Source organism: Octopus sinensis, linkage group LG5 (assembly GCF_006345805.1).
Source record: "Octopus sinensis linkage group LG5, ASM634580v1, whole genome shotgun sequence".
NCBI classification, from domain to species: domain Eukaryota; kingdom Metazoa; phylum Mollusca; class Cephalopoda; order Octopoda; family Octopodidae; genus Octopus; species Octopus sinensis.
Genome location: NC_043001.1, coordinates 20,285,146 through 20,530,145, shown reverse-complemented (window position 1 = coordinate 20,530,145; position 245,000 = coordinate 20,285,146). Strand labels below are relative to the sequence as shown.

Here is a 245,000-nt window from a genome sequence, read left to right as displayed (position 1 = left end):
CACCTTTCACCTGGCATTGTGTGAATGACAGTGCTCTCTCTCCCTAGAGTGAAGCTTCCTATCTCAGACATGTGAGCATGCACTCAACAGCCAAATACCCCATCACTGGAACTGTGAACAGTTCTATACAAGGATTTTTGTATTGTTTTCAGAAACTAGAGGATGGCTGCTGACATTAAGCTTAAGGATTATATAATGTACAAGTATAAAGAAAGAATTAAAGAAAAAAGGACTCATTATATTGAATGTTATTGATAATATCGAGAGAAAATAGTGGGTGCTGCAGTTCCGCAGTGCCTATACATGAGCTACCACTGGTGCTCAGCCTCTTGCATGTTAACTTCATGAGCAGGCTGTTTTTTTTTTTATTGAAACAGCTGGATCTCTCATCATTGTAATTGACGGAGCACCAGAAAGCAAATATCCTTATGATGGCCAGTGGTTTGCTTTTCTCCATCACAGTTATCACACTTTGTAAGAGCCAATGAGCAATCTTCTCTGTCAGGTTGTTCAAATTGCAAGAAATAGTAGCAAAATCTCTCTAAAATCAAACCCTATTATCTTTAATGAAGAAGGATATATTTGACAGTATTCTTGTAAATGATGAATAGGTTGAGTTGTTACAGTGTGGGATAGCATGCCTTGCAGTAATTTTTCTGGTTCTTTCCATTCTGTGTACAATTCCTTCCTGGATCAGATCTGCCTTCCATACTTTCAGGGTCAATAAAAAATTATCAATAAAAAAGTACTGATAAAAAAGTACTAATCTAGGGCAGTAAACTGACAGGACTGTAAGAACACGAGACTGGATGCCTTGTGGTACTTGTTCTGGTTCTTTCAATTTGAATATCAAATTCCACCATGACCTACTTGGGTGGTAGAGTTAATTTGTTGCCTAGTTTAAGACTACTAGCTGGTACCCTGGGTACCATTAGTGGAGACTGCTCTGTAGTAAAGCAGTCGGACCAGGCTTCCAGTTACCTTTCTCTGTCCTCTCCCATCAGTCTCAGAGAATCTGTAAAGTGTAGTACCCTCCCGCCTGATAAAAAAAAAAACGGACCAATCTATGGTAGTTTTGCAAGAACATGAAACTGGATACCTTGTGGTATTTGCTCTGCTTCTTTCAATTCAAATATCAAATTCATTCCCTCCGAAGTAAACTTATTCATAGAATTAAGTCCGTCACGAGTCCTAAGGCTGATTAGGGCGGAGATTAACCCAGTTCTCATGACGTGTAAATGATTGAGATTACAACATCCCTCATTGGATGGGACACCAATCTGCAGACTTAACTGCCCAGAAATTGCTGGAACCCTTTTTTACACCAGAATGGACTGAAGCAACATAAAATGAACTGGTTTGCTTAGAAACATGGCGCACCGAGCAGTTTAGGAATTGATACCGTGATTTTAGGATCGTGAGGGCCTACACCCTGATTGTTGGGCCATGTACTTCCACTGCCTTGTGTAGAAAAGATAAAAAAATAGACTAGTGAAAGATGATCGGATCAGGCACGACTGGAATATCTTTGATCAATGGTTTGTTTGATTAAGGCTGAACTAGGGTTAAACAACAACGATGACGGTGGCGGCGGCGACTACTACTACTACTACTACTACTACTACTACTACTACTACTACTACTACTACTACTACGACTACTACTACGACTACGACTACGACGACGACTTTCATTCCATGTTTCTCTCTCACCCCTAGTAGTTTCTTGCGTGTCTTGAAGTTAATAAAATCCACCAAGTTCCCTGCTACAACTGCTACTACAGCCTAAGGCGTCAGACAAAGTGACACATTCAATATTGTCAACATAGTAAACCAACTCCCTATAAAGTGTGACATCTGAACCCAGCAAAGTTAAACAATGGAGTGAAATATTTAATTGCTTCTTTGTAGTTATAAGGAACGTCCAACCTCCCTTTATGCCTAGAGCCTTTTTCTGAGTGAACATGTGTGGAGTTTAACGCAAACTCGAACTCTTCCACATACAGTGGTGATAATTTCGAACATTGGCTGAAGGGGATCTTTTCCTTTTGAACGGCACATGTCAACACAATTTCTAGTTAACTAAACACTTTTAAACTTCGTATACTGGTAGAATGTGTTTTTAAAACATCATTTTTTCTTGGCTTTATTGAGAAAATTCTATATGTTGTAACATATTTCCACTTTAATTTCAAGCATTTCGGCAATTTTAACCAATCGCTGACCTCCATTTGGGGTGAAAACATTCCGTGCTGTATGAATATGTCCCTCGTTTAAGAAACAGATCGGGTTTATATAGATTTGCGAAGAAAAAAAGATACCCTTTCCCCACCCCTAACCCTGACTCATCCTAACTCTAACCCTAAATCTAAAATAGATTGAAATGCAATAGATCGATTCTAGGGTTATAATTATGGGTGACATTTTCATTTGACACCGCTAGAAAAAAATCAATTTGTGTGAAGTTATCGTTGTTGGTGTTGTAGTTTAACTACGAGTCAGTTCTTCTCAAACAGACCTATGGCCAGAGGCATTCCAGCCTTGATCGTCCCATCTTTTTCCCCAGTGAAAGAACGAAAGACCACATTAGCCAATGTATGCATTTTAAGAAAATAGGATGTTATTTGGGGGAGATTTGGTTGCTATTTCTTGCAACTCGAGAAACCGCTAAGAGGTTCCCCAGTTAGTTCATTTGAACTTGCGGAATATGAAGTCAGAATGTAAAGGGACATAATTAACTACAGTAAGATATTTTTCTGGATCTACATAGTTATGTCCCATTGTATAGCAAAACTTAGTTATATTTTACAAACTGCTTACACAATAATAATAATAATAATAGTAATAGTAATAGTAATAATAATAGTAATAGTAATAGTAATAGTAATAATAATAATAATAGTAATAGTAATAATAATAACAACAACAACAACAACAATAATGAAATTATTGTATAGTGCTCAGGTGCACCACAACTTGTAAGAAAGTGCATATAAAGTATATGCAGTAATGTACAAATGTCTGGAAAGCGAACAGTGTATGAGCCAGATACATGCTCGTGTGTGTATGGAGGGGAGAGAATCAGGTGTAGTGTTGGCGAATCTCAGGAAGCATGGAAGTTTTGAAGGATGCAGTGCTCCGACAACTAACAACTGATGCCGGCAGTTTGTTCCATACTTCAGCAACTCTTAGCATGAAAATTTGTTTCCTAAAGTCATGGGAGCTGTGCTGTTTTCTGACTTTGTAAATATGTCCACAGGTGTTAGACAGGTGGAGTTTGAAAAGGTGCTCAGAGTTATTGTTTGTAAGATGGTTAATAATTTTATGGGTGTCTGCCAAGTCAGCTGCCAAATGTCAGAGTTTCAATGTATCCATGCCCAGGGAGGTAAGGTGTTCAGAATATGGCAAATGCCTGATGGAGGGTATTCTCTTGGTTGCACGTCACTGAACGGTTTCCAGACGATTAGTATCCTGGGCAAAATAGGGGTTCCAGATGATTAGTATCCTGGGCAAAATAGGGGTTCCAGATGATTAGTATCCTGGGCAAAATAGGGGTTCCAGATGATTAGTATCCTGGGCAAAATAGGGGTTCCAGATGATTAGTATCCTGGGCAAAATAGGGGTCCAGATGATTAGTATCCTGGGCAAAATAGGGGTTCCAGATGATTAGTATCCTGGGCAAAATAGGGGTTCCAGATGATAGTATCCTGGGCAAAATAGGGTTCCAGATGATTAGTATCCTGGGCAAAATAGGGGTTCAGATGATTAGTATCCTGGGCAAAATAGGTGTTCCAGATGATTAGTATCCTGGCAAAATAGGGGTTCCAGATGATTAGTATCCTGGGCAAAATAGGGGTTCCAGATGATTAGTATCCTGGGCAAAATAGGGGTTCCAGATGATTAGTATCCTGGGCAAAATAGGGGTTCCAGATGATTAGTATCCTGGGCAAAATAGGGGTTCCAGATGATTAGTATCCTGGGCAAAATAGGGGTTCCAGATGATTAGTATCCTGGGCAAAATAGGGGTTCCAGATGATTAGTATCCTGGGCAAAATAGGGGTTCCAGATGATTAGTATCCTGGGCAAAATAGGTGTTCCAGATGATTAGTATCCTGGGCAAAATAGGTGTTCCAGATGATTAGTATCCTGGGCAAAATAGGGGTTCCAGATGATTAGTATCCTGGGCAAAATAGGGGTTCCAGATGATTAGTATCCTGGGCAAAATAGGGGTTCCAGATGATTAGTATCCTGGGCAAAATAGGTGTTCCAGATGATTAGTATCCTGGGCAAAATAGGTGTTCCAGATGATTAGTATCCTGGGCAAAATAGGGGTTCCAGATGATTAGTATCCTGGGCAAAATAGGGGTTCCAGATGATTAGTATCCTGGGCAAAATAGGGGTTCCAGATGATTAGTATCCTGGGCAAAATAGGGGTTCCAGATGATTAGTATCCTGGGCAAAATAGGGGTTCCAGATGATTAGTATCCTGGGCAAAATAGGGGTTTCAAACTGGTGATGCAAATACCAGGTGATGCCGAACCATAGCTGTATGAAGCCTCAGATAGATAGCCGGAGAGCGGCTCACAACCCTTTCAGCTGTTGACTGAAGATCCCAGTTTCAGTACCATCTGACAATATCACACCCTTCAACAATATTGAGCAGTATTATTGCTATCAAGGAATGTCCAGATACCTTTGTCCCTCACTGTAGCACACTTTTTTCATCTAATATCTATGCAATCAACACAGCGAAATAGGTGAGATCTAAGTCTGCTAAGGTCAAAATAAAAATGTCAGTCAAACGCTGAGATAAATGTAAGCAACTACTCCTAATATTTGTCACCTTATGACAATTTTAGAAATCAATATAAACTAAGGCAATAGTAGCAAGTGCTATGGAACAAAGGGAAATCTCCTGGTGAGCTGAGTTTGCAATAGGGGTTCAATTCCTGACTGGAGCCATTTTCCTTCATTTAAACCAGAGGTTATCAAACTTTTTGGGTCACTGCCCCCCTCATGGCCTTCAGCGCCCCCACCTCTATTTTTATGTATAAATAAATATTTTATATTTTACTAATTTATATATACTTTGAATCATTTGATCATCATCATCCTCATCATCATTTAACGTTCGTTTTCCATGCTAGCATGGGTTGGGCGGTTCAACTGGGATGAGGCTGTACTAGGCTCCAGTTTGATATCTGGCAGTGTTTCTAGAGCTGGATGCCCTTCCTATCGCCAACCATTCCGTGAGTATAGTGGGTGCTTTTTACGTGCCACTAGCACAGGGGCCAGAGGAGGCTGGTCATGTCCACAATCGGTTGGTGCATTTTACGTGCCACCGGCACAGAAGCCAGTCAAGGTGGTGCTGGCATTGGCCATGTTTAGATGGTGCTTTTTATGTGCCACCAGCACAGGTATCACAACTACAATTTCCATTTGATTTTTATTTTGATGTTGATGTACTTGACTCAATAAGTCTCCTCAAGCACAGCAAGTTGCCCTATGATCCAAGGTAAGCACAGCAGGCCGTCTTGTGAGCCATGAACTCACTTCATTTTTCGGGTCTTCGCAGTCACAGCATATCTCCAGAGGTCTCAGTCTTTTGTCATTGCCTCTGTGAGGCCCAATGTTCAAAGGTCATGCTTGACAACCTCATCCCATGTCTTCCTGTTCGCCATCCAACTCAATCTGAAACAAAGGTTTCTATATCTTCTGGAACCATTCCAAATGACTTCATAGTAGTCCTTATGCTGCCCTTAAACCTTTTTTTAGGTTTACATCGATAACGTTTCCCCACTGCAAGCTCACCATAAAACAGCTGTTTTGGCATGCGTTCATCTGCCATTCGAACAATATGGCTACACCATCTCAATTGGTTCCTCAAAATCATATCTTTAATGTGATGCCTGCAGATGCAAGGACATCTGTATTTGGAGTAAAAGAACATTTAATTTTTAAAATGCGATGAAGGCACTTTTGGTGGAATTGTTCTAATAATTTAAAATGCCTTTCATAACAAGTCCAAGTTTCACAGGAATACAACAGGGATGGTAAGACAAATGATTTGTAAAGAGCCAGCTTTGTATTCTTATTTATATGTTGCTGGCACCAAATGCATGACTTCAAGCCACCAAATGCTTTTGCTGCCCTTTGAATTCACAGCTGTGTTTCTCTATGAAGATTTCCATCATTTTGAACAGAGCTTCCAAGGTAGGCAAATGAATCAACAACCCTTAACAACTTTCCCTTAACAAAAATTTTAGCGGGGTTACAAACAGCACCACACACAGGTTGATGCATTACAACTGTTTTTTTCTCAAGTTGATGGTCAAGCCAAAATCATCACAAATTGAGTCAAATGCAGATACAAGAGATTGCAGATCTATTTCAGAATGACAGACAAGATTGCAATCGTCAGCATACAAAAGTTCCCTAATGAAGTTTGAATTTTAGTCTGGTCATATTAAAAACATTCCCTGTTGTTCAATATTTTATGTAATAACCCTCTTCAGAGTTTTGAAAAGTATGTGACATCACAACAACAAAGTATATTGCAAAGAGGGTGGGTGCATCAAGGTCTCCTAGCTTTACTCCATTTTCCACAGCAAAAGATTCAGAGAGCCTACCACCAAAATTAACTCTAGTTTTCATATCTTGATGCAAAGCCCTGACCATGTTTACAAATTTTTCTGGGCAACCTATTTTCCTTAGAATTAGCCACAGAGCATTTCAATTAACAGTATCGAATGCTTTACTCAAATCAGCAAAGCAATGGTATAGAGCAAGATTCTGTTCAATGCACTTTTCTTGTAATTGTCTGACAGTGAAAAATACAATCAACTGTACCCCTGGAGGAACGAAAACCACTCTGAGACTCAGACACTTTATTTGGAACTATAAAGGTATTTAAATGGTCTAACAAAATGCAGGCAAGTACCTTTCCAACCACAGACAAAAACGAAATCCTATGAAAATTACCACACAGATCCTTTGGTCCCAATTTACACAAGGAGGCTAAAATGGCATCAATCCAGTCTTGAGGCACTTTCTCAGTTCTCCAAAAGTGACAAATTGATATAGTTAAGAATTCAAACATTTTGTCACCCCCATATTTCAAGACTTCTGCACAGATTCCATCAGACCCTGGAGACTTATTGTTATTCAGCTTATTCACAACTAAATAAATGTCAATTAGAATTGGTTCAAATGTCATCTGTTCTATAACTAAAAGGTGTTTAATTTTTTTTTTATCGTCCTCATGTTAATGGATGATGGTCCATTCAAAAGTGTGGAAAAATGTTCTACCCAACACTTATGAATAGAAGCGGTGTCAGTCAGAAGAAAACGTCCATTTGCTGTTCTCACTGGAGCTATTGAAGAAGATTTTGGGCCATATACCTCCTTAACATAAGAGTACAAACCCTTGGCATTATTTCTATCAGCTGCTTCTTGTGCCCCTTTTGCTCTATAATTCCACCATTCCTGTTTAATTTTCTTCAGAGCAGTCTACACTTTCCTTTTCAGCTTTCTGTAAGCTTTGTTTGAGTTGGGGTTCAAGGACTGAGAAAGAAGTGTATTGCCTAAGCTTTGTTTTTCTAAAGGTAGATCATGAATTTCTGCTGATCTATCTGAGAACCAGGCACTGGATTTATGAGATTTAAATCCCACTGACGAACTTGCAGCCTGAAATACTTTTGTTTTGAAATCTTCCCATAGAATATTTGGGTCAAGATTGATACTTTCTATAGCATCATGGAATTTTTGCAAGTTGCTTGATAATTTAAAGTTTGCATCATTTAACTTTTGGGATACCTTAGGACCAGGCTGTCGATTTTTAGGCATTATCAAAAAATCTATTTTCCCACACACTAGAGGATGGTCAGTCCAAGTCTCTGCTCCTCTAATGGCCCAAATGCTAGAAACGTCTTTCATATCACGTTTTCTTATCAGAATATAATCAATGAGATGCCAGTACTTAGATCTTGGGTGCATCCAGGTGGTTTTATTTTTCTGCTTAAACAGAGTGTTGGTGACAACCAGATTATTCTCAGTACAAAATGTCAAAAGAGCTACTCCATTTTTATTGCATTTTCCAATTCCATGTCGACCTAAAACAGGCCATGAAACATAGTCTTTTCCAACTCTTGCATTGAAATCTCCCAATATGACCAGCTTGTCAGAAATTGGTACTTTCCTCAATAATTGTGCTAGATCATCATAAAACTGTCCTACAGTTTCATCAGAATGGGACATTGTTGGTGCATAAATACTGACAACGGTAAGAAACTTACCTATTGTCAGTTAAATACAGCATGACATGATCTGTTCAGATATACCACTTGGAAGCTCTGCAATGGGGGATACTAATGTATTCCTGAGAGCAAACCCAACACCAGATTCTCTATGCTAACCCTTAGGCAGGTCTCTCCAAAAGATTGTATATCCATAAGTAGGTTCATTTACTTGACCCTCACCAGAGAGACAAGTTTCAGAAAGCGCAACTATATCAAGGGAATATTTCTAAAGCTCACATGCAATAAGTGCATACACACACACAGAAAGAAAGAGAGAGAGAGAGAGGGGAGACAGAGAGATAAACTCACACTTCCCTGACACCTTCCCACACCTACTATATTTAGATATGAATAATGAATTTCTGTCTGTCTCTCTTTCTTCTCATTCTCCTCTCTGCTCTTTCTCTCTCTTTCTCTCTGCCACCTCAGTCAGTCAACATTGTCACCACTTCCTATATAATTTGATAGGAAAAGGGGGAAATCAACAAACAAAGGGACATTCAATTTGACCTTTGCATTATTGATAATTATCTTTAAAGATAATATTTTGAAATAAATAATTACATTTTTCACTGTTTCAATTGCACTGATTATCACTCATCATAAAGTTTCATATTTATGGGCAGTGTACATAAGAAAGCTTTGTTTTCCATGAATTAGTAAATAAGCTCATCATCACCATCATCATCATCAACACCACCACCACCACCACCACCATCAATATTAAGGTGGTGAACTTGCAGAATCATTAGCACGCTGGACAAAACATTTCGTCCATCTGCGCATTCTGAGTTCAAATGCTGCCAAGATTGACTTTGTCTTTCATCCTTTCGGGGTTGATGTAATCGACTAGTCCGCTCCCACAAAATTTCAGGCCTTGTGCCTTTAGTAGAAAGGATTACTACTACTACTACTACTACTACTACTACTACTACTACTACTACTACTACTACTACTACTACTATTATTATTAGGAGCCTGGTGCAGTCATCTGGTTTGCCAGCCCTCAGTCAAAATCGTCCAACCCATGCTAGCATGGAAAACGGACGTTAAACGATGATGATGATAATGATGATTATTATTACTCTTTTACCTCTCAGAACATTTGGTCTTGTTTGTTCTGGTAGATTCTGTGAGAGCAGACAACAGCCTGCTGTCAGAGCTCTCACAGGGTAACTTTCCACACATTATAAGCTTTGATACTTGTTTGTAAATTATCGTGGGAGACATTCAACATCCAAGTACCAATCTCAAAATCTTAGCTGTCCCCAGCAGAGCAGTTTTTGGGGCTTGCTCTGTTCTCATGTCAATTCTAATTTCTCTGACATATTTCTTGAACTTGGTTGTTAGTGTTCCAAGTGCCCTTGCAACTACTGGAATGACAGACACTCTCCTCATAGTCCACATTCTTGCAATTTCGTCTTTTAGTAGTCTGTACTTTTCAATCTTTTCTAGTTCTTTGTAGTTATGATTGCACCTCCAGGTATTGCAATATCTATGATCTTGGTTTCCTTTTCCCTTTATCTGCCACAATATTTGGTCCTCAAGCCTCGATTAGGGAGTCACATTAGATTGTAAAATCCCACAGTATCTTTTGTTCCTTGTCCTCAGTGACCCCTGGTTCATGTTCGTACCATTTCTTTGTTCTGTTCAGGCAGTACTTTACATATAGCCTCTAGTGGATGAACTCAGTCACATTATTATGCCTCCTTTTGTAGGGCTTTTGGGCCAGCTTGCTACACTCACTCACAATATGTGACATTGTTTCGTTTCTGCTACCACACATCCTACAAAGGGGCAATTCGCTACTCTTATCTACTTGAAACTTGGTGTAATTAGTTCTCAGAGCTGTATTTAGCCCCTTGTGGGTAGTGAAGAAATAGTTCTGAGTTCAAATTCCGCCGAGGTCGACCTTGCCTTTCATCCTTTCGGGGTCGGTAAATTGAGTACCAGTTGCGTACTGTGATCAATCTAATCGACTGTCCCCTTCCCACACGAAAAATTTCGGGTTTTGTGCCTAGAGTAGAAAAGATTATTATTATTATTTAAAATTTTGCCACAAAGCCAGCAACTTCAGGAGAAGGAGTAAGTCCATTACATGAACCCCAGTTTTCAACTGGTACTTATTTTATCGTCCCCTAGAAGATGAAAGGCAAAGTCAGCCTCGGAGGAATTTGAACACAGAACGGGGAGACAAACGAAATGCCGTTAAGCCTTTTGCCTGGCGCGCTAACGATTCCGCCAACTCGCCGCTAAACACTGACCACTGTTAAAAAATTTGTAATTGACATAATTATCTCCCTTCGTATAGTAGCTTCAAATGGCTAACCACGTCTATCTATAGCAGGACTACTTTATCTAGCATATTCATCCATTTTAAAACAGTAGGACGAACTTTGAAGGATAATTTTATTTATTTGCCACCTTCAGACTTTTGTAAGGCTTTGAAACTTCAGATATGTGCGATTCTGAAGGAATCACAGAACCCACAACTATCTTCTGTTATCCATATTAGCATTGTCAAATCTTTGAAATTAAGTGAAATCATTATTATTCTTTAGCCCAACGATAATCCAAGTGAAGTTTCGTCTGCCGTTATGTTCTGAGTTCAAATTCCGCCGAGGTCGACTTTGCCTTCCATCCTTTCGGGGTCAATAAATTAAGTACCAGTTATGCAGTTATGCATTGGGGTCGATATAATCAACTTAATCCGTTTGTCTGTCCTTGTTTGTCCCTTCTGTGTTTAGCCCCTTGTGGGTAGTAAAGAAATAAATCATATAAAAATATCCATCATCCTCTTAGCATATTTGCGAAACTTCTTGTAAAACTCATGACCAAGATGTTCCTCCCTCCAAATGACAACATGGATTCAGATCACAACACTCAAATAGCACTGACCAAAAATTTAGCTTGGAAAATACATCTTCATACCATTTCACTGTTTTTCACTAACATTAAACTATCACAGACAACAGACAATTTTTAGACTACATTCCGCTTTGTCATCTGTCTGTCTGTTTGTCTTTCTCTCTCTCTCATGTTCTCACCCTGCCAACTGAACCTATTTCTTTATTGCCCACAAGGGGCTAAACACAGAGAGGACAAACAAGGACAGACAAACGGAATAAGTCGATTATACTGACCCCAGTGCAGTTCAGCAAAAGAGACCGATAGAATAAGCACTAGGCTTACAAAGAATAAGTCTTGGGGGGGGGGGTCAATTATTAGGTTGACTAAAGGCGGTGCTCCAGCATGGCTACAGTCAAATGACTATAACAAATAAAAGAATAAAAGAGAAGAATGGCTAGATGTCCTTCCTGTTGTCAACCTCCACCTGTTTTTAAATAAGGTAGTGTTTCTCGTTGGCTGAACATGTTTTCACAGCAGACTGGGAAGAAATGATTCTGTTTGTATTATAGTGACATTTGCTTACAACTGTCATGTAAAGTCCTGACCAGGAGACATAAGCACACACACACACACATGCATGAATTACATGCATATATGTAACCATGCATGCATACACATTCATACATGACAGTCTTCATGAAATAAATCTACTCACAAGGACTTCGGCATTCCAGGGTTACAATACAGACATTTGTCCAAGCAAAGTGCCATGCCATGGGAATGGACCATGCGGTTGAAATGTGAACTTCTTAATACCACAGCCACCATCCATTCACACACACACACATATAAGTATCAAGGTGGCGAGGTGGCAGAAAGGTTAGCATGCCGGGCGAAATGCGTAGCCGTATTTCGTCTGCCGTTACGTTCTGAGTTCAAATTCCGCCGAGGTCGACTTTGCCTTTCATCCTTTCGGGGTCGATAAATTAAGTACCAGTTACGCACTGGGGTCGATGTAATCGATTTAATCCGTTTGTCTGTCCTTGTTTGTCCCCTCTGTGTTTAGCCCCTTGTGGATAGTAAAGAAATATATACTCTTTTACTTGTTTTGTTTCAGTCATTTGACTGTGGCCATGCTGGAGCACCGGCTTTAGTCGAGCAAATCGACCCCAGGACTTATTCTTTGTAAGCCCAGTACTTATTCTATCGGTCTCTTTTGCCGAACCGCTAAGTGACGGGGACGTAAACACACCAACATCGGTTGTCAAGCAATGCTAGAGGGACAAACACAGACACACAAACATATACATACACATACATACATATATATACATATATACGACAGGCTTCTTTCAGTTCCGTCTACCAAATCCACTCACAAGGCATTGGTCGGCCCGAGGCTATAGCAGAAGTCACTTGCCCAAGATGCCACGCAGTGGGACTGAACCCAGAACCATGTGGTTGGTAGGCAAGCTACTTACCACACAGCCACTCCTGCGCCTATATATAAATATCAAAACAAAGAGGGATTAATAATGGATTAATAACCTAGGTGAAATACTTCTTAAGCCCTCTGTGGATAAAAAGACACCAGGGTACCAAAACATTTCTGTGACTGGTATTGTACTTCAGGTAATTCCTCATCAAAATCGGTCACTTGCAGATGACCTATTTCTCTCATAAGTCTACATTATCTAAGATCCACCCTTTACTTTTTGTCGGCAATTGGTTTGTTGCAGCTCTGAAGAGGATATTTTAGGGTGGCAGCTCCCTATATTTTTAGTTGATCAATTGATAAGATTGAACCATGAACCCACCCAAACGCATAACTGAAACAACTGTAAGCTTCTAATAAATAAGTGTATACAGAAATGCGTAGCCGTATTTTGTCTGCCGTTACATTCTGAGTTCAAATTCTGCCAAGGTCGACTTTGCCTTTCATCCTTTCAAGGTCGATAAATAAAGTAATCCGTTTGTCTGTCCTTGTTTGTCCCCTCTATGTTTAGCCCCTTGTGGGCAATAAAGAAATATATCTATCTATCTATATATATTTTTTATTTCATCTAGTTTCAGCTCATGAGCTGTGGCCATGCTGGGGCACCGCCATTTGGTGTTGCTACATAATTTTACTTCATGAATACTTTTTAGCTATTGACATTTGGTGCATGAGAGAGTTTGATGCAGCTGCCCTCATCTGCACTTCCTGCTGTGAAGTTGGTTCATCTGGGACACCTGACAGGAAGAGGTCCAGCTTTATTTTGAAGACACCTACATCCACCCCATGCAGGTCTCTCAGGTCCTTCAGAGGGATATTGAAGAGCTGAGGACTTCTGAAGCCCAGGCTATTGCAGTATCTTGTCCTACATCTTGATGGCAAATTTGGAGTCCTTGGCACTATGCAGTGGTGCCCAGTTCTAGTATTTGTGTAACTCTCGATGCCAAGATATATATACACACACACACACACAAAATAAAATTTTTAACCCTCTTGATACCATTTTTCTTTTTGAATACACAGCTTATATTTCAACTTATTTCTAAAAGAACCAGGATTTTAGTAAAATAGTTTTCCTTATTCAGTTAGAAGATTTGAGCTCATAAATTAAGATGTTTTAATTTAGATCACTTCCAAACAGGATGTTTGTATCTTAGAACTAGGTATAATCTCATACAGGTTACACGAAGAGAGACCTGATCTTTCCATTGGCATCAGCATTAACTTTCTCACTCTTAATGCCTGTATGTTCTGAAAACTACATTTTCCCAAATAAAGTGCTCTTCATATTCAGAGCTCTGATGAGGCTATAAGGATGTTATGCTGGGACTCAGCTAAATAGTCCACCACATTTTATTGCAGAAACAGCTGTTAGCTAATGTTTGTTCCTGTTGCCATTCTATATTCATATATCATTGTGTTCTGGACCATATGTATAAAGTGTTCTTGGACCTGATGGAGCCAAGAACTTCATGGTGTTCCAATGTTTGCTTTGACATGGTTTGAATGGCTGGATGCTCTTTCTAATGCTGTACTGGTTGCTTTCTTTTGTGCCATTTGCACTATTGGAGTTATCATACATCTTGCAAAACTACAAACCCTGAGGTAGGTAGGGTTGGTTTTATACTATGGAATAAGGGGTTAGAATATGAAAGTGTGGTGAAAGATTAGGGGCTTGGTGAAGAGTTGCATGGTTACTCATATTTAGTAGGGGAAGGGAGAGAATGATCAGAAGGAACTGTTGAGATAGATAAGAGATGGGGTGTCTAAGTGGCCCCACAAAGCTTGAGGTAAGTATAAACTGGTGGATGAGAATATTGTACAATTGCAAGGGGGAATTAGAAGATGAGAGGATGGTTAGGCAGTCTGTGGCTGTAAAAGAAGTTGGATAGGGTTGAAGAGTAATGACTGATGAGTTATGTATAGTGGGGAGAGTAGGTGGAGAGAAGGGGAGGATAATAATGATACAGTTGACAAGGGAGGAGGAGAAGAGAGAGGGATGGTGAAGTGGAGTTTGACTTCAGGATCAAGGAGAGACATAGATGGAAATAGATGTAGGGCATGATGAGACATAATTTGATATATTGGGAGAAACAGGTGCATCAATGTAACATATGGGTAGAAAGCAGATAATACACCTGATCTTTCCATTGGCATCAACATTAACTTTCTCACTCTTAATGCCTGTATGTTCTGAAAACTACATTTTCCCAAATAAAGCGCTCTTCATATTCAAGGCTCTGATGAGGCTATAAGGATGTTATGCAGGGATTCAACTAAACAGTCCACCACATCTCATTGCAGAAACAGCTGTAAGCTAATGTTTGTTCCTTCCTATTGCTATTCTATACTCATATGTCATTGTGTTCTGGACCATATGTATAAAGGGTTCTAAACCAGATTAATGTTTCCCGATGCCTGAGTGAAATAATATATATACATATATATATATATATGTATATATATATATATATATATATTATATATATATATATATATATATATTGAGGTGGTTAGGTCCTTTCACAAATCACACCAGTCAACGTGATCCATTGTCATTTCCTCCCTGAGGCTCAGCATCTTGAAATCAGCCCTCAGTGTTTCAGCTCAAATTTTCCTGAGTTTTTCTCTGCCACAAATTCCATCCACTTTAAGTGATTGATTTGACACTTCTTTATACAACTTTCCTCATGTAAATATAACGTTTGTCTATTTTCCTATGGTGACTTTCATAATTATGTTAGTTTTTCAGACAAGTTTCCTTATCCTGGCTGTGTTATTGAAAGGGTTTCAATCAGTATTACCTCAAGTCAGCTTCATGAAACCTCCTTCAGTTAAGATAAACCTTGCACCTGAACCCATTATTTTACCAGTGGCTCCCAAAGTGGGTAGTACCGCCCCCACCCTCGGGGGCAGGCGAAAGATCCAGTGGGTGTTGAAGAATAATGGGGTGACCAAAATAGGGCAATGGATATATAAAAAACAAACAAAATAAAGGGTTAATTACTCTCTTTTATCCTCTTACTCTTTTACTTGTTTCAGTCATTTGACTGCGGCCATGCTGGAGCACTGCCTTTAGTCAAGCAAATCGAACCCAAGACTTATTCTTTGTAAGCCTAGTACTTATTCTATCGGTCTCTCTTGCCGAACCGGTAACTTACGGGGCCGTAAACACGCCAGCATCGGTTGTGAAGCGATGTTGGGGGGATAAATACATACACAAACACACACACATATACGATGGGCTTCTTTCAGTTTCCGTCTACCAGATCCACTCACAAGGCTTTGGTCAGCCCAAGGTGCCATGCAGTGGGACTGAACCCGAAACCATGTGGTTGGTAAACAAGCTACTTACCACACGGCCACTCCTGCGCTTATTAGGTGAAGTTTTAGTTGTGAATTATTGTTGTTTTGAATTTGGTGCAGAAAATGGTATATGTCTGGGATGGTGAGGTGGGGTGTACCAGGAATGTATTCGTATTCTTAAAACCAAGGGGGTAGCAGCCTGAAAAAGTTTAGAAACCACTGGGCTTGATGTTGAGTCGAAAGACGATCATCAAATGTATCATCAAATGTATCATCATAAGTATCATCAAATGTAGCAGAATTATTTTTTTTGCATAAAAGATAAATAATTTTATCAAACGACAAAAAAAAATGTTAAAACATCCCTCAATCTCTGTTAAATCTCTCCTGTAGTTCAGGAATATCGACCGGGGTATCAACAATACATCTAAAAATGTGAAACTGTTCGAAAAATAGACATCAAGGCTAAATCTTTATATATAAAAGTGAAGTTGTGTGTCTGTCTCCTACGATTTAGATTCCTAACTACTCCCACATTTTGCGGTGCAGTGTAACAAAAAGCGGGTACTTATAGACGTGATTCATATCGAGCCCTTCTGGGTATTAGCGCGCGTCTTCGATGAGTCTACGATTTAAAAAAAAATTACCATAATTTTTTCCCATTTTTAATGCATTTTTTGGCTATTATATAAGGGAAGTAACTCTCTAAAAATGCTTATATAGTTATTTCCCTTACAAATCCGAGCAACGCCGGGCGATACTGCTAGTATATTATATATAGAATTTCTTAATGTTTTATGCTCTTGGGTGTCTTACTCAATTTACAAAAAAAAATAAAAAATAAATAAATAAAAATTGGTACCTGGTTTGAGGTACACAGGTTTAAAAAAAATCAAAGCAAATTATTGTAAATAGCAGTTGTGGGAATTTAGTAAAGAAACAAGTTTTGGTGTTCTCATAGCGCATAAAAAACCGAAACCGTTATGTGGTCTCACTGACAATTTACACTAGAATGAATTAACCTAAAACTATCGAATCCACCTAAACTTAGTTTCGACTGTTCTACCACCCCGACTGGTTTTCCAGTCTTTAATCTTTTGTACAATGTTGACAATTTAACAATCAGGTCACGTTTGGCAGTAACAAGTACCCCATTTGTTCTGTTCATGCGCATTGACGCAAAGTTGACAATAACAAAAGTTTATATAATTTTAGACATCGCGTGAATTTGACTGGAGCTTTGACAGAGCTATTGATTTACTTCGTCTGATTACAACCAAGTTTGCTTTTATTAACCGAATACATGTTTTATGGATTAATGAATGCTGGTGAGTTATATTAAAACTTTTTCCTCGATGTTTAAACTACTTAAAGTTTAACAATACGTCTCCCATTATTAATAAATTAAATTATTGTTTCAGTTTTATTTTCATTTGAACTTTGAATTAAAATCATAAAGTAAAATCAAAGAAATTTTTGGTTTCACAAATAACACCTCGTTATTACTATTTTTTTTCTCTAGTTTTCAGTATCTTCATTATCGACATGTGCGTGAAATTAATTACTTTTTTTTAGTTCTTAGAAAACTTGTGATTTTTGCATCATTGATCGTTGTAATTTTTATGTATACTTAAATATATAATCGCAGTAACATCACTTTGTGACTCTTATTATGTAACTGAGAAAGAATGAAAACATAAAGAGAAAAGTACCTGCTTTCTGTTCTCTCTTTAGAAGTGAATGATTAAAAGATTTGTTAAATTCCACCTAAACTGCCGTTTGTTATGTAGACTATGTTTATACCCTGCTCTGTCAACTCATTGGTATGAAAGCTTTATGCGGGCATTTTTGTTTCTGGTATATTAACCAGACATTGAGAATGACAGACACACGAAGCTGTCTAAATGCCACATCGTGCAGGAAAAAAGGGGAAAAAATATAAAAAGCAACAAGTTTTCGAACCAACGAAGGAACCTCCACATAGTCGTTGGATCTGTTAAAAGAAATAGCTAAATACCACCCCCTTTTCATGTCTTTAATTACATCATACTGCTTCAACAACAAAAGGATATATTTCTGAAATAATTTTAAGACAGCTTATATTTGAAAAGATCGTGATTATTGATAGAATTTCTCTTAAACATAACCATCGAGGTTGACTTGGGGTTAAAATACAACAAACAAGTACTTGAGTTAATGAAGTTTCTACGTGGTCGCTATATCTGCTAGAAATAACGGTACCCTTCCTTACCCATCAATATAAACGGTAGACCACATAGTATGATGAAAGCAAAAAAAAAAAAACAAGAAAGAAAACGGCATGGTCATGGCTGGACCGTCTTTCATCACATGTCTGCTAGATCGGGACAGACTTGATGCTAAGCAATAGCTTACTAAACTTCTTTTGAAATCGAACTTTGATACTCTTTTCACCAACACTTGTGATAAACCTTAATGGTCGATGTTCACTTTAACCAACCTTATCTCCGTTCTGTCTCAAATTTCATTGTCTTCATTGTTTACCGTTTTACAAAATTAAGTTAAAAAAACTGGACAAAACAGAGAACACAATTGAAAAAATTAAGAAAAAAGGAAAACAAAACCCAAAACAATTCACCACTTTGGGTTGAAAAAGTTGGGGGCACTAGGAAACCTCTCTAATGGCTATTGAGGTACACCAGCAAGCTTGCAGCTTATTCCAGGAAATTTATTAATGTTGGTTAGCGCTACGTCACTTCTTTTCGAGCAAATAGATCAAATGTTTTTCAGCGGTTAACACTCATTATTACTTTCAAGAGCAGTGTATCTGAGATTCTTTTATTCAAATTATTCAATGTGCCCTTCTTTTTTAAGGATGTGACTTGACAGCTATTTCTAGCAGTTTCAATGACCATTTAGAGGCTACATCATTAACTCGACTGTAAATTTTTTTTTTTATATTAATGTATCATATTCCATGGTATTTTATGACATTAAATTAGAAATAGATTGTTCCCCTGAAATTTTATAAAATTGAAGAAATAAAGTTAGTTAAACAAATAATTAATGTTAAATTTGAGTATTTTGGCGCAGGCATGGCTGTGGGGTAAGAGATTTGCTTCCCAACCACGTTGTTCCGGGATCAGTACCACTACATGGCACTTGGGCAAGTGTCTTACTATAGCCCTGGGCTGAACAAAGCCTTGTGAGTGGATTTGGTAGACGGAAACTGAAAGAAGCCCATCGTGTATGTATATATATATATATATATATATATATATATATATATATATTACATACATATATGTAATATAATTTTTCTAAATCTTCAGATTTTTCAATATGCTAGGCCACTGATTTTAAATTGATATTAATCGAATTAATATTCAATTTTTCACCCTTATTATTTAAACACACACACACACACACAAGGTGCGATGGGTAAATTGTCACCATTTTATATTTTTAACTTTGTCCATACCCATTGTTTGTTTCTAATTTTGTTGACTACACAGTATAGTAGGGTCAGTTGGGCATCGTCTGTGAGAAAAGCAGCACCATGACACAATTCACTCAACCAGAAGTTTGGAAATGACATGTACTGCTTGGCTCCGGAAGCTCCAATACGAACATTTCAGAGTGTTTGGGTAACAATCTGAGGACAGTGCAGAGGATCTGGAAAGATTTGGATGAGTCTAATGGTGATTATGAAGGTACGGCAGCTCGGAAAACTCACTCTGATCGTTCTGATGAGAAAAGAACTCCTGAATTTGTTGGTGAGATCCAGGCCATGATTGGCAACGATCCCACTAAGTCAGTCAGGCCCATTCCCAGGGACATGGGAGTGTCTGAGTTTCTTATCAGGCAGGTAGTGCATGACGATATTCAGTATTCCTCATATAAGATGAGAAAGGGCCAATTTTTATACAAAAACAATCAAGGACAAGAGGAAAGGCCATGCTACAAAGCTTTTGAACAAACTCAACCATCCCCTCCAACTGAACATGTTTTGGTTTTTCTCAGACGAGAAAAATTTCTGCCAGGATCAGATGGCGAACGCACAGAACAGCTGTTGGCTTGTCATGTCCCCAAAACATGTACCAAAAGTGATAAAAATCAAACATCCAGTCAACACCATGGTGTTTGGAGTGATCACTAGTGATGGCAGCGTTATGCTTCTATTCATCTTCGCACTCAGCCTCACACTTAACACAGAAGCATATGTCAAGTGCCTGGAGGAGATAGTGCTGCCCTGGGTCAAGAGAGTGGCTGCGGGGAGACCCTATGTCTGGCAATAGGACTCTGCACCTTGCCACGCATGTAAGAGAACCCAGTCATGGCTGTCAGACAATTTCTGTGACCACATCACCTTCAACATCTGGCTGCCTAACTCCTCAGACTGCAACCCCCTTGATTATTATGTGTAGGGCACAGTTGAGCAAGGGAGCATTCACCAACTTAAACAAGGAGACTGTCCAGAAGAGTTACTGGAGATTCCAAAGTCATCTGGAGGCTGTGGTTGAAGCCAATGATGATTTTATTGAATAAATGTATTCTTTAGTATTTTAAGATATCTGAATGTAATTTTGATAAATATATCTGTTAAAATGAGATGTTATTTTCATTTTTGTGTAATTTAGATGACAATTTATTCACCGCACTCTGTATGTATATATTTGTATGTCTGTGTCTGTCCCTCCACCATCGCTTGACAACTGATTTTGGTGTGTTTACATCCCCTGTAACTTAGTGGTTTAGCAAAAAAGACTGATAAAATAAGTACTAGGCTTACAAAGAATAAGTCCTGGAGTCAATTTGTTCGACTAAAGGCAGTGCTCCAGCATGGCTGCAGTCAAATGGCTGAAACAAATAAAAGAATAAAAGAAATAGATATAGCTACTTACCACACAGGAGTGGCTGTGTGGTAAGCAGCTTGCTTACCAACCACATGGTTCCAGGTTCATTCCCACCGCGTGGCACCTTGGGCAAGTGTCTTCTACTATAGCTTCGGGCCGATCAAAGCCTGTGAGTGGATTTGGTAGAAAGAAACTGAAAGAAGCCCGTTGTATATATGTATATATATATGTATTGTGTGTGTATATGTTTATGTGTCTGTGTTTGTCCCCCCAACATCGCCTGACAACCGATGCTGGTGTGTTTACATCCCCGTATCTTAGTGGTTCGGCAAAAGAGACCGATAGAATAAGTACTAGGCTTACTATGAATAAGTCCTGGGGGCGATTTACTCGACTAAAGGCGGTGCTCCAGCATGGCTGCCGTCAAATGACTGAAACAAGTAAAAGAATAAAAGAGTAAAAGAGAATATATATATATAAAAATCCTTAAATCCTTAAAAATGTTCCAGCCTGAAGGCTGCAGCCATGCTGGGGCACCACCGTTGAGTGAGCTACACTAGTATGTGAAACCACCTCTGATACATGGCACTTGATCAACAAGGGAGTTCGATGCTATTGCCTGCATTTGTATTTCCTGCTGAGCGGTGGGTTCATCTGGGACCCCCGACAAGAAGAGATCCAGTTTAGTTTTAAAGAAACACACATCCACACCATGCAGGTCTCTCAGGCATTTAGGAAGGATATTGAAGTGCTGTGGTCCTCTGAAACCCAAGCTGTTGCAGTATCTGGTCCTGTATTATATATATATATATATATATATATATATATATTGTCAGTAAATCATAAATTAGAAAGAGAAGCACACTAAGTAAGTTATAGAGCAGTAGAGTGTTTAGTGGAAGATAGTTATGGCCGTTGGCATTAGGGTCTGACAAGACATATGAAGCTAAGCATTTTATGGACGTAAAACCCTGGATAACCCTATGAACTGGCCATAACTATCTCTATACAAATACTGCTTTTTTAAGGAGGTTTAAATAGAGATACATATTAGATTTCATAGAAAGGAGGTCAGATTTGATATTACATATATTAGCACCCACTTCCTATATTTTTTAGTCTAGATTCAAATAAACATGACTAGAAGGACGAATATATAAATCCCATAAAATGGTCAGAAAAAAACCTAAGTACTTTAAACCTTTCGTTACCAACCCGGCTGAAACCGCCTCTGGCTCTGTAGTATAAATGTCTTATTTTCATAAGTTTTGAATTAAAATCTTCCACTAAACCTTAGTCAGAATTTATGTTCCTTAAACCAGCTCAATGATAACTAAGTTATTTTACTAAATTCTTTGTTAATTTAAAATTAATTAAAAGAAACACAGAGCATCTCAAAATAAATAGGGTAATGAAAGGGTTAAACATCTTTTTTTTTTTTGTTCTTCTATTAACTACTGAGGAGTAAAAGTATGATTATTATGATTTTCTATTTATGAATATCTGATTCCATTTGTATGAAACAATTGTATAGCAATATGAAAATTAAAAACTATAATCCATTTTAACATCCAGTCTCCTTCATTACATAAATATGAATGAATTTACTCTTTTACTTGTTTCAGTCATTTGACTGTGGCCATGCTGGAGCACCGCCTTTAGTCGAGCAAATCGACCCCAGGACTTATTCTTTGTAAGCCTAGTACTTATTCTATTGGTCTGTTTTGCCGAACCGCTAAGTTACGGGGACGTAAACACACCAGCATCGGTTGTCAACCGATGTTGGGGGGACAAACACAGACACACAAACATATACACAAACACATACATATATATATATACATATATACATATATATGACGGGCTTCGTTCAGTTTCCATCTACCAAATCCACTCACAAGGTTTTGGTCTGCCCGAGGCTATAGTAGAAGACACTTGCCCAAGGTTCCATGCAGTGGGACTGAACCCAGAACCATGTGGTTGGTAAGCAAGCTACTTACCACACAGCCTTCCTGCGCCTTTTTCAATAAGTTAAGTCATATACTGATTATATATATGTGTGTTGTATGGGGGGGGACCATCATTTGACAACCAGTGTTGGTTTGTTTATGTTCCCGTAACGTAGTGGTTCAACAAAAAGTGTCCGATAGAATAAGTACCAGGCTTAAAAAAATAAAATGAATACTGAGGCTGCAGTCTAATGACTTAAACAAGTAAAAAAATAAAAGATATTGAACCAAATAAACAATAAATTTGCATGTTGTTATTTAACTCCTGCATCAGACTTTCTTTGTATATCTGGTATTACATTGAGCAATCTGCATTTCGTTTCCATGACATTAGGAGGTGTGATTCGAAAGAAATTTTGCTGCTATCTCAAGCATATAGAAACTACCTCGTGATACAAGATCATAACACCATTGTTGTTGACTAGTTAGAATATTTTGTTTCATGTTCTGGGTTTTTTTTCTCCTGGAGGAGTATTTTTACCTCTGCCTTAGCTAAGGTGGTGGTATTGTTTTCAGTTGTATTTGTTTGTTTGTTTGTCCGTGGACAAGATATCTCAAGAACTGCTGAATGGATTTGGATGAAACTTCCAGGGATGTTTGGCCTTGTGACTGGCATGAATTGATTAGATTTTGGAATCCATCCGGTACTGGACAAAGATTCTGGATTATTTTTCCTGTTTTTTTAACTTAATTTTTGCGAGCGGTCAGGTTCATTTTTAGTATTCTCATTTGTGAGAGTGGTCGAGTTTATTTCAGATATTCTCATTCTGAAAATCATCTCTGACTAATCATTGAGAGGACATTTGTGTTGCCTTGGTGGAGATTTGCGATATCTGAGTACTCTTGTTTATTTTATTTTTTAGTCAGTGTTTTAAGATTTCGGCAAGCAAACGATGTATGTTATAAGTGACTTACAACAGCTGTAGAATTTATAACATTTAAGATGTTAGAAATTGCTGATTCTGATTCTCAAAAAATGGTGCCACTTGAAGAAAGATGAGAAGTGGTTTTATTTTTTTTTCTTTTGGAATCACTTTCAGTAAAATTTGAAAGCATTGTGTATTCTTTAAATCTTTTCAAATATATTTTAGATAACCAACCCTAAACTTGAGAAAGAGAGCAATTTAAAAGTCGTCTCTTCATTTCCAAATTCTTTGCCCATGAAAACACTTCACTTTCTGGTTTGAAAAATGTCTACTTCTGATATTGTAAATATCTTCATTAAATAAGGTCTTAGAAATGAAGAAGCACCTAAAAATCATCTAATTTTAATGTTCAGATTAAATATTAAATAATAAATGCGCCCTTTTAAAGCCTAGCCAGGCTCATGGGCCCGATTTCCTGGTTTCTATGGCGTATGTGTTCCCCAGCTGGATGGGACGCCAGTCTATCGCAGCGTTACTCATTTTTGCCAGCTGAGTGGACTGGAGCAACGTGAAATGAAGTGTTTTGCTCAAGAACACAACGCGTCGCCCAGTCCAGGAATCAAAACCACAATCTTACAATCATGATGCTGACACCCTAACCACTAAGCCGCGTGCCTCCACAGATTAAATATTGCCATCAAGCTTTTGGCTGAAGGCTAGTAATTTCAGGGAAGGGTCAGGTTGAATATATCAATCCTAGTGCTCAACTGGTACTTAATTTATCAACCCCAAAAGGGATGAAAGGCAAAGTCAACCTTGGTAGAATTTGAACCCAGAATATAAAGATGGATGAAATGCTACTAAGCATTTTGTCCGGCAGGCTGACGATTCTTCCAGCTCGCCACCATATTGAGATTGGTTATTGATTTCAGTAAATATGTGCCTGCTTAATTTTTGCAGGAGAGAAGCAAAAATCGAAATTGATCTACATCAATGGAAATTGTAGCTGTGATACCAATGCCGGTCGCACGTAAGAGAACCATCCGAACGTGGATGTTGCCAGCGCTGCCATGACTGGCCTCCGTGCCGGTGGCACATAAAAAAGCACCATCCAATTGTGGCTGTTGCCAGCCTCGTCTGGCCCCCATGCCAGTGGCATGTAAGAAGCACCATCTGATCGTGGTCATTTGCCAGCCTCGTCTGGCACCTGTGCAGGTGGCATGTAAAGAGCACCCACTACACTCACGGAGTGGTTGGCATTAGGAAGGGCATCCAGCTGTAGAAACACTGCCAAATCAGATTGGGCCTGGCGCAGCCTTCTGGCTTCCTAGACCCTAGTTGAACCGTCCAACCCATGCTAGCATGGAAAACGGACGTTAAACAATGATGATGAGAAGCATAAGTGAAAAATAAAAATGCTTAGTTTTGTCAACACTGGTGGGGTTTGAACTCAAAACATTTAGTCCAGTACTCTCCTATTTCATTCAACTCTACATTTTAAATTGTTTGTTCCTTCTTGAGTCACGTCTGGCTCATAGGGCCAGTTTCCCGGTTTCCTTGGCATATAGGTTCCCCACCTTGACGGGACACCTGTCCGTCGCAGGTGAGCTGCAAGATGCAGGAGGAAAGTGTGAGAGAAAGTTGTGGCAAAAGAGTCAGCAGTAGTTAGCCATTACCTTCTGCCAGAGCCGCATGGACCTTAGGTGTTTTGCTCATAAACATTCACATCGCCTGGTCTGAGATTCGAACCCGCAATCCCTCAACCGCGAGTCCACTGCTCTAACCACTAGGCCATGTGCCTCCACACATTTTAAATTAATGATACATTTTTCTCCAAGCACAGGTATAGTTTTGTAGGGAAATATTAACCGATAGAATATAACTGATACTGTAGTGTATTCATTTAAGAAGTTAACCACTGAGTCGAACAGAGAAGAGTTAGAAACTTGAGCACAGAGGGGTGTAATTAAATACTATTTGTGTTTACAGGGGAACCAAACACCTGCTTGAAATATTAACCAAATCTCTATCAGATAAGCCCTATTGTCTTACTAAAGAGAGACATATTGGATTTATATAGTTTCTAATACACATACAATGTCAGAAAGGAGAAAAGGACTGAGTAAGCTTTTTCAAAAGTAGGGTTGATCAAAATCGACTTGAAGCTAAGCAACAACTAAATAATTGCCACAAAAATTCTTTAACTGAGTGAACTTTTAATAAATGTCAGCAAGAATTAGTACTGCTGCTTTATACAAACAGTTATCTACATGTATAAATTGAAGATTTTTAAATGGTATTTCAGAGAAATGACAGTGATCAGCTAACTTCTATAACACATGGTGGATATAAATGTAACTGAATGGTTAAGATGTTTGCTTTATAACCATGATGTTCTAGGTTTGATTCTTCTACATGGCATCTTGGACACCTATATCTGTTATAGCTTCAGATCAATCCAGATTAGGGATCTGCCTTCCTTGTTGGGAAAGAGGGTTATTTCTTTGGGACACTTACCATTCCTATGGTCGGTACCTACTGACATCAGTTTTGAAGGTAACAAAGTCATGAAATAATGTAAGACATTTAGCTGATGTGGGTTAAGTACGCTGAGGAAGGGGGTATAATGAAACAATGTGACTTTCTCACATAACTGCCAAAACACTGTAATTTCTTCTAAGTTTGTGCCAACAAATTGTAATATTTTGGCTTTTTTTCAATATTTCATTGTTGTAACAATTATTGTCCACCATAAGGTCCAGTCCTTGTTGCACTGTGATGGCTGATATGCCTCAACGATTCTAAGAGGAGTGCAAGCATATGGTAGAACTTCTCATGGTGAGCAGGTCAAAGGATCCAGACTAATATGGATCATCCCTTCCCAAAGGTAAAAATGGGTTTGCATAGGGTTGATAGCCCTATTTAGAAAGAAAAAAAGTTACAGGGCCATATCACGTTGAAAGCACTGATCACCGAAGTTAAGCAACGTTGAGCCTAGTTAGTACTTAGATGGGTGACTGCTTGGGAAACCTAGGTGCTGTAAGCATCACACTGAGTGGCTGTGTAGTGAGTAGCTTGCTTACGAACCACATAGTTCCGGGTTCAGTTGTGCACACACAACAGAGTTCAAGGTCAATCTGTGCCAAGCGGCTTCACTCGGCATGCTTCAGCTTCATTACTATGTCAACAGTCCGGATACTTATTGATCAGACCACATATGTACAGGTGCAAACATGGCTGTGTGGTAAAAAGCCTTCTTCCCAACCACGTTTCTGAGTTCAGTCCCACTGTGTGGAACTTTGGGCAAGTGTCTTCTCCCTTATCCTTGGGCTGGCCAAAGCTATGTGTCTGTGTTTGTCCCCCTACCACTGCTTGATAACCCATGTCGGTGTGTTTGTGTCCCTGTAACTTAGCACTTCAGCAAAAGAGACTGATAAGATAATTACCAGGTTTAAAAAGGTGTGAGAGGCCAGACCTGGCCAATTTGAACAAAAACAGAATGTTTTGGCTGGACACGGCTGGTTAATGTTGTATGACAATAATACCTGGTAGCAAACTCCAGCCATTGTTTGGTGATTTCATTCAACAATATGTATGACCATTCCACTGGTTTACTCACCATTTTTGTCTGATAATTCATCTTTGTGTGTGCCGGTCAAACACTGTCCAATGGTGTTGATAGGGTTTTGGTAAGCATGAAAAACTTTTCTCCTAGAATTACATTTCTAAAATCAGTGTGCATCTTCCACAATGCTGTTTCTACTATGCTGTAAAATATAGAAATTGTTTCTAATATAGACACAAGGCCATCAGTTTTGAGGGGAGGGTATTAATCAATATCATTGAACCCTGTACTGGTACTTTGTTTTATGGTACTTTGTTTTATGGCCCTTGAAAGGGCCAAGTTGGCCCAGACAGGGTTTGAACTTGGACCATAAAATGACATCACTAAGTATAAGGCATTTTATTTGATGTTTAAATGACCTTACTAATCTATTGCCGTTAAAAATTTTAATTAATAAAGGTTAATTGTAAGTAGATTGTGAACATTGCAGTAGGGAGTACTGTATTTAATGACATAAAAAATGCAGATTAGACGTACCCCAGTTTCAGCAGTACAAAGTTAGAAAAAAAAATGTTTTTAGTGTTCAAAACATGTAAAATAAGCTCAACTTAAGATATAGGACCCAGGGTGATTTTTTTTTTTTTTTTTTTTTTTTTTTTGAGACATTTTTTGGGAAAAAGTACATCTTGTAAGCCATCAAATATGATCAGTCTGATCTTGGCAGTAATACAACCTGATGGCCAGTGCCACTGGACTGGCTCTTGTGCAGGTGGCATGTAAAAAACACCATTTGAGTGTGGCCGTTGCCAGTACCGCCTGACTGGCCCTCATGCTGGTGGCACGTAAAAGCACCCACTATACTCTCGGAGTGGTTGGCGTTAGGAAGGGCATCCAGCTGTAGAAACTCTGCCAGATCAAGACTGGAGCCTGGTGCAGCCATCTAGTTGCCAGCCCTAAGTCAAAATCGTCCAACCCATGCTAGCATGGAAAGCGGACGTTAAATGAGGATGATGATGATGATGTTGAATATGCCTGGAGAAGGCCAGACATAATTTCAGTCATTCAACTTTAAAAAAAAGATTTGATATATTTTCTCCAGTCAAACAGACTGGGAACTTTTGTAAAATCTCTATAATTTTTTTCAAAATCATTATAATTTGATTTCGTTTCCAAATATTTATATTTAATCTTAGTATGTTTAGTCAAAGATACTTACCTTTATTAATTATGACTATTAAAACTTCCGTTTTTAAAATTCAGTTTGTTCTTTCAGTAGAATTGTTGACTTAAGTACAGATTGCAAGTGAAACTTAATTAGACATTTGTGGTGTTCACAATACACAAATGAGCTACCTTTGGTGAGTCATATAATTGCTTACCTGTCAGCTTAGAAGAAGTGACCAAGAGGTCCTGAAGCTGGTGCTGTTTGTCTGTCTTTTGACTAGCAGAAAATATTTGATTATTTTACATCTATAATGGAGGTTTTTAGTCTATCAGTATACTTTAAATAGTAAGTATTCTTTCAGAATTGTAATGTTGAGTTAAGATGCTGAAAAATTTTACTTCTTCATGAGTTAAGATTGTACTTTCCTTTCAAGCAAGACACGTGAAGGAAATGTACACAGTTCTATCTTTCTGCCTAATCCCACCCACAAAATAAAATAAAATAAAATAAAATAAACAGGCGCAGGAGTGGCTGTGTGGTAAGTAGCTTGCTTACCAACCACATGGTTCCGGGTTCAGTCCCACTGCGTGGCACCTTGGGCAAGTGTCTTCTACTATAACCTCGGGCCGACCAAAGCCTTATGGGTGGATTTGGTAGATGGAAATTGAAAGAAGCCTGTCGTATATATGTATATGTATATATGTTTGTGTATCTGTGTTTGTCCCCCCCAACATCGCTTGACAACCGATGCTGGTGTATTTACGTCGCCATAACTTAGCGGTTCGACAAAGAGACTGATAGAATAAGTACTAGCCTTACAAAGAATAAGTCCTGGGGTCGATTTGCTCGACTAAAGGCGGTGCTCCAGCATGGCCGCAGTCAAATGACTGAAACAAGTAAAAGAGTAAACAAATAAGTATTAATTCTTATCTTTTTTATTATTCCAAAATATTTATTCTTTGTTCATTTTGTATGTATTTGTTATTTGTTTACTTTATAAGTATTTTTTATTCCTGTAATAAAAGATTGAAAATTTGCCCTTCAACATTAGATATTGTATATTTTTATTTAACAACTGATATATATACTTTAAGCAAAAGTTCACCATCATCATCACTTCTGATTTACCAAACTAGCATGAAATAGATACATCTGTTATATAAGCAAGCATGTGACATGTCTTCATTCTATGTAATTTGGAATTTATCACACAAGACTTCCTAACATTATCAGTACACTCAACCTTTCTACGCAACACTCATTCTTCATTTGTGATACTGTCCCAGTTGCCTCACCTACACACATCAACTGACACCATCTATAAGCAACTAAATTCTCCCGTATAACACTCATATTCTACATTTCAAGCAGTTTATTCATTCAGCAGATCATTTTGAATTCTTCTTACTTTATGCAGTTGTTCCATCCCTGTACAATTGATCATCAGTTTGTGTCAGGTTGCTGTCGAGATGTCAGGTGTTCTAGACCCAGCAGTATAACTATTTCCTCTGCAAAATCAGGATCACCGTGGCCTATCTTAGAAATAAGTCCCACGAAGTGGAGTGGTTGTTACAGCAAGTGTCACTGGTCATTCTCCATGGCAACATCATTGCAGTCATTACTACAGGGTACAGCTGAGCACATCATTTGTTCCGGTGGGGGGTTTGTGGCCCACTGCCCCTCCCCACAACTCCTGTTGATTTACCCTTTTTTCTTTCTTTTCCTTTTTTATCTTTCTTTTTTTTTCTGTTTCTTTGTATTTAAATATTATAACTCAAAATGTGTCTGTGTTAGTCCCCCCAACATCGCTTGACAACCGATGCTGGTGTGTTTATGTCACCGTAACTTAGCGGTTCAGCAAAAAAGACCAATAGAATAAGTACTAAGCTTACAAAGAATAAGTTCTGGGGTAGAGTTTGTTCGACCATAGGCAGTGCTCCAGCATGGCTGCAGTCAAATGACTGAAACAAGTAAAAGAATAACATAATAAAAGAATATATATATCTGTGTGTGTTGTGTGTGTGTGTGTGTGGTGTGTGTGTGTGTGTGTGTGTGTGTGTGTATATATAATGTATGTAAATGTGTGTGTGTATGTATATGCCTGTGTGTCTTTGTATCTGTGTTTGTCCCACCACTACTGCTTGACAACCAGTGTTTGTGTGTTTATGTCCCTGTAACTTAGTGGTTCAGCAAATGAAACTAATAGAATTAGTACTGGGGTTGATTTGTTCAACTAAACATGTCAAGATTGTACACCAGCATAGTCTCAATCCAATGACTGAAACAGACAAGTTTGGTTACAGCAAGTATTTTGATGTTAAGCACAATTTCTCCAAGACTTTCAACTTCAAAATCTCTCCCTATATATAAACGGCAAAATGTCTGACTGTGTGTGTGTCCTTTATACAAATCCATAATTTTTCAGTTAGAGGGCTCGCACTTTCTATGGTCATTCGAAACCGTCCAAGGGTGGTCGTGCACATCTTTACATTTCCCCAATCACCTCAGAAAGCCATAAAAAAATCAATAGAAGGGACTTTTTTGTGAATTTTCTATCCAAAACCCAATCAAAATGCCCAAAACTTGATACGCCAATTGAATGCCAGCTAGCTGTAAGTGATTGGTCGGAGATTTGGACAGTACTCGCGTATATGCATGCACTAGCTGTATATGCATGCACTAGCTGTATATGCATGCACTAGCACTATGACCTGGCGTTGCCTGGTCATAGTGCTAATATATACTAATGTATGACAGCATTAAAGTAGATGCAGTCCCAAATGAATTATCATGACACAAAAACGAAGCAGTTCCTGTCTGCACTACAGGAAAAGCACCTATGCTGGTGCCACGTAAAATGCACTTGTGCTGACGTCACATAAAAAGCACCCAGTACACTCTGTAAAGTGGCTGGTGTTAGGAAGGGCATCCAGCCATAGAAACCTTGCCAAAACAAATGACTGAAGCCTGGTGCAGCCCTCCAGCTTGTGAACTCCTGTCAAACTTCCAAACCATGCCAGCATGGAAAATAGACGTCAAATGATGGTGATAGTGATGATGATGATGATAAAAAATGCTTTCATTTTTCTTTGGTTCTCTAATATCGACATTACTGAATACAGTCGTTTTGCAATCTTTCTTCATTAAATAGGTTTTTTTCAATGCCTTCATTGTTGAATAGCCTTTGAAAGGGTCACTTGCTCTATGATATGGTGGTAACTGAGGAAAGTAGGGGTAGATGAATAGGCGTCACCACCACCATCATCATCATCGTTTTAATGTCCATATTCCATGCTGATATTGGATGGGATGCTATGGGCAGGGCTGTAGAATCGAAACAAAAAACTTAGACTCTGATTCCGACTCCTGTACTATTAGCACCTCCGACTCCAATTCCGACTCCAACCCCTCTTAATGTAATTAAGTGATTGTGGTCTACATATCTCATAAAGCATATGCATACACTTGTACTTTGAGTAGGTCTATATGTTATAACCGGTTTATATTAAAGAATAAAAACATTATGAGTCGGAATCAAAGTTGGTATTGTTTTACTGACTCCGACTCTAGCTACCCATTAATTGTTTCTGACTCCAACTCTACAGCCCTGGCTATAGGTCCAGGGGACTGCATTGTACTTCAATCGCTGCTTTGGCATAGCTTCTATAACCGAATGCCCTTCCTAATGCAAATTGGAGGACCCAGCAGAACTGATCCCGGTACATGACTGGTACTTATTTTATGAATGGGGAAATAGTCAAAGACAATACTAGCAGGATATGAAATCAGAGAAACTACATCATAATCAAAATCTTACCATGATAAAATTATCATAACCTCATTGTTGATATAAATATTGAATAATTCAATATTGAATAAAAATTTCTATAAATTGAATAATAGACTAATTAAATACTGGTTCTATATGCTGTGCTATACAAAGTAATACATAGGCAGTGTAGTATGATGATTCATCAAAGTGTACACATATGCCAGCTAGCAGGGAAGTTAACATGCTGGCTGTCGTTTCTTCTATAAAAAAAGAAGCTTATAAAATTATCAAATAAGAATGGTAGATAAAATTATAAAGGGGAAATAGAGTTCATTTAAAATCAGGATTCTCTTCAAGAATTAAAGTTAATTGATATTATAATAATAATAATAATAATAATAATTGTGTACAGTGCTCAGGTGCACTACAACTCATCTAAAGTGTATATATAATCAGGTGTAGTTTCGACGGATTTTGGGAAGCATGAGGGCCTTAAAGGATGCAGTGTCATGGCAGTCAACAACTGATGCAAGCAGTTTATTCCACGCTTCAGCAACCCTGAGCGTGAAAAAATGTTTCCGAAAGTCATGGGAGCTGTGCTGTTTTCTGACTTTGTAGGCATGTCCACGTGTGTTAGACACATGGAGATCAAAAAGGTGTTCAGTGTTGTTGGTGAGGTGGTTGATAACCTGGTGGGTGTTTACCAAGTCCGTCGCTAGACGCCGGAGCTTCAGTGAATCCATGCCCAGGGAACAAGGCGCTCAGAATATGGTAGGTGTCTGATGGAGGGTATGCGTTTGGTTGCACGTCTCTGGACAGATTCCAGGAGGTCAATGTTCTGAGCAAGATAGGGATTCCAAACTGATGATGCGAATTCCAAGTGTGGTCGTACCATAGCTGTATACAGTTTTAAATAGATGGCTGGAGAGCGGCTAACAAAAGTCTTGCTGAGTGATGCCAAGACACCCTCGGCCTTCTTGACAATTTTAGAGACATGCTTTGTCCAACGCAAATCACTGCTGACAGTGATGCCTAGGTCACGCTCGCAAGAGGATTTCTTGATATCAGTGTTGTGGAGGGAGTATGTGGACGCAGGGTTTTTTCTCCCAAAATGCATGGTGGTACACTTGTCCACAGCCAGTTTCAGTTGCCAGTCTGTGATCCATTGCTGCATTGTGTCTAGGTCTGATTGCAGGAAAGAGTTGTAGACATCAGGATCAGTCCTCTTGATTTCAAGGTACAGCTTGATGTCGTCTGCATATTTCAATACTGTGGCATTCTTTAAATTGGCATCTATGTCATTAATGTATGCCACAAACAGGAGGGGACCAAGGACAGATCCCTGTGGTACACCCGAACAATAGATTTGGGGAAACTGGAAGAGAAAATGCCAAACACAAGCGACTGCAATGGCAAAAGCATTTCTAGCAGCAGGTCAACCAAGAAAGTTGATTGAACTACTAGAAATAGCAGCCAAATCTCCTTCAAATTAACCCTCCATGGTGTGTTGAAAAGAAAGGGAATGACACATTGGATAACATTGCCATAGATACCCCTTAAAAGATGCTAATATCCTGGATGGAATGTCTTGTATCATAATTCTACTCAATCAGGAACAAGATTGTAATGAAGGAGCCTCCATGCAGTCACTCAACTTGCTAGAAATAGCACCCAAACTCCCTGAACTCATCTTACCATCTTAAAAAGGATGGACACATTGACCAGTGTTGTCCTAGATATCCAAAAAGATGAAAATTCTTAATTGGAATGCTTTTGATGATAGGTCTGCTCAATCAGAGCTGGCTTTGTGCTAGAGTCATATAACTGTTTAAAATGCATGCATATGCACATACACAGAAAATGTGCAGAGAACAACTTCTGCTACATTCCAGGGAGAAAAACCAGAAGTAGTTGATAGCTTCTGTTACCTAGGTGACCAAGTTGGTAGCAGGGGTGGGTGCTCTGAAAGTATAGCTGCTAGAATAAGGATATCCTGGGCAAAGTTCAGAGAGCTCTTACCTCTGCTGGTCACAAAAGGCCTCTCGCTCAGAGTAAAAGGTAGACTGTATGATGCATGTGTACAAACAGCCATGCTACATGGCTGTGAAACATGGCCGTGACTGCTGAGGATATGCATAAGCTTACAAGGAATGAAGCCAGTATGCTCCGCTGGATGTATAATGTCAGTGTGTGTACTTGGCAGAGTGTAAGTACCTTGAGAGAAAAGTTGGACCTAAGAAGTATCAGCTGTGGTGTGCAAGAGAGATGATTGTGCTGGTATGGTCATGTGGTGAGAATGGATGAGGGTAGCTGTGTGAAAAAGTTTCACACCCTAGCGGTTGAGAGAACCTGTGGAAGAGGTAAACCCAGGAAGACCTGGGATGAGGTGGTGAAGCACAACTATCGAACATTAGGCCTCACCGAGGCAATGTCTAGTGACTGAGACCTTTGAAAATATGCTGTGCTTGAGGAGACCCGGCAAGCCAAGTGAGACCATAACCCGTGGCCTATGCCAGGGGTGTAACAAGCCCACTTATGCATACCTTTCCTTCATTGGACTCTAAACTCTGCTTGCGAAGACCTGTTGAAGCAAGTGAAATCGAAATCAAATTCAATGACTGGCATCTGTGCTAGTGGGACACTAAGAGTACCATCCAAGCATGATCGTTGCCAGAGCAGCTGACTGGCTTCCATGCCAGTGGCATGTAAAAAGCATCATTTGAGCATGAATGTTACCAACGTCGCCTTACTGGCACTTGTGCTGGTGGCACGTGAAAAACTATTCAAGCGAGGTTGTTGCCAGTGCCGCTGGACTGGCTCCTGTGCAGGTGGCACGAAAAAAACACTATTTGAGCTGGTGGCACATAAAAGCACCCACTACACTCTCGGAGTGGTTGGCATTAGGAAGGGCATCTAACTGTAGAAACTCTGCTGGATCAGTTTGGAGCCTGGTGCAGCCATCTGGTTTGCCAGACCTCAGTCAAATTGTCCAACCCATGCTAGCATGGAAAGCAGATATTAAACAATGATGATGATGATGATATATATATATATAAATGCTAAATTGAATTTTTTCCCTGTAAGTTAGGATTATCATTCCCTCAAATAATTATATATATATATATATATACAGAGAATGAGCGAAATAGAGAGATACATCCACACACACTCATGAAATATTTGTTTCAGAATTGCATCTGTAATGTAAGAGAATCAGTGAACAAGTCATAGTTGAACAATGAAAGCCTTTGATACTTAATATAAACCACTATTAGAAAAGAAAACTAAAGTCGCTGTAACTAGATATGAGTCTGTGTCTTTCATACACATAAACTTTACATGTAAACACACACTCACATTCATATAGTCTGTTAATAGTCACATTTGCTTTATTTTATCATAATAGTATTTTATACTATCTATTATGTATCAAAGTCTTTTCATTGTCTAACACCTGGTCACTGACACTATCATTTACTAAATTGGTACAAGTTTGTAAAAAAAGCAATATTTCCTTCTGGCAGAAACATTATAGCACACCAGGCGAAATGCATAGCCTTTTTCGTCTGCCGTTACGTTCTGAGTTCAAATTCCACCGAGGTCAACTTTGTCTTTCATCCTTTCGGGGTCGATAAATTAAGTACCAGTTACACACTGGGGTCGATATAATCGACTTAATCCGTTTGTCTGTCCTTGTTTGTCCTCTCTATGTTTAGCCCCTTGCGGGTAGTAAAGAAATAGGTATTTCGTCTGTCTTTACATTCTGAGTTCAAATTCCGCCGAGGTCAACTTTGCCTTTCATCCTTTCAGGGTCGATTAAATAAGTACCAGTTATGCACTGGGGTCGATATAATTGACTTAATCCATTTGTCTGTCCTTGTTTGTCCTCTCTGTGTTTAGCCCCTTGTGGGTAGTAAAGAAATAGATATATTTAATGTTGAATAAACTTGAATTCAATGTAAATACCTAGTTGAATCAAAATAAAGAAGATTGTCATTTTGAAGAAATCTGTTTCATTTTGACTACATACAATTATATAAAGGAAGTTAAAAATGTGGAATCCAAAGAAATCTGGCAACAATTAATTAATGATAGAACTAATTATGTGTTGGAAACCCTTGTCCTGTGGATGGCAGCTGTATTGAAATCAAATGAGCAAGGATTGTTGAGCAAATGGCCTGCTTCCTGAACTCCAGTCGTTTGTCTTTCCTGACCATGAGTAGTCAGATATTCCAATTTTAAAACTTTACACTGTAATAATTTGTCCAGAGATTTCATAGATAATTTCAAGTGCCCACAGTTGTCCACAAGCCATGTGACACCACTTTCTCATACTCACTCTCAGATGGCAGTCAAGTGCTGTAATATTAAATTAATGCTGTATTATTATTCTTCACTCCAAACAGTGTCTTAAATTTAATTGGGTCTTCTATAAATTCTCTTATAAGAGAAATGTCTTGTTAACATTTCAGCTCTGATATATAACTGGAACATACTTTATCAGTTGAGGGACAGATGTCAGAAAAATTAATTTGATCTGCATATTAACCCTTTTGGTTCTCAACCCACATGAGACTGATCGCTTCAAGTTCTTTTTGTTGATGTTTATCATCGTTTAGCGTCCGCTTTCCATGCTAGCATGGGTTGGACGGTTCAACTGGGGACTGGGAAGCCAGAAGGCTGCACCAGGCCCAGTCTGATCTGGCAATGTTTCTACGGCTGGATGCCCTTCCTAACACCAACCACTCCATGAGTGTAGTGGGTGCTTTTTATGTGCCACCGGCACAGGTGCCAGACGAGTCTGGCAAACGGCCACGATCGGATGGTGCTTTTTATGTGCCACCGGCACGGGGGCCAGGCGAGGCTGGAAAACTGTGATTCATTTTATGTAAGAATATTTGGTTAAGTAATATTCTAAACACCTGGTTCAATAATTGTTTGTTCCTTCTCGAGCCATGCCTGGCTCATAAGGGCCAGTTTCTCGGTTTCTTGGCATATAGGTTCCCCACCTGGATGGGCCACCAGTCTGTTGCAGGTGAGCTGCTAGATGCAGGCGGAAAGAGTGAGAGAAAGTTGTGGCAAAAGAGTCAGCAGAAGTTCGCCATAACCTTCTGCTGGAGCCGTGTGGAGCTTAGGTGTTTTCGCTCATAAACACACACATCGTCCGGTCTGAGATTCGAACCCGCGATCCCTCGACCGCGAGTCCGCTGCTCTAACCACTAGGCCATGTGCCTGCACCTGGTTCAATAATACCAAAGTTGGTTCATTTTAGCAAATTCTTTCCAAATTCTTGATTATTTTCAAAATTAATTATAAAACATAAGGTATATGGTTAAGAAAATTTGAGTTTTATCCCATTGTGTGGCGTGTGGCACCTTGGGTATATTTCATCTTCTTTAGCCCTTGGCTAACCAGACATAGCTGATCAAATGTTTAATAGCAATCCACAAAATCATCTCCAGCATTTAGATATGTTAGAATTCTATGAAAACATCACCAAAAGTTTATATCCTTCCAAAATACATTGCTTTTGTCACAATTTTCAAAGTCCAACTGTGATTCTTAACATAAGCCGAAGGCAACAAATTTTTTGGAAGTGTACAATTGTCCAATACTTGATACCAATACTTGATTGGTACTAATTTTATTGAGCTCCAGAAGTGGAAAATGCAAAGTTGGATTTTGAAACCAGAACTCAAAGTGTTGTAACTAAATATCACAAAACATTTTATACAAACACTTTAATGATTCAGCTAATTGTTGGCTTAGAGGCATTTTGTCCATCTTTATGTTCTGAGTTCAAATTCTGCTGAGGTTGACTTTGCTTTTCATCCTTTTGGGGTTGATAAAATAGGTGCCGCTTGTGTACTGTGATCAATGTAATCGTCTAACTTGTTGCCTGAACTTGTTCCAAAATTTGAAATCAATAATTCTGCTAATTTGCTAAATTCTTAGAAATCATTATGAGGGAAATTAAATATTTCCAACTGAAGCCAACTTATAGGCTCCAGTCTTCCAAGAATTTAATGCAACACTTTGGTTTCCACTTGTCTCTGGTATAATAACGGAAACCTAGTTTGTAAATTTATTTAACTCTAACACCACTTAACAAGTAAATTAACATGAAATAAAAGAGCAAAGTTAAAAGTTTAACAACAGCTTGGAATTAAATGTCTAGCAGCTAGTGTCAAATCTTTGTTGAATATCTTAAATCCCTGTCTGAGGACAGATTCATTAGGTTTTGTTAATTTTATTAATTGTTGCTCCATAGTAGGCTTTATTTCCTCAATTAACAAGACTGATAATAGGAGTAAAAGCATTAGTATTTAAATAGATTTAACATTTAACATTGCTTTTGGCCAATAACACAGCAACTAAACAGACTATTACTGAGAAGTCTTGATAAATTCTTTAATTATCTGATCAGAGAGAAAGTCTTATTAGGTGTTGTCAGTTGTAATGTGACTGGTATCTTTTATCTTTTACTTGTTTCAATTATTAGACTGTGGCCATGCTGGGGCATCGCCTTGGAAAATTTTAGTTGAACTAGGGGGCTCCGAAAGGGGTCTCAGGGAGTAGTGTCCCTGCCTTCCTGAGCTGATTTTCCACCACATTTCTTAAAAATCGTGGTAAAGGCCTTGGTCTCGGGACCACTCATGACTAGAAACTGAGGTTGGGGATAAGCAAGGGCATGCTCCCCGTAGAAAATCTAGCTCCGAGAAAGCCTCATGATAGCAAAGGAGAATGGGCACTAGCCAGCCCAAAGGTTGGGGTGGGCTGCACCTGCCTACCTCAAAAACGAAGGTGCAAACCCTCATCCTGGGTTGCGCAAGCATGACTTGCCATATGATGGCCAATGCCCTGAGGAGAAACTTGGGGTGAGGTTGGGAAATTGGAATGTGGGCAGTCTGTGTGGAAGGGGAACTGAAGTGTGTGAGGAATTGAGGAAGAGGAGGGTGGATGTGTGGTGCATGCAGGAGGTTAGGTGGAGAGGCCAGGGTGCAAGATTTGTGGGTGGGGGTCAAGGGAAGAAGGTATGGAGGTCAGGAAAAAGAGTGACAGAGTGATAACAGTAGTGTTAGCATTTGAGGAAGAAGTGGTGAGGGTGATTTGTGGGTATGGTCTGCAAAGTGGAAGAGGGATCGCTAAGAAAGAGCAGTTCTTTGATGAAATAGTGAATGAGTGGGACTTAGAAAAGGTAGATGAATTGGTTTGGGGCATGGGTGATTTTAATGGACATGTTGGGAAATGGATCCAGGGCTTTGAGGGTGTGCATAGGGGAAACAGAATTGAGGAGAGAAATGTGGAAGGAAGGATATTGTTAGAGTTTTGTGATGAGAAAGAGATGTGTGTAGTGAACATGTGGCTTAGGAAAACAGGAAAGGAAGGTGATTTTCAGTGCAGGAGGGAATGAGACAGAGATTGATTTCGTGTTGGTTGGTAGGAAAAACAGAAAGAATCTGAGAGATGTGAAGACAATAACAGAGGAGCTGCAGCACAGGTTGGTGGTTGGTAGTTGCTGACTTGGATAAGGGGAAAGCTAAAATGTGTGTGAGAAAGGGAACAATTGAGAGGAGAAGGGTATGGAATTATAAGAAACAACAGCCAGGTTTGAGGAGAGAGTTGAGGAGTTGGTAAGCATTGATGCACCGGATTTGTGAAAGTCTTTTAAAGAAGGGGTACTAAAGGGATGTGATGAAGTGTGTGGATGGGTGAAAGGTAGGAGAGATGAAGGAGATACATGGTGATGGAATGAAGAGGTGAGGGATGCAATAGTGAGGAAGAAGGAGATGCACAAAGCTTTATGTAATAATAGGACTGAGCAAATGAAAGCCAGGTATGATAACATGAAGAATCATGCAAAGAGGATGGTTGCGAGATCTATGTGGAAGGAGGCTGAGGAGAGGTTGAGAGGGCTGGATGAGAACCCAAATAGAGTGTTTGGGTTTATTAAATCAATGAAAAAAGATGGAAGAGATGTTGAGGGAGGAGGAGGCACAAGGGGAAGTGATGGAAGATTGATTTTTCGTGAGAAGTACAGGGGAAGCGTTTGGAAGGAGCATATGGCGGGAATTATTAATGAGGAGAATGAATGGGGATCAGAGAGTGAAAGTTGGTGTGGTGTCTTTCATAAAAAGAGTAATTTCTAACTTTGGCATAAAGCCAGAAATTTTGATGTGGAAGGCAGTTGAATTTATCAACCCAAATATTTGACTCGTATGTCACTTTATAAATGTTGGTGGGATGTAAGGCATAGCTAATCTTGACAAGATTTTTCCTTTCTATGAGGACTCTCTGAGATCAGTGACATAGACATGGTTTATGTTCTTGAAGATTTACAAGTTAATGACTGTAAGATATGTGTGCACAGAGAGAATTCTGGAAGGCCAAAGTTCTTAGTGGAAGAGACTTTAAAAAAAAAAAGAATGAAAATATTAGAAAGATATTTCTAATTATCACAATGTATTTTGACAAACACTCCACTAATTCAGCCAGTCACTGCTCTCATAAAATTAATACTCCTATAATCACTATAATAATCACTGAATTGAACTCATTCATGGCCTTATTTCTAATGAGTTATAAAACATATGTATTTTAATTAATTCTAAAAATAATCATGAATTTGAATGAATTTAGTAACATAATTTGCTTTGTCGTTATTAATCTCATGTTTCTGATCCATAAAAAAAGGTTCTTTCATAGAATTATATGAACACATTAAAACAGTCATTTTTGTATTCTTCATCATCATTTAATGGCCATTGTCCATGCTAGCATGGGTTGGACAGTGTGACCAGAGCTGGCAAGCTGAGGGAACTGCACTGGACTCCTGTCTGATTTGGCTTGGTTGCCATGGCTGGATGGCCTTCCTAATGCTAACCACTTTACAGAGTGTGCTGGATACTTTTATGTGGCACTGCACTGGTGCTTTGTGATGCCACATAATTTTGTATTATAGAACCAAAAATAGTTTCAGACAACTTAGTATCAAAAGAGTTACCAAAAAATTTTAAGTTTTCATAGGTTTTATCCTTCAGTGAGGGGGATTTTTTTTAGTTGTTCTGCTATCTTTGTTCATACGGGTACAAAAAGAAATCAATTTTCAAAATTGAATTTATATATTCTCGTTTAAGAGGATATGATAAAAGTTTTAAACTGCTCATCAATGTCCGGTTAATTTATTGTTTCATAGTTGATGGTTTCCTTCTCTTCTGCTGTAGAATAAGTAGCAGAAGAATGTTTAGTGGCTTACTATATGCATGGCAAAATGTCAGTGACAGGATATGAAAGCATGACTCATGAATTGAAAAAAAAAAAAAATCTAACATTTTGTTTATTTGGTCAGTTGAAATATTTTCCCTTGATTTCATATTGTTAACAAATTCTTGCATTATTGTAGAATGCTGTAGAACCTTCAAACAATAAGGTAGTCTTGATGCTGTTGCTTAGCTTACTGTAATTAAGAACCTTATCTCTCTCATATCTCACCTTCACTGACTGACAGAAAAACCAGGGTTACATAAAATGCTTAAACAAAAAGGAATATTCAAGACAAAAACTCCTTTGATCGTAGTCCTGCTTGGTCAAGACTCACCTTGGATTAAACAACTACTGCAAAATCTTCATATTCTATAGATATTTTAATAAATCACCAAAGATTAGTCGTACAATACAAGTCAGTTACTTTGTTGATGTTGATTAGATAATTCACAAGCAATGAGAGAACGGAAATGTCTTGAACAACGGAAGAGTTTATAAATGTGAGATAAGTGACGGAAATAAGTTGGAGATACTTGAAAAACGAAAAAAAAAAAAACAGAAGTGTATACTAAAATAATGGTACTTATTGACAGTGAAGAGTTGAGGATGGAAAGGAAATGTATAATACAACTAAATATTTAGTTCCAGCCATGGCAGTGTGGTTAATAAAGTTCACTTTGTGACTGATTCTTTGTTTGACTCAACTGTGTGGTACTTTTGGCAAGTACCTTCTGTCTATAGCCCTGTTTTCAGCTATGGACCAATACCTTGGGAGAGGAATTTGATAGAAGAAAACCTGTAGAAGCCCATCATGCATGCATGCATGCGCGCGCGCGCACACACACACACACACACACTTGTAGTTTTTTTTTAAGATTATAATCTTGGAAGGAAATAAGAAATTTGGAATTAGTGTCAGTATCAACTTGCCTAAGAGTGTCTCTGATTCTGTGATAAGACACCTTACATTTTAAAGCTTTCATATTTAAATGGAAACCTTCCACCAGGATTTTATTTAAGAGTCTTTTGTTACGCTGTGTTCCTAATATCAGAATTAACAAATTAGTGATTTTACATTAGTGATAAGAAACACTTATGAGAGCCGGTCAGCAAAAGGTCTTCAATGAAGATAGCACTCCTCTAGGCAAGTGTTTCAGCCCTTAGCTTCTTACACTTTCAGGGAGCAGGCCACATCCAGGTCATGACCTCTGAGTAACATTCTGCTGACACTTTTTAGTCACTTGGATATTGGAGATATAGGCATTTAAACCACTTTGAGATTTCATCTAGTTAGAACTCCTCTCCATTGACTCAGCTTTCATATTTATACTTAAACAACAACACTGGTTGTCATGGTAATAGTGAAATATCAATGCTACTAAGGTGACTCACTCAGAGTTACTTTCTTTAGCTTTAAAATACAAAAATATTGCCCTCAAATGGTGTGGTGTGTGCATGTGCGTATAAGAGGAAACAAACAGGATAAAAGTATACCCCCCCTCTCTGTCACATCTTCACCATCTTTCTCTTCTCTCTCCATCTGAGGAAGGTATATCTCTCTTCTAATGCAAGACACCTTTCTGTTCTTCAAAGCTACTTCCCCCAGTTGAGGGGTCTTGTCCTGCAAACCACTTGGTGATGTCACTGCTACTGGTGCTATGTAAAAAGCACCCTGTTCATTCTGTAAAGCAGTTGGCACTAGGAAGGGTAACAAACCATAGATTTGTTCACTAAACCTCTAGCTCCAGCCTCCATGATAAGAACCTTGACCCAGACGTTGGCTTCCCTCAGGTTGTTGGCCAGACTAGCATATTTTCTGGTCTTGAATGCATCTGCTTCTATTCTACATTCAAATGGTACAATAAGTTCAATCCAAATTAGTTGCTTTGATGGATTGGAACGGAGTACAATATCTAACCTCAAACCACTCTTCGTGATGATTTCTGGGTGTTTTATTGATCCTGGGAGGTCTGTTGAGCACTTCCAGTCATTCATATCATCAAGAAGACCCCATTCTCATGCCTGGGATTATTTAAATTTTTGATTATTTTCTAAATTAATTGAAACACAACTTCATAAATATCATTATGAAAGGGTTAAGATGTTGAGAAGTTTATTTAATGTTGAAATTATTACAATGTTCAAGAAGGCCTTAATCCCAGTAGAAATATATATTTGATGCTGAAGAAATTACTTATAGTGCCTTGTGTTAAATATGTGTAGCACAGTAACCAGGAACGTGCCATCAGTAATTATGCAGGGTAGGCAGTTGGTGACATTTATGTAATAAAACACACGAAAAGAATAAGTGAAACACAGGTGCACAACTGAGCTGTAGGCAGATTTACTTCTGCCATTTATAGTATGTAAAGAAAATGTTGTTATAGGAATGTACTCAGCATATGTACTACAGCAGTTCTATGCATAGCTTTAATACTGAGATTGAAAGGCAGGGGCAAATTATGCCTACCTAATCTATAAAAAAGTAAAATATTTAGTATTTTATGCATAATTTTATTGAATTAGGTGCATATTTTGCCATAAAAGGAAAATATTACTAGTGATCTATTTTATTCAGGTACTGCCTGAATAAAATATACTACTGAATATTTTATTCAGGTACTGCCTACCTTGCCTACCCAGGAAGCATACCCCTGACAGTAACCCATATAACTGACTGTGGTTGCTGTTTCATTTTATGAGCTAAGCTGGTGATTGCAACAATCCTCAGTTATGCTCTCCATAAACTTCCTCATACAACCAGTAGTTTTAAGTATTTCGTTTAAAACTGCATTAGATAAGAACACCATGTATGACAGGTTTTATTTATTCACTCGTAAGGTTATGAGATTATTCAATAAATATATATACATACACACATATACACGTATACATGTTATGTGTGCATGTGGGGAAATAAACAGGAGAAAAGTATGTCTCTTCTCTGTCACATCTTTACCATCTTTCTCTTCTCTCTTCTTCATCCGAGGAAGCCCTGTCTCTCTTCTAATGCAAGACACCTTTCTGTTCCTCAAAGCTACTTCCCCCAGTTGAGGGGTCTTGTCCTGCAAACCACTTGGTGACCTAGTTGCTACTGGTGCTATGTATAAAGCATGTAGTCCACTCTGTAAAGTGGTTGGCATTAGGAAGGGCATCCAGCCATAGAAACCATGCCAAAACAGACAGCAGAGCCTGGTGTAGTCTTCTGACTTGCCTGTTCCTGTCAAACCATGCCAGCATGGAAAATGGACATTAAATGATGATGGTGTTGAATGATGATGTAAAATCCAAAGCATGGATGAAAATGTGCAATGAAGTTAAAACAATTCTTTTATTCTTTTACTGTTTCAGTCATTTGGCTGCAGCCATGCTGGAGCACCACCTTTGGTTGAACAAATTGACCCCAGGTCTTATTCTTTGTAAGCCTAGTACTTAGCCTGTTTTGCTGAATCGCTAAGTTACGAGTACGTAAACACACCAACATCAGTTGTGAAGTTATGATGGTGAAGACAAACACAGACACAAACAAATACATACACGCACACACACACACACACACACACACACACGATGGGCTTCTTTCAGTTTCTGTCTACCAAATCCACTCGCAAGGCTCTGGTCAGCCTGAGGCTATAGTAGAAAACACTTGCCCAAAGTGCCACACAGTGGGACTGAACCCAGGACCATGTGGCTGGGAAGCAAGTTTCTTACCAGACAGCCACACTGTGCCTATACCACGCTGTGCCTATAATGTACATAGTTTTTAAAATAAATTAAGACAACAGCTGTTTTATTTCTTTTAGATATATTAAATCGTCTTATATTACACAGCAATTGGCTTTCATTCTCAGAGTTCTTCACACAAAAAATGAGAAAAGTAGGTTTTTAAGTAGTATTGCCCAAGGGAGACTGGCAGGTTGTGCAATTTAAACTTTAAATTGTGGGATAAATAACTGTTAATGTCATTGTATTTGAATCATGTGTGTGTATTTTTTTATACATGTATATCTGTTTGTATTAATGTTGCCAGCCTCACCTGCCCCCCTTTCTGGTGGCACGTAAAAAGCACCATCCGTTCGTGGCCGTTTGCCAGCCTCGCCTGGCCCCCGTGCCGGTGGCACATAAAAAGAACCATCCGATCATGGCCGTTTGCCAGACTCGTCTGGCACCTGTGCCGGTGGCACATAAAAAGCACCCACTACACTCATGGAGTGGTTGGCATTAGGAAGGGCATCCAGCCGTAGAAACATTGCCAGATCAAACTGGGCCTGGTACAGCCTTCTGGCTTCCTAGACCCCAGTTGAACCGTCCAAACCATGCTAGCATGGAAAGCGGACGCTAAACGATGATGATGATGATGATGATATAGATATAATCATACCTGTAGATAATTAACAGCAAAGGTATAAATTAAGTAGAAATTAAAAATGATCATTCTTTCAGTTTTATCTATAATCTATTATTTAAGATCAAAGAACTATAAATTCACTGCTTGGAATTGATTCAGGTATCTTTCACATGAGCAACATAGGACAACAATATAGTCAAGCACCAATGCAAGGATCTGTGTAGTTGGCTGACCTGTTAAAAAAAGCCATGAACTTTTTATCTTGAAATTGGAGAGACAGATTGGATAATTGTTATGTTCCAGTGAAGGACAACATGACCAAACAAGAGAAATATGTGTATTTAACCCTTTAGCTGTCAAATGCAATGCTTACTTATTCACATTGTTTTGTATTAGTCATGCAGTTATCATGTGGTTTTGAAATTTTGACGGTGTGATTGTTTACTTTTGCAATGACATTGTAGGATAGATGTGAGAGGCTGGATCTGGCCAATTTGGACATAAAACAGGTAAAATGTTTGGGCCAAATATTGCCAGTTTCAAATGCTAAAGGGATTACTCTTTTACTTGTTTCAGTCATTTGACTGTGGCCATGCTGGAGCACCGCCTTTAGTCGAGCAAATTGACCCCAGGACTTATTCTTTGTAAGCCTAGTACTTATTCTATCGGTCTCTCTTGTCGAACCGCTAAGTTATGGGGGACGTAAACACACCAGCATCGGTTGTCAAGCGATGTTGGGGGGACAAACACAGACACACAAACATATACACACACGCATACACACACACACACACACACACACATATATACATATATACGACGGGGTTCTTTCAGTTTCCCTCTACCAAATCCAATCACATGGCTTTGGTCGGCCCGAGGCTATAGTAGAAGACACTTGCCCAAGGTGCCACGCAGTGGGACTGAGCCTGGAACCATGTGGTTAGTAAGCAAGCTACTTACCAAACAGCCACTCCTATGCCTATAATTATGAATAATTTCCTAATCTTATCAAGATGATTATATCTTGGAATGTCTTTGATCACAAGTCTGTACAGTCAGGGCTGACTGCAACAACAACTGCAAAATTTTGAACTGCTATGAACATTTATCTCCTATTCTTGCTCAGAAACTGATCAGGGTTCAAAGATGATTGTCCTGTTGGCTATATGAACTCATTCATGGAAGAACACTTTGTTTACTTGGTGACCTTATCTCACCAGTATCCGCTCCTCTGCTCCACAGGAAACAGCATTACATTGTTTGTGCCATCATTCTGCAAATTTCTTGTAACACAAACAATTTATAATCCAACTACAAAGCACTTTGCTTACTTTACTCACAAAAGAACCCCTTTATTCTTTATCACATGTCTTTGCTCATCACCTATCTTTTATTTGTTTGAGTCATTGGACTGTGGCCATGCTGGGGCATTGCACTGAAGGGTTTTAGTTGAATAAATTAATCCCATTACTTATGGATTTTTTTTTAAGTTCAATACTTATTCTCTTAGTCTCTTTTTACCAAACCAATAAGTTTTGGAGGATGAAAACAAACCAACACCAGTTGTCATGTGATGGACAGTGGGGTTGGGTGACAAGCACACACACACGCACACATATATGTGAAGGGCTTTCACATAGTTTCCACTTATCAAATTCACTCACATGGCATTGGTTGATCAAGGGCTGTACAAAAAGACACTTGCCCAAGGTGCCACATGTTGAAATTGAACCCCAAATCATGCTGTTGCAAAGTGAGCTTCCTAAGCGTACAGCTGTGTCTGCATCTGTGTGTTATGTCTAACTATGCATGACCTTTTGTCAACCATGACATAGCTGTATGGTTAAACGTTCACTGTCAAACTCTGTGTTTTCAGGTTCAATCCCTCAGAGTGGACACATGTGGTCTCCGATGGCCTTGGCTTAATGAAAGTATTCTTTTTCTTTTTTCTTATTCGTTTCAATCATTTGACTGTGGCCATGCTGGAGCACTACCTTTAGTCGAACAATTTGACACCAGGACTTATCTTTGAAGGCCTAGTACTTACTCTATCGGTCACTTTTGCCGAACTGCTAAGTTACGGGGAACATAAACACACCAACATTGGTTGTCAAGTGACGGTAGGGGGACATACACAGACACACAAATACACACACACACACACATACAATGAGCTTCTTTCAGTTTCCATCTACCAAGTCCACTCACAAGGCTTTGGTTGACCCAAGGGTATAGAAGACACTTACCCATGGTGCTACATAGTGAGACTGAACCCAGAACCATGTGATTGGGAAGCAAGCTTCTTACCACACAGCCTCGCCTGCGCCTATTGCATATTGTTAGTAAAATCTGTGGAAGTCTATCAGATGAGCCATTCTTGTTCTTGGGTGTTCCTTTGGTCTTGGGGTTCCTTTGTAGGAGTCCACTCTGTTGCAAGCATCTAACCAAGATTGATCTGAGGATAAATTCTTCCATTTTCACCAACCAGTCACAAACCCTCTAAAGAAGCTCATGACCTCTGCCCTCTGACTAAACCATTAAAAAAGAAATTCTTGTTCTTATCAAGCTTTATATCAGTGATATAAATTCTCTGAATTTGACAACCTAAAGCTTGTTTTCTTCAATCACTAATACATTCTGTTATCACAAATTTGACGATTTTACTTTAAAGCAACTACCTTTCCTTAGTTGTTCTAACCCAGTACCTGGTAAACCATGTTTAGGCTATTTAAGTGTTTGTTTTCGTTTTTTATTAGTCTTGAACCAAGGGCATTGTTACTAAAATAGTCTTGCTCATTTTGATAATTATTACTTCCATCTCTAATATCTGATAAAATTTATTTTCTCTCTTTGTCCAGTGTTGGTATACTTTGATATCTATTGAAACTTTAAACTTTTATTCCTGATTGCAGTAATCTCTTCACATATTTCTTTTCTAAATCACCACAGTTGAACTTATTGCTAATGTTTTATATATTAACTATTGCTAATGGTTCATTACTGACTAGCAAACGCACCCATCCTTTGGGCGGTTTAAGTTGCTTTTGTGGTATTTTTTCACCAAATAATTGAACTACCGAGAAGGTTTATGTGTAGCATGGTAATCTGTTTCCAATTAACCTAGGAACGGAAAATCAAATTGAAGGCTGGTTGTTGTGGAGGTCGTTGCACTTTGATTATCATAAAACATATAGGTTTGCAAGCGATGTAAAGTAGAGCTACTGAAGTGTTTGGGGAGTAGATTACGGATAATGACTACAAAATATAGTTGTTTTACATGAAAATGAAATTTCTCATTAGAAACAGCCACATAAATGGTGTAAGGAAATTGAAGGAAGATGTTGAAACTTCCCCTCATCGAGTTTATTTTTTTTCAACAGCAAAGGGAGATACTTTTTTCGGAGAGAAAAGCTAACAGAAGCCCCTTTATTCTATCTTCCCACATAGCGTGCACATAAACTAACAGTGAATGCTGCATAAAGATAAATTGGTATGGAGCTTCCTGAAAGATACATATAGCTTTCGCTAGTGGAAGCAAAACTCTTATTTAAAGGTTGATTCTTTTGGAAGAATCATATGTGAGTGTTTAAAAAAGGCCAGAATGACAACGCTAAAACCTATTTGAAACAATGGACAGCTGTCGAAATATCATAATGGCTGGGTAAAGAAGCATCCTTAAAGTGAAACAACGGTATGAAAGGTAAAAAAAAGAAGGTATCAACAATCAGAAGAGAAGGAAGGGAACATCACCTTTCAAGTAACTCAGAATAGGTAAAGGTAAGCTTTCCAAAGTTTAATGCAGTTTCAATATGTAGATTAAGATAGTTTGGTATTGGATATTCATCACATATAGTTTTCCTAGTCAACTGAATCACCGTCGTAAGTGGACAGCAGAAATAAATAGATGAAATCCTTTCACTTTTATTAAAAGATTAAAAAGAAGATGAGGGCAAAAAGCACTCGTTTTTTCACAATGAAAAATCATTTCCTCATTGCTGGAATTTTGCGACAAAATGTATGTTTATTAAGCACAACAGCCTGCAGTGCATGCCGCTGGGCATTAAAAGCCAATCACACTATCCTAGAGGGGCTCTGGACCCCCTTGAATCGATAAAAAAAAATCACTCTTTTTGCCATAGCAACCACATCTTTATAGCTTGCGAATTTTAACCATTGCGGGTCTCATCCTCACCATGCATTTAGTATCCCTGCCAATTTTCAGCTCGATCCTAGTCCCGGTTTGGCTGCCATTAACCGTCAAAGCAAAACGTGCACACAATTTTCGTCCAAGGACTGTTTTATAGACATAGATTACTTTACATGTTACCTGCTCAGCAAATCTCTCATTAGTTAACCTTGTTATTACTTTTTTTACTTGCCAGTTATTGGCAGAACTTGATATATTGTTTTGAAGGAGTCAGCGGGAAAGAAAAGAGAAAGCTTAGCCCATGAGTTTTTTAATTTTTACAATCCCTGTACCCTTAAGAGGTGCATTTTAAGTTTTTTGAGCTAAGAAACCTTGCATATAATATTCTCATTTGTATATTAACGAAGAGGTAAATATCCAAATTGTTATGTGACTGAGCTCAGACTTATGATCATTGGCTTTCCATCTATGACCATCCTGTTCTCCTTTTGTCAGGTACTGTGTACCTAGAACTATGTATTCTTGTTCCATTTCAAAATAGTTGTATGTAATTTCAGAGAGATTTAGCTGCTATTTCTAGCTGCTGGAACATTCACATAGAATCTCCTGAACAACATGTTAGGCCTACCACCCAGAGCTAAAGCTATGACCTGGTCACTATCTTAACTTTTTTCTCACGATATTTTGTTTGACTTAATGCTTGTTCTTCTCGTCTTGGGAACCGTCTTATTGCCAGTCAGAAGGTATGTTGCAATGCTGCACAAACCTATTAACACTTTGGTAGGAACCGAGACAACAGTGCTTGTATTATTTCAATTGATGTATTTGCTTGGTCACAATTTACAGAAGGAGAGGCTGTGTGGTAAGTAGCTTGCTTACCAACCACATGGTTCCGGGTTCAGTCCCACTGTGTGGCACCTTGGGCAAGTGTCTTCTACTATAGCCTCTGGTTGACCAAAACTTGTGAGTGGATTCGGTAGACGGAAACTGAAGGAAGCCCGTCATATATATGTTTATGTATATATATATATTATATATATATATATATAGTTAATCCAAACATGAAAACACAAAGAGAAAACACAACGTGAAGACCTGGAACAAGTATAGTATTATTGGACGCTCAGGAAAGAAGGAAAGAAGGAGGGTTTAATGTTTCGAGTGGAGCTCTTTGTCAGAATCATAGGAAAAGGAAAGATCCAAAGAAGGGAAGACGGAGGAAAAAAAAACTGCCAACGGTACACACGTGGTCACATTTTTAATGAATATATATATGAATGTGTATATGTTTGTGTGTCTGTGTTTGTCCCCCCCAACATCACTTGACAACTGATGGTGGTGTGTTTACGTCCCCGTAACTTAGCAGTTTGGCAAAAGAGACCAATAGAATAAATACTAAGCTTCCAAAGAATAAGTCCTGGGGTCGATTTGCTCGACTAAAGGTGGTGCTCCAGCATGGCCGCCGTCAAATGACTGAAACAAGTAAAAGAGAATAAAAGAGACTTGTAGGAGAGAGATTGCTACTCTGAGGCAGATTGCTATGTTAGTGAGTGAGAGAAAGAGAGAGGAAGAGTGGGAGGCAGAAAGAGAAGGGGAGAAGAGAGAGAGTGGGAGACAGAAAGAGAAGGGGAGAGAGAGAGGAAGAAATTGCTACATAGTTTACTTATGAGACATGTCCTTGCTGTGTGTTCCATTCTTCAACTGTCCTCCTAAAGATAACTAGGTAATTTACTTCTTAATTTGTATTCAAAGTTAAACTTAGAACCTTACACAGGTATTTGCTGTAGGAATTGTCTAGTTTCCTGATTGGTCTTTAACTATTAGCATTCACCATCAAAAAGTGATAGAAGTAAAGTTTAGTGTTAAATGACAGTATCATTTTGTTTTAATGTCTTACTTGTTTGGATTTAGGTTTCTTTATAGTGGTGAATAAAAACAATTAGAATATTAGAAGTTCTCAAATTTCTGTTTAATAATAGCGCTGTGGTGAGATTAGATAACCTATAATTATGCTTGTTATACATGTAAGACAAGATGAACATACTAAAAGCTATAAAATGCTTAATACTTCTATCATTATTTTTGATTAGGGAATTGTTTATCTTATAATTTTTTTCCCTAGAAAAAGATGGGATTTGTTTTTTGTATTTTTAAAAAAAAAATACCTTAGTGTCCGTTTATTTAAAAGATTATATTTTACTCTTTTACTTGTTTCAGTCAGTTGACTGTGGCCATGCTGGAGCACTGCCTTTAGTTGAGAAAATCAACCCCAGGACTTATTCTTTGTAAGCCTAGTACTTGTTCTATCAGTCTTATTTGCCGAAGCACTAAGTTACAGGGATGTAAACACACCAGCATCGGTTGTCAAGTGATGTTGGGAGGACAAACACAGACACACAAACATATACACACACACACACACACACATACATACATACATATATATATATATATAACGGGAAGCTTTCACATTGTATATATATACAACGGGCTTCTTTCTGTATCTGTCAACCAAATCCACTCACAAGGCTTTGGTCGGCCCGAGGCTATAGTAGAAGACACTTGCCCAAGGTGCCACGCAGTGGGACTGAACCCGGAACCATGTGGTTGGTAAGCAAGCTGCTTACCACACAGCCGCTCCTACGCCTATGTTCACTTTATAAATATGAGTCTTCTTGTTATTGTCACATTCAGTTATATTATACAGCTGGAAGTCATTTACGGTAAAGTGGACTGAAACAAGGTGAAATGAAGTACTTTTCTTAAGAACACAATGTTCTGCCTGGTCTGGGAATTGAAACCACTATCTTATGATCATGAGTGCAACACCCTGACTACTAGGCTGAAGTTTAAGCCAAACTTTCACAGCATTGAGATTGTTGAAAGATATTTCTTTTCATGGGCAGAAATTTCTGTGCCTGTGCTAGAAGGGTGCCAAGAGCACCATCCGAGTGTGATCGTTGCCAGAGCAGCCAACTGGCTTCCGTACCCGTGGCACGTAAAAGGGCACTATTCGAGTGTGATCGTTACCAACGTCACTTCACTGGCACCTGTGCCGGTGGCATGTGTAAAAAGATTCGAGCAAGGTTTGTTGCCAGTACCGCCTGACTGGCCCCTGTGCCGGTGGCACGTAAAAAGCATCCACTACACTCTCGGAGTGTTTGGCATTAGGAAGGGCATCCAACTGTAGAAACTCTTCCAGATCAAGATTGGAGCCTGGTGCAGCCATCTGGTTTACCAGCCCTCAGTCATAATCGCCCAACCCATGCTAGTATGGAAAGCGGACGTTAAACGATGATGATGATGATGATGTAGGTCTGATGGAAAGATTTATTTAAGCTCATTACTCATTGTTTGTTCTACATTTTTTTTTTATAGCAGTGAGCTGCAACCTCCTGGCCCTCATGAATAAATCAAATTAAATAAATAAAGAAACACTCAGACAAAAAAAAAAGAAAAGAAATTCATCAATTTTTGTAGTCATAATTTAAATGCCTCATAATTTTAATCCAAAAGTAATACACTTAGACAGATCCTTCTTGAAATTATATAAATTTTCAGGCTGAACTAATTCCTATGCTTTGAAATAAGTTTGTTTTTCTCCTCAGAGTTTTTGTTAACTTCGATTATAACAAAAATTCTGTCAGCAAAGAATGTATAACTTCTTTGGCAACTGAAACTTGGCTTATTTTGCTATTAAGAAAAAATTAAAACAAATTAATGCAGTACATTTAAATAAATGCATTACACAGACCAGCGAGTCAAATTTATTATTTGTTAAATATTCCAGACCTACTTTAAGAATAATTTGAGTTGAAAGGCAGCTGTTTTCATCATTTAAACATATCTATCAGACACATATGTATGTGTGAAAGAGAAAGAGAGTATTTGTGTGTGAAAGGGTAAGAGAAAGAAGGAAAGGGAGATAAAGTGTGTGTGTGTGTGTGTGTGTGAATCAAATAGGTTTGAACTCTCAACTTGTTGCAGATCAGTTACGTTTTTTCACAAATTGCTTCGTTAGAAAATTCTCTCAACGCTTTTAACCATATGTTGTTCTTCTGATAAAGCATCTCAGTTATGACTCTGAAAAATGCAAATCTGGTGGGCTCCTTGAACTTATCACAGTTTCTTTGTTAACAAGCTTGTACATTGAATAGACTCAGCAGGTGAAGTTGTATAGTTAAGTACTTTGCTTCATAGCAACATAGTTCTCAGGTCTATTCAACTGCATGGCATCTTGGACAAGTGTTTTCAACGACAGCCTTGGTTACCTTAAGAATGGAATTTAGTACACTGATTATATATATGTGTGTGGGTGGGGTGTGGGTGTATTATTGTCACCATTTAATATTCATGTTCCATGGCGGCAAGCTGGCAGAAATGTTAGCACACTGGGCGAAATGCTTAGCGGTATTTCGTCTGTCTTTACGTTTTGAGTTCAAATTCCGCCAGGGTGACTTTGCTTTTCATCCTTTCGGGGTCGATTAAATAAGTACCAGTTATGCACTGGGGTCGATATAATCGACTTAATCCATTTGTCTGTCCTTGTTTGTCCTCTCTGTGTTTAGCCCCTTGTGGGTAATAAAGAAATTGGTATTTTGTCTGCTGCTATATTCTGAGTTCAAATTCCGTCGAGGTCGACTTTGCCTTTCATCCTTTCAGGGTCAATAAATTAAGTATCAGTTACGCACTGGGGTCGATGTAGTCGACTTAATCCGTTTGTCTGTCCTTGTTTGTCCCCTCTGTGTTTAGCCCCTTATAGGTAATAAAGAAATAGGTATTTCGTCTGTCACTACATTCTGAGTTCAAATTCCGTCGAGGTCAACTTTGCCTTTCATCCTCTCGGGGTTGATAAATAAAGTACCAGTTGTGTACTGAGGTTGATCTAATCAAGTGGACCCTTCCCCCAAAATTTCAGGCCTTGTGCCTAGAGTAGAAAAGAATATTCATTTTCCATACTGGTATGAGTTGGATGGTTTGACAGGACCTGAGGCTGCTATGATACTCAAGGTGGTGAGCTGGCAGAAAGGTTAGCACGCCGGGCGAAATACTTGCTGTATTTCGTCTGCCGTTACGTTCTGAGTTCAAATTACGCCGAGGTAGACTATGCCTTTCATCCTTTTGGAGTCGATAAATTAAGTACCAGTTACACATTGGTGTTGATATAATCGACTTAATCCATTTGTCTGTCCTTGTTTGTCCTCTCTGTGTTTAGCCCCTTGTGGGTAGTAAAGAAATAGATACTCTCTGCTTCCCTGAACTAGGCAACTAACAAGCAATCTACACCACACCCATCTTCACCACCGCATCCTTGCTATGTCCTCTAAACTTCGTTGCTGTGCTAATTTCTTTTCCCAATATTGCCCTCTTAGAATATCAATCCTTTCACATTCCATCCCTTGTTTAATTCACGCTGCAGACATCAACCTATAGATGTTCAAACTGGACATCAATTTCACCAGCTTTGGAGATCCTGTAAATGTCAGAAGCATTTCTCTTTCCTCCTTAAACTATTATATGTATGTATGTGTGTGTGCGCATGTTTGTAGCTGTATGGTTAAGAATCCTGCTTCCCAACCAAGTGGGATTGGGTTCAGTCTCACTACACAGCACCTTTTATTATAGCATGAGGCTGATCAAAGCCTTGTTAGTGGATTTGGTTAACAGAAACTGAAAGAAGCCCTTCATATATATATATATGTAGGGAGAATTCACAAAAAAACAAGATGAAGAAAGGTGGTGTAGACAACAAACAGATGTATTAGTTTAATGCTCGGGAAGTGAAAAAGTCTTTAACGTTTTGAGCCTATGCTCTTCTACAGAAAGAAACAAAGAGAGAAAATAAAGAATGTGTAGTGACTAGCGATCTATCATGTCGAATGTAGATGGCTGTGCATACAACATATATATATATATATATATATATATATATATATATATGTATATATATACATACACACACACATACATATATTGGTGTGTGTGTGTATGCGTATGTGTGTGTGAATTTGTATTGCAAGATTCCTGATGTGAAATTATATGTTAAAAGAGATATTGTATTTCGGGATGGTCTTCTTTTGTTTTGTGCCAAAATTACTGTTCTTATTTGATCTTAAGTCCATTGTCTGGAAATCTTTTGTCACACATCTGTGACTGCATTCTGGACTAAACAGAGCAGGAGCTCACACAAGGACAGAAAGTGAAGCTGAAGAGGTCACAGATGTGTGACAAAAGATTTTTGGACAATGGACTTGAGTTAAAATATGAACAGTAATAAACAAGTGAAGAATGAATATATAGAGTGTGTGTTTCTTTGGGAGAAAATACAAAAAATGACCATCCTGAAATACAGCAATATATGTATATGTGCTGGTGCCATGTAAGAGGGACCAATGCCAGTGTCATGTAAAGAGCACCCAGTACACCCTGTAAAGTTGTTGACATCAGGAAGAGCATCCAATTGCCGAAACCCTGTTGAAACAGGTGAATGGAGCCTGGTGCAGTTCTGTTGTTATACTGTGTTATAAAATAGATGTATAGTTTTGTTGGCAGCACTCTGTATGTAGATGGCTGTGCATAGAATATTTACATGGACAGAAAAACACACCAAACTGGTTCCAATCCTTGAAATGTGTTTCTTTTTTTAACTCTCTCCAGACATACTATTTATAAACCCAGCATTTGTAAGGGATTAACCTCTTAGCATTCAGATTACTTTGTCAAATTTAATTCTTTTTCACATTGTTTTGAATTAATGAGACATTATCTTGTAATGTTGAGATTTTGATGAGGTGACTGTTTATTTTTAGAGTGACCTAGCTTAGGTGGGAGAAACCAGATCTGACTGGTTTGAACATAAAACAAGTAGACTATTGCTAAAATTGCCAAGAAGGCTGAAGGTGTCTTGGCATCACTTACCAAGTCTTTTGTGAGCCACTCTCTGGCTTTCTATCTGAGGCTTTATATAACTATGGTGCGGCCTCACCTGGAATTTGCATCACTGGTCTGGAGCTCCCATCTTGCCCTGGATATTAATCGTCTGGAAACCGTTCAGCGACGTGCAACCAAGAGAATACCCTCCATCAGACATTTGCTATATTTTGAACGCCTTACTTCCCTGGGCATGGATACATTGAAACTCCGATGTCTGGCAGCTGACTTGGCAGACACCCATAATATTATTAACCATCTTACAAACAATAACTCTGAGCACCTTTGCAAACTCCACCTGTCTAACACCCGTGGACATGTTTACAAAGTCAGAAAACAGCACAGCTCCATTGACTTTCGGAAACATTTTTTCATGCTAAGAGTTGCTGAAGTATGGAACAGACTGCCAGCATCAGTTGTTAGTTGTCGGAGCACTGCATCCTTCAAAACTTCCATGCTTCCTGAGATTCACCAACACTACACTTGATTTTCTCCCCTCCATACACACGCAAGCATGTATCTGACTCATACACTGTTCACTTCCAGACATTTGTACATTACTGCATATGCTTTATATGCTCTTTTGACAAGTTGTGGTGCACCTGAGCACTGTATAAAATACTTTCTTCATTATTATTATTATTATTATTATTATTATTATTATTATTATTATTATTATTATTATTATCATATTTTGGCTAAGTTTGGCCAGTTAAACCCTTTAGCATTCAGATTAGGTGCCTTTTTACGTGGCACCAGTACAAATTTTAGCACTTTCAGCTGAATAATGTTTCTATTTCTAAAGAAAAAAGAACAAAATATTAATTATTTCTAATTTTGGCACAGGGCCAGCTGTTTTGGCAAGAGGGGTGAAATCTATTACATCAACCCCAGTGTAATAGATTCTATTCTATCAATTCCAAATGGATAAAAAGCAAAGTCAACTTCTGTGGAATTTGAACTTGGAATGTAAAGAGCAGGAAGAAATGCTATAAAGCATTTTGTCTGGCACAGTAGGGAAATAAGATAATAATAGTTTCATTTTTATTGTAGTTTAGCCCTGATCCGGGAGACTTATGCTCAAAGCTGTACCAGCCTTGGCTCTCATATCCCTTGTTTTCAAGCATTTATAAACCATGCCAAAACAGATCTTGCCAATGCTAGTGCCATGTAAAAAAAAACACTCAATCCACTTGGTAAGGTTGTTGATATTATGAAGGGTATCCAGCTGTAAAAAACCATGCCAAAACAGACAGTGAAGTCTGGTGCAGTCTTCTGGCTTGCCAGCTCAGGTCAAACCATCCAACCCATACCAGCATGGAAAACAGATGTTAGATGATGATGATGTTGAGTTAACTAAAACAATATTTATTCAGTGTATCCTTCCTTTTCCATGACAATAGGGTAGAATTTGAAGAAGATACGGTTGCTATTTCTAGCAAATCAAGCAACCATTTAGAAGCTCCCTCTCATTTTCAAATTTAACAAGGCGACTACTGACTGTTAGTATTTCATTGCACACTTCACAACCTTTGTTTTCACCTCACATTTATTGGAGATTAACTTGATCTCCCTTGTTGTGTGGGTTGGTATTTCCCAAAGTAAGGTCATTTGTCATTCTCTGAAACCTTTTCTAGTGTATATTTCTTACACCACCTCTTTTCGGTTATAAATTTTATAATCAGATTTCCTTTCATTCAGTTGACACTGAGATTTCAGCGAGAGACTTGTTTTTATTTTTTGCTTTTTTATCTTTGACTAGCAGTATCGCCCGGCGTTGCTCGGGTTTCTAAGGGAAATAACTATAAAGCCTTTTTAGAGAGTTATAGCCAAAAAATGGCAAAAAATGCATTAAAAATGGAAAAAAAAATTATGGTAAATTTTTTTTAAAATCGTTGACTCATTGTAGACATTTTTAGAGAGTTACTTCCCTTATATTAAAAAAATATGCAATAAAATGGAAAAAATGATGGTAAATTATTTTAAAAATCGTAGACACATCATAGACGTGCGCTAATACCCAGAAGGGCTCGATATGAATCACGACTATAAACTGGTTAAACTGGTTAAACTGCACCGCAAAATGTGGGAGTAGTTAGGAATCTAAATCGGATTAGACAGACACACAACCTTTCTTTTATATATAAAGATATCTCATTGTTGGCAATTTAGTTTCAGTGAATTAGCAGTTGAAATTTATCTTCCTGTTCAGTTAACCTGAAATTTTTCTCACTAGATTATTTTTTTTGCTTACATCATAAGAATTTAGAAACTTCGAGAGAGCATGAAATAATTTCTTTTTCACTGTTGAACTCAAAGTAGATGAAACTATAAATGGTAATATGTAAATACTGGGTTAGGAAGGGTATACTGGCATTAGGAAGGGCATCTTGGCGTTAGGAAGGGCATCCGGCCGTAGAAACATTGCCAGATCAGACTGGGCCTGGTGCAGCCTTCTGGCTTTCCAGACCCCAGTTGGACCGTCCAACCCATGCTAGCATGGAAAGCAGACACTAAACGATGTTGATGATGATGATGATGGGTTAAAAATCCCTTTGGATAGAAAAAATCAAAGGCTGCTTGTGGGTTGTGAACCCACACATTCAGTAAATATGATAGATTCCAGCATTGGGCTAAAGCATTCCTTTGAATTTCTCTGTCCATTTTAGAAACTTTGTTCTTACTTGTGACAGTTGTAGGTTGTTTGTATCATAAGAAATGTAAACACTTTGAGAGAATGTGAAGTAACTTATTTTTAATGGTTGAACCCAAAGTGGATAACATTAGAAATAATAGTGTTTAAAATATTGGGTTAAAAACCTCTTTGTATTATTGTCTGTGATTTTCTGAAGGTGATGTGCTGGCAGAACTGTTAGCATGCTTAGCTGTCCATTTTGTCCATCTTTCATGTTCTGAGTTCAAATTCCACCAAGATTGACTTTAATTTTCACACTTTTGGGGTGAATAAAACAAGTACTAGTCAAATACCAGAGTCAGTGAAATCAGTTTCCCCTCTGCCCTCCAAAACTGCTGCAAAAATTCTGAGCTTCTAATCTGTAGCTGGAATCAGAATGAATGATTAGTGTTTTTCATTGCCTGCTTTCTTTCACTATACTACTGTATACAGCTCTGTGTATCTTTACTATGTACAGTGTTTTAGCTTATGTTTTGTATTATGCAGCATGGAATTTTGTCAGTGAACAGGTCGCGGTCTCAAAGCAACAAAAATATTTTGGCAAATTAAATTTAAATGTTGAAGTGAATCTAACGGTTTTGTGTGTTTCTTAAATGGCTTATAAGCACCTTCCATGCTGCAATTGTTTTTGTTCCAGCACATGCTCTCATATCAGGTCACTTGCTATGCAAGTACATCTCTGTAACTTGTATTTTCTGTTGTATTGAAAGTGCTCTATGCATTGATTTTGGGGGTATAAACAACATTCAGATGTTTGATCAACTGGGAAACCTAGTCACTGAGAAAACATGTGGAATGGCTGTATATTCCACAGACCCATGATGTACATTTAACCCATTGCCTGCCATGGGCCCCATTTGGGGATCTGCTAAAAACAGTCTCTTTATATTTGGATAACTTCTCCATTTCTTTTAGAGATCTGTTATTATCTCATCATCATCATCATCATCTTCATCATTTAATATCTGTTTTCCATGCTGGTATGGGTGGGACAGTTTGACAAGAATCAGCAAACCAGAAGGCTGCACCAGGCTCCAGTCTGTTTTGGCATGGTTTCTACAGCTGGATGCCCTTTCTAACACCAACCACTTCACAGAGTGTACTAGGTACATTTTACATAACACCAGCACAAGTACTTTTACATAAAGAGGTTTTCATTCTGTCTGGTCCTCAACAATCATATCTGGCTGATTAGCCTCAATCTCTCTATCTGTGGTAGTTGACATATCCCAGAGTATGGTTGCTCTGTTATTTTCTGAGACCTTTTCTGATATATTTTTTGCCATTAGAAAATACCAACAGAAAACTGATGATATTTCATCAAATTTCCTTTTATTCTTATATTTCATCCACTCCCATCCCCCTTGTTTACAATTCATTCTCTATTAAAGTATCTTTCTCTCTCTTTCTCTTCAATTTCCCCTTTCTGTTTCAGACTATTTCTCTCTTTTTCTCTCCTTTTTTCTCTCTCTTTCTTTTTTTTCTCTCTCTCTCTTTCTTTCTCTCTCTTTTTCTCTCTCTCTCTTTCTTTCTCTCTCTTTTTCTCTCTCTCTTTCTCTCTCCCTCTCTTTCTCTCTCCCTCTCTTTCCCTCTCTCTCTTTCTTTCTCTCTCTGCCCCCTCTCTCTCTGCCCCCTCTCTCTCTGCCCCCTCTCTCTCTCCCCCTTTCCACCCCTCTCTCTCACTCACACACATCTCTCCCAGCTTCCTGTTTGCAATTCATTGTCTCTTACACTCTTTTTTTTCTGCCTGTCTCTGTTTCTCTTTCTCTCTCTCTCTCTCTGTTTTTCTTACACACACACACTCACACAAACACACACACACTCACACAATCTTTCTCATTCATCTCTTCCTGTTATTTCTATTTGCCATTCATTCTTAGTTTATGTTCTCTCTTTCTCTCCCTCTTTAACTTTTGCCATTCTCCCTCCCTTCTTATACACATTCCTCACTCATCCCATCTTCTCTTACTGTATCTCTCTCTCTCTCTCTCTCTCTCTCTCTCCCTTCTTCTCTGTCCCTTGTATTACTTTCATACTCCCATCTCTTCTCTCCCCCTCATACATCATTCAGTCCATCCTATGCATATTTGTTTGCACTTTGGGTGGCAGCTCTTGCTCAACGTTCTTCACTGGTTGTGTCTTCCTCTGTTTATTAAAACTACAAACATATCATGCATAATAAAAATAAACAAAACTTTGTACATATTTGCTACCTCTGCTAGTATTTTAAGACAAGGTTCTGAATATTTTGTGAATGTAAATATATTTAGATAGCTCTCCATCTGCTTAATGGAAGACAAAAAGACATTTCCTTAAAAGCTAGCAATAAATACTTTAAATTTCTGAGTATCTGGTGTTGTTTTAAAAACTGCCATATTATCTAAATATTTTGAAGCCAGCAAAGCAAGCTTTTAATGATCTAAATGTGTTTTGCTTCAACATTTGGAAGGGCCTCATGGAGGCAAAATGGCTGAGATCCTTTCAAGTGTTGGGCCTCATGGAGGCAAAGTGGCTGAGTTCCTTTCAAGTGTTGGGCCTCACAGGGGCAATGACCAAGACCTTTGGCATTGTGTTGTGCTTGAGAAGAAGACCCCTCAAGCCAAGCAAAATTGCAGTCGTGGCAGATACTGGTGTCATGCAAATTGGCACCCATGCAGGTGGCATATAAATGCACCCCAGTGTCAAACAAATGGCACCCGTGCCAGTGGCACATAAAAGCACCCATTACACTCTCAGAGTGGTTGGCATTAGGAAGGGCATACAGCCATAGAAAACCATGCCAAATCATATTGGAATCTAGTGCAGCCTTCCAGCATGCCATCTCAGTGAAACTGTCCAACCCATGCCATCATGGACAACAGACGTTAAATGATGATGATGATGATGAAGCCACTTCATGGTTACTTGACCTGCTAGAAATAACTGCCAAATCTATTAAATTACACACTATTGTTTTAGACTAAGAGGGATATGTTTTGCTGCCAAATTTCTCACAGATAATACCCTGTTGTCTTGAATAAAGAGGGATGCATTTAATAATGTTATCCTAAAAAATAGATGATTTGGTCATGGCTGGAAAACTTGTGATCATAGGTCTTCTGGAATCAAGCTGATCTGGGGCTTAACAAAACCATCATCTATAGTATTTATGTTTCCCAACTGTTTTACTCTGGGAACTCTTGAAATATATTTTTATATCTCAGAAAATCCCTACATAAAAATTATCATTAATTAGTAATCTCACCAGAAGTGAATATTCATTAACTGACGAGCCTCTAAATGAGTAAGAAACTAGCCATTTCAGTCCTGTTTCTTTAGCGTATCAAGAGATAAAACCTGTGGTGCACTAAGAATTAATTAATGCAAAGTTAATTATTGAATGAAGCACCTAAATAAATCATGACAGATGCTCAAATAACAGCTGTATTTTTTCTCCCAATGCTCTCTGGAGTGGTTTAATTTGTTTATCAAATATGAAATCTTCTCCCTTCAATGGGTTGACAGTCAGTGTGATTATGATATGGTTTGAGAGAATTCTCTTCTGCTATTTTAGTTCTTTGTTTCAACTTTATATTTTACATGTTTGCTTTAGTTATAATCTGAAATATCTTTAGAGGAAGTTTATTTTTACACAAATTTTACAATTGTGTTCACAATTTTACAACATTTTTATGCTCTGCTAATTTTGCATATGGTTTTAAAAATACCTCTAAAAATATAACTTTTGCTTGGACAATTTTCTTGTACAAATTGTTGTAAACATTTGCAGGTATTCTCTGTCTTCCCCTCTCTCTCTCTCTCTAACTCACTCTCACACACACACACACGCAGACATCAAGGATGATGATGTGATGATGTTTATATATACATATACGCGTAGGAGTGGCTGTGTGGTAAGTAGCTTGCTTACCAACCACATGGTTCCAGGTTCAGTCCCACTGCGTGGCACCTTGGGCAAGTGACTTCTACTATAGCCTCGGGCCGACCAAAGCCTCGTGAGTGGATTTGGTAGATGGAAACTGAAAGAAGCCCATCGTATATATGTGTATATATGTGTGTGTGTGTGTGTGTGTATGTTTGTGTGTCTGTGTTTGTCCCCCCCCTAACATTGCTTGACAACCGATGCTGGTGTGTTTACATCCCCTTAACTTAGCGGTTCAACCAAAGAGACTGATAGAATAAGTACTAGGCTTACAAAGAATAAGTCCTGGGGTCGATTTGCTCGACTAAAGGCGGTGCTCCAGCATGGCCACAGTCAAATGACTGAAACAAGTAAAAGAGAGTATATATATATATATATATATATAAACTATAGTTCTTCAGTTGTGATAATAATGTCTGGTAAGATAAAAAACACACGTTCTTTTGCACATTTTGCTAAAGTTTCTCTTCTTGTCTTACAACTGGGACAAAAAAATGTTATGTTTGTCTCTTTAACCTATGGTACACTGTAACATCTCACGGCTACTGAAATACTAAGAAAAAAGGGGAAAAAAAATCCATGATTTATTACTATGGTAGGGTAAACATGACATTTTCACATATCAGTTGGAACATTATATTTAAAAAAAAAAAGAGGGGAAGTATATGAAGAAGGAGGTTGAGGGGCAAAACAGCAAAGGAGATAAATGTCTGAGATTATGTTAGAGTAATAACTCATGATAAAATTACCATAATTGTTTTTATTATTATTTTTTTTTGTAGTACAGTACTACGTTGGTTTTCGAACACCTTTAATCTCTCTATATATAAACGGCAAAATGTGTGTGTGTGCATGTCCTTTATACAAATCCACAATTTTTCAGTTAGAGGGCTCGCATTTTCTGTCGTCATTCAAAACCGTCCAAAGGTGGTTGTACACATCTTTACATTTCCCCAGTCATCCCGCAAAGCCATTAAAAAATCAATAGAAGTGACATTTTTGTGAATTTTCTATCCAAAACCCAATGAAAATGCCTGAAACTTGATACACCAATTGAATGCCAGCTAGCTGTATGTGATTGGTCGGAGATCTGGACAGTACTCGCGTGTATGTGCGCATGCATGGAGCTGTATATGCATGCACTAGCACTATGACCCGGCGTTGCTGGGTCATAGTGCTAGTTACAAATAAATCATGCTTTAAACTACTGTATCAGATGAATATGAGAAAGACGGGAGATAAAGCACGATTTATTCATCATCAGAGGTGTTCAAAAGCCGAGGTACTACTGTATATATATATCATTCTGCTGTAGAGCTTTCAAGGTTTGAATAACTCTTTCTACTATAGACCCAAAGCCCAAAATTTGGAGGGATAGGGGTTAGTTGATTACATTGATACCATTACTCAGTTGGTACTTATTTTATTATTTCTACAGGGATGACCAGTAAAGTCAACCTTGGTGGAATTTTAACTCAGAACATAAAGCTAGAAGAAGCACTGCTAAGCATTTTGTCCAGTGATCTAATGATTCTTCCACCTCATCACCTTCAGGATTAGTATAATACAACTGTTGTGTCTGGCGAGAGTCATTTTCTTTTTGTGCCTTGTAATGTAACACACACACCGGTAAAATTTTCACTTATTTCTTATTTTTATTTTCCTAAAATTTTTGTTGCATCTTGCAACCTTTTCAATAGTCTTGACTCTGTCCATTATTTACACTGTGTTCCTTTTTGTTTGTTTGTGCGCGTGTGTGTGTGTGTGTGTGTGTGTGTGTGTGTGTGTGTGTGTGTGCCTATGCATGCATGCATGTACGTATGTATGTGTGTATGTATGTTTGCATGTGTATGTATGTATATGCATGTACATATGTATGTGTGTATGTATGTTTGTATGCATGTGTATATATATATATATATATATATATATATATATATACCTATATACATACATACACATGCAAACATACATACACACATACATACATGCATGCATGCATAGGCACACACACATGCACAGAAACAAACAAAAAGGAACGCAGTGTAAATAACGGACAGAGTCAAGACTATTGAAAAGGTTGCAAGACGCAACAAAAATTTTAGGAAAATAAAAATAAGAAATAAGTGGAAATTTTACTGGTGAGTGTGTTACATTATAAGGCACAAAAAGAAAATGACTCTCCCCAGACACAACAGAATATGCTTCAACACACAAACTCATATAAAGAATCTTGCAAACCAAATCCAAAAACGAAATATAATACAACTGATTCCTCATTACCGTATCTCTATACCAGATGTTTGGTCATAGTATCCGTTCAAACCAATTGAGGGAGCCCCTATAAGGTTGTTTACATTCCTAGAAATGACAACCAAATTTCCTTCAATGACACTACCATCCTAGAAATGATACACTGGAAAGTGATTGGAAAGTCATAGCTAAAATGTTGTTGATCCTGGATTTGATCTGGGGGCTTTATAACACCATCGGATTTGATCTGGGGCTTTATTACACCATCATCATAGATTTCCTACATCTGTTGCACCACATTTCATTCGTTCATTATTTCATACTTTCATTTGTTCATTATCATTCCATGTCTGATTTTCAAGTTGGCAAGTAAAAGAGTAAAGAGTAAATGTACTGAAAATCAGTGCACAGATATCTAAAGTTTTAGTCACATCTTTTGTTAGTTTATATTCGATGGTTTAAAGAAACAAAGTTTATATTCTGTTCAATCAGAAATATTAAGTAGAATTCTTTTTCTTTTTTTTCTTTTCAGTAGCACCAACTCTCAAGCTTCACCTTATGACAGTTTCAATGATGCTTGGCAGGTTTAATGTATTTCAGAGACAAAATCCATATGAAAATCAACAGGTAAGTTTATGCTAACATACACTGGTGAAAATAAATTTCAGACCGATGATAAAAGTTCTATTTCTTACAAAATATTTTGTTACTAACACCATACAAATTATTTCTATCTTTTACACCTTATGCAGAATTTATTTCTCTTTCAAATGATGCAGACAATAACTATTTTTATACAACTCGAAGAATTCTAATGCTAAATTAATATAAACTAATTTTGCCGGTAAATTTGAAACGTTTATATTAATTTAGCATTAGAATTCTTCGAGTTGTATAAAAGTAGTTATTGTCTGCATCATTTGAAAGAGAAATAAATTCTACATAAGATGTAAAAGATAGAAATAATTTGTATGGTGTTAGTAACAAAATATTTTGTAAGAAATAGAACTTTTATCATCGGTCTGAAATTTATTTTCGCCAGTGTAGTTAATATATTGGCCATTGAAAAGCTAACTTGAAATAAGTAAAGAGGAGCAAAGAAAGAGAGGTTTTGGGTTCATAACTGGTGTAATTGCAATGATATGAAAAAGAACTCAGTACTGTTAATAAGATTGGAATAGCATTTATTCAAAGACAAAACTCAGCTTTGAATAAATTTGTGTGTATGTGTGTGTTTATATATAGAGAGGTTGGACAAAATAATGGAAACACCTTAAAATTTCAAACAAATTTATTTTACAGTGCTATATTTAAGAGATCAGGTATTATGTACATTATTTACATTTGACGGATATTTGTCTTCATCTTGTTTGTTGTTAACACAACGTTTCAGCTGATACACCCTTCAGTCTTCATCAGGTGTCTTGGGGAAATTTCGAACCTGATGAAGGCTGGAGGGTATATCAGCCAAAACATTGTGTTAACAACAAACAAGATGAGGACAAATATCCGTCAAATGTAAATAATGTAAATTTATTTTAATATGGGGTAGGACTGCTTTGGCAGTAATTACAGCTTGAATTCTACAAGGTATGGACTCGTACAAAGTTTGAATTGTTTCCAAAGGAATTTCTGTCCATTCTTCAGCTAAACCAGTCTCCAATTCTTGTAGTGATGATGGTGAAGCATATCGATTCCTTACTTTTTTTTCTAAAATGCACCTTAAATGTTCAATAATATTGAGATCTGGGGACTGTGGTGGCCAGACAAGATGTTCAACTTCACTAGAATGTACCTCATGCCATTCAGTAACAACTTTAGCTGTGTGAATTGGTGCATTATCATCCTGAAAGATTGTGTTTCCCTCCGGAAACAGTTCCACAATTTGATCAGATAAAATGCTTAAATAGTCTTGACTATTAATTCTGCCCTGAAGGGAAGCCATTGGGCTGGCGGGTTTCCAAGATATAGCTCCCCAGTTCATCACAGATCTTCCTCCATGTTTAACAGTTGGAAGAAGGCAGTCTGGGTCAAATGCTTCTTTTGGCTGTCTCCACATGTATACTTGGCTGGTGGTCAGAAATAAGGTAAAGGATAACTTGTCAAAGAAAACATTCTTCCCCTACTCTAAGGACCAGTTCTGTAGGTTTTTACTCCACTCTAAACGCTTTGCAACATTTATTTTTGAAAGTAGTAGTTTTCTGATTGCAGCACTCCTGTGAAATCCGGCTTTGTGCAGCTCCTGGCAAATAGTTTTTGTGGAAACCGAGTTCCTGAGGTGGTCATTAAGCTCTGCAGTAATTTTGGGAGCTGTACTTTTGTGATCCTTTCTTACAATTCGCATAAGAGTTCGACAGTCCCTATCTGAAAGTTTTGGTTTTCTTCTGGAATTTTGTTTTGACGAGGAGGTTTTTCCCTCCTTCTCATAGGCTATCATTACTTTCGAGACAGTACTTCTTGATACACCAAACATTTCAGCTGTTTTCATTACACTAGCGCCTGCCATATGAGCACCAACAATTTGACCTCTTTGAAAGTCAGAATTTTAATTACCTTTTTCTGATGACATCTGAAAAGAAACAACAATTTTAGCAAAACATATTAAGCAACATTAATAATAAATCAAAAAACATAATAATAAACAAGCTTTTGACAGTTTTATAGATATTTCAAAATTATGATGCTAGGATGCAAGGTGTTTCCATTATTTTGTCCAACCCCTGTATATATATATATATATATATATATATATATATCATATACTTATACTGAATTTATATTTCTTTATTATTATTTTTTTTTTTTTACCTTAAAGCTCATAAGCTAAGTTACCTAATTTCTATGACATATAACTGTCCAAGAATTCTGCTGAATGGGATACTAGGCCATTGCAGGGTTCAAGGCCAGCAACTTCTGAGGGGGCAGCCAAGTTGATTACATTGATTCTAGTACTTGATCAGTACTTTATTTTATCAACCACAAAGGGATCAAAGACAAGGTTGCCCTTGTTAGAATTTGAACTTAGAAAGTAAAAAACCGGAAGAAATGCTGCTGTTTCATCAGGATATGCTAAGAATTCTGCCAGCTTCCCACCATTGTGGTATAGCTTGTATAAATGTTGTAGATAATTATTAATTATAAACAAAGGAATTAAGTAAGTGGAGCATGTGGTAAACCGAAGGAAATGTATATCTAGATTTACACACCAGATTGTTTCTTTCTAATTGAACCAGTATTTAAATATCTGTCATCCCAATCTGTTACTTTAAAATATATCATATGTTGTAATTTGCCATTTCTGTTGGTGCATGTGATCTTTCACTGATAATTGTTGCAGATACAGTCTCATTAATTTTATATTGTAAAAGCTTTCTGGGCTTTTCCCATTTCTTTTTTTTTTTTTTGTTCTTGTGCAAACTATATTTCTATAATTAAGGAATAGTTTTAATCCATTGTAGTGTCCTAAATTAAATGACCTTATCTACTACATTGATAACTCTGTAACTCCAGTTCTGGTGTTGGATTTTGAACTGTGTCCACGCTGGGGTTCTATGATAAAAGAGTTTTTAGCAAATCACATTGTTCACACCCACTCAATAATAACTCAGCTTGGCACATATTTTATTAATTTCTGTTTATTAAATGGCCAAGTCTTCTCTTTTGGGGCTCATAAGGACATAACTAAACATCCTGGTAGAAGCTAGTATACACACACACACACACACACACACACACACACAGAAACAAACATCTATATACAGAGAGTCCAGGAAAGGCATAATGTCACAACTTTAGCCAGCTGTATATGGCAGTCAGAATACGAAAAAGCAATGCTGTACAACATCAACTGGAGGTTGCTGGAAAGTCTAGGGTTATCTTAATAGAAGTAGAAGATCCAGGCTCTGCTTGGCAGGGAGGAGGATCAGGCTAAAAAATTTACATGATCCAACTACTTTCATGAACTCAAAAAGTGAAATTTTTGAGTCAAGACTATTGAAAAGGTTGCAAGACACAATGAAAATTTTAGGAAAATAAAAATAAGAAATAAGTGGAAATTTTTCTGGTGGGTGTGTAAAATTATAAGGCACAAAAAGAAAATGACTCTCCCCAGACACAACAGAATATGCTTCAACACATGAACTCATATAAAGAATCTTGCAAACCAAATCCAAAAACGAAATTTGAAATAGATAAATAAATAAATGAATCAATTGTGATGAGAATTGAACTCAAACCTAGAACGGCTTTTTTCTTTTTCAGTAAAATTAGTGTTAAATGTTTAATGCAGTTAGCATTTAAAAACTACTGTATTTTGATGGTATAAAAGATGCACAGGCATATTAGATGTACCAATATTTTAGTAGCACATATTCAGGAGAAAGTGTACCAGAGACAAAATTAGCTTATGGATGGCACAACTTTTACATATAGGATCTAGTGTGATTTTTTTAAAGCATTTTGTTGAAAAACAAATGTGTCTTATATACGATCAAATATGGTGATTAGAAAAGTGAGGAAAGGCAGTGTTAGTTGGTAACTAATGTACCAGTAAAATCCTGGGGTCAGTATCTTAGACCATGTGGTTGGGAAGCAAACTTGTCGACCACATACCTTCTTCACATACAACATCATCATCTTCACCATCATCATCATTGTTTAATGTCTGATTTCCATGCTAGCATGGATTGGACGGTTCAACTGGGGTCTGGGAAGCCAGAAGGTTGCACCAGGCCCAGTCTGATCTGGCAGTGTTTCTACAGCTGGATGCCCTTCATAATGCCAACCACTCCGTGAGTGTAGTGGCTACTTTTTACGTGCCACCGGCACAGAGGCCAGTTGGGGTGGCGCTGGCAACAGCCACATTTGGATGGTTCTCCTACGTGCCACCGGCACTGGTATCACAACTACAATGGAAATTGTAGTTGTGATACCAGTGCCGGTGGTATCACAACATACTTCTCAACTACACAATAACACACGAACCTATATCCTCCTTAACGAAATTAATATCTAGTTGTATGATTCATTCATTCATTCATTTATTAGCATCTGTTTTTCCAAGCTAGCATGAGTTTGATGAAGACTTACTTGAGTTATCCAAAGTAAGCTTTTTATGGCTGGATGATCTTCCTGTAGCCAACCTTTAGACGTTTTTCAAGTAAGCGATTATTTTGATTCAGAGATCTTCAGAAGTGCAGAGCAACAGGTCATAATGTCAACATCAGTATTGCTTTACTGAAGTGGTAACAAGCATGGAACAAAAACATTCACCTGTGTTTGAACAGAAGACGTGTGCACAACTCTGCGTGCACACCAATGCTCACAAAGCTATTCTCTCTCACACACACACACACATACACACTCTCTCTCTCACACACACATGCTCACAAACCCACACTCATATACTCACACACACACACACACGTACACACACACACACACACACAAAGAGCAGAAGTTTGCTTCCCATCCACATTGTTTTGTGTTCACTTCCATTTCTGGGTATTTTGAACAAGTGTCTTCTATTGTAGCCCTGGGTCAACTAAGGCCTTGTGAATGGATTTGGCAGCTTGGAAACAAGTAGGGGATAGCAATAGGAAGGGCATCCAACTGTAGAAAATCTGCCTCAACAAATTCTATCCAACCCATACAAGCATGGGAAAGTGGACATTAAAATGATGCTGCCACTGCTGCCGCGAACCTGGCTCTTGGATGTCATAAGTGGGAGCCCACTCTGTTGCAAGCATTTAGACCAGATCTTTGGTTTAAGGACAACTCAGTTTACTTTCTAAAGTGGTTGGCATTAGGATGGGCATCCAGCCAAAGATGACAGAGGAAACTGATGCAGCCCTGCAGCTCACCGGTTCCCTGTCAAACCATCAAGTATGGAAAGTGATGTTAAATGATGATGATGAGGATGCTGTTTCTAACTACATCAACATATGAGTTTTATCGTTTTCTTTTCTCCCCACTCCACCTCAACAACCTTGGAGTCCCTTCAAACAAGTCATGGGTGCTTTTACCTCTCTGACTAAGTCATTAGAAAATATGGTGTTCATAGCTACTGTTATGAAAGAGTTTAAGATTTTTCTGTACTCTGTCTTTGTGATACCATTTCTTGTTTTAGCATTGAATCATGAAGGAACAGTAAGAGTTAGTTACGCATGCAGCAGGTTTCTGTAAAGTTTCTGTGTATCAAATTCCTTTTATTAAGCATTGGTTAGCTTCAGGCCATGGTAGAAAAAGGTGGCAAGCTGGCAGAAATGTTAGCACGCCAGGCAAAATGCTTAGCGGTATTTCGTCTGCTGTTACGTTCTGAGTTCAAATTCCACTGAGGTCAGCTTTGCCTTTCATCCTTTCGGGGCCGATAAATTAAGCACCAGTTATGCACTGGGCCCGATATAATCGACTTAATCCCTTTGTCCGTCCTTGTTTGTCCCCCCTCTGTTTAGCCCCCTGTGGGCAATAAAGAAATAAGAAAACACTCGCCTAAAGTGCTAGACCAGTGGTTCTCAACCATTCTTTTGCCTATGGACTTCTTAGAAACCTGTTTTGCTCATAACCATGTTTAAAAAAAATCCTTTAGTATTTTTATAATTAAATATTATTACGAATTGTATAAAAAATTATTAAAATATGTTATGTATTGTAACAATATAAGCATAAATTTTAACAACAAAATCTTATATGGACCCCAGTTGAGAACCATTCTGTTGGATGATGGGATTGAACTTGAGACAGCTTAGTTACAGAACAAGATTCTTAATCACACAAATATTCCTGTGTTTATTGGAATTAATCCTTACATGCAGTTGGAGTAGAGTATATCATTTGATACATTTTATATTTTCACTTATCTCAGCCTGCTTTAAAATCAAGATATATGGAGGTCAGCTGCACTCTTTTACCATGTCCCAGTGCATGAGAAAGTAGAAAATCTAAACTTGATAAGGAAGTTTACTTGATGCTCTGACGGTACGTGATACACTTGGTTGAAAGTTGTGTAAAAATGCTGAGTATTAAATTACTTAAAAGTGTGTATTGAAGAATTGTATTTCGATGGCTTGATAAATTAAAATTTATTTCAGATGTTGTGTAATTATAATTTCACATAAGGAATTGTTTATCACATCTTCCTCCCTCCTGTCATTTCTATCTCTTGTTTCTATCTCTTATTTTTTTTTGTCTTTCTCTCTCTCTCTCATATATGTGAACAAATGCAAACATGGTCATATCATCATCATTTTTTTGTTTTTTTGTTATCATTCTCGTTATGAGCAGTCAATTGTCAGAAAAGATGCCTTGTAGTATTTAGTAACCTTTTTTTTTTTTTTGAGTTCAATTTCTGCTGTAATTACTTTTGCCTTTTACACCAAAAATATTTTTGTCCATTTTTCCATTCTTGTATGGTTTAGATGGTTCTTGTCCAGCACAGTGTCTCACTTCTTGTACTGGTCCTTTGTCATCTCTTTTGTGAGGTTTGGTCCCTTAAGATCAGCTTTCACCACTTCTTCCCATGTTTTCCTCAGCTTTCTCCTGCAAATTCCTACCGTTTGCTTCGCTTGGCATTGTCATCCGTCACATACAGATGGGCTGTGACAATGTCAAGGACAAAACAAAGTCCTTGATGTTGTCACACCATGATTTTCTTTGTCCGCCTCTTCTTTTCTCTCTTTCACTTGTGCCCTAGAAAATTATTTTATACAGGAAATCAAGGCTGATACAAGTTTGTATCAGGCAAGCTTTTGGCATTTCATTGTAGGCAAGAATTAGTTCCTGCCTGCCAGCATATTTAGAAACTTACTGCTTGACAAAGCTGGTTGTCTTATACTCAGCTGACAAGATATATAGCAGCCGTCTGAATCTCTTATGCTTGACTGCCTGGATTCTTCATTCTGCATCTTCTGTATCCAACTTCCACACAAATACTGAAGGATAGATGTCATTAGGGGCTGATACTGTTCAAATTTCATGGGAAAACTGATAGAACTGATTTTCCATATCACATTTAGCATTGTCATGGCAGATGAGACCAGGTTGAATATTGCTTTGAGCTGCTATCCTTGCTCAAAGATTTTTAAAATTGCCCACTTTTTAAAGCTTTAGTCTGTTCAAAATGATACTAGTGCTGTGTTGCGACTTAGTTGTTACTTTTACTGAATTGAGCTCCATTTTGTGTACTCTTAACTCTCTTTGTAGTTTGGCGGTGAGTTCCTGGAGTTCTGCTTTACTGTTTCCTGTTAGGTTGATATTATCAGTAAAAGGGTGGCGAGCTGGCAGAATCGTTAGCACACCAGGCGAAATGCTTAGCGGTATTTCGTTGGCTGCTACGTTCTGAGTTCAAATTCCGCCAAGGTCGACTTTGCCTTCCATCCTTTCGGGGTCGATAAATTAAGTACCAGTTAAGCACTGGGGTCGATGTAATCAACTTAATACCTATGTCTGTCCTTGTTTGTCCCCTCTATGCTTAGCCCCTTGTGGGTAATAAAGAAATAGGTATTTCTTCTGCCGTTACATTGAGTTCAAATTCCGCCGAGGTCGACTTTGCCTTTCATCCTTTCGGGGTCGATTAAATAAGTACCAGTTACACACTGGGGTCAATATAATTGACTTAATCTGTTTGTCTGTCCTTGTTTGTCCCTTCTGTGTTTAGCCCCTTGTGAGTAGTAAAGAAATAGATAATGTCAGTAAACAATGTTTGCAAAGGAGCCTACCTCCTATTGGATATGGAATTAATGCAGTATTAATGAGTATGAAGGCCTCTTGCCATCATACTCATGACTGTCTATGTGTTGACTAGAGTAGAGTGGCTAAATTTAACCAGGTGTCCAGATTCATTTTTGGGATCTTTCATCTTGTTTGTGTTAGCATCTTGGATAAATGCTGGAATTGTGTAGGAGTATCATTTCCAGCATGGAATGCTCTCAGTTACCAGGTTAGTTAACTAGTTAAGTAAAAATTAATATGGACAATCACTAACAATAAGTGGTGGGTGTCTTTGAAGAAAGCCGTCTGAGTAGAATATAAAAGAAATATGTCAAAGAGGTAGCAATAGAAAACAAAAAATGAGAGATGGAAAAAGAAAGAGAGAGAGAGAGAGAGAGAGAGAGAGAGAGAGAGAGAGAGAGAGAGAGAGAGAGAGAGAGAGAGAGAGAGAGAGCTAATTAATAGATTAGAAAAAGTAATTAGAAAAGTCACTGACACGCCAGAAATGAAAATAGCTGCCAGCTATCTCTTTCATGCGAAATACAAAGGTTGCAATTGTCAGAACTGTTCAAGCCTCAATTAGATCTTAGATAGACCATGATATGTGTATGGTATTTGATTCTAGGTAGATGTCTGTGGTTTTCTAGCCCATTATCTAGCTGTTGAAAGGTAGTGGTGGACTGGTGGATAGTGGACTTTGGTGCCTAATTTGATGACCTGCTGAAGCTCTCAGCAAGAGGAGAGTTGTGGAAATTAATGACCGTTAAGAGATGATTTGTAGCAAGGAGCTGTGCAAGGGATGAATGTCCCCTCAACATCGCTTGACAACCGATGCTGGTGTGTTTACATCCCCGTAACTTAGCGGTTCGGCAAAAGAGACTGATAGAATAAGTACTAGGCTTACAAAGAGTAAGTCCTGAGGTCGATTTGCTCAACTAAAAGGTGGTGCTCCAGCATGGCCACAGTCAAATGACAAAGAAGTAAAAGAGAAAAAGCGAGCTCAGATGGTTTGTTTCTGTTTATTGCTGTTGTCTTTTATGTCTTTTTTTACCTTTTCCTTCTCGAATACACAAGTTTGTTGGTTTCAGAAATACTATGCCCAGTTGTGTGTGGGACAGAATGGACTAGAGGTCCATGCCACCCAACACAACTTAGCTCAATCTCTTTGTGACTGCCAATGCATGTAGGTATGGCACATGAAGAGAAAAATACTCAGGTTGGTCCATTGCATATAAATGTTTAGATACCACTTCTACTATCACATTGTTTTTACTAGTCTATGGTGATCTCACTACAGACAAATGAAACTACCAGCTAAGTCCATGCTGTCTGTGGTTGCAGATCAAAAGGTCAACTTCTGCAGAGTTATTGTCTGTGTTATTTTCTTAATTTCTACTTTATGCTCTCAGAGAATAGGTGCAGTCATGGCCATGAGATTAAGAACTCTGTCACAGACAATCATGTGATTTCAGCTCAATCTTATTGCTCAGCAATTTCAGAGTGTTGTCCGTCATAGCTTTGTGTCAGTTCAAGCCTTGTCAGTATAATTGGGTAGATTGAAACTGCGTAGAAGTTGGGACGTGGACTGTATCTGTTGATAAGGGTTTAGGCTTAATTATGGTTTAATACAACCATCTGGACCTTGGATATTTTTAGTGGGGGTCCACCTGTTGCAAACATTTCTTCTGTCAATAACCCATGACCTGTTGTTTCATTCCCTCTTTCCCCCAACTTGTCTTGTGGGAACCCTACCATAATCATAAAAATGAAGTACAATTTGCAATATGAGGATTTAGTCAGATATTGAGAAGGAAGCAGATTATTATTGTGTAAGCAGATTATTATTGTGTAAGCATTCTATGACTGGAAAAACGTTTTCTTTATAAGTGCAGACATGACTGTGTGGCTGAGAAGTTTGTTTTGTAACCTTGTAGTTTCAAGATCAATCCTACTGCATAACACCTTGGGTAACTATTTTCTACCACAGCCCCAGGTTAACCAAAGTTGTGTGGGTGGATTTGTTTGACAAAAATTGAAAGAAGCCAGTTGCACACACATATGCATGCACACATGCACACACACATACACACACAAACACATGCACATTCATACATACATATGTACGAATGTGTTAAATGTGCTGCACCGAAAATTTTGTCATTTCCCTTGTCAATAAATCATCCACTGGTTTTGTGCCTTCAAAAACATGTGGAATAAAAGATCTTTTTACTTGAGATACAGTTATGTTTATTTTTTCATGGGTGCTGGTGCCACATAAAATACACACCTATGCTAACTAACTGGCTTCTGTGCCGGTGGCACATAAAAAGCACCATTTGAGCGTAATCGTTACCAGCGTTGCCTTACTGGCACGTGAAAAACATTTGAGTAAGGTCATTGCCAGTGCCGCTGGACTGACTCCTGTGCAGGTGGCACGTAAAAAACACCATTTCTGTGTGGCCATTGCCAGTACCGCCTAACTGGCCCTCGTGCTGGTGGCACGTAAAAGCACCCACTACACTCTTAGAGTGGTTGGCATTAGGAAAGGCATCCAGTTGTAGAAACTGTGCCAGATCAAGACTGGAGCCTAGTGCAGCCATCATGTTTGCCAGTCCTCAGTCAAATCGTTCAAACCATGCTAGCATGGAAAGCGGACATTAAATGATGATGATGATGATGATGGTGGTGCTACATTAAAGACACCCATGCTCGTGCTACATAAAAAGCAGCATAAAAAGTACTCATGCTGGTGCCATGTAAAGAACACCTGTGCTGGTACCATGTTAAAAGCACCCATGTTGGTACCTCATAAAAAGTACCTAGTACACTCTATATAATGGTGGTATTGAAAGAGCATCCTTGCTGTAGTAACCGTGCCAAAACAGACAATTGGAGTCTGGCTCAGTTCTCCAGGTGGCCAGACTGTTCAACCCATCCGAGCAGGGAAAACAGATGTTAAATGGTGATGATGATGAGGAGGAGGAGGCTAAAAAGGACCTCAGCTGTAACACAATGCTTCAATAATATTTCCATCTAACCCATGCTAGCATGGAAAAATTGACGTAAAATATGAATGAAAGAGCATCATTGTTTCATTTTCACACTTGGAATGTGGCTTTGTACACATACTAATCAGTGTGTGCACATGTGTACTCTCTCTCTCTCCCTCTCTCACTCACATACATGCACACACACACACATGACATATAGTGTGAAATAGAGGACACCGGAAGTTAATATTGTCTGATTAAAAAAAAAAATTAAATAAATAAAAAGATGTACACAATGTCACAAAAACCTCTCTTTATTAGATTTTTGTACACATCCATTTAAAAGATAATTCTTGTGATTTTTCTGAGTGTGAATGGATTATTCTCTTCAGCCATTTATTTGACGTGTTTTCTTCATAACAGCATGGACTGTTTTAAATAGACATATTTAGACACTTGTTAAACACTTGGAGCTGATGAAACTAAAGAAAACCAGTCATAATTTTAGAATCTGTCATTGTGTATATATTTACACTAGTCACTAGTAATTAAATCCTGCAGAAGTCTAGATGAAGTTGAACTGGTAGAAAATGACCAAACCAAATTAGTAACTTGAGATTTTTGGCTTATAATTACATTAATTAATTACTTCATATTAAAAAAAAAAAAGAAATAGCAAAAAGAAAAAAAAAATTCTGATTTTTGATTACTTAAGATTGTTTCTGAAGGCTGCTTCTCTTATCAATCTTCTAGATTCCCTGATTGCTGTTCTAATTAAAACTGGTAAGTAATCATTCACTTGATATTTCTAGTAGTTTTTTCTTTAACAAGTAGAAGTTAAATTTGGATTTAATGAGTACATTAAATATTTGTGTTAATTTTTTTTTCTTTCTTGTGAAATATCTGTAGAGGAAAATTTGATAGCTTAATTATAATTGTTCAGATCAACATCATCATCATCATCAATATTATTGCTGCTGCTGCTACTGTATATTATTATTATTATTATTATTATTATTAAGGCGGCGAGCTGGCAGAAATGTTAGCACGCCGGGCGAAATGCTTAGTGGTATTTCGTCTGCTACTACGTTCTGAGTTCAAATTCTGCCAAGGTTGACTTTGCCTTTCAACCCTATGGGGTCGATTAAATAAGTGCCACTTACACACTGGGGTTGATATAATCGACTTAATCCGTTTGTCTGTCCTTGTTTGTCCCCTCTGTGTTTAGCCCCTTGTGAGTAGTAAAGAAATAATAATAATAATAATAATAATAATTATTATTATTATCATCATCATTATCATTATTGAACGCTGAGCAAAATGCTTAGTGACATTCCATCCAATTATACGTTCTGGGTTTAGATTCCACTGAGGTTGACTTTTCCATTTATCCTTTTGGGGTCGATAAATTAAGTACTAGTCAAGTACTGGGGATGATGTGATTGACTATCCCCCGTCCCTACAAATTCCAGGCCTTGTGCCTATAGCAGAAAGGGTTATTATTGCATGCTGGGCAAAATGCTTAGCGTTATTTTGTCCATCTTTATGTTCTGTGTTCAGATTCTGTCAATGTCCACTTTGCCTTTCGTCTCTTTGGGCCTTGTACCAAAATTTGAAACCATTATTATTATTATTATTATTATTATTATTATTATTATTATTATTATTTTTATTGGGTGAGAGAGCAGTGCATGCCATCAAAGTGACATGGGGATAAAATATATGAAATCCTGTATACCCATCATAACTACCTGTCTGGTAAGGGTACATCAGGCACATGCATCACAACCATATGTGCACAACATAGTGATCTCACTTCAAAATAAACAGTGCATGGCCTTGTAGGTGGGGCCCAGTTAGAATTTTCTTCAGGTCCTTGATTAAGGGTTGCTTATGGATGAGCAAAACACCCATGTTTCCAGAGGTGAATTATTTAAACCCCAAAGAATTCCTTTCAACACATGGCTATGATGCTCCCCCAGTACTTCTGCTCATGATCAGAGATGCACATATCATCAGCCACTAAGGGACATGCTCAACTGGTTAAGGTTACAACAACCGACAAGCAAATCTGTGGTATTGAGCAGAATATTTGCTGTAGCCCATCTTTTATACCAAGACAAAACTATGTACATTATTATTGCCTTTGCATAGCTTCTAACACTGGAGATGTACTACGGTGTCAGCTGTTCACTACCAGTGAACTAAGGTAACACCTCTTATTTTTTGAGCACCTTCTGGAGTATTCGAGCAGTTCCAAGCAGTGCTGTTTTCTGAAAGTGCTCTACTCTTATTGCAGCCCCTATTTGTCTCTGTTTCTTACCTTCCATGAAAACATGTCTAGCCATGTGAAAATATTAACTTACTTAGAAACGAGTGAGGGTTGGCATCAGGAAGGAAGCCTACCTCAATGAATTCCATCTGTTCCATGCAAGGATGAAAACACGAATGTTAAAATGATGATGAAGTGATTGTCAATGAGAGCCAGGTGACAATATAAGTAGTAAGAGAAGAGGATTCTCCCTAAATATGTAGAGAGACCACTTTTAGGAGCAAAGTCAGAGTACAGAATGTATCTTTGACCCACAAATAAGTTAGAGAAATGTGGTTGAGAGATTTGTGTCCCATTCAAGAATAGGGTAGATGGTCTTTAGTGTTAGTGATGAATGAGAGTAAGTGTTAGAAATCCACAAGTATTTGTAAAAAGGAGTGGCTACTTTCAAGTGGATGATTTAATGTGATTTTATTTTTGTGTTTCATTGGCTTAGGTTTTCATTTCTCAGAGAGGGAGAGAGAGAGAAAGAAAGAAAGAGAGAGAGAGACAGACAGACAGAGAGGAAATCATGACTCATGAGGTGCCAAAAGCTACCACTTTTGTAATCACTGTATGTAACTCACATGGGAGCCCACATCCTTGAGTAGAACTCTCAAAGCCTTGTGATTTTTGGGAGCCAGTCAAGAGCTGTAGAAGAGAGTACAGAGTGGTGTCATGCACACACACACACACACACACACACACACACACACACACACGCATGCTATAGTTTGATGTTTAAGTAAATGTATACTTGTATATATACATTTTCTGTAACTGTTTTGTGATCTTGTGAGTCCCTAGGTAATAGAAACTCTGAGTGTATATTACAAAAATATATTCTCTACATTTTAATAATTTTTCAGAACAATCTAAAATTTGTATTTAGTTTCTATCTTTTATTAGTTTCAGTCAGTAGACTGTGGCCATCCCGGGGCATCATCTTGAGGGGTTTCGTCAAACAGATCGATCCCATTACTTATTTTTTTAAGCCTGACACTTGCTCTATTGATTCTTTGGCTGGACTGCTAAGTTATGGGAATGTAAACAAACTAGTTGTCAAGCAGTGGTGAAGGACAAACACAAAAAACAGAGGTACACACACACATGCCCAAACACACACATGGTGAGCTTCAACACAGTTTCCATCTACCAGATTCACTCACAAGGCATTTGTCAATCTGGGGTCTATGGTAAAAAAAATATGACCAAGGTGCCACACAGTGGGACTGGAAACCATGTGGGTTGCAAAGTGAGCTTCCTAACCACTTAGTCATGCTTGTGTCTATAATACAATAACCAATTTTATTTTATACTAGAACTATGACCCGGCGTTGCCGGGTCATAGTGCTAGTGCATGCATATACAGCTGCGTGTGCGCGCACATAGATGCGAGTACTGTCCAAATCTCCGACCAATCACATACAGCTAGCTGGCTTTCAATTGGCATATCAAGTTTCGGGCATTTTGATTGGGATTTGGATAGAAAATTCAGAAAAAAGTCACATCTATTGATTTTTTAATGGCTTTGTTGGGTGACTGGGGAAATGTAAAGATGTGCACGACCACCCTTGGAAGGTTTTGAATGACCATAGAAAGTGCGAGCCCTCTAACTCAAAAATTGTGGATTTGTATAAAGGATACACACACACAGACAGACATTTTGCTGAGAGATATAGAGAGATATTAGTATTTGATCCTTTTTATGTCACCCATCTTTAAAGCACCTGTACTCCAAATGTTAAAATCTGAATAGAAATCTCTTATATCATAAGATTTTAGTCACCATTAGGAGCAACTGTATGGTTACTCAACAGCGTAGCAGTCAAACCCCGATCAAATCACACCCTACTTTAAAAAAAAAAAAAATTAAGTACATCTTAGAAGGCATGGGATTCCCTGCCCATAGGAAAAGACAGGCTGATTATGCTTGAATGCTTTTGATCATAGATGTGTTTGATCAACATTAACTAAGGAAAAAACAACAACAACAGCAACAACAAATATATATAGTTATAAAAATAATGAGCTGGCAGAATTGTTAGTACACTGGGCAAAATGCTAAGTTGCATTTTGTTTGTGTTAACATTCTGAGTTCAAATTTCATTGAGGCCAATTTTGGCTGTCATCCTTTTGGGGCTGATAAAATAGGTACCAGCTGAGCCCTGGGGTCAGCATAGTTGACTTACCCCTTTCCTCCAAAATTGTTGGTCGTGTGCCAAAATTTGAAATCAATGTATAATGTTATATGATACTTTAATACCGCCTTCATTAATCATAATTACAGTGAAAATTGAAAAATATTTGGTTTACTCATTAGAAATGTAGTCTAGAAAGGGTTTAATTGGGTCTTGAAATATAAGTAATTGACCTTTCATAATATCGTGCATTATTATTTTATGTAATAATGAGATTTTAATTTAAGTGCGAAATCTTTATACAGTCAGTTTCAGAAAAGCTGATATTAAAACGTTCAATGCAGACTTATATATATTGCAATTATTTGTTTTTGGTTGTTTTATGGATTGGCAAAAGTTAGTCATTCTCAGTGGGTATAAATGAAAGCTATATCATTGGATTTGCTTAACCGTTTAGTATTTAAACCAGCCATGTCTAGCAAGAATATTCAATATAGGCGTAGAAGTGGCTGTGTGGTAAGTAGCTTGTTTACGAACCACATGGTTCCAGGTTCAGTCCCACTGTGTGGCACCTTGGGCAAGTTTCTTCTGCTGTAGCCACGGGCTGACCAAAGCCTTGTGAGTGGATTTGGTAGATGGAAACTGAAAGAAGCCCATCGTATATATATATATATATATATATGTATGTATGTATCCGTGTGTATATGTTTGTGTGTCTATGTTTGTCTCCCTAACATCGCTTGACAACCGATGCTGGTGTGTTTACATCCCTGTAACTTAGCGGTTTGGCAAAAGAGACCGATAGAATAAGTACTAGGCTTACAAAGAATAAGCCCTGGGATCAATTTGCTCAACTAAAGGTGGTGCTCCAGCATGGCCACAGTCAAATGACTGAAACAAGTAAAAGAGTAATATGTTTTATGTTCAGACCACACAAATCTGGCCTCTCACATGAACTCTACAATGACATTCTAAAAATTATCAGTTAGATTATCAAATTCTCAAAGCCAAGACATAATGCATGATTAATTCCAAACAATAGCAATAAATAAGCCTTAAATTTGACAGAGTAATCTGAAGGTTAAAGGGTTGATAAAGTAATTTATCTTACGCTTTTCTAGCATAGCCTAGCATTAGCTAAGCATGGCTGTGTGATAAGCTTGCTACCTGACCATGTGGGTCTTGATTCAGTCCCACTGTGTGACACCTTGGTCAAGTGTCTTCTACTATAGCCCTGGGCTGATCAAAGCCTTGTGAGTAGATTTGATAGATGGAAACTGAAAGAAGCCTGTCGTATATATATTTGAGTGAAATTTAAAGACAGAAATTGCACAGAAGCCCCTGTTGCATGTGTGTGTGTGTGTGTGTGTGTGTGTGTTTATTTATTTCCATGTATCTTTGCATTAATACTCTTTTATTAATGATGATGTTGTTTATCACTTCTTGTACACAATACATCCTCTAGTTCAGTTGTCTGATCTGTTTTGATTTGTTAAGACCATCACTGGAATAAAAATGGCTGAGCGTTAGTAAGGAGAGACACACAAATAAGAAAGAAGAAAGCAAAGGACCACTGATGCGGTCACAGGAGTGTGACGAAAGAACTCTGGTCGAAAAAAGATTAAGATTAAGATTAATGTAAAAAATAAATAATGCTGAAGCAAAGTAACATCAAATATATAGTGCGTATGTTTTTATTGGCTAAACTGGCAAAATGACCATTCCTAAATACAACAATATCTGTTTCAATACACGATTTCACATCAAAAGTCTTGCAAAACAAATATATAAACGGAATAAAAATACTTTACTCCAAAAACAGGCTGGGGTTTGTAACAGAAAGAATATCCAACCTCCAAATACTGCCTCATGAAATCTCAGCCAACCCATGCCAGCATGGAGAAAATGCACATAAAATGGTGTTGGTGGTGATGGTAGTAGTAGTAGTTGTAGTGGTAGTAGTAGTAGTAGTAGTGTTTTTGTATGCGTATGTTTGTGTTTCATAACTGAAGTGTAGACTTATACAAGACTAAGAATAGATTACTGAATAGTCATCTGTATAAAGAACTGGGAGAAGAGCCAGGTTCCAGCATAGCTATTAGAAATACACCAAGCTGAATGAGTCTACAGACAACAGAAGAAAGAGAAAAGAAAAGTTATCATCTATAAAATATGGTGTTAAGATTAAAGAGATACAAAAGATTTTATTATGGCTGAGTGGTAAGAAGTTTTGCAGGGGCAGGTTTAGCTGTGTGGTAAGAGGTTTTCCTCTAAACCACATGGTTCTGGGTTCTGTCCCACTGTATGACACCTTGAGTAAGTGTCTTCTGCTGTAGCCTCTAGGTGACCAAAGCCATGTGAATGGATTTGGTAGATGGTAACTGAAAGATGCCTGTCATATATATATAAATATATATATAAAGCTGAAGTTGTCTGTGTATGGCAGGTTTGATAGCCTTCAACTAACACAATCTCCTCTGAGACCCTGCAGCGCAAGTTGACCAAAATTGAGAGTATGATAGAAGAAGGCTTGCTCTTTCTTCTGTAGAAGAAAAAATTCAAATCAGACCATATTAACACCAAAAATTATTTACATCAAAAAGGTGCTTTTTTTCTATGAAAATCCCTATTTTTTACAATTTTTTGACTGCTGTGTCGCCATATTTTGGTGTATTTCAACCAGAAAAATGTTCACTTAAAGAGAATAACAAGCTACATAATGCAAAATTTTTACTTTTCAAAATAGATTGAAACTATGTCAAAACTTTGTTAATGCGACATCAATGTCTGCTGTTTTAAGCGCAACTAAAAAACAAACCTGAGCAACACCGGGCTATACTGCTAGTATTTAAAAATATTCTTTCAATCACTGAGTTAGAGGAAGGAGAGCAATACCCATGACCTTCTGCAAGGCTCCCAAGACTGGTGGGAAATAAGGGGAGAAGATATATTCAGATAGAGGAGACCTAGTGCAAATGCTTGCCATAGAGTGGACTCAGCTAAATACACAGTAGGTGGAGGAGGGTGAAGTGTTGTTGTCTACCCAAGTGATGGATTGAGCCAACCACTGAATATCAGAAATGGTTTCCCTGATGGGTTTCCATAAATTTCACTCCCAAGCTTCTGGTTACCTAAGGCTACTGTAGAAGACACTTACCTAAAGTATGGTGTAGTATGATTGAACCCAAGCTGAAATTTCACAATTAGGAAATGGTTGGCATTTGGAAGGGCATTCAGCTGTAAAAATCATGCCAAACCTAACCTCACCTGTGCTAGTGCCATGCAAAAAGCACTGAGCCTGCTCTACAGAATGGTTGATGTTAAGAAGGGCATCCAGCTGTAAAAACCCTGCCAAAACAGACACAGTAGCCTGGGGTAGTTTTCTACCTGGCCAGCTTCTGTCAACTATTCTACCCATGCATGCATGGAAGATGGATCTTAAACAATGAAGATGATGATCATCATCATCAACTATTCTGCCTATATGTCTGTGCACACGTTTTCAATGCAATGTATGCCAGAAGGTCTGCAAATCTAACAGAGGCTTCAAAAGGCATTTTAAGATCCACAAAGATCAGAACTTAACTGCAGCTCTAGATGCAATCTATGTTGGTGTCATTTCAAAACATTGTCTGGTTTAAAAAGCAACATCAGATGGCTCTAAGGTGTAGGAACAGGTGGTGGTCCAACTCTGCATAAGGAGTAGATAACCACTATATATATATATATAAGAAGGTTTGGAGATGATGTACAGGTATTTTATATTAGAAGAAATGAGGTACTCAGAAATTCGGATGGTTTTATATTTACAGATATTTATTTGTATATCATATAACTTATATCATATATTAGCGCTTTCACCCATTCAGGTGGAGTTTTCAAATTGAACTAAGTTCCTGTGGAAAACTTTTAACCCTTTTATAGTGTTATTGAGTGTGTGTGTGTATATATATATATATTTATATTTGTATGTGTAAAGTAACAGTTTAGAAAAAAACCCCATTGGTTTTGTATCTTACGTGAACTAGACATACCTTCAGTTTCTCTAAATGATAACTGTTCTCTGCAAAGAATGTTTTTTAAAAACACAAGAACACTGGTGATAGTTCAAGAAATATTCCTCTTAAAAAATTATGACCAGGCAAGTTGTCTTCCTTTGCTTGATAGCTAGGTTTTTCAATTTTGAAGTAAAAATTTCCGAAAAGAGAGAGAGATAGAATGAGAGATGTATATGTTTGTATTTCAGTTTTCCTATACTTTAAGTGCATTTCACTTTACTAAGATATCTGTAAATAGATATTAACTAAACTGTGTTTCAGCATTACTTCTAGACACTGTTCCAATATTATATTGTATCTTCTAAACCAGACTCTATTACAATAAAGCAGTAAAATTACCGTGGATTCTGATTTTATCTCTCCTACATCCCTTCTGAGTCCATGCAGGTGTTAGACAATGTGGTGGGGGTAGATTTGTATCAGGTGAAACATTTGTTGTTGTTGTTGTTTGTAGTAGTAGTAGTAAATCACTGGCTTGTTAGGCAAAATGCTTAGCAGCATTTTGTCTCTTCATGTTCTGGGTTTCTAATTTCACCAAGGCTGACTTTGCCTTTCATCCTGACAGGGTTGATAAATTAAGCACCAGTTGAGCACTGAGGTTGATGTAATCAATTTACCTCTCCCCCAAAATTGCTGGCCATGTGTCAAAATTTGATATCTATTATTATTATTATTATTATCATTATTTTTATTATTATTATTATTAGTATTATTATTATTATTATTATTAGTAGTAGTAGTAAGGCGGTGAGCTGGCAGAATTGTTAGCACACTGGACTAAATGCTTAGCGGTATTTCACTTGTTGCTATGTTCTGAGTTTAACCCTTTAGTGTTCAGATTATTCTATCAAACATAATACTTATTGATTCACATTGATTTGAATTAATCATGCATTATCTCATATCTTCAAGATCTTGATGGTGTAATTACTTAATGTAGAATAACATTGTAGGGTAGGTTTGAACATAAAACAGATTAAATATTTTGGCCAGATATGGCCGGTTTAAATACTAAAGGGTTAAATGCTGCTAAGGTTGACTTTGCCTTTCATCCTTTCAGGGTGGATAAATTAAGTACCAGTGGAACACTGGGGTCAATGTAATTGACTAGTCTCACCCATGAAATTTCGGGCCTTGTGCCTATAATAGAAAGGATTGTTGTTGTTGTTGTTGTTGTTGTTTTTATTGTTGTTTTTGTTTGTTTGTTTGTTTGTTTGTTTGACTTTTGCTTTATATTTGTACAAGTTGGCTCCAAGTCTCACCCAGAGACCTCAAGAGACAACAGGTTGGAAGTTCACGTTGTTGTTATGCCTAGTGTGCCATATATTTGTTTTTTTTTGGTGTTGTACTAGTGAATGTCTAATACATAAAAAAAAAAAGTTTGTTTTAAACCTTGGGATTAGAGAGTATTTTGTGTAGGATATTAGCAGTTCCCATGAGCACTATCTTTTGAATTTCTGCCATTTTGGGGTTTCCTGGTATCTGAGTTAGGTAGCAATCAGTCCCTTTCGCTATCATTCCCAGGGCACCTATGACAACAGGTATTATTATTATTATTATTATTAGTAGTAGTAGTAGTAGTAGAGCAGCTGCTTTTAATGAAATATTCTAAGCATTTTGTCTTATTAGTAGTAATATGCTATTAAGCGCCAAGTCTGTCCTGATCAAGAGACTTATGATCAAAGCATTCCAGTTGTGACCACTCCATCTTATCCTGTTTTTATCTTTTTGCAAGCCAGTGTGTCTACAATTACCTCATTCCCAAATATGCCTTTCTTTTTTTTCTTTTAGATGAGAGTTTACTTTCAAGTAAATTTGCCTTCTATTTCTAGCAGCTTACGTGACTACATTGAAATTCCCTTGTTGGATCTAAAACTTACTACTGTTTGCTATGTGTGTGTGTGTGTATTCTCTTTTTCATGCCTTGGTACTGTATGGAATGTGGCTCTCGTAATTTATGTAAAGAACAACCAAGGATGATAGCTTTTGATGTACAAATGTTTTCGAGTTGTTTCTTGTTACTCTGCCACTTGTCTGGGACCGAACTGACTAGAAACAGGTGCAAAAACTTATTGACATTCATACACACACACAACACTAACATTTTTGCTAATCCCTGGAAATGTCTTGATTCCAGTTAAAAAGACGAAATAGTTTGTTAGTGTCCAGCTTGAATTCTGTGAAGAAGAACTTAAATAAAGTTCAAAGAATGATCAGCTGTGTGTTCATGGTTAAGTGGGAGCATGGTTAAGAAGCTCACTTTGGAACCACGTGGTTTTTAAGTTCAGTCCCACTGTACGGCTCCTTGGGCAAGTCTCTTCTGTTATAGCTCTGGCCTAACCAATGTCATGTGAGTGAACTTGGTAGAGAGGAGATATGTGCAAATCCATTGTTTTTCGTCATTTCTTCCCTCTTTCCTTTTAAAATGTAATGCCTCTCCCTGCCAATATATCAAGACCAAGACTCTACCTTCTTGATATTGCCAGTACTACAACAGAAAATGCAGCTGTGTTGACCAGTGGAGAACCTAAACTGCTCTTAGAGAGAGAGAGAGATAGAGGGAGATAGATAGATACAATAATAACTATGTAATAGTATGGCATAATAACCTTTATATATAAAAGTGGGGCTGTGTGCTGTCTGTCTCCTACGATTTAGATTCCTAACTACTCCCACATTTTGCGGTGCAGTTTAACCAAAACCGGGTATCTTATAGTCGTAATTCATATCGAGCCCTTCTGGGTATTAGCGCACGTCTACGATGAGTCTACGATTTAAAAAAAAATTTACCATCAAATTTTCCCATTTTTCATGCATTTTTGGCATATATAAGGGAAGTAACTCTCCAAAAATTTATTATTAAATCTCAGAACGTAAAAAGCTACAGTAACACCCCCCCACTTTGTGGTTAGCCATATTGAGATGGCTATTATACTTTACATCTCTAAAAATGCTTATATAGTTATTTCCCTTACAAACCCAAGCAACGCCGGGTGATACTGCTAGTAATATATATTCTCCGTTTTAAAGCGACATTTTATCTAAGCAATTGACTGAAAAATGAAGAGCTGACCCTAGCCAGAATTGAACCCACATATCAAAGCTTACATGGCTTTCTCTCCATAACTTACAAAGCCTTTTGGGTTTGTTTACAAATATTATATGTAGTATTAGACAAAGTATATATTCATTAAATTTGGCTGAAATTGATGGGTGAGCATTTGGCTCAATAGGATGCTCATGGAGCCGTGTAAGCATTGATATGTGGGCTTGATTCTGGCTAGCTCATCATTTTTCAGTCAATTGCTAATATAATATGTTGCTTTAAATCAGAGAATATATTATTATTATTATTATTATATTATTATTATTATTATTATTATTATTATTATTATATATTATTATATAGTTATTATTGTACTAAGAGACTTACATAGTCACTTTCTCTCCATAACTTTCAAAGCCTTTTGGACTTGTTTACAAATATTATATGTAGTGTGTGTGTGTGTGTATATATATATATATATATGTGTGTGTGTGTGTGTGTGTATTTATATATATGTGTGTGTGTGTTTATAAAAATATGTGTGTGTTTATGTTACTGTCCCCTTGACTTGCCTTTGGATGATAGTTGTAAGCAAGTGTCATTATCATGCACATAATGACCTTTGCTTTTAGTCTTCTGTGAAAACCTGTCTGGTTATGGGGAAATATCTTAACTTGGAAATAGGTGAAGGTTGTTGGTATCTGGCTGTAGAAAATCTTCTTTGACAGATTCTGTCCAAGCCATGCACGCATGGAAAAGTGGATGTTAAAATGAATGATGATGAAGTGGTAGACACCACACTCATGGCTGGTATCAGGTAAGAGTATGCTTCTCCCTTGTGAATTTACAAATATGTGTGAATTACACACCTATATGATAATGCTTTGTCATTAACTCACCTGAGTTCCTCTGCCCTATTACATGATCTGCTCACCTGTGACTAAACTTACTATCCCACCAAGCCTGAGGAGTGTCACTTTGGACACCCTACCGGATGAAACATATATACATATGTTTATTTATATTTATATTTGTTTCCACGCTAGTAAATTTTTGTGTGAATATGAGAAGCTGTAAATATATGAAAAGTTTTGAATTATATTTTTTTTAAGACGTAATGTCAGTTGCATTAGCTTAGTGAAACCTTATCATTTCCTTTTTACCAACTGATATAATATCTTGCGTATGCTCATGCGAGTGTAAAACTGGCTGTAGTAGAGTATATTATTATTAGATATCATCATGTTATTTTGTTGTCCAGCCAGATAGCTTTCACTGGAAAGAAAACATAAACATATATATTATTTATTTTTTCTGTTGAAGGAGTGTAACTCCTGGAAAACATTTCACTTCCTCATTAAATTAAGCTTGAAAGAAGGTCATTGGTGTTTATTTTTAACCTTATTTACAAGATTTAATATTACAAAATGCCATTTCTCTAGAGTTTGAAAAGGTCACTGAAATTTATTGCAATGTTTTTAACTATTTCAAGGTAGTGAGTTGGTGGAATCAGCTCACTCGGTAAAATGCTTAGTGGCATTTTGTCTGTCTTTACATTCTGAGTTCAAATTCTGCCATGGTTGACTTTGCTTTTTATCATTTTGGGATCGATAAAATAAGTACCAGTTAAGTACTGGGGTCGATGTAATCAACTAGCTCCCTCCTTCGAAATTGCTGGCCTTGTGCCAAAATTTGAAACCAATATTTTTAACTATTAAAATATTTCTATTTTAACCCTTTAGTGTTTAAACCGGCCATATCCGGCCCAGATATTCTATATGTTTTATATTCAAACTGGCAATATCTAGCCTTTCACACCTAACCTACAATGCCATTCTAAAAATAAACAATCACATCATTGAAACCTCAAAGCTATAAGATAATGCTTGATTAATTCAAAACAATTTGAATTAAAAAAAATATTACATTTAACAGTGTAATCTGAACACTAAAGGGTTAAAGCCTTTTGATTTATCAGTGTATCATTTCTAAGAATAATTTATTTCGAAAAGAGTCATAAAATCCACCGGTATGGCTGTGTGGTTAAGAAGCTTGCTTTGCAACCACATGGTTTCAGGTTCAGTCCTACTGTACAGCACCTTAGATAAGTGTCTCTTCTGTTATAACTCTGACTGTACCTATTTCTTTACTACCCATAAGGGGCTAAACACAGAGGGGACAAACAAGGACAGACAAACGGATTAAGTCGATTACATCGACCCCAGTGCGTAACTGGTACTTAATTTATCGACCCCGAAAGGATGAAAGGCAAAGTCGACCTCGGCGGAATTTGAACTCAGAATGTAACGACAGACAGAATACCGCTAAGCATTTCACCCGGTGTGCTAACGATTCTGCCAGCTCGCCGCCTTGTACCACTGCCTTGTAAATGAAGTTCCTACTTACCAAAACACAGCAAATTATGAGGGCATTAAGTTGCAGTAAATTAATTAACTGATTACTAAATGCACAGTAATAAGACACGTAACATTTTCGTGATATTTAAAACTTCTATTCAAAATTTTAAAAAAATATATAGGTGCAGTAGTGGCTGTGTGGTAAGTAGCTTACTTCCCAATCACATGGTTCTGGGTTCAATCCCATTGTATGACACCTTGGGCAAGTGTTTTCTACTATCACTTCAGGCTGACCAAAGTCTTGTGAGTGGATTTGATAGATGGAAACTGAAAGAAGCCTGTCGTATATATGTACGTGTGTGTGTATGTCTTTGTGCGTCTGTTTGTCCCCCTACTGTCGCTTGACAACTGATGTTGGTGTGTTTATGTCCCCATAACTTAGCAGTTCAGCAAAAGAGACTGATAGAATAAGTACTAGGCTTACAAAGAAAAAGTCCTGGGGTCGATTTGTTTGACTAAAGGCAGTGCTCCAACATGGCCACAGTCCAATTACTGAAACAAGTAAAAGAATAAAAGACTACCTTTTATCTTTTACTTATTTCAGTCATTAGACTGTGGCCATGCTGTAGCACTGCTCTGAAGAATTTTAGTGAAATGCATTGACTCCACTTCTTATTTTTTTTTTTAGTACTTATTCTATCAATCTCTTTTGCTGACCTGCTAAGTTATGGAGATGTAAACACACCAGCACCATATCTTAATACTTTTGTCATTCAGATTTTTTGTCAAATGCTAACACATCTATATTTACATTGATTTGAAATAACCATGCGTTAATCATCCATTATTGTTTAATTTCTCTGATGCCATTCTAAAAATAAGCAATTGCTAATTTATAGAATGACATTATAGAGTATGAATGAGAAGCCAGATCCATCCGGTTTAAACATAAAACAGGTAAAATTTGAGCTAAATATGGCTGGTTTGAATGCCAAAGGGTTAAATACAGAAAGTTAATCCAAACAAGAAAACACAAGAAAACACAACAATGCGAGGACGTGGAACAAATATAGTATTATTGGATGCTCAGGAAAGAAGGGAAGAAAGAGGGTTTAACGTTTCGAGCAGAGCTCTTCATCGGAAACATGGGAGAAGGAAAGATCCAGAGAAGGGAAGACAGAGGGAAAAAAATCGCCAACGGTACACACATGGTCACTACATTGCATTACGTAGCCCTTGATACTCGTAAAAACAAGATGATCATGGCTGAAATGCCTTTGGCCATTGGTCTGGTGGAACAAAACTGACCTTGGGTTAAACTAAAATAATTACTCTCTATAGAAAAGTAAAATATTTTACAGTGTAAAGTAGTAATTAATTAAATATACTTTATACAGACATTCCTTAATTTGCAAGAGATTGAAAAAAATTAAAATAAAACTGAAGAAAAATTTTTTTTAAATGTATTTGCAAATCTTTATTTTTTCTTTTATTAACAGTTCCAGTTTCTTAACGAGCATATGGAATTTATTAGCATTAACTGTTGACGTAGTTTCTGAAAGTTTATTAAGCTACCATTTTTAATAATCTTCTAATGTTTCACCAATAGTTGCCATCTAGTAGGGAAAAATTAATTACTATGTCAATTTTCCAAAATTCTTCAGTCTGTTGCTCTATGTTTGCATATCATTTATCTTATAATCTCATCTGAAATTGTTTAGTTCATTCCAATCCAATGTGATATCGTCAAATCACAAATATGACTGTGTTTTTTGAAAAGCTGTTAAGAATATTACTTTCTCCATTTTAGTTTATGATTTAATCTCCAGATTATTTTTAATTGGATTTCAAAAACGAACAAGTTAACAGACAGACTAATAGATGCAGGCATGGCTGTGTGGGAAAAAAGCTTGCTTCCCAACCACAGGGTTCTGGGTTGAATGTCACTGGGTTGACCTTGGTGCTTGTGTCTTCTACTGTAACCTGAGTGGATTTGGTAGACAGAAACCAAAAGAAGCCTATTATGTATATTTGTGTATTTGTGTCTGTGTGTGTGTGTGTGTCTTTGTGTCTGTGTTTGTCCCCCAATCACTGCTTGACAACTGGTGTTGGTGTGTTTACGTCCCCAGTAATTGGTGGGGGGTGGGCTGATTCACGATGTCCTCCTCCCATCTCCACTTCCCAACTGGCACAATCACACGGGCGGGCAGCTGAAGACCTGGGCAACGACGGTAATGGAGGGCCTCTCCGAACTCTCAGGTCTGCAGTTGGTCGGTCTGCGCAGATGGAACTGCAAATGGCTCACTATCTCCAGTGATGTTGCACAGGACCGTCGAGCGTGGACCGCCATGGTTCGTGATGCTGTCAGGACCAAAGAAGAAGCCGACTCAACCTGCCCTGGTGAACGCCGTCACAAGTATAAGTCAAGTACAAGTTTATGTGCCCGTAACTTAGCAGTTTGGCAAAAAGAGACTGATAGAATAAGCACCAGGCTTGACAAAAAATAAGTATTGGGGTTGATTCATTTGACTAAAGGAGATTCTTCAAGGTGGTGCACCCAGCATGGCCACAGTCTGATACAAGTAAAAGATGAATGATATTAACTGTCTTCAAAATGAGGCAATGTGGGGCTGCTTGTTCTGCTAGTTATAGTCTAATCACATACTCTTTTACTCTTTTATTTGTTTCAGTCATTTGACTGTGGCCATGCTGGAGCACCGCCTTTAGTCGAGCAAATCGACCGCAGGACTTTATTCTTTGTAAGCCTAGTACTTATTCTATCGGTCTTTTTTGCCAAACTGCTAAGTTATGGGGACATAAACACACCAGCATTGGTTGTCAAGCGATTTTGGGGGGAAACAGACACACAAACACACAAACACACACACCCACACACATATATACATATATATGAAGGGCTTCTTTCAGTTTCTGTCTACGAAATCCATTTTGGTCGGCCCGAGGCTATAGTAGAAGACACTTGCCCAAGGTGCCACGCAGTGGGACTGAACCTGGAACCATGTGGTTGGTAAACAAGCTTCTTACCACACAGCCACTCCTGCACAACATCATGCAATGACTTGCTAAGTTTTCAATGTTTATTAAACTGGTAATTCCTCAAATTTCTTTCACCAGAAATATATCTTGATTCCAATAGTATGATAAGCTTAGCTTTAGTATCAATACTTTGTCATGGTAGCAAAATCTCAGTACTTCCAGTAAACTAATTGCTTGAAGTTGTTTATGCCAGTTCACTTGGTGTGTTTATATTGTTGATTCCGTTATCCCACTTAATTCCTGCCACTCCAGTTCAGATTAGAATTTTGGGAAAATTATTTGTTCAGTATCTGAGATAGGTTAAGGACAAAAGCCAGTAATATCTCCATAGGTCAACACTGGAAATATTACTGTTGAGAAAAGGAAATATCCTGAAAGATTTGATTTTGTTTTCTTTAGTTTGCTTCAGTATTGCCATTTTATTTTTGCTATCTCTTTTTTTTTTTTTTCAATCTATTTATTTGTTTCAGTCACTAGACTTTGGCCATGCTGGGGCACCGCTTCAAAGAATTTTAGTTGAACTGTCGACATGCTCTTTTACTCTTTTACTTGTTTCAGTCATTTGACTGTGGTTATGCTGGAGCACTGCCTTTAGTCGAGCATATCGACCCCAGGACTTATTCTTTGTAAGCCTAGTACTTATTCTATCGGTCTCTTTTGCCGAACCGCTAAATTATGGGGATGTAAACACACCAGCATCGGTTGTCAAGCAATGTTGAGGGGACAAACACAGACACACAAACACACACACACACACACACACACACACACATATATATGTATGTATATACGATGGGCTTCTTTCAGTTTCCGTCTACCAAATCCACTCACAAGGCTTTGGTCAACTCGAGGCTTTTGTAGAAAACACTTGCCCAAGGTGCCATGCAGTGGGACTGAATCTGGAACCATGTGGTTGGTAAGCAAACTACTTACCACACAGCCACTCCGATTGTACTTTTTTTTTCTAGTGGTCTTTTTTACTGATCTGCTAAGTTACAGCACTTCTTGACAACCAGTATTGGTATGTCCCCCCCACCACTTCTTGACAATGGTATTGTTATGTTTACCAATACTGGTTGTCAAGTATTGTGTGTGTGCGTGCATGTTTGCTCTCCCCACACACACACACTTCTTGACAGCCAGTATTGGTAAACATAACAATTCTGGTTGTCAAGAAGTGGTGGGGTACATACCAATACTGGTTGTCAAGAAGTGCTGTAACTTAGCAGATCAGTAAAAAAGACCACTAGATAAAAAATTAGAAAAAAAAGTACAATAGGAGTGGCTGTGTGGTAAGGTGTCATGCAGTGGGACTGAACCCGAACCAGGTGGCTGGGAAGCAAACTTCGCACCACACAGCCACACCTGATATGATTTTTACTAAGTTAGTCAAAGGAAGAAGGTTAATGCAAATGGCCTCAGATCCTCTCATACTGCAGTTGGTATTCAACTTGAATATCACCATAGGTCAGTATCTGTTGGGAAAAAATGTGGGTAGATAGAGAATATGATAGAGACTGCTCTGGGGAGAAAGGATTGGGAAAAGTATTTAGTGAGCATCAGAGGTTATGAGGTGTAGCAATTATAGCATCTTGAATTGTGAAGAAGAAACTGAACCCCAGCATTGCTTTTCATTGCCACTTCGTTTTCCATAAGGAAATGCGGTTGCTCAAAATATAATTTACGAAAACATCTCAGACGATAATATTTCAATTGCTATTTACAGAACACAGCATGTGGTAGAAGTTATAGATTCAAGTTTTCCTAACCATCCTTATTTTTAATTACATAATGCATTGTAGAAGGGCTGTGCTAATAGTCTTTGAAGAGCTTTCCAGATTGGTGAGGCCAATAGTCGAATATCTGTAGTTTGGTTCTTGTTAGGAAATCATAGGGTGTGGGGAAGAAGTTCCAGTGGGTTTCTCTTATAGAGAGGAGATGTTTAGTATCGGCTTTGAAGTGTTGAAACAGAAAAACAAAAACCAAAAAAAAAAAAAAATGATCTAAGAGAGATAGATGCATTGTATAAACTTTGGCAGAGGCAGCACTCAGTTTTCTAGTTCAGCAGAACAGGGATTAATGTAGCAACATGTACCATATCATGTTGGTAATTTAGTGGTTGAGGTGTGTTATTATGTGAAGGTTTGGTAGCTTTATTTTTTAATGTGATATAAAATGTTTGAGCATACAGCAGCTGAACTACCGAATATATGTGAGTGGTACTCCAATATTTGTCGAACTGACACCTTGTAGTGGATTAGTAATTGTTTAGTTTCAGATTAGTTTGAGGACTTAAAAAAGGAAACCTGTTGTTTGAGATGCCTTTTAGCTCAGTTAGTGATGTACGATCACCATGAGATTATATTAGAGAAGGTGATGGCCAGTATGTGTAAAGTCTATGAATGTTATATCTGTGTTGTTAACCTAGGTAATCTCTGACTGGTCAGACCTATGTTCAAAGGTGTCCCAGCTATACTCTACTGTCTTTTTGCAAGGCATAGTATATATAGGACTACAGTATCTGATGTATCTTAATGGCAGATATCATTTTGAGGGAGATTTGGGTGTGACTTCTAGCAGATCAAGTGACCATGTAAAGGTTCTTTTGTTGGCTTATTTTAACTGTTATTCATGAGCAGTGGAGGCACAATGGCCCAGTAGTTAGGGCAGCAGACTCACAGTCGTAGTATTGCAAATTTGATTCCCAGACCAGGCATTGTGTGTTTATTGAGCGAAAACACCTAAAGCTCCTTGAGGCTCTAGTAGGGGGTGGTGGTGAACCCTGCTGTATTCTTTTACTACAACTTTCTCTCACACTTTCTTCCTGTTTCTGTTGTACCTGTATTTCAGAGGGCCAGCCTTGTCACACTCTGTGTCACACTGAATCTCCCCGAGAACTACGTTAAGGGTACACGTGTCTGTGGAGTGCTCAGCCACTTGCATGTTAATAAATGAGCTGCGACATCACTGGTGCCAAGCTGTATCGACCCCTTAGCCTTTCCCTTGGATAACACAGTGGTGTGGAGAGGGGAGGCTGGTATGCGTGGGCGACTGCTGGCCCTCCATAAACAACCTTGCCCAGACTTGTGCCTCGGAGGGTAACTTTCTAGGTGTAATCCCATGATCATTCATGACCGAAGGGGGTCACAACACAACAATTCATGAGCAAGGATTCTGTAATGTTGTGCTGATAATATGCATAGGGACTATGTGTTCAGCCAGTAGAGTGGATTATCATCCTCCACGGGAAGATGTTCCTAAGATCTCTGTTCATGGAAGTGATGCATGCCTAGCATGAGATGTCTACAATTGTTTCCAAATCATTTGTGATAATGGAAGTGAGAGAAAGGCAACGGGAGATAATGTCGTATTTCCATACATGAATAGAAAATCTTTAAGAGAAATTGAAAAGATGTGGGATAAGAGAAACATCCTCAGGACCTGTTATTTGTTGGTATGAAGTCTCCTCAGAAGATTTCCTTTTTAGAAATGGTGCTAGAAAGGCAGAGTAAGCAAGTCAAGAAGAAAGGCAGCGAGCTGGCAGAAATGTTAGCATGCCGGGCGAAATGTTTAGTGGTATTTCGTCTGCCGCTACATTCTGAGTTCAAATTCCGCCGAGGTCGACTTTGCCTTTCATCCTTTCGGGGTCGATTAAATAAGTATGAGTTACGCACTGAGGTCAATATAATCGACTTAATCCCTTTGTCTGTCCTTGTTTGTCCCCCCTAACTTTAGCCCCTTGTGGGTAGTAAAGAAATAGGTATTTTGTCTGCCGCTACGTTCTGAGTTCAAATTCTGTCGAGGTCAACTTTGCCTTTCATCCTTTCAGGGTCAATTAAATAAGTACCAGTTATGCACTAGGGTCGGTATAATCAACTTAATCCATTTATCTGTCCTTGTTTGTCCCCTCTGTGTGTAGCCCATTGTGGGCAGTAAAGAAATAAGAAGAAAGCGTTTATTGTGTTCATACAAAGAAGAAGAAAAACAAGTGACAATTATATTAACTTTTATCTACAGGGGTTGTTGCTTACATAATAATCTTGGCGAAGGGTTGTGATTAAGAAGATTCACCAAAGGTAACAAATATCTATGCGGCAAAAGACCAAAAGACATCACCACCATTTAGGAGGTGGAAGATCTTGTAGGCCACGTGATGAATGAAAGCCTCTTGTTTTCTGTATGGCTATTTGCAAGTATTGTTGCAATAAGTGAATGTTTCTCAGTTAGTAACAGAGAGTATTTTATTACAGGTGTTGTAGTTACCTACACAGTAGCTTTGCAAATCTGAGTGAAATATTTTGATATATTCGAGATCATAGATTTTGGTTGTCTGAGAGACATACCTAGTGATATTCAGGAGGGTGGGTTTGGTTTCGGTATGCTTAGTGTTAAAGTACATTTACTGCCAAGAGCAGTTAGCATAGAATTGGCAGAACTTCAATCAATTAGCTGATTAATGTACCAGAGATTTTGGAAAATGAGTTTGTTATGCTATATGATAATACAAAGTAGGTTACCTTGATTAGCAGTGATCAGACAATCGGATGGGGGCAGAGATAATGACGGTATGGTAAAGGTTGGTATTGAGGGGTGAGAGAAAGATTTGTTTGGAGGTTCTGCGTAAGCAATACACCTACAGATAAAACCAAAATATTTACTGACTGTTTTTCTAATTTCACTCTTGTACACTAACATACCTATACTTGCATGCACACACACACACACACATACATATCACTGACATCACAACACCAAACCTCTTCTTCTTAACTTGCCTGCCCCCACTTTTTTGTCAAATAAGGCAACTTCTGGGGACACTTCATCAACAAGCATCTAGGCCTGGTAGAGTTTCTGTTGCTATGGTCCTTGCAATTTTGAATAACAAAGGGGATTAACTAGTGCACACAGTTCAAAATGGAAAGCAACTCAACCCCTGACAGTAGTTTTTATGTGGGAAGAATACTAAATACTACAGTGTATGAGGGGGTGCTGTAATTTCCTGGCTTTTAGGGTATCATGAAAAGTCTGGTTGGAGGTACAACCTTCCGTGTTCTTTTACATGGCTTAGGAAAACTGAAGGACCAACTGCAGTAAATGTGTGAATCTGAGAGGGGAATATGTTGAATAAAATCATAATTAACTGATCCTTCTGTATTTTCTTTTATCTAAAGCTAGGAAATTTTCAGCACACCCTTGTACTGAAAGTTCTTTGTTATTTGCATCCAAGTGAGAGGGATTTTTCACCTGGTTGTATTCATATCCTAGAAAAAAGTAGTCAAAATCTCCCTCAAATCATATCCTACTTTCTTCAAATAATAGGACACATTGTATATTATCCCTAAAAATATGACAAGATAATCATGACTTGCATGCCTTTGACCATGATTCTTACTCAATCAGTGCTAACAAACCACTATGTTTTGCTCAACTGAAATGTCTGGTAGGAGTGCTCTCAACAGAATGCTGTCTATGGGACATGAGGTCCAACATATTAAGTCTACCATCTCCACTATGGTGTGTTTATTATAGAACCAGTTGTGACAAAGATGTCTTACTGAACTCAGTGTCTCCTTTGCCCTAAACAAATGATCTAAGGGTTTCCTTACTGTCTGTCTTAACCTTCTCTTTGTAACCCACCCTCCCACCACATTTTTTTTTATTCAGTTAACATCAATATTTTTTGCCCCTAATTTGCCCACCATACTTGGGAAAAGGAGAAGGTTTTTGACAGAAGAGGCATCTGGCAGTAGAAAATCTGTCTCAGTAAATTCCATCTGACCCATGCAAGCATGGAAAAGTGGATATCAAAATGATGAGGATGTTTTTAGCTTCATGTTTATTACTTTCGTCTTCCAAAATCGACCTTGATAGATTCTGCCAGCTTGCTGCCTTAATTGCATGTACCTAATAATAAAAAAAGCAAAACTAAATCCTCTAACAATTCCACACCCAAATCTAAGGTGACTTACAGCTTTTCACCCTTTATATTCACGATTCTTTCTTGTATACTAAAACCTGTTCTACCTTTCAATTAGGTTGACTGCAAGAAAACTTTCCCAATTATATGTTAAAGATGAAAGTTATTTTAAGCAGCTTCTGACTCTGCTTTGAAAGTATTTGCTTGTTAGAATTAATAGTTTGTATAAACTGGTGCTGACAGCTAATTTTTTTCTCTTTTTTTTTTCATTTTTATTTTGTTTTTGCTGACATTTCCTTTTCTGTCCTCATTATATTTTTCTTTTTTTTTTTTTTGTCACTGACCAGTTCAACTCTCTGAGAAATGTGAAAGAAATATTTCAGATATTTTTTTAAAATTCCAACAAATTTTCTGTTATTTATTTTCATCATCATCTTTTTCTTCTTCTCTATAGTTTCATCCACATTTCTACTTCAATGCCTGCTGTGGACAGCATTGTTATTTCTTTTTATTATTATCTTTTTGTGTGTGATGGTGGTGGTATCTAGAATCCTCTATGCTATATCTGTTTCATTTCCTTGTGGTATTTGCCTTGTTATTTCTAGCGTGGTTACTTTAGTCCATGCTTAGGGGTTTTTTGTAGAATATATACTCTTTCTCTCTTTTACTCTTTTACTTGTTTCAGTCATTTGACTGCGGCCATGCTGGAGCACTGCCTTTAATCGAGCAACTCGACCCCAGGACTTATTCTTTTGTAAGCTCAGTACTTATTCTATTGGTCTCTTTTGCCGAACCGCTAAGTTACGGGGACATAAACATACCAGCATCGGTTGTCAAGCAATGCTAGGGGGAAAAACACAGACACACAAACACCACACACACACACATATATATATATATATATACATATATACGACGGGCTTCTTTCAGTTTCCGTCTACCAAATCCACTCACAAGGCTTTGGTTGGCCCGAGGCTATAGTAGAAGACACTTGCCCAAGGACTGAACCTGGAACCATGTAGTTGGTAAACAAGCTACTTACCACACAGCCGCTCCTACACCTATATACTATGTACTATGTTTTTTACTATGTTAGTTGTGTTAGCTTGTTAAATGATGATTTAGAGTATGTTGTATGAGCTGTAACATCCTACTCTTTACATATTTTAACGTCCCCTTCATTTCATGCCCCTGGGGCAAATAAAAGAAATGGCTGTTATTGTTGTTACTATTACTGGTGTTTATTTAAAAAAAAAGATTTCTCCTCATTTTAGCCACATATTGTGAGCTGCCACATAAGCTACAAACTATTTAAACTACTAAATCACTGCTGTCTGTTCAATGAAGTTGCCACTTGCCATGTAACACTGCAAATTATTTGGGCATTATGTTGCAGCAAATGAATAAATAACTGATTATTAAATACTCTGTAATAAGATATATAACATTTTTGTCAGTATTTAAATCTTTTATGTAAAATATTGATATATATATATATATATATATTGATAAAAATGGTAAGACAACAAAAGAAAGAAAGAGACCTCAATATTATGTAAATAGAGGAATTTATCTGTAAAAGTAATATGTGACAATTATTCGGTAGCCATGATAAAACTCCGAGTTTTGGATGCTGAGGTGGAAATCCACACCGCCATCTCTTCAGTTATCTGGCCGTCGGAAGAATGCTATGAAAAATGACCGTTATACAAAGGGAAATTACTGTGTTTGACCGTTATTAAAACAAAAGAGCTATTCGAATGACCGCTAAGTAAGGGGAGGGAGTAAAGTAAGGGTGTATATATATATATATATATATATAATGTGAAATAGAAAGATGAATAATCTTGTAGTAGATTAATCAAAAGTTTAACCGATACCTTAGTAGCAAAAATCACAGCAGTAAACAGCACGGTTGGAGGTACAACCATCTGGCGTTGCAACCGTGCGTTGGTGCGGATAATTGAAATTAAAACATTATTGGTGAATTGAAGAAATGGAGCTGAACGCAGATTGAACAGAAATCGTTTTATTTCATTACACGTGTTTCGAAAGGCACAAATTACCAAAATCCGAATGAATAATGGGACCATATTGTGTCTTTCTCTTCAGGAAGAAAAAAGGAAATCCGCTGGAAAAACAAAAACAGAACAGAGGCTGAGCAAAAACAAATCGAACTATGCTCCTAAGAGCCCATGGCGAAACTGTTTATCAGTGTATGTTGAGAACCAGTGGCTGAAGAATTCAACGGGTCAGGCATCGGTCAATCATGTGGGTGAGGGTGTATAGATGTTCTTTGTGACCGAGCATAAAGTTCTGACTATTTAAGGAATATTGGATGTTTTATAAGGGCGAGAAAAAATCTACTTAGAGACGTGTGTGTGTGTATACTGTTCTATATGTGTGTGTTGGCGCGTAGGGGTAGAAAACATTTTTTGTGTACGTGTGTGCGTTTGATCGTTCGGCTGTCAGTGGCTACTGCCGTGATAACCGTTGGGTGGCAGAAAGAAAAAAAAATATATATATATTATGTTTTATGTGTGTGTGTGTTCATCTAAGCCTGCCTTGTTAAGGAAACCCCCGCTGTGAAAAAACCAAGCCCCGTTTGTCTTACAGAGTAATTCCCCTTGCAGTGGTTAATCGTAGATATCTTAAAGGCTATTTCAGAATTTGTTACCAAGGGCTATGGGTGCCGGTATTATTTATAAACGCTATTTAAAAGCCAGATAAGTGTAACGCCGCCAATGGGGGCATCGAAAAGCCGACTGTAAGAGCCCGTTTACCATCCGCCTCTGGCAAACAAAATATGGAGAGTTCGGAGACACAAAGGTTGCACTGTCTTCTGCCCCTATCAAATGGGAGGGCCACCGACAAAATTGACCATTCCAGCCTATAGCTTAAGTTCGTATCCTTCAGTCGCCATATTAGCTTACTGAGTCCCGTGGTCTGGCGCTTGTTCACGTCCCGAAAAGTTGCGTAATGGTTGGAGACACGCAAAGACAATCTTGAGGATGATGCCCCTACATAAGTGAAGACATCTGAGTCCGTGTAAACCTTGCATTGGTAGACGGCGTTTTTGATCTTGGAGTTCGCCGACGTGAATCTTAATCTGCTAGGATTAGTTTCTGAAATTAGAACTGCGTTCCTGTCACTATATTCGTTCCGAGACCTGCAGCCGCTCTTACTACTCTATTTTCCACTACGTCACTCTTAACTATAGGAATAACCCCTGATTCTCCACTATCTATCAGAGTGCTGTCATTGCTACTGCCCGTGGTGCTGCTATTGCGGGAAATGATGCTGGGGATGCTATTGGGGCTCTCTACCCTACTCCCATGTTACCGTCAACCACAACACCCCTATTTATAACTATACCCCTAGTGGGTACTCCCTGGCTGGAGCTGAGATTATGTGTCACTGTACTGGCTCTCATATCATTATTACTACTATAATTATTCCTACTGAGCATAAACCGGGAGCGGAAGAGGCTGTGCCTCCGGAAAGGTGATAGGGTCTTAGTAAGTAGCCTATTATTATGGGAGGCGATTATCTGGGCGGAGTTTTTAGTGTGGAGAAAGCTATCCTAACTTTATGCGAGAGTTAACCGGGAGTAATATTTGGAATTTCTGGGGAAGTTATTGGCGATGGCTTGTCTAAACATGAGGGGGAGGTTAGTTCTAATCTGCTTACCAAGGGGATTACAAACCATATATGCTTATTCCTATCAGTGTGATGGGTCGGGACGCCAGCTCTCGCATTCGGGTGGGTGATTCTCGGATGAATAACGGGTCTTGGGTTAGTGTAAGACCTCCCGGACCGATAATTATCCTTGTTCACTAAATTAAAAGCGGGAGCGACTACCCCGGCATCCGCCGCGCTCCCGTCCTTACTTAAAATGTTAATGTTATTATATACGGCCCTATCCTGATGACCGAATGATGGCATCGGAAGGATGCCATCAAGATCAAAAACGCCGTCTACCAATGCAAGGTTTACACGGACTCAGATGTCTTCACTTATGTAGGGACATCATCCTCAAGATTGTCTTTGCGTGTCTCCAACCATTACGCAACTTTTCGGGACGTGAACAAGCGCCAGACCACGGGACTCAGTAAGCTAATATGGCGACTGAAGGATACGAACTTAAGCTATAGGCTGGAATGGTCAATTTTGTCGGTGGCCCTCCCATTTGATAGGGGCAGAAGACAGTGCAACCTTTGTGTCTCCGAACTCTTCCATATTTTGTTTGCCAGAGGCCGGATGGTAAACGGGCTCTTACAGTCGGCTTTTCGATGCCCCCATTGGCGGCGTTACACTTATCTGGCTTTTAAATAGCGTTTATAAATAATACCGGCACCCATAGCCCTTGGTAACAAATTCTGAAATAGCCTTTAAGATATCTACGATTAACCACTGCAAGGGGAATTACTCCTGTAAGACAAACGGGGCTTGGTTTTTTCACAGCGGGGGGTTCCTTAACAAGGCAGGCTTAGATGAACACACACACACATAAAACATAATATATATATATTTTTTTTCTTTCTGCCACCCAACGGTTATCACGGCAGTAGCCACTGACAGCCGAACGATCAAACGCACACACGTACACAAAAAATGTTTTCTACCCCTACGCCAACACACACATATATAGAACAGTATACACACACACACGTCTCTAAGTAGATTTTTTCTCGCCCCTTATAAAACATCCAATATTCCTTAATAGTCAGAACTTTATGCTCGGTCACAAAGAACATCTATACACCCTCACCCACATGATTGACCGATGCCTGACCCGTTGAATTCTTCAGCCACCGGTTCTCAACATACACTGATAAACAGTTTCGCCATGGGCTCTTAGGAGCATAGTTCGATTTGTTTTTGCTCAGCCTCTGTTCTGTTTTTGTTTTTCCAGCGGATTTCCTTTTTTCTTCTGAAGAGAAAGACACAATATGGTCCCATTATTCAATCGGATTTTGGTAATTTGTGCCTTTCGAAACACGTGTAGAATGAAATAAAACGATTTCTGTTCAATCTGCGTTCAGCTCCATTTCTTCAATTCACCAATAATGTTTATATATATATATATATATATATATATATACTCAGTCCAAACAAGAACAAGCAAGAAAAAACAACAACGCAGGGATGTGGTACAAGTACTGTGTTATTGGACGTTCAGGAAAGGAAAGAGGATTTCACGTTTCGAGCGGAACTCTTCATCAGAAATATAGAAAAAGTCCAAAGAAGGGAAGATGGAGAAAGAAAATCGACAACGATACACACACGGTCACATATTGAAAAATATGGAAGGTCTTGGAAAATAATGGTCTTTATTTTGAGGAATAATTTTTGTTGTTTTTGTTAGTACTTGGCGAGTAAAAATTCAATTTTCGCAAGTGTTTACGAACTTTTGGGACAACCTAATAACATATATACATTTAGAATATAGTTTTAATCTTTTTCCATGTTATGACATGTATGATTGATTGATTCTAGTTTCAGCTCATGAGCTGTGGCCATGCTGGGGCACCGCCATTTATGTATGAAAGGAAATATATAGAATGTTTTTAATGTTTTTATGGTAGGACACATAGGAATGGAAATATAACCTGGTTTGTGATTAGTATGGAATTTATATTAAAACAGATATTTATTTCTTTATTGCCAACAGGGGGCTAAATATAGAGGGGGCAAACAAAGACAGACAGAGGGATTAAGTTGATTACATCAACCCCAGTGCGTAACTGGTACTTATTTAATTGACCCTGAAAGGATGAAAGGCAAAGTCGACCTTGGCAAAATTTGAACTCAGAATGTAAAGTCAGATGAAATACCGTTAGGTATTTTGCCCGGCATGCTAACGATTCTGCCAGCTTGCTGCCCTTATTAAAACAGATATTACTACAAAGTTTTCTATCCTTTGGAAATTTTCTATTTTGAAAGTTTATTTGTAATAAGCTCAAACTTGAAATCGTCAGTTCCTTTGATTTTATTTGTCAAAATCAAATATATATATAATATATATATATATACTCAGTCCAAACAAGAACAAGCAAGAAAAAACAACAACGCAGGGATGTGGTACAAGTACTGTGTTATTGGACGTCAGGAAAGGAAAGAGGATTTCACGTTTCGAGCGGAACTCTTCATCAGAAATATAGAAAAAGTCCAAAGAAGGGAAGATGGAGAAAGAAAATCGACAACGATACACACACGGTCACATATTGAAAAATATGGAAGGTCTTGGAAAATAATGGTCTTTATTTTGAGGAATAATTTTTGTTGTTTTTGTTAGTACTTGGCGAGTAAAAATTCAATTTTCGCAAGTGTTTACGAACTTTTGGAACAACCTAATAACATATATACATTTAGAATATAGTTTTAATCTTTTTCCATGTTATGACATGTATGATTGATTGATTCTAGTTTCAGCTCATGAGCTGTGGCCATGCTGGGGCACCGCCATTTATGTATGAAAGGAAATATATAGAATGTTTTTAATGTTTTTATGGTAGGACACATAGGAATGGAAATATAACCTGGTTTGTGATTAGTATGGAATTTATATTAAAACAGATATTTATTTCTTTATTGCCAACAGGGGGCTAAATATAGAGGGGGCAAACAAAGACAGACAGAGGGATTAAGTTGATTACATCAACCCCAGTGCGTAACTGGTACTTATTTAATTGACCCTGAAAGGATGAAAGGCAAAGTCGACCTTGGCAAAATTTGAACTCAGAATGTAAAGTCAGATGAAATACCGTTAGGTATTTTGCCCGGCATGCTAACGATTCTGCCAGCTTGCTGCCCTTATTAAAACAGATATTACTACAAAGTTTTCTATCCTTTGGAAATTTTCTATTTTGAAAGTTTATTTGTAATAAGCTCAAACTTGAAATCGTCAGTTCCTTTGATTTTATTTGTCAAAATCAAATATATATATATATATATAATCAAAATAAGCAACAAGGATATCCAGAGGTAATGCAGTACAATCGTTTCATGCAACTCCATTTAATTTAACAACGCAATCATTACATCAATTTAAATGCAAAGCAATCTTCAGCTGCACGAAGACATAGAATTTATTGATTGAATTGTTAAATTAAATGGAATTGCATGAAACGATTGTACTGCATTACCTCTGGATATCCTTGTTGCTTATGATTTTAATCACCTTACTTTGAAATTGTATGGATAATACCATACTAAATTCTGGTGCCTCAACTTAGGTACCATATTCATCTGAATCGATATCGATATGAATATATATCTTGTGTCATGGTATATTCATGTCTTTGAAGAATCATGGCTTGTTCCTCCTCCATTTATTTCTGTCTCTTGCAACATCACCCAGGTCTTTCTCACCCTGTACGTTCAGTCTCTTCCTCATCCAGTCAAACATCTTCATTCTCTTATATTACTTTAACTTATATATTTTACTTACTCTTTACTCTCTTTTTACTCTTTTACTTGTTTCAGTCATTTGACTGTGGCCATGCTGGAGCACCGCCTTTAGTCGAGCAAATGAACCCCAGTACTTATTCTTTGTAAGCCTAGTACTTATTCTATCGGTCTCTTTTGCTGAACCGCTAAGTTACGGGGATGTAAACACACCAGCATCAGTTGTCAAGCGATGCTGAGAGGACGGACACAGACACATACACACACATGCATATATACATATATACGACAGGCTTCTTTCGGTTTCCGTCTACCAAATCCACTCACAGGGCATTGGTTAACCCGATGCTATAGTAGAAGACACTTGCCCTAGGTGCCAAGCAGTGGGATTGAACCCGGAACCATGTGGTTGATAAGCAAGCTACTTATCACACAGCCACTCCTACGCCTTATAAATATATCTTGCTTTTCTTTGTTAGTTTGAAACAAATTTTGTTTTCGATGTTGGTTATAAACTCATGACTCTTCTTGTACTTTTTTTATCATACTCTATGTAATTGACTTAAGCCCAGCATCCTGTTGCTTAGTTAGGATGATTAAACAGTTAAGATAGGGTGTTTTATATGAAGTAAAGTGCCACCACTTTCTACTGTTGGATTGAAGGCAGTAACTAACTAACTATATACTTTGAGTAAATGCCAAAACTGTCATTGATGAATTTAATCTGTACACCTCTGGTTGTAGTCTATTATAATTTCTTTATTTCTTATATTTCTTTCTTTTCTTCTGAACTGTTAAATTTTGAAAGAGATAAGTAATTATAAGTAAATGGCATTACAATTCCAACATTTTTCATGATTTTTCATACAGTAAACAAATACAAAATATGATCCATCTATCAATGTACTTATATAAAGGCATTTGCACTTTTCTCCTTGTAAGTGAATAATTTTTCATACCTAAATTGTCTTTCTTAGTTAACATGTTTACATAATTTAATGTTGAAATTGGTTTTGGTACTTTAAGCATATCAATTGCTGACTGAAATATGAATAACATCATTTGATTTTTCATCTATACAATATACTAAAATCTGTGTTGTTTCGTTTTGGGATTTTGTTTGCAAGATTCTTTATATGAGTTTGTGTGTTGAAGCATATTCTGTTGTGTGTGGGGAGAGTAATTTTCACTGCAGGAAGATATGCCAACAAAAATCTAGGCAGACATGCGCACACAAGGAGACAGAGGTGCATACATATACAAACACATGCTCACACACACATACATAGAAAATACGCAAACAGCGGACATGCAAGCACATAAATATGCAGGATACGTACATACAGATGCACACATATACATACATATATACATACATACACATGCAAACACATACATACATGCATACGTACATGCATGCATGTATAGGCACACACACACACTGACCCACACACACATGCGCACAAACAAACAAAAGGGAATGCAGTGTAAATAACGGACAGAGTCAATACTATTGAAAAGGTTGCAAGATGCAACGAAAATTTTAAGAAAATAAAAATAAGAAAAAAGTGGAAATTTTACCGGTGAGTGTATTATATTATAAGGCACAAAAAGAAAATGACTCTCCCCAGACACAACAGAACATTCTATGTTGTTATCACTCATCATTATCCTTACTGACCCGCCTCTGCATTATAAGCCGCTCTGGAGGTACAAGCATTCACGATCCTTGCAAGGAAAAGTGTACTATGACTTTATTGGTGTCAAAACCCTTTAGTTGCAATAGTTATTTTATAAGGTTTCTCTGTTCCAAATGTTCACTTGTTTATTTACCTGGTGGGCCTAGATTTTTGTTGGCATATCTTGCTGCAGTGGTGAGCTGGCAGAAACGTTAGCACACCGGGACAAATGCTTAGCGGTATTTCGTCTGCTGTTACATTCAGAGTTCAAATTCTGCCGAGGTCGACTTTGCCTTTCATCCTTTCGGGGTTGATTAAATTAGTACCAGTTACGCACTCGGGTTGATATAATCAACTTAATCCATTTGTCTGTCCTTGTTTGTCCTCTGTGTTTAGCCCCTTGTGGGTAGTAAAGAAATAGGTATTTTGTCAGTCTTTATGTTCTGAGATCAAATTCTACCAAGGTTAACTTTACCTTTCATATTTTCAGGGGGTCGATAAATTAAGTACCAGTTGCGTACTGGGGTTGATCTAATCGACTGCCCCTCCCCATCCCCCAAAATTTTGGGCCTTGTGCCTAGAATTGAAAAAATTAGTACAGCTATCCTTGTTTGTTACTGAATCATTCATCGCTGATCCAGGGATCATTGTCCTCTCAATTGTGAACCGTGTTATGCTTATCACAAATTGATTTGTGATAACAGGGGTCAGTGATCAAAGATTCTGTTCAGACTGCAAATCATACCCCAACAATCATCCACAATGCTCAGAGCAAGTTGAGATCTCAGAATAAAACTTATTTCCCCCCATTTGTTCTATTATTCATTTATCACTGATTCAGTTAATACTATTTCTTTTTTCTTTCTTTTTTTCTTTAAAACCAAACACCCATGACAAACAAGGATAGACTTAGTACACCTTTTAATTATTTGCAAAGATAAGAAGTCATTACGAAACCGTATCCTTCATGAGCTGAACTAAGGATGGCGGCTGTAATTTATCATTTTACTGTCATTTTATTATCTTTCATTATGTACCGCCTAATTAATCTTAGTCATCACCTAGTTTCTCTTCTTCTTCTCCTGTAAATATCATAATATAGATATATTCACCTTTAGGTATCGTGATGTAATGATATCTACAGCCGAATGATTAATTGAATTTAACAGCTTTAGGTGTTTTAGAGAATTTGTTTGTTTTTTTCTTTTTTAACTGCTGGTTATTTTTAATCCAGCACACCTGAGATTAAAAGATATCCAGTCTTTTCTTTTGACACAATGCACCCAGACCATATTATTGAATGTGTCTTTTTTTGTGATTTGAGGGAGATTTTGCTGCTATTTATAGAGATCAAACCACCACATAGACACTTATTCGTTGGTCCTTTGTTTAAGAATAGTACACGGATTATTATTTTTTTCTTCTATGTGAAGTAAAACTATTCTATTTCTAGACTAAAGTATTTCTAGCTAAGTTATTTCTAGACGATGCTTCTGTTTTCCTTCTTAAAATTTTGACAAGACATTATTTAGTGATAATGGCATGTGTCAAAGAGTGGTAGAAAATGTGCCAAATCTGGAGGAATGGTCTATACTCCATGATTAATATATATTATTATTGTTAGTGAAATCTCTGTGTTATCTGGATTGTTGTCTTCCCATGTAAGGAGCTGAATGTGAGATCTGTATTTTGTACCTGGTGCCGGCAATGGCTCACAAAAGATACCATGGTATTTCTGCTAAACTGACTGAAAATCAAGAGTTCAAATACGTTTATGGCTATACTGGGCAATGTTGTCTTAACTGAATAGTTAATTGCATCCATCTTCATCATCATCACTTAACATCCGCTTTCCATGCTAGCATGGGTTGGACGAATGACTGAGGGCTGGCGAACCAGATGGCTGCACCAGGCTCCAATCTTGATCTGGCAGAGTTTCTACAGCTGGATGCCCTTCCTAACGCCAACCACTCCAAGAGTGTAGTGGGTGCTTTTATGTGCCACCGGCATGGGGCCAGTCAGGCCGTACTGGCAACGACCTCGCTCAAATCTTTTACACATGCCACCGGCATAGGTGCCAGTAAAGCAATGCTGGTAATGATCATGCTCGGATGGTGTCTTTTACGTGCCATCGGCACAGAGGCCAGATCACGCTCGGATCCAGTATGTATTTATCAATTGCTTTTTACTTTATTGACCTTGGAAGGGTTAAAAGCATAGTACACCTTGGTGAGATTTGAGCACGAAACATAAAAAGGATTAACCAAACACCACAAGGTATTTTGTTTGATATCATACTAATTTTGCCATCCGTCTATGATTGATTGGTGATAAATTGCCTTCTTTGGCTGTGACCACTATGTGGACATTTGATCTTCTGGAAATAGCTGTCAGATTTCCTTGAAATTACATATGAAAGGATATATTAAATAAAGTAGCCTTAGTTTTGCTATGTGGGGGGAAAAAGATAGATGTAATGACTATGGCTGGAATCATCATCATGGCATGGTTGGACGGTTCAACTGGGGTCTGGGAAGCCAGAAGGCTGCACCAAGCCCAGTCTGATCTGGCAATGTTTCTACGGCTGGATGCCCTTCCTAACGCCAACCACTCCATGAGTGTAGTGGATGCTTTTTACCGGCATAGGTGCCAGACGAGGCTGGCAAACGGCCATGATCGGATGGTGCTTTTTATGTGCCACTGGCACAGAGGCCAGTCGGGGCAGCGCTGGCAACGGCCATGTTCGGATGGTTCTCTTATGTGCCACTGACACTGGTATCATAGCTACAATTTCCATTGATGTTGATCGATTTTGATTTTGATTTTCACTTGCCTCAACAGGTCTTCACAAGTAGAATTTTGTGTTCCAAGAAGGAAAGGTATGCATAAGTGTACTGAGGCCACGGGTTATGGTCTCACTTGTCCTGCCTGGTCTTCTCACGCTCAGCATACTTCCAAAGGTCTCGGTCTCTAGTCATTTCCTCGGTGAGACAATACACACTCATCAAATCCGACCTGGGAGGAGAAAAACAACAATAACAACAATTAGTGCTGAAAATAGTTTTAAAGGCAGTGCTCCAGCATGGCCACAGTCAAATGACTGAAACGAGTAAAAGAGCATTGACGTAATAGCTTGATTAAGAAAGGGGTAGAAATTCAGGAATCTGTTATCTTTGTTGGAAGTAAAGAGCTTCTCTCATCATGAAACTGCCAGGCTGCGAGAAGAATGTGTAAGGAGCGTGTTGCTACATAGTAATGAGACCTTGGCATTGGAAACAGAGAGTCTGCAGTGATGGAGAAAATAACAGAACATCATGTGCAACGCTAATTATGCAGATGGGATATCTGCACCAGTATGGACATGTGATATGAATGAAGATTGGATGCTGGGGTGGTTAAGATATGTTGTGTGTTCACAGTGGAAGGTTCCTGTAACAGAAGATTGTGCATGACACAGGCACACAGTGTTGTAGAAATACATCTTAACTAATATATATTAGTTAAGGCTGCAAGCTGGCAGAAATGTTAGCACGCTGGGCGAGATGCTTAGTGGTATTTCGTCTGTCGTCACGTTCTGAGTTCAAATTCCGCCGAGGTCAACTTTGCCTTTCATCCTTCCGGGGTCGATAAATTAAGTACCAGTTACGCACTGGGGTCGATGTAATCAACTTAATGCTTATGTCTTTTCTTGTTTGTCCCCTCTATGTTTAGCCCCTTGTGGGTAATAAAGAAATGGGTATTTCGTCTGCCGTCATGTTCTGAGTTCAAATTCCACCGAGGTCAACTTTGCCTTTCATCCTTCCGGGGTCGATAAATTAAGTACCAGTTACGCACTGGGGTCGATGTAATCAACTTAATACCTATGTCTTTCCTTGTTTGTCCCCTCTATGTTTAACCCCTTGTGGGTAATAAAGAAATAGATATTTCGTCTGCCGTCATATTCTGAGTTCAAATTCCGCCAAGGTCGACTTTGCCTTTCATCCTTTCGATGTCGATAAATTAAGTACCAGTTACGCACTGAGGTCAATATAATCTACTTAATCCGTTTGTCTGTCCTTGTTTGTCCCCTCTGTGTTTAGCCCCTTGTGGGTGATAAAGAAATAGGTATTTCGTCTGCCGTCATGTTCTGAGTTAAAATTCCGCCTAGGTCGACTTTGCCTTTCATCCTTTCGAGGTCGATAAATTAAGTACCAGTTACGTACTGAGGTCAATATAATCTACTTAATCCGTTTGTCTGTCCTTGTTTGTCCCCTCTGTGTTTAGCTCCTTGTGGGTGATAAAGAAATAGGTATTTCGTCTGCCGTTATGTTCTGAGTTCAAATTCCACCTAGGTCGACTTTGCCTTTCATCCTTTCGTGGTCGATAAATTAAGTACCAGTTACACACTGGGGTCGATGTAATCGACTTAGTAACTATGTCTGTCCTTGTTTGTCCCCTCTGTGTTTGTCCCCGTCATGTTCTGAGTTCAAAATTCCGCCAAGGTCGACTTTGCCTTTCATCCTTTCGTGGTCGATAAATTAAGTGCCAGTTGTGTGCTGGGGTCGACATAATCAACTTAATCCGTTTGTCTGTCCTTGTTTGTCCCCTCTGTGTTTAGCCCCTTGTGGGTAATAAAGAAATAGGTATTTCGTCTGCCGTCATGTTCTGAGTTCAAATTCCGCCAAGGTCGACTTTGCCTTTCATCCTTTCGTGGTCGATAAATTAAGTGCCAGTTGTGTGCTGGGGTTGACATAATCAACTTAATCCGTTTGTCTGTCCTTGTTTGTCCCCTCTATGTTTAGCCCCTTGCTGGCAATAAAGAAATAAGAAATATATCTTGGAGAATATATGCTGAGATATTTCTTTCAGTGTTTTGAGTATTGTTATAATAGTGGTTAGTTAGTGTTAGGAGTAGACTTAGGTGGGAGGGTGAGATGAATTGATGTAATAATATTTATCACTATAATTATAAAATATTAAAACATTAGGTATTGGTACAAATTATCAGTTTATACTCTTTTACTCTTTTACTTGTTTCAGTCATTTGACTGCGGCCATGCTGGAGCACTGCATTTAGTCGAGCAAATCGACCCCAGGACTTATTCTTTGTAAGCCTAGCACTTATTCTATCGGTCTCTTTTGCTGAACTGCTAAGTTACGGGGATGTAAACACACTAGCATCGGTTGTCAAGCGATGTTGGGGGGACAAACACAGATACACAAATATATACACATGCACATACATATATATATATTTATATATACATATATATGATGGGCTTCTTCCAGTTTCCGTCTACCAAATCCACTCACAAGGCTATGGTCGGCCCGAGGCTATAGTAGAAGACACTTGCCCAAGGTGCCATACAGTGGAACTGAACCTGGAACCATGTGGTTCGTAAGCAAGCTACTTACCACACAGCAACTCCTACACCTATATGTACATCATGTGTGTGTGTGTGTCTGGTGTCTGTGTTTGTCCCCACCACCACCACCACCACTTGACAATTGGTGTTGGTATATTTAAGGCAGTGAGCTGGCAGAAACGTTATCATGCTGGGCGAAATGCTTAGTGGTATTTCGTCTGCCGCTACATTCTGAGTTCAAATTCCGCCGAGGTCGACTTTGCCTTTCATCCTTTCGGGGTCGATAAATTGAGTACCAGTTACACACTGGGGTCGATATAATCGACATAATCCGTTTGTCTGTCTTTGTTTGTTCTCTCTGTGTTTAGCCCCTTGTGGGTAGTAAAGAAATAGGTATATTTGCGTCTCTGTGACTTAGCATCTCAACAAAATAGACTGATAGATTAAGTACCAAGCTTAACCCCCCCCCACCAGGTACTGGGGCTGATTTGTGATTTTTTTGACTAAAAATTCTTCAAGGCACAGTGCTGCAGCTTCACTGCAGTCTAATGACAAAAGCAAGTAAAATACAAAATATAAACAACTCCTCTCTGATATTTAGACATCTAATTTGTCATTCTATATTCTTACAAGTCCCTTCCACCTTTTATTTCTTCCTAAGCCATCTGACATAACAGTAGCATCATCCTTTGAAAAGCTTTATTTAGGTCAACAAGGAAATGGCATATCTGGCTCTTTTATTTATTGTTCCAGCTGTTTCACTTAAGAAAAGGACAACTATGTTTTTTTTTATATTTTATTAATCTTTGTTTGATGCTTTTCTTTTGTCTTTGATTCAGTTATTCTTCATTTTTTTCCCCCCTTAACCCTTTCGTTACTGTATTTATTTTGAGGTGTTCTGTGCTTCTTTCAATTACTTTAAATATATCAAAGAATTTAGTAAAATAACCTAATTATCATTAAGCTAGTGTTAGGAACATAAATTGTGACTAAGGTTTGGTGTAAGATTTTAATTCAAAACTTATGAAAACAAGACATTTGTACTCAGAACCAGAGCCAGTTTCAGCCGTGTTGATATTGAAAGGGTTAATATCTTTCCTACATGGTGTGTTATAGCTTACCCTTCTCTAGCTATAGCATATATTGGGTTGTCCGGAGAGTTTGTGCCGATTTGTAGTAGCTTACCTTTCGACTTATTTTAGAACATGGTTGAGTCCATAAAATAGGATTTGACTACATCTCCATTTAGAGCACAATTTAAGCTATATTTTCATGGAAGAAGGTTTATGTTCCTATAACCTGTGTTAATTCTGTAACCCTTTAAAATGGAAGATAAGAAAGTTCATTTTTGGCACTTGATGCTTTGGGAACCAGACAAAAATTGCTGCAGCTCGGCTGGGATGTGTTACCCCACCTTCCATATTCACCAGATATTGCTTCTTTGGATTTCCAATTATTCAGGTTTCTGTAGAATAGTCTTAATGGTAAAAATTTCAATTCCTTGGATGACGTAAAAAGATACCTTGATGAATTCTTTGCCATGAAACCACCTCAATTCTGGGAAGAGGGTATTTTCAAGTTAAAGGAAAGATGGAGATGTATTGTGCAACAAAATGGTTCATATTTGGTTGATTAAAAATGTAATGGCAAGTATTTATTGACCTTTTTCTTTCCTTTAAAAAACGGCACGAACTTTCCAGACAACCCAATACATGGTCTGTTATAGTTTACCCCACCCAACTGCAATATACGAGGAAGGGGTTGTGTCAACTATTTATCTTTGTGGCAAGTAAGTTAACTATGGTACTGATTTCCTGAGTAACAGGTGTAAAAGTTTCTGGCATTCACTCCTTCCAGCTTCATTTTTTTTTTTTCAGGAACATTTGAAGAATAATTTCCCTGTAGAATTTTACTAAAAGTATTTATTTGCCAACTTCACGGTAGCTTTTAAATACATCACAGCTCTTTGTCCTTCCCTTTATATTTTCATTCTTTATTGAGTTAGCTAAAGCTGAAGATGCTCCTTTGGGTTATAACTGTGGGATTGGCATAAATAGTTTGCTTCACAATGAGATATGGCAATCTGCAAGAGTAAACTCCTCAATAGATAAACTTAATTTATTTAAAACGAAAGATGGAGTAAACACTACTGTTTTCAAATTTTAGCATAAAGCCAGTAAATTTGTGGAAAGGGGTTAAGTCAATTCCTTTGACCCCAGTGTTCAATTGGTATTTATTTTATCACCCCTGAAATAATGAAAAGGCAAAGTCAACCTCAGAAGAATTTGAACTCAGAACATAGAAAATGGCAAAATTCCAAGCATTTTGTGCTAACAGTTCTGCTAGCTCACCACCTTAAGGAGAAAACACTATTGAAAACATTACAGCACCATAGTTAACTTACTTGCCAATCATATGGTTCCAGGTTCAATCCCACTGTGTGACACCTCTGGCAAGTGTCTTCAACTATATCCTTGGGCCAACCAAAGCCTTGTGAGTGGATTTGGTAGTCAAATCTTTCTCGAATTACACCCTACCTAAGGGAGAACACATCAGACAATGTATTCCTAAATACTCTTAAAAAGATGAGATGGTTGTTGCTGGTATGCCTTTGATTATAGGATGGAAACTGAAAGAAGCCCATTGTATGTATATATATGTGTGTGTGTGTGTGTGGCTGTGTTTGTTCCCCCACAATCGCTTGGCAACTGATGCTAGTGTGTTTATGTCCCCGTAACTTAGCAGTTCGGCAAAAGTGCTGCTAGAATAAGTACTAGGCTTACAAAGAATAAGTCCTTGGGTTGATTTGTTCGACTAAAGGTGGTGCTCCAGCATGGCCACATTCAAATGACTGAAAGAAATAAAAGAAGAAAAGAATACACACATCAGCACTGATTCATACATACACATATCTAAAACCACTCACACACTCACACACACACACACACATACTTACATATAGTGAGTATGAGCCTTTGAGGGAGCCCTTATTCAACCACTTGTCTTGTTAGAAATAGCAGCCAAATCTTTCTTGACTCACACCCTACCTGAAGGAGAACACATCAGACAATGTATTCTTAAACACTTCTAAAAAGATGGGATGGTCACTGATTATAAGTTTGCTGAATCACAGTTGACCTTCGGCTAAACAACAAAAACAACAACAACAGTGAATTTAACTATGGATGGGTGTGATTCATACAGGAGTGAAGAATAAATATTTGTATCATTCTGTTTTGTAATATTATACTTCAGCAACATCTTTGTGTATTCCTTCTATAATCACATTTTCCTTGTTTCTAACTGAATATATTTTATTCTCTTATGTGTATGGATGTTGGCATTCTATGTTTATCATAGAATGCTAACATCCATGATAAAGAAATGATGATGCTAATGACACTCCTTGCTGACATTATAACCAATCACTTACCATAACACACACACACACACACCATAGGCTTCTGCACAGTTTCTGTTTACCAAGTTTACTCACAAGTTGTTTGTTGGCCTTGGGGGCTATAATAGAAGATACTTGCCCAAGGTGCCACCAAGTGGGACTGAACCTGAAATCATGTGGTTGTAAAGTAGTCTTGTTCTTAACCACACAGCACATGCTTCTATGCCTATACTCTTTTTGCTCTTTTACTTGTTTCAGTCATTTGACTGCGGCCATGCTGGAGCACCGCCTTTAGTCAAGCAAATCAACCTCAAGACTTATTCTTTGTAAGCCTAGTACTTATTCTATAGGTCTCTTTTGCCGAACCGCTAAGTTAAGGGGATGTAAACACACCAGCATCAGTTGTCAAGCGATGTAGAGGGGACAAACACAAACAAATACACACGCACGCACGCGATGGGCTTCAGTTTCTGTCTAGCAAATCCACTCACAAAGCTTTGGTTGGCCCGATGCTATAGAAGAAGACACTTGCCCAAGGTGCTACGCAGTGGGACTGAACCCGGAACCATGTGGTTGGTAAGCAAGCTACTTACCACACAGCCACTCCTGCACCTACTCTTTTTTTTTTTTGGCGGGGGGGGGGGAATTAATTTTTGCCTGACATTAGAGGAGGAAAGGCACTGTCCAAGACCTTTTCAAAGACTCTGTGTTTGGTAAAGGAAGTCATCCTCTGACCATAACCTGGCCCAACTGCTTGCATCAGAGCATACTCTGCTTGAGGCACTCCAGGGGTGCCATTTTGGTGCTGCCTATTTGGTGTCACTAAGTCGATGCTGACTTATTTGACATGAGATGTTTTGTTTCTCTCAATCTCTCTCTCTCTTTCTCTCTATTTCTATGTGTATGTTTCTACACATGTGCACATGCCAAAATGTACCAAAATGTAATAAAGGCAGCAGTGAACGAGTCAAGGGGTAGCATTGAGACGTAGTATAGCTAGTACATCAGGTTTTAAATGTCCAGTCAGCCATGCCAAATTGCCAGCATCCAGACAGCTGTGCCTAATTGTCCCATTCCAATTTCACCCAGGGGCCAAGCAACAAATGACATGTACCACCCCAAAACAAAAATTCATTCTTCCAATGAGTTTTCACCCAATTTCCCGCCAATAAATTTCACTCATAAAGCTTTCATTGATCTGAGGTTTTAGCAGAAGACCCTTGTTCCAAGGTGCCTGACAGTGAAATTGAACTTGAAATCATGTAGTAACGAACTGAACATCTAAGTATGACTTTAAAAAATTAGCATTGTTTATCTATTTTTTTCCTGTGTTTGTAAGAATTTACAAAAGCGCAGGAGTGGCTGTGTGTGGTAAGTAGCTTGTTTACCAACCACATGGTTCTGGGTTCAGTCCCCCTGCGTGGCACCTTGGGCAAGTGTCTTCTACTATAGCCCCGGGCTGACCAAAGCCTTGTGAGTGGATTTGGTAGACGGAAACTGAAAGAAGCCTGTCGTATATATGTATATATATATGTATGCGTGTGTGTGTTTGTGTGTCTGTGTTTGTTCCCCTAGCATTGCTTGACAACCGATGCTGGTGTGTTTACGTCCCCGTTACTTAGCGGTTCGGCAAAAGAGATCGATAGAATAAGTACTGGGCTTACAAAAAGAATAAGTCACGGGGTGAGTTGCTCGATTAAAGGCGGTGCTCCAGCATGGCTACAGTCAAAAATGGCACCTTGGGCAAGTGTCTTCTACTATAGCCTCGGGCCGACCAAAGCCTTGTGAGTGGATTTGGTAGACGGAAACTTAAAGAAGCCTGTCGTATATATGTATATATATATATATATATATATAATATATATTATGTATGCGTGTGTGTGTTTGTCCCCCAACATTGCTTGACAACCAATCGATGCTAGTGTGTTTATGTCCCCGTTACTTAGCGGTTCGGCAAAAGAGATCGACAGAATAAGTACTGGGCTTACAAAAGAGAATAAGTCCCGGGGTCGAGTTGCTCGATTAAAGGCGGTGCTCCAGCATGGCCACAGTCAAATGACTGAAACAAGTAAAAGAGATATATATGTATGTGTGTGTGTGTTTGTCCCCCTAGCATTGCTTGACAACCGATGCTGGTGTGTTTATGTCCCCGTTACTTAGCGGTTCGGCAAAAGAGATCGATAGAATAAGTACTGGGCTTACAAAAGAATAAGTCCTGGGGGTCGAGTTGCTCGACTTAAAGGCGGTGCTCCAGCATGGCCGCAGTCAAAAATGACTGGAACAAGTAAAAAAAAGTTTAAAAAAGTAAAATTCTCAATCTGTGTTTTTTTTTTTTTTTTTTTCTGTACTTGTTTCAGTCATTTGACTGCGGCCATGCTGGAGCACCGCCTTTTAGAGTGGTGAAAGAGTACAGCAGGGATCACCACCTCCTGCCGGAGCCTCGTGGAGCTTTTAGGTGTTTTCGCTCAATAAACACACACAACGCCCGGTCTGGGAATCGAAACCGCGATCCTCCGACCGCAAGTCCGCTGCCCTAACCACTAGGCCATTGCGCCTCCACAAATATTTACAAATATTTTTTATCTTCACGAGAATTCCTCTCTGAGCTGGTTTATCTCTCTCCATCCTTCTGGTCTTCTTCATTTCAATGAATTTTTTTCTTTATTTTTCTTTTTTTTTCTTTTTTTTAATTTTTTTTTATTTTGTTGATAATTGTGTTTCATAAATGATCAATATGTAGTGGCAGTGAATGGGGGGAAGCATTTAACTCTAAACAGTTTGGAACAACATTCTTGCCTCCTCCTCCCCTTCCTTCCTCCTCCTTCCTTCCTCTCATCATACTCCATCCTCGCATCCCTCTCTCCCCCCCCCCGTTTTCCACAGCCCCAGCCTCTTCTCCTACTCCATCACCACTTCCATTTCTCCCTTCTTACTTGATCCTTTATCCTTCACTCCATCCATCTTTCCTCCCCTACTGCCCCTTCTCTCAATCTTCTTCTTCTTCGTCTTCTTCGTCTTCTTCGTCTTCTTTGTCTCTTCTTCTTCTTCTTCGTCTTTTTGTCTCTTCTTCTTCTTCTTCGTCTTTTTTGTCTCTTCTTCTTCTTCTTCTTCTTCTTCGTCTTTTTCTTCTTCTTCTCTTCTTCTTCTTCTTTGTCTTCTTTGTCTTCTTTGTCTTCTTTGTCTTCTTCTTTGTCTTCTTCTTTGTCTTCTTCTTCTTCTTCTTCTTCGTCTTCTTCTTCGTCTTCTTCTTCTTCGTCTTCTTCGTCGTCTTCTTCTTCTTCGTCTTCTTCTTTTTCGTCTTCTTTGTCATCTTCTTCTTATTTGTCTTCTTCGTCTTCTTCTTTGTCTTCTTCTTTGGCTCCTCCTCCTTCTTCTTCTAACATGGCATAAATAAATGGGCCTTGACTGAGCATGAACCTGTAGGAAGGAGTTGATAGGGATGGGGTTGGGGGGACACTTGCCCTTGGTGGCTTGGGTAATCCAAGTTTTGTTAGGGTTTCCTTGATTGACTAAGGCAGCTGTCCCCTACTATTGAGGAATGTTGTTTTGTTAAAATTTTCTTTTCTTTTATTATTTTTTTTCTCTATTCTTGTCTTATCTACTGACCCCCCCCCCCCGCTTTCCTTTGAAATTTTCCTAGCAAATAAAATAAAGAATTATTAGTATTAATTATTCTATGTCAACTTTGCCTTTCATCCCCCCCACCCCGTCGTCATCATCAGCATAATCTTCGCCATCATCATCATCATTATCATCATCATCATTATCATCATCAGCATCATCATTATCATCATCATCACCATCAGCATCATCATCATCATCATCAGCAGCAGCAGCAGCATCCTCAGCATCAGCCCATGGACATTACTGTCTCAAGTCTTGGGATTCATAGGGCCAGTTACTCAGTTTCTATGGCATATGAATAACTGGAATCACAACGTTCCCCTTGTTGTTGTTGTTGTTGTTAAGCAACAAGGCAGGTAAGGGTGATTAGGTGATGGTCTAGGGCTTAGGGGCAGAAGACCCCTGACTTTGGGGAAAAAAAAAACAAACTTTGGTCGTCTTGTTGTAGTCGAGGGCTATTCGTTGATGCCCAACACCACTGGGAGGTGGCCCTCGAAGTCGCTGGAAATGGAGATCTCCAGGTCAAAATTCTTGGATGGCCAACATTCCCTTTAAACATGATGGTAACCAGTTGCAGGGTCACTCATTTATAGTTGAGTTGACTGGGGGTGACATGGACCAAAGTGCTTTGCTCCAGAACACACGTGATCAGTTGGGAAATTGAAACCATGATCTTGCAATTGTGAGTGCAACACCCTAATCATTAGGCCCTGTACCTTCTTTCATCTCTCTGGGGTGATAAAATAAAGTACCCCTCAAGTACTGGGGCCAGGAGTATCAATTCCCACCCTTTTTTCACGATTACTGACATTGTGCCTAAATCAGAAACAACTAAGGCCAGTGGGTTGGTAAAATTGTTAGATCATCATCATCATTATCATTTAATGTCTGTTTTCCATGCTGGCATGGGTTGGACAGTTCGACAGGAGTTGACCAGCTGAAGAGCTGTCAGGGCTCAATGTCTATTTTGGCATGTTACTCAGGGCCAGATAAAGACCCATTGAGACCCTAAGCACTTCAAAGATTTTGGTGCCACTATATTCTTTATCCTTTTATTTGTTTCAGTCATTTTATTGCGACCATGCTGGAGTCCTGCATTTAGTCGAGCAAATCAACCCCAGGACTTATTCTCTGTAAGCCTAGTACTTATTCTATCGGTCTCTTTTGCTGAACCACTAAGTTACGGGGACCTAAACACACCAACATCAGTTGTCAAGCGATGGTGGGGATGGACAAACACAGACACACAAACATATACACACACACACACACACACAGACACACATACATACACGCATACACACACACACAACAGGCTTCTTTCAGTTTCCGTTTACCAAATCCACTCACAAGGCTTTGGTCAGCCTCAGGCTATATTAGAAGACACTTGCCCAAGGTGCCATGCAGTGGGACTGAACCCAGAATCATGTGGTTGGTAAGCAAGTTACGTACCACACAGCCACTCCTGTGCCTATATATATGTAATTCAAAATTTAAACAATAATAAGCCGTAAATTTTTTTTTTTTCAAAATGAAACAAAACTAAGAGTAAGATGAAAGAAAAATGTGTATTTTACCTTTTTAGGCTTCCACTTTATATTTCAAGACTTTTCTAGTTTTTTTCTAATTGTAAAGTTTTTCTATCAAATCCTCTCTATGACACCGTGAACACTTTGAAATTATATTTCTGATCATATACACTACCTTGAATATTATTTTAGCAAGTTTAAAGTGATTTCTTTTGTGCTGTAGACTATTTACCATTTCTCTGGCGCTTCCACTTCCTTCGATGCCCTAAGCACGTGCTTATTTTGCTTAATGGTTAATCCAGCGCTGTCAGTGAAGATAAATAAAGTACAGTTGAGCAATAAGGTTGATGTGATCAATTAGCCCACCCTCACCAAAAAAAAAAAAAAGTTTCAGGCCTTGTGCGTATAGTAGAAAGGATTATTAGGTGATGAACTGGCAGAATTGTTAGCATGTTGGGCAAAATGCTTAGTGGTATTTCATCCATCTTTGCATTCTGAATTCAAATTCTGCCAATGCTGACTTTGCCTTTCATTCTTTCAGGGTCGATAAATTAAGTACCAATTGCACACTGGGGGTCGATCAAATCAACTGGCCTCCTCCCCTAAAATTTTGGGCATTGTGGCTAGAGTAAGAAAAAAAATGTTTAGCAGTATTTTGTCTGTCATTTTCTGAGTTCAAATTCCGCCAAAGTAGACTTGGCTTTCATCCTTTCGGGGTTGATAAATTAAGTACCAGTTGCATACTGGGGCAATCTCATCGACTGGCTCCTCCCACAAAATTTCAGGCCTTGTGCCTATAGCAGAAAGGATTATTGTTACTAAGGTGGTGAGCTGGCAGAACCATTTACATGCTTAACTGCATTTTGTCTAGTTCTTTACATTTAGAGTTCAAATTCCACTGAAGTCGACTTTTTCTTTTATACCTTAGGGATTGATAAACTAAGTACCAGTCAAGTATTAGGGTCTAACACTGTTCCCTTAAAATTTCTGGCCATGTGCCAAAATTTTAAATCATTATTTATTGCTTTATTGCCCACAGGTGGCTAAACATAGAGGGGACAAACAAGGACAGACCAAAGGATTAAGTTGATAACATTGACTCCAGTGCATAACTGGTACTTATTTAATCGACCCTGAAAGGATGAAAGGCAAAGTCAACCTTGGTGGAATTTGAACCCAGAGCGTAACGGCAGACGAAATGCCACTAAGCATTTCGCCTGGCATGCTAACGATTCTACCATCTTGCCGCCCTCATTAAAACAGATATTGCTATAATTTTAAATCATTATTATTACCAACATCAACCAACCAGCAATTTATTTTCTCCTTAGTTTGTCTTGAGTTTCATTTCGTACTCTTCTTCTTCTTCTTCTTCTTCTTCTTCTCCTTCTCCTTCTTCTTCTCCTTCTTCTTCTTCTTCCTTCTTCTTCTTCTTCCTCCTTCTTCTTCTTCTTCTTCCTCCTTCTTTCTTCTTCTTCTTCTTCTCTTCTTCTTCTTCTTCTTCTTCTTCTTTCTGCTTCTTCTTGTTCTCCTCCTCCTCCTCCCCCATACTACTACTACTACTACTACTACTACTAGGTCTCTCCCACACAGTAGTACTTCACTGTAACTGATTTACACTGCTGTAAACTTCTCATTACATTTTCTTTTCACACTTCACTATCTATTTTATTAAATCATTTCATTTATTTTTCCTTCTCAAGTTACAGTATTTTTTAACTATCCTTCTCTGTATACCGCAATTAACTTCGAAGATCATACCTCTAAAAGGTATCCTTAATATCATTAAATTGTTATGGTTGATCAACCAACGCATCATCACTTCTATTGGGGTAAGCCAGAATCAATTAAAAGAATTATTAGCAACTTTGGAAAGCAGCCAATTTCTTGGATATTTGCTGAAAGAGTAAAGTAAAGTGTTCTCTGTCAGTATGATTGGTGCCGGATATATATACAGAAAGGCAAGCAAGAAGCAGGCATATACAGACAGCTGGCTATAGCTACTCCTGTTAAATCTCTTTATGTGTGTGTCAGATCTTACTTCACATCTTTCCACTCAGTACAAACATTCATCCTTCCTTACCAGTCTTGTTGCTGCAAAGTGTTTATGGAACAAATAACTACCAGAATTCATGCAACTAAAAGAAGAAAAAAAAATCAAACAAACGCAACAAAAGATTTTCTATGAAACTAGGAGTTAGACTTAACTGATTTAATGTGTGTGTCTGTATAACTATTCTTCTTGCTAAATTTCTTGAAGTAAGTTTAGTTATAAATTAGTTATAAATATTGACCCTTTCTCACTCTCTCTTTCATATCAGTATTTTTTTTTTCTTTTCTGAAAGCAAAGATAAATTCAATCAGATCTTTCATTGTTATTATACTTAAATAGTATAAAGAGAAATATTATCAGAGAACTAAAACAATAGTTTTATAGATAAATTTAATGACATTTTCAAGATATTTTATAAGCAGAAATTAGAGTTAACTTCTAAATATTTGGAAAAATATCTTTAGAAATTCCTATTTATTTTCATATTGTATGAATATCTTTAGAAATTCTTATTAATTTTCATATTATATTATCATATTATAATATCTTTAGAAATTCTTATTTATTTTCATATTGTATGAATATCTTTAGAAATTCTTATTAATTTTCATATTATAGTCTTCTTTGTTAACAATCAAGACTTCTCACTCACTTATAATTAAATCATAATTAAGCTGGGGAATATATTTTAGCAGTGTTGATGTTAGTCCTGATTCAAATATTTCTTTACACTTTGAGAGGATAATTTGTAACATCTTGTGAATATTATACCAAAAGGATTTTACCCAAGATAAAATATATCATCTATCTATTCTTCACTTCTTCCTGCTTACCAGTCTTACCCATATATTTATTCCATCAGTCTGCCTTTCATTCTTAGTATATTTTATATATATATATATATAAAACTTTTTATTGACTTCATAAATAGGATTTACATTTTTGGTGGGAATAGTTTACACATAAAGAACTTTCTCACTAAACCCCACTTTTAATAGGAAAACAATTAAATGACTAAACAAACCATAGGAAAAATAACTACATTGAACAGTTAAACAAACCTAAACTTTCTGGATCGTTATTGTTTATGTTATAACACTAAAATATGCAGAACCAATATACAACAATGGGTAAGATATTTGCCAGTATTTCCATTTTCACTCTCTTGTATGCATGTGTCTATTTTGTTTTCTTATTTACATATTTCTACAATCTCTATGTCATGTTTACTTGAAAGTGTGTTTTTGAGTAAATATATTAATTTACATTAGCTTTACATAAGCTTACATTAGTTATGTTTTATTTTGAAATATTCTGATGTACAATATAACTTTCATATAAATATAGTTGTTTCATACACATTCTTTATTTAAAATTGTATCTGTATTAGTAAATGTTTTTATGCAATATTTTTTTTTAAATAACCATTTTAATGATTTTTCATGTTATTTACTAGAGCTCTTTTAGTTTTCTTTAAACAATACACTGATCAGAAGGACATTTAAATATATGTGTATGTGTGTGTGTAAAATAGTCATAAAAATAATGTTGTATGAAATCACAAGGCTAAACAACAACACTAAATGAAGTGAACAAGCCAATTCTTCAGAATGAGCCAATGATGTTTACACTGACAAAGGCCAATACAATAAGATAAATTATAGAAATGATGTCTCTCGTTTCATTGAACATAGTTATTGTTCAGTTCTGTATTTAAGAGATGAGGAATTATGTACATTATTTACAAGATGAGGAGAAATATCCTTCAATTGTAAATAATGTATAGGCGTAGGAGTGGCTGTGTGGTAAGTAGCTTGCTTACTAACCACATGGTTCCGGGTTCAGTCCCCGGGCCGATCAAAGCCTTGTGAGTGAAGCCTGTCATATATATATGTATATATATGTGTATATATATATATATATATACATACATATGCATATATATGTATGTGTGTGTATATGTTTGTGTGTCTGTGTTTGTTCCCCCAACATCGCTTGACAACCGATGCTAGTGTGTTTACATACCCGTAACTTAGCAGTTCGGCAAAAATGACTGATAGAATAAGTACTAGGCTTACAAAAAATAAGTTCTGGGATTGATTTGCTCGACTAAAGGCAGTGTTCCAGCATGGCCACAGTCAACTGACTGAAACAAGTAAAAGAATAGATATTGTTCAGTTCTATATTTAATAGATGTGGAATTATGTACATTATTTACAAGATGAGAGCAAATATCCTTCAATTGTAAATAATGTATAGTTATTGTTTTCATTAATCCACATACTAGTGATAAAGTTGATAAATATATGTGTGAAGTGATTAACCCATTAGCATTTAAACTGGCCATATCCAACCAAAATATTTTCTCTGGTTTATGTTTGATCTCGCCAGATCTGACTTCTCACACCTGTGCTACCATATCATTCTAAAGATAAACAATCACATCATTGATATCTTGAAGCTACAAGATAATGCATGACTAATTCAGAACAATGTGAATAAATTAGCATTACATTTGACAGAAGAATCTGAATGTTAAAGGGTTAAAAAGAGTTCAGGTCTTAATTTTTGGGGGGTTCAATACCTGAAAGTCATATGTAATTTCTTAATATTTTTATTATAAACACTTTTCTCCACACAGATAGGGGTTTTTTTTTAATCATTTTTATTGTTTAGCCTTTGGGGTAGCCTGTTTGAGTAGATCCATGATTGGATGTGTTCAAATTGTGGCTATTTTATCTATTTTAAGGTGATATATATCTTATAGAATGCATCCTTCCATTTTTAAGTATTTACTGCATGATTTGAGGAAGACTTGGCTGTTGTTTCTAGTAGGTTAAACGACCACATAGAGGTTCAGTTGTTGGCTTGTTTTGAAGGTTTATTTTGTTTTTGTTTATAAAAATGAGGCAAACTTTTTAAGATCATGGGTGTTACAACTGTGGTTGTCCTATATTTTTGTCTCAACACTGCTCGGACCCAGGATAACATTATCTAATGTATCCTTCTATAATAAAATGGTACAGTGTGACTTAAGGGAGATTTTGCTACTATTTCTAGCAGGTTCAAGTGATTGTGTAAAGATGTGGTTCTCAACTGGGGTCCTTGTTTTTTGTGTACACCTCCTGTCTTTGTCTTTTGTTTTTTTTTTTTATGAATTCCCTTCGGATATAATGTTGTTAAAATTTATGTACAATAAATTGGTTTTACCTCCACAATAAACAAAATATTAAAAAAATGTTTACTATAGGCACATCAGTGGCTGTGTGGTAAGAAGCTTGCTTCCCAACCACATGGTTCTGGGTTCAGTCCCATTGCGTGGCACCTTGGGCAAGTGTCTTCTACGATAGCCTCGGGCCAACCAAAGCCTTGTAAGTGGATTTGGTAGACAGAAACTAAAAGAAGCTGGCCATATGTGTGTGTGTGTGTGTGTGTGTGTGTATTTATTTATTTGTGTGTCTGTGTTTGTCCTCCCACCATTGCTTTACAAACAATGTTGATGTATTTACGTCTCCAAAACTTAATGGTTTGGCAAAAGAGACCGATAGAATAAGTACTAGGCTTACAATGAATAAGTCCTGTGGTTGATTTGTTTGACTAAAGGTGGTGCTCCAGCATGGCCACTGTCAAATGACTGAAACAAATAAAAGAATACATATAGGCACAGATATGGCTGTGTTGTAAGAAGCTTGCTTTCCAACCTAATAGTTCTGGGTTCAGTCCCACTCAGTGGCATCCTGGGTAAGTGTCTTCTACTATAGCTTCGGGCTGACCAAAGCCTTGTGAGTGGATTTGGTAGACGGAAACTGAAAGAAGCCCATCACATATGTGTGTGTGTGTGTGTGTGTATGTGTGTGTGTGTGTGAGTGTTTGCCACCATCTCCCATCCCCACTATCACCTGACAACTGATGTTGGTGTGCTTACGTCCCCGAAAATTAGTGGTTGGCTAAAGAGACCAATAGAATAAGTCCTGGGGCTGATTTGTTTGACGAAAGGCAGTGCTCCAGCATGGCCACAATGAAAATGACTGAAACAGACAAAAGAAATAAAAGAAAAATATAAATCCTAATAATATTTAATTATTCACTTTTCCTTTTTTTTTCCATGGGTTGGGTAAGAATTTCTTGAGGTGGATTTTCTCTGGCTGCAAGCCCTTCTTGTTGCCAACCCTTACCTGCTTCCAGGCAAAGTCTTGATGACCAGACATGTTTTTATGGGAGGAAGCGACAAATGCTGTTGTATGACAATGACACATTTACAACTCTCATGTAATGTTGAGAAGGAGAACCAACTCTCCCTCCCTCACTCACTCTCTCTCACACACATACACATGTATGTATGTATATATATATATATATATATATATGTATATATGTTGCCAGTGCTGCTGGATTGGCTCCTGTGCAGGTGGCACATAAAAAACACCATTTGAGCATTGCCGTTGCTAGTACTGCCTGACTGGCCCTCGTGCCGGTGGCACGTAAAAGCATCCACTACACTCTTGGAGTGGTTGGCGTTAGGAAGGGCATCCAGCTGTAAAAACTGTGCCAGATCAGATTGGAGCCTGGTGCAGCCTTCTGGCTCGTCAGTCCTCAGTCAAATCGTCCAATCCATGCTAGCATGGAAAGCGGATGTTAAACAATGATGATGATGATTATGATTGTATATATATATATATATATTTTTACATGATGGGTTTCTTTCATTTTCTGTCTGAGAAATCCACTCACAAGGCTTTGGTTGACCGGGGGCTTTTTAGTAAATGTCACTTGCTCAACTGCATGATTGTGGGACGGAATGAGCTCACAACCTTGTGGTTTAGAAGCAAGCTTCTTAAGCACACAGCCACACACACACACATATATATTTATAATATAATCTTTACTCTTGCAAGGGATAATAACAAGAAATGTTAGAGATGGTGCGTCTTTCCATTATATGTCATAACACCTACACACTGGAGATAAATCTGATAAATGAAACTCACTTCAAAACAAAGTTCGTTGGTAGGTGTAGGAGTGGCTGTGTGGTAAGTAGCTTGCTTACCAACCACATGGTGCCAAGTTCAGGCCCACTGCGTGGCACCTTGGATAAGTGTCTTCTACTATAGCCTCGGGCTGACCAAAGCCTTGTGAGTGGATTTAGTAGACGGAAACTGAAAGAAATCTGTTGTATATATGTATGTGTGTGTCTGTGTGTCTGTGTTGTCCCCCTAGCATGCTTGACAACCGATGCTGGTGTGTTTACATCCTCATAACTTAGCAGTTCGGCAAAAGAAACCAATAGAATAAGTACTAGGCTTACAAAAAATAAGTCCTGGGTTCGATTTGTTCGACTAAAGGCGGTGCTCCAGCATGGCCACAGTCAAATGACTGAAATAAGTAAAAGAGTAAAAGAGACTTCTTTCATTTTTAAAAATTTTAATTGTTCTTAGTGTTATTTAATTAGTTTGGTCCTGATGGATACAGTTTGCCTATGATCAGAGACATTCCAAACATGACCATTTTTATTTCTCTGGTATTACATTGTCTAATGTATCCTTCATTTGTTAACAGTTTAGAGTTTGATTTGAAGAAATTTGGTTGTTATTTTAGCAGGTCTTGCACCTGTGGGTTAGACTGTTTTGTTGGCTTGTAGTTCACTGTTGAATACCTGGGTTGAGCTAATTCTTGACCTGTATTCCTCTATTATCATTCTTTATTACTTCTGCTTAGATTTAAAATATCCCTGTTTACTGTTAAGAAATATTATCGGGAATGCCATTATCAGATTTGTTAAAAAATAATTGTATTTTTGTTTTTAAATCTAAGTATCTTATCTGCTGGTGTTTTCAAAATCCTGCCAGCTTGCTGCTTTAAAGAATTGAAGAAGACAGTTTTACTTGCCAACCATCAAACATTGACCATAATGAGATTCAGTTCAAGAAAGTGTTTTAGTGTTTCTCCTCAGTTCAACCACAATCAAAATACTCTCAGTTGTGACTATAGAATTCCATTTTTCATCACATCATAATGCAATCAAGTAATGGTTAGTTTTTATTGTATAAAATAAGTGTACGTACATATTTAATAGTTAGGGTATTTGGTCATGAGTTTGATTCCTGGTGGCATGTTGAATCCTTGAACAAGGGATTTTATTTCACATTATTCCAGTCCACTCAGCTGGCAAAAAATGAGTAGTACCTGTATTTCAAAAGGCCAGCCTTGTCACACCCTGTGTCGTGCTGAACTGTGTTCAGGGTACATGTGTTTGTGGAATGCTCCACTTGTTTCAGTCATTTGACTGCGGCCATGCTGGAGCACCGCCTTTTAATTGAGCAAATCGACCTCAGGACTTATTCTTTGTAAGCCTAGTACTTATTCTATTGGTCTCTTGTGCCGAACCACTAAGTTACGGGGACGTAAACACACCAGCATCAGTTGTCAAGTGATGTTGGGGGACAAACACAGATGCACAAATATATATACACACATACATATATATATACACACATACATATATATATATATATATACATATATGCAACAAGCTTCTTTCAGTTTCCATCTACCAAATCCACTCACAAGGCTTTGCTCAGCCCGAGGCTATAGTAGAAGACACTTGCCCAAGGTGCCACGCAGTGGGACTGAACCCAGAACCATGTGGTTCATAAGCAAGCTACTTACCACACAGCCACTCCTATGCCTATAATACATGAATATAAATCATCCCTAGTGGGATTTGAACACATAACCTCTGGATTAAAAGTCCAGCGTGCTATCCCCTGCACTAGAGAGACTTACTTGCATGTTAATTTCACAAGCAGGCTGCTCTGTTGATCAGATCAACCAGAGTTATTGTCATTGTATCCAACAGGGTGCCAGTTTAAGTGCAGAACAGATTTCATAATGACAAGATTTTATAGTCTTGTTCAGCTCATGCCACACTTACTGAAAATCCTAAAGTATAGTCCACCCTGTGTATAATACACAGGGTATTTTTAGGGGAGTGTACCTCTGAAAAACCTAAACCTTGTGTATAATATGCACCCCTTCTCTAACTTGAGTCAAGGAGGTCTATATAACATCCTTGGTTTGTAAAACTGTATACGATAACGTCCTTTATTATTATTGTATATATAACATAATGCAAACATGTAGCTTTTTTGTGCATTTTGTTTGCAGAAAATAAAGAAATAACAGTAATAACATTTAATAAATGTTGCTTACTGCAAGTCATGGATGACTCTTTTATGACTTCATTGCTTTCAGGCTTAGCTTAAGGTATTTTTGCACCTGACATCACAAAATGCATCTGAATAGACATCACCGGTGCAATTGTTGAATAACCTACATTTGATTTTTCAACAAGTTCTGAAGTTGTTTTTCATAGGTCTATTTCTATAATGACCTTGAGTTGATCATTGTAAATTGATGGTCAAACACCAACTTGTTTGTCTTCAAAGTCATTGTCTTACTCTCCAAAATATTTGGCATGGGGATGTTGGTCTGTACTTTTGTTGATGGACCCCTGGCTAAATGGTTGGCTGACATTGTGACAAGTATCCACTGCTTATGTTCCATTTTGAAATCATTTAACCCTTTTATTACCAACCCAGCTGAAACCGGCTCTGGCTCTGAGTACAAATGTCTTATTTTCATAAGTTTTCAATTACAATCTTCCACCAAAACTTAGTCACAATTTATGATCCTAACACTAGCTTAATGATAACTAAGTTATTTTACTAAATTCTTTGTTATTAAAGTAATTGAAAGAAACACAGAGCATCTCAAAAGAAATACAGTAATGAAAGAGTTAATGAAGTCACATAGAATTTGCTCTTCTCTCCATCTTTGATTAGACAGCCACTAATGAATAAAAATAAACAGTGAAAGCTAAACAATTAGCATAAATCATTAGATTGAAATCTATTTTTCAATATCACATATTATGTGAAGCTAGTTCAATAAAAGTTTATTCCAAAATAATAAAACCTGCTATTATTTATGATACTATATTGAAAACAGACTTACCAGGCCACAAGTAGCAACTTATTTAACTTTTAAGGACTGCATGTGGGTTTTTTTTGGGGTTTTTTTTTGGCTTTTAGTTATTTAATATTTTAATTTTTAAAGCCCAACACCCTTTGGAATATCCTATTAAATGATCAATTAAGTAAATTAGAACCAACCTGCAAGCAATCCTTACATATATTTATGTAATGTGTGTGTGTGTGTGTGTGTGTATGTATCATCATCATCATTTACTGTCCATTTTCCATGCTGGCATGGGTTGGACAGTTTGACAGGTGCTGACCAGCTGAAGGACTGTTCAGGCTCCATGTCTGTTTTGGCATGGTTTCTATGGCTGGATGCCCTTCTTAACACCAACTGCTTTTCAGAGTGTACTGGGTGCTTTTCATGCGGCACCAGCACTTATGAGCCCACAAGATTAAGGGATATTTGTCTGGAGAGGGTTATAAGGTATGATGTGTGTGTGTGTGTATACACACACACACACACACAACACACACACACACACACACACACACACACACACACGTGTTGGTTGTACGAAAAAAGCTCTATCCGAATGTGATTGATACCAGGCCCTCCTGACTGGCTCCTATGCCAGTGGCACGTAAAAAGCACCCATTACACTCTCAGAGTGGTTGGCATTAGGAAGGGCATCTAGCTGTAGAAACATTGCCAGATCAGATTGGAGCCTGATGCAGCTGCTAGCTTTCCAGACCTCAGTCAAACCGTCCAACCCATACCAGCATGGAAAACAAACATTAAACAACAATGATGATGATGATGATGTTGATGATGATGAGGATGATGATGATTGTGTGTATATATTGCTCTGTGGTAAGAAACTTGGTCCCCAACCCTACCACATCCCATTGCATGACACCTTGAGCAAGTGTTTTCTACTATAGCCTCAGGCCAACCAAATCCTTGTAAGGATTTGGTAGAGAGAAACTGAAAGAAGCCTGTCAGATATGTGCGTGTGTCTGTATTTGTTCCCACCACCACTTGACAATTGGTGTTGATGTGTTTACGTCTCTGTGACTTAGTGGCTTTGGCAAAAGGGACTGATGGAATAATTACCAAGTTTAAAATAACAATAAGTAATTGGGTAGAACCATTTGACTAAAAGTTCTACGAGGCAATGCCCCAGCATGGTCGCAGTCTAATAACTGAAACAAGCATAAAAAATAATGGAATAGTGAGCAAAATATTTGTTGTGAATGAATTTCTACGACATTCTGCTACTTTATGAAATTTTTGTGCTACATTTTATGAAATTGATCTTCTAACCCAGCTTGAAAAAGTTGAATTCATACTATAAATACACATACACGCCAGAGAGAGAGAAAGAGACACACACACACATACACACACACACTCTCTCTCTCGCTCTCCCCCCTTCCCAATATAGCTAAAATATATTACTTTATTTTGAAACTGTTCTCATGACATGAGAATTGTGACTGAAAATAATACTGGTGTTTTGATGTTTGTCAAAGCTGTTTATGATATTTGTATCCTAGTTTTTCTGTTTGTCAATCTCTGCAAAATACTTTTTCTTTTCCTCCCCTTTAACTATGTCCTCTTTGGAGAGTACTGGTGAACATAAATATTTGTAGGTATTTCATCAGTCTGATATGTCATTATAACATTTAAAAAACAATTTTGACATTTAATAAAATTATAAATATTCAGACTATTAACCTTGTTTCTAAGGAAGGAACCAATTTTTTATAAGTTTTATTTATAGCTACTCTGCATTTCAGACTACATCTTAATCAGTTTGATTTATGAATACCATTGGATGTCTTATTCCTGTTCATGTATATAGTTTTAAGACTGGTTTTGAACCAGCTTTCATCAGAAGCTTAGTAAACTAGTAGATATTACCTTTAGTTTAGCAATAAAGATTCTTGGTTCAACTCCAGTCTGGTACAAGTAGATGTGTATCCAGGAATAAGACACTTGATGACAGAGATGAAAATGATCAAAACATGGTACATATGTAAATATTCTTAAATATCTTATCTCAAAATATGCTATAAATAATCTAAAAATTATAATTATATTAACAACTGCTTATCTGAGACATTTGACATTTTATTGCGTATCAAAACTCTGATTTATTTTCATGTAAATTCATATTCAAGACATTCGAGTGTACTTGGACATGAGAAAACTTTCCACTGCAGATGTAGTCCAAGGAGAAAATTCTCCTCTTAAGACATGTGTAAAAACAAAGTGGCCGTATGGTAAGAAATTTGCTTCCCAACCACATGGTTCCAGGTTTAGTCTCACTACTTGGTAGGTACCTTGGACAAGTGTCTTCTAATATAGCCTCAAACCAATCAAAACCTTACAAGGGGATTTCATCATCATCATCATCATCATTTAACGTCCATTTTCCATGCTAGCATGGGTTGGACGGTTTGACTGAGGACTGGTGAACCAGATGACTGCACCAAGCTTCAATCTTGCTCTGGCAGAGTTTCTACAGCTAGATGCCCTTCCTAATGCCAACCACTCCGAGAGTGTAGTGGGTGCTTTTACGTGCCTCTGGTACGAGGGCCAGTCAGGAAGTACAAGCAACAGCCAGGCTCAAATGGTGTTTTTTAACATGTCACCTGCACAGGAGCCAGTCCAGTGGCACTGACAATGACCTCACTCGAATGTTTTTTCCACATGCCAGCGGCACAAGTGCCAGTAAGGCGACACTGGTAATGATCATGCTTGACTGGTGCTTTTTACATGCTACCGGCACGGGAAACTGACAGTAACCCATCCTATATGTGCATGTGCGTGTGTGTGTGTGTTTGTTTGTGTTTGACCCCCACCCCCACTTGACAAGTGTGGGTTTGTTTATTTCCTATGACTTAGTAGTTCATCAAAAGAGGTGGATAGAATAAGTATCAGGCTTGAAAATAAAAGGTATTGGGGTCAATTCATTCAACTAAATACCCTTCAAGGTAGTGCCCCAGCATGGCTGCAGTTTAATGTCTCAAACAAGTAAATGGTAAACGATACACGGTGTGAATTGGAATGTAGGACACCTACACTTCTGTGGATTACAGATTTGGTTTGCATTGCTGATGAAGTGAAATGACAGAGACACACAGACATCTTGTAATCCAATGATGTCATTCACAGCCTATTGTTTGTTTTTACATATGTCTAAGAGGAGAATTTTCTCCTGGGACTACGTCTGCATTAGAAGGCCTCTCTTCCAAGTGCACTGGAATGTGTTGAATATGATTTTGCATGAATATATTTCGTTCGACATTGCTGTGTGTGACATTATTTAGTTAATTCTATTAATTTATTTATTGCGAGTGGCTGTGTGGTAAGTAGTTTGCTTACCACCCACATGGTTCCAAGTTCACTGCATGACATCTTGGGCAAGTGTCTTCTACTATAGCTGCGGGCCAACCAAAGCCTTGCGAGTGGATTTGGTAGATGGAAACTGAAAGAAACCCTTTGTATATATGTATATTTATATATGTATGTGTGTTTGTGTGTCTGTGTTTCTTCCCCCAACATCGTTTGACAACTGATGCTGGTGTGTTTACATCCCTGCAAAAGAGGCCGATAGAATAAGTACTAGGCTTACAAAGAATAAGTCCTGGGGTCGATTTGCTCAACTAAAGGCGGTGCTCCAGCATGGCCAAAGTCACATGACTGAAACAAGTTAAAGAGTAAAAAGTATTGGAAATAAATTTACATGAATCTGAGATGTGATTCTTGATGATCTAAAGATAATCAATGTGAATATTTAAAATGTTATGTAAAAATATATTGAATATATAAAATGAAAGTGATTGGGAAATATACTAATGAAAATATAAGGGGTTAATAACTCAATTAACTCTTGCCTTAAATTACATTTTCCTCTTCATTTACTTTGTTACCCCTTTTGTTACTGTATTTATTTTGAGGTGTTCTGTGTTTCTTTCAATTACTTCAAATATAACAAAGAATTTAGTAAAATAACTTAGCTATCATTCAGCTAGTGTTAGGAACATTAATTGTGACTAAGGTTTGGTGGAAGATTAACATTCAAAATTTATGCAAACAAGACATTTGTACTCAGAGCCAGAGCCGGTTTCAGCTGGGTTGGTAATGAAAGGGGGTTAAATGATCACTTCAGTATCACATGGTGTGGCATTCAATCCTCTTTGGCCACCTTGGGCAGTCTTCTACCATAGCTTGAGTTGATCCAAAATTTGTAATTAGAATTAGGCTGACACAAACTCTGTGGAAGCCTGTTGAATGAACTTTGCCTGTTCTTTAGTGCTAGACACACTCTAGCTTTTGCTCACAGGCCTGCTATCTCATCTCTCTTGTCTTTTCTATTGCTACTTTAATGATCCCTGTTCTTTGCAATGTATGGTCTTGTACCTGCTCCGCTCAAGTACCTCTGACCTTTCACCTCTCAACATCGTGTTATGCCAAACTCATGCCCCTCCCCATTTCCTACAGAACATAACCCTTTGGAACCTTCTCCCTACTCATATCTTCCTCTGCAGATATCAATCTGCAACAGTTGAAGCAAAGTCTTGGAGGGTCTACAAAAGTTCTGACCTTCATGGGTCCCTTCTGCCAAACTCAGCCCAATAAAAAAACCCATCTTGCCCTTGTGTACCTTTTAACAGAATCCCCTCTGTTGTAAATATTTGAACCAGGGTGTGAGGATAACTTCCTCCTCTTTTCCTACCATTCATGGAAGCTCTGAAAAAGATTCATGGGCACCGCTCTTCCACCCCATAAAATAAATTAAATGCTAAACTGTAGGTATTTTTCTGAGAAAATAGCCTTTGATATCAGTAAATCTTGTTTGGTACAATTATCTTCAGTATTTCTTATTTTGTTGCATTAAACTGGTTCTGATTTGTACCCTGTGTGTGCACATGAGCACACACACACTCCACACTCAAGAAAGGTAAAGAAAAGTGTTTGTGGCATTGCTAGCAATATCTTTAATTACTAATTAAGTAGGGAGATGTTAACGGTATTTTTGTAATGAATGTCTGCTGTCAGGACAGATGTTTTACTTCAACATTTTGCTTCATTTAATAACCAGGTTTATTAGGATATATTAATAATTTGCGATAATGATGATATTCGCAGTAATTAGTGTTGTGGTACTATTACTTCAAAAGAGCCAGGAGTAGATAAAAGCTCACTTAATCTCTAACAAAAGAATTTTTCAAAGCACTGCCCATTCTACTGATATTTTTAGCACACCTACACAGTCAGGCTGGATGCAACAACAACTGAAATTTCTTGTAAATAAATGACTTGAGACTACATACAAAAGAGGATAGCCAACTGAAAACCCTTTTACAAACAACTCAAAGATTCAGTTACAACTTCTCCACAGAAAAATGGGTCTTAAGAATGTTAAAATTACTTTTAAAAAATATAGGAAACTATAAGAAAGTCGAGGTATACAAAGAGCTAAAAATACTGTATTTGATGGCTTATAAGACGTATTTCCTTTTCCCAAATGACTGTGTAAAAAGAATCACCCTGGGGCCTAAATGCACATTTGGGCCTATAATGCTTACTTTAATGTACTAATAATTTTCTTTTCCTGAATATACGCTGCTGAAGTTGGGAAGTGTTTAATATGTATGTGCATCCTTTATTATATCAAATATGGTAAATCAAAGAGATATAAACTTTCCCTCCCTCCCACGCACACACACACACACACACACTCTCTCTCTCTCTCTCTCTCTTTCTCTCTCTCTCTCAAGGATATACAAAAGGAGCAACTCATAAGCTCATACATTTGAGAAACATTACTGATGGCAATTGTGAAGTGAAAGAGAGAGACTCAAGGTAATGAAAAAAGTGCACATTTTGAGATATTGGTAACGAAATAGGATTGTAGTTAGTAAAATAAAAGGAAAACAAAATAATTCGGTGAACTAAAATACTATAGGGAACAGAACTGAATGTAAACAGAAGAAAAAGATAATTAGTATAAAAACATTGTATCAGTTATTAACTACTGCTTGACTAATGAAATAAAGGAAAAATCTAACAGGATTTAAAATCTACTATCCACTCCCCACATCTATGCAGTCCAAGCAGTTCTGAGAGTGTTCTTTATGTTATATGGTATGATCCATTGTGAGATTCTCTCCTAAACGGATTCTTCGGTATTTCTTATTTCTTATTTCTTTATTGCCCACAAGGAGCTAAACATAGAGGAGACAAACAAGGACAGACAAAGGGATTAAGTCGATTACATCAACCCCAGTGCGCAACTGGTACTTATTTAATCGACTCCGAAAGGATGAAAGGCAAAGTCGACCTTGGTGGAATTTGAACTCAGAACATAATGGCAGACAAAATACCTATTTCTTTACTACCCAAAAGGGGCTAAACACAGAGAGGACAAACAAGGACAGACAAACAGATTAAGTCGATTATATCGACCCCAGTGCATGACTGGTACTTATTTAATCCACCCTGAAAGGATGAAAGGCAAAGTCGACCTCGGTGGAATTTGAACTCAGAATGTAGTGGCAGACGAAATGCCGCTAAGCATTTTGCCCGGCGTGCTAACGTTTCTACCAGCTTGCCGCCTTAATTCTTCAGTATTTCTCTCACTATATGGGACTCTGCTCTGATCTGTTGAAACATTTAACAGTATTCCATCTTTCGGAAGACCAGCCCCTTTTATTTTGCCTACTACAATCCTGTTTCTCTCATTTCTCATATCTCAAAATGTGTACTTTTTTCCATTATCTTGAGTCTCTCTCTCTTTCACTTCACAATAGCCATCACTAATGATTCTGTGGAATGGAATTTTTGGACTAATGGGACTTTGTTCCCTTGTGTCATGCAACAGTGGGTTGGTTCCTACCCTTAAGAATTTTAGAAAAAAACAGTATTGCCGCTCTTGATGCCAGAAAAGTTTTCAGCTCTATCTGGCATGAGAAACTTTTAGCAGAATCAGCCCACATATGGTATCCATCTATTTCTCATCTTTTGGATTAAAATTTTCTGTCAGACTTCTATAGTTTTACATAGGCACCAGTGTGGCTGTGTTTAAGAGGTTTGCATCTCGGCCATGGAGTCTTCAGTTCAGTTTCACCGCATGGCAACTTGGGCAAGTTCTTTCACTATAGCTCTAGATTGACCAAAGCCTTGTGAGTGGATTTAGTGGATGGACACTGAAAGAAGCCCTTTATGTATGTGTGGGTGGATATATCCATACACACACACACACACACACACACACACACACACAGACACTATACATGTTTGTGTAGTGTTTGTTTCTCTCCACCACTTGACTACTGGTGCTGGTTTAGCTGGCAGAATCGTTAGCACACCGGGTGAAATTCTTAGCGGTTCAAATCCCGCCGAGGTCGACTTTGCCTTTCATCCTTTCGGGGTTGATTAAATAAGTACCAGTTATGCACTGGGGTTGATATAATCGACTGAATCCGTTTGTCCTTGTTTGTCCTCTCTGTGTTTATCCCCTTGTGGGTAGTAAAGAAATAGGTTTGTAACTTAGTGGTTTGGCAAAAGAGATCAATAGATTTAAGTACTAGACTTAAAGAGCAGTATTAGGGCTGATTTGCTCAACTAAAACCCTTCAAGGCAGTGCTCCAGCATGGCCACAGTCCAAGACTGAAACAAGTAAAAGATATGTTTACAGAACCGTCTCACTACCACTCTCTATCAACCTCTGCATTTTTGTTATCTCATTTGACCCTTTAAGCATTTATACCGGCCAGATCCAGCCTTTCACACTTGCCCTACAATATTATTCTAAAAATAAGAAATAAACAATCACATCATTGAAATCTCAAAGCTACAAAAGTGATGCATGACAAATGCAAATCAATGTGAATAAATAAGCATTGCATTTGACATAGAAATCCTAATGCTAGGGGGTTAAATTCTTACTTCTTATGCCTTCTTATTTCTTTACTGCCCACAAGAGGCTACACACAGAGAGGACAAACAAGGACAGACAAACGGATTAAGTCGATTACATCGACACCAGTGCGTAACTGGTACTTATTTAATCAACCCCGTAAAGATGAAAGGCAAAGTCGACCTCGGCGGAATTTGAGCTGAGAACGTAACGACAGACGAAATACTGCTAAGCATGTCGCCCGGCATACTAACGATTCTGCCAGCTCGCCGCCTTCTAACGACTTGTATGCATATGACAGCTCTCATTGCTCCATCTTTACAATCCACACACCAACATAACTATGTACAATTTAAATGCCATACGCCAGTCTTGCACAGCTTCTAGACTCTTTATGAGATCTGGAGTTTAACCTGAGAGAAGTAAGAAAATAATTAGCTTGCTAACCAACCACATGGTTGCGGGTTCAGTCCCACTGCATGACATCTTGGGCAAGTGTCTTCTGCTATAGCCCTGGGCCGACCAATGCCTTGTGAGTGGATTTGGTAGATGGAAACTGAAAGAAGCCTGTCGTAATATATATATATATATATATATATATATATATATATATATATATGTGTGTGTGTGTGTGTGTGTTTGTGTGTCTGTGTTTGTCCCCCTAGCATTGCTTGACAACCGATGCTGGTGTGTTTACATCCGCATCACCTAGCGGTTCGGAAAAAGAGACCGATAAAATAAGTACTGGGCTTACAAAGAATAAGTCCCAGGGTCGATTCGCTCGACTAAAGGCAGTGCTCCAGCATGGCCGCAGTCAAATGACTGAAACAAGTAAAAGAGTAAAGAGTAAAATAATCTGAGTGTTTTTTTTTAAGATACACCTCATAGAAAGTAAATATTTATAAATTGATTTGGGAGGGAAAAAAAAAGGATCCTTTTGATAAAGAATTAAAATATCTCAAAGTAGAGACTGAGAATGATCAGACAAAAAAAAAGGAAAAGGTGGCAGGGAGAGAAAAAACTCTAGGATATAGCTAAATAAGGATAGAAAGATGATAAAATAAACCTGTCATGGCCAGTGCTTAGTAATTATACCAGACAGAGAGTAGAATCTGGAAGGGAGCCAAAAATAGTTTAGTAGTTCTGGTCTTAAAGGAGAAATTAGAGGTTTTTTTTAGTTGCAAAAATCCCTGTAAAATGTATCTAACATGAGAGAGATAGTGAAAATGTCTTAATATGTATGAGAAAGTACTTAAACACCTTATAACAAATAGTGTAGTTTTGCTCGCCTCCCCCACTTCCCAACAACATCACACCACACTACACTACACATATCACATCACAACACACCACCCACACCCCTATCCCCACATCTTCACACCTACACACACATACACGCACACATCCAGACCACCAGCTCTCTTTCACACACACACATGCATACTCTCTTATACACACATGCACCTTTGTGTTGGGGGTCATCTTTACCTTGTTATCTCCCCTACTTTCCTTCCTGTGTTTGACCCTTCTGTCCGGCACTAGTCGCCATGATAGATCGTTAGCCACTACGCACATTTTTTTCTCTCCTTGTTTCTTTCTGTGTTCCTTTCTGTAGAAGAGCGTAGGCCCGAAACGTAAAAGACTTTTTCTATTCCTGAGTGTTATAATAATACATCTGTTTGTTTTGTACACCACCTGTCTTTTTCTTTTGTTTTTTTTGTAAACTCTCCCTATATATATTTATAGTGATTTCAGGGTTATCCATTTTATAGTGATAACATGGACTTAATGACACACTATAATTTAGTTGGCATGAGAGAAAGATGGGTTATCATCTTGTTTGTAGCAACAAGAAAATAGAAATTCACGAGACGCTTGTAATAAGTCATAACTTTTATTACTGGAGGTAATGCGTTAACATACAAGATTAATTGAAGGAAAGTTTATAACATTACATGATTACATTCTGTTTGCAGTTACATGCCTCCAAGTAAGAAAGGTGAACGTATGCACGAGTGGGTGTAAATTGCAATGATTTGACTCAATGCCGGCCTAAGGCTAGACAGACACGGAGTGGCACGAATTTAGAATTTCTTCCTTTATATAAAGGATGGACCAGAAGTCCCCAACTTTCACATAAACTGGAAGCTTCCAGAAAGGTCTGGAACATTCTAGAAGCTTGAGGGAAATTCTCTCGTTAAATCCCTTTTCCATTTTGCTTGCCATCCTAGCCATCAGGGGTTACTCCATATATATATATATATATATATATATATATATATATATATATATATATATATAATTATTATTATTTGAGGGAATAAAACCCAAACTAACAAGGAAAAAAAATTCAATTTAGAAATACTAAATCAAATTTCACACAATATAATATTTATATAAAAAATTTTTTAAAACCCACCTTTTATCAATTCAAAATGAACAATTGAATTACACCATCTAGAAAATTATATATAATAGAAATATTAAAATTAAAATAACAATAAAATGTCAATGATTAAGTAAATTGCAAAAAAATAATAAAAACGTATATAATTGGTAGAATAATGACACGTGTTTTGTGGCTATATTTAAGAAATGATTATAGTAGTAGTGAAATCACTTCGATATAAATATAGCTACTCATCAGGTTAAAAATAAACTAGAATAATAAAATAATTAATTAATAAATATACTTATATATATATATATATATATATATATTATATATATATATATATATCTAGATGGTGTAATTTAATTGTTCATTTTGAATTGATAAAAGGGTTTTTTTTTCTAATTTTATATATATATATATAATATGGCCTTGACCATCCTGTAGGTAGTGTTTACCAAGAGCTGTTGTTATAAGCTAATGAGAGAGCTCTATGTGAAATTTGACTTGCTAGAAATAGCAGCCTAATTTCCCTTAAATTGCACCCTACTATTTTAAATAAAATGAGATTGGATGATATAATCCAGGATACACAATTCTTGAGAAAAGACAAGATGGTCATGGCTGGAATAACTTTGCTCATTCAGGGCTAATCAACCACACCTGAAATGGGTCTTGTATTTATAAATATTATATATATATATTCATGTATGTAGGTTCTCTTTTTTTAATTATTTGAAGTCTTCCTATAAAGAAGGAGTTAGTTTCTAACAAAACTGTATGTGTATATGTATGTATGTAGTAAACATACAAGCAAGTGTGCACACATGCACAGTTGGTTGGACAGACAGACTTGTAGGTGGTTGAAGAGAAATAGCTTCAACCGGGAATAGAAATGGTTTAATAACTTGAATCTTAGTTCTACTTTTATAACAAGAAAAAGAAATAATAAAATGGTTCTTATTCTTGTAAATTTTGAAGCAGAGTTGACTACATAATAAAACTCGGACATATTTTGTTGTCCTGCAGAGATGAAAGTTAAAAAGTTGACTTTGGAAGGATTTGAGCTCTGAAAATAAAGGGATATAAGTAACCTTTGTGTTGCCATATTTCTGTTGAGATGCTCTGTGTTTCTTTCAATTAATTTTAAATATAACAAAGAATTTAATAAAATAACTTTGTTATCATTAAGCTAGTGTTAGGAACATAAATTGTGACTAAGGTTTGGTGGAAGATTTTAATTCAGAACTTTTGAAAACAATACATTTGTGCTACAGAGCCAGAAGCAGTTTCAAGCAGGTTGGTATCAAAAGGGTTAAATACTGTGAAGCATTTAGTCTTTCACAGTGTCTGGTTAGATATTAGCTGGCACACTGTTAGGTTAAGTTCACCTTATGTAACATAACAATCAATATATACCACACTGGTACAACATCATAGTCTGTATGTACTGCACTGCTGGGCTATCTACACTTTATTTCGCATCATAGTATATAGCACATTGCTAAGTTGACTTCACCTTACACTACATCATTGTCAATATGTACAATAGTCGCCTACGGTATCTGTGCCAGTGGCACGTAAAAAGCACCAACCAATCATGGCCGTTGTCAGCCTCCTCTGTCTCCTGTGCCAGTGGCATGTAAAAATCATCCACTACACTCATGGAGTGGTTGGCGTTAGGAAGGGCATCCAGCTGTAGAAACACTGCCAGATCAGACTGGGGCCTGGTGCAGCCTCCTGGCTTCCCAGATCCCGGTCGAACCGTTCAACCCATGCTAGCATGGAAAACGGACGCTAAACGATGATGATGATGATCTTATACCCCATTACAGTCAACATGTACCACACCGCTAGGCTATTTACTCTTTATATCCCCTCATAGTCAGTATGTACCACACTGTTAATTTGACTTCACCTTGTATTATAACATGGTTGAGAAGATATGTGTACCAGTAACACAATGATAGTTGGTTTTTTTTTTTGGCTTTTTTAAGCCTTCTGGGCAGGAAGTTTCTAAGTGGTTTTTACTGTTACATGTGTAACCAGACTTTCTGTTCTAAATGCTAAGGTTTGACCTATTTGATACCAAATCAAACTGAGACCACCCTAGTTCTGTGATACAACACACTTCCTGATTTAAAATGATCTAAATTAAAGCATTCCATTAATATTTCACTTTCATTTATGTTCCATGCACCAACTTCATAACACCCAAATCATTTTATTAAAGTTTTTTATTTATAAACTTATTTAAAATGATGGCAATGTATTTCAAAAGAAATCATCATCATCGTTTAACATCCGCTTTCCATGCTAGCAGGGGTTGGATGTATGACTGAGGGCTGGTGAACCAAATAGCTGCACCAGGCTTCAATCTTGATCTGGCAGAGTTTCTACAGCCGGATGTCCTTCTTAACGCCAACCACTCAGTTCAGGGAGGTGGCTTTGTGCTAGGAGATGAGAGGATTTAAAGCAGAGGTTCTCAAAGTTTTGGGGCTACAACCCCCACTCAAAATACCCTTATTTTTATGTATAAATAAATATTTTATATTTTACTAATTTATAAATACTATGGTTGCAAAAGAGTTAAGGCGTTCTTATCAGCATAACTGTGGTATTGTTGCCTGGCTTTGTGAGACCAAGGGTAAGGACTTATATATTCATGGTAACCCCACCGGACCACATTTTGCCAAATGTTGTATCAGTATTAATCATGAAAGGGTTTGAATTCAAGGGTTTACATTGTCATCTATGTCCTTCATAGTGACTCTTATATTTCTCCTTCATGTATATTGTGACGCTAATTTAGCAACAATTTGGATTTGCACTTCAGTTGCATCCTGTTTTGTAGACGATGCATTTAGTGCATATTCTCCCACCCTCCCATAAAGGAGATTTCACTTAACATATCTATCTACTAGAGTCTTTCTCCAGACCTTCCTTGAATTCATCATCATCATTGTTGTCATTATCATCATTTAACATCCATTTTTCATCCTGGTATAAATTGGACAATTTGACAGGAGCTGGCAAATTGGATGACTGCACCAGGGTCTGATTGTCTGCTTTGTCAGGGTTTCTGTGGCTGTCTGCCCTTCCTAATGCCAACCACATTACAGAGTTTACTTGGTGTTTTTTATGTGGCACTAACAGTAGTGATGTCATCAAGTAACTTGCTAGAGAAGACCCCCTCAGTTCAGGGAGGTGGCTTTGAGCCAGGAGATGAGGGGAGTTAGAGCAGAGGTTCTCAAACTTTTGGGGCTAGTGCCCCATCCTTATTTTTATGTATGAATAAATATTTTATATTTTACTAATTTATATATACTATGAATCATTTGATATTTAATATAATATTACATAATTTGTATACAATACTATAATAATATTGTAATAAATTCATAGCGTCCCCTAATTCACTGCCTTCCTCACAATGCCTCCTTTTTCTCTACTGCCAAACACCGTCCCAACACCTACCAGGGGGTTGTAGCACCCACATTGAGAATCTATGGGTTAGAGTATGAATAGAAGGACAGAAACCAGTGTCTTTTGCAGTAAAGGAGACATATGGCTACTCCAGAGGGAGAGAGAAATGATGGTTAAGAATAGAAAAAACAAACAATCACATCATCAAAATCTCTAAGCTAATGAGATAATGCATAATTAATTCAAAATAACGGGGATAAATAAGCATTACATTTGGCAGAATAATCTTAAATGCTAAAGGGTTTGGAAGTGCATGGTTTCTCCCAGAAAAATGTACAATTTGTGTAATCCGTTTTTATTTTCTTCTTTCTTTTTCAGTGCATGATTTTGGTTTGAGGGGGTACCATATCATGAACACCAAAACCCTACAACCACCCAATTCCTTATCAGGCAACAGATTTAAGAATTTGAACCTTGAACCAAGTTTTGAATCCTTGCCCTACTTCTATAAGAACATATGCAGTTCAGAAGAGGTAAGTTTTTTTTTTTTTTTTAATATCTTTAAGGATAAAGGCAGCTAGCTGGCAGAAACGTTAACATGCTGGGCGAAATGCTTAGCTGTATTTCGTTTGTTTCTATGTTCTGAGTTCAAATTCTGCCTAGGTTGATTTTGCCTTTCATCTGTTCAGGGGTCGATAAATTAAGTACCAGTTATGCACTGGGGTCGATGTAATCGACTTAATCCGTTTGTCTGTCCTTGTTTGTCCCCTCTATGTTTAGCTCCTTGTGGGCAAATAAAGAAATAAGAAACGTTACCACGCTGGGTGAAATGCTAAGTGGTATTTCATCTATCTTTACGTTCTGAGTTCAAATTTTGCCTAGGTCGATTTTGCCTTTCATCCTTTCGGGGTCGATAAATTAAATACCAGTTGCATACTGGGGTTGATCTAATTGACTGCCCACCCCACCTCCAAAAATTTGGGGCCTTGTGCCTAGAGTAGAAAAGAATATCTTTAAAGATATTCAATTGAATGGCTTCAAAAACGAAGAAAAAGAATGAATCCTTATTGCAAATTATTTTCAAGCTTGTTTGCTTGTTTTGAATTAAACAGTAACATTATGAAGCTGTTCTCTCCTATTTTGTTTGTTCTTTTATTCTTTAAATGTTTCACTCATTGCACTGTGGCCCTACTGGAGTGTCGCTTTAAAGGATTTAGTCAATCAAAAATTGATCCCAGCACTTATTTTTTAAGTCTGGTACTTATACTATTGGTTTCTTTTGTTGAATCACTTAGTTACAGGGACATAAACAAACCAAGACTGGTTATCAAATGGTGTAGTGATGACAAACACTAAGACACACACACACACACATTCTTTATTCTTTTACTTATTTCAGTCATTTGACTGGCCATGCTGGAGCACTGCCTTAAAGGGTTTCAGTCAAAGAAATCAATCCCAGGACTTATTCTTTGTAAGCCTGGTATTTATTCTATCGGTCTCTTTTGCCAAACCACTAAGTTATGGGGATGTAAACATACCAACATTGGTTGTCAAGCAATGATATAGGGGATAAACAAAGACACACGCACGTAAATATATATACAATAGACTTCTTTCAGTTTCTGTCCATCGGATCCTCTGACAAAGCCTTAGTTGGCCTGAGGCTGTAGTAGAAGATACTTGCTCAAGGTGCCATGCAGTGAGACTGAACTCAGAACAATATGGTTGGGAAGCGAACTTCTTACCAAACAGCCACACTTGCACCCTATTTTAATCTCATTAGAATAATGTATTCAAAAAAATTGTTTACAAAATATTGAGATAACAAATATGGCTACATTCCATTGCATAACTGGAAGGAATATATTGTTCAAATTAACTTAGAAATTAACCAAGGCAAACAAATGGAACAATTTTTGCCATATGCACTCATTATTTAAATGCATTATACATGACTATTTGATCTACTGATAGCTAACAGAAATTGTGTTGTTATGTAACTACATGTGAATGTATTTATATTGTTTTTCAGGCGTTGTGTCACTAGATTTCTTTTTCATTTAGCTTGCTGCTCATCTAGTATTATGGCCTATTGAATAGAGCGTTTATTCTTTTATTCTTGTTTCAATCATTTGACTGTGGCCATGCTGGAGCACTGCTTTTAGTCGAACAAATTGACTCCAGGACTTTGTAAGCCTAGTACTTATTCCATCAGTCTCTTTTGCGAACCACTAAGTTACAGAGATGTAGACACACCAGCATCAGTTGTCAAGCAACCGTGAGGGGACAAACACACACACAGACACGCACACATCTATATAAGATGGGCTTCTTTTAGTTTCCATCTACTAAATCCTCTCACATGGCATTGGTTGGCCCGAGGCTATAGTAGAAGACACTTGCACAAGGTGTCACACTGTGGGACTGAACCCGGAACCATGCGGTTGGTAAGCAAACTACTTACCACACAGCCATTCCTGTGTCTATAGCAAAAATTTAATAGCAACATTCTAATAAGAAAAAATATTTGGTTTTCTGATCATTGTCTTTTGGTTTTAGATGTTTCACTCATTGAAACAGTGGCCACGCTGGGGCATTGTCATGAAGGGTTTTAGTTGAAAAAAATTGATTCCAGTACTTGTGTTCTTTCAAGTCTATTAGTTATTCTATTGATCTTTTTTGCTGAACCACTAAGTTACAGGGTTGTAAACAAATCAAAGCCAGTTGTCAAATGTTGGATGGCATCTGGTAGGTGGGTCGACAGCCACAATCCCCTTTCTCTCTCTCTCTCATACACACACACACACACATAATGTGCTTCCACACAGTTTCTAATCATCATCATCATCGTTTAACGTCCGCTTTCCATGCTAGCATGGGTTGGATGAATTGAATGAGGTCTGGCAAACCAGATGGCTGCACCAGACTCCAATCTGATCTGGCAGAGTTTCTACAGCTGGATGCCCTTCCTAATGCCAAGCACTCCGAGAGTGTAGTGAGTGCTTTTATGTGCCACCAGCACGAGGGCCAGTCAGGCGGTACTGGCAACGGCCACACTCAAATGGTGCTTTTTATGTGCCACCTGCACATGAGCCAGTCCAGTGGTACTGGCAACGACCTCACTCGAATGTTTTTCTCATGTGCCACCATCACAAGTGCCAGTAAGGCGACGCAGGTAACGATCACGCTCGAATGGTAGTTTTTACGTGCCCACCGGCACAGAGGCCAGCTTCTGGCTCTGGCAATGATCATGCTTGTATGGTACTCTTAGCGCTCCATCAGCACGGATGCCATTCATTGAATTTGATGAAATTCACTCACAAGGCTTTGGTCAGTCTGGAGCTAAAGTAGAAGACATTTTTCTCAGGCTGGCATTTGGTAGGACTGAACCCAAAACCATCTGGTTGCAATGTGAGCTTCTTAACTACACAACCATACAGTTTTCATTTTCTAGTCTCTGTACTTTTGGGGACAACAGGATGGACTCTCAAACAGAATCAAAGTAGTGATTAGATTAGTTTGGTGGGTGGCACTGGGGGTGGGTTTGGTGCAGTCTGTATTACATCTTTTATTGGCTTCAGCCAGAGGCTGTGCCCTTGCTTGGGCATTGCCATTATACTGAGGCTGGTCTATATTTAATACTTTATCTTAATATATATTAATATATTCATCTGTTATCTAATGTTTGCTCAAATGTTGTGGTAGTGCCTCAGCATTAATGACACTGCTCCAGTATGGTCACAACCTCTGGCTGGAATCAATAAAAGAATAAAAGAAAGGTAAACACTAATACAAACAAAAGAAGTAGAAGAGTTACTTTCCATACTAACAGAAGGGAACCTATGAACCATTAAGAAGTGTGTATGTGGTCACACTGTCTGCTAAAAATAGTAGCCAAATCTACCCCGGTTGAAGCTCTACTTTCTTAATAAAAATGGGAAGGATGTATTGGATAATGTAATGCTAGATACACTGTGCTGAAAAAAAAGCATAACAGGTTGGTCACATCTGGAACACTTTCGGTCATAAATCTACTTGATAAAGGCTGGCCAACAGCATCAACATCATTGAAAACTTAGTATCCTGAGTTGCACTTTCTGTGCAATCAAGATGTTTTATATCTAAAGATGAGGTTAATAGTCTTGAAAATTATAATCTTATTAATAACTCAACACATACATTTATATACATTTAAGCTTGATTTCTGGAATGGAAACTGTATTTATCTAAAAGATCATTGAAGTTACAGTTACTACAGTTTTAGCAACATGAGTCATAAATACTGTGGTTCGTAGTAAGAACAGATTAAACATTTGAATAAGTTTCAGAGTGTATCCTGTGCTCTGCAAATTTATTCTGTTTGGCTAATGTAGGCAGCAAAAGGAGGACTGGAGGGAGTTAGTGTAAGCTAATGGAAAATTTCATTAGAATGGTTTTCATTTACCAATAGGAGTCTGGTGGGAAGTAAGACCATGCCCAAGTGAAAGCTGCTGGTGGTGGATAATTGCAAGGAAGAGGAGGAAGTTTCAGCCAATTGATTTATAACCAGTGTCTATCCTCTTTGAGTTTCTAAATTTATTGGTAGGAATGATGAAGGCAAAAGGATAAAATTTCAGATTCCCTAGTCAGTGATCTTGGTGGTTATATCAAATTATGGAGCTTTTGTGATAAACACAGAATTCATTTTTCTTGCTTTATTAGTGTATAGAAATATTGCGTCTATAATATTCTCCACTAAAGGGATGTTTTCAATTCTGCTATCCCTTAATTTCCAGATATGAGAAAGAGAAGTGTAATTAGCCCTTTCTCTACTTGAATGTATATGGTAGCTCTGTTTGATCTTAAAAAGTATTCTCCATAAGTCTAGTGTAATTTCTAAGTCTCATTGGTGAAAGTTACTTGCTTTATAAACTATTGCCTCAGAGAGGCAGGTACATTTAAGTAGTCAATTCCGGATAGTTCTGAAGTTAAAATCTGGTTGTTAGTATGGAAATGATTGGATGTAAGATTTGGGAAGCTAAGCTATCAAGGAAACTATAACTTACTTTAACATTATTCTTGTTGAAAAACTTGATATTTATATGTGCATTTGTTTATTACTTTAGTTTTATTTCATTTTTATATCACAATTGTCAGCAATAGCATTATTGGTTGTAGGTTTCTAATGGGCCAGTTATAGATTCAGTATATTATGCTGAGGGTGATAAAGGGCTATCTGTAACTTGAAGCAGAGCAAACATTGCAAGACACTTTGTTCAAAAAAGACAAACCTCAAATTTTTGGCTTTCTTGCCAATGTTTGCACTCTTTGCCAGTATACTGAAAGATATGCACACATGCACGTGCACTGAGATATTTCGCAGTTTCCATCTTCTAGATTTCACTTAGAAGGTATCGATCAATCTAAAGCTATAGTAGAAGACATTTGCCCAAGGTGCCATGTACTTGTACTTGCTTGTACTTGTGACGGCGTGGGTTGAGCCGGCTTCTTCTCTAGCCCTGATGGCATCACGAACCATGGCGGCCCATGCTCGACAGTCCTGTGCAAGGTCACTGGAGATAGCAAGCCATTCGCGGTTCCATCTGCGCAGACTGACCACCTGCAGACCTGAGAGTTCAGAGAGGTCCTCCTTTATTGTCGTTGCCTAGGTCTTCAGCTACCAGCCAGTGCGTTTGCGCCAGCTGGGTAGTGGAGGTGGGAGGAGAACATCGCGAATCAGCTCACCCTCTGGACACTGGACCGCATGACCGAACCACCTTAAGTGCCGTTGTAGAAGCACCGAAGGGAGAAGCCGGAGATTCAGGCGATGACAAAGACCGGCTGTAAGAACCTGATCAATGCGTCGGCAGCGAAGATTGCGGCGGAGACAGTCATTGTCGAACACCTCCAGCCTTCGCTGATCGACTACCCTCATAGACCATGATCGAAGGTGTCATGCAGTGGGATTGAACCTGAAATCATGTAGTTGTCTGGACTTGAAACCACATGGTTATGAAAAAAACTTCTAAAGTGCAACCATGCCTGTGCTCAAGAAAAGTAGCAACCAAAGTTGGTACTTATCATTTAGAACTAATACTTGAATACAGTAAACTTTACACTGCACTAACAATAGTATGGAATCATGATTGGTAAATTATCATCATCATCATCATCAACGTCCGTTTTCCATGATGGCATGGGTTGGACGGTTTGACTGGGGTGTGGGAAGCCAGGAGGCTGCACCAGGCCCAGTCTGATCTGGCAGTGTTTCTACAGCTGGATGCCCTTCCTAACGCCAACCACTCCGTGAGTGTAGTGGGTGCTTTTTACATGCCAGGCGAGGCTGGCAACAGCCACGATTGGTTGGTGCTTTTATGTGTCACCGGCACTGGTATCACAACTGCAATTTCCATTGATTTTTGATCGATTTCGATTTCACTTGCCTCAACAGGTCTTTGCAAGCAGAGTTTTTGTGTCCCAAGAAGGAAAGGTATGCATAAGTGGACTGGCTACATCCCAGGTAGAGGCCACGGGTTACGGCCACGTTCGGCTTGTCCTAACTCCCAATTTTCCATGAGTCAGACAGAATTTTGTTGAGGAAAGTTTTCTGTAACTGGATGCCCTTCCTGTCATAAACCCTCATCTCTTTCCAAGCAAAGTAATATTCTCCCATGACAAGACATGTTTTCACAGAAGATTGGAAATGAAGGACACTGCTTGCTTGACAGTGGCACTTGTTTACGAATATCACCCAATATCAAAACAAAGAAGCAGTGAAATACGTATTAATTAAAGCTATTTTAAATCATTAAATTGTTTCTGTATATTACACATCATTTTTGTATTTGTATTGTTTTCTGTTTTTCTCCTATTATTTTTTCATGTCTTATATTTATTTCATTTGTTTGTTTATTTACTTTTGTGCAGGCCACTCGGTTCATGAATTCCCTTCCAGCTAAGAAAGGTCAATTTATCATCCGCAAAAGCTCTAAGGGAAGCAACTATCTTTCAATCACTGTTGAGTAAGTTATCATTTTTCTTTCTTTCTTTTTTGTCTGTATACAGTAATGCCTTGATATACGAGTTAACTTGTTCCTGGAGGCTGCTTGTAAAGGAAAAAACTTGTAAAGCAGAGCAATAATTTCCCATAGTAGCAATGTTATAAATCAATTCATTCCCAGAAAAATATCTTTACCTATAAAATTTATAATAGACCAAAGCCTTGTGAGTAGATTTGGTAGACAGAAACTGAAAGAAACCTGTCGTATATATATATATATGTTTGTGTGTATGTGTTTGTCCCCCCCCCCAATATCTCTTGACATCCGATGCTGGTGTGTTAACGTCCCCGTAACTTAGCGGTTTGGCAAAAGAGACCGATAGAATAAGTCCTGGGGTCGATTTGCTCGACTAAAGGCAGTGCTCCAGCATGGCCACAGTCAAATGGCTGAACCAAGTAAAAGAGTAATACTCATAAATAAATGGCTGTAAAGCAACAGTAGAATGTAAAGAATATCTTAAGTAAAAAGAATGTGTCAAGATCAGTTATGATAAAAAATATGATCGTTTTTTGAATCACTTTCACTCACACACCATCACTTTTAGACGCGATCGCTGATTCACAAGCACTCATAGACAGACTTGTAGATTTCTTTTTAAAAACAAGTCTAGAGTTGTTTGCTTAGCTTTTTACACTCTATAAATTTCTCTATAACATGCAGAAGCATTTGTTATGTTAGTAGAAACTTTTGCACTTTGTTCATCATCCATCATTTTGAATTCGAGTTTTTTACCCATTAACGGGAGTGGCTGGATCTACCTCAGTGCCATAGCAACTGCCCTCATACCATCTCACCATCTTGCATGCTGTGACCATGCTGGGGTTTAGTCAAACAAATTGGCTCCAGTACTTATTTTTAAAGTGCCTTATTTATTCTATCAGTTTCTTTTGTTGAACTGCTAAGTTACAGGGATATGAACAAGCCAAAATTGAGTTGTCTGGCAGTGGGGTCGGGTAACAAGCACAGACACACACACACACACACACCACACACACACACATGTATATACAATGGGCTTCCACACAGTTTCCCTCCACTAAATTCACTCACAAGGCATTGGTCAGCTGGGGCTGTAGTTGAAGACATTTGCCCAAGGTGCCATGCAGTGGGACTGAACCTGAAATCATATGGTTGCAAATGAGATTCTTAACCACACAGCCATATCTCTACATATATAATTAAATGTATTTTCAAAAGTTATTGGTATTTATGAATAAACTTTTCATGTTAATTTCATAAATTTGGTTATTTTTTTTTCCACTAGCCACTAAAAAACTGCTACTAATTCTTAGAAAACTTTTATTAATTTTCAAATAATTTCTCTCAGTGCCAAACAGAAAACAGACTGAAAATTGCAAAAATTCTTGGTGTTTGTTTAACCCTTTCGTTGCTGTATTTATTTTGAGAAGCTCTGTGTTTCTTTCAATTACTTTAGATATAACAAAGAATTTAGTAAAATAACTTAGTTATCATTCAGCTAGTGTTAGGAACATAAATTGTGACTAAGGTTTGGTGGAAGATTTCAATTCAAAACTTATGAAAACAAGACATTTGTACTATAGAGCCAGAGCTGAGTTTCTTTAAATTGATTTTAAATATAACACAAGAATTTAGTAAAATAACTTAGTTATCAATAAGCTAGTGTTAGGGAACATAAATTGTGACGAAGGTTTGGTGGAAGATTTTAATTAAAAACTTATGAAAACGAGACATTTGTACTATAGAGCCAGAGCTGAGTTTCTTTCAATTACTTTAGATATAAAAAAAGAATTTAGTAAAATAACTTAGTTATCATTCAGCTAGTGTTAGGAACATAAATTGTGACTAAGGTTTGGTGGAAGATTTTAATTCAAAACTTATGAAAACAAGACATTTTTACTCAGAGCCAGAGCCAGTTTCAGCCGGGTTGGTAACAAAAGGGTTGAAGCCTTATTAATTATTTCATTGTGTGTTGTAATTCTAAAAATGACATCTCAATACATGGTAAACAGTGACTAAAGTTTTATATTTTCTTTTAAATTACAGATTGTCCAACCGTCACATTAAACATGTCAATATCAAGATTGTCAGAGACAGTCAGGGTGGAGAATCATTTTGTTTACTCTATGAGCTTGGTAATTTCAAATCTTTGGCCTCACTAATTGAATACTATAAAGTTCATCCAATTGACAACATCGAAAAAGTACAGGATGTGAAGCTACTTTATCCCATTATGAGAAAACCTTCTGACTCTGATATCATGGACGGAGTTGTTGAAAATTTCCATGGTTCTGTAGGCCTTCAAACTAACAATAACCAGCAGGTAACTACACCTGATAACAACAACTTTTTCCTTGAAAGCCGTCCTCCTGCTGCGGTTCCACCGACTTTATCTAAGCAGCAAAATGTGGATGCAACACAGTCGAGTTTTTATTACACCTATGTACAAAATATGAACGAAGACCGCAGTCGGCTTTTATGGCAGACACTTAGAATGGAAGAAAGATGCATGTGTGGAATACGCATACAAGATTCACAACTTCCTGATAATTTTACAGTTCACCAAATACAAGATTCAAATGGTTGGAGACTCTATTTCCAGGACCAGAATAAAGTGACATCGTGGATTCTACCTGATCATGTCATTGAGAGAATGGAACCATTTCACTGGAATAACTTGACAAAGCTTTATGCCCCCAAACCATTACCTGAGTGGCTCCAAATTAAAAGAGCCATTTTAATCAGCAAAAAATGATCGTTGATTCTGTGATAGAATATTTGGATTTTATTTATTTTACCATTGTTGCTAATGTCTGTGTGTCCTCAGTCACAATACTCTTTCACAAACCTGTAATAAACATTGTTTTTGTTTTCTAAGTGTATGTTATAATGAACATTTTAATAACTATTTCTTTTTCTGTTTTTTTTTCCTCATTGTTGTTAAATGTATCAATTACTTTGATGAGCCCTTTGTTTTATATCCCCTGTAATGGTTATTTCTTTCTGCCAAAAGCTATTAAAATTTTTAACTTCTGTGCAAAAGAGTAGTTTTCTGGTTGGAGTAGATGACTAAACACATTGTCATCTTTTGATGTAAGATCAAATTCTGCTAAATTTGTTTTGCCTTTAAACCTTCCAGGATCAATAAAACAGTTTGATACAAGGGTCAGTTGAACTGCCCCCATCCCATTCCATACAAAGCATTGATTTTTGTCTTTTCAATGATAATTTATCAATCACCTTTTGATAGGCTCTTTGAAAACTTTTATTTAATTACACTGTTGAAATATTTAAAATATTTTCAAATAAACTTAGTTACAAATGGATTAAATGCTAAAATTTTCAACATAAAGTTATATTAGATATAAATAAATAAATGTTTCTTCTCGAGCAATGCCAGGCTCAGAAGGGCTGGTTTCCTGGTTTCAGTGGCGTAGAAATTCCCCACCTGGACGGGACGCTGGTCTGTCACAGGATTACTCATTTTTGCCAAATGAGTGGACTGGAGCAACGTGAAATGAAGTGTTTTGCTCAAGAACACAACGCATCGCCCAGTCCAGGAATCGAAACCACAACCTTACGATCATGAGTTCTACACCCTAACCACTAAGCCACATGCCTCCACTATATTAGATATAATAAACACTAATTTGGGACTAAAAAGAGGAACTGGACTACTGACAGGACACAGCAATCTCATCAGTCGGTTGTTTGTAGTTTCTGCTTTAATATGAAATATCTCTTATCATATCCTTTCTGCTATTGGCACAAGGCCTGAAAATTTGGAAAAGGGGACTAGTTGATTACATCAACTTCAGTGCTCAACTAGTACTTATTTTATTGACCCCCAAACAGATGAAAGGTAAAGTTTTGCCCCAGCTCCCCTTCAGAGTTGGCGAAAGCGATGTGGTGGACAACAAAAAACCTGGCTGATGACAGTCAAGGCTGATCTGGAACCCAACCTAGGCCCCCCCCCCCATATCTACGGCATTCGCTGCTGGAATAAGGAGTGGTTGGAGATCACGCGGTCGTTAGCCTCAAATCGCCAGGCCTGGTTGGCGTTTTTGGGAGATGCAGCATTGAGGATGAATGAAGCCAGCTCAACCCACCCCGGGTGAATGCTGTAAGAAAAAGAAGAAGAAAGGTAAAGTTGACCTCAGCAGCATTTGAACTCAGAACATATAGACGGATGAAATGCCACAGAGTGTTTTGTCCAGTGTGCTAACAATTCTGCCAACTCACCGCCTTCAATATAATAACAATGAAATTATTGTATACAGTGCTCAGGTGCAACACAACCTGTCAAAATGCGTATAAAGTATATGCAGTAATGTACAAATGTCTGGAAAGCGAACAGTATATGAGTCAGATACATCCTTGCGTGTGTATAGAGGGGAGAAAATCAGGTGTAGTGTTGGTGAATCTCAAGAAGCATGGAAGTTTTGAAGGATGCAGTGCTCCGACAACTAACAACTGATGCCAGCAGTCTGTTCCATGCTTCAGCAACTCTTAGCGGGAAAAAATGTTTCCGAAAGTCATGGGAGCTGTGCTGTTTTCTGACTTTGTAAACATGTCCATGAGTGTTAGACAGGTGGAGTTTGAAAAGGTGCTCGGAGTTATTGTTTGTAAGATGGTTAATAATTTTATGGGTGTCTGCCAAGTCAGCTGCCAGACGTCGGAGTTTCAATGTGTCCATGCTCAGGGAAGTAAGGCATTCAGAATATGGCAAATGCCTGATGGAGAGTATTCTCTTGGTTGCACGTCGCTGAACGGCTTCCAGACGATTAATATCCTGGGCAAGGTAGGGGTTCCAGACCAGTGATGCAAATTCCAGGTGAGGTCTTACCATAGCTATATATAAAGCCGCATATAGATAGCCGGAGAGCGGCTCACAAAGGGCTTGGTGAGTGATGCCAAGACACTCTCAGCCTTCTTGGCAATTTTAGCAATGGGATATTAATGATAATATCTATCACCAGAAAAATATATATCACCAGAAAGAAGTATATATTTTATAATTCTTTATTTTCCTTCTTCTTGTGCCATGTCTATGGGTGTCAGCAATCATGGAACCCTCTTTCCCATTCTAAATTCTGAAGATTAATGATTTTTATGGATAAAATATAGCAGTGGTTTACTATTCTGTCTCTTGAGGCACATGGCCTATTTAACCCTTAGGCAAGGGAGCTGGCTCTCATCACATCAAAGCATGCTCACATACACTGGTAGACCTGTGTGAACATGTCTAAGAACCAAACCTCCTCTGAGTCCTCTATGCCTAAACCACAAGATCATAGTTTATTTGACCAAAAATGGAGCCCTTAATAGGTACTGATCCAGACCTGAGAATAGTGGTGCCTTAGGTGTTTTATTCTATTTGAATTGTTTTTATATACAATTTTTTTTCAATAACCCATGCTAGCATGGAAAACGGACGCTAAACGACGATGATGATGATGATGATGTTCCTTACAAGAAATGGTATATTTTATGGTATTCTATTATACCTTGTGAATTTAAATTGTGACCTGTAATGGATATATTCATTTTTTCAGATTATGACTATCATATTCTGGAAATATATTTAAATCATATTATTTTTGTTAGATATCTTAAAACTTTTGGTGGAGTTCCTTAACATTATTGTCTCCTAAATTGTTTTCTATACACCAACATCAAAAATCAATGGAAATTGTAGTTGTGATCCCTGTGCCAGTAGCACGTAAAAAGCACCATCCGAACGTGGCTGATGCCAGCGCTGCCTTGACTGGCTTCTGTGCCGGTGGCATGTAAAAAGCACCAACCAATCATGGCCGTTGCCAGCCTCGCCTGGCACCTGTGCTGGAGGAACGTAAAAAGCACCCACTACACTCACGGAGTGGTTGGCGTTAGGAAGGGCATCCAGCTGTAGAAACACTGCCAGATCGGACTGGGGCCTGGTGCAGCCTTCTGGCTTCCCAGATCCCGGTCGAACCGTCCAACCCATGCTAGCATGGAAAACGGTCATTAAACGATGATGATGATGTTGGGTTTTTCAGAAATGTTTCATAATACAGTACACAAAAGTTTGCATAAATACTATTATTGTTATTTAACCCCAGGTCAGCCTTGATTAAGCAGTCTTATGATCAGAAGCACAGAGATGTTGGCCCTATTGCATCCAGGACTATATCATTTAATTTGTCTTCTCCTTTTAAGACAGTAGGGTGTGATCTGAGAGAAATTTGGCTACTATTTCTAGTACGTCGTACGACCATGTAGAGGCTCTATCTTTAAGATGGTAGGGTGTGATCTAAGGGAAATTTGGCTGCTATTTCTAGTATGTCGTACGACCATGTAGAGGCTCTATCATTTGTTTGCTATTCTAATGGATATGAAGAGAGTTTGATAAGTTCAGTTGCTGTGAAAAATGAAGAATCTGGTTATTTCAAGCTTCACTCTTTGAGAGCAAGGAAGTGAGAAAGTTGTTGCTTAGCTCCTGGAAGGAAGGGACGTGGATGTGGGGAAGAAGAGGTGTGGCTGTGGGTGGGTGGATGGGTGGGATGTTGTGAATGAGAAAGGAAGGAGGCAAGACAGATGCCAGATGTGTATAGGGGTAGGGCAAGGTGAAGAGGAACCTAGGAATTGGCAAGGGACTTAGTAGAAAATGCTGATGCCTCCAACCAAGCAAAAGAAAAAAAGTGAGGAGTTTTAAGTAAAGTGAAGATTGGGGATGGTAAAGTAGAGAGAATTAAAAGACAAAGAGCAACTATCATGACACCCCTAGCTTTGTTAAGTAACAGGTAAACTAATAATAATAATAATTAGTAATAATAATGATAATCTTTTCTTTATTGGCCACAAAGGCTGAGCACAAAACATAAAGGGTCAATACAACACAAGGGACAAGTGGGGACACAAAGCCAGCAATTTCAGAGGAGTTGGTAAATTGATTTCATTATTGACCCCAGTGCTCAGATAGTATTTATTTCATCAGCCCCCAAAAGATGAAAGGCAAATTTGAACTCGGAATGTAATTTTCGAAGTTATTATTATTATCATTATTATTATTATTGTTATTATTATTATTATTTTTATTGTTCAGGTCACTTCTTGGAATCGAACTTGGAATCTTGGGTTTAGTAGCCTGTATTCTTAACCACTATGCCATATACTCGTGGGCATATGGCATAGTAGTTAAGAGCACAGGCTATTAAATCCAAGATTCCAAGAAGTGACCTGAACAACAACAACAGCAATAATAAAAATAATAATAATAATAATAACATCGAAAAACACCTTAGGAATGAGAGCCCAGGTTCGAAATTTCCCCAAGACACCTGATGAAGGCTGGAGGGTATATCAGCTGAAACGTTGTGTTAACAACAAACACGATGAGGACAAATAACCATTGAATGTAAATAATGTACATAATTCCTCACCTCTTAAATATAGAACTGTGGCATAAAATTCTCTCTGTTCAAAACAATAACATGAAACTAAAGAATTGTATGTCAAGAGTTCTATATGAATGAAATATGTCCTTGAGGTCAAGGTTTATAAAAATGTTTTTCTTTGTTCTGTTGGACAAAAAAAAAGACTTGAAATTTCTTAAATAGGTAAAGCAATGACGAAGGAAAACACAAACAAAGAACACTTAAAAATTGGGAATAAAATGTGTGAGCAGTATAAGAAACCAAGGCTGTAGAAAACAGAAAAACAAACCCAAAAATCTACTGCAGGTTTGCAAACAAAGCCTCAATGCATTGGCTGAAGACAGTTGTTCTGTTACAGTATCTCAGAAAGAAGGAGGCTATTGAATGATCAGTTCAACAGTTTTTTCTTCAACCTCATCATCATCACCATCATCATTTATCCATACTCGCATGGGTCGGATGGAATTCATTGCAGCAGATTTTCTGCAGCTGGATGCCATTCCTGTCACCGACCCTCATCTGTTTCCAAGTAACATTATTTCCCCATGGCCAGAAGATTGAAAATGAAGAACACCACTTGCATGGCAATAACATTCATTTACAACTATCACACAATTCCAAGACAAAGCAGCGGTAACACGCTCATTCACTAGCACCACACACACACACACACACACACACACACACACACACACCTGATGGGCGTTTTTCAGTTTCTTATTGCTTTATTGCCCACAAGGGGCTAAACAGAGAGGACAAACAAGGACAGACAAAGGTATTAAGTCGATTACATTGACCCCAGTGCGTAACTGGTACTTAATTTATCAACCCCCTGAAAGCAAAGTCGACCTCGGCGGAATTTGAACTCAGAACGTAACAGCAGACGAAATACCTATTTCTTTACTACCCACAAAACGGCTAAACACAGAGAGGACAGACAAACAGATTAAGTCGATTATATCGACCCCAGTGCATAACTGGTACATATTTAATCGATCCCGAAAGGATGAAAGGCAAAGTCGACCTTGGCGGAATTTGAACTCAGAATGTAACGGCAGACGAAATACCGCTAAGCATTTTGCCCGGCGTGCTAATGATTTTTTCTGTTTTCACATTCAGAGTTCAAATTCTGCCAAGGTTGACTTTGCCTTTCAATCTTTTTGGAGTCAAATGAAAATAAGCCCCAATCGAGCCCTGGGGTTGATGTAATTGACTTCCCTTCCCCTAAAATTGCTGACCTTGTCCCATAATTTGAAATCAATATTTTATGTCATTAAGGTAATTGAGCTGACAGTGGAGGCACATGGCCTAGTGGTTAAAGCAGCGGACTCGCGGTCAAGGGATCGTGGGTTTGAATCTCAGACCGGACGATGTGTGTATTTATGAGCGAAACATCTAAGCTCCACATGGATCCAGCAGAAGGTAATGGCAAAACTTCTGCTGACTCTTCCACCACAAATTTCTCTCACTCTTTCCTCCTACATCTTGCAGCTCACCTGCGACGGACTGGCGTCCCGTCCAGGTGGGGAACCTATACGCCAAGAAACTGGGAAACCGGCCCTTATGAGCCAGGCATGGCTCGAGAAGGAACAAACAAACAAAAAAATTGAGCTGACTGAGTCATTATCACTTTGGGCAAAATGCTCAGTGCCATTTCTTCTGTCTCTCTACATTCTGAGTTCAAATTCCAATGAGGTCAACTTTGCCATTCATTCTTTCAGTAGTAATAAGATAAGTATTATTTGAGAACTGAGGTCAAGGTAATCAGCCTGCCCCTCCCCTCAAAATCACTGGCCTTGTGCCAAAATTAGCAAGAAACATTCTGCACACCATTGCAGTTGCATGGATATTAAATATGTATGAATTTATGCAAATAATTTTAAAATTCTATATATAAACTATGCGGAGCGGAGACCCCCTTTGGTCATGACTGAACCTGCGATTGCACCTAGAAAGGTACCCTCCTAGGCACGAGTCTGGGCAATGTTGTTTTTATGGAAGACCAGCAGTCGCCCATGCATACCGGCCTCCCCTCTCCACGTCACCGATGTTATCCAAGGGAATGGTAAAGGCCGATACAGCTTGGCACCTGTGACGTCGCAACTCATTTCTACAGCTGAGTGAACTGGAGCAATGTGAAATAAAGTGTCTTGCTCAAGGACACAACAAGTAGTTTGGTCTGGGATTCGAACTAACAACCTCACGATCGTAAGCTTGACGCTTTAATCACTCTAATCATTTCTACAGCTGAGTGAACTGGAGCAACATAAAATGAAGTGTCTTGCTCAAGAACACAACTTGCAGTCTGGTCCGGGATTCGAATTCACAGCCTCACGATCGTAAGCTCGACGCTCTAACCACTGAGCCATGCGCCTTCACATATAAACTATGAATGAATACATAATTAAGAATTATCATGAGACAATAAATATATTTGCTTTTCATATTTATCCTTGAGTATAATTTGTATTGTTCTAAATTTCAAACTGCATTATTTAACTTTTGCTTTTGATTTATATTTATTTTAACAATTATAAGTGAAAACTAAATAGTCAGTTTCAACATTGAACATTCCACTTGTTCAGTAAACAGAATTATGCACTCATAATATTAGCATTTAAATGGGTGATAATTCCAAGAATTCCACCGTAGATTGTTCATCAGACCTCCTTTTGCAGAAACAAGTAATACTTGATTGCCTCCCTTGTATAAAACAATGACAGGTTTATTTTCATGGATTCCAGTGACTGATAATACTCTCTATCCTGGTTTCTCTGATACTTAAGGGAGCAATACTTGTAGGCTTTGCATTTGCTGTGTGAAAGCACATGGCCTAGTGGTTAGAGCAGCGGACTTACGGTCGAGGGATTGTGGGTTCGAATCTCAGACCGGGTGATGTGTGTGTTTATGAGCGAAACACCTAAGCTCCATACGGCTCCGGCAGAAGGTAATGGCGAAACTTCTGCTGACTCTTTCGCCACAACTTTCTCTCACTCTTTCCTCCTGCATCTTGCAGTTCACCTGTGACGGTCTGGCGTCCTGTCCAGGTGGGGAACCTATACGCCAAGGAAACTGGGAAACCGGCCCTTATGAGCCAAACATGGCTCGAGAAGGAACAAACAATTTGCTTTGTATAGGGTCAGCAGCAGATGAAGGCTAAATTATCCTCTGGGCCTGAACAGGCTGGTTAGTTTTTTTAGTTGTAGTTTAGGTTATGTGTGGTCACAATGAGATATAGAAAGTGGTGAGGCCCAATATTATGTAGATTTTGATGTGTCAAAGCAGGGTTTTGGGAAATCAGATCTACACATTTGTTTCAAAAAAAAAGAGAAAGGCCTATTTGGAACTTAAGAAACCAACATGGTCACTAGAGCTGCTAGTTATTGCAATGAAATCTCTTGTTCAGATTCTTGCCATCTCATGAAATCTTTGGCAATCTAATTCAGGAGAAACTGAAAAGATTGGTCAATATTAAGCATTCTATCATCATCATTATCATCATCATCATTTAACGTCCGTTTTCCATGCTGGCATGGGTTGGACGGTTCAACTGAAATATAGGAAGCCAGGAGGCTGCACCAGGCTCCAGTCTGATCTGGTAGTGTTTCTACTGCTGGATGCCCTTCCTAACGCCAACCACTCCATGAGTGTAGTGGGTGCTTTTATGTGCAACCGGCACGGAAGCCAGTCAAGGTGGCGCTGGCATTGGCCATGTTCGGATTGTGCATTTTACGTGCCACCGGCACAGGTATCACAACTACAATTTCCATTTGATATTTATTTTGATGTTGATGTACTTGACTCAATAGGTTTCCTCAAGCACAGCAGGTCACCCTACAATCCAAGGTAAGCACAGCAGGTCATTCTGCAATCCAAGGTACTTTGGGCTGGGGCTGCTATGCAAAACTAGTGCATGAAACAGCCATGAACTCACGTTATTTGTTGGGTCTTTGCAGTCACAGCATATCTCCAGAGATCTCGGTCTTTCGTCATTGCCTTAGTGAGACCAAACTATGTGTACGCAAATGTAAATCTCTATCTCTGTCCTGCTTTTCTTTCTTCCATTCATGTTTGATCCTCTCTGAAGGGCAACATTCTATCCTTTTCAACTTGGAGGTGGGTGAAACTCTACAACTGATACGGAAGGCTTGGATTGTTAGTCCCAGAGCAGGGAAAATTCACTCAGAGAGTTTGAGACAACATTCAAAACACACTTTTGGTTCTCTCTCCCTTTGATACCCAATCTCCCCCACTCTCTTTCCATCGCTTTCTCTTTCAATCTGATCAACATTCAAGATGCTGCCTACTTCCTGTGAGTACAAATTTTCCAGAAACTGGATTGACACTTTGTCTAGGCAAACACCAGTTGCTTCTTTGGTCTGGATGAGTCCTGCATCTCTATCACCCTCTGAGTCAGAGGTGGTGCATATGGGAAAATACAGTGTTATTGTGGCAAGCCCCTTGATTTCAGAAGTCTTTATGGACTGTCATGTTCACTGAATGTGGGTCACATTGTTCTCCACAACAAACAAACATGAACATTAAATGAGAACTAGCCAGGGTAAATGTTGTTTGAAGTCTGAAGCCAGTGAGATTCTTAAGGGATAATAGAAAGAAGCCCAATGGACTTACACTTTGTCCATGAGCTATCTCTTATCTTTTATATTTTACTTGTTTCAGTCATTAGACTGCAGCCATGCTGGGGCACTGCCTTGAAGAATTTTAGTCAAACAATTCGACCCCAGTGCTTAATTTTTTAAAGCTAGGTACTAATTTTATTAGTCTATTTTGCCAAACTGCTAAGTTTCAGGGACATAAACACACAAACGCCAGTTGTCAAGCGGTAATGATGGATAAACAGGCACAAACACACACACACACACGCATGCATGCACACACACACATGCACACACACACACACACACACACACACACACACACAGAGACATACACAGAGACACAGACAGACACACATGCACACACAGACACAGACAGACACACACACAGACACAGACACAGACACACACACACACAGAGCTGGCTTCTTTCAGTTTCCATCTACCAAATCTACTCACAAGGCTTTGGTCAGCCTGAGGCTAAAGTAGAAAACATCTGCCCAAGGTGCCATGCAGTAGGACTGAACCCAGACCTGTGTGGTTCATATGGGGCACCACTGCTTGTTACTCATTTACTCCATCACACGTCCTTAATCCTGCTGTAGAGGTAGGTATTACAGCATCCATAACTGAACCAAATTAGATACTGAAATATTTGTCTTTTAGTAGATTACATTTCCCCACCTGTAGCTTTTGAGATGTTGGAATGTCCTGGATAGCATCTTGCTTCCTTGATGTATCAGATGATGCTTGAATGGGTGTCTGGCTGTTCTAGTATTCCAGCAGTTGTGTCATGAGTATTGAGGGATGTCTCAAAAAATTTTAATAGGGAACACCAGTTTCCTTTGATGGAATGTATAATCGAGGGAGTGGGTAAGCCTCTGTTTTGATTTTTAATTTATTGATATATATATATATATATATATATTTGGTTTCTTTATTTATTTTCTTACTGTTTACTTTTGTAAATAATGTTCTTTTTAATAGAATTATTACAGTAGTACTTTTAGCAAAGAGAAGGGTTATAATTCACTGCATACGAAGTTTCGTTTCGTTATGGATGACATGCTACAGCTAATGTCTAAGGGAGACAATTCTTTCTTCAACTTTCAGCATGGACGTTTTAATAACATCAAATCAAATCAAATCTTAAAATAAAAAAATAAATAAAATTCATTATGATTACTCTATACCTTCAATAACAGTACTAAGAGTATCAAGGTTACAAAAAGAGCTTCTTCACCACACAACCATGCCAGTGCCTATTTATTATGAAATAAAATATTTTAAAATCTATCTTCTTAACTTTTTTTTAATACCTCTTATAAAGGGAGATATACGGCCCAATTGATAGAATTCTAGCAGAGAAATAAATTATATTTCATTCTGAATTCCAAACCTACTGGGTGGATATTACCTTTCATTCTTCTGGAGTGAACAAAATTTTTAAACACATTAGAAATACATGAATCCTACTTTGGCCAAATGTCTTCTACTATAGCTTTGGGCTGACCCAAGCCTTGTGCGTGGATGCTAGTACTGGAAACTAACAGAAAAGTGTATTAGATTAAATGGCTTTCAGTACTTAGGTCCTGTCAAACTGCAAACTGTCCAAGTTGCACTTACTCGTATTTGCAGCAGCTGAACCCAGAACCATGTAGTTAGGAAGCAAAGTTCTTAGCACACAGCCATGTCTAGAAGCCAGTAGCATTTCAATATATCTCCAAAATGAAAACAAAATCAAAAATGAAATATATTTGACTTCATAATGTATTTAAGAATCAATTATTAAACCTATAAATATCTGGGATGAGCATTAATACAATTATAATTTTCCAAACTGTTAACCTCATTTTTGGGAGAAGGTGCAGCCATGGCCATGTGGTAAAATGCTTGCTTGCTTGCCAACCACATTGTTCAGGGTTCACTACTTGATACCTTTGGCAAGTGTCTTCTACTATAGTCCCAGGTTGACCAAAGCCTTGTGAGTAGATTCAGGAGATAGAAACTGAAAGAAGCCAGTTGTATATATATATATATATATATATATATATATATATGTATCAATGTATGCATCTATGTATGTATGTGTGTATGTATGTTTGTATGTATGTATGTATGTATGTGTGTGTGTGTGTGTGTGTGGTGTGTGTGTGTGTGTGTGTGTTTAAATATCGTTTGTAGAAAACTTAAATCCAGAGAAGAAGTACACTCTAAGATTTAGGGCAGTATATATTAAAAATAGGGAAGGCTGGTTTATGGGATAACCTTAGGTTTCCCGTCCATAAAGGGTTTTTAGCTTTATGGCATATCGTCAGACCTCAAAACCTGTCTTGGGGTCTGACGATATGCCATAAAGCTAAATTCTTTATAGACGAGAAACCTAAGGTAATCCCATAAACTGGCCTTCCCCATTTTTAATATATATATATGTGTGTGTGTGTGTGTATTTGTAACTGACAAACGGTGTTGGTGTGTTTGCATTCCTGTAACTTAATGGCTCAGCAAAAGAGACCAATAAAATAAACACCAGGGTTAAAAAAAATAAGTGTTGGGGTCTATTCAATCAAATTAAAAATCTTCAAGGTGGTGCCCCAGCATGGCCACAGTTTAATGACTGAAACAAGTAAAAGATTAAAAATAATCGTTTTAATGTCAATTCTTCTGTTCTTGCCTGAGTCAGATGGAGTTTGTTGAGTTCGATTTTCAAGGGTTGGGTACCCTTCCTATTAGTAACCCTTTACCTGTTTTCAAGCAAGGAAATATTTCTTCATGGTGAAAGCTGTTTCCACAGAATACTGGAAATGAATCACTTTCATTTACAACAATCATGTGATGCCAAGATAAGGAGACACAAACAATCACATGTACTTATACACGCACACACTTATACACGCACACACACACACTCACACATACTCATGCAACACACACAATATGTGCATGTGTGCTCACACATGCACACACATGCACACACACACACACATGCACACACACACACATGCACACACATATGCACACATGCACACACACACATGCACACACACACACACTCACACACGCATTCACACACACACACATATGCACACACAACACACACAACATACGCACGTGCACTCACACATGCACACACACTCACACATTCATTCATGCATGCACACATGCACACACAACACACACAATATGCACACATGCGTGCACACACACACACACATGCAACAATATACAACAAGCTTCCTTCAGTTTCTCTCTACCGAATCCACTCACAAGGCTTTGGTCAGCTCGGGGCAAGAGTAGAAGACTCTGACTGAAGGTGCCACACAGTGGGACTGAACCCGGAACTATGTGGTTGGGAAGCAAACCGTTTAACCTCAAAAACACACCTGCACCTAGTCTTAATGATAGCCACACCTGCACGTGCTCTTAATGACAGCCATAAATAAAATAACTCCTACACAGGTCACTTCCTCTTATCTGTGAACGCTTATCAACTCATTTTTATAATTAATAATCGTTACATTATGTTCCCACGCAGTTTGAATGAGAATAATTGTAAGTGTGACATAGTAAAGCCATGAATTTGGTTCTCGGGTTAATGATTTCTGTATTATTTGTGGACCATTCAGGGAGTACATCTTTGAATTCCTTACAAGATGAAAATAATTTGGTGAGTGTAACCAGATTGATGAATTTTTTGAAATTACATTTGTATCTATTTATTAAGTTGCATGACTAAATTTTGCTTTGTTGTAAAGTACAGCCAATTGTTTTATCTCAAGTATTTTGTGGTTGTTTATTTCATACACTTAAAAAAAAAAATGTATTTCGAAATCAACTCGGGGTTTGATTTTGAGTGAGATTGAAAACCAAAGGCAATGTTAAATACTAGAAAGCTTTTAGTTTTACCCGAATTCTCAGAATTTCAGTTATATAATTTAGTTTCACTACATTTCTATGATCCGCAATATTTTCTCTATTTTATCTGTTACATTAACTTAGAATAACTGATGGTTGTATAAATAACGCAACATAGTTCAGGCCTGATTAAGTAAAATAATTACCAAGGGTCTTTCAATGATTAAGTGAATCCCCTATCATTCAGATGTACATCTTGGGCTACATTGTTTTGTGTGTTGTTGTTTTTGAGAAAGTAAGGTTCATGTTGAAGGATACTTAGCTACTATTTTTAGCAGGTTGAAGCTTCCTTAGTGCCTAATTTCTGTTGGTAAATCCCTAATGCTGTTGAGGTTGTACTAAATGATGTTGTTAGGTAGTCATTAATTAGTTAACTGTAAACAAGGATGCAAGAAATATTCGGAAATCTCACTTAGCAAACATCTATTTTAATCTCAATAAAGACAACAAAATATATAGAGTATGAAGGTTACACGGATACATATATACACATACACCCAATCAGATATATATATATATCGTGACGTATATTTGCCATTTGAATGTGGCTAACCCCTAAGGGTGGATGCTACTGTAGTTTGTAGCCCCAGGAAGACACCTCCTCCAGCTGGCTATAGACACACTTTCTGTGCCCTATCAGTGTGTCTATAGCCAGCTGGAGGAGGTGTCTTCCTGAGGCTACAAACTACAGTAGCATCCACCCTTAGGGGTTAGCCATATTCAAATGGCAAATATATGTCACGATGTGTTACCGTTACTGTTTATAACTCGCTCTGAGATTTATCATTATATATATATATATATATATATATTATATATATATATATAGACATGTATTGATTATTAATAATACCAGATAATTCTTGTATAATAAGCATGAAGATATATTTGCAAACAATGAATAAGAAAATGAAGGACATTTCTTTTCTCCTAAGCAAAAGATGAGTGGATTGGTAACAGCTTTACACACACACAAACTTGTCCAATATTCATTATTATTGTTATTATTATTATTATTATTATTATTATTATTATTATTATTGTTGTTGTTGTTGTTGTTGTTATTATTATTGTTATTAGTGTTCTTATTATTACTATGAAAAGGCACCAGCTGGCACAAATGTTGGCATGCCTGACAAAATGTTGAGTGGCATTTCATCAATCTTAATGGTCTGAGTTCAAATTCCACCGAGGTTGACCTTGCCTTTCATCCTTTTCAGGATCGATAAAATAAGTACCATTTGAACACTGGGTTTGATGTAATTGACATATTCCCTCTCCTAAAATTGCTGACTTCGTGCGAAAATTTGAAACCATTATCATTATTATTAATATTATTATTATTATTATTATTATTATTATTATTATTATTGAGTGAGAGAGCAGTGCATGCCATCAAAGTGACACTGGGGTAAAATATACGAAGCCCAGTATACCCATCATGACTACCCGTCTGATAAGGATACACCAGGCACATGCATCACAACCATATGTGCGCGGCATGGTGATCCCATATCAAGGTAAACAGCGCATGACCTTGCAGGTGGGGCCCAGTTAGAATTTTCTTCTGGTCGAGTAGCCCATCCCGCTCAAAAGGTCCCTGAATAAGGGTTGTTTAAGGATGTTGAAAGAACCATCTATGTTTCCAGAGGTGAATTATTCAAACCCCAAAGAATCCCTCTCAACAAATGGCTATGATGCTCCCCCACTACTTCTGCTCGTGATCAGAGATGCACATATCGTCAGCTACTAAGGGACATACTCAACTGTTTAAGGTCAAACAACTGACAAGCAAATCTGTGGTATTGAGCAGAATATTTGCTTTAGCCCATCTTTTATACCAAGACAAATTGTTATTATTATTATTGTTATTATTATTATTATTACTATGAAAAGGCACCAGCTGGCACAAATGTTGGCGTGCCTGACAAAATATTGAGTGGCATTTCATCAATCTTAACGGTTTGAGTTCAAATTCCACCGAGGTTGACTTTGCCTTTCATCCTTTTCAGGATCGATAAAATAAGTACCAGTTGAACACTGGGTTCAATGTGATTGACTTATTCCCTCTCCTAAAATTGCTGACTGTGTGCAAAAATTTGAAACCATTATTATTATTATTATTATTATTATATGTTTGATTTTTGCTTTGTATTTGAACAAGTTGGCTCCAAGTCTCACCCAGAGACCTCAAAAGACAAGTTAGAAGTTCAAATTGGTACTATGACTAGGATGCCATATATTTGGTTTTACACAAAGAATTGTTCTAGTGAATGTCTAAGAAAACATAAGAAAATTATAAGTTTGTTTTAAAATTTGGGATTACAAAGACAGTATTTTACATACGATATGGGCAGTTCCCATGAGCACTGTTTTTTAAATTTCTTCCAATTTTTGATTTCCTGGTATCTGAGCTAGGTATCAATCAACCCCTTTTTCTATCATTTCTCGGGCACCTATGACAACAGATATTGTTTTAGTCTTGAGGTTCCATATTTTTTATATTTTTGATGATGAAGAGCATGATTCGATTGTAATAGATATTTCATTGGCTGAATGATATTTCAACAATAAGTCAAGTTCAAAATAAGAGGTGATAAAAATTCAAAATTATAGAAATTTAAATTTAAAGTACGAACAAGAGCAACCAGCATCCACACGTTGATGGAATTTAGTTTCAATTTTATAATAGGCGAAAAGAAAAAGACAGAAAAAAAGAGGAAAGAAGAAAAAGAAAAAGAAGAATATTTAATCAAACAGTTTTGTATAAAGTTGACGATATTCACCTGTCGTTTTATTCATTCCTGCAGGGTGTGATGTTAATAACCTGCAAACATATTTCTCCTCATGCATTCTGAGAAGTGAATTTGAAGTAGATTCAGAATATTTTCTGAGAATATGCACTTTCAAGTCTTCTTCAAAATTGCAGCCGCTTGAAATGAAATGTTCAGCAAGTTCTGTTGAACTACTGTTATTGTGCTTAACGTCGAATCTGTGCCCATTAAACCTTTTGTTTAATTGTTCCGTTGTGCAACCAACATAAATTAAGTTGTGTTTCATGCATTCTGCAGTGTACACCAAATGGGAATCTTTACATGTTCCACATTCTGTATAAATCATAACATTTCTATTTTGATTTCTGATGGAATTCACTTCACTCATGTTGTTGCACAATGAACAGGGCTTACCTCTCTTGCGGCTGTTCTTTAAGGTACAGCATGTAGATACTCCAATGTTTGCTTTCTTGGAGTCAGATATAGAATTCAATAATTCTCTTATATTCTTATTCCGTCTAAAGGCTACAATAGGCAGCTGAGGAAATATCTGTTTGAAGCGAGGATATTTTTTCGCCACATGCTGGTAACTTTCATGCAACACTTTTGAAATGCCAGTGAAATTTCAGTGCCAGTTAATCACTTAAGGAATTCTGTCATCTATTATATCGTGTTTGCTAAAATTACGCGTGAAGGTTTGACTATCTTTGCTAATCTTAGCTATTTCATTTGCTATTTCCTTTAATCGTGATTCACAGTAACCACGTTTGACATAATGATGTACAAAAGCATTTTCATGTTTCCAGTAATCCCCTATGTCAGTACAAATCCGTTTTATCCTCAAAAATTGGGATTTCAGATTTGACCTAATATGATGTGGATGATCGGAGCAGTGGTAGAGATAAATGTAGGATGACGAGGGCTTGCAAAATAACTCTGTCACTATTCTGCCTCCAGAAAACTTGACCTTCGTGTCCAAAATTCAACGCTAGTTTTTGAAAAACTAGATGTAAATTTTGTTGGATTTAAAGCCATAGTTTTTAGCATAACAGTCACAGAAATAAAAGTTGGTTCACCTATTCCTCGATGTACTGGGACATCAAAAATATCATAAAGAAATTCCATTGGTTCTTCGTGTCTTATTTTTTCCTCCATAAACCTTTTTTCAGTTGTTTGTCTTTTGTGTTCCCACGTATGACCTTTTACTATGTACATTATTTTTCCTAAATGTTTACTTATTATACCTTCTTCCCAGCTTTCCTTTCCATTTCTGTATATTTTAAAAAACACCTTGTCACCAATTTTGAAGTATTTTATCTTATTTTCTGTGTTTTTCTCCATCTTTTCTTTTCTTCCCGGTAGTAATTTGTCAAACCTGTCTTTCCTGGCGAGCATTAGTTCAACCAGTGACATACCTGAAGTCATGTTGGGGTTAGTTGTTATTCGGTAGACAATTAAGAATTGCATCAATGCAGTATCAGCTAGTAGCTTATTCCGAGATTTTTTTCAGTGCTCTCTTAAACGTGTCTACAAAACTTAGCATTAGTCAATTTGATTGTATGGCAGAGTAGTAATATGCTCCACTGCATGCATTTTGCAAAAGTTTTTCAATTCCTTCGACGTGAACTGTGTTCTGTTATCAGACCCTCTAGCGTCTTAGATGCCATATTGTGCAAAAAGTTCATCCAGAAATTCCATTGTTACTTATTTCTAACCATTTCATGTAACTATCCGCAACTATTAGATAATGCCTTCCATTTAACGGTCCTGCAAAGTCTATGTGTAACCTAGACCAAAGCATGTCAGTCTTGGGCCAAGGCTGAATTTTTGTAGGTGGTGCTTTTGCTACCAGGGCACAAGCCCTGCAGGCTTTCACCAATTTTTCAATAGCCTGATCCATAATTGGCCAATAAACATTGCTCCTCATCAGTGCTTTCATGCTCATGATTCCTGGATGTCCCATATGGAATTCTTTTTGCATACGATTTTGCAAAGAAGCAGATATTACAACCCTCTGAGCATACATAAGTATGTCATCACCTATCGAATGCCATTTTGAAACTGTGTTACATTTGGCTACATGAGTTTTTGTATTTGTTTCTGATTTCATTATTTTTTTCATTTCTATTATGAACACATCCTTCTCTGTTTTGATTGTAACAGGTAGTCACAGAGTATATTTTTTATTTCAATTTCAGCTTTCAATGCCGCTATTATTGTGTTTTCTAACGGTTCATTGTATTTAGGTATCAATCTTGATAGCCCATCTGCATGTCCCAGTTTTTTCAATGGTAGAAATTCCATCTTAAAGTTATAGTTTAACAGGATCATCCCCCAGCACTGTAATTGGTTGGCTGTATGTATGGGGATACCCCTTTTCAATCTGTAAATTGACAACAATGGGTGGGGATCTGTCTTCAGACTGAATTTCCTTCCGTGTATGAATTTGTGAAATTTTTTCACCACAAAATTAATGGCTAATGCCTCCTTCCCAATTTAGCTGTGATTTTTTTCAGCCACCAACAATGAACGTGAAGCATGAGCGACGGGTTCTAGGCTACCATTTTCATACTTGTGTGAAATTACTGCTCCTATACCACTTTCATTAGCATCTGATGCTACTCATCATCATCATCATCATCGTTTAATGTCTGCTTTCCATGCTAGCATGGGTTGGACGATTTTGACTGAGGGCTGGCGAACCAGATGGCTGCACCAGGCTCCAATCTTGATCTGGCAGAGTCTCTACAGTTGGATGCCCTTCCTAACGCCAACCACTCTGAGAGTGTTGTGGGTGCTTTTTACGTGCCACCGGCATGGGGGCCAGTCAGGCTGTACTGGCAATGACCTCGCTCAAATCTTTTTACATGTGCCAGTGAAGCGATGTTGGTAACAGTCACGCTCGAATGGTGCCCTTTTACATGTCACTGGCACGGAAGCCAGTTGGCTGCTCTGGCAACGATCACGCTCGGATGGTGCGCTTGGCACCCTACTAGCACGAACACAAGTGCCAGTAAGGCAATGCTGGTAATGATCATGCTTGAATGGTGCCTTTTAAGTGCCACTGTCACGGAAGCTGGTGAGCTGCTCTGTCAATGATCACACCCGTATGGTGCTCTTTGCACCCTGCTAGCATGGATGCCAGTCATCGAATTTGATTTTGATTTTGATTTTGATTTTGATTGATTTCACTTGCCTCAACAGGTCTTCGCAAGGAAAGTTTATCATATTTTTTAATACAAAAACCTTCGTTTTCAAAATTTTCCAGAAAATGTCATGTCACCATTTTGCCCCAAAATCGCAATTGTTCCCCTGAAATACCTTGCATAGTTTTTGAAGTTTTTTTTTTTTTAATCTAGGCTTTCCTATTTTCCCCATGTATCATTGTTAATTATCATGATATCTCTACTTGTGTCCAACTGTAGTCTCGTATTCACATTGTTTATTTTTATGGAGACAGTTTTTCTTTTTTGTGCCTCGCTTTGCATTTATGTTGACAATACTTCATGAGCAGGCTGTTCCATTGATCGGATCAACTGGAACCTTCGTCGTCGTAACTGTATGTATGTGAGTGTGTGTGTGTGTGGATGGATGCATGCATGTCATTTAATTTTATTTCAAATTTTTTTTGTCTATAGAGAAAGAGCTGGTTTCTAACATAGATTCAAGGCTCCTTCACTGGAATTTCAACATCAGCAACAGAGTATTTTTGAATGTTGCTGATTCAACATTCAAATCTGCACCTAAATATATACCTACATGTATCATTGTTAATTATCATGATATCACTACTTGTGATATGTAGGTGCAGATTTGATTGTTTTATTTTATATATGTTTTCTCATGCATATAGTTGCATATCTAGACGCACCCATATATACTTAAAAGATAAACTTCTGGAAAGTTTTACAAATTTTTACAGTTCCGGTTATATTGAATCTATAGTCTTCAAATCCGCTTTCTCCTTTCTGATTTTGAGAAGCTTAATTTCTCAAGATCAGTATTTAGGCAGTGTGTTATATATCCCAGTGTCCCAGTAATTACAGGTATAAACCTGAACTTGTAGTCTAGATAGAGTAACTTCAGATTTTTCAAATATTTCAGTGTAGGTATTCTCTTTTTCACTGATTTTCAACTTCATGTTAACATCTGCTGGGCAGCTGATTTCCACAACAGTAAACCATTTCTCTTCTCTATCCCAAATCATTATATCATGTATGTATGTATGTATGCATGTATGTATGTATGTATGTATGTATGTATGTATGTATGTATGTATGTATGTATGTATGTATGTGTGTGTGGATGCGTGTGTGCGTGCATGTGTGTATGTGTATGTATGTATGTATATATGTATGTATGTATATTTAAAGGGCTAAAAACCACTAAGTGGTCAGCCGTATGCTAGAAGTAGATCACCAACGATTAAACTACAAAGACAAGAATGTTCTCTAGAGAAAAATTCAGCGGACACCAGAACAATATGTGGGCAAGACAGATGAAAATTATATAAAAAACAAAAATTATTCGCAGATTGGCGGTTTCGCCTACTATACACATGTATTAGAATTTTCTCTGATTTTTCAGATTTTTGTATGCTAGGCTACTGGTTTTAAATTGATACTAATTAAATTGATATTCAATTTATCTCCCTCATTATTTATATGTATGTATGTATGTATGTCACTGTAAGTTACACAAAACACCACTGCATAGTGCCAAAGATTCCAACATTGCCATCAAAATACAGGACCAGATACTGCAACAGCTTGGCTTTCAAGGATCCACTTCTCTTCAATATCCTCCCCAAAAGCCTGAGAGACATAGATGGGGTGAATGTAGATGTCATCGAAACAAAACTGGATCTCCTCCTGTCAACAATTCTAGATGAACCTATGAAGGCAGTAACCTCAAACACCCTCATTCACCAAGTACTACATATGAGAGGAAGTTTCAAGAAAAGAAATTATTGCAAAACTAATGGCAGTGCTCCAGCTTGGTCACAGCTCTTGATATGAAACTTATAAAAAGTAAAAGAGTAAAGAGTATTACTGAAACTTGTTTTCTTAGGGTTGGTCAACTCTTTACTCTTTTACTCTTTTACTTGTTTCAGTCATTTCACTGTGGCCATGCTGGAGCACCGCCTTTAGTCGCGCAAATCAACCCCAGGACTTATTCTTTGTAAGCCCAGTACTTATTTTATCGGTCTCTTTTGCCGAACTGCTAAGTTACAGGGATGTAAACACACCAGCATCGTTTGTCAAGCGATGTTGGGTGGGGAGACAAACACACAAACATATACACATACATACATACATATATATATATATATACGATGGGCTTCTTTCAGTTTCCGTCTACCAAATCCACTCATGAGGCTTTGGTCGGCCTGAGGCTATAGTAGAAGACACTTGCCCAAGGTGCCACGCAGTGGGACTGAACCCAGAACCATGTGGTTTGTAAGCAAGCTACTTACCACACAGCCACTCCTATGCCTATAGAAAATTTAGCAGGAAGTTATACCTTTTATTCAATAGTCAAGGAAGAAAATGAAATTGTGTTATCTGGTGTTGGGTTTGCAATAAAAACTACCTTTAGTAAAACTTTTCCAGGGTCTGCGTAACTGCATTATGGCATTAAAGATAGATTTGAGGGAAGGAAACTCAGCTTATTTTATAAGAACTATGTCATGCAACAAGCAAGAAAATGAGACATTATATAATAGTTTATTATGTTCTGTCATCTCAGAAGCCTGTTATATTGACAAGGCCCTATTGATTGGTGATTTTAGGTCAAAGTAGGTTGTGATTACAGTACTTGGTCACATGTGATTGGCAGACACAGTGTAGGCAGAAGAATAGTAATGGATTGCATCTGCTGTCCTTTTCTAATGAAGTTGACCCTTTTGTAACGAAAACACTTTGAAAGCAACCAAAAACAAAAAAAGGGATAATAAAATAACTTGGATACATTCTTAGTCCAAGGAAATGGCATTTAATTCAACAGAAGACATGATAGAAAGGATGTAGGAGTCACTTGTTTATTCCATGCCATCTATTGGTTATTAGACTACTTCTTGTTGCTAAGGTTGTATTTCAGAACTTTGAACAAACAATGATACTATACAAGCAAAAGTAGGCATATAAATGCCAAATCACTCAATACTGAATATAAGAGATGTGAACTTCAAGGACGATTAGCTTAATTTCTGTTGAATATAAATATCACAGATAAAATTGAGGCTTCTTAGATGTGCTTCGATTACCTTATTTTAATCAACAATTCTAGACGAACCTATCTCTTAAGATGAAACACAAATGAGGTCAGTAACCTCAAACACCCTCATTCACCAAGTACTACATATGAGAGGAAGTTTCAAGAAATGAAATTATAGCAAAACTAATGGCAGTGCTCCAACATGGTCACAGCTCTTGATATGAAACTTATAAAAAGATGTGGAGGCACGTGGCTTAGTGGTTAGGGTGTTGGACTCATGAACGAAGCCTGTCGTATATATGTATATATATGCATGTGTGTGTCTGTGTTTGTCCCCCTAGCATTGCTTGACAACCGATGCTGGTGTGTTTATGTCCCCGTTACTTAGCGGTTCGGCAAAAGAGACCGATAGAATAAGTACTGGGCTTACAAAAGAATAAGTCCCGGGGTCAAGTTGCTCGATTAAAGGTGGTGCTCCAGCATGGCCGCAGTCAAATGACTGAAACAAGTAAAAGAGTAAAAGAGTAAGAGAGCCAAAAAAGTTTATAGACCAAAGACCTATGATTCGTCTCCTGTTCTAATTGTTGATTAATGATATGAAACTGGTGACAGAGAAAATGAGACCTTACAAAGCTGGAAGGAACACTTTCAGATAGTTTTGAATACTGATTCATTACCTATAGGTGCAGGAGTGGGTGTGTGGTAAGTAGCTTGCTTACCAGCCACATGGTTCTGGGTTCAGTCCTGCTGTGTGGCACCTTGGGCATGTGTCTTCTACTATAGTCTCGGGCCAACCAAAGCCTTGTGAGTGAATTTGGTAGATGGAAACTGAAAGAAGCCAGTCATATATATATGTGTGTGTGCGTGTGTGTGTGTGTGTGTTTGTGTGTTTGTGTGTCTGTGTTTGTCCCCACCAACATTGCTTGACAACTGATGCTGGTGTGTTTACATCCCCGTAACTTAACAGTTTGGCAAAAGAGACCGATAGAATAAGTACTAGGCTTACAAAGAATAAGTCCTGGGGTCTATTTCTTCGACTAAAGGCAGTGCTCCAGCATGGCCACAGTCAAATGACTGAAACAAGTAAAAGAGTAATGAGGATATTCTTTCTTATTTCCACAAAGGTCAGGAATGGTATTATTTGTTAATAAACTTAAGTTACATTAACTTCACACAGCAATCAAACAAATGATGTCTGGGAAGTTTCTTGTTGAGACCTTTTGAAGAAATTGTGTTCTAAACTCCTGAAGCTCTTTTCACAGGTATGCGGCAACTGGCATTTTCTCCAGAACTTTAGTGATTCTTCTATCAAATTTCTTAAAGTAAGAACCAAAAGCAGTAATGTAATTTGTGGCAAATATTGCAGTGGTTCTCTTCTTTTTACAGAGATGTACTTGCATAGCGAGTGACTTGATCTGAGATCGTGTGCTGGAACAAAAACAATTGCAGCATGGAAGGTGTTTATAAGCCATTTAAGATGCAGCACAAAGTTTTGTCAGTGAACAGGTCGCGGTCTCAAAGCGATGAAAATATTTTGACAAATTAAATTTAAATGTTGAAGTGAATCTAACGGTTTTTGTGTGTTTCTTAAATAGCTTATAAACACCTTCCACACTGCAATTGTTCTCTTCTTTTTGTTACTAGTAAAAGTCCTGGTTCAAGCTGATCTTGTTGACAAAATTTACCCCGAATCCCAATGTGACATTAAGTCAATCAGCGGGATAGTTGACCCCATATATTTCTCGAGGTAAGAGACAGAAAAATTACAGAAGAGAAATCAAGAACTATAGATTCATCATTATCATCATTGTTTAACGTTCGCTTTCCATGCTAGCATGGGTTGGACGATTTGACAGAGGACTGGCGAACCAGATGGCTGCACCAGGCACCAATCTTGATTTGGCAGAGTTTCTACAGCTGGATGCCCTTCCTAAAACCAACCACTCCAAGAGTGTAGTGGGTGCTTTTACGTGCCACCGGCACAAGGGCCAGTCAGGTGGTACTGGCAATGGCCCCAGAAAAATCATGTTTTTTTTTACATGTCACCTGCACACTGCCACAAGTGCCAGTAAGGTGACGCTGGTAACGATCACGCCCAAATGGTGCTTTTTATGTGCCACCAGCACGAACACCAGTTGGCAACGATCACGCTCGGATGGTGCTCTTAGCACTCCACTAGCACAGATGCCAGTCATCGAATTTCATTTCAATTTCGACTTCCCTTGCCTCAACAGGTCTTCACAAGCAGAGTTTGGTGTCCAATGAAGGAAAGGTATGCATAAGTGGGATGGTTACACCCTGGCTCAGGCCACAAGTTTATGGTCTCACTTATGCTGTGCTTGAGAAGACCTAGGTCTTCTCAAGCACAGCATATTTCCAAAATTCTCGGTCACTGGTCATTGCCTCGTTTTTATGAAACTCTCCATGGCCTTTGCAACAGTAATCTGGCGGGGGAGCTCTCTGGAAAGTACTAAAAGAAATCAGAGTCTTTGGTAACATAATAAGTGTGATTATTATACAAGATGACTGCAGCTGTCTGAGGCTGAGAATCATCTGAATCTTTCAGAGTCTGTAATGGCACCAGGCAAGACGTTTTTGCTTCCTAAAATGTTTGCCTTTTATTTTTCAGTCTTGCTTAATTGCACTTTCAGATTTTGACTGGAGATCCAGATTTGTTCTTTGTGTTCATGGAAGAGTATTGCTTAAGTCAGACATTGAAGTGAACTCACTGAACAGAGGAAAGTTCATCACTGATACGTCTTTTTGGTGAAGATACTGCACTTATGGCAACATCCCTTGATTTTGTGAAATGCTTCTCACATATTACTAAACACTTTGGTCTGAAAATAAACATAAATAGAACAGAAATTATTTACCAACTCATAAAAAATATTTCTAAGTGAAAAAAAAAAAGGTTGGGGAGTAAAACTTGCCCAGTTTCCCCTTACTTTTCCAGCAAATTATAGAGAAGTGGACAGCCATGTTCTAAAATATGGAAGATCTTTTTCTTCTTTTGGTTTCAGAATTAATACAAGTGCCTCCTAGAGAAATTATATCATTAATAAGTTATGAAAAGCAAACTACATCCTTTAGTATATTGCAGCACCATTTCTGGAATGAGAGAGATCTTACTCTGAAGACAAAACTTAGTGTTTCAAGCTGTGATCTTTTCTCCCTTAAATTACAGAACTGAAAATTGGATTCCTTGAAGATCCTATATACAACAATTAGGTACCTTCTACAAATGTTGCTTGCATAACATCTATGATTTTACATGCAAGAACGGTGTCCATAACATTGATCTTTTAAAAAACTATGGCATTTCATGCATTGAAGCTTTGCTTATCCAGCCTCAGTGTAGATGGATTGGGGATGTAATTTGGGTGGGATGATGAATGGCTAACTGTGATTCTCCTATGAAGACAAAATGACAAATTTACAATGGGGCTCAAAATATTTGGAGACCAATCTCATGATAAAAAGATAAACTGTGATCAAATTTATCTATTTTAAATGCTTCCATGAAATACAGTGATGCTGGTTTACAAGTTATGGAGATAACTAGATGCAAATGTTATAAAACAACTTTAAACTTTCAAGGTTAGATAAGTAATCAATAAATAGAGAAAAACATAAACATATATTTGATTTGTCCCTTGTTTATTCTGTTCCCATTGTGATTTGTATGAACTGTGATCTTGTTTGTAAAGCCAAAACTGGCTTGATGTCTCATCATAGACACAAGTGCTTGGTAGCACTTGGACCTTCATGTCAAAAAGATCAGTGGAAGTCCCGTCATATACACTGGCACTCCCCCAGTCACAGTTGATCCAATCAGAATGGCCTGCTTGTGAAATTAATGGTCTCTGTTTGATGCATTTGGTCATCATCATCATCATCAACATCGTTTAACGTCCGTTTTCCATGCTAGCATGGGTTGGATGGTTCGACCGGGGTCTGGGAAGCCAGGAGGCTGCACCAGGCTCCAGTCTGATCTGGCAGTGTTTCTACAGTTGGATGCCCTTCCTAACACCAACCACTCAGTGAGTGTAGTGGGTGCTTTTTACATGTCACCGGCACAGGTGCCAGGGGAGGCTGGCAACAGCCATGATCGGTTGGTGGTTTTTACTTGCCACCGACACGGAAGCCAGTCAAGGCAGCGCTGGCATCAGCCACGTACGGTTGCCAGGGTAGGCTGGCAACGGCCATGAATGGTTGGTGCTTTTTACGTGCCACCAGCACAAGTGAAAATCCAATGAGCATGCATTACATATCTGTGCTTTAGGCATAACAGCTGGGAACGAATGCAGTGTACTGGTGTGAAAATTTTCATGCGTGCACAGAAAGGTTGGTGTCACCACCCAACCAAAGGATTTTGTCCATGTGGCATTAGTTTGGACAGACAAAAATAAAGTCAAATACTTTCTGAACACACCTTTCCTGACCGACCAAAAGCGTAGTGTACATAGATACAAGCAAGAAGTTCAAACAATACTCAGTGCTTGGGTAAGAGAGATATTTAGAGTAATTGCACCTCACATTTAGTTATCTGAATTTCATATTTCTGTACATCTGAGCGGATATGAAGTGTAAGTGGTTGTTCAAACTACAAATGTAAGTGCGTGGGCAGAGAATGAATCAGTAGATAGCTGGTGGAAAAAGAAAGTGTTAAAAAAAAAGGTAGGGTAAAGAGAGAAAACCGTTATTTCCAGCGGTTGTTAGGTAGGAGGTGAAGGGGATGTTATGATTTATACGCTGGTTGACCTTTGGAATTAGAGTGAAATTTGATGATAGACTTATAAGGTTGTAAGTAATGCAGTCAAAAGTTTAGGCTTAACTCTGAACATGTGCATTGCAAGGTAATTTTGAAATGCCATATGTTTGAAGTAGTTTGCTTTTTAACAACTGTATGCCCAATGTACTGTTGTTTACAAGAGATACACCTTCATGAAATTAACAATTTCTTTGTGTAATAACTGTGTTTGTTAGGGGTTGGTTATGTAGATCAGATTGTGGATTGTTTATTGGGTATAGGGATTTACACTCTAGGTATTTATTATAAAGGTTGAAAGAGCTGCTTGATACTGAAACATGTGTAACAATTGAAATAAAGGATTATCAAGTTATGCTTATGTTCTTTTCTCATATATATATGTATGTATGTATATATATATATATATATATATATATAATATATATAATAATAAATATTAGGGAATAAATCCAAATTTACAGGGAAAAAAAATCAGATTTAGGATTAAATCCAATTTTATAGTAAAATATTATAAAATATTATTAGAGACAAAACCACTATTTTGCAAAACAAACAAGGAAAGACTTAATCAATACATAAGATTTTAATAAAAAGTAAAAAAAACCGCCACTACAATTGTTTCTTGTCCTGATCGACAATCTTCAGGTGGACTTCCAATCTAAAATATCAATATTTTAAAATATAAAAAATAATAATTTTAAAATAATTAAAGTATCAATGAAAAAATATAAATATATAATCTATATATAACCTATATATAATCCATATATAATCAATATATAAACAATATATAAACTAAAATAAACCTATCAACAATTAAATATAAAACAAAATAAAAATAAACTATATATACACCCATACACATATAACTAATTATATAACCATATCTAAATACATACACTAAATCACACACCTTAATATAAGTAAACGTATTTCATTACTCTCTTATGATATAGAGATTTTTAATAAACATGCTAATTATTATAATGAGGCCCTTAGAGGGGCAGGTTATAATAGGAATATTAAATTTTATAATATTAGTGATAAAGATTTAAATGATAATTTTCGAGATACTTCTAATAATAATTATAATTTTGTTAGGTTTAGTGGTAAAAATAATAGATATTATAAAAATAATAATAAAAATGATAAAAATATAAATAAGAATAAAAATAATAATAATAATAATACGACTTTTTATTAAAATCTTATGTATTGATTAAGTTTTCCTTGTCTCTAATTAATATTATATATATATATATATATATATATATATATATATATAATATATAATATATATATTATATATATATAATATATATATATATATATTAATATATATATATATATATATATATATATATATATATATATATATATATTAATATATATATATATATATATAATATATAATAAATATTAGGGAATGAATCCAAAATTACAGGGAAAAATCAGATTTAGGGTTAAATCCAATTTTATAGTAAAATATTATATAATATAATTCGAGACAAAACCACTATTTTAAAACCAAACAAAGAAAGACTTAATCAATACATAAAATTTTAATATAAATTAAATAAACCGCCACTACAAATGTTTCATGAAACATTTGTAGTGGCGGTTTATTTAATTTATATTAAAATTTTATGTATTGATTAAGTCTTTCCTTGTTTGGTTTTAAAATAGTGGTTTTGTCTCGAATTATATTATATATATATATATATAATAAAAGGAATTCCAACCTTGTCTGATTTTCACGTTTTATTTACAATCTTATAATGATATAATATAATATAATATAATATATATAATATAATATAATATATATAATATAATAAAATAAAATAATAGAATGTTAAATGTTCATTCTGATTGAACTAGTACTTTCATGCATTAAATTATGCAATCTTCATGTTCATGTAGTAGTGGTGACAGTCATGCTTCACAATTTTTGACTGTAACGAGATGGTTAAATCTGTGCCTTAAATATACTTGTGTAGGCTCCAGATTGCTAGGTTTTGCAAACTGTATTCTGAACAATCAGTGTGTGGCATCACTCAATTACTTAAGCTGATTGGTTTAGGTGTCACGCTTTGTTGAACATGTCAAGAGTCCTGTATCTTAACCCTGTCAGCAATTGTTGGGCTATTTTTAGAAATGTGGTATAATAGCCTTTGTCAGGGATTTTTATATTTCAATTGTCATCATCATCATTGTCAGCACCTTAATTATTGTTGCTAGTGGTGATGGTGGTGGCAATAGAACTTTTAACCCTAAATAAGATAATTTTCCTGCTATCTTCATATATATATATAAATTAGAAAAAACCCCACCTTTTATCAATTCAATAATGAAAAATTAAATTATACCATTTAGAAAAATTACATATAGAAAGATTAAATATAAGATAAAACATATAACAATGATATATATATATATATATTATATTTTGTGAAATTTTATTTAGTATTTCTAAACTGAATTTTTCCCTGTAAGTTTGGAATAATATTCCCTCATATATATATATATATAAAGAATATGAGGGGTTTAGTTCACTGGTGATCTAAATGAAGAGGTATGCTGAGTAAGTGCTATAATTGGTTATCGTAAGGTTTCAAGTTCACAGCTGAGGCTGCAGTTAGGGATCTGTTTTAGGTTTCCATGCTAGCAGTTATATATTAGAGAAAAAGGACAACAAAAACTAAGGCAGGAGAAGTATCACAAGTCATTTATGATAATTTAATTAGGGTAAAGTGTATTTGAAGTCTTACAGCTGTTTCTGGGATATTCCAAATGATAGGCTAGCATGTCTGTGCACTGGGTATTCCATCATCAGAGACAAGGTGAGTATGCCAAAGTGTTGCTTGGATTTATCTGGGATTATACCTAAGGGCCTATACCTTCATGGAAGTATGGACCAACTTCCTCTGGAAAATGATGAACTGTGAACTTTATTCTCCTGTCTGTATTAGTCTATTTACTTTTAATCTTCTATTTTAATCTTCAATTTTATTCCTTATAATCTGTGAATTTCCTTGTCTAGAACTTTCATACATACTCACCTAAAATGGTTTGTGTTCAGAAGGGCGTCCAGCTGTAAAAACTTTGTCAAAACTGATCTCGCCTGTGCTTATGTCGCATAAAAAGCACTACTCACTTCACCTGTGTTTGTGCCACGAAAAAAGTAGTAAGTCCACTCTGGTGAGTGGTTGGTGTCAGGAAGGGCATCCAGCTGTAAAAATTCTACCAAAACAGTCACAGTAGTCTGGTGCAGGGTTCGGTCTGGCTGGCTCTTGTGAAACCGTCTCACCCATGCTAGCATGGAAAGCGGTTGTTAAACGACGACGACGATGATGATGATGATGATGATATCTATATATTTATCATCATTATTTCATGTCCGTTGTCCATGCTGGCATACATTGGACAGTTTGACTGGGCTGGTAAGCTAGAAGGCTGCACCAGACACCAGTCTGATTTGGCATGGTTTTCTACAGCTGGATACCCTTCTTAACCCCAACCACTGCGAGAGTGTAATGGGTACTTTTACTTGTCACCAGCACAGGTGCCATTTGCCAGAATCTGCCACAACTACAATTTCACTTGGCTTGATGGGTCTTCTTCTCAAACACAGCATAATGTCAAAGGTCACAGTCATTTGTCATTGCCTCTGTGAGGCCCAAACACTTGAAATACTTTTCACATTCCGCTGAAGCTTAATACTCAAAAGGTGTCTTTACCCAGCCTATTCTTATTCTCACAGCTACGCTCTCAGAGCATCCACCTCCACAACTAACTTGGTCACCTAGATAACTGAAGCTATCTACTACCTCTAGCTTACCCATCTGGCAGTTGATGGGGTCTGTTTTTCGTAAATTTTCTGTTTTATTGAATGTGTGCATCTTCTACACATAATAACTATTGGGTTGTCTGCAAAGTTCATGCCGATTTTTAAAGGAAAGAAAAAAGTCAATAAATACTTGCCATTACCCAAGCTTTACCAGGTGCTCATGAACGATGGATTTTGATAGGTTGAGGCTTTCTGCCAATTCTCGGGTTATGCAATGTGGGTTATTCTCAATTAATGACTTGATTTGGTCATCATCTGTAATGGATGGTCTGCCTTCCAGCTCGGAACCTTGTGAACCACTTCCGTACAGTTCTTTCGGATAAAGAAACATCACCGTAATCTGCGCATATTTCTTTGGTTACTTGTGAGGCATTTTTCCCTTTACGGAAAAAGAAAAGCATCAAGTGCCGAAAATGAACTTTCTTATCTTCCATTTTAAAGGGTTACAGAATTAACACAGGTTATAGGAACATAAACCTTCTCCCACGAAAAGATAGCTTAAACTGTGCTCTAAATGGAGGTGTAGTCAAATCCTATTTTATGGACTCAACCATGTTCTAAAATAAGTCGAATGGTAAGCTACTATAAATCGGCACGAACTTTCCGGACAACCCAATATTTTCCCAATTAACCTTCGTCTGATATTGCTGTACCTATTATGTGTCCATAGTTTGCACTGGGTACATTTTATACAGTTTCTACCAATGCCTTTCCTACAGATCGAACAGGGCCATCTACCAATGGGATTTGTGATTTGCCTCTTCTCTTATTTACTAAGACTTTGGTTTTTGCTAGATTAACTCCAAAGCCCTTTGATTCTAGACCTTGCTTCCATGCATGTTTCTAACTTAGATCCAAGGCTCCGTCATTGGAATTTCAGCATCAACAACAGGCTATGTATGTATGTAAGTATGTATGTATGTATGTATGTATGTATGTATGTATGTATGTATGTATGTATGTGTGTATGTATGTGTGTATGTATGTATGTGTGTATGTATGTGTGTATGTATGTGTGTATGTATGTGTGTATGTATGTGTGTATGTATGTATGTATGTATGTATGTATGTGTGTATGTATGTGTGTATGAATATATGTATGTATGTGTGTGTGTATGTATGTGTGTATGTATGTATGTATGTATATATGAATGTATGTATGTATGTATGTATGTATGTATGTATGTATGTGTGTGTGTATGTATGTATGTATGTGTGTGTGTATGTATATGTGTATGAGTGTACGTATGTATGTATGTATGTATGTACGTACGTACGCATGTATGTATGTATGTACAGAGTAAGAGAGAGGGGGGCAACATTATTGGCTGGTGTCTTCAACTGTGGCTGTGGATTGGCCAATGTCTTGTGATTGAAATTTAGTAGACAATATCTGAAAGCAGTGTGTCTCAATAAAATGCGCTCACTGGTTAGTCACAGGGTAGATATCCAGTTATAAATAAATGTAAAACAGGAGAATATATGACTCAGAGGAAAATAAAGTCAGTTAGTGTTCTGTTTATGTGCATATCAGAAAACAAATAACTGTGACAAGTAGAAATGCTGTGAGACCCATCTAATCCATACCAACATGGAAAAGTAGACATAAAACAATGAAGTCCTGATAACCTGCAGATATATCTGTGGGTGGTTATCTCTGTGTGTTGTTGTAGTATTTGAATTACATGAAATACTTCTGAACTACTTCATCTTTATCTCAGTAGAAACAAATAGCATTGCCCTCTGTATAATAAACAATTGATTTACAAACACCTACCTAGCAGTTAATTTGTTATTGTTATTACTATTTAACTCCAAGTGGTCCTTCAATTGGCAGACCTAGGAAGTAACTTTGATCTACACACAAAGCAAACATTAACACAGGAAGCTCACTTCTGTAGGTCTTTCTCAATTTTCTGTTTCTTTACAACTATAACCCAACCTCTAACATTAGAATACCTTAATCTATAGCCTCCACTTAGTTGTAGGTTTTTCAAGTTTGGAATATCAACTGATACGTTCTATCAGGTCATCCCATAAGTTCTGTCCAATTTTACCCTTTTTAAAATTGAATGAAAATTAATAATAGTATTTTAGAATGTCTAATGGAATTAAAAATTATTTTTATGCATTTGTGTATATTTAAACTAATTAAGTATTATTTTACAGAATAATAGAATTAAAATTTCTATGATTAAAACCCTTTTTAATGTGGAAGTATCCAGAGAGTATTTAAAGCACATAATGCTTTATGAGTACAAAAAAGGAAACTCTGCAGCCAAAGCGACTTGAAACATACACTCAGTTTATGGGAAAGAATGCTTGAATGAAAGAACTTGCAGAAGATGGTTTGCAAAATTCAGAAGTGGAGTTTTCAGCCTTGAAGATGAAGATCAAGCAGAACGTCTAGTGGATTTGATGATAAGCTCCTTGAGGCATTACTTGAAGAAAATCCTGCATTATCAGTTGAAGAATTGGCAATGAAGCTTAGTTCAAACCACACAACTGTTTATCGTCATCTTCAATAACTTGGAAAGGTTCCTAAGCTTGGAAAATGGGTGCCTCATGAATTGTTTGAAAGCAACTGCAAATCCTGAGTTGACATCTGCTCTTCTCTCAGTTCTCGTGAACTCATTTCACCCTTTTTGGATAGATTTGTGACTGGTTACGAAAAATGGATCTTCTATAGAAATGTTAAACGTTGTAAGCAGTGGCTTGGTAAAAGGGAAAAAGCTCAACCACAACCAAGAAGGGAACTTCATGGAAAAAAAGGTTCTTCTCTCTATCTGGTAGGATTGCAAAGAAGTAATTCACTTTGAATTGTTACCACCTAATGCAACAATCAATGCTCAAGTCTACTGTCAGCAATTAGAGCGTTTGAACCAAGCTTTAAAGAAAAAAAGACCCACTTTAGTGAATTGAAAAGGAGTGATGTTTCATCAGGACGATGTGTGACCCCACACTGCAAAGATCACATCACAGAAAATGGAAGAGCTTGGTTGGGAAAAAATTTCTCATCCCCCTTATTCTCCCGACCTTGCTCCTTCAGACTACCATTTGTTTCATAGTTTACAGAATTATTTGGGGGACATAACTTTCGACAAGCCAGGAGGAGGTCGAAACTGACATTTCAGAGTTCTTCGCTTTGAAACCAAATGAGTTTTACATTGATGGGATTAAAAAGCTTGTAAATAGATGGAAGGAAGTCCTAGATAATGAGGGAAAGTACATTGGTGATTAAATTTCAATTAAATAAAACATTTGATCACTTGTTTTCTTTATTCAAAATTCGGACAGAACTTATGGGATGACCTGATAATCAGTTGCTAAGGCATGTGAGAGATGTGTTAACCCTAATCTTTGAGGTGGACTTTAAGACTGAACTGGTTTATCTCAATTGAACTGTACACTTAAAATAAGCCCTGAATTGATAAATCCTTCAAGTGTTTGAGAACAATAAGTGATCTACATGACAAACATTAACTCTTTATTCATATGAAGTAAAAATTTTCTTTTTGTATACTTATAGATTGAAACAGTACACTTTAGTACATAAGGATAAAATGTCACGAAGTAGCACTAAATAGGAATCAGCAGGTTTATGTAGTCTTTCTGTAATATTTTTGATTATCACAGCAGCGAGCTGGCAGAAATGTTAGCACGCCAGGCGAAATGCTAAGCGGTATTTTGTCTGCCATTATGTTCTGAGTTCAAATTCCACCAAGGTCGACTTTGCCTTTCATCCTTTCGGGGTCAATTGAATAAGTACCAGTTACGCGCTGGGGTCGATATAATCGACTTAATCCGTTTGTCTGTCCTTGTTTGTCCTCTCTGTGTTTAGCCCCTTGTGAGTAGTAAAGAAATAGGTATTTTGCCTGTCTTTATGTTCTGAGTTCAAATTCTGTTGAGGTCAACTTTGCCTTCATCCTTTCAGGGTCGAAAGTACCAGTTGTGTACTGGGTTACATCTAATTGACTGTCACTCACCTTCAAAAGTTTGGGCCTTGTACCTAGAGTAGAAAAGAATATTTTTGATTATCAGCTACTTGTGAGTACCTCTGGTTCTATGACCCAAAATCATGAGCTTTAAATAGTTCATATTTAAATTATAACCCACAAACAATTACAACTTAGAATTAGAACCGTTTTGTAAGAAGTTATGCTCCAAAAACCAGTTTAATATGCCAGCAAATGAAGGGCTGAAGTAGGATCTTCTATGTAGTCAATCAAGCTGCTAGAAATAGCAATCAAATCTGTCAAAGGCTACATTAAATAATGTGGTATTTAAAAAAAATATAGGGTGGGGGGTCACAACTGGAAAAATCTTCGATTTTAGGTTTACTCATACAGGGTTGACCTGGGTTAAACAATGAAGACAAAAACAGCACCCACTAAATGAAAAAGTGAATTGTAGTTATTTAAACCCTCTAAATTCTTAATTATTTTCACAATTAGTCAAAACACGCAGAGGCTGATTAGTTAGGTATCTGTTCATAATAGAATACAATACACCTGGGAATATTATAAACAACAAAGACAGTCATTAGCAAAGGGCAATTATCTGATGAGCTTGTGGGTCAAAGGAGCAAGTGTGTTAGTCATATCTGATGGTAAATATCATTTTTTCCCTGTTTTGATACCCCTTTGATACAACTTTAGGGTTGCAGGCAGAGCAGCTTGTGTTATGCTCAACAGTGCTCTGTGGTAGAGACTGCGCTCGATGATTGGTCTGCACAGCCACACCAGGAAGTGCAGATAAACCCACCACCTTTTCCGGGCTACACCATCGTCTCTCGAGACGGATGTATGCCAAAGAAAGGAAAGGCTCTACATATAGTAATCCAAGGGATTATAAGTGAGGAATTAGGAGACCAGAAATTGGGATCAAAGTCATAAAAATTCTCCAACATCCAGCTGTTCCTGAAAAAAGGAGACATAAAAAAAATCATCAAATTTAGCCTGATTTCTCTGTATACGTGCACGCGCGCGCGCGTGTGTGTGTGTGCAAGGCATTAAAATAAGGATGGTGAATTGTACATGAACAAAGCATCATCATCATCATCATTGTTTAACGTTTGCTTTCCATGCTAGCATGGGTTGGACGATTTTGACTGAGGGCTGGCGAACCAGATGGCTGCACCAGGCTCCAATCTTGATCTGGCAGAGTTTCTACAGCTGGATGCCCTTCCTAATGCCAACCACTCCGAGAGTGTAGTGGGTGCTTTATACGTGCCATTACAATTGTATATACAATGTATTTTCTTTAAAACTCTGTCCGACATGTGTTTCTACCACATAGATATCCTAGGGTGTGATATCCAGTATCATCCTGTTGGTTCAGTTGCATTATGATTTCGTCCAAGGTAAACATATCCATGCAGCTTTATTTAAGTTGTTACTATTACGAGTCTTTGAAACAAACTGAAGTATATAGAATAGCGATGGTCTTTTTCAAAGTATATTCTTTGTATACCTCTGCTAAACACACACATCCTCCACCAAAAATATGCATATATAGACTAAAGTGTGAAAGAGGGACAGGAACAGATATCTTGTTGTAGAGGAGATTGTTATACCTGCTGAAAAGTGAGAAAGGACAGTAGAGATGAAACGTCAGAGCATATTCTCAAAGTACAAGAGAACAGGGTCAGATAATTGAGCAAAGGTCGGATGGGTGGATTTGCAAGAGCGAGAAGGTAAGTGACAGAAAGTTAGAAATGGGCATGGATACATTGAAACTCCGACGTCTGGCGGCTGACTTGGCAGACACCCATAAAATTATTAACCATCTTACAAACAATAACTCTGAGCACCTTTTAAAACTCCACCCGTCTAACACCCGTGGACATGTTTACAAAGTCAGAAAACAGCACAGCTCCCATGACTTTCGGAAACATTTTTTCATGTTAAGAGTTGCTGAAGCATGGAACAAACTGCCGGCATCAGTTGTTAGTTGTCGGAGCACTGCATCCTTCAAAACTTCCATGCTTCCTGAGATTCGCCAACACTACACCTGATTTTCTCCCCTCCATACACACGCAAGCATGTATCTGACTCATACACTGTTCACTTCTCAGACATTTGTACATTACTGCATATGCTTTATATGCACTTTTGACAAGTTGTGGTGCACCTGAGCACTGTATACAATAATTTCATTATTATTATTATCATTATTATTATTATTATAATTATTATTATTATTATTATTATTATTATTATTATTATTATTATTATTATTTATTATTATATGTTTGACTTTTGCTTTATATTTGTACAAGTTGGCTCCAAGTCTCACCCAGAGACCTCAAGAGACAACAGGTTGGAAGTTCATGTTGTTGTTATGCCTAGTGTGCCATATATTTGTTTTTGTCTTTTTGGTGTTGTACTAGTGAATGTCCAAAAAAAAAAAAACCGAAAATTATTATTATTATCATTATTATTATTATTATTATTCAGTAGTTTTATTTTTATAGCGTGCTTTCACTTCACTACCGAGCGCAGCTCTGTGTGCCTTGGGTATGTGCTGTGATTTGTTGTGATGCTCTGATGGTTATTGTATGGGAAGTGTTCTGCGTAGCATGTGTGCAGTGCCTAGTAGTGCAATTTTCTGTATGTTATATGTGTTTGTAAGTCCTGGTGTTTTTGTTATGTATTTGTCTGAATATTTTTTTATCGTGCCTAATGCACCTACTATTATTATTATTATTATTATTATTATTATTATTATTATTATTATTATTATTATTATTATTATCATTATTATTATTATTATTATTATTGTTATTATTATAAGATGAATGTAGTGGATAGGGAACACATGTGAATGAATATGTTCACATGTATTCATGTATATCCATGTAAAATCAATTTATCAAACAAAATTTGCAAATCTGAAGAGTTACATTCCTTTACATTAAAAGATAAATTTAACCAAAGAAATAGAGATTGATAAAATAAGTACTCTACTGATAAAATAGAGTACTCTACTCTATCAATATTGATCTAATAGATCAATATTAATATTGATCTATTAATAGATCAATATCATCTATTAAAACCATTGAGAGTGATGCTCCAGAATATTTGCCCTTCTATGATAGAAATTAGTACAAGAATAAAGGAACATTATATTAATTTTTTCTTTTTTTTTTCTATTCTTCTTTTTGGAATAGAGCTTTTCCAAGAAAGAAAAGACAGGTCATACAGGTAAGTACTGAAAATTGTGAAGTTGAAATTAAATAATTCTAAAATTGTAAAATCTCAACAAGAGATCAGAGTAGTAACTATACTAACAAGTAAAGTCGATCGCCACATCAAAGTGGCTGTTCCATGTTACTACTAGTTTAACCCCTGACAGATCTTCTGCCAGCTGGTTACGTGTGTTACTGCACCCATTATCTAACTCTCACATCTCTGTAGGAGAAGGCTTATCTCTCTATTCCACTTACAGAACTTATGTCTGGGTGTTTACAAATTTGCATTTTGTAAACAATGTTTTGAAACTGTCCATGTTTTCGAAAGGAGAGATCTGACTCTTTTCAACCATAACGTCTACCAATTTTGATGTATTTTGTTCAAACTTGATGCCAGCATTACTTAGGACTCATGGGATCTTTGACTGCTTTAAGTTCTCCAAAAACGAAAAAAAAAACAATCAATCATCGTTTAACGCCTGCTTTCCATGCTAGCATGGGTCGGACGGTTCAACTGGAGTCTGGGAAGCCCGAAGGCTGCACCAGGCCAGTCAGATCTGGTGGTGTTTCTATAGCTGGATGTCCTTCCTAATGCCAACCACTCCATGAGTGTAGTGGGTGCTTTTTATGTGCCACCGACACAGGTGCCAGATGAGGCTGGCGAACGACCACGCTCGGATGGTGTTTTTTTACGTGCCACCGGCACGGAGGCCAGCCGAGGCTGGCACAATGAGTGGAAAAAAATCAATAAACCGATTCCTTATGGGATTTCCCAATCAAATTGTCTGCAAAATTTCAGCCAAAAGTTTACCAATTTCAACGGATTTCACTCAAATTTGATGTCGATGTTACTTAGTTTGCTTTGAAATAAAGAGCTTGATTAGCTTAATAATCCTAACTTAATCCCGAGCAAAGCTGGGCTATACTGCTAGTATACAATATATATTGCTAGCAGGATGTGTGAACCCCTACCATCCTCTAGCAGACAACAGGACAATATATTGCTGACTGGAGCAGACCTTGGTTATCGCTCCGGTGCTCGCGACTGAGGTTAAGCCAACCAGCTTTAAACTGAGTCAGTCTTGCAATCCTATTGTTTGCTAGAGGATGGTAGGAGTTCGCTCCCCCTGCTAGCAATATACAGGGTGTCCACAAAGTCTGGGTACATGGAGTAAATAAAATCATAAAAATAAAGAATTAAATATAAGAAATAGTAATTTCTTAAAGTATGTGTCAATCTCCATGTGGGTACATGGAGTAAATAAAATCATAACATAAACAATTGAATATAACAAATAATAATTTCTTAAAGTATGTGTTAATGCCCATGTGGGTACATGGAGTAAATAAAATCATAACATAAACAATTGAATATAAGAAATAATAATTTCTTAAAGTATGTGTTAATGCTCATGTGGGTACATGGAGTAAATAAAATCATAACATAAACAATTGAATATAAGAAATAATAATTTCTTAAAGTATGTGTTAATCCCCATGTGGGTACATGGAGTAAATAAAATCATAACAAAGAATTAAATATAAGAAATAGTAATTTCTTAAAGTATGTGTTAATGCTCATGTGGGTACATGGAGTAAATAAAATCATAACATAAACAATTGAATATAAGAAATAATAATTTCTTAAAGTATGTGTTAATGCCCATGTGGGTACATGGAGTAAATAAAATCATAACATAAACATGTGTTAATCCCCATGTACCCAGACTTTGTGGACACCCTGTATATTGTATATAAAAGTTGCAGCATCACACTGATAACCAGTGGCCAGAAGACTGACCTGGGGTTAAACATGCAGTAACACGGAGCAGCTACTTTAATGTGGCAATTGACTTTACTTGTTTGTATAATTACTATTCTGATCCCTTCTTAAAGATTTTGCAACTAGCTATTTTGCTTTTTGCAAATCAGTGACTGATTTTGCAAATCGGTCACTTTGTTTACAATACATTGCTGGCTGGAGCAGATCCTAACTCTCACTGTGGTGACCAGGTGCTCATGGTTGAGGATGAGCCAGCCAGCTTGAAACTGAGTCAGTCTCGTGATCCTGTTGTCTGCTAGAGGATGGTAGGAGTTTGCTCCCCCTGCTAGCAATCTACACATCTCTATATATAAAAGTAAGGTTGTGTGCTGTCTGTCTCCTACGATTTAGATTCCTAACTACTCCCACATTTTGCGGTGCAGTTTAACCAAAACCGGGTATCTTATAGTCGTGATTCATATCGAGCCCTTCTGGGTATTAGCGTGCGTCTTCGATGAGTCTATGATTTAAAAAAAAATTTACCATCAATTTTTCCCATTTTTAATGCATTTTTGGCATATATAAGGGAAGTAACTCTCTAAAAATTTATTATTAAATCTCAGAATGCAAAAAGCTACAGTAACACCCCCCCTTGTGGTTAGCCATATTGAGATGGCTATTATACTTTACATCTCTAAAAATGCTTATATAGTTATTTCCCTTACAAACCCGAGCAACGTCGGACGATACTGCTAGTTGTATATAAAGCATGCAGTGTCGCACCAATAACCAGCTGGTGGAAGATCTGCTTGGGGTTAAACTAGTAGTAACATGGAACACCCCCAGCTAGCAATCTATATATTGTATATACATAGGCGTAGGCGTGGCTGTGTGGTAAGTAGCTTGCTTACCAGCCACATGGTTCCAGGTTCATTCCCACTGCATGGCACCTTGGGCAAATGTCTTCTACTATAGCATCGGGCTGACCAAAGCCTTGTGAGTGGATTTGGTAGACAGAAACTGAAAGAAGCCCGCCGTATATGTGTATATATATATGTGTGTGTGTGTGTATGTGCTTGTGTGTCTGTGTTTGTCCCTCCAACATCGCTTGACAATCGATGCTGGTGTGTTTACGTCCCCATAACTTAGTGGTTCGGCAAAAGAGACCAATAGAATAAGTACTAGGCTTACAAAGGACAAGTCCTGGGGTCGATTTGCTCGACTAAAGGCGGTGCTCCAGCATGGCCACAGTCAAATGACTGAAACAAATAAAAGAGTAAAAGCATGCAGTGTTGCACCAATGACCAGCTGGTGGAAGATCTGCCTGGGGTTAAACGAGTTGTAATAACAGGGAGCAGCCACTTTGATTTGACAATTGACTTTACTTAATTCTAAAATTATTTTATTGAAATATTTTAATGTTGAAGTATGTCACATTATGAAATTGAAATATCATCATATTTGGATACTCGAAATTTGAGATGCATTTCATTTATTTAACCTAATTTAAATCAAAATCAAAAATCAAAATTAAATTCGATGACTGGCGTCCATGCTAGTGGGGTGCAAAGAGCACCATACAGGTATGATCATTGACAGAACGGCCAACCGGTTTCTGTGCCAGTAGCACTTAAAAGGCACCATTCGAGCGTGATCGTTACCAGCGTCGCATTACTGGCACTCAAGCCCTGTGCTAGTAGGGTATTAAGAGCACTATCCAAGCATGATCATTGCCAGAGTGGCTAACCGGCTTCCGTGCCGGTGGCACGTAAAAAAGGATACCATTCGAGTGTGATCGTTACCAGCATCGCTTTACTGGCACCCGTGCTGGTGGCATGTGTAAAAAGATTCGAGCAATGTCATTGCCAGTGCCGCCTGACTGACTCCATGCGGGTGGCACGTAAAAGCACCCACCACACTCTCGGAGTGGTTGGTGCTAGGAAGGGCATCCAGCTGTAGAAACTATGCCAGATCAAGATTGAAGCCTGGTGCAGCCATCTGGTTTGCCAGCCCTCAGTCACATTGTCCAACCCATGCTACCATGGAAAGCGGACATTAAACGATGATGATGATGGTGATGAATTTAATTAGGTTATGTACCTGACTGACCGAATGACTTTCTATTTCAAATAAATAGCCCTAACAATTACTACCTTTGTGGAAATAGGAACCAGTTTTAGCCCATGTGTGCAGATATATAGAGAGGTCCACATATAAAGTATCTCAGGCCCCAAAATTACATATATATGTTGAATAGATCTAGTATCAGCTTCAATGTTGAGTATTCCAAGGATTTGTTCAAAGAAACTATTTATTGATGCCAGTACCACCAAACTGGCCCTCATGCCGGTGGCACGTAAAAGCATCCACTACACTCTCAGAGTGGTTGGCATTAGGAAGGGCATCCAGCTGTTGAAACTCTGCCAAATCAGATTGGAGTCTGGTTCGCCAGACCTCAGTCAAATCGTCCAACCCATGCTAGCATGGAAAGCAGACGTTAAATTATGATGATGATGAAAGTAAATGGCTGTGTATTCCACAGACACTCATCCTTTTAACCATGTAATCCTTACGTAGACATTTTGTGTGCATGTGTAGGCATGTAGTGTGTGTCTGAGTGTGCATGCGTGTATGTGTGTGTGTGTGTGTGTGTGTGTGTGTGTGTGTGTGTGTGTGTGTGTGTGTGTGCATGCATGTATGTGTGTGTGTGTGTGTGAGAGAGAGAGAGAGAGAGAGAGAGAAGGCTGGTCCTTTGTTATAAGTACAATTCATTCAATAGACTTCTACGTTGTTTTTGTTCACTCAGTTCCCCTCAAGTAGTCTTGAGTAGACGAAAGGTTATCATAGAAGACTGTGGTGACGTGCAGTGAGACTGAACCTAGCATTTCATGATTCTGAAGCAAGTTTCTTAATCACACACAATAAAACATACATATATAATAAATACAGGTATGAAGTAATATCAATTAATCAACTTAGAATTCAAACCTTAGAATTAGGTTACATAACCTAATTTACTGATAAATAAATGAAATGCATCTCAAATTTTGTGGTGGTTTGGAATGGTCATTACTCCAATAATAATGAACACATGCACTGGTTCAATATCACTTCTTTATGCTTAGTGGCATTTCATTCATCTTTATGTTCTGAGTTCAAATTCTATTGAGATCAGCTTTGCCTTTCATCTGGGTCAATAAGATAAGTACCAGTTGAACACTGGGGTCAGTGTAAATGACCTACCCCATCACCTAAATTCACTGACCTTGTGTCAAAATTTGAAACCAGTATACCTTATATATCTTTTATCTTTTACTTGCTTCACTCATTGGAATGCAGCCATGCAACTGGTTAAATATCTAACCAACTAACTAACTGATCATTTATTTAATGTTGTTTCCTTGTCAAAGTCCTATTCACAAATACATCAATGACATGCTCTCTCTCTTTTCAAAGACTGCTTTGAGGTCTGTCTGAGAATTAGTCTTATGCTTGTCTGTACGTATGTAGATGTATGATTGCTTACAAGAGAATGGAATGGGTGAAAAGACTTTGACAAATAAACAATCAATTGATAGTTTAGCCACCACATTAAACAAACAATTAGTTAGAGCTTTAGTTAGATATTAACCTGTTGACTAACAGCAAAGAATTGTATTTATCATTATTGACTTAATGACCCTCCCAAAACACAAGAATTCACAGCAAGAATCTTGCAAAAGTATTCTAATAAATTATGCTTAAATTTTTAGGATTGTTGCTGAAGACTCTCTACCAGAACTCTAATGTGGCAATCATAGTTAGTCAAATACCTGAAGGAGTGGCATATATCCAAGTTTCTTTGACTAATTCTATTTCCTTTGCAAACGTTTCTGTGGTAAGAATTTAAATATTTTTGTAGTTAAAACATTTTCTTTAATGTAAAAATCAATACCCATTTTTATTAATCATGTCTTTTATATCAAATAAGATGAACTTAAACCAAAACCTTGTGAGTGGATTTGGCAGATGGAAACTGAAAGAAGCTCGTCATATATATGTATATATCTATTTTATGGGGAGCTGACCAGAGGGGAAAAGCCACAGAAAATACTATAGAAGCTTTGGAAACAGATGTGGATAACTGGGAGACATTGGCTGAAAACAGTGCATCATAGATTGTTAAAAATAGATGTGATGTGATGTATGTATTGGCAAGATATTTCAAATAAATCAATGCAAAAAAATGCAAAAACAAATCCTTGTAGAATTATTATGAGTGAGTTACATCTTTCTATGATGAAGAACCCATCCTATTGATGAATTAAGTACCAGTTCAAAGAACTGGAGTTAATCTTTCTATATATAAAGCTGAAGTTGTCTGTGTATGACAGGTTTGGTAGCCTTCAACTAACACTATCTCCTCCCAGACCCTGCGGTGCAAGTTGACCAAATTGAGAGTATGATAGAAGAAGGCTTGCTCTTCATTCCGTAGAAGATAAAATTCAAATCGGACCATGTTAACACCAAAAATTATTTACATCAAAAAGGTGCTTTTTTTCTATGAAAATCTATATTTTTTACAGTTCACTTAAAGAGAATAACAAGCTACATAATGCAAAATTTTTACTTTTCGAAAATTCCAATCCTAAAGGGTCGAAACAAACCCGAGCAACGCCGGGCGATACTGCTAGTATAATATATGATTAACTAAAACATCCAAAAGGCATTGCTTCAATATGATCACAATCCAAAGACAGAAAGCAGTAAAAATACATGGAAACTAGAAAAACACTGCAATGCCATAGAAGAGTTTGTTCAAAACTCATGTGTTTGATGGATTTCTTTGATCCTGTCAGTATTTGACAACAGCCATTATTTGAAAATCCTAGCAATAGGATGTAGAAAGACATAAAAATGCATGGCTATGAAACTGAATATTTCTGACATGTTATCTAATGTATTAATTATCCTTTCAATAAATATTACACAGACAGGAAATAAATAACTGTTATAATTCACCAACTTTAAGAGGCTGTCATTTTGATTTGATCGTAAGAGCGAGGACATTGTTTGCAAAGACAAAGTAGTGACATGTTGACAAATCAATTCTTTGCCAGTCTATCCGATCATTCTACAGTTTTACTATTTTTAAACATTCTCCCCAAAGCATGGCCTGCCACTTAAAACATTTGCAGTGATTTTACTCTCTAAATTACTATATCTTCATAGTTAATTACAAGCATTCCATTAGTACTACAAGTATATAGTCTTTTGATTTAATTTTCTTGTTAAAATTTTTCCCTATTTTTAGAATTTCTTTAAGTCGTTGGTATTGTTATTCACATCATAAAATGGCCTCAGAAATAGCCATGTGTTAGTAACAGTATCGTTCATAATGTAAACAAGCTCCAACATTTTTTTTCTAAAAAAAAAGTTAAATGGAAAAACAAACAAAAGACTGACAATGATAAAATTCAAGCTAAAAGGGTTTTGAGGTGAAACTGTTTACTGGAGAAAAAAGAAGAAAAATCTGAGTTGAAAACATTAATTTGACTGGAAAATTAAAAAACAAACATGAAATTTAGTGACAACAACATCATTAGATTATGTTAGACAAAGAGTGTGAGAAGAAGGAGCACACTGACTTTAGCTACCCCAAGGAGAAGAAGAAGGAATGGATAAGGTGCATCACAAAAGACAGGACTCCTTGTCACCCAAAATTTATTCAAGAAACGTAAAGAGACCTGTGGTAGACCTCTGATTTAGAAAATAAAAAAGCAGCGCTTCTATTATTCCCTTGTAAGAAGATTTGGCAGAAACTTTGGTCCAGAAATGGCAAGACATGTGATCCATCAATTGGGCTGGGGATATAGAACCACGTATCTTGTCTTTAAGACCAAGAATTAATTGAGGGCTCAGATAAACCTGGTGAACCACATGCCAACTCACAGACTGGTACTGTAGTATATGGATCTCAAGAACACAAAGATCATGGCCAGATATTAGCATGAATGGTGACTCCTGGACTGTGGCAACTTTCGTGCAACAGTGTTGACTTATAGTGAATGTGGAGTCGACTTGTTGTACTCATTACATGTGGTCAGCAGGGAAAGGTGGGTGTATGAATCTCTAGGTCCTGATGACTTTCAATGACCACTGGTCTATCCTGGAGCCATACTCTACGAAGTTGGCCAGTTTGGCAGAACAGCACAGAAGGGCAAATTGCTACATATGTGATAGCTAGGACACATGTGTAGGTTTCCTGAATAGAAGAATAGGGAAAACAGAAAGAGAGAGAGAGAGAGAGAGAGAGAGAGAGAGAGAGAGAGAGGAGAGAGAGAGAGAGAGAGAGAGAGAGATAGGCAGACAAAGACAGACAGAAAACAGAGAGATTAAGTGTGTGCATCAGAGAGAGAGAGAGAGTAAGAGAGAGATTGTGTATAGAAGAGAGTGAGGGTAATATGAGAAAGGAGCACCAACAACAGCAGCTCTATAGGTAAATCTTTGGATTTTTAGAGCGCCACTTGTTGCAGCTTCAGTCATAGACAGAGAAGAAGCAAATGAAATTGCCTCATCCTCATTGCCATCATTGCCAGACAATGATCCAAGAAGCTGAGGAATCCTTTCCTTTTTTACATAACTGAGCTGAGATTCAATACATGAGTTCTGGGGTTGAAAACTTCTGCTGTTAGGGCAGTGTAATAGCAAACTGGGATCTTTTCGCTTTGACCAGCAGATATTTAAAATAATTTCTTTGTAACTAAACACTTTTAAACTTCATATACTGGTAGAATGTGTTTATAAAACATATTTTTCTCTTGGCTTTCTTGAGAAACTTCTGTAGTTTGTAAGCTATTTGTTCTTTAATTTCTTGCATTTTGGCAATTTCAACCAATCAATGACGTCTATTGAGGTGAATCCAATTTGTCTGGATCGTTGTCAACAACAATTATTTCCAATGTCATATGAAATTGTCCCTGTTATTTATGAGAAAAAAAGATACCCTGTGGCCATAAACTGAGGGGTCACTCACAAACTGTATACAGTACCAGACAAAATGCTGTGTGTTATTTAATCAGATCCCTCCCTGTTTTAAGTTGAGCTGAAGTTCTGCTGAGGTCGATTTTGAATTCTGTTATTCCAGGGCTAATAAGACATGTGTTGATATTAGCCAAAAATCTGAGTAATAGTTGGGTCCAGCTTTGCCTGCGATTTCTAATAAGTTGATTGTAAGATTGACTATTTGTTCTCTCTGATTTTTTTTTATCTTGAATTCTCTTAATCCTCAATCTGTTACTGTTCTTACAAATACATGATCTTTTTTTTTTTGCATAGATTTTAAAATTTCATTTTTTATTCATAGTTATTTTACTACTTCTAACACCACCACCACCACCACCACTACCACCACCACCACCACCACCACCACCACCACCACCACCACCACCATCACCACCACTATCACCATCATCACCACCACTGCCACCACTGCTGCTGCCACCGCCACCACCACCACCACCACCGCCACGACGACGACGACCACCACCACCACCAACATCATCACCACCACTGTCACCATTGTCGCCACCAGCACCACCATCATCACCTCACCAGCACCAGCACCACCACCAGCACCACCACCACCATCACCACCACCACCACCATCACCACCACACCAACACCACCACCACCACCACCACCACCACCACCATCATCGTCGTTGTTGTCATCGTCATCTTTAATGCCCATGATCCCTACTGGCATGGATTGGACAGGTTAATAGGATCTGAAAAGTCAAAAGACTGCATCATGCTCTATTGTCTACTCTGGTATGGTTCCTATTGCTGGATGCAATTCCTAAAGCCAACCATTTTATACTGTTTATTCTTATATTCACTAAACTTGACAGTGTTTGAACTGTGAGATGATTTTTTTTGTTTTTTGTTTTTACATTACTAATTACTAATATCATCACAATTTAATAATTACATCATATCTTTTTTTGCTTGATAAGACTGCTATCGGTCACCATTTAATTTTTATCTGAATGCTCACATACCGATTCACCTTTTAATTATAACGAGATCAGTTTTTATCAATAAATCATAAATTTAAAAATTAAGTCAATAACCAGGTTATACAAAATTTCCCCAAAATTTCCCCAAAATTTCCCCAAATTTCCCCATAGGCGCAGGAGTGGCTGTGTGGTAAGTAGCTTGCTAACCAACCACATGGTTCCGGGTTCAGTCCCACTGCGTGGCATCTTGGGCAAGTGTCTTCTGCTATAGCCCCGGGCCGACCAATGCCTTGTGAGTGGATTTGGTAGACGGAAACTGAAGGAGGCCTGTCGTATATATGTATGTATATATATGTATGTGTGTGTGTGTTTGTGTGTCTGTGTTTGTCCCCCTAGCATTGCTTGACAACCAATGCTGGTGTGTTTACGTCCCCGTCAATTAGCGGTTCGGCAAAAGAGACCGATAGAATAAGTACTGGGCTTACAAAGAATAAGTCCCGGGATCGATTTGATCGACTAAAGGCGGTGCTCCAGCATGGCCGCAGTCAAATGACTGAAACAAGTAAAAGAGTAAAAAAAGAAAGAGAGTAAACATTTTTGCTATAGGAAAATTCACCATAAGTGATTTCATTTTAACCCTTAGAACCCAAACTGCCATATATTCCCAATATATTGTAACCCTTAGGACCCAAGGCTGTCATCATCATCATCATCATCGTTTAACATCCGTTTTCCGTGCTAGCATGGGTTGGATGGTTCAACCGGGGTCTGGGAAGCCAGGAGGTTGCACCAGGCTCCAATCTGATCTGGCAGTGTTTCTACAGCTGGATGCCCTTCCTAACACCAACCATTCCGTGAGTGTAGTGGGTGCTTTTTATATGCCACCGGCACAGGTGCCAGGGGAGGCTGGAAGTGGCCACGATTGGTTGGTGCTTTTTACGTGCCACCGGCATGGAAGCCAGTCAAGGTGGTGCTGGCATCAACCACGTTCGGATGGTGCTTTTTACGTGTCACCGGCACAGGTATCACAACTACAATTTCCATTTGATATTTATTTTGATGTTGATGTACTTGACTCAATAGGTCTCCTCAAGCACAGCAGGTCATGTGCCACCGGCACAGAAGCCAGTCAAGGCAGCGCTGGCATCGGCCACGTTCAGATGGTGCTTTTTACCTGCCGCCGGCACAGGTATCGTAACTACAATTTCCATTTGGATGTATATTCTCAAAATGCCAGTGTCTTCATTTTGTTACACACTATAGAAATAGCCACTTGAGCCACTTAGCAACCAATCAGTGAGTGTGTTATTTTGGGTCTTCGCCATACATACTCTATCATGGATTCCTTATTTCATGCTTGAATTTTGCCAAGAATGTCTTCAAACTGTGTCAGTGCTGAAGAAGCACCAGCTCAGATTCTTGGTGATGATGAGAAGGATTTAGATGAGTCTGATTACAGTAGCAAAAGTGATTTTGAGCAAGAAACCAGCAAAGAATTGCCCAGCAATTCTGACAGTGATCAAGGTGAACTTGTACATAACGTAGACAATGCTGCAGTGCATACTCAAATGCCCCATGCTAATAGGAGGGTGTGGCCTTAGTGGTGGGTATGACAGAGGCTTGATGGTGGTAGTAAATATGAATATTCCTGCGCCCTGGAGACGAGATATGGCTGGTTTTACTGCAAGACTGTTTAATCCTAACCATCCCACAGATCCAAAAGATATTCATCATCATCATCATCATCATCATCATCATCGTTTAACGTCCACTTTTCATGCTAGCATGGGTTGGACGATTTCACTGAGGTCTGGTGAACCAGATGGCTGCACCAGACTCCAATCTGATCTGGCAGAGTTTCTACAGCTGGATGCCCTTCCTAACACCATCCAGCTATAGAAACTCTGCCAGATCAGATTGGAGTCTGGTGCAGCCATCTGGTTCGCCAGACCTCAGTCAAATCGTCCAACACATGCTAGCATGGAAAGTGCACCTAATATAAATGGAGAAAGTGGTACCCTAGCTTTCCTCTCCCTTTTCGGGGATAATGTGCTTTGGGACATTTTGGTTAGAGAAAGTAATAAGAATGCCACATGTGTCAAGGCTGCTAAGCCCAATAACTATGCTGCAAAAAGATGGTATGACATGATAGTAAAAGAGATGAAAGCCTTCTTTGCTTGTAGAGTTGCTGCAGAGATGTTAGCTCATAAGGATTGGTATGAACAGTACTGGCGTACAAAAGGCAGCTTTTTGACATTAACTCTAGGATTTGGGCAGGTCATGGTAAGGAACAGGTTTTTAGCTATATGGTCAATGTTACACTATGTCGATGAGGATGATCCTAATGTAAATAAGAAAGACAAAATACATAAGTCACAGCCAGATATTGGTTATACCTTGCCAAGGTTTCAAAAGCATTTTGTGCCTGAATATGAGATGTCTTCAGATGAAGGTATGATTCTGACCAAAAACGCTTTATCCATAAAGACAAACCCATCCATTGGTGCTTGAAGACATTCCTGCCAACAGACAGTGCAAATGTTTACATTGTGAATGTTGAAGTGTACTCTGGAAGGAGACCAGATGCCTGAGCAGTTGATAATTTGGGGGTAACAGGGACTCTCGTAGTGCAAATGATAGAAATGAGTTGCGACGTCACAGGTGCCAATCTGTATCGGCCTTTGCCTTGGATAACATCAGTGGCATGGAGAGGGGATGCTGGTATGCATGCTAGCCTTCCACAAACAATCTTGCCTGGAATTGTGCCTCAGAGGGTAACTTTCTAGGTGCAATCCCATGGTTATTTATGACCGAATGGGTCTCCTCCTTTACACATCAGTTGAGCTTGCAGAAGGTCTTTTCCAAAGTGTCCCAGAAGACAAAAAGGGGAATCAGTGATCTGATTGGAACATTACAGTGATAATATGGATAGACAAATGCCCCATATATTTCGTTTCATCAATTTATGTGGATTCACCCATGACCTCAGCCACTAGGTATGATTGTAATGAACACAGAAAGGTACCTGTCCTCTGTTCCATAGCTGTGAAGAATTACAATAACTTCATTGGAAGACTAGAAAAAATGACCAAAAGTGCCAACGCCATTACAAATGGCCTTGCCGATTAGTGATGAAGTTCTTTATGTGGACATTATATAATGCCTATGTTTTGCAGGGATTTTACAAGCCCCACCTCCAGCCTAACAAAAGAACTTTCACGTTCCATGCTTTCTTGGATAAGCTTTGTGTGAACTAATCGGTGTTGTGAGGGTCAGTACCCATGTGGGACATGATTATCCAGCAACTGCCGAGGATCGTTTGGTTGGCGTTGGTTTGCACAATGTGGAACAAGCTGAACATACAACTACAAACAATTCTTGTGCTGTGTGCATGAGGAAACATAAGCAGGCCAAGAGAACAAATCCTAATCTCTGTATATATAAAGCTGAAGTTGTCTGTGTGGCAGATTTGGTAGCCTTCAACTAACACTATCTTCTCCGAGACCCTGCGGCGCAAGTTGACTAAAATTGAGAGTATGATAGAAGAAGGCTTGCTCTTCCTTCCGTAGAAGAAAAAATTCAAATTAGACCATGTTAACACCAAAAATTATTTACATCAAAAAGGTGCTTTTTTTTCTATGAAAATCCCTATTTTTTACGATTTTTGACTGGTGTGTCGCCATTTTTTGGTGTATTTCAACCAGAAAAATGTTCACTTAAAGAGAATAACAAGCTACATGATGCAAAATTTTTACTTTTCAAAAATTCCAATTCTAAAGGGTCGAAACAAACCCGAGCAATGCTGGGCGATGCTGCTAGTGCTCAATATAAGGACTTGCCAAAACAGTCAAAGACTATTTTCTTGTGTAACCACTGCAAAGCTTTCCTGCTGGCATGACTGGCTCAACGTATTGGAGATAGATTAATGAAAAAATTCTTGAACGTCTTGTATTCTATCATTTTTCACCATTTTGTACCCTTGTGTTATGAAACAAGCATATCTTTTAGCATAGATTCTAAACTTAAAAATTTTCAGTGAAAGCTTAGGGGAGTGCATTCAATTCTTGTGGGTGGTTAGGGTTCAAAGGATTAAAAGACTTACTTTTTTACTTGTTTCAGTCATTTGACTGCAGCCATGCTGGAGCACTGCCTTTAGTTGAGCAAATCGACCCCAGGACTTATTCTTTGTAAGCCCAGTACTTATTCTATTGGTCACTTTTGCCGAACTACTAAGTTACGGGGATGCAGACTCACTAGCATCGGTTGTCAAGTGATGTTGGGTGGACAAACACAGACACACAAACACACACACACACACACACACACACACACATGTATACATATATACGACAGGCTTCTTTCAGTTTCCGTCTACCAAATCCACTCACAAGGCCTTGGTCGGCCTAAGGCTATAGTAGAAGACACTTGCCCAATGTGCCATGCAGTGGGACTGAACCCGGAACCATGTGGTTGGTAAGCAAGCTAAATCTTTTAAATGTTTGATGTAGAATAAAGACTTGGCTATTTAATGTTTTTTATAAAACCTTTTTATCAATCTTTTTTTATTTTGCAAAATGCTGATATAATACACTTTGTCTTATGGTAAATTTTGTGGATACAAAATGACCGGGGAAATGTTTGAGCAAAATTCCTGAAAAAAAGGAAATATGGGCATGAGAAACTGCAATTAAATAAATGTCCAATTATTCCCAATCTGTAGAGCTTTTATCAAACCAGCAGTATTTACCCAGTTCTACTTGCTTCTCTGATAGCAGTGCCAAATATTTGAGATGTTGTTCACAGGCCCAGAAAAAAACTGTTCCCTGATTTTCATTTCCTTGAGGATGTGATCACTCTTGCTTGCCTTTAATCCTCCATAGAATGCTATGATTAGTCTTCTGGTGGCCACATTGCCCTTGACAATATTCCTGATATCAAGTGATGAATCTTAGGACTTTATCTTCACCAAAGAGATGAGCTGTGTGAAGTCATTCCTGATAAACTGTAGTAGGAACCTCTGCAGAGGTCACAGTTCCATGCATGCTATGATGTACTGAATCCTCTGTAAAGAGGGTGTAGTTTGATGGAGGAAAAAGACAATAGAAAAAGGAGCAAACAGGAGAAAGAAATACAGAGACCTTACCTATTTCTTTACTACCACAAGGGGCTAAACACAGAGGGGACAAAACAAGGACAGGCAAACAGATTAAGCCGATTACATCGACCCCAGTGTGTAACTGATATTTAATTTATTGACCCCGAAAGGATGAAAGGCAAAGTCGACCTCGGCGGAATTTGAATTCAGAATGTAACGGCAGATGAAAATACGGCTATGCATTTCGCCCGGCGTGCTAACGTTTCTACCAGCTTGCCGCCTTTTCCTTACAGAGACCTTACCTGTTGACCTAGGTGGGATGAGCAATCACTGTCAAGAAATAAACACATCCTTGCACACTGCCGTCTCTCGTCGAACTTCCCCATGTGCTTCCTGCCCATGCTTGCCCCATGGCTGTTCTGCTTCCGTTTACCTCATCTGCAATCCTCTCCACCAACACCACATAGCTCATCACAGCCCATAACACCACAAACACCACAGAGGGTGTTATGAGTTGATAGACTTTCTAACCAGTGAAATGTAAATTTCCCATAAGAAATAAGCATATACTCCAAATGATAATAAAAATGATTTCTTTTATTTGCCACCAGGGCAATGAATGATGGGACATTACAAGATCAAATTTACAAAAATTATAGAAATATATACAGAACTGATTATGTGTACACACACACACACTCACACACATACACACATACACACACAGACACACACACAGACACAGACACACAGACACATACACACAGACACACAGACACACACACACATAGACACACACACAAACACACACATATACACACAGATACACAAAGACACACACATACACATGCACACACAGACACACACACACACACACCACACACACACACACACACACACACACACACACACACACACACACACACACAAACAGAGGCATGGTAAACAATAGTATAAAAAGGAAATATTTCAAAAAATTTGGGCACAAGAGTAGGTTGGCTATAATAAGTTAAACTGATCTCATTAATTGGGACCAGCTTAATTACTTTATTTTTTTCACCAATTCATGAGATGGGAAAAGCCAAATTGACTCCTGCAAAGGCTGCAGAGTTATGTGAGAAGAGTAACAGCAGTGTTTAATATACATATTAAGAGGAGTCTGTGTATTAATAATGTTTATCTTTTAGAATTAAAGTGAGAAATGAAGTAACCACATTTCCTTTTGTTTTCACAGTCACCAAATCACAAAGCCACGGTTCGAGTCAATTCATCAAAACTGAAACCTTCCCAAAAATACGATGTAAAGGTAATATTTTATATTGTTTTATTCTTCTGTTCGTTTCAGTAATTTGACTGTGGCCATGCTGGAGCACCGACTTTAGTCGAACAAATTGACCCCAGGATTTATTCTTTGTTATTTCTTTATTGCCTACTAGGGGCTAAACACAGAGGGGACAAACAAGGACATACAAAAGGATTAAGTCGATTACCTCAACCCCAGTGCATAACTGGTACTAAATTTATTGACCCTGAAAGGATGAAAGGCAAAGTTAACCTCGGCGGAATTTGAACTCAGAACGTAACGGCAGATGAAATACCACTAAGCATTTCACCTGGCGTACTAATGTTTCTGCCAGCTTGTCACCCAGGGCTTATTCTTTGTAAGCCTAGTACTTATTCTATTGGTCTCTTTTGCCAAACCGCTAAGTTACAGGGGACGTAAACACACCAACATCAGTTGTCAAGTGATGATGGTGGGGACAAACACAAATACAAACACACACATACATAAACACACACATACACACATATGTATACGACGGGCTTCTTTCAGTTTCTTTCTACTAAATCCACTCACAAGGCTTTGGTCAGTCCAAGGCTATAGTAGAAGGCATTTGCCCAAGGTGGCACACAGTGGGACTGAACCCAGAACCATGTGGTAGGGAAGCAAGCTACTTACCACACAGCCACTCCTGTGCCTACTTATTTAATATTTCATATTTAATATTTTGCAGCATGGAAGGTGTTTATAAGCCATTTAAGAAACACACAAAAACTGTTAGATTCACTTCAACATTTAAATTTAATTTACCAAAATCAGATGCAGCACGGAATTTTGTCAGTGAACAGGTTGCGGTCTCAAAGTGACAAAAATAATTTGGTAAATTAAATTTAAATGTTGAAGTGAATCTAACGATTTTTGTGTGTTTCTTAAATGGCTTATAAACACCTTCCACGCTGCAATTGTTTTCCTTCCAGCACACGATCTCAGATCAGGTCACTTACTATGCAAGTACATCTCCGTAATTAAATATTTTATTTAAGAGAAAACACAGGTATGTCTTGAGTTACAAAAGCACTGTATTCCCTAAAATTTATTTTCCTTTTGATATTTTTGCCATGTAACAGAAAGTTTTATCTTACAGAATTACATGTTATGGCACAATTTACGGAATGTGGTGCTTTTGTAATACAGATGTCTGCATTTAAAAAGAAAATTTTCTCTCTGTTTTCAACATATCACAAACATTGGGAATGTCATGGTCACAGACCCTTGTATCTAACTAAAACCAATAAAAATAACAAATACACACACAAGCCAATAACATGCTAGAAATAACAACTGACTATCTCTCAAATCATACATATAAGGTAATCCTACAAAGATTCATTGTGCTTTGAACATACACAATAGAATACCATCACCATCTCTCTCTCTCTCTCTCTCTCTTTTTCTCGCTTTCCGTATCATATTTGCTCTTTCTCTCTCTCTCTCTTTCCCTCTAACGTTTGCTCTCTCTCTCTTTCACTTTCACCCTCTCTCTCTCTCTCTCACACACATACTTTCGTTTTCTCTCTCTCTTCCACTCTCATTCTTTCTCTCTCTATTAGAACAAATCGACTCCAGGATTTATTCTTTGTAAGCCTAGTACTTATTCTATCGGTCACTTTTGCTGAACCGCTAAGTTACAGGGACCTAAACACACCAGCATTGGTTGTCAAACGATGTTGGGGGACAAACACAGACACACAAACATACACACACATACACACACACATATATATACATATATATATATATATACATATATATGACGGGCTTCTTTCAGTTTCCGTCGACCAAATCCACTCACAAGGCTTTGGTCGGTCCGAGGCTATAGTAGATGACACTTGCCCAAGGTGCCACACAGTGGGACTGAACCCGGAACCATGTGGCTGGTAAGCAAGCTACTTATCACACAGCCACTCCTACGCCTATGAGTATAGAGTTTTAAAATTTTTATGAAATTGTTTCCATGGTTAGAAAATGTGAAAAACGAATCATACTGCTGGAATATCTTTTACTGAAATTAACAACATCCACGTGAGGGATGAGCATGGTGCTGGCTAAGTATTTCAAGCAGTTCATCTGGTCTTTCGGATGCTGACCCCCATTCGACTCCTTGGCTATCATTGCTGCCCCCCCCCCACTGTAATTCTCCGCCAACCCCTTCGGGGTCCCTCGAACCCCCTTTGGCAACCCCTGGACAAGAAAACTATTACTTTGCTTGGAAACTGGTAAAGGTTAGCAACTGGACAGGTCTCCAGCCATAGAAAATCTACCTCGACAAGTTCCATCTGACCCATGCAAATATGTAAAAGCAGATGTTAAAAAGAACGGAAACAAACTGAACAGCAATGTATATTGCATAAACCACTTTTCCACCTATGATTAAGGACGCTTACATTTTTTTAATTCTCTCACATCTTGTCATCATCATGTCTTCCTTCCAGTTACTCTCACTTTATATAATGTAGGATATAGCAAGACATCTATACCCGTCCCTGTATCTATTTAAGCTTCTCAATACCCAACATGAAGCTACCTCCCTCTTTACTACACCCTCATTTGGTTAATGGTAATCAGCAGGATCATTTTCTTTGTTTTGTGAGATACAGGGTGACCTCACTAGTGCTGGTGTCATAAAAATAACAGCCAGTACTTTCTGCAAAGTTATAAGCACTAGGAAGAGCATCCAGCCACTGAAACTATGCCAATGCAGACATTTTTATTTGATGCAGTTCACCAGTTCATTGGATCTCATCAAACTGTCCATCCTATGTCAACATGAAAAACATACATTAAATAATAGTGATGATGATGATGATGATGATGATGATATGTCATGAGATTAACTAATAAATCAATCGTACTCATTAAATTTTATTGTTTCTTTCTTTTTTTTTTATCATTATAGATACTTTTGGGAAAAATCTTTACTACAGGAACTATTTATCGTTTTCCATCAGCTGTTCAAAGTAAGTGATAACCTCTTATTAAATTTCATAAGATGGCGAGATGGTGTGAGGGTGGTTGCTATGGTATTGAGGTAAATCCGGCCACCCCCGTTAATGGGGACAAAACCCAGATTTAAAACACTGGATGATGATAATGATGATGATGATGATGATGATGATGATGACGACGACGATGACGACGACGACGATGATGATGATGATAATTTGATGTATTTTTGAATGATTGCATTTATGCATAATCAGTGGAGCCATTAAAAACATACATACACTGTCGTATTCATTGAAGTGGAGGATGAGGGTGAAGAGGTGGTGTGCAGACTGTACCATCAACAAATTTGATGAAGATACAGGCTCAAGTACTGAAACTGCTACTTAGGGAAGGACCGATCCTAGAATTCTGCTGAAAGATTATAAGCAGAAGAGAACTGCAAGCTAGAGCACAAATGGTCCCAAAATGTCTTAGTGTTCCATCTCTTCTGTGTGCTTATTTTTTTTTTTTATATTGCTACATAGTGGAGGCACATGGTCTAGTGCAGTGGTTTTTAGCCAGGGTTCCATGGAACCTTAGGGTTCCGCCAGTACAGTCCAGGGGTTCCATAAGAAGTTACAAAACTGCTAAAATCGGCAGTAATTTTTAATTCTCCTGTGCAGATATGTGTGCATAAGACTATTAAATTATTGCACAGGGGTTCCCCGAGCCGGTGGAATGTTTCCTCGGGGTTCCGCTCCAGCAAAAAGTTTGAAAAGCACTGGTCTAGTGGTTAGAGCACCGAACTCGTGGTCGAGGGATCGCGGATTCAAATCTCAGACTGAGCAATGTGTGTATTTATGAGCGAAACACCTAAGCTCCACACGGCTCCGGTAGAAGGTAATGGTGAACTTATGCTGACTCTTTCGCCACAACTTTCCCTCACTCTTTCCTCCTGCATCTTACAGCTCACCTGCGACGGACCGGCGTCTCATCCAGGTGGGAAACCTATACACCAAGGAAACCGGGAAACCGGCCCTATGAGCCAGGGAAGGCTCGAGAAAGAACAAACAATATTGCTACATAATTTCATGTTTTCTGTCTATTATTTTTTTATGTTGTGTTATCTTTTTGTCCCTTTTCAGATTACTTATTTATTTATTTTGTGTGTGTGAGTAGTGTGTGTGTGTATGTGTGTGTGTGTGTGTGTGAGTTTGTGTGTAAGTGTTTGTGTGCGTGTGTGTGTGTGTTTGTGTGTATGTGTGTGTGTGTTTTTGTGTGTGTGTGTGTTTGTGTGTGTGTGTGTGTTTGTGTGTATGTGTTTGTGTGTGTGTGTTTGTGTGTATGTGTGTGTGTGTATGTGTTTGTGTGTTTGTGTGTGTGTGTGTGTGTTTGTGTGTTTGTGTGCGTGTGTGTGTAGTGTGTGTGTGTATGTGTGTGTGTGTGTGTGTGTGTGGTGTGTGTACTCCAACATATTTTGTAACCTTTCTTGTTTAACATGTTTTGTATTTATGGTGAAAATGTTCATTTTTGCACTCCATGTTAAAATCGACACTGAACTAATGGCTGTAAACAAAATTACGTGCAATTTGCTACTAAAATAAGCTAGAAGTAATGGCTATCAAATGTCAAAAGGAAAAATAAAGCATAACATTGACAAAAGTCATTCAAAAAAATCGTAATTGTATCTATTTGTGAAAAACGAAATTACTTTCTTGCCAACCCAATATAACAATGTTACAAAGATCAATATAATGGTTTGTGTACATCTTGCTTCTACAGACATCTAATTGATTGTTTCAACAGGTGATCTCAGGTAAATACCCTGACAAACAAGTACAACTCAAAAATATTTAACATTCATTTATTTTTTTTCTCTTTCTTTTAGTTCCCCCCAGAAATTTTTCAGTTCAATGTAACAAAGTGGATAACTATGTAAATATTAATTTTACACATCTTAACGAAGAAACAAAACTATACACAGTGTTTATAACACAACAAAGGCATCCTTTATTAAGAATATTATGCAGTGACTCTGTAAATTTGGTAAGTATTCTCTTTCTCTCTTTTTCTCTTTTACTTGTTTCAGTCATTTGACTGCGGCCATGCTGGAGCACCACCTTTAGTCGAGCAACTCGACCCTGGGACTTATTCTTTTGTAAGCCCAATACTTATTCTATCGGTCTCTTTTGCCGAACCGCTAAGTGACGGGGATGTAAACACACCAGCATCGGTTGTCAAGCAATGCTAGGGGAACAAACACAGACACACAAACATATACACACACATACATATATATATATATATACACATATATGACAGGCTTCTTTCAGTTTCCGTCTACCAAATCCACTCACAAGGCATTGGTTGGCCTGGGGCTATAGCAGAAGACACTTGCCCAAGATGCCACGCAGTGGTATTGAACCCGGAACCATGCGGTTGGTAAGCAAGCTACTTACCACACAGCCACTCCTTAATTTTCTGATAAGGGTTTCTTTTCATATGTAGGGTACAGTTTATTGTTTTAGAACAAGGATGGAATTGTAGAGAAGTAATAGATTTAGATGAATTAACCCCCAACATATTACTGTTCCTTTACTTTTTACTTGTCCCAGTCATTAGACTGCGGCCATGCTGGGGCACAGATTTGAAGAACTTTATTTGACTGAATCAACCCCAGTTCTTATTTTGTTTTAAAACCTGGTACTTATTCTATCAGCCTCTTTTGCCAAACCTCTAATTATAAGGATGTAAACAAACCAACGCTGGTTATCAAATGGTGATGGGGAACAAATACAGATACAAAGACACACATGCGCATACACACACATGCACAAACACACAGACACATACACAAGCACACAAATATATGATAAGGTTCCTTCAACTTCCGACTAAAAAAGCTGTTCACAAGGCTTCGGTCAGCCTAAGGCTACAGTAGAAGACACTTGCCCAAGGTGCCAAGCAGTAGGACTGAACCTAAAACCTAAAACCATGTTATTGGGAAGCAAACTTATTGCCACACTGCCATGCCTAATTAAAAAAAAAAGAAAAAAAACAGCGGAAAAAGAATAAAAGAATAAAAGAATAAAAGAATAAAAGAATAAAAGAATAAAGAATTTAATTACTTTGCCAGTGAAGGATCAGCAGTGCTCATGATCTTTGCAGATAGACAAGACCCCAGTGAACTCAAAAAAGTGAACTCAGTACCAGCAGAATTTGAACTCAGAACACAGAAAGATGAAAGAAGATATTGTGAGACATTTAATGCAGTATGTTACTGTTTCTCTTGAGTTCCTGAAAAGTGGAAAGATTCCAACAAGGGGTTGAAGCTGTTTTCTTTTCTTCTCTAAATCAAACTAATGTCAGTGATGAAAGTTTTTTAACTATTCTCTACTTTATAAAATATCCTTTCTATTAAAGGCACAAGGCCTGAAATTGTGTTTAGCCCGTTGTGGGTAGTAAAGAAATAGGTATTTCGTCTGCCGTTACGTTCCGAATTCAAATTCCGCCAAGGTCGACTTTGCTTTTCATCCTTTCGGGGTCGATAAATTAAGAACCAGTTGCGCACTGGGGTCGATGTAATCGACTTAATCCCTTTGTCTGTCCTTGTTTGTCCCTTCTGTGTTTAGCCCCTTGTGGGTAGTAAAGAAATGGGTATTTTATTTTATCAATTCTGGAAGGCTGAAAAGCAAAGATGACTTTGGTAGAAATCACTCACAGTAATATAAAGGACAACCATTTAGACATTTATGAACTACACACCACAATGCAGTTCTGATTTTCTACCATCAGTGCCATCTTCCTAGATATTTAAATACTGAAATTATTTTATTCATATAAAAGTATCCCTAAACGATTTTATTTTCTAACCAGTTTTTCTTATTTTTCAGACTGACCAAGAAACACAAATGATCCACATGCAATTCAAATCTCAATGTTTCCAATGTGGCAAATATTATTATGTAAATGTAAGATATTCAAACTCTTTTTTTTCTTAAATTGTTTTATTTTAATGTAGTGTTTATATTTCGGATTAAAAAGCTTAGAATAAGGCGCAAGAGTGGCTGTGTGGTAAATAGCTTGCTAACCAACCACATGATTCAGGGTTCAGTCCCACTGCGTGGCATCTTCGGCAAGTGTCTTCTGCTATAGCCCCGGGCTGACCAATGCCTTGTGAGTGGATTTGGTAGATGGAAACTGAAAGAAGCCTGTCGTATATATGTATATATATATATATATATATATATGTGTGTATGTGTGTGTGTTTGTGTGTGTGTGTGTTTGTCCCCCTAGCATTGCTTGACAACCGATGCTGGTGTGTTTACGTCCCATCACTTAGCGGTTCAGCAAAAGAGACTGATAGAATAAGTACTGGGCTTACAAAGAATGAGTCCCAGGGTCGATTTGCTTGACTAAAGGCAGTGCCCCAGCATGGCTGCAGTCAAATGTCTGAAACAAGTAAAAGAGTAAAAGAGAGAGTAACTAGGCATTTGAAGAGACAAATCCTTGCTGGTGATTTTGGGTTCCAGTTTGATTCAAACTTCCACATGAATAGGGCCACAGACAAGAGGACTATAAGGAAGGTGGATCTCATCTAGAAATGGGTTGTGATGAAAAGGTGACGAGCTGGCAGAAGCATTAGCAAGCCGGGTGAAATGCTTAGCGATATTTCGTCTGTCATTATGTTCTGGGAGGAATTACAACCGTGTTTCATGGTCTGCTACCACAACAGCTCCTTTATAGGATCCAGTTAGCTCAAGACATCATCAGGAGGAACCACGTCCAGTTTCGGCCCCTACTCCTCTACCGTTTTGATGTGGAACCCCACCCCCTTTTGGAGGTGTCTTCAGCTCTGGTGTTGGGTGCATGTTTTCTTTCTTCTTCTTTCTTCTGTTCCCTGGCCTCTTCGATATATCATCAGCGAGTGTCAGCCGGTGACTGTCTTGTCAAATTTTTCCCTTTAAATACCTGCCGCATAGGCTCCAGCAGGCAGCCCCAGCAAGTTGTCACGTGACACTGTCTTACCTTAACTGATTCTACCAGGATCAACTTTACCTTTCCTCCTTTCAGGGTTTATAAAAACGAGTACCAGTTGAACACTGGGCTTGATGTAATTAACTTACCTGCTCTCTGAGATTACTGGCCTTGTGCTAAAATTTGAAACCATTATTATTACATAAGGATTATAAAATGTTATATCAATTAGGAAGTTTATAACTGAATCAGACATGTAGTACTGCAGAGTTGTGAGTTTAAAAGACTTCAGGGTTGTAGAGGAAGAAGATAAGTATTTTTCATAATGTTTTCTTTTCTGTTCATTGACTGCCTTCAATTATTGAATCAAGTTACATTTTGATATATTTCAACATTCTTTACTGTGGACTTTTTTACTTTCTATTAAATACCCATTTCTTTACTATCGACAAGGGGCTAAACACAGAGATGACAAACAAGGACAGACAAACGGATTAAGTCGATTACATCAACCCCCGTGTTCTCAGTTGGTACTTAATTTATCAACCCCGAAAGGATGAAAAGCAAAGTCGACCTCGGTGGAATTTGAACTCAGAATGTAGCGGCAGACAAAATACCTATTTCTTTACTACCCACAAGGGGCTAAACACAGAGAGGACAAACAAGAACAGACAAACGGATTAAGTGGATTACATCGACCCCAGTGCACAACTGGTACTTAATTTATCGACCCCAAAAGGATGAAGGCAAAGTCAACCTCAGCGGAAATTGAACTCAGAACGTAACGGCAGACGAAATACCGCTAAGCATTTCGCCCGGCGTGCTAACAATTCTGCCAGCTCTATCAAATACCACCTCCAAATCATGCACCAGTGAGAAGCTAAGGCAGATAACACTTACCCAAGGTGTTATAAAGAGCAGTCAAATACCCGTGATTGTATGGTTGTTAATTCAGCTTCTTAAACACCCAACTATGTGTTGCAAAGAAGTTAAGAGGAAAATATTTGCTTGAGAAAATATCAAGTTATATCAAATGTATAGTATTGAGACTATTTGACAAGACTAGTACTAACAATAGTTGTTGACAGAGTTGGTGGTTACTAAGGTGAAATCAATTAACAATGATGATTTAGAAGTCTAAAGGCAAAGAAAATTAGAAGCTGTGTTACAACTTCATCAACCTATTGTACAGAGGTTTAATCTTTAGCATTTGAATTTATTGATTACTGCTAGAATTTCAATTTGATGCTTAGGCATGGATAAATCTGTCTTTAATTTAACACAAGGAAAGGGTCAAGGTTTGCTATATTTATCAAACAGATGCGTTAAGGTCTTGATAGTATCATTATTATTTCATTCTGCTCTGTATGTTCTATGTTCAAATGCCTCCACAGTCGACTTTGCCTTTCATTATCCTGGGCTCAATAAACTAAGTAGCAGTGAAACATTTGGGTCATTGTAATCAACTATCCACCCCACACAAATTCCAGGGGCCTTGTGCCTATAATAAAAAGAATCATTATCATCATCATCATCATCATCATTATTATTATTATTATTATTATTATTATTATTATTATTATTATTATTATTATTATTAGGCCAATGCCAGCGCCGCCTTGACTGGCTTCCATGCCGTTGGCACGTAAAAAGCACCAACCGATTGTGGCTGTTGCCAGCCCCCTTTGGCCCCTGTGCTGGTGGCACGTAAAAAGCACCCACTACACTCACAGATTGGTTAGCATTAGGAAGGGCATCCAGCTGTAGAAACACTGCCAGATCAGACTGGAGCCCGGAGCAGGCTTCTGGCTTCCCAGACCCTAGTCGAATTGTCCAACCCATGCTAGCATGGAAAACGGACGTTAAATGATGATGATGATGATGATGATGATTCTTCGTAATACAGTATAGGTAAAAATGCACTGGAGTCTTTAGTCGAATCACAACAAGGACTTCAGACAGATAATACTTTCCTTAAGATGTGTGCTGTACCCAATAAGGCTGCTTTTTGCATGGGATTTCCAGTGAAGAAGTCTTGAAGTTTCCATGGGATTGAGCCCAATGCTCCAGTCACCACTGGTGTCACTCTTACATTACTCTCTCATATTCTACACAGTCTTGTCACTTCTACTTTCAATTCGAAGTTACTGGTGAATTTTTTCAACCTCTTTATTCACAACATTCACGACATTTTGTATAGCTACGTCAATGATCTGACAGTATTTGTCTCTTTTATTCAATATGACAATATCCGGCCAACACTGTGCATTACACGATCTGTCTGAAAATCATAGTCCCAGAGTATTGTTACTTTTCCATCCTCTTGCATAACTTTACTTGGTACAAGCTCATACCAGTTCTCTGTTACTTCATTTTGGTATTTACAGCATAAGAGCCAATGAAGATACACACACTTTATTGTGACAGCACTTGTATTCTTTTTGTGCAAGGCTCTCACATCCACTTACCAAATGGGACACATTTTCCACACTCTTTCCACAGAGTCTGCATTTCTGGGTGTCAGAAGTTTTATAGATGTTATACTTCACTGACTTGGTAGGAAGAGCCTGGTCTTGTGCAGCAATGATCAGGCTTTCAGTGGTACACTTCAAATTACCTCACTCAAACCATGCTCAAGATGCTGTATTATCCTTAACGTCTTGTGTATTCCTTTTAAACTGTCCATACATTCTTATTTCAAGAAGGTCTTTTCTCTTCTCTTCGGCTCTTTGGTTAAACTATTCCTTGCCCATCATTTCATCTGCATTTATACCCATATCTTTTGCAGCATTTTGCAGCAGGCCTTCATCACTATTTATCAAATACTCAGCAAGCATTCTCCTTTCACTTCTTATGCAATGGTCTATACTAATTAGTCCTCTGCAACCACTCTCAGAGTGGTTGGCATTAGGAAGGACGGCCAGCTGTTGAAACCTTGCCTGGTCAGATTGGAGTCTGGTGCAGCTTCCTGGCTTGCCAGTCTTCAGTCAAACCGTCCAACCCATGCCAGCATGGAAAGCAGACGTTAAACGATGATGATGATGATGATGATGATGATAATCCCTACTGTACTACAACTTCATAGGCACATTATGGCCAAATGGTTAAGAAGTTTACTTTGGAAATACGAAGTCTGGAATTCAATCCCACTGTGTGGTATCTTAGACAAGCATCACTTTCTGCAACTTCAACCTTTTCTGAGGGATCCTACTAATAATTCAAAAGATTCGACCTTGTCACAAACTGTGTCACACTGATTCTACCTGACAATTACATTAAGGGTGCATACATCCGTGGAATACTAAATCACTTACACCATAATTCAGGGGCAGGTAATTCACTTTATTGAACAACTGACTCCACCTCGTCAATCAATGGAGATTCACCATCACCAAACACCACCACCACCACCACCACCACCACCACCACCACCACCACCACCACTATCACCATCATGGTAACTATTTAGTTGTTTCAACATCATCATCATCATCATCATATCATCATCATCATCTCATCATCATCATCATCATCATCATCTTTCAACTTGTTTGAACAACCAATCTCAACGAATCGAGGTTCACAATAACGATCACCTTCCATGCCTCTTGATCATTCAACACTATTGATTGAAGGAAATTCCTGAGTCACATACAATGACATCTAGGAAGTTTTTTTCTTGAGAAGTCTCTTCCTGTTGGCCTTCACAGGAGGAGAGATGAAATAATTTCTCTGTCTGCTCATATACAGTGACCAGCTAATTACAATCATTTCTGATGTAGATACATACCATAAATCCTCAAGTATAATCCACATTTTTTCCCCAAAATTTAAAGGTTAAAATCCCTAGTGCGTACAATATATGGGAGGTTAAAAATGAAAAATATTTTCTAAACAATGTCCGAGTTTCTATTTGCTGTCCAGCAATGTTTATTCAGATGCATTTTGTGATGTTGGGCACGAAAATACCTTAAGCTAAGCCTGAAAGCAATGAAGTCATAAAAGAATCATCCATAACTTGCAGTAAACAACATTTATTAAAATACGCAGACGACTAATAATAGTGTCTGTCATAGATACAAAGTCACACATATTAAGCAAGGGCTAAAAGTCTATTAAACGAGCTTTTTCTTTTTTGTATTTTTATTTTATTCATCATCATAGGCGCAGGAGTAGCTGTGTGGTCAGTAGCTTGCTTACCAACCACATGGTTCCAGGTTCAGTCCCACTGTGTGGCACCTTGGGCAAGTGTCTTCTACTATAGCCTGGGGCCAACCAAAGCCTTGTGAGTGGATTTGACAGACAAAAACTGAAAGAAGCCCGTTGTATATATGCGCATATATATGTATGTGTGTGTATATGTTTGTGTGTGTGTTTGTCCCCCCCACATCGCTTAATAACCGATGCTGGTGTGTTTACGTCTCCATAACTTAGAGGTTCGGCAAAAGAGACCGATAGAATAAGTACTAGGCTTACAAAGAATAAGTCCTGGGGTCGATTTGCTCGACTAAAAGGCGGTGCTCCAGCATGGCTGCAGTCAAATGGCTGAAACAAGTAAAAGAGTAAAGAGTATAATCGTCATCATTGTCTTCCTCACCACCACCACCACCACTACCACCAGCACCATCATCATCATCAGGATCATTATCATCACTATTTTTTAAAGTCCATCTTCCATGCTGGCATGGATTGGACTAAACTAAATTCGTTACAGGTTTCCAAAAGACCAATGACTGATTCACTATTTTTTTGACAGTCACAGTGAGAAGGGGAGTAAAATGTGTCTTTTAATTGATATCAATTTTCTTGAATCATTTCAGATAAGGACAGAAAGCGTTCACCAGACCCACATCATTCGATCAGCGTCACTTTTTATACCCTGTAAGTTATAAAACTTCTAATCATAGTTTTAAAGTGAAAATTTGAATGTTTAAAATGCTTAAAACTGAACGCATAAAGAAATGTCTTTGTTGCCATTATTGTGTTGCTCTGTTATTCTTTGTTTCTGTATTGTCCATTCTGACTGAGGAAACCAATTTCGTGGCATTTAAATAATGGATGTGAGGTTTTTGGCACCACATATGTGGTAGTATTTCTCTCATTTTAATGTTTTTCTCATTCACTCGACTCATTTTTCCTGCCTCTCTTTTTCACTTGCTAGCTCTCTCTCTCTCTCTCTTTCTCTCTCTCTCTCTGTGCCTATTCCTCTCTCTCTCTCTCTCTCTCTCTTTCTGTGTGTCTATTTCTCTGTTATGTGTATGTTAAGAGGGAATATTTATGTCAATCTTACTCTCTCTTTACTCTCTCTTTTACTTGTTTCAGTCATTTGACTGTGGCCATGCTGGAGCACTGCCTTTAGTCGAGCAAATTGACCCCAGGACTTATTCTTTGTAAGCCTTGTACTTATTCTATCGGTCTCTTTTGCCGAACCGCTAAGTTATGGAGACGTAAACACACCAGCATCAGTTGTCAAGCGATGTTGGGGAGACAAACACAGACACAAAAACACACACACACACACACACACACACACACACACATATATATATATATATATATATATATACGTATATATGATGGGCTTCTTTAAGTTTCCATCTACCAAATCCACTCACAAGGTTTTGGTCGACCCGAGGCTATAGTAGAAGACACTTGCCCAAGGTGCCATGCAGTGGGACTGAACCCAGAACCATGTGGTTGGTAAACAAGCTACTTACCACACAGCCACTCCTATGTCTATCATGTTCAATTAATAAATTGAAATGCTTCTCTCACTTTCTTTTCCCTCTTTCACTATTTCTATATATATATATATATATATATATATATATATATGTGTGTGTGTGTGGTGTGTGTGTGTGTGTGTGTGTGTGTGTGTGTGTGTATGCATGTAGGCATTCATTTGTTATAATGCTTAAGTGGAGTTTTGAGATAAGTGTATCACAGTAATTCTGAGGGGACACTATTGAATGGTGGGGGAGTGATGCCATTCAAAGCACCCCCTTAGCAACAGGCATAGTGCATGTGTACATGCACACATGCATATGTGTACATGTGTTTGTCTCCAACACCAAAAAGTTGTCACCAAAACTTGCTGAATGTTCAACCAGCTGTGCCAAATCGCCAGCATCCAAACAGCTGTGTCTAGTTGTCTATTTTCAATAATAAATGTTTGAATGACTCAACACAACTCATTTATTTGTTTCCCACCTTAGCACAGCAGACCCTACAATCCAAGACCTGCTGTGCTAACCTCGGATCATAGAGTGACACGCTGTTCTTGAGGAGACCTATTGAGTCAAGTACATCAACACCAACATCAAAATAAAAATCAAATGGAAATTGTAGTTATGATACCTGTGCCGGTGGCACGTAAAAAGCACCATCTGAATGTAGCTGATGCCAGTGACGCCTGACTGGCATCCGTGTTGGTGATATGTAAAAAGTACCAACCGATTGTAGCCGTTTGCCAATACCGCCTGACTGGCCCCTATGTCCATAAAAAGCACCCACTACACTCTTGGAGTGGTTGGCATTAGGAAGGGCATCCAGCTGTAGAAACACTGCCAGATCAGACTGGAACCTGGCACAGCCTCCTGGCTTCCAGGACTCTGGCCAAACCATCCAATCCATAGAAAACAAGGGCGGCGAGCTGGCAGAATTGTTAGCACGCCGGGCGAAATCCATAGCCGTATTTCGTCTGCTGTTACGTTCTGAGTTCAAATTCTGCCAAGGTCGACTTTGCCTTTCATCCTTTCGGGGTCAATTAAATAAGTACCAGCTACACACTGGGGTCAATATAATCAACTTAATCCGTTTGTCTGTCCTTGTTTGTCCTCTCTGTGTTTAGCCCCTTGTGGGTAGTAAAGAAATAGCTAGCATGGAAAACGGACATTAAACGATGATGATGATGATGATGATGATGATGATGATGATGATGATGATGATGATGATCGCATCTCCATCAAGCTGAGAAACCATACTGCACACACTGGCAAGCAGTGATGGATCACATAGAGCACAATGTGATCAATGAGGCTTGCTGTGTCCTCCTTGTCCTGTATATTTCTATGTGTCAATAAGTTCTAGAGGTTGTAAGGCTGCAAACTGTCAAAATTGTTAGCATGCTGCACAAAATGCTTAATGGCATTACCTACATCCCTGAACTTGCTGGCCTTATACCAAACTTCTAAGTTCTAGTGAAGACCATAGAACAGATAGTCAATGTAGAGTAGCCCAAAGTTTGGCAATTGCAGTTTCTTAACTCTTTTCATTGGTGGTATATGTCTCAGCATTAGGCGGCAAGCTGGCAGAAACGTTAGCATGCCGGGCGAAATGCTTAGCGGTATTTCATCTGCCATTACGATCTGAGTTCAAATTCCACCAAGGTCGACTTTGCCTTTCATCTTTTCAGGGTCGCTAAATTAAGTACCAGTTATGCGCTGGGGATGATATAATTGAATTAATCCGTTTGACTGTCCTTGTTTGTCCCCTCTCTGTGTAGCCCCTTGTGGGTAGTAAAGAAAAAGGTATATGTCTCAGCACAATGCTTGAGGCAAGTGTGGCTGCTGGTATTGCAGCTTTTTCTGTATGTGGGCATTTTTTTAATGTTTGACTGGATTGATTGGGAGAGATAATGTTTTAAGAAAGAGACTGTATTGGTGTTTTAGGTTGTTGTATATGTATGCCTGTGAATACGGAGGTAAGTTTATGAAATAATAGCTTCAAGGGTTGGTATTTGTTGTAGCAACAAACTGCTCCTTGCATGTATAGGTAATCTTTTATCTTTACATGCTTACTTAACTAGCTATAATTAGCAGCCAAATCTCCTTCAAAGTGTCCCATAGTGTTTTGAAAATGGATTAATTTACCAGAATAAAATATCAGTAAACCATTTTTTTTTTTAAGGTAATCCAGTTGTGCAACAGAAGACAGAAGACTTTTGTGTAAGAGCAAAACCAGGTAAATATTCCATGTAAATCACAATAGTATTGTATTTGTATAAAAACCATGCTGCAGTAAAATGTTTGTAGATTTCTCTAAATTTTAACATTTTTAAGTAGTAATGATTTCTGCCTTTGGAATAAAATCACAAATTGTTCAGAGAAGAGAACAGTTGATTATATTGATCTCAGTATGTGACTGCTATTTTATCAACCTCCAACCTCCAGAAGGAAAAAAGCTAAAGCTGAGCAGACAAGGTTTAAGCCCAGAGCATGAAAGGAGGACATGGCTAAATGCTAAAAATCATTATGTCTGCCATGCTGCCATTTCTACAATTTCTCTAATTCCTCTCAAAGAATTTTGATAAAAATGTGAGAAATAATTTGCTCGACTAAAGGCGGTGATCCAGCATGGCCACAGTCAAGTGACTGCAACAAGTAAAAGAGTAAAGAGTAATATGTCAACATACTGACATCTATCTTATATCTTTTACTTGTTTCAGTAATTGGACTGTGACCATGCTTGGGCACCACTGCCTCGAAGGGTTTTGTTGAACAAAATGACCCTAGTACCCCTCAACACATGGCAATGATGCTTGAACTAAATTTGATCCTGGGCCCTTCCAGTTTGGTATTTTTCCCAACACTTTACCCATTAACCCTTTTGTGACCATATTTCTGTTGAGATGCTCTGTGTTTCTTTCAATTACTTTAAATATAACAAAGAATTTAGTAAAATAACTTAGTTATCATTCAGCTAGTGTTAGGAACACAAATTGTGACCAAGGTTTGGTGGAAGATTTTAATTCAAAACTTATGAAAATAAGACATTTGTACTACAGAGCCAGAGCTGGTTTCAGCTGGGTTGGTAATGAAAGGGTCAAGAATTGTTTCTCTATCATATATTTTAACCCTTTTGTGACCATATTTCTGTTGAGATGCTCTGTGTTTCTTTCAATTAATTTTAAATATAACAAAGAATTTAGTAGAATAACTTAATTATCATTAAGCTAGTGTTAGGAACACAAATTGTGACCAAGGTTTGGTGGAAGATTTTAATTCAAAAATTATGAAAATAAGACATTTGTACTACAGAGCCAGAGCTGGTTTCAGCTGGGTTGGTAACGAAAGGGTTAAGAATTGTTTCTCTATCATATATTTTAACCCTTTTGCGACCATATTTCTGTTGAGATGCTCTGAGTTTCTTTCAATTAATTTTAAATATAACAAAGAATTTAGTAAAATAACTTAGTTATCATTAAGCTAGTGTTAGAAACATAAATTGTGACTAAAGTTTGGTGGTATATTTTAATTCAAAACTTATGAAAACAAGACATTTGTACTACAGAGCCAGAGCTGGTTTCAACCATGTTGGTAACGAAAGGGTTAATGCACTAGTTAGTTTTAGATCTGACTGCTTCTCACTAACTATATCTTCCCTCACTTTCTTTAGCCATGCTGCATCCCCATTATTATTTACTGGCTTATCACAAATATCCCTCTGGAACATTCTAGCTTCTTCCTCATTAGACTTCTCATCTTCACTAGTTTCTTCTACTCTATTTATCTGGCAACAAAATCACCTCTGGCTTGTTTTAAGCAGTCTGCTCTGTTGATACTGCTCTATTGTTTTTTTGATATCTGGAAACCTTACCTGCTTCAGCTCTTCTGTGACTATCTCAAATCCTTTCTCTTTGACTAAATAGTTTTCTCAAGAGATCTAAATGTTGTGTTTTCTAACTTGTTTTGTTTCAGAACTTCATCATTGTTTAATGTCCGTTTTCCATGCTAGCATGGATTGGACGGTTCGACCGGGGTCTGGGAAGCCAGGAGGCTGCACCAGGCTCCAGTCTGGTCTGGCAGTGTTTCTACAGCTGGATGCCCTTCCTAACGCCAACCACTCCATGAGTGTAGTGGGTGGTTTGTATGTGCCAGGGGAGGCTGATTAACGGCCACGATCGGTTGGTGCTTTTTACGTGCCACTCGCACGGAAGCCAGTCAAATTGGCGCTGGCATCGACCACGTATGGATGGTGCTTTTTATGTGCTACCGGCACAGGTGCCAGGGGAGGCTGGCAACAGCCACGAATGGTTGGTGCTTTTTACGTTCCACTGGCTAATGTTTACCTTATTTTCTAGCATCATTTTCTACCTCTGCTTCTTCCTATTTTTCTCCTTGTGGAACACCTAGTGTCACCTATATTTTTAAACTCAATTGTACTGATGATAAAGAATTTATTTTCCTAGTGATATCTAGCAACTTCCTTTTATTATCACCTTTTAATGCTGGTAGTCTTTTTCCTCTCCTTCTTTACTCACTCCTCCCTTCAATTCATCTAAAATCTTCTGATCTTCTGATCTTCCCCATTGAAGTCACCGGTGCCAGTTTCCCTTTCCTGATTTGTAATGTTATTACTTTTTCTTGTAGGTTCTTCCTTGGTTTGAACTATATCACGTATGCGTACTTACTTCATCCTGTTTGTGTTATTTGGCTGCTCTATTTCCTGGTCTTTTTCCCTTTAGTTGTCATGTGATATCTTCCACCTCTAGTACTGTCATCCACTTATTTCTCCCAATACCTATTTCTTTACTACCCACAAGGGGCTAAACACAGAAGGGACAAAGAGATTAAGACGATTATATCGACCCTAGTGCGTAACTGGTACTTATTTAATCGAACCCAAAAGGATGAAAGGCAAAGTCGACCATGGCAGAATTTGAACTCAGAATGTAGCGACAGCCGAAACACTGCTGAGCATTTTGCCTGACATGCTAACGTTTCTGCCAGCTCGCCGCCTTATTTCTCCTAGTAGCATTAGTCTGCTCTGCTTGTTTCTGATCTGTTCCATCAAACATACCTTTCTTTAACTAAAGTGCTAACATATATTTTCTGTAACCTCTTACTTTCGGTTCCCTTTCTAAGTAGCACTGCATCACCATCCTGTTCTCTTTACTTATCCATTTCCTCCTCATCACTTTATTAGAATAATGAATAAGGTGGCGAGCTGGCAAAAAAATGTTAGCACGCCGGGCGAAATGCTTAGCAGTATTTCGTCTGCTGCTACGTTCTGAGTTCAAATTCTGCCGAGGTCAACCTTGCCTTTCATCCTTTCGGGGTCAATTAAATAAGTACCAGCTAGGCACTGGGGTCGATATAATTGACTTAATCTGTTTGTCTGTCCTTGTTTGTCCTCTCTGTGTTTAGCTCCTTGTGGGTAGTAAAGAAATAGGTATTTCGTCTGCCGTTACATTCTGAATTCAAATTCTGTTGAGGTCAACTTTGCCTTTCATCCTTTCGGGGTCGATAAATTAAGTATCTGTTACGCACTGGGGTCGTTTGTCTGTCCTTGTTTGTCCCCTCTATGTTTAGCCCCTTGTGGGTAATAAAGAAATAAGAATAATGATTGAGGTTAGTCTGCATCTGTACAGAACCACTTCTGAGCAAGAGGCTTCCCCTTAAAGGTTCTGCCTCATTTATGCTGTTATCACTAGGGTTTCTGTGTAAACTCAGGTCTTCTATAAACTGAGGTAATGATATGCTCCTGAGTGTGTGTGAGTGTGTGTGTGTGTTTTTATCATGACATTGTGTATGTGTGTGCTTTTATCGTGACATCATTATCATTATCATTATCATCATGTTCATCATCATCATCATCATCATTATCATCATCAGGATAGATGAACAGGCACAACTGGTAAGATTGTTGAGTGAAATACAATACATTGCAGAATTTTTTTTTCTAGATGCTTAAATACAGTGTTCAAATTCTGTAAGGATCAACTTCGCCTTTCATTACCCTGGAGTCAATATGATAAAGTACCAGTCAAGTACTAGGATTAAAGTAATACTTCTATTCTTCTATTTGTTTCAGTCATCTGACTGTGGCCCTGCTGGGGCACCGCCTTTAGTCAAACAAATATCAGTCTCTTTTACCAAACCGCTAAGTTACGAGGACGTAAACACACCAGAACAGCTGTCAAGCGATGGCGTGGGGGGGGGAGGACAAACACACAGACACACACATACGACAGGCTTCTTTCAGTTTCCCTCAACCAAATCCACTCACAAGGCTTTGGTTGGCCCCATGATATTGTAGAAGACACTTACCCAAGGTGCCACACAGTGGGACTGAGCCCAGAACCATGAGGTGGTAAGCAAGCAACTTACCACAAAGCCATGCCTGCCCCTAATCCTAGTAAATCTCTTTTTAATTTTCTTGGGTCTTAGGACAGCAGCAGCACAATGGGGTGAGAGTTTGGGGCTGAGGGGAAGGCCATACTGCTGCTAAAAGCTATGACTCACACACAAGCATACACATACATATACACACACAAACAAGGACACAAACACATGTGCACATGAGGATTCACATCTTAGAAGAACAGAATGGAGTAAGTGGACCAAGAACACACATGGAAACGCAAAATGTCATTGAAGAGGTCACAGATGTGTAACAAAAGATTTCTGGACAATGGTCAGGCTTTAAAATAATAAAATGACACTAATAAACGAGTGAAGGAAAAAAAAATATATATATACATATGTAGTGCGTGTATTTATTTGGCCAAAAAATAAAATGACCATCCCAAAATAGAATAATTGGTTAAATCTTCTCCACTAATTTCTGGACTTGTACCATTATTAGAAATAATTATTTATTGAAACAATCAATTTTGATAGTATAAAAAATACTGTTGTTGTATTTAGGAATGATCATTTTGCCAGTTTAGCCAATAAAAACACACGCACTATATATTTGGTGTTAATTTGCTTCAGCGTTATTTATTTCTTACATTAATCATAATCTTATTTCGGCCAGAGTTCTTTTGTCACACTTTTGTGACCTCATCAGTGGTCCTTTGCTTTCTTCTTTCTTATTTGTGTGTCTCTCCTTACTAATGGTCAATCATTTTATTTTTATTGGCTAAACTGGCAAAATGACCATTCCTAAATACAACAACATCTGTTTCAACACACGATTTCACATCAAGAATCTTGCAAAATGAATATATAAACGTAATAAAAAATACTATTTTCGTATAATTAAAAACTCCTATTTTTGAGGACAAACATTTAAAGGAATTTAGCAATTAACTTATTTCTTTTTGAAATGATTTTTCAGAAAATATTTCCAGTTCAACATTAATACCAACAACATCAAGATCAACACCCAGCGAAGTTTCCAAGAACAAAGGCCTTACTGCAACTGTAATAACTATAATTGTCCTCTTCTTTTTAATGCTTTTTATTGGATCGCTTGGTAAGTTATTACTATTGAAGTTATTGTTAATGTTATTATTATGTAGTCCCTGGAGGTGATGAGATACCAGAATCACTACTGCACCACAGAAAATACTTTGTAGCATTTCTTCCAACTTCATGTTCTGGGTTCAAATGTTGTTGAGGTCGACTTCACCCGTTTTATCCTTTCGGGACTGATAAAATAAGTACCAGTCATATACTGGAGTTAATATAATCGAGTGGCCCCCTGCACCAAAGTTTCAGGCTTTAAGCCTATAGCAGAAAGAAATATTATTACTATCATTTGGGTGGCTATCTCATGAATTCTTATCATGCCAGGCAAGATGCTTAGTGGTGTTTTGTCCATCTTTGCATTCTGAGTTCAAATCCTGCCAAGATCCTCTTTATCTTTCATCCTTTCAGAGTTATTCAAATAAGTACCAGTTGAGTACAGAGATCATTGTAATCAACTTACTCCGATCCTGAAATTGCTGACCTTGGGCTAAAATTTGAAGCCATTATTACTTTTATTATTATTACTACTACTACTACTATCATTATTATTATTATTATTATTATTATTATTATTATTATTATTATTATTATTATTATTGAGTGAGAGAGCAGTGCATGCCATCAAAGTGACACTGGGATAAAATATACGAAGCCCAGTATACCCATCATGACTACCCGTCTGATAAGGGTACACCAGGCACATGCATCACAACCATATGTGCATGACCTTGCAGGTGGGGCCAGTTAGAATTTTCTTCTGCTCGAGTAACCCATCCTGCACAAAAGGTCCATGAATAAGGGTTATTTATGGATGTTGAATGAAACACCCATGTTTTCACAGGTGAATTATTCAAACCCCAAAGAATCCTTCCCAACACATGGTTATGATGCTCCCCCACTACTTCTGCTCATGATCAGAGATGCACATATCGTCAGACACTAAGAGACATGATCAACTGGTTAAGGTCAAACAACTGACAAGCAAATCTGTGGTATTGAGCAGAATATTTGCTGTAGCCCATCTTTATACCAAGACAAAACAATGTACATGATAACACTTCCAATCAGTTAAGATCAGAAATGACAAGTGCCACTGCTTGGTACTATTATTATTATTGTTATTATTATTATCATTATCATCATCATCATCATTATCATTACCTCTGCCTTCGCTAAGGCAGAGATATTGTTTTCAGTCGTGTTTGTTTGTCTGTGGACAAGATATCTCAAGAACTGCTGGATGGATTCAGATGAAACTTTCAGGGATGCTTGGCCTCATGACTGGCACAAACTGATTAGATTTTGGGATCAATTTGGTGCTGGACAAGGATTCAGGATTATTTATTTTATTTGCATTACCTGATTACAATCTTATGTTGACTTTCAAGTCTTTCTCAATTATCTCCCTTTAGGCTGTTTCCCAAGTTTTATTTTTGTTTCTCTATTATTAATTTTGCTTGCATCTCTATCTTAGTAGAAACTGATGGATAAAGAAATCAAACTACATAAACACACAGCAGCAAAACTGTTCAGAAATTAAATAACACCAACATATTTTTATGATATATATTATATATTATACATACATATTAATACTTTACAGTCTGACAGACAGAAAGACAAACAGAAACAGATAGAGACAGGCAGGCAGAAAGACAGACAGACAGAAAGAGAGACATGCAAACAGAAACAGACAGAGACAAAAACAGACAGAAAGATAGACAAACTGAAACACAGAGACAGAGGTAGACAGATAGTATGAATAAATATGACAGTATCTGACAAGGTTAGACCTTTGAAATACAGATACAATCCATCTGATAGGATTCCACAGTCTCCATCGACCTAATTCTACTCACAAGGCTAGAATTAACATGAAGCTATAGCAAAAAGATATGTCCAAGCTGTCATGAGGTGGGGTTGAACTCAGGATCTTGTGATTATAAAATAAACTCCTTAACCATTCAGCCATGTGTGTCTATGTGTTAAGCCCTGTTTTATCTAGTGTTCCTTTTCAAAATAACAAGATGTGATTTGAGGGAAACTTGAGACCTATTTCTAGCAGATCTAGCAACCATGTAGAGACTCTCTATGGCTTGAGGCTCAAAGCTCCCTTGATCTCTCTCTCTCTCTCACCCACCGCTCTCTATTTGGATTATAATTATAAAATATGACCAGCTAACGTTGCCTGAGTAGCAAGTTGCCAGAGCAGCTGTCTGGTTTCTGTGCCAGTGACACGTAAAAAGCACCATTTGAGCATGATCGTTACCTGCATTGCCTTACTAACACTTGTGCTGGTGGCATGTGAAAAAACATTCAAGCAAGGTCGTTGCCAGTGCCACTGGACTAGCTCTTGTGCAGGTGGCACGTAAAAAACACCATTTGAGTGTGGCCGTTGCCAGTACCGCCTGACTGGCCCTCGTGCCGGTGGCACGTAAAAGCACCCACTACACTCTTGGAGTGGTTGGTATTAGGAAGGGCATCTAGGTGTAGAAACCCCGCCAGATCAAGATTGGAGCCAATTGCAGCCATCTGGTTTGCCAGTCCTCGGTCAAATCGTCCAACGTATGCTAGCATGGAAAGCAGACGTTAAACGATGATGATGTTATCTGAACTTAAACGCTGGATTGAAATACTTCAGATATATTTGCTTCATATCAATCAAATTTCTACTTCACAGTGCTTCACATATGAAGGAACTGACAGTTATAAAATATCTCCACAATTCACAATTTATTGATGTAAAAAAACAAATGATGGAACATTTATATGCATGCGTAGTCGAGTGAAAAAAAGCTGTGAAATCTATTTCAAATCACTTCCCTGTTGTTTAAAAATCATGGACAGTCATAGCTGGAATATCTTTAATCATAGGTTCATTCTCACTGCATGCCACCTTGAGCAAGTATCTTCTACTATAGTTTCATGCTAATTAAAGCCTTGTTAGTAGATTTGATTGATGAAAACTGAAAGAAACCTGCTGTAGGTGTAGGAGTGGCTGTGTAGTAAGTAGCTTGCTTACCAACCACATGGTTCCGGATTCAGTCCCACTGCGTGGCATCTTGGGCAAGTGTCTTCTGCTATAGCCTCAGGCTGACCAAAGCTTGTGAGTGGATTTGGTAGACAGAAACTGAAAGAAGCCTGTCATACATATGTATATATATATATATATATACATATTATATATATATATATATATATATATATATATATAAACAAAATATTAAGGAATGACCCTGAGAAGGTCGTTCGACTCACTTGAAAAGAGCAGCTAAAAACTCAAACCGCAAAAATATTAGTAATTCTGAAACTAGAGGAAAATAAAAAACATTTATCCCCTTCAAACTTTGTACCCTGCAAGGTTTCAACATCTTCACGCAATCAAATTTAATTAAATTAAATTAAATCCGTTTACGCTTGGCTTGTGAAGATGTTGAAACCTTGCAGGGTACAAAGTTTGAAGGGGATAAATGTTTTTTATTTTCCTCTAGTTTCAGAATTACTAATATTTTTTGCGGTTTTGAGTTTTTAGCTGCTCTTTTCAAGTGAGTCGAACGACCTTCTCAGGGTCATTCCTTAATATTTTCTTGAATGTATCATATAGTCTGTGACTATTTCTATTTTCTCACTTGACCGCTGGTGGCAGAAAATTTTTCTTGAATTTTTTGTTACCCTTATATTGATTGATTATATATATATATATATATATATATATATATATATATATATATAATTATGTATGTATGTATGTATGTATGTATGTATGTATGTATGTATGTATCTGTGTGTGTGTCTATGTTTGTGTGACTGTGCTTGTCCCCCCCCAACATCGCTTGACACAACTGATGCTGGTGTGTTTACGTCCTCGTAACTTAGCAGTTCGGCAAAAGAGATCGATAGAATAAGTACTAGGCTTACAAAGAATAAGTCCTGGGGTCGATTTGCTCGACTAAAGGCGGTGCTCCAGCATGGCCGCAGTCAAATGACTGAAACAAGTAAAAGTGTAAAAGAGTGTCTGTGGAGTGCTCAACCACTTTCATTTTAATTTAATGAGCAGGCTGTTCTGTTGATTGGATCAACTGGAACCCTCATCGTCATAACTGACTGAGTGCCATTTGTTGTTGTTAAATTATGACGGGATTTCCTGCTGGAATTTATTTTTTGGAAGGTTGGTCTTTTAGAATTGTTTCTTTGTAATGTATTTCTGTTGTGAGATTCATTACACAAATTCTTCATTGAATTATATTCAGAAAACTTCTACAATATTCTGTTTAACTCTGTAGCTTTCAGATCACTCAGTCAAATGTAATGCTTATTTATTCACATTGTTTTGAATTAATCATGTGATTGTCTCATAGCTTCAAGATTTTGATGATGTGATTATTTATCTTTAGAATGACATTGTAGGGTAGGTGTGAGAGGCTGAATCTCATAAGTTTGAACATAAAACAAGGAAAATATTCTGGCCAGATATGGTTGGTTTAAACACTAAAGGGTTAAGTCGAGGGTTTTTTGCTATGATATAGAATGAGTCAACAAGCCACAGAATTTCATAAATATGGAGCTTAGCCTTAGAGTTTGCTGTTTTAAGTTGTTACATTTAGATAAGGTGATTGGAAGGTAATCAGTTTTAAATTATTAAGAACTTTGTAGACTAAAGCATACAGAATTAATTTTACTGACCAAACACAATGAAAAGCTTGCACCAGATTTGAACTCATAACTGATGAGTTCCCATTATGCTGTTTACTTCAATATTTTATTCGTTAACTTCTCATTACCCACTTGCATACATTTACATATATACACATTCACCCCACCACACACACAACATAAGTATACATTCCTGCTCATACATACACACAAGACAATCATGGAGATAATAACAGCAACAGGAAAAGAAATTATCAAAATATTGTATTTTATCAAAACCTATCATTTATCAAAATATATCTCTTCTTTTTTTTTCTTTCAGTTTTATTCCGACATATATGTGGCAGTAAGAATGCTCAAAAACAATATGGACTGGTTATATGTTTCCCTCACCCCATGGAACACTCTGCTGCTGTCAAAGAACTAGCAATAATGCTAAACAGTTATACAAGTTTACATGTAAGAAGTTCCAACGAAATAAAATTAAAAAGAAACCAATTTCTTAAGAAACAAATTCAACATGTTTATGACTATTTCAACACCTTCATTATTGTTCATTCAGATGGTCTGTATTATCATTCCCAGAATGAGGAAAAAAATGGAATTGGTCAAGAAATGGCTGATTTTACAATTGAGCTTGTTAAATTCTGCACTAAAGATAATATAAATCAATCAAAGAACATTTTTCATGTAACATTTGAAGATCTGAGTAATTTTGAAAATTCTCAGTTATGCTCAGATTCCCAAGAAAATATGTATTACTTATACAGGCCAAATGTTTTGGCAAATAATAATAGTCTGGACTTGAATCAAATTGAAAATCTCTTATGTGACATAAATGACCAACAGTCTGCAATACAACCAAGTAGATACTATGTAAAATTCCAAATGAACTGGAAAGAAAGTCGAGAAATACAAAATTTAAATGATGCTTTAGTTTCTCGAGACTATAAACAAAGGATGTTTCCTAATTGGTACACTGACATGTTTCCCAAATCTGAAATTAATGATACTTTGTCTAACTTCAGTTTTGACAAGAATTCAAAAGTTTCTGACGGTATGTCATTTGAAGTATATAAAAACAATACATTTACAAACTCTAGACCGAACGGAAGTGACAGCGTAAGCTATACTGTTTCAGAAACTGGTACAGATCAGATATCTGTTTACCTGGAGAGGATTAATGAAAGAAATGACAGAAATGTACAAAGTACAATTGAGTGTTAGTGGATAATTTGCTGGTCAAATATTTCAGAGGACACAAGCCAGATTACAAGCTTGATGTTCACAATTCATATAAGAGTGGCATTTAAGAGAACCTATTACATGGGCATGGTAAACATTATGAGTATTTTTGTACTAGAAATGCTCAGACAGCTCCCTAATAATTGTTAATAGCTTCTTTTATCTAGGTAACCGAATTAGGAGTGGAAGTGGGTATACCAAATGCATGGAGGTGAGTAAGGATGAGGTGAAGAAATTTCAAGGAGCCATGACTTCTACAGATAAAAAAAGGGTTTCTTTTTTCAGAATGAAGGGCAGACTGTATGATGTTTATGCATGGTGATAAAACATGAGCCTTAAATGCAGAGATTTTTGTGAGGACTGGAAAGACATGCAGCAAACATGTTCAACTGGATGCGTGATGTTAGTGTGTACAATTAACACAATATAAATGAACTGGAAGAAAAGTCAAATATAAAAGGAATCAGACGTGGTGTGCAAGGGAGAATATTGCACTTGTCTGGGCAAGTGATGTCCATGGATGATGACTGTTGTATATATATGATAAGTGCTGAGCAATCAAAGTAGATGCAGCTTGTATTTAAGAAAGACCTAGGAAGACATGGTATGAAGTGGCAAAGACTGGTCTTTGGTGCTAAGTCTCACAAAATAGACAACAAGGGAACATGATGACAGTGCTGGAAAAGGCTCCTCTCCAACCTCAATGCAAATATAGTGAAACAATACTAAAATGGAAGATGTAATGGAGACTGGGACACCCCCATTCCACCTTTTTGTCATCTTCTGTCCTTCACTTCTGTGGCACTCTCCTGCATCTCTTTCACTCACCTTTTCCCCACTGCCCCTTCACCTCCTTGCTCTTCTCTCTCTCTCTCTCTCTTTATCTCTCTCTCTCTTCCCCTCTCTCTTGTCTAAATACCAGTGAAATGATGGATCATTCCGCCATCACACTTTTCTTGCCATTTCTCCTTCTCCTCTCCCAGTTTCTTATAATTGACATACACCACTCTACTTCTCCTACCTTCAACTATCCATCAATCACTTACCCACTCATCACTAAACAGGTACCTGTCATCTTTCCTATTTCTTTACTACCCACAAGGGGCTAAACACACAGAGGACAAACAGGGACAGACAAAGGGATTAATACAATAACATCGACCCCCAGTGCGTAACTGGTACTTAATTTATCGACCCTGAAAGGATGAAAGGCAAAGTCGACCTCGGTGGAATTTGAACTCAGAACGTAGCGACGGACGAAATACCTATTTCTTTACTACCCAAAAGGGGCTAAACACAGAGAGGACAAACAGGGACAGACAAAGGGATTAAGTCGATTACATCAATCCAGTGCGTAACTGGTACTTAATTTATCGACCCCGAAAGGATGAAAGGCAAAGTCGAGCTCGGTGGAATTTGAACTCAGAACGTAGCGGCAGACGAAATACCGCTAAGCATTTCGCCCAGCATGCTAACGTTACTGCCAGCTCGCCACCTTGTCATCTTTCCTTCTCTCCCACTATCACCTGCCATTACTGTTTCTCTTCTATTACTTCCCACAAGCACTGACTCGGCTGTTATTCTCTCTTCTACCACTTTCTCACAACAATAATTCTGTTTCTTGCATTGTATTTTCACTTCTGTCACCATTTCATTTTAAGTTCAACTTCTATCATTATCCGCCCTTCTATTTTCCTTCTTACAGAAATAGAAGAGGCTCTTAAGTCTGTGTGTAACAAGGTGACCTGTGCGTAACAAGGTGACTAATGCTGGTACCATGATGAAACCATTGTACAGTTTGTAAAACAGTTAGCAGTTAGTGAATTGCATAAGGACAATGTACAATTGAGAGATTTCTCTAGTCTTGTTGTTAGTATGACAATCTCTTTGGTGTTCTTACCATAATAAAATGTACCAAGTACACTCTGTAAAGTGGTTGGTGATTGAAAGTGCATCCAACTATAGAAGCCAAGCTGAAAGCAGATGTGAAAGTAAGATGTGTTCCTTCAGTCCATCTGGAAGGCCAGCAACACAGACTGTGACAACCAGATTCAGTAAATGACAATGTGGAAAATGCATGTGAAAATGATGACAATGATGATGATGATGATGATGATCATCATCATCATCATCAACATCAAAAGTATCATTGTCAATATTCTAATAAATATTTTTGTAATTAATATCAGTTCTTATCTTCCAGTTTTTATTTTTTTATGTTTTTTCTGCATCACAGTATTTTTTTCTGTTTGAAACATGATCATCACCATCACAATCATGATCGTCATCAATAAAAACCCTACAAGGAAGAAGGAACAGAGGAAGCCACCACCACTGCCAACTCCTGTCAAATTGTCCAATCCACGATGTTGACAGGAATGACAGTGACGGTGGCAATGAAGATGACGGCAATGTCAGCAATGGTGGCAACAACAAAGGCAGTGACAATGATGATCTTATAATAATAATAATAATAATAATAATAATGAAATTATTGTATACAGTGCTCATGTTCACCACAACAAAAAATTTTCATTGGAGAATCCAGGTATCGATCCCAGTATCTCTTGCATGCAAAGCATTGGTTCTACCATCTCACCTAATTCAACAATCATAATAATATGTTTGTTTGTTGTAATAGAATAACAACCCTGAAGTTGAAAAATAAATTGCTATTGGTATATTTTCCTATCAAAAGAAAAAACACTTGAATAAAACTCCTTATTCAAACTGACTGAATGCTTATTAACCCTTTCGTTACCGTATTTATTTTGAGATGCCCTGTGTTTCTTTCAATTAATTTTAAATATAACAAAGAATATAGTAAAATAACTTAGTTATCATTAAGCTAGTATTAGGAACATAAATTGTGACTAAGGTTTGGTGGAAGATTTTAATTCAATACTTATGAAAGTAAGATATTTGTACTACAGAGCCAGAGGCAGTTTTGGCCGGGTTGGTATCAAAAGGGTTAAAGAATAAATATTAGTATTTTGATATAAAGATTTTAAAAAATATTAAAATCTGAGGGATCTGCAGTAGCTTATAATCTTAATTACTTTCAGTTCTATGTAGAAAGGGAAATGATGTTAAAAAGAATAGCATTTAAACCCTCAGCTTTTAAACCCTTAGCTTTTCTGAGACCTTGTCCCAACAAAAAAACCCAAACTGCATTTCATCTAAGCCACTTCTCTCTCTAATCAATTGTGTTATAACTTTTCCTGTTACTTTTTAAAATTTTGTCCATCAGTTTGATGCCTTGGGGTAGTTGCTTCTTTTCAGACCATCTCTTTGCCCTTGTAGCTATTGATATTGACACTGCTATGCAAAGGTGGCCAGCTGACAGAATTGTTAGCATGCCAGGCAAAATACTTAGCAAAATTTAGTCCATTCTTATGTTATGAGTTAAAATTCTGTCGAGGTCACCTTTGCCTTTCATCCTTTTGGTGTCGATAAATTAAGTACCCGTTGAACACTGGGGTGAATGTAATCAACTTAACCCCTTCCCCAAAGGTGCTGGCCTTGTGCCAAAACTTGAAACTGATAATGATTTTGCTATGTCAATCATTGGATAGGACATCTCCTTGTATGTGATTGACTCTGTGCATCTCAGTAACTACTCCTGGACTATACTATTATAAACCTCAACAACTGGTTCCTCTGTTGGGTCTACTTAGCATAGTTTCTCTTTCTCCCTGAAGGTTTTCCTGACATTAGTTGGCCTTCGAGGCTAGTATCACCTTCCTTGAAACATCTGAACCACTTTTGTGTCATATGTTTGTTGACAATTTTTAGGCCTTCCACATTATTGATTTCTTCCACAGGCTGCATAAAATGGTTCTAATTGCAGTTTTTTCACCAATCATTACCAAAGCTGTAAAATAAAGAATAAATAATTAACGTTTATATGTTATATATGAAAATAACGAAGAAACAATTTAGCAACTATAGAAATAATACATTTCTGGATGCAGGCTTAGCTGGGTGGGTGTGCTTATCTCCCCCTTGCAAACATAAGGATACATGAAATGTGTCAAGGCTGACAGGAAGCGTTGCTGCTTCCTAGGGCTAAATAGCAGTAGTATGATTCCCTTCATGGGACTGTCACATTAAGTTGACAGTATACAACTAATTTAGCAACTGTTGGACATCAAGTTGTATCAAATTAATGATATAACATGGAGATACAAATTGTCAAAAATCATCAGAGAAAAATCTAAAAAAACCTTTTGACTGAACCTGGTACATATTCATTCCCAACAAATGTCAGCTGAACCTTCTCTGTACCTATGTCATGCAAAAACACCTTACAGCTTCCATACCTTTCTTCTCTTATGCCTTCTCCATAAACACTTTAAAAGGATTATTTGTAGGATGGAGCCAGAAGTGATATTAAGCAGGTTGGGATTGAAAGGGTTTAAATATAATTTATTTCAATCAATCAATCAATCATCATCATCATCATTTAACATCCGCTTTCCATGCTAGCATGGGTTGGATGGTTTGACTGAGGACTGGCGAACCAGATGGCTGCACCAGGCTCCAATCTTGATCGGGCAGAGTTTCTGCAGCTGGATGCCCTTCCTAACGCCAACCACTCCGAGAGTGTAGTGGGTGCTTTTACATGCCACCAGCACGAGGGCCAGTGAGGCGGTACTGGTAATGGCCATGCTCAAATGGGGCTTTTTATGTGCCACCTGCACAGGAGCCAGTCCAGTGGCACTGGCAATGACCTCGCTTGAATGTTTTTTCACATGCCACCAGCACAAGTGCCAGTAAGGTGATGCAGGTAACGATCACGCTTGAATGGTGCTTTTTACATGCCATCAGTACAGAGACCAGCTTGTTGCTCGGGCAATGATCTCACTCGTATGGTACTCTTAGCGCTCCATTAGCACAGATGCCAGTCATCAAATTTGATTTTGATTTCGATTTCACTTACCTCAACAGGTCTTCACAAGCAGAGTTTAGTGTCCAAAGCAGTAAAATTGTGATAAAATTTGGTCGATAACTAATGAAGAATTGAACACATTCTGTTCCTTGTGTGTGTATTTTCCTGTTTTTCCAAATGGTCCTTTGTTGTCCTACTGTGTCACATTTTTACTTATTATCTCTATCATGTATTTAATGTTAACACAACAAACATGGCAAAATTTATAGAAACCTTGTGAAACAGAAAAGAACAAGAGAATGAATAGTATTTATTCAGATGCCTGTTGAGAGTCTCCCTTTGTTATAAGTAACTGTATAAACTAGGGAGCATGTGTGAGTGAAAGGGCCTGTGTAAGATTGCTTCACCTCAAACTGTTATTATCTTAAAAGAAAAAAAACAAAAAAGAGGGTGGGGACACATTGGAAAATGTAGTCCTAGATATATTGTCTAAAAATAAGATGACATGTCATGGCTGGAATACCTTTGATCATAGTTCTATTTAATCAGTGGAGATTGTCTGCTGCTGCTGCTGCTACTACTACTACTACTACTACTACTACTACTACTACTACTACTACTACTACTAAGTAAAATGAAATGAAAATTTCTTTTAGAGACACGTTGTCATCTGCTGGTATTGATACATCAATTAGAAAGCATTTTTTTCTTCATGATCTCTGACAACTATATCTGGCCTATTGGCCTTAATTTCTCTATCTGCGTGTATTATTATTATTATTATTATTATTATTATTATTATTATTATTATATTATTATTATTATTATTATTATTATTATTATTGTTATTATTATTATTATTATCATTATTTAAATTCTACCAAGGCCAGCTTTACCTTTCATCCTTTCAGGGTTCAGGGTTGATAAATTAAGTACCAGTTAACTTAAGTACCAGTTGACTTTCAAGTTTCACTTGGAAAGAAAAGTGAGGCTGGAGAGGAAGATGCTGTCCTCAAGTGAATTTATGAAAAGGTGAAAGTTGCGAAAATGGTAAGAGTGAATGGTACCACTCTCAGTATAGATCTGTGAGTCAGAGGAAAAGAGTTGGAATGGGTACTTGTCATAGGCGCAGGAGTGGCTGTGTGGTAAGTAGCTTGTTTACCAGCCACATGGTTCTGGGTTCAGTCCCACTGCGTGGCACCTTGGGCAAGTGTCTTCTACTATAGCCTCGGGCCGACCAAAGCCTTGTGAGTGGATTGGTAGACGGAAACTGAAAGAAGCCCATCGTATATATATATATATATATATATATATATTATATATGCATGTGCGTGTTTGTGTGAGTGTGTTTGTCCCCCTAGCATTGCTTGACAACCGATGCTGGTGTGTTTATGTCCCCGTAACTTAGCGGTTCAGCAAAAGAGACCGATAGAATAAGTACTGGGCTTACAAAAGAATAAGTCCCGGGGTCGAGTCGCTCGATTAAAGGCGGTGCTCCAGCATGGCCGCAGTCAAATGACTGAAACAAGTAAAAGAGTAAAAGAGTGGTATTCAGGGTGATCTTGGATGGTGGGCTTCCTTGATCATCCCTACGGTATCAGGAGGGCCCCATCACTATTCCTTTTTTTTTTTTCTTAGTGCCATATACAATGTACTTAACTTCTTTTAATGTATCATCATCATCATCATCATCGTTTAACGTCCGCTTTCCATGCTAGCATGGGTTGGACGATTTTGACTGAGGGCTGGCGAACCAGATGGCTGCACCAGGCTCCAGTCTTGATCTGGCAGAGTTTCTACAGCTGGATGCCCTTCCTAAACGCCAATCACTCCGAGAGTGTAGTGGGTGCTTTTTTACGTGCCACCGGCATGGGGGGGCCAGTCAGGCAGTACTGGCAATGACCTCGCTCATTTTGAAAATCTTTCCATTATATATAAACCCCGAAAATTTACGTCTGTGTTTGTATTGTCCCCTTCATCCTTCACCCTGGTGGCAAATAAAAGAACTCATCATCATCATCATCATCATCATCATCATCATCATCATCATCATTATTTTTACGTTT

At 37.9% G+C, this 245,000-nt stretch overlaps 3 protein-coding genes across 7 annotated transcripts in view; all 3 read left to right on the top strand.

The window, feature by feature from the left end:
* Positions 1-16,981: 16,981 nt before the first annotated feature.
* LOC115212302 lies at positions 16,982-157,291 on the top strand. 3 transcript variants are annotated; one of them, XM_029781152.2, is made up of 6 exons: positions 16,985-17,275; positions 66,251-66,345; positions 78,168-78,197; positions 147,448-147,602; positions 153,979-154,073; positions 156,138-157,291. In XM_029781152.2, exons 4-6 carry the CDS (start codon positions 147,480-147,482, stop codon positions 156,844-156,846), a joined length of 927 nt encoding a protein of 308 aa, XP_029637012.1. In that variant the 5' UTR covers positions 16,985-17,275; positions 66,251-66,345; positions 78,168-78,197; positions 147,448-147,479; the 3' UTR covers positions 156,847-157,291. The 3 variants fall into 3 exon arrangements, with proteins under 3 accessions (XP_029637014.1, XP_029637012.1, XP_029637011.1); XM_029781154.2 differs by lacking the exon at positions 78,168-78,197 and having other exon boundaries at positions 16,982-17,275; XM_029781151.2 differs by lacking the exons at positions 16,985-17,275; positions 66,251-66,345; positions 78,168-78,197 and adding an exon at positions 125,964-126,471.
* Positions 157,292-169,588: 12,297 nt separating this feature from the next.
* LOC115212051 lies at positions 169,589-239,233 on the top strand. 2 transcript variants are annotated; one of them, XM_029780860.2, is made up of 11 exons: positions 169,590-169,789; positions 194,826-194,859; positions 200,361-200,485; positions 210,937-211,008; positions 213,941-214,001; positions 215,858-216,015; positions 217,863-217,940; positions 223,767-223,827; positions 226,855-226,908; positions 232,012-232,149; positions 237,121-239,233. In XM_029780860.2, the coding sequence occupies exons 1-11, from the start codon at positions 169,697-169,699 to the stop codon at positions 238,023-238,025; spliced, it is 1,779 nt and encodes a 592-aa protein (XP_029636720.1). In that variant the 5' UTR covers positions 169,590-169,696; the 3' UTR covers positions 238,026-239,233. The 2 variants fall into 2 exon arrangements, with proteins under 2 accessions (XP_036359090.1, XP_029636720.1); XM_036503197.1 differs by lacking the exons at positions 194,826-194,859; positions 200,361-200,485 and having other exon boundaries at positions 169,589-169,789.
* A 5,655-nt stretch (positions 239,234-244,888) lies between these two features.
* LOC115212086 overlaps positions 244,889-245,000 on the top strand; it is a 51,458-nt gene continuing 51,346 nt past the window's right edge. For both annotated transcript variants that reach the window (XM_036503195.1, XM_029780913.2), the window contains exon 1: positions 244,889-245,000. This exon is cut by the window's right edge and continues 459 nt beyond it. The gene's annotated coding sequence lies outside the window, so the exon portion shown is untranslated.

Bases quoted from the DNA above. Each gene is read 5' to 3' on its own strand.
- LOC115212051 (XM_029780860.2), top strand. From the start codon at position 169,697: ATGAATTTGGTTCTCGGGTTAATGATTTCTGTATTATTTGTGGACCAT. The intron at 194,860-200,360 runs GTAAGTACTGAA...TTAAATTTTTAG, and splicing joins AGAAAAGACAGGTCATACAG to GATTGTTGCTGAAGACTCTC. The intron at 200,486-210,936 runs GTAAGAATTTAA...TTGTTTTCACAG, and splicing joins CCTTTGCAAACGTTTCTGTG to TCACCAAATCACAAAGCCAC.
- LOC115212302 (XM_029781151.2), top strand. From the start codon at position 126,447: ATGCAGAACCAATATACAACAATGG. The intron at 147,603-153,978 runs GTAAGTTTTTTT...ACTTTTGTGCAG, and splicing joins ACATATGCAGTTCAGAAGAG to GCCACTCGGTTCATGAATTC. The intron at 154,074-156,137 runs GTAAGTTATCAT...TTTAAATTACAG, and splicing joins TATCTTTCAATCACTGTTGA to ATTGTCCAACCGTCACATTA.